We start from the raw sequence: 270,330 nt of genomic DNA, 5'->3' as shown, positions 1-270,330 counted from the left end.
ACGCTTCCATGTGTTGAGTTTTTTTGGTGAGCAGCCCTGCACAAAGCTGGGGCAGCCTCCTATGCCTGCAAGCTAGCTCCTGAAACAAAGATAGGGAACCTCAGGTATCCCTCAACCAGCCACGTCTGGGGAGGGCGCTCTAGTGTGGTGGTTAGAAGCAGCCACGGGAGCAGACAGCTCAGATTTGAACAGTCCTCGGGCAACTCACTGAATGTGAATCCTGCGTGAGTTGCTTCACCTTTCTGAGTTTTGGTCTCCTCAACTGTAAAATGACGATGATAATGAAACCAAGCACGTAAAGGGTTATTACACTAATTAAATGACTTACTGTAAGTAAAGCAGCGGAGACAGAGTCTGACATGTGGAGGGCACTCTAAAGTAGCAGCTATCATGACAATGACCTCAAAACCTACATGTGGGCTTCAGTACACATTTTTGTAACTGGCCCACAATTTTCACCCCAAAAGTGAATAAAGTGACTCAGCTTTCGACCTCTGGCCCCTGCTGCCTGTCCCTGCTCACCGGCAGTCTCCTCCCCCAGCCATGCAGGCATGTCTGCTCAGGGTTAGGGATACCAAGTGGTGATTGTAGGGGGAGAAATGCAATCAAAATCAGAGCTCAATGGACAGCTGTTATTCTGCGGCAGAGATTTTTTTTTTTTCTCCATTCTTGGCCTTCTGGCAACTGTGGCCTAAGGCATTCATTCCCTTGAATCCAAGGAGGTGTCTGTGCCTAGAAACACAGCATCATCTAAGGGCTCTCCTCTTAACAGCTGCCTGTCCCAAACATAGACAGGAGTCAAGTGGTCGAATCTCTGTGTCACTAGAAAAAGCCGTGCCTTATCACACTCCTGCAAGCATCTGAATCTCGCTCTCCAAGTCTGGTGAGAGATGAGGTTTCGGGCGACATGCCGCTCAGCAAAGCAGAAATGGCCGGAAGCCAGGCAGGGAGGAGAGGTGAGAAGCTGCCAGGAGCAGCTCAGAGGCCAGTGTCACTGCGCCCAGCAGCCCCTGCCTGGAAGAGGGTCTTTCTGAAAGAAACAGGAAAGAGGGTATGCACTGTCAACATTTCTGCATTTTGTCTCCAGACAACCAGAGAAATCAGGATGACAGGCAGCATCCGCTGCTGAGGGAAAACAGCTCTTTGCAACCCAGATTAGAGGTTTGGGAGCTGGGAGGAAGCTGGAGGAGTTGCTTCCTAGTTGCACTGATTTGTCCAGGATGCAAGAAGAAGGGAAGAGGCAGAACCCCAGCTGGTCTCCAAGCGGTGGCCCCTGAGGCCTGAAACTGGGCAGATGGCTGGGACCAGTAGTGTACACACAGCTGCACCGCGGCTTTCTGGGTGAAGGAGGGTCTGAGACTGCAGAGATGGAAACCGATCTGTCTGGGTGGGGGGTAGGCAGGGGGAGCAGAGAAACCAGAAGCTGGAAGTGCAGGGAGAGAGTGAACAAGGCAGAGACAGCCACTGTGCACCACTGTGTACAGCACTGCAAACCCATGAGTTATCTAGGCGAGGAAGCCATGTTTGGAGCCTGCAGGGGCTGAGGTTGCCGTGCCCAGAGAGCAGGGGACGTTCTGCCAGGTGTCCAGGCTCCGGGTCCCCGCGGTGGGGGTGGGGAGGCAAGTCCTCAGAATCGTTCTGGTGTACGGGGGGTGGATTCGAGCTTTTTGCTCACTTCCAGGACCTCCTTCTTCCCAACTGAACCACAAGGCAGGAAGTCTGTTTCCTGAAGGTTCCTGTGAGGGGAAACGAGGAAGAGGAAAGAGATTATCCTCACTTTCCTCCCCCACCAGATCTCTCTTATCTGGGCCTCATATCAGAGCACTTCTATAATCTTCCCCTTTGAAATTAGCCTGATGTTTAATTTCTTACATATTTCAACTTTTTTAAAATGCTCATAAAGAAAAATCTTTTTCACGGAGTATCTAATAAAGAATGCAGGAGATCTAATTTGGAAACCTTATCATAATAGTTGTATCTCTTCGAAGGAAAGAAAAAAATACTTGGAACGAAGGAAATTTTAGTATTGATTTTTTTTCCCCAAAGCTGCAAAATAATTAGGACTCCAAAGCAAAATATCTTGGGGAGCGGCCCCTTACCTTTAATTTAAATAGAAAAACAAAAAAAGAAGCTTTGATTTTCATGGGACCCCTGGTTGCTATTAAGACTACTAGAATACTGTTGAGACGCCTGGATAACTCAGTGAGTTAAAGCCTCTGCCTTCGGCTCAGGTCATGATCCCAGGGTCCTGGGATTGAGCCCTGCATCGGGGAGGGGGGGGGTCTCCACTCAGCAGGGAGCCTGCCCCCCGCATCTGCCTCTCTGCCTACTTGTGATCTCTGTCTGCCAAATAAATAAAATCTTTAGAAAAAATGGAAAAAGACTACTAGAATACTGTTAATACTCCAAGGGAACTTGCCAGCAATATACAAGGGTACTGTTAATACTATTATTAAAGTTATTATTAATCATTATGCAAATACTCTAGAATCACACTTATTTATTTCAGCAACCATGTATGTTTAGGCAACTCTAGTTTTTCCAGGCCAAACACTCTCACTTAAAGAAGGCGTCACATTACATGGCATGGCATCTTTCCAGTTTTTAAAAATGCTTTTAGTCATTATCTTGCATTCACTTCTCAAAATGATCTTCTGAAACAGACACAGCAAGCATCATCATTTTTTTTTCTTAAAGATTTTATTTATTTATTTGTCAGAGAGAGAGAGAGAGCACAGGCAGACAGAGTGGCGGAGGGAGAAGCAGGCTCCCTGCGGAGCAAGGAGCCCAATGTGGGACTCGATCCCAGGACGCTGGGATCATGACCTGAGCTGAAGGCAGCTGCTTAACCAACTGAGCCACCCAGGCGTCCCAGCATCATCATTTTTGGCTTTGTTTTTAACTAGCTCATTTCGTGAAAAATAATACTCGTGTACCCAGTAACAAATTCAAGGGCATAAAATGAAAACTAAGTCTCTCTTAACTGGCCCCACCCCTAAGTCCCCTGAGATATAACTACTGTGAGGGGTTTCCATATGTCCTTTCAGAAATCATTGTGCACCCACTAGCACAATTTTACCTATATGTGCCCTTTAACAATGAACTCACACATCAGTGAGCTGACTCTTCCCTGCTCTGTGCCTTGCTTTTTTCAGTTGGAGATCTTCAGTAAGAACAGACAGAGCTCAACCTCATTCTCATCTTGACAGTCTATGTAACTGGTTCCCTAGTGATGGGTATTTAAGTTATATCCAGGCTTGTCTGTTATAAACAGTGCTGCAATGAACAATATTAGCAGAAAATGATAAAATGCTCTCTGGTGTCTTTCAGGTCTATGATGTAAGTTAATCCTCACAACTGTTCTATGTCTATCATTACTTAATTTCACCGATGAGAAAATCGGCAGAGACGTTAGGTAATTTGCCCAAATTCGTACGCCTAGAAAGTGGTAGAGCACAGATTTGAATGCACACCATTGGGCTTCAGGACCCAAGCTCTTGACCAAGCACACTGTACTTACTGCCTCTCTGTGTTTCCTGGGTACGATTAGATCTGAGAAGCCGGACAAATTGACCAAAGGGTTTGTGCTCACTGTTGCCCAGGCAGCTAGTGGTGGAGGGAGACTGGCCATGAGCCTGCCGATTCCCACCCTCTTGCTCATTCCCTCACCCTCGGTGACATACCAGTGCTTCCAGACTGTTGTCTCTTTGAATTCCTGAGAGGTTCTAAAGACTAAAGGTGGGAACGGAGAGTCTGCAGGAAGCAGAGGTTTAGAAGTCTTTCATAGATGTAGGGCAAGGGTTGAATTTATTTCTCCCAGTTTAAACATGCAGCTCCCACACTAGTAGATTCTGTAGTTAAACAAATGTTGCCACAGAATAGCTGTCGTGTAAAAATGTACTTTTTGATTGCCAGTTTAGAGAAAAACTACACCAAGTTTTATTCCATATTACCATTCATTTTTGTCTATTACAGCAAAGAAAAACTTATTAAATCATGAAAGTTTAGACAAAACAAAAGTATGTCCAATTTAATCCTACATGACAACTCCTTTACCACAGTGGCATGGAACCAACATTCTCCCCGCACCCCCCCTCACCCGACTTGAGAATCACAGCTGCATTCTAAATCTGAAACCATCTTCCAAAGAGCTGGGCCGCATTTGAGAGTTGTAAGCAAAACTATTTTCAAGCACCTCTTACATTTAAATAGTTCAAGAATCTCCCTCAGATCCTCACACCCTCCCTGGTCCTGGCCCCACCTGATCATGAATGCCTTAGAGTAAAAGGCTGCAAGCCTCCTTAGAAACCATGTAGTCTAGTCTTTCACCATCATTAGGTCTCATATTGCCCAGTGCTTTACTATCTTCCCGTCACTTTGCCAGTTATAAGTTCCTGTGACCACCATGACCCACCACCACCACCACCACGACAGTAAGTGTTATGTCTTCACAACTTGGTGGACAGTGGTAACATTTAACTGAGACTCAAAGGTGGGGAAGGAATATGATTGGGCAGGAAAATCAGAGTGTGATTTTGTACCCATAAAACCTGAGGTGTCTGTGTGACACCCAATGGAAACCATCAAGTATATATTTGGATATATGAGGCAGGAGCTCAAGGGAACTCAAGGCCACAATTGCAGACTTGAGTGGGGGGGGGGGGTCAACCGTTTATATTTGGTGTTTAAACCAAAGGACTGGATGAGTTCGTCTAGAGAGACCAGATGGTCAGAGAAGAGAAAGTCTGTGATGGAACTTTGAGGAACTCTAACATTTGGAATTTACGTAGGGAAAGAAGAGGCAGCAAATGAAATTAAAAAGGAGCCACCAGAAATAGAGGAAGCTTGTGACACTACACAATCCAAGAAATGCATTTCAAGAAGGTAGCCAGCTGTTTCGAATGATGCTCAGAGGCGGCATAATTTGAGGACACAGAACTATCCTCATCTCTCACAGCCTCAGACCAGGGGTCCCTAGTGCAACAGAGCTACTCCAAAGAGCAAGCAGATAACTCAAGGCAGCAACTAAATATTGCGTCTCTTTCAGGAGACATTTTATTTAGTGATCCTTAGATCTGTGTGCTTCCATTTACCTGAGTCTCTCCCTTCCTACCTCTTTAAATTTATGGTCCCTTTCTTGTTGACTGTACTTTTGGCTCCAGTCCAAGTCCCTGAGCTCTTCTAGCCCCAAGGAAGCTATTTATTATATTAGTTTCCAAGGTAATGTATTAATGTTTTAGGGCTGCCCTAACAAAGACCACAGACTGGGTGACTTAGAAATTTAAATCACCACTCTGGGAGTTAGAAGTCCCAGCTCAAGTGTCATCAGGCCAGTTTCATTCTGAGGCCTCTCTCCTTGGCTTGTAGATGGCGTCTTCTCCCCGTGCCCTCACGTGGGCTTTCCGTGTGCACAGCTCTATGTCCTAATCGCTTCTTATAAGGACATCAGTCATATTGGACTAGGGACCACGCTAATGATCTCATTTAACCTTAATTGCCTCTTTAAAAATACTGTTTCCAAATACAGCCAAATTCTGAACTACTAGTCTTTCTGGCTTTAACATCTATTTGGGGAAGACACAATTCCGCCCCTAGCAGGTTTATTATTTTTTTCCTCAGATCCTAGACATGACTTAAGAATTTTACTGTCATAGGCCTACCCTTCCTGGGTATCCAGGTCACAGATCTATACAATTACTCAAGTTCTAAATTCTGCCTCTTGACCTTCTATCTTTTACTCATTGCTTTCCTATCTCTTGCAACCTTGGAACTGTCCTTGGGTCATCATTGAGACTTTGCTCTGATCACTTGAGTATAAACTTGTTATACTGCTGACCTGCTAAACAACAATTCAACAGGGATACACAGACTGACCCCAGGAAAACTCAGATGATTGGAAAAATTAATAAATTACCTGTTCCCTGCCTGCTCTCTCTCCTTCTAATTTATCCTACATATTAGTGCCATAGTAACCTTCCTATTAGAACTGATATCTTATATTTTCCCTACCCAAAAGCCACTGATGACTCATCGTGGTCAACAAAATCCAGCCTCAATTTTGAATTCAAAGTCTTTGGCAAGCTGATCCCTACTCTGCGCACACTCCAGTTCTATTTGCTATTTTATAAGAGCATCTCCTCTGTCTTCCAAACCCTGGTTATTGACTCAAACCAGAATAGTCTGCCTGCAGTGATGTCCTTTTGTTTCCCCATTCTGTGTCCTTGTCTCCATGTCCAACCCATTCTCCAAGCTTCAGCTCATCTACAAAAAATATTTCCAGATTTCCCCTCTGCCTGAGTCATAATCTCGCCTCTCCTCATTTTTATATTTTGAATCTAATCATAGTATTCATTGCTGTTTGTTTGCTTTATATTAAGGGTGTGTGTGTGTGTGTGTGTGTGTGTGTGTGTGTGTGTGTTCCCCACCAGATCATGAGCTCCTAAATGACCAGGTCACATAGCACCTAGGACATAATTCATGCTCCGTAAATGTACTAAACTGAGAACCTTTGTGTTAGAAATTCCAGCCTGGCTTCTAATCCAGTTTTGGCTGCTTGTAACCTTGGGCAGGTCCCTTAACTTCTGTTGGCTTCCTTGCTTCATCTCTAAAATAAGATAAATCATATCAGGGATGCTGTGAAAATTAATTATTTATCATTTTGAAAGTGCCTTGAGATCTTTAAAGATTGGCATTTCTATTTTTGTGGCATCTTTCTCACTGGAGCTGGCAGTTCTTTTAAAAGAAACATGCAAAGGAAAGGCATGGACTGTTCAAAGAACAGTTTTTTCAGAACCGGAAATGATTATATCCTGTATTTCAGACAAGGTCATCTTTTACCCTCAATAATAAATGATGGAGTCTTGAAGAAACCTGCTTTTCCTACCAGTGCGTTTGAAGTGATTACAGTATTTATGTTGAATTACAAAAAGATGAGTAAGTGTTCTATCATGCGGAGAACAGAAATTTCCCCGAGGGAAGAAATAAATGAAAAAAAGAATTTTTAAACATACCAAATGTAAATGACCTTTACAGAAAGAAACCTGCTGTTTATATGTCCTGGTCAAGGCTAGTAGTAGAAATACTTACTTGAGTAATTTGTTCATTCCAGGAGGCTCAAGACATAGCCAAAGTCAAGGGCAAAGGGAACAAAGTCACTGATATATAATAACTCACATTTCATACACATTAACTCCACCAGTCTTCCCAATACTCTCATAAGGTATTCAGGCAGGTCTTACTAAACCTATTTTATGGTTGAGCAAATTGCAAACCAGTGCGGTTGTGCAACTTATCCAAGGCCATCCCACAAATAGTGCAGCCAGGACTCAACCCGATCTCTTGACCCAAGTCCAGGGCTCCTCTGCCTCACCTCACTCCATCCCAGCCCTAGTGTTTGGAGCACTGTGCACAGGACACTGGGCTGCCTGAGAGATAACACAGGAACAAGGAGGATGGGAAGGCAGAGAACTTCCTAAGGTGGCTTCAAGCCTCTATTCCCCACCAGGTCCGCAGGCCGCTCTGTGTAGGGATCCACCGTTTCCCAAATGCCAGAGCTCCTGGTGCTGAGGTGAGCTTTATTTCCCTTTATTTTCCTCCCCCTTCACCTCAGGCAGGGCTCTCCTCCCCGCCTGGCTGCTGTGTGGCAGTAACTTGGAAGTACTGACATGAAAAGTACCATCTGGGGGATATAGAGTTTATACCCCCAGCAGCTTCCCCTGTGGCTCTCTGAAAAGAGAACTTGGCACCCAGAGACGGCAGCTTCTACAGTCTGAGGGCAGACCCTTCAAGAAATGTCCGTGCTCCAGACACAAACCTCCTGACTTCATGTCCATTCTCTTCAGCCTCTTGCTCTGAAAGCAAATGTGAATGAGGATATTGAGGAAGAAGGTCAGGAGTCCCTTCCATCTTCATGGAAAGGCAATCGTTTCCCGAGGCTGGTTCTCCCCCTTGCGCTCCAACAGCACTTTTCTGGCTCTGGCAATATTCCTCACCTTGGGCCTTGGGTTATGGTTCTCTGTGGATGTGTCTTATCTCCCCAGTTGGAGCATAAGCTTATTGAGAGCAGGAAAAATGTTTACTATGGTGGTAACAATAAAGGCCGGCACTATTTACTGAAAACATATAGAGTGGTAGGTGTGGTGCTAAACACTTTACATATCAGGTGTCTTGCATCTTTGTAACAGTCTATGAGACAGATGTCGTTATTTTCATCCAGACTTTATAGCTGCGGAGATAGAGAAATGGAAAAATTATTTGCCCTAGATATCACATCTAATAATCATCAAATCCAGGACCAAGAGTGAGGTCTATCACCATCCTTCTGTGTAACCCCTGAATGACCACGTAGACCTAGTAGAAGGGCACTTAATAGGGTGCCATAATATTTGCTGGATTTTAGAAAACTGCTGTATAGTTTAATTTGGAAGACACATTATAATAGCTAACATTTTCATTGCCAGGACGTGTATGCAATCTCTCCCCCTTCAGCTTCTTTCTCTCCCCCAAAGCCAAACATCTTTCTTTACTTTTCTTTCCATTTATTTGTTGAAGAAACTGGATCACTGTGCTCCTCTTGCAAAGTTTCCTCTCCACTGGCTTTTGTCCGTTTTATTACCTAATCCTCATAACAGTCATACGATTAATCTGATGTAGGTACTGCTAGTATGGACCATTTGCAGGTGAGAAAAACGTGGCTCAGAATGATGGAACCTGTGCTTAAGGTGACATAGGAAATGTTAAGGGAGGACACAAACCTGGGTCTCACTGACTCCGGGGAGGTCAAACAGCCTCTCCTATGGGTTCACCCAGTGAGCATTCACCAAATGGGTATCAGTCTCTGTCCTGTAATTCATTTCACCACTTACACTGAGAACCAAAACTTACAATAGAAGAGCATGTAGATGTTTTATGTTTGTTTGCCAATTTTACGAGCATTATAACTAACATTCAGTGTTTGACTAAAGAAGCATAACGTACACAGTTCTCTAAAATGATCAACTTAGAAATTGGTGCTTAATCAAAGACTTTATCATGGGTAGTTAACTTATATGTGTGTGTTTTTTTCTTTACAAAGCTCTTTAACTCATACGATGAAAAGGTAAAATATATAAATTCAAAAAAGATTTGGATAAAACAATAAATCCACAGTGGCTTATGGGGGTGCCTGGGGGGCTCAGGTGGTTAAGCGTCTGCCTTCAGCTCAGGTCATGGCTCAGGTCATGATCCCGGGATCCTGGGATGGAGTCCTGCTCAGCAGGGGATTCAGCTTCTCACTCTCCCTCCCTCCCAGCTCATGCTCTCTCTCTCTCTCACTCTGTCTCTCAAATAAATAAATAAATAAATAATCTAAAAAAAAAAATCCATAATGGTTTATGAAAGGACACCAAGGGTATTTGTGATAAATACCCGGTTTTTTAACATTGTAAACAGAAGTAATAAATATTTATTTCTTTAACATTTGGGGAAAATTTTAAAAGAATAAAGAAAATAAAGCCCACCCGCCAAGGCCTTGCCCTCGAATCCCTCACCTTTTGAGGTTGACAGGAAAAGGAGCCAGTATCCTCCACATTATGTGACTGCAGAGGTGAAGTTTGGCTTGTAAGTAGCAAGAGTCTGATTCCCACTGTGGAATCTGTGGAGAAGTTTCCAGAGGGGATAGATCATATGTTCACAGGCCATGAGTTGGGAGACATTTGAGATAATAAATAAAGTATCTAGTACTAATGGAGTAAGAGTCATTAAAACCTGGAATGAAGATCAGAGAAAGACACAACTCATAAAACACAGATATTCATACTTGTAAGAATGAATGGGGGGAAAAACTGAAGATTGGAAGACAAGGGATGTAGGTTTCAGTTTAGGTGGGTTCCAGAAATTTCGATACAAAAATACTTGCATTTCTAAAGATGGAGATTTTGACCCTTGTAGGAGGAGGTCAGGTCACAGGATGAAATGGAACCTGACACTGAGCCACAGACAAAAGGCCTCACCTCTCCCAAAGACGCCAAGCCAGAGGTTAGCAATGCCACAACCAAGACTACTCCAGCCACTCCCCGACCCTGCCATTGCACACCCATCCTGACTTCCCCCTGCCCAGACCTCCACTCTTGTCTCACTCACACTGCAATGTACCCAGACTTTTCAGTCAGGTTTCCACTGGGACTGGCAACAGATCTGAGTTTAGAACCTTGTTACTCAAAGTGTGGTCCCTGGACCAACAGCACTAACGTCATCTGGAGGCTTGTTAGGAATGCAGAATCTCAGGTCCCACCCCAGACCTTCTGAATCAGAACCTGCATTTTAATAAGACCCTTAGCTATATAATTAGCTTTTCTCAATGATGATTCTGGACTCAAGGCCCTGGCAGTCTTTGGAAAAACATCATCCAATTTCTTCAATCCAGACCTCGGGTCCCCCCTTTCCCCAGTGTCCTGTGACACGTTTACCAAACCACTTTACAGGACACTCATGCTGGGGAAAAAGCAGTGAACGAAACAGACAGCATCCCTTACGCTCACGGAGCTTAGTTTCTGGAAGCAGGAGATAGACTGATAAAAATATATAGCTCAGAAATGAAAAACAAACAACAAACAAACAAAAAAACCTGGTTTTCTGTAAAGTCACCTCTACTTAGACACCAAGGTCAGGGCTGGGGTCCTCTGTATAGACGTCTACTGTGTCTGGCCTGACATGGACCCCCACCCCCTCTCTGTCTGCCGATGAAGGAGAAAGGCCTTGTTGACCCCCATGCTGAGAGCTGGCATAAACAATCAGTGTCCGACAGTTCCTGGGCAGATGGAAACAGTTTGACATTGCCCTGCAACTGGCCCTTCTCCAAACGTAGTTCCTCCTGGAGACAGTCACGATTTTAAAGTTACCCCATGCACATCTGTAATCTCACCTGTAGTGCTTGTTATGTTATTTAATGAGTGGGGCGTAACAGATCAGAGTTTTATAGAGAGACCCAATAAAGCAGGCCTACTGATTTTTTCCAGTCACAAGACTGCTCCACAGGCTCCTTTGCTGGTTTCCCTTAGGTCCTTTCCACACTCACAAGAGCCTTAAGTGCAGGAGACAGAGGGAGGCCTTCATTTCTTAGGAGCCAAAGTGACAGCAGGCGCAGCTCCTTGTCGGTCTGATTTTAAAACTGGGGCTGACCACAGTTCATTTGGGGGATGTTTTATTATCATTATTTTTGTTTAGGCAAAACACTCAACCATAAATTAATTTGAAGATTTTTCTATCAAGAGAGAAGAAAAGCAGACTACCAGCAAAATGGGACCAAGCAGAAAAGCAAAAGAAGGGGAGAGAGCGTTTCTTCGTCAGCACAAGGAAAGTCTTAACTCAGAAGCTTGCTTCAGCCAGAATCAAAGAACAGTCTCTCTTTCTCTCTCCTTCCTAACCCTGGCCCAATTTGCTTTTAAAAATTCTGCAGCCTGGTATGTTTACAGAAATCCACTCAGGCATACATAGTTCTATTTCTTCCAGAAAGATTTTGATTTTATGGTTTCAAAAAATATACCTATCATGTCAGGCCTGAATGAAATAACTATTTACATTCCTTTAGTTCTCCCAATCTTTACCCACATACACACACATATTTTTTTAACATGTTTCTTATCATTGAATATGCACAATTTTGCTTTCCACATTTTTAATTGTGTGTTTCTACTGGCGATTTTTTTTTAACTGTCATCAAGTATGACTTGAGACCCTGTTCTCTAATTCTTGTGCTTCAAAATGGAAGAGTTCTATTTTAAAGGGATTAAGTTGTTGGAAAAACTGAGTTGCAAGAGTTGCTTCAAGTGAAATATCTGCTTTGTTTAGTTTCTGGCTTAAGAGATGCTACTTAAGCTTCACGGAGTCATCTCCCTGGTCTTCTGACTCTGTCCTTTGCTCTATGTCCTTCATGTGGTATCCTAAAGATAAAATGCCAATGTAAACTTTATAGGATAAAAGGCTTTCCTAATAGATTTCAAACAGAGAAAGTTGAAATGATACAGAAGAATCAGCTAGAACCAGAAGGAAAGACAGACGGTGGTGTTGGTGACTATGGGATTTGACGATCCAGAGAATCCAAGAAAATTTTAGAAGCATGTGGAAAAAACAAAGGGGTTCCTCAAGACAGCCTCAAAGCCTTCTTTTGTCTAGAACTTGTTAAAGTACCTCTATCAATTCAAAGTATTAACCTCTCTACATTGTTCTCTTTATAGACAAAATGTGAAGGGAAAGGACATTACTGAACAAATTACTCTTTACTGTTGTCCAAGAAATTATGACAGATGATTCCCTAAGCCCCCCAGAGATTACACATAATAGAAAGGAGTAAAGAGCAAAATTTTACATCTTGGGCCATGTTTAAGACAAGAAAATATCAAATTTGGTAAATTTGGTAATGGTAAATTAAATGGTAAATTAAAACTTTTTCCACCCCCCTACCAGTGCTTCCTGGGATCATATTTTAAAAGGGAAGCAAAAATAGCATAAAATCCAGCCCCAAATTTACCAAAAAGGGACTAAATTGGGAAGTGGAAAACACTAATGCTATTGTATTGTTGTCTACTCTGCCTAACAAGTTACCCCAAAACTCGGTGATTTAAAACAACATTGATGTCCCTGGTTTTTCCGAGTCAAGAACCTGAGAGCAGTTGACCTGGGTAGTCTGGTTCAGGGCTTTCCATCTGAAGACTGGACTGGGCCTGGAGGATCCTCTTCCAAACTTGCTCATTAGACTCATGGCCATTGTCTAGTTCCTCATTGGCTGTTTGCAGAATCGTCAAGTGGATCTCTCAGGCTACTCAGTCTCCTCATGATTCAGAGCTTGGCTTCCTTCAGAGTAAAGGATTTGAGAGAGAGAGAGCAAGAAGAAAAAGAGGATGCCTTTCACAGCCTAGACAAGTATCTTCACTTCCACCATATTGTATTTTTTAGAAGACAGTCACTGAGTCCAGGTCACACTCAAAGTGAGGGGAATTTGCCTCTACCTTTTAGGAGGAGGATGTCAAAGATTTTGTGGATATATTTTCAAACCACAGTACAATAAGCTTTTTTTAAAACCATGAGGAGTTGGTGGTGTGGGGGGTTGAGGGAAGAGTACCATCTTCCAGAACAGCAGAGAAGTTAGATACACAAGAAAGCCCAGCCCCCAACGTCATTGCCACCCCCAGAAACTAGAGAAGGCCATCAACAAAACCCTGAGAGTTAAAAAAAAAAAAAAACAAACCCTGAGAGTTCTCACTAGACTCCCAAATCTGGAACGAGGTCTGTACAAATGTATGTATCTCTCCTTCATCTTCCGAATGAAGAATAATAGGGATGGACATGGACAGAGAAAGAGACAGAATAGAGAAAAAAGCAACATTACTGACTGGGAAGTGTGAAAGACTCCAGAGTTCCAGGCTGAATTGGGGAAATAACCCAAAACCCAAGGGTATCTACCAATACTGTTGGGGCTGCACTCACACCCCCATCAGCATTCACAATTACTCTGTTTGCTTTTCAGGCTTCCAGTTCCAAGCACCTCCAACTCTCTGGGGACTTTTCTGACCAGCAAGGCTCACTTAGCCTCCTGTAGGGCAGGCAGGAAGTATTGGGGAATTAATGCCTCCTCCTAGCAAAACTCAACCAGTGACTTGACAACAGGTGGGATAAATATCCCATCCCTCCACTCCTCATGATGCTCACTCTGACATCTGTTCTGTAGGTCTACCAGAGTTCTCTGGTGGGACCAAGCTCCCGTTGGCCACACAAGTGCCCTACTCCATAGCATGCCCTCGCTGTTCTTCCTCCCTCTACTGGCTTCCTTCCCCTCCTCACTTTTCCACTCCCCTACCAGTGCTTCCTGGGATCATTTCCCAAAGAAACCACTTTTGCTCATTACCTTGCCTTACTCTGAGCTTCTGTGGAAACCCAACCTACAAGCCCTGAGCCACTGAAAAGAGTAGAATAAACACCCGCATGAGAAGTTCAAGCTCTAGCACAATGCCGGAAGGGTGAGTAGAACCCAAGTAGTGTCAAAGAGAACATACTCATCATTATCTGTGGTATGATTTCATTTTTATAAAGATATTTTTCTCTTGCTCCCCATCCAGACAACCAGCCAGCTACCATCCATCTCTTGTTCACCTATGTATAGACACCAGAGAAAGATGTCTAAAATCATGCTTTTCTAATGTTAGGTCTAAAGATCTCTAGATGGTGCAACCTAAGGTGTTTTAAACCCTTATACTCTCCTTTCTACACCTGTACACATTCTTTATAGTAAGCATGTGCCATTTTAATGAAAACAATAATGATTTCTTTTTCCTTAAAGAAGCAAAGACTGCAGACAAATATGCCAAGAGGTGTACAAGAGTATTTCATTTTGTATACATTTTTTCTTGTGACTTTTTATGTTTTTAGTGAGAAACAATTTTCTCCTCATCTCTATCAAATCAGTAATGAGTTTTAATTTTTTTTCTTTAAGATTTTATTTATTTGACAGCATGAGAGGGAACACAAGCAGGGGAAGTGGGAGAGGGAGAAGCAGACTCCCCACAGAGCAGGGAGCCCAACACAGGGCTCAATCCCAGGACCCTGGGACCTGAGCCGAAGGCAGACACTTAACAACTGAGCCACCCAGGTGCCCCAGTAATGAATTTTTAACCTGAAAATACACAGGGCTGACAAAAGGCAACAAAATAGGTAGTTTTATATATTACAAAGCAGGGAGGAGGATTCTTGAAAGCTGTGAATTGGTAAGTTGGTAAAACCTTCCAGGAAGGTAAATTAACAATATAAACCAGAGGCTTTAAAAATATCTATGCTTTTGATCCAGTAATTCTGCTTCTGTGTATTTAGCCTAAGGCAGTGTTTCCCAAAGCTTGGTCCTACCATCAGAATCACATGGGCCCTTCCGAAGATATTTGAATCGATTTCTTGGATTCAGACTGAGACCTAGGAATTTCGCTATAACAAGGTCTCCTGATAATTCTTATATACATTAAAGCTTGAGCCCTACTGGCCTGAGCAAATGAGATGCATTCATTAATGCTTCCTGAGTCCCTACTAAGAATCAGGCTCTATTCTGTGCACTGGGGACACAGCTATAAATCTGTAAATAACACAGAAAAAGTCCCTGTGCTCATGGAGCTTGTTTTTTTTACTCAAAAATTTTATAACAATATATTCATTATAGTATTATTCATGACAAAAAGTAGGAAGTACAGGAAGTGCTCAATGATATTTCAAAGAATGGCACAGAACAGTGTTCACCATGTGTTGTCAGAGGAAAATACCTGTGATCCCTTTTAAAAAATATACAAATGCATCGATAAAAAATGTAAAATACATATACAAATTATAAGAGGGAGATATATATATATATACAAAAATACTAATCTTTATGGGGCGCCTGCCTGGCTCAGTCCTGGAACATGAAACTTCATAATCTCAGGGTCGTGAGTTCAAGCCCAATGCTGAGCATGTACCTACTTAAAGTATATATACCTTAATCTTTATTATCTCTGCAAATCATGATTATAGATTATTTTTATAATCTATATATTTTTATTTATATTTTTTGGTAATTTCTAAATTTCTGGAATAAACATAAATTACTGATGTAATTAGAAGAAAACACAATATTTTGTAAAGTTGATTGTGGGGCACCTGAGTCACTCAGTAGGTTAGTCCTGTGCCTTCGGCTTAGGTCATGATCTCAGACCTGGGATCGAACCCCACACTGGGCTCTCTGCTCAGCGGGGAGCCTGCTTCCCCCTCTCTCTCTGCCTGCCTCTCTGCCTACTTGTGATCTCTCTCTGTCAAATAAATAAATAAAATCTTTTTTTTTCTTTTTTTTTTTCATTTTATTTATTTTTTCAGTGTAACAGTATTCATTCTTTTTGCACAACACCCAGTGCTCCATGCAAAACGTGCCCTCCCCATTACCCACCACCTGTTCCCCCAACCTCCCACCCCTGACCCTTCAAAACCCTCAGGTTGCCCCAACCTCCCACCCCTGACCCTTCAAAACCCTCAGGTTGTTTTTCAGAGTCCATAGTCTCTTATGGTTCGCCTCCCCTCCCCAATGTCCATAGCCCGCTCCACCTCTCCCAATCCCACCTCCCCCCAGCAACCCCCAGTTTGTTTTGTGAGATTAAGAGTCCATCAACAGATGAATGGATAAAGAAGATGTGGTATATATACACAATGGAATACTATGCAGCCATCAAAAGAAATGAAATCATGCCATTTGCGACGACGTGGATGGAACTAGAGCGTATCATGCTTAGTGAAATAAGTCAATCGGAGAAAGACAACTATCATATGATCTCCCTGATATGAGGACATGGAGAAGCAACATGGGGGGGTAGGGGGATAGGAGAAGAGTAAATGAAACAAGATGGGATTGGGAGGAATAAAATCTTTTTTAAAAAAAGTTGATTGTAACACCAGGGGAAATGAGAAATTTCACTATGCTAAAATATGTTCTGATTTAACAATGTCAATACAGTTACTCTCACTTATGAATTGAACCCTAAAACTTTTGATTCCATTTTGGGAGCTGTTCATTTTCAATTTCAGTTTTAAGGAGATGAGCTTTCAAGTGTTTTCTGTGTTTGGCTAACAGATGAACCCTAAGTACTTTCCAGCTCTAACAAATGGAGAGCTCAGGAAGATTCTTTTTTCTTAAATTTTCAATCTTTGTTGCTTTTCCTGGATTTCAAATGTAATGCATAATTGTCATGTAAAAATATTAAGAGAAATATAGAACACAGAAAGAGAAAATCAGCCACTCCCCGACCCGCAAGAAAACCACCTTAAAGGATTGGATTGGATTCTTTTGGATTATATTCCCATGCATTACATTCCATGCTGTTTTGGATCTCGCTGTTTCCTGCTTCCAGATATCACAGTTATCTTTCCGTGTCCTCTTATAGAGACTCACTTCATCTTGGGAATGGCTGTATAAATTAGAATGGATGGACATATGTTGATTTATTTAAAGAATTCTTCTCATTTAATCTTTCTTATATTTTATAACTGATTATTGCTGATTTTGTAAGAAACCTACTGATTTGGTATGCTTCCAGTTACATCTGGCTTCCTTACTGCTATCTCTTATTAGACCTAATTGCTTTTCCTTTGATTCCCTTAACATTTCTAGGAAGGTAATCGTATCATGTAGAGATCATGACACTGTTGTCTCTTCTCGATACTTCTCATCCTTTTTCTTTCTATTTTCTTATGCTTTGGCTAAGACCTCCATAAGAATGATAAATCTTGGGGCGCCTGGGTGGCTCAGTGGGTTGGGGCCTCTGCCTTCGGCTCGGGTCATGATCTCAGGGTCCTGGGATGGAGGCCTGCGTTGGGCTCTCTGCTCGGCAGGGAGCCTGCTTCCTCCTCTCTCTCTCTGCCTACTTGTGATCTCTGTCTGTCAAATAAATAAATAAATAAAATCTTTAAAAAAAAAAGATATGGGGCGCCTGGGTGGCTCAGTGGGTTAAAGCCTCTGCTTTCGGCTCAGGTCACGATCCCAGGGTCCTGGGATCAAGCCCCGCATCGGGCTCTCTGCTCAGCGGGGAGCCTGCTTCCTCCTCTCTCTGCCTGCCTCTCTGCCTACTTGTGATCTCTGTCTGTCAAATAAATAAATAAAATCTTTAAAAAAAAAAAAAAGATAAATCTCATTGAGCAGGGCCAGCAATGTAATTTAGGTAAAAGTTGATCTTTTGGGTTCTAGAACGATTTAGAAAGCTAGTCATCTTTTTTTTTTCCCCATAATACCCATCACCAGGCTCATTCAACCCCCCCACCCACCTCCCCTCCAAAACCTTCAGTTTGTTTCTCAGAGTCCATAGTTTCTCATGGTTTGTCTCCCCCTCCGATTTCCCCCAACTCACTTCTCCTCTCCATCTCCCAATGTCCTCCATGTTATTCCTTATGCTCCACAAGTAAGTGAAACCATATGATAATTGTCTCTCTGCCTGACTTATTTCACTCAGCATAATCTCTTCCAGTCCCATCCATGTTGATACTGATACAAAAGTTGGGTATTCATCCTTTCTGATGGAGGCATAATACTCCATTGTATATATGGACCATTAACCTATGTGGACCTGGCCTGAGTGGACTTGTTCTCAAACACCACTTTGCTTCCTCTTAACCTGACGATGTACCCTAGGGGTGAAGAGTTCAAGGTGGACGTTTTTCATTGCAGGCATCAAAGGCAGTATGAGGAGGTACTGGACCCACGGGGGTAGATGGTACTAATTTGTAGTTTCCATCTTCAGACAGAATCTTGTTCTATTTCCAATTTCCTATTTCTTCCACCTTCTATCCCAAGAGAAGGAAAAGAAAGGAACCCCCCAGTCTGCTTTCTTCACCTGTTTTATCCCCAGGCAACCCTGCTCCTGGCTAGACAGTGGTCATTTCAGAAGGTAGAGCTGCTACAGCAAGTAGTAAAGAACTTCCTGGGCTAGCCAGTGGCTCTCCCAGTCGTCATAGGAAGGATAACCGAACCTAAAGACTTCAGTAGAATTCCTGATGGGATTTAAGCTCATTTAGAAAGTTGCTCTAAACTGAGTGGGGGGTGGTTAATTTTTTTTTAAGATTTTATTTATTTATTTGACAGAGAGGGATCACAAGTAGGCAGAGAGGCAGGCAGAGAGAGAGGAGGAAGCAGGCCCCTGCTGAGCAGAGAGCCCAACGCGGGATTCGATCCCAGGACCCTGAGACCATGACCAGAGCCGAAGGCAGAGGCTTAACCCACTGAGCCACCCAGGCACCCGGGTGGTTAATTTTTAAAAATTATTTCCACTTAACCTAAAAATCAGGCTAGAAAACGGTAATTATGATGGCTTCAGGGAGGACAAAAAGCAAAGACTGTTTGAGGTCAGCACAATGCTGTCAATACCCAAGTTGGAAAAGTTGGAAAGCTATGCTGTTTTTACTTAGTCTCATCTTGTTCTCAGTAATTGCTTCCTTTCAACCATAAAGTTGTTTAGTGGAGGAGAGCTATTCCAAGGCTTCTCTTTATATTCACTGCTGCAAGATCCCATTTTAGCATAATTACAGTCTTGGAGTTGCAGAGACAGGCTCACTCTATCTAGCGATGCAGCTGGCTTTCTCCAATGACAATAGGACGCTCACCCGCTTAGCAACGTCCAAGGCGGTGAGCCAGGGGGAGGCCCTCATGATGAAATTTTGCCCTTGCTTTGTTGTTACATCCTCTGTGAGAATGGGGAAATGGTTTAGAATATTAAAAAGCACAAAGTTCTTTTATTATTTTTTGGCTTTTAAAGAGACATGCTGAGCTTCAAATGTGGATTTTAGTATCCCAAATCAGAGATTATTCATCTTTTTTTTTTTAGAATTTTTTTTAAGATTTTATTTATTTATTTGACAGACAGAGATCACAAGTAGGCTGAGAGGCAGGCAGAGAGAGAGGAGGAAGCAGGCTCCCCACTGAGCGGAGAGTCCGATGTGGGGCTCAATCCCAGGACCCTGGGATCATGACCTGAGCTGAACGCAGAGGCTTTAACCACTGAGCCATCCAGGTGCCCCGAGATTATCAATCTTTACATCTCCAACCGATTTTACCGAGCAAAAACACCACCAACAAAGCAAAACCAATTTTGCACTGCCTTTCTGTCCTCCTTGTCCTTCTTCTTACATTTCTCTTTTCTTTTTGTGCGAAGACTCAAGAAAGCCTAAATCTGCCTGCCTCCTTTACCCGCAGGGTAATTCCGCATCAACTTGACTCTTTGCTATAGAAATTCTTTTCATGATTTAAAATTATCAATAACTGTTCACACTCAATCTTCAGTTACTTGGAGGCTTCTGCTTAGGTCTACACTGATTTTCCCGTGTCTCAATAAGACCAGGGCCCCACCTTTCTTCTACCCAGCTCACCAGATGTATTATCCCCATCCCTGAATTTTATTTATTCTTCCTTCACGCAAATGCTTACATCTCTCCCCTTTCTATTTCACTAATCACAACCTTAGTTCAAGTCTTTATATCTCTTTCTCGAATTATTACAAAGATTTCCTAAATGGTCGATCTACTTCTGGGATTTCCCTAGCCAAACTCTTTCAAAAGTTTCAGATCAACTTTCTTACAGCAACATTCCAAAGGAATGAACAAGGGGCATCTGGGTGGCTCAGTCAGTTAAGGTCTGCCTTTACCTCAGGTCATGATCTCAGGGTCCTGGGATGGAGCCCTGTGTTGGGCTCCCTGCTCAGTGGGGAGTCTGCTTCCTCCTCTCCCTCTATCCTTCCCCTACCCTGTGCTTGTGCTCTTTCTCTGTCTCTCTCAAGTAGATAAACAAACTCTTAAAGAAAATGTGGGTGGGGGGTGAACAAAAAGACTTACAAACTATCCATTATGTATCAGGTGCCAACTGACATTGCAAAACTTGGATGAAAGATACTCTCATGACTGGACATTCTACTTGGGTCAAACTGGTGTCTTTCTTGGCTCAGGGACAAGTTACATATATCAATGCTTCTCAAAGTGGGGACGTGTGAAATTTTTGGAGATTTTTTTTTTTTAAAGATTTATTTGGAGGGGAGGGGCAGAGGGAGAGAGTCTCAAGTAGACTCCTCACTGAGCTTGGAACCCAAGACAGGGCTTGATCTCATTACCCTAAGATCATGACCTGAGCCAAAGTCAAGAGTCAGGTGCTTTAACCAACTGAGCCACCCAGGCACCCCGACTGTCCCAGCTGGGGAGCATAGGAAGGTACTAGTGTAGATAGGCCAGGTATGCTGCTAAACATCCTACAATGTACAAGACAGCTCTTGACAACAAAAATAGTATAGGACAAAATGTCAATGGTGCCAAGGATGAGAGAAAATGCACATGTTAGTAGTTGACTCATGAGTTGCCCCATCAGTTCAGTGCCTCCCATCTACAGCTAATCAGATCCTACCCACTCTCCAAAGCTTCTTCAACTCTACCTCTCCTACTTGAATTCTTAATGCATTTTGGGTCTGTACCACTCCCAGGAGGTGTATCAAGTGTCATTTTCCTTTGGAGATGGTGCTCTGTGTCTCCTGTGCCCTATCTTGTCAGGGTATTGCTGGAAGTCACTGGGCCCATATTCTGTTTTATTGTCCATAGCACCAAATACTGGGCCCTCCATGTGTTACCTAGTTAGTAAATACTAGTACCTCAAAAGATAAGCCCATCAGCAAAGAATTTGACAGTTGAAGTGGTCAGAGGTTGTGATGTTGATAGATTGGGGCAATTTAGTTGCAACAATCTCATTAAAAACAAGCCTAAGAGAAATGGTAATATAGAAAAAGATGGGGTGCCTGGGTGGCTTAGAGGGTTAAGCCTCTGTCTTCAGCTCAGGTCATGATCTCAGGGTCCTGGGATCAAGCCCCGCATCAGGCTGTCTGTTCAGCAGGGAGCCTCCTTCCCCTTCTCTCTCTGCCTGCCTCTCTGCCTACTTGTGATCTCTCTCTCTCTGTCAAATAAATAAATAAAATACTTAAAAAAAAAAAAAAAAAGAAAGGGACAACCTCAGGAGGTATTGCCTAGGATGAGAGAGTTAGGATGTGCACTTAATCACTTTTTTTTATTGTGGTAAAGTATCCATAACAAAATTGATCATTTGAACTATTTTTTACAGATTTTTTAAAGTAATCTCTACACCCAACATCACATATTCTAGAGGCTCATACTCTACCGAATGAACCAGCTAGGCACCCCTCATTTTAACTATTTTAAAGTGTACAGCTCAGTGAAATTAAGTATATTCAATTTGTTGAGCAACCATCACCACAATCCATCTCCAAAATTCTTTTCATCTTGTAAAACTGAAACTCTACACCCAGTTAACAATAACTCCCCATTTTCCCCTTTGCCAACTCCTGGAAAAAACCATTCTATTTTCCAGCTCTATAAATTTGACTATTCTAAGAACCTCATATAAGAAGAATCATATAGTGTGATGACTTTTGTGACTGGATTATTTTACTTAGCATAATGTCTTCACCGTTCATCCATGTTGTAGCCTGTGTCATAATTTCCATCCTTTTTAAGGCTGAATAATGTTCCTTTGTATGTACACACCACGTTCTGTTTATCCATCCATTGTCAGTGGACATCTGAGTTGCTCCTACCTTGGGTTATTTTGAACAATGCCTCCATGAACATAGGTGTGTAAATGTCTGTTTGAATCCCTGCTTTTACTTCTTTTAGGTATGTACCCAGAAGTGGATTTGCTGGATCATTTGGTAATTCAATTTTCAATTTTTTTTAAATATTTAACTTATTTATTTATTTATTTGAGAGAGAGAGAGCACAAGTGGGCAGAGGGGCAAAGGGAGAGGGAGAAACAGACTCCCTGCTGAGCAGGGAGCCCAATGCAGGGCATAGTTGAGGACCCCGATATCATATCTTGAGCCAAAGGGAGACACTTAAGCTACTGAGCCACCCAGGCATCCCTAATTTTCAATTTTTTTAAATATTTTTATTTGTTTATTTGAGAGAGAGAGCACAAGTAGAGAAAGGACAGAGGGAGAGGGAGAAGGCTCCCTGCTAAGCAGAGATTCCCAATGCAGGGCTGGATCCCAGAACCCTGAGATCATGACCGAGCCAAAGGCAGATGCTTCACTGACTGAGCCCCTCAGGCACCCCTCAATTTTCAATTTCAATTTAAATGGCTGTACCATTTGACATTCCTACCAACCGCACACAAGGGTTCCAATTTTTCCACATCCTTGATAACGTATTTTGTTTTTTGTTTTATTTTATTTTTGTTTTATTAACAGCTATCCTAATGATTGTGAACCGGTATCCTATTGTGCTTTGACTTGCCCTTCTCGAATGACTCATGATGTTGACCATCTTCGCATGTGCTTATTGGCCGTTTGTGTTTCTTCTTTGGAGAAGTGTCTGTTCAAGTCCTTTACCCATTTTTTTAGTCAGGTTGTTTATTTTGTTGTTGAGTTGTAGGAGTTCTTTACACATTGTAGATATCAATCTTTTATCAGATACATGATTTGCAAATATTTTCTCACATTCCTTGGGTTACCATTTCACTCCGTTAAAAGTATCCTTTGATGTACATGTTTTAATTTTGATGTAGTACAACTGATGTATTTTTTCTTTCATTGCTGGTGTTTTAGGGTCATATCCAAAAAATTTTTGCCAAATCCAACATCATAAATATTTTCCTCTATATTTTCTTCCAAGAGTTTGTGGTTTTATCTCTCAGCTCTTACATGTAGGTTTTCAATCCACACTGAGTGAATTTTTTGCATATGGAATAAAGTTAGGGCCTGAATTCATTCTTTTGCATATGAATATCCAGTTTTCTCAACAACATTAATTAAGACTGTCCTTTCTTCATTCATTGGTCTTGGCCTCCTTGTTGAACATCATTTGACTGTATATGAGCGGGTATGTTTCTATGCTCCCTTTTCTATTCCATTGGTTTACATGTCTGTCTTTCTGCCAGTGCCACACTGTTTTGATTACCATGGTTTTGTAGTAAGTTTTGAAATCAGAAAGTATGAGAAAGTATGAGACCTTCTTCTTTTCCAAGATTATTTAGCTATTTGGGGTCCCTTGAGATTCCACATGATTTTTGCATGGATTTTTCTATTTATGCAAATAACATTGTTGGAATTTTGATAGAGGTTGCCTTGAATCTAAAGATTGTTGTGGATAGTACTGACATCTTAATAATATTACATCTTTCCATCCATCAACACTGGATTTCTTTCCATTGATTTGTTTTTCTTTTATTTATTTATTTGTTTATTTATTTGATAGAGAGAGACACAGCGAGAGAGGGAACACAAACAGGGGCAGTGGGAGAGGGAGAAGCAGGCTTCCTGCTGAGCAGGGAAGTCCGATGCGGGGCTCGATCTCAGGACCCTAGGATCATAACCTGAGCTGAAAGCAGACACTTAACCACTGAGCCACACAGGTGCTTAATTTTTTTTCTTTAATTTATTTCAACAAGGTTTTATAGTTTCAGTCTACAAGTCAATCAGATTCTTTTTTTTTTTTAATATTTTATTTATTTGACAGAGAGAAATCACAACTAGGCAGAGAGGCAGGCAGAGAGAGAGGAGGAAGCAGGCTCCCTGTGGAGCAGAGAGCCTGATGTGGGGCTCGATCCCAGGACCCTGGGATCATGACCTGAGCCGAAGGCAGAGGCTTTAACCCACTGAGCCACCCAGGTACCCCCAATCAGATTCTTTTTTTAAGGAAGTTATTTTACAAACAATATAATAACAACAGCATTGCAAATTTGAAAATAGAAGTTATTAAAAAAAAATAGAAGTTATTCGTCCCAAACCTTGCTTCCCAACAGATCTTTTGACCTCACTTTTCCTATGTCTTCTTCTAGTTTTATCTGTACGTATGTATAATTTCAACATGATTGCAACCATTGCATGAATCCCAATTTTGAACCTTGATTTCTACACTTACTATTATATTCTACTCATTTTCCATGTTGTCACATAGTCACTTCAACAGATCCTGAGGGCCCTGTACCAAAAGTTGATTCTCTCAGGAAGAGGAAGTACAGCCAGTGGCCTGAGCTTTGGGGTAGGAATAGAAATGGAAATCCTCTTTTTTTTCTTGTAATTTTCACAAAGTACCAGAAATAAATACTTAAAAAGCAGAACGAAAACAAGAGTTTTAAAGATTGCTCTAGAGACCCTGTTTCTGTGCTTGAGTGAGAATAGTCACAATTCAAGAAAATACATCGGCTGACTTTCCTGGTGCCTCCTCTGAATATTTTCTAACCCTAATAATTCTAACATGTAGCATTTACATTTGGAATCCATCTTGAAAGACAAGAGTCTCAAAGCATCAAGAACATTTATTTGCTACACTTACCATGACAGATGATTGAAATATATATGTCCATCTGTAACTTCTAGTTACTCAATTTTCAATAGCTATTCAAGGATTCTATGAAATGGGATAAAACGCAATTAAGTTTTTATATGAAGAAAAGTTTTAGTGATATTTGATTTTATCACCTTTCCTGGAATGAAAAATTAAGTTGATGGTGTCGAGTGTTGAACTGGGAGGTATGAATTGGTTAAGACAGGTATGGGAAGCCTTGCCATGCCAAAGTTTATAATCAGAGTATGAACATGCCCCTACAGTAAAAAGCAGTCTGTCTCCTAGAATTATCTCTCCTCAAGTAGTTAGAAGGAGCCTGTACATACTTGACTGTACTGATGAAAACCCACAGCTTCACCTTTTCTTTTACAAGTTTATGCCATTTCTTGGATGAATTTGAGGACTGATGAAATGAATCCAAGCATAGGTCTCGGTTTCTTCCTTTTTCCAGCTGCCTACTATCCTTCCCCCCCCCCCTTTTTCTTAATTTCTAGTCAAAAGATATTATGGACAAAAAATCCTACTAGGTATCATCCTCATCCTTCTCCTCCTCCTCCTCCACTTCTTCCTCCTCTTCCTTCTTTTTCTTCTCCTTCTTCTGAGATTATTATGCCAGTTTTAAAGCTCTTTATATAAATGCCCTAAGAAGTCACACTTTTCTACTGTGACCACTTTCTCCAGGTTCAGGAATCGAAACATTGGCAAAGCACTTATAGTGTTCTGTTTAATTAACTTCTAATGTTTGTTTCCTACTCAGTTTAAAATGAAGTACTTTTTTAAACCAGAAGATATTTTTGCAGTCTTGGATTAAAACTTTTTTTGACTCCTCGAGACCAGCCCTGAACGATCTAAAACCTTACTTAAGAGGTTAAAATAACAAATACCCTTGTGAATAGCTACTGGAGAACTGGTTAGTTTAACATCTTAGGCCGTGTGCCCAAGGTGGGCTGCTTCCATCTGTAGTGCACACACACCTTACTGTAGAGTGTAGAAAGCACACATTTTAGCCAGTCACTCTCAACATACACCAGAGAAGAAGATAGCTCCATTAGGCAATGTCAGAGAAGATAAATGTGTCCAAATTACTTGCCAAAAATGCTTAGTGAACATCAGAGAGATGGGCTCTGCTTTTCAAATTATTAAGCAGGCTATTCAGAGGTACTGAAACATTCATTTTTCATTGCAGATTGTTGGACTAGAAGCCAGAGACAGCTGTCTTCCTGTGATGCCCCATGGTGACGCCCACAGGAACTTTCTCCCTTTGGTATTCAACCCGCTAAAAGGTGTGAAAGGATATGCATCATTTAGAAGCCCTGACATCTAGGATTTGACTGAAAAATTTTATGCACAGAAACCTATGGATCCTGGAAGGTCAGTTGTCTACTTTTCCCTCTGCCTGCCTCTCCCCCTGCTTGTGCTCTCTCTCTCTCTGTCTTTCTCTCTGACAAATAAATAAATTAAAAAAAAGGAAAGAAAAGAAAATGAGGTAGGTCCTAGGACTATCTGCATCAGAATCATCTAGCTTTTAAGAAAAATTCAGATTTCAGGGTCTCATCCCAGGTAGGGCCCGGGAACCTACACTTTGGCAAACACCCCAGGAGATTCTGATGTGGTGACTCCATCATCTCTCAACTGAGGAACACTGCCTGGGGAGCCAGCAGAGCAGCCCTCAGAGGCATCCTTAGAAGATGTGAGCTCTCTTCTCCTCCTTGGTGTCCTTGGTGAAGGACAGAATAGAGCTTCAACACTGATGCAGTATTTTATGCAGAAGTACTCATAAATAAAAGAATTAAGTGCAGTTAGTAGCATTATTTTGACCTCTGTCAACTTAGTCCTTTTCTTTTCTCATCCTGGTATTTCTTCAATTTTTTTCCATAATGAAATGAAGCCTTGTGCTCCAGCTGTAGACATGTAACCCTCTTTTATTTTTCACTGAAGACTGGAGAACTCTCTACCATGGCCACTATGTTTAGGAAATGATTCAATTATTATCTGACTATTCCTTTATTAGTAACTAATAGTGAGGGACTAGACCTAGAACTCCAGCCGGGTTTTTCCTTCTGACCACTGAAAACTTTGAAGACAAAGCATACATACAATAGGAGATGCAGGAGAATATAGGAGGTATAGGAGTGTTTTCTGTTTGAAAACACATCTTAGGAAACTTGGATAAATAGATGGAGTTCTGGGGTGCCTGAGTGGCTCAGTGGGTTAAAGCCTCTGCCTTCAGCTCGGGTCATGATCCCAGGGTCCTGGGATCGAGCCCCACATCGGGCTCTCTGCTCCGCAGGGAGCCTGCTTCCTCCTCTCTCTCTGCCTGCCTCTCTGCCTAGTTGTGATTTCTCTCTGTCAAATAAACAAAATATTTTTTAAAAAAATAGATGGAGTTCCTCTTCAATACTTTTCTTATTGCTGTGAAACTCCCCACCTTTTCATCAATTTCTTTGCTGAGCAAATGTTAAGTGTTGCCTCTGTTAACTGTCACCCAGATGCCCTTCATCTCTGCTAAGGGGCCTCCAACTAAAATTTTCCCCTCCCTCCTATACACCGGAATTTGTTCTCTTGTAAAGCTTTGCCTGTTCATGTATCAGTATAAATGCAGAAATCGTATATAAAATATTATCAAATGGAATCCAGCAGCACATCAAAGAAATAACACACCAAGGCCAAGTAGGCTTCAATCCAGAGATGCAGAGGTGAGTCAATTTTAGGAACTCTATTAACTTAGTTCATTTTAATAGATCCAAGAGAAAAAGCCAACTCAGATAATCTCCACTGACGCTGAAAAAACGCTTGCTAAGAACATCTGTTCTTCAGAAAAACTCTCAATCCTTGACATGATTCTGTAGATCTATCTTAGACGCAAAGCCACTATCATATTTAATGGGGAGCCACCAGAAACATTTCCACCAAAGTCAGATAAACAAAGGATATTTATTTACTCTTATTTCTCTTAAGAGGCATTGTAGGAAAATGATAAACTTTATGGACTTTGATATTCAACCACAAGGTTTAAATCCCAACTTTGCCACCTAGGACCCATGTGACTGTGGGCAATTTGCTTAGTATTTCTGTGCTGAGTTTCCCTTTCCATAAATATAGATAATGGTGAGACTTACTTCTTAAGGCTGCTTGCTATGAGACGTAAACAGCTTTATAGGTATAAAGTACTTATATACTACAAGGCATGTAAATACTCAATAACTTTCTACTATCATTACTATTATTTAACATTATTTTTTTGAGGTACAAGGAGACAAACCAAACAGATTGGAGAAAGGAATTAAAAGTTTTAAAAGGGAAGACAAAATTACTTACATTTTCCATTGCTGTAATTATAAAACCGGGAAATCCAAGAAGATCTATTGGAAAAACTACCAAAACTAAGAAGAAAATTCTATAAATAGTAAGTATAAAATTCACATTTAGAAATGAATAGATGTCATATATATGAAGATGACTTGAATTTTAAAAAAGGCATAGCATGTTCTTAAATAAGACGATTCAGCATCATAAAGATGTTAATCCTCCCTGTCTTAATTTATAAGTCTGACACTACCATTAATAAAATGCAAGGGATTTTTTAAAACTGAATAAGCTGATTCTAAATTTCACATGCAAATAATAATTCAGGAAGTTCCACAGAAATTCAGAAAAGAAGAGAGTAAGTGACCATTTGTTCCATCAGATATTAAACATTATAAACCCTCAGTTTTTTATTTTTTTAGAAGATTTCATTTATTTATTTGACAGAGAGACACAGAGAGAGGGAACACAAGCAGGGGGACTAGGAAAGGGAAAGCAGGCTTCCCGCCGAGGAGGGAGCCCGATGCAGGGCTCAATCCCAGCACATGGGATCCCAGTCATGGGATCATGATTGAGCTGAAGGCAGATGCTTAACCACTGAGCCACCCAGGTGTCCCCGCCTCAGTTTTCTAAAAGTATATACTAGCTCCTCCCTCAGACCAGAATCCCTGAAGTCAGAACTGTGTCTCCTCCCTCAGATTGGGCTCCCTGAGGCAGGGCTGTGTCTCCCTCTCAGACTGGAGCTTCCTGAGGGCAGGACTGCGTCTCCCCATTCAGAATGGGGCTCCCTGAGGACAGGGCTGTATTTCCCCTCAGACTGGGGCTGCCTGAGGGTAGAACTGTGTCTCCCCCCTCAGACTGGGGCTCCCTAAGGACAGGGCTATAACTCTCCTGAGACTGGAACCCCCTGAGAATCAGCTTTTTCCTCAGATTAGGGATCTTCTAAGGTATAGGGCTATTTCTGTCCCTTGGTCTGGTCTTCCCAAGGGCAGAGGGTGAAGGGCTCCTATTTCATGACTCTATTCCCCTTTCTCTCTTCCTTTCCCACAATTCCCAGGGTGTATGGCCCCAGGAGGGCTTTGGCCCAAATATATGCCCTCGGGTCAGCACTGTCCATTAGAGCCACTAAAAGTGCCTTTACCCTACCCTTACTGAGTGGCAGCACCGGCCAGTGGGACCACATTATGGCTTTTCTGGGCCATAAGCACTTTTGCCTTTGTGGGTCCCTTCCTCCACAAATACCAAAATTATGTTTTATAACTGTGTTGGAATAAAGATAAATATATTCATATTATATATGAAAACATTTTATTGGACTTAAAAATTATTTTTTCCTTTCCATTTTAAAATAAATTAAAACATTAGGGTGCGGGGCGCCTGGGTGGCTCAGTGGGTTAAGCCGCTGCCTTCGGCTCAGGTCATGATCTCAGGGTCCTGGGATCGAGTCCCGCGTCGGGCTCTCTGCTCAGCGGGGAGCCTGCTTCCCTCTCTCTCTCTCTCTGCCTGCCTCTCTGCCTTGTTGCGATTTCTCTCTGTCAAACAAATAAATAAAATCTTTAAAAAAAAAAAAAAAACATTAGGGTGCCTGGGTGGCTCAGTAGGTTAAGCATCTGACTTGGTGTCAGCTCAGGTCATGATCTCAGGGTCATGAGATTAAGCCCCATGTTGGGCTCTTGGCTCAGTATGGAGTCTGCTTGAAATTCTCTCTTTCCCTCTGCCCCTTTCCCTGATCTAACTCACATGTGCTTTCTCTCTCTCAAGATAAATAAAATCTTTAAAAAAAATAGGACATTTTTATGGACCCCTAAAAAACTTTTTTTAATTGAAAAACTTAAAAGTATATACTAGCACACACATAGACAGATTAGTGAAATAGAATATAAGCCTAGAAATGAGCCTACACACATACAAAAATTTAGTGTATAACAAAGTTGTCATCTAGAATCACTTGGGAAAGTTGGAACTGTTGATTTTTTTTTTTAATGGTGATGTGGTTATAATGTAGCCATCTGGAAAAAAATAGAAATAAATCCTCTCAAGAACTATAACAAGCCAGAGATTTTACCCTGCTTGCAAGCCAACAAGTTAGCCTGCTAGGGTTTCAGATGCTCTCAGAAGACAGGAGACTCCTGGGTCAAAGACAAAAGAAGTGTGAGCTCCAAAACTGCATCAGTTCCCCTTGCTCCCTAAGTCCCTGAGAGTGATGCAGAGATTCATCCAGGGGCATGCTACACACCACAGTGTCCCAGCTGAGGAAACCCTCCATCGCATAAGGGGACTGCTAGCAAACGTAACCTAGAGAGAAACATCTTTATTATCTGGGATAGCAAACAAATGTGCCATTTGACCTGTATGGAGACGCTATTCCCGTCTCCTGAGGCCAATCACTAAAAAAAATTCCTAAAAAGAGAGTTCAGAAGAAAAGCTATCTGGCGTAAGATGCACAGAAACATGAGAGCTCCATGAACAACTGACTCACAACAGATATGCACCTTTCCCCATCTACCAAGATAAATTCCTAATGGAGCAAAAAATTAAATGTTTACCAAAAAAGGGTGCCTGGCTGACTCGGTCAATAGAGCATGTGATTCTTGATCTCAGGGTTGTGAGTTCAAGCCACATGTTGGGTGTAGAGATTACTTAAAAATTAAATCTTAAAAAAAAAAAAAGGAAGCACTTGAAGAACCATAAAAGAGAAAAAGAATAAAAAAAAAGAGGGAAAAAGAATCTTCAGAATGGCAGAGACCTTTCTAAACTATGACACACAAAAAATTTTAACATAATTTAAATGCATGCTAAAATCACAAAAGGAAGTCAAGAAACAAACTTGGAAAGAGAATTTACAGCTCATATCATGAACACTGAGCTAATTAACCGAATACAACTGTTATAAATAAAATGCTAAGTGAAAAACCAAAACCCAGTAGAAAAATGGACAAAAGAGAAAAACTGTTCACTAGAAAAGAAAATACAAAGTGTTCTTAAATATAGGAAAAGATTTTCAATTTTACCCATAGTAAAAGGGAGAACAGCCAACTAAAATTACGACAATATTTTTCACCTATTCAATTGGAAAAAACGTAAAATATTATAATACACTATAGTGTTGGCATGGAGAAAGAGACATTCTCAGACATTGCTGGGAGAAGGTGAATTGGGACAATCTCTCTGAAGAGAAATTTGGCAATACTATCAAAATTAGAAAGGTGCATACTCCTTGCAATTCCATTTCTAGAAATTTACTCTGTAGATATACCAGTACACATGCAAGTGTATACAAATGATATTCATTGCAATGTTGTCAGTAATAGAAAACTATTGGAAGATAAATCAAGATGGCAGAGGAGCAGGACACCTAGTTTCTCAGTTCCCAGGAGCTCAGCTAGATAGCTATCAAATCATTCTGAACACCTGTGAACTCAACCGGAGATCTAAGAAAAGAATAGCTGCAACTCTACAAATAGAAAAGCGACCACTTTCTGCAAGGTAGAAGGTGTGGGGAAGTGAATCCAAGGCGATATATGGGAAGATAAAACCATAGGGGAAGGGAGCCTCTGTCAGCCGACTACTGGAAAGTGGCAGAGCAGCAGACCACAAAATTGGAACTTTTAGAAGTCTGTCCAGGTGAGGGACATCCAGGTGAGGGACATCCCTGCATGAAAAGAGCTCAGGTGGTGAAGTGGGGTGAAATTCTAGGTGGGACAATGTGGCCACAGGACCCTCAGGGTCACAGGAAGACCAGGAGTGCCTGAGTGGGGCAGAGTTCCCAGGCATCAAAGTGGGGAAGCCAGATGCAATCAGCAAGCCCAGGAATGGACTCTCAGCTTGGGGTTGCCATGAACCAGGAACCATAGCAGGGTCAGCCAATCTGAGCAGGGGCCTAAAAAGCAGCAGAACCAGCAAGTTTCCCCTTCCTCCCCGGGGAGAAGTGGCATAGCAGTATGCCTCCATAGGAGTCTGCAGGATTTGGAGACTTGAGACAGCGTTGTCGTGTGCTTGAGATGGAAATGCCTTGGTCACAGGCCAGGTGGGCATGAAGTACAGACTTGAAAGCAGGGAGACAGGAGTGATTGACTGCTTTTCCCTGAGGGCTCACTAAGGAGTGGGGCCCTGAGTTTTCAGTCCTGGGACCAGAGATTGGGATGCTGCCATTTTCATTCTCATTCTCTAAAGCTTCAAGGAAAGCAGTCAGGGAACAAAGCCACATGGAGCAGTCCCGGGCAGATTACTTAGCTTGGCCTCTGGCAAGGGTGGTGCAATTCCATCTCGGGTAAAGACACTTGAGACTCAAGGCAACAGACGAGCAAGAACGTCCAACTAAGACCAAGTTTTCCAATCAATGAGAACTGCAAAACTCCAGTACTAGGGGAATACAACACATAGAATTTATGGGTTTTTTCCTCATGATTCTTTAGTCTTTCAATTTTAATTTTTTTCTCTTTACTTTTTCAACCAATATCTTATTTTATGAACTTTTAAAAGTCTTTTTTAAATTTTCATTTTACAGTTACATTCTATTCCTTCATTATATTTAATTTCACTTTTGTATATATGTAAGTTTTTCTTTCTTTACAATTTTGGGATGCAATTTCTTATAACAGACCAAAATACACCCAGAATCTAGTATATGGCACTCTTCTCTTCACCTGTCTGATCATATTCTCTTTTTGTTTTATTTTTCTTCCTTTTTTGTTTTGTTAATTTTTTAAAAATTTTTATCTTTAAAGTTAGAGTCTATCCTTTCAACTTGTCTAATTTCATTTTTGTATATATATATATAAATTCTTCTTTCTTTATAATTTTCAGATGTAGTTGCTTCAACAAACTGACCAAAATACACTCAGGATATAGTGCATTGCTCTATTCTGTTCACCTGTCTGTTTATATTCCTTCCTTTTGTTGTTGTTGTTGTTGGTTTCCTCTTTTGTTTTTTCTTGTCTTTTAATTTTTATTTTTACAGTTACATTTTATCCTTTCATTATAATTAATTTTATTTTTGTGCATATACCAGTTTTTATTTCTTTATACTTTTGGGATCTAGTTTTCTAGCAAATGGACCAAAATCCACACAGAATCCAGTGTATTACTCTACTCTGTACACCCGTCTGTTTATATTTTTTTCTTCATATATATATATTTATATTTATATCTGGTTTCTCAGTTTCAGTCTCTTCTAATTTGTTTAGTGTATGTTTCTCTGGGGTGATTGTTGCCATCTTAATATTCTGTTCTCTCATTCATCTATTCTCTGGACCGAATGACAAGAGGGAAAAACTCACTTTAAAAAAGAGAACAAGAGGGGTGCCTGGGTGGCTCAGTGGTTTAAGCCTCTGCCTTCGGCTCAGGTCATGATCTCAGGGTCCTGGGATCGAGCCCCGCATCGGGCTCTCTGCTCAGTGGGGAGCCTGTTTCTCCCTCTCTCTCTGCCTGCCTCTCTGCCTACTTGTGACCTCTCTCTGTCAAATAAATAAATAAAATATTAAAAAAAAGAGAGAGAACAAGAGGCCATACTGACTGACAGGGACCTAATCAGTATGGACATGAGTATGTCAGAACTAGGGTTTGGAATAATGATTACAAGGATACTAGCTGGGCTTGAGAAAAGTATAGAAGACTCTAGAGAATCCCTTTCTGGAGAAATAAAAGAACTAAAGTCTAATCAAGTCAAAATAAAAAAAATAAAGAGATGCAATAAAAAAATGGAGGCTCTAACTGCTAGGATAAATGAGGCCAAAGAGAGAATTAGTGATATAGAAGACAAAATGATAGAGAATAAGGAAGCTGAGAAAAAGAAACATAAACAACTATGGGATCATAAGGGAGGAATTTGAGAGATAAACGATACCATAAGGCAAAACAATGTTAGAGTAATTGGGATCTAAAAAGAAGGGGAAAGAGAGAGGGAGCAGAAAGTTTACTATAAAAAATTACAGTTGAGAACTTCCCTAACATGGGGAAGGGAACAGGCCTTCACGTCCAGGAGGCACAAAGAACCTCCCTCAAAATCAAGAAAAATAAGTCAACACATGTAATAGTGAAGCTTGCAAATCTCAGAGACAATGAGAAAAACCTGAAAGCAGCACAGGACAAGAGGTCTGTCTTTCTACAAGGATAGCAACATTAGATTGGCAGCGGACCTAGGCACAAAGACCTAGCAGGCCAGAAAGGACTGGCATGATATATTCAGGGTGCTAAATGAGAAAAACATGCAGCCAAGAATATTTTATCCAGCTAGGATGTCATTCAATGTAGGAGTAGTAAAAATGCTTCCAGGACGAACAGAAACTAAAAGAATCTGTGATCACTAAACCAGCCCTACAAGAAATATTAAAAGGGATCCCTTAAGTGAAATGAGAGCCCAAAAGTAAAATAGACTAGAAAGGAACAAAGACAATATCCAGAAACAGTGACTTTACAGTAATACAATGGCACTAAATTCATATCTTTCAAAAGTTACTCTGAATGTAAAGGGGCTAATTGCCCCAGTCAAAAGACACAGGACAGCCAAAGGCAAGGGAAGCAAGGGCAAAAATGAACTATTGGGATTTCATCAAGATCAAAAGCTTTTGCACAGCAAAGGAAACAGTTAACAAAACCAAAAGACAACTGACAGAATGGGAGAAGATATTTGCAAACGACAAAGCAGATAAAGGGCTAGTGTCCAAAATCTATAAGGAACTTAGCAAACTCAACACCCAAAGAACAAACAATCCAATCAAGAAAGGTGTAGAGGACATGAACAGACATTTCTGCAAAGAAGACATCCAGATGGCCAACAGACACATGAAAAAGTGCTCCACATCACTCAGCATCAGGGAAATACAAATCAAAACCACAATGAGCTATCTCACACCAGTCAGAATGGCTAAAATTAACAAGTCAGGAAATGACAGATGCTGGCGAGGATGCGGAAAAAGGGGAACCCTCCTCCACTGTTGGTGGGAATGCAAGCTGGTGCAACCACTCTGGAAAACAGCATGGAGGTTCCTCAAAATGTTGAAAATAGAACTACCCTATGACCCAGCAATTGCACTACTGGGTATTTACCCTAAAGATACAAACGTAGTGATCCGAAGGGGCACGTGCACCCGAATGTTTATAGCAGAAATGTCCACAATAGCCAAACTATGGAAAGAACCTAGATGTCCATCAACAGATGAATGGATAAAGAAGAGGTGGTATATATACACAATGGAATACTATGCATCCATCAAAAGAAATGAAATCTTGCCATTTGCGACGACGTGGATGGAACTAGAGGGTATCATGCTTAGTGAAATAAGTCAATCGGAGAAAGACAACTATCATATGATCTCCCTGATATGAGTACGTGGAGATGCAACATAGGGGATTAGGGGGATAGGAGAAGAATAAATGAAACAAGATGTGATTGGGAGGGAGATAAACCATAAGTGACTCTTAATCTCACAAAACAAACTGAGGGTTGCTAGGGGGAGAGGGGTTATGGACATTGGGGGAGGGTATGTGCTATGGAGAGTGCTGTGAAGTGTGTAAACCTGGCGATTCACAGACCTGTACCCCTGGGGATAAAAATACATTATATGTTTATAAAAAAAATAAGAAATAAATAAAAAATTTTAAAAAAAGACACAGGACATCAGATTGGATAAAACGGCAAAATCATCAATATTCTGTCTGCAAGAGACTCATTTTAGATCAAAGGACACCTCCAGATTTAAAGTGAGGGAGTGGAAAACAATTTATCATGCTAATGGACATCAAAAGAAAACTGGGCTTGTCATCCTTATATCAGACAAATTAAATTTTAAACCAAAGACTGTAAAAAGAGATGAGGAAGGACACTATATTATAATTAAATGATCTGTCCAACAAGAAGATCTAACAATTGTAAATATGTATGCCCCAACATAGGACCAGTCAGTTATATAAGCCAATTAATAAAAAAATTAAAGAAACACATCAACAATAATACAATAATAGTAGGGGACTTCAACACCCTCCTTGCTGCAATGGACAAATCATCTAACCACAAGATCAACAAAGAAACTAGGGCTTTGAATGACACACTGGACCAGATGGACTTCACAGATATATTCAGAACACTCTGTCCTAAAGCAACAGAATACACATTCTTCTCTAGTGCACATGGAACATTCTCCAGAATAGATCACATCCTGGGTCACAAATCAGGTCTCAACTGGTACCAAAAGATTGGGATCACTCCCTGCATATTTTCAGACCACAATGCTTTGATCCACTGAGCCACCCAGGCACCCCAAGACCACAATGCTTTGAAACTGGAACTCAATCACAAGAGGAAATTTGGAAAGAACTCAAATACATGGAGGCTAAAAAGCATCCTACTACAGAATGAATGGGTCAACCAGAAAATTAAAGAGGAATTTTAAAAACTCATGGAAATAAATGAAACTCAAAAGACAACTGTTCAAAAATCTTTGGGATGCAGCAAAAGTGGTCCTAAGAGGGGAGAATATAAGCAATACAAGCCTTTCTCAAGAAACAAAGAAAGGTCTCAAATATACAACCTAACCTTACACTTAAAGAGCTGGAGAAAGAACAGCAAATAAAGCCTAAACCCAGCGGGAGAAGAAAATTAATAAAGATTAGAGCAGAAATCAATGAAATAGAAACCAAAAGAACAGTAGAACAGATCAGCAAAACTGGGAGCTGATTCTTTGAAAGAATTAATAAGATTGATAAATCCTTGGCTAGACTTATCAAAAAAGAAAAGAGAAAGGACCCAAATAAATAAAAACATGAATGAAAGAGGAGAGATCACAACCAACACCAAAGAAATACAAATGATTATAAGAACATATTATGGGCAATCTATATTCCAACACATTGAGCAATATGGAAGAAATGGATGCATTCCTAAAGAGGTATAAGCTATGAAAACCGAAACTGGAAGAAATAGAAAAACTGAACAGATCCAAAACCAGCAAGGAAATTGAAGCAGTCATCAAAAATCTCCCAACAGGGGCACCTGGGTGGCTCAGTGGACTAAGCCGCTGCCTTCAGCTCAGGTCATGATCTCAGGGTCCTGGGATCGAGCCCCGCATTGGGCTCTCTGCTCAGCGGGGAGCCTGCTTCCTCCTCTCTCTGCCTGCCTCTCTGCCTACTTGTGATCTCTCTCTGTCAAATAAATAAATAAAATCTTTAAAAAAAAAAAAATCTCCCAACAAACAAGAGCCCAGGGCCAAACGGCTTCCCAGGGGAGTTCTACCAAACATTTAAAGAAGAATTGATACCTATTTTTCTGAAGTTGTTTGAAAAAATAGAAATGAAAGGAAAACTTCCAAACTATCACATTACCTTGATCTGAAAACCAGACAAAGACCCCACCAAAAAGGAGAATTACAGACCAATATCCCTGATGAACATGAATGCAAAAATTCTCACCAAGATACTAGCCAATAGGATCCAATAGTACACGGAAAGGATTATTCACCACAACCAAGTGGGATTTATTCCTGGGACACAAGGTTGGTTCAACATCCGCAAATCAGTTAATGTGATACACTACATAAATAAAAGAAAGGACAAGAACTATATGATCCTCTTAGTAGATGCAGAAAAAGCACTGGACAAAATATAGCAAACTTTCTTTTTTTTTTTTTTTTTTAAAGATTTTATTTATTTATTTGACGGAGAGAGAGATCACAAGCAGGCAGAGGGGCAGGCAGAGAGAGAGGAGGAAGCAGGCTCCCTGTGGAGCAGAGAGCCTGATGCGGGGCTCGATCCCAGGACCCTGAGATCATGACCCGAGCCGAAGGCAGCGGCTTAATCCACTGAGCCACCCAGGCGCCCCGTAAAACTCTTCACAGTATAGGGATAGAGGGTACATACATCAATATTATAAAAACCATATACAAAAAGCCCATAGCACATATCATTCTCAATGGAGGAAAAACTGAGAGCTTTCCCCCTAAGGTCAGGAACATGGCAGGGATGCCTATTTTCACCATTGCTGTTCCACATAATACTAGAAGTCCTAGCCTCAGCAATCAGACAGTAAAAATAAATAAAAGGCATCTGAATTGGCAAAGAAGTCAACTTTCACTCTTTGCAGATGACATGATACTCTATGTCTAAAACCCAAAAGATTCCACTGCAAAATTGCTAGAACTCATATGGGAATTCAGCAAAGTGACAGGAAATAAAATCAATGCATAGATCAGTTGTATTTCTATCCACTAGCAATAAGACAGAAAAAAGAGAAATTAAGGAGTTGATCCCATTTACAATTGCACCCCAAACCATAAAATACCTAGGAATAAACCTAAACAAAGAGGCAAAGGATCTGTACTCAGGAAACTATAGACTACTTAAGAAAGAAATTGAGGAAGACACAAAGAAATGGAAAAATGTCCCATGCTCATGGATTGAAAGAACAAATATTGTGAAAATGTCTATGCTACCTAGAAATCTACACATTCATTGCAATCCCTGTCAAAATACCATCAACTTTTTTAAAAGAAATGGAACAAATAATCCTAAAATTTGTATGGAACCAGAAAAGACCCCAAATAGCCAAAGGAGCATTGAAAAAGAAAATCACAGTGGGGGACATCACAATTCCAGACTTCAAGCTCTATTACAAAGTTGTGATCATCAAGACAGTATGGTACTGGCACAAAAACAGACACATAGATCAAAGGAACAGAACAGAGAACCCAGAAATACATACCCAACTCCATGGTCAACTAATCTTTGACAAAGCAGGAAAAAACATCCAATGGAAAAAAGACAGTCTCTTCAACAAATGGTGTTGGGAAAATCGGACAGCCACATGCAGAAGAATGAAACTGGACCATTTCTTTACACTAAACACAAAAATAGACTCAAAATGGACAAAAGACCTCAATGTGAGATAGGAATCCATCATGATCTTGGCCACAGTAACTTTTTGCTAGACAGGTCTTCAAAGGCAAGGGAAGCAAGGGCAAAAATGAAATACTGGCAATTCAAGATAAAAAGCTTTTGCACCGCAAAGGAAATAGTTTAATAAAACCAAAACCGACAGAATGGGAAAAGATTGTTTGCAAATGAGATATCAGATAAAGTGCTAGTATCCAAAATCTATAAAGAACTTATCAAACTCAACACCCAAAGAACAAATATTCCAATCAAGAAATAGGCAGAAGACATGCACAGACATTTCTGCAAAGAAGACATCGGAATAGCCAAGAGACATATGAAAAAATGCCCCACATCACTGAGCATCAGAGAAATCCAAATCAAAACCACAATGATATATCACCTCACACCAGTCAGAATGGCTAAATTTAACAAGTCAGGAAATGACAGATGGTAGCAAAAATGTGAAGAAAGGGGAACCCTCCTACACTGTTGGTGGGAATGCAGGCTGGTACAGCCACTCTGGAAAACAGAATGGAGGATCCTCAAAAAAGTTACAAATAGAGCCACCCTATGACCCAGCAATTGCACTTCCGGATATTTACCCCAAATAAACAAATGTAGTAATCGAAAGGGGCATGTGCACCCCAGTGTTTATAGCAGCAATGTCCACAATAGCCAAAGGATGGAAAGTGCCCAGATGTCCATTGACAGATGAATGGATAAAGAAAATGTGGTACATATACAATGGAATACTACATAGTCATTTAAAAAAATGAAATCTTGCTATTTACAATAATGTGGATAGAACTAAAGGATATTATGCTAAGTGAAATGAGTCAGTCAGAGAAAGACAACTATCATATGATTCACTGATATGTGGAATTTAAGAAACAAAACAGATGATGATAGGGGAAAAGAGGAAAAAAATAAAGACCAAAGTAAGAGAAGGAGACAAACCTTAAGAGACTCTTAATCACAGGAAACAAACTGAAGGTTCTTGGAGGGGAGGGAAGTGGGATGGTGTAAGTGGGTAACAGATGTTAAGGAGGGCATGTAATGTAATGAGCCCTGGGAATTATATAAGACTGATGAATCACTGACCTCTACCTCTGAAACTAACACTACACTATATGTTAATTAATTGAATTTAAATTTTTTAAATGGAAATAATAAACAAACAAACAAATAAACAAATCTTGGGGCACCTGGCTTGCTCATTTGTTAAGCATCTGCCTTTGGCTCAGGTCATGATCTCAGGGTCCTGGAATAGAGCGTTGCATCAGGCTCCCTGCTGGGCGGGAATCCTGCTTCTCCTTCTCCCACCCACCCTGCTTGTGTTCTCTCTCTCACTGTGTCTTTCTCTGTCAAATAAATTTTTTAAATCCTTAAAAATAAACTAATTTTTAAAAACAAATAAATCTTTAAAATATTTAAAAAGAAGACTATTGGAAGTGACAAATTTCCACCAATAAGGGATTTGTTAAATAAATTATGGTTCATCCATATGCATAATGCAGTACTCTGCAAGTATAAAAGAGAATTAGGAAACTCTATGTGCAGATATGGGAAAGACTTCTGATAAATAATTTTTTAAGTTCATGCAGAAGACTATGTGATATATAAGACTATGTACTATATATTACAAATTCCTGGTTTGTTTGTTTGTTTTTTTAATTTGACAGAGATCACAACTAGGCAGAGGCAGGCAGAGAGAGAGGGAAGCAGGTTCCCCGCCGAGCAGAGAGCCCGATGCGGGACTTGATCCCAGGACCCTGGGATCATGACCTGGGCCGAAGGCAGAGGCTTTAACCCAGTGAGCCACCCAGGCGCCCCTAAAATTCCTGTTTTTAAAAAAGGGGAGGACAGGGACGCCTGGGTGTCTCAGTCAGTTAAGCTTCTGCCTTCAGCTCAGGGAATGATCCCAGGGTCCTGGAATCAAGTTCCACATCAGGCTCTCTGCTCAGTGGGGAGTCTGCCTGTCCCTCTGCTCTTCCCTCTGCTTCCCTGCCACTCCTCCTGCTTGTGCTCTCTCTCTCTCTCTCTCTCTCTGACAAATAGATGAATAAAATCTTTTTAAAAGGGGGGGAGGACAAATTTATATTTTATTATATTTGTATAAAATATACCTAGAAAGATTCATGAGAAAATAACTGACTGCCTTTGGAAAGGGGAACAGGGTGGCTGGGAAAGGATGTCTTTCCACTGTATATCTCAGTCTGTCAGGATTCAGTTGCAAGTAATAGAAACCCTCTGGCTAGTTTTAACAGAAGTGCCTCTAAGACAAAAATTTATGTTCTTACAAACCCCACTGTTAGTGCTGGAAGAGGAGACTCTAGCATAGGCCCCCTGAAAAAGCTCCCAGATAAACACCAAATGCTCAAGGAAACTGCTAGCTCTCCCACTATCAGAAAACTGGGGTGAGGGCAGTGAGGGAGAGAAATTGATGGACTTGACTCCTGGTTCCAAGTCCATCCCGGAGTCAGAGTCAGAGCCAGCACTGCTGGCCTGAGGAAAACTGGCTTAGCTGCAGTTCAGGAATCCATGGATACCATGCTCATCAGCAAAATGAGTGACTTCCGTGCCATTTCTTTCTGCACATAACTTATTTCCAAATTCAAAATTTAGAAAAGTCTATTTGATTGGTATATCTAATTCATATCTGAAACTCTAGTTTCAAGGATCTAACTATAGTTTTCACTTTTCAGCCTCTAGCTTGAACAAGCCCATCTATTGGGCTGACTACAATACAACTTTTTATATCTTTAAGCCACAAAAATGCATTAGCTATTTTTAAAAATTACATTAAAAATTAAAAGCTTACTAAGTCCAGCTAATAAAACTTATTCATAATCACAAAAATAAAAACAACCCAGATGTCCATGCATTCGTCTGCTCAGGCTGCTATAATATAACAAAATACCTCAGACTAAACAACAGAAATTTATTTTTTCATAGTTTTGGTATCTAGAAAGTCCAAGGTCAAGGTACCAGCCAATTTAGTTTCTGGTGAGGACTCTCTTCTTGCTTTGCAGGTGGCTGCCTTCTCTCTGTGCGCCACATGGCTCTTCCTCAGTGCCTGTGCCCAGAGAGAGAGCGAGCTCTGGTGTCTCTTCTTCTTCATATAAAGGCACCAGCCCTACCAGATTAGGGGTCCCCTTATGACATCATGTAGTCTTAGTGACCTCCTGAAGGCCCTAGCTCCAAATACTGTTACATTGGGGGTTAGGGTTTCAACATACAAATTTTGGAAAGAACAATTCAGTCCACAGCAGTCCTTTAACTAGGGAATACATACACAAAATCTGTTGTATCCAAAGAATGGGATACTACTCAACAATAAAAAGAGACAAATTATTGAAACATAAAACAACATGGATGAATTTTAAACGCATTATGCTAAGTGATGAAGGCTATATGTACTATATGAGCCCATTTATACAATGTTCTGGAAAAAGCCAACGCATAGGAACAGAGAAGAAATCAGTGATTGTTAAGGAATGGAGAAAGGTTTGACACAAAGGTTGTGATGGAATTACTTTTATATCTTGATTGTTGTGGAAGTTACATGACTGCATTTGTCAACACAGAACTGTACACTAAAAGGGATGAAATTATAAGTTATATTTAATTTTTAAGACAAAAAACCCTATTCTGTGTCCTATACCCTATCAACTCATCATCATATTATAAGGTAAGAATGTCTTATATTGATATAAAATAGTTCTTCCCTACCAAGTGTTTCTTATTTTTGCTTTTTGAATTAAACAGAACCTTCTAGGAGAAGATAATGACTTAACTACACAGTGAATCTCAATAAAAGTTTAGGGAAAGATTTTTTGTTTGTTTGTTAGGATGTCCTTTGTGATTGAATCCCATTAATAGAAAGTCACTTACATGGTGCTCAAGTCCACGAACTAATAATAAAGATTCTGTATAAACAGTCCTGAGCTTTCTTCTTTGGAACCAGTTTTTAAAAGAATAAACAAAGGCATTGAAGGGTTTCAGAGAATATGAACCCAACGTCCTGTGTTCTGTAACAACACCTGCTCAGAAGGGAACTAGGTTTCCATTTCTCGTTTGATCTCCTTTCCCTTTCCTCCATTTGCCCGCCATCTGCCCAGTGTCCACATGGCAACCAATTATCATTTCTACCATGTTTTACCACCCATTAAAAAAAAACAAAAAAAACTGGTGAGCAACACCTCTGTTATAGCAACATTAGAAAAATTTTTAAACCTCACCAAGCAGGAAATAACAGATGAAAACCATTGTCTCTAATGGAACTTCTCTTAGAGAAAACAAGTAGCACAGCATTGATAGCCTATCAGCCTGACGATGGGGAAAATGTGCAGGCAAATTTTCCGGCACGTGATTCCCTAGAGAGTTTCTCCATTTATTTGATATGCAGTGAAATTTATTTAAAATATTTTGAGGGGGGTGCCTGAGTGGCTCAGTGGGTTAAAGCCTCTGCCTTCAGCTCAGGTCATGATCTCAGGGTCCTGGGATGAAGCCCCACAGCGGGTTCTCTGCTCAGCTGCTGAGGAGTCTGTTATTCCACAGTTCATATTTTGCACTCCTGATTACATCACCACACTTAGGATCCCGTGGATATATGCCACAGATATCTGCACGGTCTTCCCCCAGGAGTATGCCCTGTCATCCCGGTGAGTTCTCCAGGGACTGGAAAAGTGCATTCATCAGGATCTGCTCGGTGCTGCACAACTCTTGGATTCAAAAGGTTCTTCCTACTCTAAACCCCTTCAATGAACTTGAACCCTATTCCTGGCCTTCTATTTACGCCAGAGATGAGTACTAGCTCATCAACACTCGGTTTCATTTTACTTAATTAGAAACAAGAAATGCATGGCATATTTAAGAAATCAATTATCTGCTTTTGAAAAAGCCATAGAGCAAGAGAGCTGCTCCCCCCTCAACTCCCTCCGCCCCATGGTCTGGTATGGGAGGAGAATTTATTTTTTAAGTTCCTGGGCCTAAGGAATTCTGCCATTTTTGTTGTAAATCACAGGAGCTGTGTGTTTTACTGTTATAGATGTTATAATATAACCGAGTGGGGGAAATCTCTGTTTTTTTCAACTTAGGATCATTTTTAATCATGCAGTCTTGGCAACTCCAGTTCTTAGCCACCCCTCCCTCTCACTAACAGCTTGTTCCTATTCCTAGCTTGGTGGGAATGTTGGCCTATGTGATGTATTTTGGGAAAATCAGCTAGAGTCATTGAATGTACAAATGAAGCTCATTTTATAGAAATTTAAATTAAGATAAGGCTAACCTTAAAAAAACTACCCAATCTTCCGTATGTATGGAATATATATTATTTCCAAAATAAAAACCATTTTTAGGCATACCCTATTTATTATGAACATCTTTCTCTGGTGAAAAGAGATTCTGTTTTTGTTTTACCTTGAGAACTTGACAATAACCAGTTCCACAGTGAGCTTTCAACAAAGATCAAGGTACTTTCAAGCTGGACAGTGTGGGTTCTAGATTCACTGATACAGGCTCTGCCTGTGAGATTCTGTGGCTGCTGGTATGTTCCACTGAAGAATTTGTCCTTGGTGGAGCCTGAAGTGGACATTCTTTGGGGCAGGCCCTTCATTTTCTTGCCAACTATTTGAGGCTTTCTCTGCTCAGTGCAAAGCTCCTATCACTCCAGTACTTAATGGCTTGACAAGGTGGGAATGTGGTTAATTGGCCTTAGCAAGGGCTCCAGAGGCCCATGAGTTCTAAACTCTTTTGATACGGATTAGACTATGTCTTGTTTGACGTTGGCTTTAAACCAAATAAACCAAGATAGGAAACTCAAGAAAAATATGATGTGATTCTGGGTAGGATAGAGGCACCGACTGGCTCAAAGAGCCAACTTTTTATCCAGGATATTACATGCTTTCTAGCAACCCAGTAGAGTAAGTCACTATTACGACTATTACCCTTGAGATTAAGGTATGTGCGTATTTCACACTTCACTCTACAATTTTACCATCAGAAACTGTCTTTTGGGCATTGTCATTTGCTCTTAGTAAATGCTATGGTTTAATGTATTTCTAGCAACTTCATCCATATGAATATACTTTCCGAAGGAATTATTTTAACTCTCATCTGTATCTATAAAATGATGGAATGATGGTTATTGTTGTCTGCGATAAGCCAGAAAGACCACTTTTGCTCCAACCAGCTGTATGTCTGAGCAAAAGTACAATTTTGATAGAACTATTTAGACCGTTTCCCTCAATTTTCAGAAACACATGGATCCAGCTGATGCTTTGGTAGTTTTAGCCAAATGTAGCGCTGGACGATCCTACCCACATGGTTCTCCCGGCACCTGGAATCCGAAGGAAAATCTTGCCACCGCCGAGGAGCTAGTAGCAGAGATGAAATCCACGCCACGCTGCTGTCCTCCATGACGCCCCACCTGAAGGCTGGCTCCTCTCCTCTGTTTCAGAAAGCACAGGGAAACTCTGTGCCTTTCCTAAATTCCTAGCGTCAGGATTTGGTGGTTCTACGTAACGTAGTCTCACCCCATCTTTCCCTCCTCTGCTGCTTTCCCTTCCGCCAGCAGCAGGTAAATGGTGGGCATCACATTTCTCCAAATTCAGCCCCAAATAAATTAAATTCTGGTACCCGAAGCAGCCATTTGGTCCCCTTGCTGAAGGCAAGTCCAGCATCTTCTTTACTTACCACCTGAAAAGACCATTTGTAATAGGGATCCGCGAGTAATAGAGAAACAATACATTCGAATAGTTCCTTATGGGGAGATTTTGCCAAAAAGTTCTACGTCATTCTTCTAACAACTTCTGTGAGCTAATTTGTGAAATAAGAGTTGGGTTCTAGGCACAATTCTTGGAAGTGAGGACAAAATTTAGGTAAATATTATGCAATTTACTTTGAAGCTTACTACTTGGTATTCCCCTCACTATCAGTTTTAAGAACTGTTTTTAAAAATACCGTGTTTTGAAGGGAGCTTTGTTTTTCTCAGCTCTTTCTCCCATCTGCTACATTTTGTAACAAAGCCATAATCGGGTGTTTATGATATTAGTTGCTGTGGAAATTAATTTAATGCTATGCTATTCCTGTCTTACAGAGACAGCAAGGGTCAGGGAAAGAGTTTGAAACATAAGTATTCATCTACAGTAGGCATTTGAAAAAAGTAAAACATTTAATAAATAGAATCAAATTTTTTTTTAAACATTTATTTGACAGAGACAGATCACAAGTAGATAGAGAGGCAGGCAGAGAGAGAGAGAGAGAGGGAAGCAGGCTCCCTGCTGAGCAGAGAGCCCTATGCGGGACTCGATCCCAGGACCCCGAGATCATGACCTGAGCCGAAGGCAGCGGCTTAACCCACTGAGCCACCCAGGCGCCCTAAATAGAATCAATTTTAAAATTAATGGGCACTCACCTTTGTACTCACATTATTGCTTAGTTGCAGGGACAATTTTAAAGGATTAGACCAAAGCAAATTCTATTTGAAAAGACCCATTACTTGAAAAATGAAATTGCATACAAATGAAGAGATGAAGCTATTGTATTTTCAAGTGACCTCCATCTCATGTCCCAGCAGCAAGTATTTTTGCAAAGATAACCGCCCTCTCCCTCAGAATAGTAGATTAGTCTCTCTAGGTTGGGGGGAAGGTGACTAAGCATTTAATGCAGGGGAAATGACAGAGCCCTGTGATAGAAGACACTGCTACCTTAAAAAATCATTGTATTAAAGCCTATTATTCCTTCCACTAGAGTGAAAGGAAATAATGTCTTTCTTTCTTAGCACCTGGCTGTCTTCTCCTTCACTCAGCTAGGCCCTCCCCACCCCTATCCCCCCTTCAGGCCTCTAGGTCACATTGACATTGCCCTATACCTGCAGTTTCCTCTCCTGGACAGCTTTCACCCACTTGGACTTTCCCTCAGGTCAGACGAGACTAGAATCAGAGGAGACTTCTCACTGGCAACACTGTGAATTTGGCTCATGGTAAAGGAGGAGACCAGACTGAGAAGGAAAAAGTCAGACCAGCAGCTTGCTAGGGCGGATGCTTATACAGTCTTTCTCCATCTTGCAGTTATGACCTTTCTGCTATGATGTCTCCAACTTCACTCATTGCCTCTTTCCTGTCCCTGATTTGGCACCCTGCCCCCTTTGCACCCTTTGTCACTTTGCCCTCTTAGTGGCCGAAGGAGAGGGGCAATTTGCTATTTGAGAGGTTTGGCTTGGACTGTTTAGCAAATGCTTTTATTAGGATGTATTTGCAGGTCTGACGTTTTATCTCCTTGTTTTCCCCAGTGAGCTTCTCAAAATAAATTCCTATCTTCCAACGTATCATTTACAGGCTGGCACTTAGCATGCCATAAGTACATAATAAATGTTATTTTTTTGGTCCTATAAAGATAATTAGTGGGATGTATAATGTGTCCTAGCCTCTGAAGAAGCTAGGTCATCATTGGGCTATTGTCAACTGGGACAAGTTGAAAATTTCTGGAGCCTCTGAGCCAGATACTCAGTTGGGTGAAATGTGCCCTAGGCCTCCGAGTGTGGACTGCGGGACCCACAGACACTGCTCACACTGTTCTAGTGAGCTCTCATCTGAGTCACATACCTGTCCACACCATGTACATGACTTAAGACTTCAAAGGGAGAATACAATAGTGTAATGGAGTTAAAATTCACAATTGACAAACAACTCAAGTTAGCTTATTTCTCTATAACTGAATCCCTTTTAACTCTAAAACCCCCCATTTTCAATGATGGGGAGAGACTCGGTCTTGTCACTCTCATTGCCGTTTCAAAGTTAGTCTCTTGGAGTGAATATTTAGTCAAATTAAAGACTTAAGCTCAGTCCATTTGGAGCTCACATGCAACATTACAGCTGTTCTCCGCTTGCAAAGATTCTCCTCTTCTCCTTCCCCTCTGGGTGCAGGGGAAGAACAGCAAGGAAGGATCTGGTTGTGCCCCACATGCCTCTGTCCCCTCTCTAGGTGACAGTTTTGCTGCTGCATAATTTGTAGTCTGGCGTCTTAATAGAATAAAGTCTACCACCCGCACCCTCCTCTTCCTGAAGAAGCTTGGAGACGGGGCCTCATCTGGGTCCTTTGGGCTGCCCTCCCAAGATCCTATGCTGTAGGGGCACCCTGCCCCAAGGCAAGATGACCCCTGTCTCGACAACTGCTGGAAACCATAGGAGAGCTCCCTGTTCAGGCTCTGAGCACTGTCTCCAGCCTTCTCTCCGCTTCACTTACCACACCGCCATCTCCACTCTGGGATCCAAAAAACCAAAGGTCAAGCCCTCTGCTCTAGGGTTTCCAAGCTTATCCAGGGGTCTACCTCTTACAGGGACAAGGGAGAGGTGTCTGAAGCTTGGTGGGGGAAGGCAGAAAGCAGGCCTGGGGCAGTGTAAATAGTCTCAGCTAAACTCTCTTGCCCTCTTCTTTCCAGATTTCTTTTCTTGACTCTTTTCTATGATCTGGAGATTTTTTAAAAGGCCTCCTTTAGCCCAATCTGCTCTTTATTTTAAAATCAAGTAACTTTGTAACTATTCCTTTGAACACTGGCAGCAGATGGGTTTAGAGCAATCTTATAAATAAAACAAATAATCTAATTGCTATCGGGTACCATATTTTTAAAATACTATTATTATTCTTAGAAATAATAGCTAAGGGGTGCCTGGGTGGCTCAGTTGTTTAAGCGTCTGCTTTTGGCTCTGGTCATGATCCCAGGGTCCTGGCATTGAGCCCCATATCAGGCTTCCTGTTCAGTGGAGAGCCTGATTCTCCCTCTGTCTGCTGCTGTACCTACTTGTGCTCTCTATCTCTCTGTCAAATAAATAAATAAAATCTTAAAAAAAAAGAAAGAAAGAAAGAAATGAAGAAGAAATAATAGCTAAAATTTAAATTCTAAAATTATTCCTAGAGAAATCTAGTATTTTTTTTCATTAAGCTTGCAGATTTCTTCAAAGATTCAAATTCTGTCGTTTTCACCAGTATCTGATGACTCATGCGGTGATTGGTTCTTGCTGATCTCAGCTTCTTTTCTATGGGTGAAGGGGCAGAATAGACATGTCTTTGATCATTAATAATTTCAGCACCTCTAACCTATCAGTTCCCAAGCAATTTCTTCCCAGGGTGCTTCTGGAATAGAAAGCTGTGATCTAGAAACTAGTCCTGAATACTTCTGGTATGTGGGGATAGAGGCTAGTAGGGGGTATTTGAGGTCTGGAGGATACCTTTTGCTCAACAGTGAATAAGCTAGGTTGGCTGGGGAAATACACAGGCTGTGGTTTGGAAGACCCTCAAGTGTCACTGGGAGCTTTGTTTCCTGGGAGTTGTATACTGGGAGTCTACCCCCACTATGAGAATGAACAGAAGGAAGCCTGAACTTTTCAGGCATGAGGTACCGTGCTAGTTATCATTTTATCCACTCTCAGCTCTGAATTCACCCTTCATTGACTGCTTTGTGATATTAGAGATGGACTGTAAATATTTCTCCTCTGCCAGCTAGCATGATGTTTAGTCTGTCCGTGGGAGGGCTCGTCGTCTAAGAGCTTGTGATCTAGTGGGGAATGCACAGGCATACACACACACACACGTGCACACGTACACACACATACAGACATGCTTCCTATAGGACGCAGGGGAGATGGGACAGGGCACGAATCTGGACAGGAGACACTGGGCGGGGGCGGGGGGAGTGCAATATCAGCCCAGCTGTACAAAAAAGTGATTTTCCAAAGGGAAATAGGAAGGACTTCAGAAGGCACAGTGGAACCGAGGTCGGGCGGGGGTGGGGGGTAGATTTTCTGGTTCTCTTCAGAAACATGAACAGAGCTACTAAGTTGCCTTCTGTGGAGACATAAGCAAAGAGGTCCACACTCATTGCTTTCCATATCAGATACAGCTATCTGAAGGTCTTCAAGTCAGAGGACAGAAATTAAAGCCCCAGACTTACAAATAAGCCATCAAAATATAAGCCCCTGGACCAGTTCTACTGGTAGGGGATATTGGTGAGACTCTTAATTCTGAATCCAGCTTGCTTCATCAGACAAGGGGCAAAGCCTCCAAGAACCCCAGGCTGTCCTTATCACCCTATAGCCAAGAATGCTTCACCTTCCTCCTAGAGCTCACACTCATGCCCCATGAGGATATTCCTGGGAGGTGACGCAACCCCATTTATCAATATCTGTTCCTCAGTTCCCTATTTGCACAATCCCTACACTGTGAGTCTCAGAGGTTTTAGTGCCTTCCTTTTCTGTCCTTTTGACTGCCTTCCTGCCTGAAAGAGGCACAATAAAATTCCTAGATATATTTTCTTAAAAAAGAAAGCCACTGTAAATAATTATGAGGTAGAACTCACAAATGCATGAGTGCAGAATGAGTAAAAATGTCAACTACTGTAATGTTATGCAAATAGGTGCTCGTGGCTTGTGATGAAAATTGCTGAAGACAGCTTCACGCAGAGATGCAAATAGTACTGTATTTCAAACAACATAGAGGTGCCAGTGTGCTCGGAAGAAGCTAGGTGAGCTGACACAAGAAGTAGTTCTAGTATTGGCAAAGATTCTGATAAATAGACATGTGTACAACTCAAGTAAAACTCTGTCATGATAAACAAAAGTAAAAAAATAAACATTCCTAGGGGCGCCTGGGTGGCTCAGTGGGTTAAGCCTCTGCCTTCGGCTCAGGTCGTGATCCCAGGGTCCTGGGATCGAGCCCCACATTGGGCTCTCTGCTCAGCGGGGAGCCTGCTTCCCCCCTCTCTCTGCCTGCCTCTCTGCCTACTTGTGATCTCTGTCTGTCAAATAAATAAATAAAATCTTTTAAAAAAATAAATAAACATTCCTAAATGTATATATCATATTATATAATATGGAATTTTTATGTATAATTGCTAATTATAACAAAGTTTTAAAAAGGAGATATTTGACTGTTTGACTGTCTTTTTTCTGTATCCGTAGGCATATATATTACTTTCAAGTTGACCTAAAAACACCTTTAAAATTATTTTATTGGAAAAAAATGGAGGGTTTCCTTATATTCAGGATTGTCTTGTATTCAGACATAGAAGATATACAATAAGTAGGGTAGTTAGTAATCAAGCAAAAACTTGTCTCCTCTAGTTCATGGTAAAGCAAACCCAGACCTGAGCCTCCCTCCAACCTTCCTGCTTCAAGAATTTACTAAACCCTGAGAAGGTGAGGATAGTGTCTGCGGCCCTCTGAGTTACCCCTTTTTTTCAGAAAACAGTCATTCATAGTCGCTGACAAAGAAGGTCTTATTTAAAAATTCTAGCATAACCTATAAACATACATACATGTAGTCAACTGATTTTTCAACAAAGCAAAGACAATTCAATGAAGAAACAATAGTCTTTTCAAAAAATGATGCTAGAGCAATTGGACATACATATGCAAAAAGAAAAAAGAAAGAAAGAAAAAGAAAGAACCTCTACTTTATTTTGTATCACATGCAATAATAGATCATAGACAGAAATATAAAACCTGAAACTGTAAAACTTCTAGAAGATATCGTAGAATTGTGTGACCTTGGGTTAGGCAAGATTTCTTCAATACAACACTAAATGGAATTATTCATCATCACTCCAAACTAAAAGCAACCCTAATGTTCTTCAGCCCATGAATGAGAAACAAACTGGGGCATTGTACATTGCAGTCTGATACAGCGATAAAAAGAAATGAATTACTGATACGCACAGCAAAAAGATGTGCTCCAGCAAACCATTATATAGTATCTCCACTATACAGATGAAATAGGTGGAAACACACCAGGAACATACGTAGGTAATAACAAAATGTACTAAAATGATGAAAAAGTGATGAGTTTTGAATATTTATTACCTTTGCTTTCAATGTAATTTAATTGTAAGTTTATATCATTTAATTCTTAGTAAAGACTGTGTTTCATCACCAGCTCAGGAAATTCCTGAAACTTAACATTTAGACCTCTAGCACTTCTTTGAGCTGGCTCCAGCCCAAAAAGGATCTGGGTGCAAGTCTATGAACCCCTCCTCCACCACCAATTCCAGGGCAGCAGTAGCAACATGAAGGGAGAGTGGGTGCAAACATATGTTGTTTCCCTGAGCCCCCCTACTCTCAAAATGCTGCCGGAACTGCTTCAACCATACGGGATATTTCCCTGAGCTATTCAGATCAGTTGTCAGAGCTGAAATATCAAGGTCAACAGCCACACCATCAATCTTATGAGGAAATGGATGTGGATTTCAGTAGAATAAACGTTTTGGTGTTCTTCAGTAAATTTCGTTCATTAAAACACCCTGAGGGTTTTTTAAAATGAGGATTTGTTGTGAGGGAGAAAACCTGTTTTTCCAAAAAATACCTTTTATTTTTATAGTCAAATCTGGAAAGATAGTCATCAAAATGTTAACAGTTATCTTGGAGGATGAGTTCTTTTTTCTTCTTGTGATTTTCTGTAGTTTCCAAATTTTCTGCAACAAATATGTAACACTATGGTAACACGAAAAAATTTGAGACAAATCTTTGGTAACTTGATATTTAAAATTGCAGTGGTGCTCTCATTTTAAAGACAAGAAGAATAAATAGCATTTTCGGTAAAAGATTGCCCTGGGAAACAGACATTACTATGTTCAGTTTCATTTAAGAACCAGATGTCCAGGAATTGGCTGTGGCTAATTATCAATTTTCACCCAGATGGAGTGTTTTCTTTTTTTTTTCTCTGTCATTAGCCGGAAAATCACAGCATCTCTGGCCACTTACTTCATTACATTCAGCTACTTTAGTTGGAAAGCTTTAAGGATAGGTGGGGCTTAGAAAAAGGGCATTTTATTCTATTATGAATGAAAAGTTGAAGCAGGTACAAGACACAAAAGAAGAATGAAACTGTGTAATTGGCTATGCGATGAAAGATTTTCAAGCCTGCTCTTTGCCCAGTTCCAGTAGTGTTAGAAATGGAATTCATACTGTCTTTTATCTGTCTTCTTATAGAAAGCAAATGCTGTATAACAGATCAGCATAAGACTTAGCAGCTTGAAACAAAAAACAGCTCTTACTTCACAGTTTCCTTGGGTCAAAGAGTTGAGCATGATTTATGTGGCTGCCTGTGGCCCGGGATCTCCCATGAAGCTGTTAGCTGCCAAGGCTGGGGTATTCTCTCTAAAGGCTTGACTCGGGAGGGTCCGTTTCTGGGCTGCCTCACGTGAGCGGTGGCAGAATTGCATTCCTGGAGAACCAGTGGAATGAGGACCTCAGGACCTCACTGGCTGTTGGCCTGAGACCTTCTCAGTTCCCTGCCACATGGACTTCTCAAGAGACCAGTTCACAACATGGGAACTGGCTTCTTCAGAGGGAACAAGCAAGAGAAACATTTAAGATTCATTCGCTGCCTCTTGGAGCTCATGTTCTTTATTGCCAGGTGCCCAAGGCCTCAAAAACATTGCTTCACATAATTGTGTCCAGTTTCGGGGTTATTTAAAGCATGGGATATATGTGGTACTTGTTACTCCGTCTTAACCAGAAGTAAAAGCGTCGGAAAATCTCTTATTTTTTTTTTTTAAAGATTTTATTTATTTATTTGACAGCGAGAGAGATCACAAGTAGGCAGAGAGGCAGGCAGAGAGAAAGAGAGAGGGAAGCAGGCTCCCTGCCAAGCAGAGAGCCCGATGCGGGACTCGATCCCAGGACCCTGAGATCATGACCTGAGCCGAAGGCAGTGGCTTAACCCACTGAGCCACCCAGGCGCCCGGAAAATCTCTTATTAATAACCTTATCATACTTCTCTGCTAGAAACAAATTTAGTCTATTATATTTTTGTGACCAAAAGGCAATATATTAAAAAATTTATTCTCATTGATTAAAGAAAAATTATTAGCATGAAAAGTAAAATATATTAGAAATCAGTGTCTTAATTTGCATAATGAAGTGGGGGGGGACATTTATAAGGCACTGGTTAATGTTAAACTATTCCTTTGCTTGGGATCCAGGGTGATAAATCACTGAAGAATGCTTTTCTTGGTGATGTGGTGGAAAGCTAGTGGGAAACTGGAGATGAGAAAGGAGAATCACTTTGACTCAGGACGCTGCTTTGGGCAATTCAGTTTTAGAGTCAGGCCATATGGAATTTGGGAGTCTGAAAGTCATTTCCTTAAAACAGTTCCTTTACACATATTCTTATTTTCCATGTGTGCCATGACATGAAAACGGTTAGGGAACCCCAGTGTTGATAATACTCCATATCCCATTCCTGTTAAACTTGCTAACCCCAGTCTTTACTGGACTTCTCCAAGAAGAACTAGCAGCCACCTCTGCTGCGAAGATGGTCTTCCTCAATTTCCATTCTGGACTGGTGTGTCTCCTCCACCTTATTTCTTCCATCACTTTCTGCCTTCTAGGTATTGTCAAAATCTGTCCTCAATGGATGAACACTCTCCCATTCTCACGGGTGGATTCCCTTCTATGAGCATTTTTTGGCATGGCAGAAGATGCAGGTTTTGTCATGAGTAGGTGTGGGGTTTGGGTCTTGTCAAATGCTTTTCTGCATCAGTTGATACGATCATATGATTTTGCTTCTTTAGACTATTGACATGTAAATTACAATATAGATTTATATGAATTGATTTTTGAATGTTGAACCCGCCATGCATACCTGGAACAAATCCTGCTTGGTCATGCATTATTTTTAATATAAAATTTATTTAAAAATCCAAATAAAATTTTAATTAAAAGAAATTTTTTTTAAAGATTATTTATTTATTTGACAGAGAGAGAGCACAAGTAGATAGAGAGGCAGGCAGAGAGAGAGAGAGAGAGAGGGAAGCAGGCTTCCCACTGAGCAGAGAGCCTGACGCGGGACTCGATCCCAGGACCCCGAGACCATGACCCGAGCCGAAGGCAGCGGCGCAACCCACTGAGCCACCCAGGCGCCCCTAAAAGATATTTTTTAATTGTTGGATTTGATTTGCTAATATTTTGTTGATGATATTTGCATCTATATTTATGAGAGATGTTGACCTGTAGTCTTTTTTATTGTATAGTCTTTTTCTAGTTTTCGTATCAGAGTAATGCTGGCCTTACAAAGTTAACTAGAGAAATATTTCCTCCTCTTCTGTTCTCTGCAAGAGATTGTATAGAATTGGTGTTAATGCTTCTCAAATTATTTTATAGAATTCTCCATTTCTTTTTTCCAGGGAATTTTAATGACAAATTCAGTTTCGCTAGTGGCTATAGAATGATTCTATTTCCTCTTCTCTGAGCTTTGGTTGCTTGTAGTTTTTGAAGAGTTGGTCCATTTCTTCTAAGTTGTTGAATTCGTAAGTTTAAAGGTCTCTGTTTTCCCTTATTATTCCTTTAAAGGTTGTGGTACTGTGATGATATACCATTTCGTTACTGATGTTGTTAATTTGTTTCTTTCTGTCAGTCTTGCTAGAAGCTATTAGCTAGCTTTTTGTGGTTTTTTAAAAATTGTTTTCCTTTCCAATTTCATTTATTTCTGCTCTTATCTGTATCATTTCCTTCATTCTACTTGCTTTGGGTTTCTTTTGCTCTTATTTTCTCTGGTTTCTTGAGGTTACAGACTTGAGACTTTTTCTAACATGATCTTTCCCTCTTTCCTGAGGTAATCACGTAATGCATAAATTTCCTTCCTGACACTACTTTAGCTATAAGCCACAAATTTTGGTATTTTAATTTTACTCGGTTCTGTATGCTTTTTATTTTTTTTTAAAGATTTTATTTATGTATTTGAGAGAGAGCACAAGTTGGGGGAGAAGCAGAGGGACAAGCAAATTCTCCACTGAGCAGGGAACCTGATGTGGTGCTCAATCCCAGGACCCTAAGATTGTGACCTGAGCCAAAGGCAGATACTTAATCAACTGAACCACCCAAACACCCGAGTTCTGTGTGTTTTTTAATTCCCTCTGAGACTTCCTTTTTGACCAGGTATGATTTTAAAGTGTGTTGTTTGTTTAATTTTCCTGTGGCCTTTCTCTCATTGATTTCTAATTTGATTTCATAATGGTCAATAAACCTACTTTGTATGATTTCAGTTCTTTTAAATTTGTTAACGTTTGCTTTCTGGCCCAGCATGTGGTCTACTTTTTTAATAAGATTTTTTTTTAAGATTTTATTTATTTATTTGACAGAGAGAGAGAGATCACAAGTAGGCAGAGAGGCAGGGAGAGAGAGAAGGGGAAGCATGCTCCCTGCTGAGCAGTGAGCCCGATGCAGGCAGGGCTCTGTCCCAGGACCCTGAGATCATGACCTGAGCCGAAGGCAGAGGCTTAACCCACTGAGTCACTCAGGCATCCCCGCATGTGGTCTATTAACCAGCACTCAAAAAAAAAAAAAAAAGAAAAGAAATGGGCATTCTGCCCTTGTGGATGGAGTGTTCTATAAATGTCAATTAGATCCTGTTGGTTCGTTGGTTGTTCAGGTCTTCTATATCTTCGCTCATTTTCTAACTCTTAGTTCTATCAGTTCCTGAGAGGGAGATGTCAAAGTGCACGACTGTGACATCAGAGATCCATGTTTTATGAAAGATCCATTTTGGAGCCTTGTTTAGGAGAAGAAATAAAATTTGAAGACAGACTTTGGTAAAAGAAATGAATATTTATTAGAATGAGGAAATAAATCACAACAAATTACAAGTCTTGGAATGCTGATACAAAATCCACAAGCATTACAAAATCAAAAAACAATATAATGTATTTATTATTCTATTGCCCAACATACTTTTTTTTTTAAGTGGGTTCCATGCAGGACTTGAACTAACCACCCTGAGATCAAGACCTGAACTGAAATCAAGAGTCAGATGCTCAACAGACTGAGCCACCCAGGCTCCCCCTCCCCCACCTGACATAATTTTTTTTTCTATTGTAGTTGATACACAATGTTATATTAGTTTCATGTGCTCAGCATAGTGATTCAACAACTCTATACACTGTGCTATGCTCCCTACAAGTGTAGCTACCATCTGTAACCATATAATGCTATTAAAATACTAATGCCTATACCATACACACACACATACACACGGCAGAGTTTATGCTATACTATACTAATATACTTTTCCTCTGCATTTTGGGTTTTTTTGGTCTGGCTTTTCATGTGATAATGATTTTATTCTATCAAATTTATATAGATTGAACAGGAAGATAATTCAGTTTTCTTCAAGCATCATTGATAAAAAAATTGTTATTACTGATGGGTTGGGGTTTTTTTTCAGCTTGACAACTCGTTATTAGTAATAGTTTTTAATTTGAACAAATTGTATCTGAAATACAACTTCTCCTTAGCTGGATCCCAAAAATGACTACAGCCACTCTAATGCTACCTGACACAAGGAAAACTGTGCCAGAGCGGAAATCAAAAGAGACAATGACCTTAACCAATACAACTGAAATATATTGCTTCTGCAGATTTTAGAAAAGCTTACAAATATGTGAACATATTGCTAAGGCACCATCTAGGACCTTGAAAAAGACCTGTGCAAGCAGGGGCCCTTGAAGTTTAACCTCCACTAGTTTCATAGAAAATTAAGCCCTACTGCTGGCATTTTAATGGGATACAGAAAGAAATAAGTTTGTTCCACTGTCTTAAAGCAGAAATTTCTTGGATTTTTAAAAACTTTTTAAAATGAGAATTTCCGAACAAACCTAAAAGTAATGAGAATAGTAATAATGAGTATTCATAGTACTCATTATCCAATTTCTAAAATTATCAGATTTCTGGCTGGCTTGGTTGGAATGTGTGCGACTCTTGATCTCAGTGTTGTGGGTTCGAGTCCTATGTTGGGTATAGAGATTACTTAAAAATAAAATCTTAAAGAAAAGTACCAAATTTTTCTGATCTTGTCTGTTTGGATGCTTCCAGTTCAAGAAAATATGGGGGGATATATACAAAGATGAATGAGGGGCACCTGGGTGGCTCAGTCATTTAAGCATCAGGTTCTTGATTTCAGCTTAGGTCATGATCTCAGGGACGTAGGATCTAGCCCTACATCAGGCTCCATACTCAATGGAGAATCTGCTTGAGATTCTCTCTCTCCCTCTGCCACTCCCCCAACTCTCTCTCTCAAATAAGCAAATACACCTTAAAAAAAAACAAAACACAAAGATGAACGAGATGTGGTCTCTGCCCTCATGTATGTACCCTATAAAGAGACTGAGGCATGAGTCCAACAAACTGTTTGTCATATTACCCAAAGGAGAACTCTGGACCATAGAAGGAGAGACTGCCCCTAGCCCGAAATGGCCAGTAATGGCTATAAGGAAGAAATGGGCTACTGAGGAAACAGTACATATTTTTATTTAAGTTCTTAAATTTCATTCCAGTATCGTTAACGTATAGTGCTAAGTTACTTTTAGGTGTCCAGTGTAGTGATTCAGCAATTCTGTACGTGACTCAGTGCTCATCATGATAAGTGTAACTCTCAATCCCCTTCACCTATTTCACCCATCTCCCCACTGACCTCCCCGCTGATAACCATCAGTTTGTTCTCCAGAGTTAAAAGTCTGTTTCAAGATGGGATTGGGAGGGAGACAAACCATAAGTGACTCTTAATCTCACAAAACAAACTGAGGGTTGCTGGGGGGGGCTGAGGGGTTAGGAGAGGGGGGTGGGGTTATGGACATTGGGGAGGGTATGTGTTATGGTGAGTGCTGTGAAGTGTGTAAACCTGGCGAGTCACAGACCTGTACCCCTGGGGATAAAAATACATTATATGTTTATAAAAAAATTTTAAATTTAAAATTAAAAAAAAAGAAAAAAAAAGGGCAACATAGGATTTGCCTTGACAGAAGTCAGAAAGCCACAATAAAAATAAGACAGATGAAAAAAAATGTCTGTTTCTTAGTTTGTCTCTTTTTTTCCCTTTGTTCATTGAAACAAGTACATATTTTAACTGGTCCAAACTGAGGCAGAATTGAAATATCTGAAATACCTATTTCTAGCTTTTATTCTAGAGTATTCCTCTTGGCTTTGGGGAAATAGTTCAACATCCTTACTGTTTATCTAAATCTCCAACTAGATATTCAGATTCAAGTAACATTTATTGAGTGCTTGCTAGCTGTTGTGCATTTCACATACGTTATTTCACTGAATCCTCACAAGCCTTAGAGATATCATCCCCATTTCTGAATGTGAGAAGATTCATAGAGGCAGCTTGCCTAAGACTTCACAGATAGGAAGTGTAACTAAAATCTAGGTCTCCTAATTCCAATTCTAGTGTCCTTTTTGTTTTAAAGATTTTATTTATTTATTTATTTGTCAGTGGGAGAGAGAGAGAGCACGCACAAGCAGGCAGAGTGGCAGGCAGAGGGGCAGGCACAGGCAGAAAGAGAAGCAGGCTCCCTGCCAAGCAAGGAGTCCGATGCCGGACTCGATTCCAGGACCCTGGGATCATGACCTGAGCCGAAGGCAGCAGCTTAACCCACTGAGCCACCCAGGCGTCCCCAATTCTAGTATTCTCTCTCTTTTTTTTAAAGATTTTATTTATTTGACAGACAGAGATCACAAGCAGGCAGAGAGAGAGGAGAAAGCAGGCTTCCCGCGAAGCAGAGAGCCCGATGTGGGGCTCAATCCCAGGACCCTGGGATCATGACCTGAGCTGAAGGCAGAGGCTTTAACCCACTGAGCCACCCAGGCATCCCAATTCTAGTATTCTTAAAGTTATATCTACATCTGTGTGGTAAGTTTCTTAAACCTTTCTTTCTTTTTTCTTTTTTAGAAGATTTTATTTATTCATTTGACAGAGATCTCAAGTAGGGGGAGAGGCAAGCAGAGAGAGAGAGAGAGAGAGGAGGAAGCAGGCTCCCTGCTGAGCAGAGAGTCAGATGCAGGGCTCCGTCCCAGGACCCTGGAATCATGACCTGAGCTGAAGGCAGAGACTTTAACCTACTGAGCCATCCAGGCGCCCCTCTTAAACTTTTCAAAGTACTTCCCCGGTTCAGAAACCATCAGTGGCTCCCAGTCACTACACATTAAAATTGAGTCCTTCATTTTTTTTTCTATAATCCAGTCTTGGTTTTCATTCAAGTGTATCTTTCATCCACAAGATTGCCCCTGAACCCCCTTCCTGTGTTAGGGAAATGGCCTTCTTTCTGAAGCAGAACCCACATCTCACTGTGGAAATCACAAGTCCGTACACTTATTTTGCTGGGCTCCCTATTAAAGCTATACTATCAAATACGATAGCCACTGGCCACATAGCTATTGAACCCTTGAAATGCAACTAGTGTCACATGTTGAAATGATAATATTTTGGATATATTGGGTTCAATAAAACATTATTAAAATTAATTTCACTTCTTTCTATGATTTTATTGATGCGGCTACTAGGAAATTGAGGATTATATATGAGACTTGCATTACATTTCTATTTCTGTATTTCTATATTTCAACAGCATCAAGCTAGACTGTTAACATATGACTGGGCTGTGTCAATCATTTGCCCCCAGGCTTGGGACTGAAAGCAAGTGTGGTTAAGTCACAGTGACCCTTTTTGTTCTATTGAGAGTAGTGGCAACAATAGAGACTATATCTAGTTTCCAGGTGGGAATGGCATCAGCCAGTGTCAAGGGCAAGTGCTGTTGGTGGTCCGAGTTTTTGTTATCTGTACCTCACAGTGGCTGCAGGAGTGGTTTCTTGGGACTATTTCTGGGCATAAGGTCCAGTATTGTTCCTGAACACCTGGCAGATATCCAGTATTCTTCTAATCAATCCCTTTTTGGCTAAGGTCCTTTATGAAGGCTTTCTTCTCTACCCCAGTCCACAGTGATCCCTCCTCCTTTTGATATCAATAGGGAATCATGTCCAAAGCATACACTTGGCCCTTGGCCTGTGCTGGTTATCTTATATAGGAAAGGACCTTTCAGCCAGAGTGTGAAATTCCCCATGGCAAGAGCGCTGTCTCTTACATTGTTGGTTCTCCGTAGCTGTCAGGCCATCTTTGTCACAGCATCTCTGGTGGAAGACTTGGTAGTTATCACTGCAGATCTCTGAGGTAGACTCAGCAGCTGTCATTATCCCTGTTCACACGGATGAGGAAGCTTTCTCAGTGGGGTGGAGTGACTAGCCTCAGGTCTTGCTGCTGGTCTGCTGCCAAATTGGGATAGTAGCCCAGATCTCACTGCCCCTCCTACCCCTTCCTTGTATTTGGGGTCCCCGCCATATACATAAGATAATGTATTCATTTCTAGCGCTGCTGTAACAAAGTGCCATGAACCCAGTGTCTTAAAACAATGGAAGTTGATTGTCACAGGACTGGAGGCCATTAGTCTGAAGTCAGGGGGCAGGGCCATCCTCCCTCTGAAACTTGTAGGGAAATTCTTTTCTTTTTTCCTTGAAGATTTTTTTCATTTATTCCAGAGAAGGAGAGAGCACAAGCAGGTAGAGTGACAAGCAGAGGGAGAAGCAGGCTCCCCACTGAACAGGAAGCCTTATGTGGGGCTCGATCCTGAGACCCTGGAATCATGGCCTTAGCTGAAGGTAGATTTTTAATCGACTGAGTCACCCAGGTGCCCCATCCTGTAGGGAAATTCTTGCTGGCCTTTTCCTAAATTCTGGTGGTTTGCCAGCAAGCTGTCCAGTTCTACCTTTGTCACCACACAGCTTTCTCTCTGTGTGTCTCTTCCTTCATACGGCAATCTTCTTAGGAGGACACTAGCTCTTGGGTTCGGGGTCCATTCCACTCTATTATGACCTCATTTTAACTTAATTAATAACATATGCAATGACCCTATTCTCAAATAAGTTCATATTCTTTAATACTGGAGGTTAGGACTTCACCATATCCTTTTTTTGGTGGGGTTGGGGAGAGCATGTTCAACCCATAACAGATGGTCACCATAAGAGGAGAGAATACCACAGAAACTGAAGACATCGTCTTGTTTCTGGGATTTACTCCAAGGAAGAACTACACTACAGCGAGGTGGAAGGTGAGAGAGTCTTTTCAGGTATGTATTCCCACCTACTACTGGGCTTGCATATGGACCTGCTGGGTTCAGTTGACAAGTGTCTCTTGTCAAGAGTTATAGTCTATTACTTCCCTCATACGAGGACTGAACGGCCCCAGATATAAGATAGCAACGCCATCCTTTCCTGTAGTTCTCCCCAGCTATCCTGAGGCAGCTATCCTGTTTAGAGGAAAATGATGGTGTGTAATTCTGATGAGTAAATGGGATAAGTGATTGTTGGGGTGAGCCTGTCATTCTTTGCCAGAGAACTGTCTTTGATGTCTAAAGTATTACTTGGGACCTAGAAGAGAGAGCTAGCTGTACAGGAACAAGTCGAACCAAGGGGATGCAGCTAGCAGTTAGGATATGCGCCCATTTTTCTGGTATCTCTCTCTCTCTCTTTTTCCTTTGATGAAACATATAGAGCTTATTAATAAAAAGAAAAATAAATCTCTAAAAAAACATGAAAAGGAAATGGTAAAATGAGCTCTGCTCCAGTCCAAAAGAAAATAATGACAGCAATTTCCAATCAGGCCCTTTGTGGAGAACCTACGAGAATAGCAATACTACCAGGATTCGTAAATGGCAGTAGCTGCTGTCTCTGAGGAAAGCATGCTAATGATAGAGGCAAATCACCAGCTAGGCCCAGCTCCAAATCCAGTTTCTCTAGATGGCCAGAGCATGGGCTTTAGGGTCAGTACTGTCTCTTAATATGTGACTTTGGGCAAGTGACTTAATCTCTGGATTTTTCTATTTATCAAAATAAGGGTTACTACCTAGCAGGGCTGTGGTGAGGATTAAGTACCCAGCATAGTGCACAGCACATAAAATAGGCACTCCATTAAATTGAAGCCTTCCTTTTCCCAGTCCTGCAAACACATGCAATACAATCTGCCCACTGCCGCACCATCACTTACTCTTGTCCATCTTATTCTTTCTCCGCCCCCTCCCTTAAAGTTCCTATCTGCAAATCTAGCTGAGGAGACATAGAAATAGGAAATGACTTGCGTTTCATTTTAAAAACTGCCAAGTGAAAAGCAATGTTGAATGCCACTGACTACCTAAGTGCTGACAAACTTTCATCAATTCAGTGGACATTTATTATTTTTTTAAAAGATTTTATTGATTTGTTTGACAGAGAGATAGAGATTACAAGTATGCAGGCAGAGGGAGAGGGAGAAGCAGGCTCCCCGCCAAGCAAGGAGCCCGAAGCGGGGCTCGATCCCAGGACCCCAAGACCACGACCCGAGCGGAAGGCAGAGGCCCAACGCACTGAGCCACCCAGGCGCCCCACAGCAGGCATTTATTGAGTGACCACCCATGCCAGGCGTGGTGCTAGGCCCAGGGAGTTCATGGGTAAACAGAACATTGTCACGCCTCATGGAGTTCACACTTCAGTGGGACAGTGAATATATAATTTAACAATATGTTGAATAGAAGTGGTGAGAGTGGACATCTTTGTCTTATTCCTGATTATAGAGGAAAAGCTCTCAGCTTTTCATCATCGAGAAGATGTTAGCTGTGGGTTTTCCATATATGGCCTTTACTATATTGAGGTATATTCCCTCTAGACCTACTCTGATGAGGGTTTGTATCATGAATGAATAGTGTATTTTTTTAAGGGGCTCCTGGGTGACTCAGTTGGTTAAGCCACTGCCTTCAGCTCAGGTCACAATCCTGGAGTCCTGGGATGGAGTCCCATACTGGGCTTCTCTAGCTTTGCAGGGAGCCTGGTTCTTCCTCTCCCTCTGCCTCTCCCCCTGCTTGTGCGCTCTCTCTCTCTCTCTGTCAAATAAACAAATAAAATCTTAAAAAAAAATAGTGTATTTTTTCAAATGCTTTTTTTTGCCTCTGTTGAGATGATCACATGGCTTTTAGACTTTCTCTTGTAAATACGATATATCACACTGATTGATTTGTGAGTATTGAACCATCTTTACATCTTGGAATAAATCCCACTTGATCATGATGAATGATTTTTTTCTTTTTAATGTATTATTGGATTTGGTCTGCTAATATTTTGTTGAGGGTTTTTTGCATCTATGTTCATCAGAGATATTGGTCTGTAGTTTTGTGGGTTTTTTGTAGTGTCTTTATCTGATTTTGGTATCAGGGTCATGCTAGCCTTTTAGAATGAATTTGGAAGTTTTCCTTCCTTTTCTATTTTCTGGAATAGTTTGAGAAGAATAGGTATTAATTCTTCTTTAAATGTTTGATAGAATTTACCTGTGAAGCCACCTGGTCCTGGACTTTTGTTTTTTGGGAGATTTTTCATTATTGATTCAATTTCATTGCTTATAATGATCTGTTCAAGTTTTCTATTTCTTCCAGATTCAGTTTTGGAAGGTTGTATGTTTCAATGAGTAAACTCTCACTACTTCTATTCAACACAGTCCTGGAAGTCCTAGCAACAGCAATCAGGAAACAACAACAACAAAAATAAAAGACATCCACATTGTTAGGGAAGAAGTAAAATTTCACTATGTGCAGATGACATAATACTACATACAGAAAACCCTGAAGATTTCCCCTAAAACCTCCTAGAGTTGATAAATGAATTCAGTAAAGTCACAGGATGCAAAATTAATATACAGGTATCTGTTGCATTTCTATACACTATTAATGAAGTAGCAGAAAGAGAAATTAAGAAAACAATCACTTTACAATTGTACCCAAAATAATAAAATACCTAGGAATAAACTGATCAAGGAGGTGGAAGACTTATACTCCAAACACAATAAAACACTGAGAAAAGAAACTGAAGATGATACAAACATATGGAAGGATTTTCCATGCTCATTGACTGGAAGAACAAGTATTGTTAAAATGTCCATACTATCCAGAGCAATCTACAGATTTAATGCAATTCTTATCAAAATACCAACAACATTCTTCACAGAACCAGAACAAATAATACTAAAATATGTATGGAACCACTAAAGACCCTGTATACCCAAAGCAATTTTGAGAAAGAACAACAAATTGGAGGTATCACAATTCCAGATTTCAAGTTATACTACAAAGTTGTAGTAATCAAAACAGTAGGGCACTGGCACCAAAACAACAGACACATAGATCAATGAAACAGAAGAGAGAGAGAAATAAACCCATATATGGTCAATTAGTCTACAACAAAGGGGACAAGAATATACAATGGGGAAAAAAAATAGGGTCTTCAACAAATAGTGCTGGGAAAACTGGAGAGCTACATGCAAAAGAATGAAACTGGACCACCTTCTTGCACCATCCACAAAAATAAACTCAAAATGGATTGAAGATTTAAATGTGGGACCTGAAACCATAAAAATCCTAGAAGGAAACCTAGGCAGTGATTTCTTTAACATGATCTGTAAAAACATTTTTCTAGATATGTCTTCTCAGGCAAGGGGAACAAAAACAAATTAAACTACATCAAAAGAAAAGGCCTGTCACAGTGAAGGGAACAATCAACAAAATGAGAAAGCAACCTACTGAATGAGAGAAGATATTTGCAAATGATATATCCAATAAGGGGCTAATATTCAAAATATATAAAGAACTGAAGCACTTCAAAAGCAAAAACCCACAAATAATCCATATAAAAAATGAGGAGAGGACCTGAATACACATTTTTTCCAACACAAACATACAGATGCCCAACAGACACATGAAAAGATGATCAACATCACTAATTATCAGGGAAATGTAAATCCAAACCATAATGGTATAGCACTTCACACCTGTCAGAATGACTAAATCAAAAGGACAAGAGATAAGAAGTGTTGTCAAGGATGTGGAGATATAGGAAACCCTTGCACTATTGGTGGTAATGCAAACTGGTGCAGCCACTGTGAAAATAACATAGAAGGTCCTCAAAAAATTAAAAATAGAATTACCACCATGTGACCTAGTAATTCCACTTGAGGTGTTTACCTCAAGAAAGCAAACACACTATTTTGAAAAAATATATGCACCCTTATGTTTATTGCAGCATTATTTACAATAGCCAAGATATGGAAGCAGCCCAAATGTTCCTCCGTAGATGAATGGCTAAAGGTGTGAGATATATATAAAATGGAATATAACTCAGCTGTTAAAAAAAAAAAAAAAAAGAATGAGATCTTGCCCTTTGCAACAACATGGATGGACCTGGTAAGGAAGTTAGAGACAAATACCACATGATTTCACTCATGTAGAATTTAAGAAACAAAACAGTTAAACAAAGAAAAAAGGAGACAAACAAACAAACAAAAAAAAACAACAGATTTTTAGAGAGAGAGAAAGAGAGATAGCAAGCCTGCTCATGAGCAGAGAGGGAGAGGAAGCAAGATAATTTTAAGCAGGCTCCATACTGAGCACAGAGCGTGATATGGGGCTCAGCCGGGGTTTGATCTCACCACCCTGAGATCACGACCTGAGCCGAAATCAAGAGTTGGATGCTTAACGGATGAAGCCACCCAGACACCTCCCAAACCCAGATTCTTTAATACAGAGAACAAACTAGGTTGCCAGAGAGGTGGGTGGGGATGGGTGAAACAGCAAAACAAAATGTGGAGTGCCATGGAAGAAATGATCAGGTGCAAAAGTGGAAACTAACTGGAGAGCAGGAGTGAGAGGTAGTTTAGGAGGATATGGCCTTTCTGAGCTGACAGTTACATTGAAACCTGAAAGATGACAAGCTAGACATTTAAAGAACAATAGTAAGGATCTTCAAGACTGTGGGATCAACACATGCAAGGCATAGGCAGTCAGGGAAGTATTAGTATTTGGAAAGCAGTTGGGACAGTGTCATCAAGGTAGACAGGCCCTTGTGGTAAAATCCAACTCCTACCATGGCTTCAATGCCCTACCTAATTTGACCCCTGACCTCATCTCCTCCCACTGTCCATGCCACCTATTCTCTTTGTCCCTCTTACCTCCTGGTCTCATTCCCACCTCAGGACGCTGCTTTTGCTGTTCCTTCTGCCTGGATGTCTCTGACCCAGATCTTCTCTTGGCTCCTGGCCCCCGTGGTCAGCCAGGCCTCAGATCAGATGTCATCTCCAGAGAGAGACTACTAATTACCGCCCTCACTCTCCTTCATCTTTTGGTGGTTTGCTCTCTTCCCATCCTTTATCACTGTGAAACGTTATTTCTGTGATTTGTCTTTTATTGTCCATTCTTTCCCACTAGAATGTAAGTTCCATGAATTTATATTTCTCACTGCTGGAGCCTAGGACAATATCAAAGTATATAACAAACTCAAATATTATTTGTTGAATTAATGTTGAATGCCATTAAGCTAGCGAGGTAATTAAAGGTAAAGAACAGGTAAAACTGTGTGAGACAAATGAGGACTTCGCAGAATAGGTATGCTTTGAATTAAAATGGGGGTGGGTGAGAGAGAGGAGGTGGTACGTAGCTACAAAACAAGAATTAAGAATTATTCGTACATCTCCGTCTTTTTCACTAGATTATGACCTTCGTTAGGGCTGGAACCAGATTTTATCAATCCACCATCAGCATTTAGCCTAGAACGCTTCACACTGTAGGCACTAGATAGGTGTTTGCTGAATAACTGTAGGTGTGTAGAAGAGTATTATTAATTGGGCCGCTAACCAGTCAAAGAAAGACGAATATGTCTGGCGACTGAGATTCCGCAGCCCAAGTAGCATGCCCGCAAAGGCCAGGACCGCGAAGAACCAAAGGGTCTGAGCGCGGCGGCAAAGCGACTGCGCATTCCAGCCCCTCCTTGCGGGGCTGGAGGACGCCTGCGATCCCCACGCACGCATGCGCGCTGCATTCTTCCCGCCTCCAACAAGATGGCGGAGGCCAAGTAGCGAGGGGGCGGAGTGTGGCCGCCGGAAACCCGGCCGCTGCTGGGGGGAGCTGCGGGCGAAGGCCCGGGAGCAGCGGGCCGAGGCTGGCACGATGCTGTTCCCGGGAGGCGTTGTTAGTTACTGCTGAAGAAGGTGGAGCACCGAGTTGCCTTCCCGGACCTCCGGCGCTCCCTATGTACGCCTCTCTGGGTTCGGGTCCGGTCGGCGCTTTGCCTGCTTCTGCACCACCCTCTACTCTCGGGTCCTGGAGCTCCGGCAGCGGCAGCGGCTGTGTCCCGCAGGAGAGGAAGCGCTCAGGCGGCGTCCGTACTTCTGGCCGCGGGGCGAGCGTCTGGCAGGTGAGTGAAGCGCAGGCTTTGGTGTCTTTGCCTCGCCGTTGCTCCAGACCTTAGTGGTGCTCGCCCGGACTCTGCCGCTCTCTTGTCTCCACGTCCCACCCTCTCCCCGCCCTGTGCCCCCTTTCAGGCCTCCAGTTGGACCCTGGCTTTGCAAGCCCTCCATTCTCACACAGTGGGTGGGGGTCGCGACGCCTGCTGCCCTCCACACCTTTCCTGGCTCCGGGTGAAGCTTCACCCCTCCAAGCGGTCTCTCCTTTGCTTTAGGTGGGTGGGTCATTGCCCCTCCTATTTTAGTCGCCTCCCCATCTTCCTGATTTTGACCCTCTTGCTTCCTTTAAAAGTTTAATTGGGAAGAATACCCGGTAGCTTCGTATGTAGACTTACAAAGAAAAAGCTTCACCTTGATGAGGGAATCGAGTTCCCAGGAAACGGGTGGTTTGAAGAGTTGGAGACTCCTTGGCCCATTGAACTCCTGCAAAGTAGAGAATGGTGCCTGTGATGCAAATGATTGTTCGTGGAAATTAGTCTCTAACTATAGTAAATCTTCGGTCTCCGAACTTTTAAGGCGGGGGCTTACGTTTTCTAGATCTAGTGAAAGAATTGGGAAGTGTTCGTTTTAAAAAGAGGGCTTTGTGATTGTAAGATATGTAATAACACAGGAAAGGTTAAATGATTTATTCTTGTATTCAGTGTTCGCTTCAATTGCCCAGCGAAGCTTTAGAAACCCGTATTGCACAAGCTCTTTGTTTTATTTAGAAAGAACTAAAATGGAGAAAACCTTTTTAAACTCAGAACTTCTCAAATTTCTTGGATTCTTGGTTGTTTCTACTACTTAACAGTCGCTATAGGACTTGGTGTTTTCTGCAAAATTTAGGCTGTGCCAGTCTCAGTTCTCTCTCCTTCATTACTGGGGCAAAGGTACTCAATTAATGGTTTAAGAAACTGTCCTAAATAACCTGGTATCTTGCTAGAGTTTATAAGGGCAAACTGCAGGATTGAAATGGTAGTGGAGGAAGTTGCCATGGCTGTTTTTCCCATATTTTCTGTCTTTCTGCAGTTATCTCAACTCTGTCCTTCTGTTTGGGCTTCATGCTGGGACTAGCTTCCCTCCTAGTAAAAAGATGGCTATCAGCAATGTTCATGTGATAGCCTTTGTCATTCACTTCCAAAGGGAGCGAGAAGTAGTTGGATAATTTCTCAAGGACCCCAAAATTGTAAAAATGAGGTTATAGGTATAATTGATAGCTTCTCCTTTGAGATTGCAGATGGCTGGACTATTTTATTAACATTAAATTGAGTAGTATCATTTTGTTGAAACTATGCTAGGTGCCCTTCCAAGTTACTAAACACAGAATATCCTTGCCCTATTGGAATTCTGTACTAACAGTCTTTAATATGTGGGTTGTATAATTGGCCTGAGAGATTTGTTTATTTTTCATTCTGCCTCATGACACATAATCTCTTTCCCTTTGCTGTAGACTTAGACTTCTTAATGCATTTCCTTCTTTAAAAAATTTTTTTTAATTTCTTAAATTTAGAGATAAAATTGTTCAAAAAAATGGGAGATATTTGATTCCTCTGTAGGCTAGGTCATTCATTTGTTTTTAGCCTTCATTTTTCTACAATCAAGGGCTGTACATTTTTAGAGGGGGTTATCTCAGTTCTGTGCTTTTGGCTGAAGGGACAGTAGGACTGCTGAGCTCCAGTCAGTAGCTCTCTACTTCTGGCAAAATAATATGAAGGATTGTGTCAAAACACATCCCTGATTACAAACTGTTATTAAAATCTCTTACTCTTCCTCTCTTAGGGAACCTGTTTTCTCCTTCTGACACACTGTCTTTATGAACCCCTCTTTGTCTCTCTGTTCATCTAACCCATTAGCCTACTGCTGATTTCATTTGCCTCTCTAAACCAGGATCCCACAGTCATCAGTTTTTACTAATGATGCTCCAGCATGCTTTCTTTTCTGTAGATATACCTTTTTAGTCCCCAATCCAGAATGAGCCTCATCACTAGCTCTTTCATTTTGACCCCTGAACCCCTGAAGGATACAAGAGACAAGTTGTGTGTGGATATTGGTTGGTTTTCATACCAGTTGGTGCTCTGCTCTCTGCTGGGTCTTTAGTGCTGATTGTGTTCCTTACTCTCTCATTTCCTGAAGGTTTTTATAGCAAATAACTTGATCTCTTCCTTTCCTGAGAAAAATGTCAGCCGTCTGAGGTATATTCTTTTCTATCCTCAGTATGATTTCCTTATTTACTCCTGTCTCAGAGGAAGAAATGTCCTTCCCCTTTTTCAAGAGTGGTCCCCTCCAGTTGTGTCCACAGTCCTTCCTCCCTGTCTTTCTGTAGAACTATCCTTTATCACTCCTTCTTCAGTCTCTCCCTCTCTAGCCTATACATATGCTTCCGTGTCAAGGCTGCCAAATACAGTAACTGTGTGCAATTCAGTGAAACCAGAATGAATTTTGAGCCTGCTGTGCCATTGTATTTTTATTCTTTAATTCCAGAAGTCTGGTGTTGTAGGAAAAACATTGACTTTTGAGCCAGATAAATCTGGGTTTGAAGTCTATTAAAACCACTTAGTGGCTGTGGGCAAGTTACTACTCACTCTATTCTTTATCTATAAAACAGAATGTTAAACTTGCTTACAGAGTCATAATTGAAGGAGTTTAACTAAAACATGTTAAATGTCCACCCAAGTGTTTGGTACATTATGGAGTTCCTAATAAATATTATTCTTTCCTTGCACTCTGTAGTCAGAGTGCTACTTTAAAAGTTACCTATGACTTCCTAATCAGCAAATCTAATGGTCTTTCCTTGGTTGTCCTTGGTTTCCTAAGATCATTTGTGAAATATACTATACAGGAATAAGATTATCTGATTTCTTGGTTCTTCGGCATTGTATGTCCTGATTCTCTTATGTCTCCGAAAATTTTTTCACATTTCCTGCACTACTTCCCTCAAAACATAGCAGTTCCCGCATTAGTTAAGATGCAAACTGAATTTAAAAGCAGAAAGAATGGGGCGCCTGGGTGGCTCAGTGGTTAAGCCGCTGCCTTCGGCTCGGGTCATGATCTCAGGGTCCTGGGATCGAGCCCCGCATCGGGCTCTCTGCTCAACAGGGAGCCTGCTTCCTTCCCCTCTCTCTGCCTGCCTCTCTGCCTACTTGTGATCTCTCTCTGTCAAATAAATAAATAAATAAATCTTTAAAAAAAAAAAAAAGGGAGAAAGAATGTATTGACTTATATAATTGGCATGTGCACAGATAGAATTGGTTTCAAGAATAGGCTTATGTCATCAGGACTGAAGTTCCATTTTTCTGCTGCTGTGTCAACTTTGTCCTCCTGGTTGTGCTTTATGCTCAGACTGACTTCCCTCCTAGTAAGAAAAAAAAAAAAAATGGCTATCAGCAGTGTTCGTGTGATAGCCTTCTTTATTTCCAAAGGGAGAGAGAAGGATTCTCTTCTAGCCTTTTCCCAAAAGTCCTAACCTCTATTCTGATTGAACAAATGGAGAAGGTCTTGCTGCCAAGTCGGTCATAGTATCTTTGTCAAGAGGAGTGGAATTACTCTACTTGGCCTAACCAGTGGATGAACCTCATCTAAAATGACAGGAGGTAACCAGTGTACTCAAGGATCTCTGTGCTTTTCACTGTGTTCTCTTGGTGGTTGTATCCTGTTTTTAATGATATAAATCATCATTTTTGTGTGGATGTTTCTCCATTCTGTAACTTGACTTCCCTCATTGCTTGCTGTATATCTCTATCTTAGATGTGCTATCATGAGCTTACCTCAGACCAAACAGAATCACATGGAATTTGATTTTAATGCACCTACCCCTCACCTTGTGTGTTTACATGTGCATGTGTGTATATGTTCCTCTTCCTTCTAATTTCTCTTTTGTGAACACCTTTCCCCCAGCCAGCCACTCTAACCCTGCAGTCATCTTGGTTCTCTCACTTTCAGCAGCTATCAGATCTTGAATATATCTTATATTAGTTTGGCCTCAGGTTACATAACACTGACCAACAGTAAACAGGATTTCACATAAAAAGAAGCCCAGAGTTGGAGGATTGCTGGGCAGTCAGTGACAATGACCTTATATCAAGGATTGAGGTGCTCTTCATCTTTATCCTTAGTGTGCTGATCTTTGTGCTTAGGTTCATCCTCCTACTGCTGCACATTACTCTTTCTGCTCCAGACATTACAGTCTCACATAGCCACCAAAGATTGTAGGAAGTTGGCCCTCCAGTCTCTTGATTAGGCAAATAAACCTTTCACAGAAGCCCTATGTCAGATGTCATGCTGGCATGTTCATGTCCTACTATCAAGGGGGCTGGAAAAACCATTATCTGGCATTTCAGTGTAGGAGGAAGTTAGGTGAATTGCTAAGGGGAAGGTGACCAGTAATATCAGTGACATGTCTCTACAGTATTTTGTGGAGAAGTGAGTTTAAATAAATAAGAATTTTCCTATAGTAGGAGCAAACTTATAGCACTGCTTACCCCAGCAGTTGATAATAAGCTACACATAGGATTTTGGCCAAACACTGAGGTAGTCATAAATCACTGATTAAAATTGGATTATGTCAAATTAAGACATTTCAGTGATATATCCCTGTTCTTCCAAGGTTGATGTTTTCTTTTCTTTTTTTAAAAATTAAATTCAAGGGGTGTCTGGGTGGCTCAGTGGGTTAAAGCCTCTGCCTTCTGCTGAGATCATGATCCCAGAGTCCTGGGATCAAGCCCCACATCGGGCTCTCTGCTCAGCAGAAAGCCTTCTCTCTCTGCTTGCCTCTGCCTGCTTGTGATCTCTGTTTGTCAAATAAATAAATAAAAATCTTTAAAAAAAATTAAATTCAATTAATTAACATGTATTATTAGTTTCAGAGGTAGAGTTCAATGATACATCAGTCTTTATTTATTTATTTATTTATTTGACAGGGAGAGAGACATTGAGAGAGGGAACATAAGCAGGGGAGTGGTAGAAGGAGTAGCAGGGGGATTGGTAGAAGGAGTAGCAGGCTCCCCACTGAGCAGGGAGCCTCATGTGGAGCTTGATCCCAGCACCCTGGGATCATGACTCAAGCTGAAGGCAGAAGCTTAACGACTGAGCCACCCAGGTGCCCCAATTCATCAGTCTTACATAACACCCAGCACTCATTACATCACATGCCCTCCTTACTGTCCATCACCCAGTTACTCCTAAGGTTGATGTTAAGTACATTTATGTGTACCTAGTGGAACCACTGAGAGAAATGGGCACATATAAAACCATTAGAAAATAGATTTATTTTTTCCCTTAGGCATTTGGAAAATATATAGGGACATTTTTGGTTGTCACAGTGGTTGTAAGGGCCTTCTGAGAATTAGTGGGTAGAAATCCCATATACTAAAAGTCCTGTGATGTCTCCCACAAAACAAGTTTCATCCCTTCAAAAATGCCAGTGGTGGCCCTACACCTTGAAATAAGCAAATGCTTTGCTTTTTGAAAGAATTCATAGACATTCATTTGTATTCTTATATTGCAAGTGACAGAAAACCAAATTCAGACTGCTTAAATAGAGGGAGTGATTAGATCTTGTAGCTGAACTTTATCTAAGGCTTTATCTAGCCTGAAATCATCAAGGACTTGGCTTAGTTTCTCTGTGATCTGTTCAGCTCTGTCATTCTCCTTGTTTTGGTTTCATTCTGAGGCTAGCTTATCTCATGGTAGCAAATTACTGTAGCACTTGAAGACTTAAAACCCTCATTTCACAGGTAAAGTAAACTGAAGAATACCTTCTGTTACTTGATTTTGTGAGTATTTGCTGAGTATCATCACTACTAAAACTTTCCCTAAACACCTACCCCTAAAATGCCAGTTACTTCCCCTGTTGTGCTACAATTTTATAATCTATATTTTTTATCTCTAGTATATGTCATATTCTGTTAGTATTATTTTTATATGTCTCAAAGCATTACCTTGTCTTAATTATTTTTGTATTCTTAATGTCTGGCTAAGAGATACACAGTAACCATTTATGGAAAGAATTAATGAATGACATAGGAAGGATGTGGGAAGGGATAGAGAATTGTAAGAGTGCCCCATTCCTGAGTTGTTATTGAACCCTGAATTACATACATTGTACTCCTTCTACCACGGAAGTATATATAATGCTTTTATGATTAATAGAGTGTAAACTCATTTGAAAGCCTTACTGAATTCTAGTATTGTATTTTTCATTATTTTCTCAACAAAACTAAAAGCAGTTGCCATCATTCATCCAATAAATATTCTTTTTTTTTTTTAAGATTTTATTTATTTATTTGACAGAGAGAGAGAGATCACAAGTAGGCAGAGAGGCAGGCAGAGAGAGAGGAGGAAGCAGGCTCCCTGCGGAGCAGAGAGCCGGATGCAGGGCTCGATCCCAGGACCCTGAGATCATGACCTGAGCCAAAGGCAGCGGCTTAATCCACTGAGCCACCCAGGTGCCCCCATCCAATAAATATTCTTGAGGGTCTCCTGTGTGCACGTAATGTGCCAATAATGGTGAACAAAACCAAGCCTGTGCTCTCTCTGACTGTAAATATTAGGGATGATGACAATAAACATTATCCATATGAACACACACACACACACACACACACACATGCACACACAGTAGTTAATAGGCTTTGACATAAATAAAAGAGATTCAATGGATAAAGAGTAACAGGACGCTACTTTATTTATCTATTTATTTAAGATTTTATTTATTTACTTGACAGACAGGGATCACAAGTAGGCTGTGAGTCAGGCAGAGAGAGAGGAGGAAGCAGGCTCCTTGCTGAGCAGAGAGCCCCATGAAGGGCTAGATCCCAACACCCTGGGATCATGACCTCAGCCAAAGGCAGAGGCTTTAAACAACTGAGCCACCCTGGTGCCCCAAGATGCTACTTTAGATAGATTGGTGAGGAAAGGGCTTTTTGAGAGGCCCTTTGAACTGAGAGACCTGAAGGAAGTTATGGGAGTAAGCTGCAGAGCTCTCTGAGGGAAAATGTTCAGGTAGAGGGAGCAGCGTCTTTTGGCATGTTGGAAGAACAACAGGGAGGCTAGTGTGGTTGACGCAGAGTGAGTGAAGGGGAGAGTGGTAGGACAGTTGGTAGGATAGGCAGAGGCTAGATCAAATAGGGCATTGAAGGTCATTTAAAGATTCCATTTTACTCTGAGTGAAATGGAAATCATTATAATGTTTTAAGCATGGGACTATCCAGATTTGACTTGGCTTTTGGTTTTGTTTTGTTTTGTTTTGTTTTGGAGGATTACTCCAACTTGTGTTGAAAATTAAAGGCAAGAATGGAAGCAGGAAAACCAGTTAGGAAAATCTTAAAATAATCTGCGTTGGAAATGTGCTGCTTGAAGAAGGTAGTAGTGACTGGGGAGCAAAGAAGTTGTCAGATTTGTGATATACTTAGGAAGTAGAAAGGCACCTGACTTGGTTCAGTCAGGTCATGATCTCAGTTTCATGAGATCAAACCCCGTGTTGGGCTCCACACTCAGCCTGGAGTCTGTTTGAGATTCTCTCCCTATGCCCCTCCCTCACTTGCATTCTCCCTCGCTCTCTCTCTCAAAATAAAAAAATAAAATCTTTAAAGAACAAAAGTAGAATAATTAGGATTTACTGATGGATTAGATGTGGAGTATGAGGGAAAGAAGTAAAGGATGATTCCCAAGTTTTTCAACATGAGCAACTGGATAAAAAGTGGCACATTTTACTGAGATGGGCGCTGTTGGGTAGGGGGTAGATGGAAAACAGGTTTAGAGTTGTAAATCAGGAGTTTTGTTTTGGATTTGGCTATGTTTGAGATTCCTATCAGATTCAAGACCTTGAATAGGCATATCTATTAGGAGTTCAAGGGAGAGGTGAAGCTGGAGGTATATGTTTGAAAGCTAATCAGTGTATAGATGGTATTTAGGGTTATGGGACCAGATGAGATCATCTGAGGAGTGAGAACAAGATTCGTGAAACATCTTGATATTAAAAATGGTTTCTTACATTAAAGGTTAGAAGCCACCGTGTTGGATAGTAGTTATAGCATTCAGAATATGGCGAGGATAATGAGTAATTCTTTGAGAAAGAAGTGGGACTCAACCCTGGCTTCAAAAAATAGAAGAGTCCTTTTCTTTCTCATTCCAAGCACAGTGCCTAGCATGTAGTGAGCGTTCTACAGGTGCTGGTGAATGAACAAAAAGCACTTAGGCTGGGGAGCAGCTTGAGCAGAGGTTTGGCAGGAGGGAAGGCTAGAATATTTTAAAAGAACATCAGAGAACTAGAGGAAAAAAGTTTGTGCTGACAAGTAGTGAAAAGTAGGATTGGGTTAGTCTTTAAAAGCTTTAAATTGTAAAATGACAGTTATGTTTAACCCTGTAACTTGAATAATAGTTTTCAGTTCTGTTTCTGTTGTTTGCACAGTGCCTGGCCTCAAATAGATGCTCAGAAAGTCTTGAATAAATGAATGTGGAATTCCCAAGATGTAAGATTTATCTCTACTGTATTCTTTTCCTCTCATTAAAGTGTACTGGAATGCAAACTAAGTCAAGTCATATAGGGATGATCTTAAGTTTGCTTCAGTTTATTATTATTTCTAATGATAAGCATTAAACACATCTATACGTTATGATTGATAACAGATTACTTAAGACATACCTCACAACAGGTCAGAAAATACCGGAATATTGGCAAAACTGAGGTTGAAAATGGTTGCACCAGAAAGTGAGGAGTCATAATAATCTTTTGTTCAGAGACTGACAGTTATTTTGCTTTTACAAATAAATTTATTTATGACAAAATTTATGTCATAAATTTATGTCAAAGCAGAAATGACTGCTTGAAGCCTGTTTATAGATCATTTTCTCTTTTAGCTGTTAGGAGCAAACTGGTTTAGAATTTTAGCCAGAAAACTGGAGGTGAAATATCTTTGGAGATTGAATTTTTATTATTTTTATGGTTATATGATTTAGAACACTAAGTATAATTAGAAATTATTATAAATAATTAGCAAATTATAGACTTACACAGTTTAACCATTAGAAAATAGTTTACCTGAATAAAACCATAGTGAGATAAAAATTGAGATTTTAGTTATATTTTGAAGTAATTAAAATAAGATACATAGGTTTGTGATTATTTTCTTCAGTTCTTATATACCCCATTATTAAAGCTTTATATAGTCATTATAGGAAATTCAAGAAATAAAATAAGAAGTACAGATAATATGCAAAAGCTCATCATATTAAAAAAACAGTATAGCTTTTGTCTCCCCCAGCCCCTCTCTCCCTCCGTCTCATTTTGTCTTTTTTCCATGCCTAAGACATATCCCCCATTAGTTATAGTATACATGTTTGTGTGTGTATATTTCCAATTTAAAAAAACATTAGGTTATGTACATTTCTGAGACTCCTTTGTAAATCTTATTTTTATTGACTGTATAATAATCCCATTGTAAGAATTATTTTTCTTTTCTTTTTTTAAAAATAATTAATTTATTTAAGATTTTATTTATTTGACAGACAGAGATCACAAGCAGGCAGAGAGGCAGGCAGAGAGAGAGGAGGAAGCAGGCTCCCTGGTGAGCAGAGAGCCCGATGCAGGACTCGATCCCAGGACTCTGAGATCATGACCTGGGCTGAAGGCAGAGGCTTCAACCCACTAAGCTACCCAGGCGCCCCAAGAATTATTTTTCTTAACTACTCTCTGTAGTTGGTTATTTAGTTGTTTTCCATTTTATTTTCATGTGTGATGAACATCTTAGCACATTATGGAATCCTTTTTATCTTGGCCTTTTTCCTTAAGATGGGTTCATAGATAATGAAGTCACTGGATGATAGGCTGTAACATCTTTAAGGTTAATAATTCATGTTGCCAGATAGGCCCAATAAATATTAATTGGTTTGAAATTAATCATAGTGGGGGGAAAATTAGGAACTACAGAGTAGCTGAGATTTAGTGATGGTCTTAATCAGCCTTTTGTTCATCTCCAAGTATTTCTTTTTTTCTATAGCACATATTCTAGATTGTACATAAAATGAGGAAGTTAATATGTTATTGTAAACACATATGAATTTATTACCCAGGTCAAGAAATAGAATGCTGCATCATCCCAGGGCTGCCCTCCCTGTCTTGTTCCTGATCTCAAAGAGAAAGCTTTTAACATTCTACTCCCAAGTACGTTTGCTGAAGGTTTGTTTTCTGTTTTGTTTTTTGTTAAAATCTTTAATACATTAAGGAAGTTCCCTGCTCAAAATCAATCTACAGAAATCTGTTGCATTTCTTTGTACCATGATGAAGCAGCAGAAAGAGAAATTAAGAAAACCATCCCATTTACAATTGCACCAAAAATAGTAAGACACCTAGAAATAAACCTAACCAAAGAGGTAAAAGACCCGTATTCTGAAAACTATAAAACTCTGAATAAAGGAGTTGAAGATAACACAAAGAAATGGAAAGACATTCCACGCTCATGGATTGGAAGAACAAATATTGTTAAAATGTCTCTACTACCCAAAGCAATCTACACATTTAATGCGATCCCTATCCAAATACCAATGGCATTTTTCACAGAAATGGAACAAACAATCCTAAAATTTGTGTGGAACCACAAAAGACTTGAATAGCCAAAGCAGTCTTGAAAAGCAAAAGCAAAGCTGGAGGCGTCATAATTCCAGACATCAAGTTATATTACAAAGCTATAGCAATCGAAACAGTATGATATTTGCACAAAAATAGGCATATAGATTTATGGAACAGAGTAGAAAATCCAGAAATAAACCCACAATTGTGTGGTCAGTTAATCTTCAACAAAGCAGAAAAGACTACGCAAGGGGAAAAAGACAGTCTCTTCAACAAATGGTGTTGGGAAAATTGGACAGCCACATGCAGAAGAATGAAACTGGACCATTTTCTTACACCACACACAAAAATAGACTCAAAATGGATGAAAGATCTAAATATGAGACCAGAAGCCATAAAAATCCTAGAAGACAGCACAGGCAGTAATTTCTCTGACACTGGGTGCAGCAACTTTTTTTCTAGATAGGTCCCCTTGCCTCAAAAGCAAAAGTAAACTATTGGGACTCCATCAAAATAAAAAGCTTCTGCACAGCAAAGGAAATAATCAACAAAACTAAAAAGCAGCCTACTGAATGGGAGAAGATACTTGCAAATGACATGTCTGATAGAGGGTTAGTATCTGAAATATATAAAGAACTTGGACAATTCAACACCCAAAACCCAATAATACAATGGAAAAAATGGGCAGAAGATATAAACAGACATTTCTTCAAAGAAGACATACAGATGAGTGACAGATACTTGAAAAAATGCTCATCATCACTTACCATCAGGGAAATGCAAATCAAAACTTAACACCTGTCAGAATGGCTAAACTCAAGAACACAAGAAACAACAGGTGTTAGTGAGGTTGTGGAGAAAAAGGAACCCTTGCGCACTGTTGGTAGGAATGCAGACTGATGCAGTCAGTGGAAAACAGTATGGAGTTTCCTCAAAAAGTTAAAAATAGAGAACTACCTTACAATCCAGCGGTCACACTACTGGGTATTTACCCAAAGAATACTAAAATGAATTCAAAGGGATACATGCATACCCATGTTTATTGCAGCATTATTTACAATAGCGAAGATATGGAAGCAGCCCAGATGTCCCTCTATTGATGAAAGGTTAAAGAAGTGCTGTGTGTGTGTGTGTGTGTGTGTGATTCATATATATATATATATATATATGAATATATATATGATGAATGATGAACTGTTATTCAGCCATTAAAAAGAATTAAATCTTGCCACTTGTAATGACATGAATGGAGCTAGAGTATAATGCTAAGCAAAATAAGACTGAGAAAGACAAGTACCGTATGATTTCACTCATATGTAGAATTTAAGAAACAAAACAAGTGAGCAAAGGGAAAAAAGAGAGACAAACCAAGAAACAGACTCTTGACTATAGAGAGCAAACTGAGGGGAGGTGGGTAGGAGGATGGGTTAAAAATTGATGGGGATTAAGGAGTGCGCTCGTCATAATGAGCACCAGGTAATTAAAATAAAAACTAAAAAAAAAAAAAAAGTTCCCTCCTGTATCTCATTTACTAACAATTTTGTGTTTTGTTCTGTTTGAATTTAATGCTTTCCTTTCTTTTTTTTTGCAACTTTTCATTGCCACATGAATTTTCTCTTACTGTGTTAATATGTTGTATTTTATTTAACTGTTAAACCTAGTCTGATTTTTGAGATACATCTAATTTGGCTTTACTGTATTATCTTCTAAAATTATTCCTGGATTCAGTTTAATTTTACCCAAGAGTTTGTTTTGCATCAGTGTTCATAAATGAGGTGGCCTATATTGTTCTTGTCAAGAAATCAATGTTAGCTAGTTTCATAAACTGACCCTTATTTTCTGTTCTGGAAAAGTTTGTGTATGATTAGAATTTCTGTTCCTCAGATTTCTGCTGCAGTCTGGTAGGGAAGCCGTCTGTGCTGGGAATTTTTTTTGCGGAAAGGCTTTTAATTAATTGGATTTCTCCTTTCTAAGCGTATTCAGGTTTTCTGTCTCTTAATTATTTTGGTAATTTTTCCTCTAAGAGGTTGTCTTTCTCATCCACACTTTTTAATTTACCTTCACCAAATTATATACTGTTGGCTTCAGGAAAGAATTCCCTTCTTATCTCTGATACAGGTTATAAGAACCTTCTCTTTTTCCTTTATCAGTCTCAGCAGAGATTTTGTAGTCTTTCAAAAGAACTAAATTTTTGAATCTTCCTGATCCTTTTTATTGCATGTTTGTGTTCTAGTGTGCTGATTTCTGCTTTCTTTCTTTCCTTCTATTTTTTGGGGGGTTAATTTCTTATAGTTCTTTTCTTAATTTCTTATAGTTCTCTACTTTTCAGCATTTCTTCCTTTTAATTCCATTTAAGGCCAAATATTTCCTCTTAAGCACTGTTTTAGCTAGCTATATTACTCAAATTATGATATATAGTATTTTTATAATTCACTTAAAACATTTTCTAATTTTTATTGATATAAAATGTTGACTTTCAGATTAATTGGAAGTATTATATTTCTTCATTTCTAAACACATGGAGATATTCTAGGTTTTTTTTATTTGTTTTTGATTTCTAACAACTGTGCAATAATTAGAGAATACATTCTGTTTCAAGGGTCTGTGATTTCACACTTTTAAAACTTGATATCTGCATTATGGCCCAGTATATTGTCTTTTCCCTCTGCAGTTGAGTGCAGTGTTCCAGATGTTTTCATTGCGTCATGTTTGTTAATCTTGTATTTCATATCTTTAGCATCATTAGTGATCCTTTTTTTTCCCCCCTTGTCTCAATTATAAAGAAGGGTATATTAAAATATCCCATTCTGATTGTGGATTTGATTTTATTTCCTCTTGTAGTTCTCTCGGTTTTTGTTTTATGTATTTGACGCTGTGCTAGTAGATGCATGGAATTGCATAGTAGTCATATCTCCTTAGTGACTTACTATTATGAAGTGTTCCTCATTTATTCGGGTAGTGTTTTCTTGTTTTTTGTTTTTGTTTTTGTTTTTGTTTGCATTAAAGTTTAGTTTGTCCGAGATTGCTATAACAACACCAGCTTTCTCTTCATTTTTGCTTGTGTGGTATATCTTTTTCTATTCTTTTACCTCCAACCTTTTTGCATTCTTCTTTTTTGTGTGTCCCTTATGTGACATGGTTGGATTTAACTCTACCATCTTACTGTGTACTTTACCTTTGCCCTGTTTATTAGTTCCCTTTTCCTGTCTTTCTTGCCATTTAGACAAGTTGACTGTTTTTTCATTTCAGATTTTTTTTCTTACTATTTGGAAGTTACAGTCTCTTTTTTTCCTCTTTTACTAGTTACTAGAATTTTTATTTGGTTCTTTTTCATATCTTCTGTGTTACTTTGTATAGTTTTCAGTTCCATGTAAAAATAGTTAAGCTTGACTTTTATCCCCTTGATGTAGTATTTTTCAGTCTGTGACTTGCAATTCCAACATGTCAACTCTTTGTGGGTCTGATTCTATTGTCTGTTGCAGAAATAATTTGATGGATAAGATGAAGTTAATTTTTCTCTAGAGAAGTTTTCATTTGCCATTGCCAAGTGCCTTGGAATGTGAGACTATCTTAATCCAATTTCAAATCTTTAACTTTTCTGGGCCATCTTCTGGTTCCTTCTTTCTTGTTTTAGGATGCCTCCCTGTGGAGTCCAAGCTTTGGAGCCAGTGGTGTTTTTATTACAGTCTTTACCATTGGTGTGTCCCAGATTCTGATCTTTGTTCCCCAGTCCTGGAAGTCAGACACAAATCAGAGTTCGGACTCTTAAATATTTTTGTTGACAAACCCATGGAAGACAAAAGTTGAGCTCACCTTTCTGGGTTTCAACTTTTGGTGGATTTGAGCTGGTTATTCATTCTTCACTGTGCTGGTAGTTATTTGATGCTTTTAAGACTATAATTTTAATATTTCGTCTGGCTTTTTAAATTGACTTCAAAAGGATAGCTGTTTGAATTGCATAGTCTGCTATTCCTACAATCAGAAGTCCAAATATTTCTTTGACTAACTTGTTCAAGGAGGACTTGACATTTCTACAGTAGTCATTTCTTTGTGTTCAGGCCCTTTTTATGTTACAAATGAGATATCTGGAAAGGGTAAACATTAAAGTATGGTTGCCTTTTAATACTTTAGCATTGTTTATCATATTACTCCATTACTTTGCAAAGCCCCAAGGGGAGGAGGCAGAGGATATTTTCTTTGGCCAGAGAAGTCAAAAATGTGTAACAAGGTAGTGCATTGGGATAAGTATTGTCCCTTCCATGAGCGAAGAGATAAAATGAGAAAATTTTTTTAAGTGGACATATATGAAGAGGGAAGGAGAATGCACTGAGCTGAGGCAGGACTGCAAACATTTGTCCTTTAGTATTTTTGTTGGAAGTAGGGTTCATTTCCAGTAATTGTGACAGCTTTCTTTATGCCATATGGTTGTTGTGATTTCTATTTTTATTTTCCTAAATGTTTTTGGTGTATCTCAGGTACTTAATGTGATTTTTGAACCTTTGAGCCCACATCTTTTAAAAGTATTATGTGTATAATTTGCATGTGATTTCAGAAATTGAATCGATTAAATAGGTTAAACACACAAGTTAGAAATTTTACTAGGCAAACTAAACTGTAGTAGTCTTTGGAAGTTGACATTCTGTGCTTGGAGGGGAGTTGAAAATTTTGTGTAACATACCAATATATTTTTATTTTAAAGACATTTAACCTGATATTAATCACAGCTGTTCCCATGAAATGCTGTCTGTCACTTTGTGATTACTTAATAACAGAATATAAAAGCAGTTCTCTTTGAAGGAAACCTAGAATTCTTGTATTTGTTTACTTGATTCTTTTTTCTCTCTGCTAAAAGAAAATACTAAGTTTCTTGTTAATTATCGTTCCCTTCACTTCCCTGCTATGTCAGATTTAAACAGCTTCCTTGTTTTAGATTTCCTCACTTCCGTTCAGTGAGCTTAAGAATGAAGTGACAGAATTTTAGAACTGGAAGAGATTCTAAACAGCGAGTCTTTCATGTGCCCTCTGTTCCTGCCCCTCTTCCATTTTAAACATGTTAAAACAGAGGCCCAAGGAAGTCTGGGTGACTTGATTAGGGTTCCCTAAAGTTATACTGACCTAATATCCATATCTCTTCCTCTTTATAGTTTCTTGAGGTTCTTTTCAACCATATGATACTATAGCTATACCAGACACAGCTAAGATGATGATTTATCACCAACTATTAAGATCTGATAAAATATTAATGCATCTTGAATATCTATATACTTACTACAAATACAATTAATTTTTTACTTTCTAAATTTAATTTGTGGAGTCTGGTGTTTAATTTCTTAGTTTACTGGCTATGACTAAATTCAGTTATGAATTGGTCTCAGCCATTCAGTCTCAATATTTGTTAATGCCTGTGCTGTTCCTAAATTGGACTTTCATATATGTTTTCTCAAGTTTTTATTTCAGTAATATAAAAAAGCAGCTGTTATGTTAGAATAAGTACCTCCAGACAATGATGAAAGATACCATAAATAATATTTAACATACTTAGCAGTGTGCTTATTAACTCTTGTTTCCAAAATCTTGCAGTGCTTCCACGCGACTATAATACACATTTTCCCTATTATATTCTTTTATGTTCATTAGAGCTGGATTTTATTGCATCTATTTAATTAGGCCTATGACATTCTTTCTACTCTTCTTATTCTAGTCTTTCTTTAATTTCTTGTCTTTTTCTTTGTTATAGTTTCATTTCAGAGACTCTCTTTTCTAATATTTCAGTAGTATTTCTTTGATAGCTCCTTAATTCTAACACCAAAGTTCTTCCCCTATTTTCTCTAACATCAGTTTACACATTAGCGTCACTGAAAGGTGATACTAGGTATCAGTTAAGATAATAAACTGGGGGGGGCGCCTGGGTGGCTCAGTGGGTTAAGCCGCTGCCTTCGGCTCAGGTCATGATCTCGGGGTGCTGGGATCGAGTCCCGCATCTGGCTATCTGCTCCCTGCTCGAAGGAGGGAGCCTGCTTCCCTCTCTCTCTCTCTGCCTCCCTCTCTATCTACTTGTGATCTCTCTCTGTCAAATAAATAAATAAAAATCTTTAAAAAAAAAAGATAATAAACTTGGAAAAAGGTCACACTGGACAAAACCTACAAATGTATTTCAATTATTGTGCTCATTTGGTTGAACACTCATATCACATATATCCTAATGAATTACAGAGTGACCTGAGTTGAAACAAGTTACAAATTTTCACAGGAAGTTAATGCTTACTCAAAAAACACTGAGAAAAATCTGTTCCGTTTTACCAATATAATGTATTATGCCAACTTTAAAATCCAGTTATTGCTTCACTTTCATACAGAATTTATATACTGTCTTTTGGAGGTATGTGTTGGTAGGATTTTCTCCCTACAACTTAATGATATTTTATGATGAGTTACTACATGCTATGATTTTATATTAGTTTATATTGTACTAATGAGATTTTTGATTTAGTGTAGAATTAGGTCTTTGACAAAAGTTTAGTATCTCAATTCAGATAACTGCCTGCTAATTAAATATTATTATTAGCACCATGAAGTCGGACTTAAACCATGACAATTTTCTTGCCAAAATGTTAAATGTAAGGAACTGAAAAGAGTAACCAAATGGGAAAAAAAAAAGAGTTCTCATTTTCTGTGACCACTGTTTGGTATACTGCTTTATACACCTCAAAAAGCAGATTATTATATGGGGGAGGGGTAATTCTATTCCTAATGTATCTCACTGTTACTGAGTTGTGAATTAAAATCTTTCTTCATTTGTTTTTATTGGATGTTGATGAAGTTGTTGAAGGCCCTCTATAAACCTAGTAGTGGAGGCTTCTGGTTTTACTGTGTTACCTATGTTCATCATTTAATTACCCTAATTTAATTAGGGTATTTTACATGATTTTTAACCTAGCACATATATCCTCATTATATTTGTCCAATTTTTATTGAAATTAAGGCCCAGCCAGTGGTATAGGACAATATTTCTCTGTTAAAGATAAACAGATTTCTAAATCAGAAATAACTGACTTTGGTTCAGTGGAGAATGAAACCTGGAGTCAAATATTTGGCACTGTCTTTAGCTAGATCAGGACAAATCACTTAACCTTCTTGTAATTTAACTTATGTGTCTACAGAATGAGAGCATTCTATGTTTTAACTATGTTTTTGTTCCAGATATTTTTCTGAAGTGGTATAAGGAGGAACCATCTCAGGCAGCTTTTCTAAAGCTGATCTACATGTGGAATTTAAAAAATCATATGGTGTTTTTATGTTGTCAAAGCCAGAGTGTTTCTTGTCATATCATTTTGGTTGTTTCCAGAGTCGTAAAAAGGCATCTTGCTTCTAGGCCTCAAACTTAAATGTAGGCACTATTAAGATACCCAGATAATATCTTAGCAGACTTTGAAAGAAAGGTAATGAGCATGGTTTTGAATAAATACTAAAGTTCTTTCAGGTGTCTCTCATTTTAAGCAAAAAATATAGCTTCGTTAGGAAAAGAGACTTTTTATTATCATTGAGCAGTATTATCTTGGAGTAGATATTACATGCATATAGCACACATTTTTTTTTTTTAAACAATCTTTTTTTTTTTTTTTTAAAGATTTTTTATTTATTCATTCGACAGAGAGAGAGATCACAAGTAGGCAGAGAGGCAGGCAGAGAGAGAGAGGGAAGCAGGCTGCCTGTTGAGCAGAGAGCCCGATGCGGGACTCGATCCCAGGACCCCGAGATCATGACCTGAGCCGAAGGCAGCGGCTTAACCCACTGAGCCACCCAGGCGCCCCTATAGCACACATTTTAAAAAATGCAAGAGAGTATGTAGGAAATGAAAATAAGTCTTGCCCTGTCCTTCGCTGCCTGCATCCTTTCTGCAGAGGCAAACACCGTTAACATTTTTTGTTTAGTCTTTCAGATTATAGTCCACAGAAACCCATAATTTCACAAACACTCTCTGTGGATGTTCTTTAAGAAGACAAATACATATGCTAATATGGTAGAGTGATTTCTGTTTTCATCAAAAATTAACATTCTGGAACATAATACACTTAAGAATTTTAAATCATAATAACTCTTATTTGAGCTCCAGAAGGATTTTTTTTTTACTTTAAAAGGTATTTTAAAAGTACTTTTAAGGCACTTTTAAAAGGTACTTTGAAGGTACTTTTTACTTTAAAAGCAGATACTTTAAGAGGATAAACAACTTTCTTTTAAAATCTGATTATCTGATATTTCAATGTGAAAATCCTGCTGGTTTAGAGTTGAACAAAAGTGGTCCCAAGATTAAAAGTTAATTCGGGAAAATCTGGCTAGAGTAGCTCATTTGCTAACCACACAGAAAGGTGGTTGGGAATTTCCATTGTGGATTACAATTAGATGAGAGAATCTGTATGTTCTGCTTATTCCCTCTCCACATGAGCAACATTTGTTGACTTTACTGGGGCTAGAGGATCTGCTTCCAAGGTCACTCACTCATTTGGCTGACAAGTTGGTGCTGCTTTGGGCCCCAGCTTGGCCTTTCCATAGGGTTACCTGAGTATCCTCATAGCATGGTGGCTGGCTTCAAAGTGAGCAGTTCAGGAGATCAGGTGGAAGCTGCAATGTCTTTTGTGACCTAGCCTCAGAAATCACTTCTACAGTATCTTATTCATGTATAGGTCAGATCTATTAAGCATGGGACAGCAGGTTCCAAAGGCTTGAAGACCAGCATTTTAAAGATTTTTGGAGATAATTTTGGAACGGATCGAAGTACTTCCCAACCATAACACCTTACCCCCATTTAAATAAGGATTGGATCAGCACTCTTACATTTGATGTTTGTAGTAATCTCAAGGTGAATTTATACAAAAGAGCCTAAGGCTTTCAGGATGCTGTACCCCTTTGTATTATTTATGTGCTGTTCAGGAAAATGCATGTTTGTTTGCCAAGCTTTTTGCAGTGATTTATTTTTTATTATGTTTGATGTTCGATAAGAAGGAAAATCACGTAAAATGGGACTATCTAAAGATACTAACACTAGCTTCCTCTTAGAAATTATAGGATGGGGGGGTGGGAGGTTGGGGGAACAAGGTGGTGGGTATTAGGGAGGGCACGTGTTGCATGGAGCACTGGGTGTGGTGCAAAAACAATGAACACTGTTATGCTGAAAAGAAATTAAAAAAACGTGGATGGAAGATATTATGAACCATTAAAAAATAAATGAATAAATAAATAAATAAAATGCCTTTTAACCTGGGGAAAAAAAAGAAATTATAGGATATATCCTTTACCTTTAACATATTGCTGAAATTTTTGCTACACCATCTATAGATGTAAGTGCTTTCATCTAGCCTTTGAATCCAGGTGTTGTCTGGAAATTGGAGTGGATATAGGGCATCTTGCACTCATAAAATAATGAAGTCTGACTATAAAATGCAGAAATTTAAGGTTTTGGCATATTTATGCCACTGGAATGGTATGGAATAGTAAGGCTGCTACTATAAGATAAAATAGAAGAAAATTTGCCCGTGTGTAATGTTAGAGGAGTGAGAATTTGAAGATTTAAGTGTGGCGGGGTGGGGGCAGCGGATGGGTGGCAGGGAGATTTGTGGATCAAGTGTCTGTTTAGTTTAAATATCTCAGATGGGCACCTGGGCGGCTCAGTTGGTTAATAAGCATCTGCCTTGGGCTCAGGTCATGATTTCACGGTCCTGGGATCAAGCCTCATATTGGGCTCCCTGCTTAGTGGGGAATCTGCCTCTTCCTCTCCTCTGCCCCTCCCCTGCTTGTGAGTTTGTGTGTGCTCTCTTTTTCTTTCTTTTATGAATAAATAAGTAAGATCTTTAAAAAAAAAAAAATGTCTCAGACATCCAAATGACGTATGAGATAGTTGGATATTCAGAGGAGAGGATTAGGGTGGAGTTATAAATTTGAGGTTTAGCATCATATGGATGTTGGTTAAAATCTTGGGACTAGGTGAGAAAACAACAAAGAGAAAGTAGCCCTAAAATACTTGCTGAGGCATTCCATTTTTTAGAAGACTAGTGAAAAGCAGAACCATTAAAGGAAATTAGAGGAAGAAGAAGCAGGAGAATGTCATACAGGTCAGAAGACATTATTTCAGGTAGAAGAGAGAGATCAAGTTTGTCTCCTGTTACTAAGAGATCGTACTAACAGTGTAATTTGACTATATGGTGGTCATTGGTGACCTTGACAGTTGAACTTCAGGAAATTTTTTAAGATTAGAGAGAGTTAAAGAGTGAATTAGAGTGAGAAAATAGAGACAGGAAATGACAGTCACTACATCACGAAGTTTTCTCTGTGAGTAGAACAGACAAAGGGACCATATCCAGTGTATGTGTGGTGGACTAAGGTCAAGAGAGGGGTTTTAAAGGTAAGGGATACTAGAGCATGTTTGTGTGTTCATTAGAATGATCAAGTAGAAGAGGAGAAACTGGTTATGCAGGAGAGAGAGGGGTTACTCAAAGGCAACTTCTTGGAAACACAAGAGTAGTTGGAATCCATTGCCCAAGTGAGGTTGTTGGTCTTTGATAGAAACAAATGCTTTATCCATTTTAATAGGAGGAAAACAGTGTAGAATTGGTAGGGAAATATGAGAGAATTTCTCTCCAATGGAGTGAAGTAGGTCTTCAACTGAAAGTGGCCTGGGTTGGAAAATTTGTGTGTTATAGGTTTAAGGAGAGAAAAAAAGGTTTGAAGAAGTTAACTCAGAGTGGGAAAGCAGGCTTTCTAGGAAACCCAGCAATCCTGCCAGGCAGTGTTGAGTATCTTAGCACGTTTAGAGTTGTAAATGTATGTATCACTTCTCGGCCTTTTGGCTAAGATCAAGTGTAGAGTTGTAAATGTAACGTGAAATGAGCCAGCTCCATTATCCCACCACCATCACCCCCAACACAACCACCACCTCCACAGCCCCCACCACCCTACCACCTCAACCCACTCCCGCCTAAGGGGATATGAGAGAAGAAAGAATCTCCCCTTGAGAAAGTAGGAAAGAAGGTGGTGTCATCAGATTTAAACTAAAATAATAAACTGAATTAAATGGGTGAAGGTGTGCACTGAAAAGCTTGAAGTTTAGGGAAGTTATTTGGTTAATTTGTTCATATATTTTCAACATAGTAGTATTAAAATAGATTATGTGAGTTAACATAAATTTCTGTCTGTTATATTGAATATGTTAAACGCTATATCAAACCTGCTGTGATGAGATTAAGATTTTCTTTTGTCAGAGGGAGATGGGAAGAAACATATTAAGAGAAGAATATCTAGTATTCAAAAATCTAAACCTCCAGTATGGACCCACAGAAATAGTGTTGGCTGTTAACGGTTATGTTCCAGCTCTGCACGTGACGATTTATTTTTTTTATTTTTATTTTTTAAGATTTTATTTATTTATTTGACAGAGAGAGATCACAAGTAGGCAGAGAGGCAGACAGAGAGAGAGAGGAAGGGAAGCAGAGAGAGAGGAAGGGAGCCGGATGTGGGGCTCAATCCTGGGACACGGGGATCATGACCTGAGCTGAAGACAGAGGCTTTAAACCCACTGAGCCACCCAGGAGCCCCATGCACATGACTATTTAATCCATAGGCAGCGTTAACTTGCATAACTACCATGGATAACAGTGAATACCACTATTTCTATAGGAAAATGCCTTCATCGTTTCAGTTTGGCATGCCAGCAACACCCTTATATTTTGTTGCCCAGGGGAAAGTTTCTCTCCTTCACTTACCATTCTCACTCCTTCCCCAAGTCTTTGCAAGGCATTTAAAGTGGGACTTTTAGTGGCTGCCTATCCCTAATCATAAGCAAGTGCAAAATGTTTTTAGAGCTTATGGTGTCTTATTATCATAAATATGGAGAAATAAATAAAAAATGAGCAGGCCAGGGGCACCTGGGTGGCTCAGTCGTTAAGCGTCTGCCTTCAGCTCCGGTCATGATCCCAGAGTCCTGGGATCGAGCCCCACATCAGGCGCCCTGCTCAGCGGGAAGCCTGCTTCTCCCTCTCCCGCTCCGCCTGCTTGTATTCCCTCTCTCCTCTCTCTCTCTGTCAAATAAATAAATAAAATCTTAAAAAAAAAAAAAAATGAGCAGGCCGGGGCACCTGCCTGGTTCATTTGGTTTAAGTATCTGCCTTTGACTCAGGTCTGCTGAGTGGGGAGTCTGCTTCTCCCTTTGCCCCTCATCCCAATCATGCTCGCTCACTCTCTCTCTCTCTCTCAAATAAATATATGAAATTTTTTTAAAAAATGAGCAAGCTATCCTATGCTTATTATTTTTTCACTTGTACTTTTAAGGAATATTCATTTCATTCACTCAACACACATTTGATTTCTGCTAGATACCTGAGACAATGTTTGTATAGTTAGGAAAATGAAAACAGATTGTTGTTCAGAAGCTCATGGTCTAATGGGGGAAATAGATCTAATTTAAGTTGACAATTGATTAAGTTCTACAGGAGTTTAGAGGGAAGAGCATCTGATTATTTGGAATAAAGATAGCTTCACAGAATTGGATCCTGACATATGAGAGGTAGTTCACTCATATTCCACAAACATTGGAGTATAGCTAGAGTAGTTGGGTGCCCTGGAGTGGTGTGAAGGGCTCAGATCGTAAGGGCCTTATACATATGTTGCTGATGAGCTTGAATTTTTATTTTGTCACCAGTTGAATGCTATGAAAGGTGGAAAATAATAATCTTGAAAGGTCTTTATAGAAGCTAACAATTGTGGATTTTTGTTGTTGTTAAGTGTAGCTTAATGCTTTTTTTGTTTGTTCATGTAGAAGTAGTACAGATCACTTTAAAAATTTAAGCAGTAAAGAAGGTACTAGGCCAGCTCAGTTGGTAGAGTATGTGAGTCTTGATCTTGGAGTTCAAGGCCCATGTTAAGTGTAAAGCGTACTTAAAAGAAAAAAAATTAATCAGTAAAAATTAAACAGCACTCAGTTTGACTCCCCAGAGGAAACCACTGTTAAGTTTCTTGAGTAGTTTTTAAAACATTTCAAGCAGGATAGTGTTCTTAATGCTAGAGTAGTATTAGACGAAAAAAAAAACAAAAAACCAAAAAACTGTTTCAAAAGAAGTGTCCAGGGACTGTAGGAAGAGGGTGAGAATCAACTGTCGAAGCTTCGAGGCAAAGAATATTTTATGTAGGCTGTTTGCATAAAATAAATGGTTGATAAATCCAGCCAAGATGTCTTATCACCGCATAGGAGACTTTTTGTAAAGAATTTTGTATTCTTTTTGTAAAAGAGTGAATATCAGAAAGATCTCTTTTCTCTGAATGTCTGCAGTGTTTTATTGTGCAGATCTAACTGATTGAATTAAATTGCAGACCTTCTTCGGGAAATGATAAAGAAAATGCCTTTTCCATATTGTATTAGGTACACACTGGTTTGGGGTCAAGATGCTTATTGATTAATGCTGGTGTCTACTGAGAGAGGTCGTGGAATGTGAAATGAAATTTGGTCCAGTTCTTAAGAAATCTTACTTTTTGCTTCCATAAAAGCTATATGACACTTCAAATAATTCTACCCAATCTTGGAGGACTTGGCAAAGAAAGTTTTAAAAGACTTAACAAAGTGAGTGCCTGGGTGGCTCCGTGGGTTAAGCCTCTGCCTTCAGCTCAGGTTATGATCCCAGGGTTTGGGATCAAGTCCTGCATTAGGCTCTCTGCTCAGCAGGGAGCCTGCTTCCTTCTATCTTTTTGCCTGCCTCTCTGCCTACTTGTGATCTCTCTCTGTGTGTCAAATAAATTAATAAATAAATCTTAAAAAAAAAGACTTCCAAAGTAAATGTGAAGTTCTAGTTTTAAAAACATCATATTGAAGGAGGGAATTACATTTATTCATTTGCCCTGGTTTTCTTTTCTCTCTTTCCTCTTTTTTTTTTTATTAGATTTTTTTATTTGTTTATTTGACAGAGATCACCAGTAGGCAGAGAGAGAGAGAGAGGAGGAAGCAGGCTACCTGTTGAGCAGAGAGCCTGATGCAGGCTCTATCCCAGGACCCTGAGATCATGACCTGAGCCAAAGGCAGAGGCTTTAACCCACTGAGCCACCCAGGTGCCCATTTTCTCTCTTTCCTCTTAAAACGTAACATTTGGTATTTATTTTGAGTTCTTTTATTAGGTGATTCATTATCCTAAATATTAAAATGAATCTGTATGTTAGGTACTATTGGGGGTTGTTTAGGTGACCAGAGATTTTTGACTTGACTGACACAGTCCAGTAATTCTTGGACAGTTTTTTCCCCTTTACTTAATAATAATATGTTTGGGTTATTTAACCTATAATAGCAAATATTTATCCTCAGGTATCCAGAAGTAAAATAATTTTATAGTCTGTATTTGGCCTTACATGTTTAAAATTCAGCACACAGCAAGAGGAAAGAAATATTTTCAAAAAGGAAGCAAATGATTTTTTTTTTTAAATATTTTATTTACTTGACAGAGAGAAATCACAACTAGGCAGAGAGGCAGGCAGAGAGAGAGGAGGAAGCAGGCCCACTGCAGAACAGAGCAGACCTGGGATCATGACCTGAGCCGAAGGCAGAGGCTTTAAACCACTGAGCCACCCAGGCGCCCCAAGGAAGCAAATGATTTAAAACTAGGTGATACTAAATGCAGTTGGTATATAGGGTGTTGAAAAGTGATTATTTCTTTATCTAAGGTAAGGACTTGGGGATATTGGTGTGAGAATAAAAATCTTGACTCAAGGATTTGGTTTAAGGTTGTAATAAATGAAATAAGTGCCGTTATTAGGCTGTAATTTATTCTTTTATGTACACCAAATTTTGTTTTTAACATCAATAAAAATTGGGTTTTTCCTTATTGATTCTTATGTATTTCAAGGTCCACTGTGTATGTTACAAATTGATAAATGATCCATCAACTAATCTAGGTATTTTATGATAATTTAAATGTTAAAGTGATATTAATTTTTAATTATGTTTCCCTTGGAGAAAGTCTATTTTATTTATTTATTTTAAAGATTTTTATTTATTCATTTGAAAGAGAGCAAGAGATCACAGGAGAGGCAGAATCAGACTTGCCACTGAGCAGAGAATCAGATGTGGTACTGTATACTGGGACCTTGAGATCATGACCTGAGCCAAAGGTAGACACTTAACTGACTGAACCACCCAGGTGCCCTGAGATTTTATTTTTTTAAAAAGCTTTTATTTATTTGAGAGAGAAAGCATGAGCAGGGAGAGGGGCAAAGGGAGAGAAGCTCAAGCAGATTCCCCACTGAGTGCAAAGCCTGCTGGAGGGCTAATCTCACAACCTTGAGATCATGACCTGAGCCAAAATCAGGAGTCTGATGCTTAACTGATTGAGCCACACAGGCACCCTAAAGATTTTTTTTTTTTTTTTAAAGTAATCTCTGCATCCAACATGGGGCTTGAACTCATGACACCGAGATCAAAAATCACGTGCTTCAATGACTAAGACTGCAGGCACCTCATGAAAAGGACTATTTTAAAAAACTCATTCTGTGTGCTTCTTTTTCTTGAATTCACAGTGATCACCATAAACATTTGGTGCTGTTTTGGTAACTGAAGCCCCTGAGGTGTTAGTGTTAAAATGTTACCTTTCTGGGTTTTTTTCTTTTTTTAAGATTTTATTTATTTATTTGACGGAGAGTTCACAAGTAGGCAGAGGCAGGCAGAGAGAGGGGAAGGGAAGCAGGCTGCCCGCTGAGCAGAGAGCCCAATGCAGGGCTCGATCCCAGGACCCTGGGATCATGACCTGAACCAAAGGCAGAGGCTTTAACCCACTGAGCCACCCAGGTGCCCCAAAATGTTACTTTATTTATAAACCTAGGTTTATAAACCCAGTTTGTATTTTAAGTTGTATATTGGGGAAGCAATTTTATAGTTATTTTTGGTTTTTGGTAAAGATCCAAGTTAACAAAATTAAATAAATTTAATTAAAATTAAATAAGACATACTTTTTTAAGGGGGGAAAAAAGAGAAAACATGAAGTCTTATTTTAAATAATTAGTCTTAAAAAATAGATCAGAATTTTTTTTCCCAAGGGGATAGTTTAAAACATTGGATGCCCTAAACCTGGAACTTTACCTGATTAGGTCATGCTAAGAATTTAGAAAATGGGGTGCCTGGGTTTCTCAGTCGGTTGAGCATCCGACCCTTGGGTTACAGCTCAGCTAGTGATCTCGGGATTGTGGGATCGAGCTCCCTGTTGGGCTATGTTGGGTGAGGAGTCTGATTGGGATTCTCTCTCTCCCTGTCTGTCCTACCCCCAACCCTAGCCCTACACATGCTGTCTCTCTCTCTCTCTTTCTCTCTAAAATAATAGATAAATCTTTAAAAAAATTTAGAAAACAAAATATCCCCCACTTATAAGCAGATATTTCAGTATTGTATTAGTTGGATAAAATGGTTGCTAAAGATGACTTTGTGGTTTTTGTTGTTCTGTTAACAACATAAAATTAATAAATAACAGTGTTGTCAAAATTGCTAAAATAATACCAAAAAAGCAAAATTAAATTTCTTGTAGACTATAAAATTTAATGTTTTTCCCTGCCGTTATATTTTCCAATTGAAAAAGTCTTTGGTCTTTAAATCGAGCTATAAGTTTGTAGTTTTATATATATATGAAATTTCTGATTATCCTCTTGAGTAAGAACTAAAAACCTGTCTTCTTAATTTTTGTGGCTCTTGCCTCTCATCGTGCATCGTAATTTATTTGAAACACCTATATTTTTTATTGCCAGTAAAGTCTGAAATTTTTAACCTAACAGTTATAAACAGTTATAAAAATCTTTGCCCTGAAGAATTCCTAAACACCTTTCAAAACTAGTTCTGTTGCTATTTTCTGCTTGAAATCTTTCTTGATCACCTAGCCAGAAATCATCTAATCTCTCGTCCTTTGATACACTTTGCCTTGTATTAAAACTCTTGTTGTAGGGGCGCCTGGATGGCTCAGTGGGTTAAGCCTCTGCCTTTGGCTCAGGTCATGATCTCAGGGTCCTGGGATCGAGCCCTGCATCGGGCTCTCTGCTCGGTGGGGAGCATGCTCCCCCCCCCCACTTTTCTGCCTGTCTTTCTGCCTACTTGTGATCTCTCTGTCAAATAAATAAAATCTTAAAAAAAATTTTTTTTGTTGTAAATGCTTTAGGTCCCCTACTTGATTCTAAATTGATGTCCCACTCATCTTTATATCATCTACATTAATACACTCAACAGTATGTATTGAATGTGTACTGTGCACCAAATACTGTTCTAGGTGTGAAAGAAACAGCAGTGCACAAGAATCTAGGTTCCTGTGCTCATGGAATTTATATTCCAGTTTGGCAAGCAATGAGGGAGACGGAAAAATAAATACATGGATACATGGATAGAACCTTTCAGATCTTAAATGATTTGAGGACAAAACAACATGCTGTGGTGGAAAATTTCAGTTCAGTACCAATGTTGATAAGGTAATCATGGAAGATTTCTTTGAAGATAGGACACTTATGCTAAGATCTGAAAGATCTGTCATTTGAAGATTTGGGAACAGAGTTCTTGAGGTTGAAAGAAAGGCCACACAAAAGCATAAGACAGAACAACAAGAGGATGATGTAGGGGAGAAGAGTGGGAATGGGAGCAGGAGCTAAGTTACACAATTTTATAAACCAGGGTAAGGAATTTGAAATTTATTTGAATTTCATTGGGAAGTCATTAACTGCTTTGAGGCTTTTGAGGACCCATTTAATTACATTGGGCCTACTCAGGATCATCTTTTAAGGTTTTGGTGTGTTTTTTTTTTTAAGATTTTATTTATTTGAAAGACAGAGATCACAAGTAGGCAGAGAGGCAGGCAGAGAGAGCGGAGGAAGCAGGTTCCCGGTCGAGCAGAGAGCCTGATGATGCAGGGCCAGATCCCAGGACCCTGAGATCATGACCTGAGCTGAAGGCACATTCTCTAACCCACTGAGCCACCCAGGTGCCCCATCTTTTAAGTTTTTATTTTAATTTTTTAAAAAGTAATCTCTATACCAACATGGTCTCAAACTCACTGTCCTAAGATCAAGAGTTGCATACTGTACTGACAGCCAGCCAGCTGCCCCTATGTGTCTGTTTTTATGCCAATACCATATGGTTTTGATTACTATAGCTTTATAATGTTGTTTGAAATCAGGAAGTGTGGTGCCTCCAGCTTTGTTCTTTTTCAAGATCACTTTGGCTATTCAGGGTCTTTTGTGGATTAATACAATTATATTAGCATTGTTTATTCTATTTCTGTGTAAAATGCTGTTAGAATTTTGATGGGGATTTCAATAAATCTATAGATTGCTTTGGGTTGATAGACATTTTAACAATATCCTTCCAGTCTATAATCATGGAATGTCTTTGTATTTGTGTTCTTTAATTTCTTTCATCAGTGTCTTACAGTTTTCAGTGTACAGATCTTTCATCTGTTCAGTTAAATTTATTCCAAAGTAATTTATGCTTTTTAATGCAATTGTATATCTGACATAATTTTAATCCTTTTTAAGTGTACCACAAGTATAACTAACCTAGTTGTTATCAATCATTGAGGTTGTTTCTAACATTTCAGTGGTGTAAACAATACTAAGTGTCTTTGAATATAACTCTTTGTGCATGCGTGTAATTCTATGTAGGATAATTCGTTTTAACTGGACTTTAGTATAAGCTTTTTAAACATTTTAAGGACCTTTGAAACTACTGCCTATTTTCATGTATCCTCATTGACCCACAGTACTATTTTAATTTAAATTTCACCTTAAAAAAAAAAGAAAAACTTTTTCTCCTGTAAGCAGATGTCTCGGGCTGTATAGCACTCTAAATTAAAAGACATTTCAAAAATGTCCTCCCTCCCATCATGCAGTAGGAACTTTGGCAGCAAAAGCTAAAGTAGTGCTTGCTATTTCTCAGTCTTGGTGGCACATACTAATGCCTGGACCTCTTTTTTTAGAGATTCTGACTTAATGGTGTTTTAAATTCTTCCAGCTCCTAAAGTGATTCTACTGTGTAGTCACCTAACCTTAGAAACTTTGTCCCAGGGCTACATCACATTTTTTTCACCAGCAGCGCTCAGGGTTTTTTATTTAAAGTATTCTGTTTCCTCTGTAGAAAGTTATATTTTGCAATAGTATTCATTATTCAGCATTTGCTCTGCTTTTATTCCTGAGAATGGCTGTACTGATGCCTTTTGGAGATTAATTTTAAATCATTCCTTATACTAATATTTAGTGAATACCTATAATGCACAAAATATTGTGGTACACATCATGAGACATACAAGATAAAATCCAGTGTGATTCTTCCCTCAAGATTGTTATAGTCAGGAATGGGAAAGGAGATGTGCACACAAAGGTACAAAATGTGTGCCACAAAAGAGATGGTATTAATGGAGGAAGAGGAGGTGAGCCGATTCTAGATGGGATGGTAGATTACTTCATGGAAATATATATTTAAGCTGAACTTTGATTTGGACCATAGAACAATAATAATCCTTTACTTTAAAGTATTTTATAGTTTATAAAATTTGTTCAGAATTACACATTTGATCCTTGAACAGCTCTATATAATAAGCCAAACAGTTATTCTTCATTTTACAGATGAAAAAGTAGCCAAACTTTAGAATAGTTAAATGACTTATCCAAAGTCGTAGAGCTACAAAATGAAAGATTCAGAACTTTGAGCCTTAGTCTTCAATCTCTATATACTGGAACCTTCTACTGTATCAGATTAGAATAAAGGCAAAAGTCCTACATTTAAGGTGACAGTATTTAGTTTGATTGGACTATTATTAGGATGCAAGTTCTGAAATAGTTAAAGATTAAGCTGTAGTGTGGTAGACAGAATAATGGATCCCTAAAGATGTCCACCTCTTAATCCCCAGAATTTGTAAATATGTTAAATTATATAACAAAGGGGAATTAAGTTTGCAGGTGGAATAAAGTCACTAAAGAGGTAACCAGAAAATAGGGAGATTGTCCTGGATTGTTGAGGTGGACCAGTGTAAGAGTCCTTGAAGTGAGTCTTTAAAAATGTAAGAGAGAAGTAGAATACGAGCCAAAGAAAGAAATGACAGCAGCAAGATCAAGAGTGCTACAAACTGAGTACTCGATCCATTCTTACTAGCTTTGAAGATGGAGGAAGGAGGCCTTGAACCAAGGAATGTATTTGGTCTCTGAAAGCTGGAAAGGGCAAGAAAACAGATTCTGCCGCAGGCCTCCAGCAAAGGAGGACAGCCCTGTAGATATCTTGATTTTAGTTTAGAGTGAGACCCATTTTGGACTTCTGAATTGCAAAAGTGTGAGATAACACATTTGGTTGTTTTAAGCCATGGACTTTGTGGTAATTTGTTATGGCAGCCATAAGAAACAATACAGGTAGGAAGTCTTTTAGTGTAGGAAGTATAGAAAAGACTAATTAATTAATGTGCCATTCAGGGCACTCCATGATTAAAGTCCAAGCTGTTTCAATACCACTGTTAGCAGTGGAAAGCCATGAAATGTTCTTTGGGTGTAAAAAACTATATTGGTATTTGCAGATTAGAAAGGAAAAAGATTAGATGGAGAAAAACTACTTCGGCTTTAAATATTGGTGCTAGGAAAATTTATTTTGAGAAATTTTTCTCTTGAGGTGACAGAATATACAGATAAGTAGAAGATTTACTCTTATCTCCCGTTTAGTTTATACATCACTAAAAATTCCATTGCCATTTTAACAGTTCAGCTCCTTCCCACATCCTGTGAAAAATATAGAAAAGATGGGAGAACTGGTCTTCATAACTTATTAGGCCTTTGAAATCTCATTTTATTCTCTTCTCTCTCTCTTTTTTTAAAGATTTTATTTATTTATTTGACAGAGAGAGATCACAAGTAAGCAGAGAGGTAGGCAGAGAGAGCCCGGGAAGCAGGCCGCATGCAGGCCCGGATCCCAGGACTCTGGGATCATGACCTGAGCCGAAGCAGAGGCCTAACCCACTGAGCCACCCAGGCACCCTCATTTTATTCTCTTATGCTTTTTCATTTTACTATAAACCAGTATAAATCTAAAGACCTGAGATTTCTAAATGAATCTGAGCTTTATCTGATTACTTAGCACCTGGAGAACTTAGATTTACACTAGTGTGTGCTTTTTTCAATACATAGTTATTATTTTTAAAAGGAAAAAAAAAACTTGTGTTGATATCTGCATAGGCATAAATCTGTTCTATTTCACTTCACTATACCTGAGATCTCCAGTAAAGAGAAAGAGTTAAATATTGATAAAGCACAAGAGTGGATTAAGATAACAGGAAGGAGCACAGATTTTCACTCCTTTATACTAGTTAATAATGTTGCCCATATTATTCTTGTCAGTTTTTGAAATCACAAGTCTTAAAATTAGGCCAAACATGTCTGTGTTAAAATGGAGTGCAAGATTTAAAACATTAAGAATCCTATTCATTTATTTAGTCATTAATTTTTTTTAAGCTGCAGAAGATTTTCTTTATTTAAGATGAACCCATGTGTTCATATTTGTAACATTTTTAACAACAGTCACATCTGATCATAAATGAATAGATATTTGCAATCAAAGACATGTTTATCAGTGCATTCTTGCAATAGCCTTAACATACATTTATTTCTGTAGTATTTCACTTTAATCAGTAAATATTTTTAGTGCATACATATATATGTAGTCTTAATGCTAACATTTTTATTTAAATAGGGATGGCAGGAGCTGTATTCTGAGATACATACGAACAAACTTGGAGTACCAATTAATGTTTTACTGACCTTCATTGTGTTCAGACTTGGCCCAATACCTTTTGATTGTATATGTTTTTAACTGATTGTTTTTAAAATAGCTAAATACATTTTAAAAATAAAATTCAAATCAGGGGCATCTGGCTGTCACAGACGGTTAAGCATCTGTCTTCCACTCGGGTCATATTCCAAGGATCCTGGGATTGAGTCCCACATCTGGCTCCTTGCTCATCTGCTCATTGGGGGGCTTGCTTCTCCCTCTGCCTGCCACTCCCCCTGCTTGTGCTTGCTTTCTTTCTCTCTCTTAAAAATAAATAAAATCTTAAAAAAATAAAATTCAAATCAAACTTTTGTGGAATACTTAAAGAGAAAAGCTTACTGAATAATTCAGTTGGCATGAGTGTAAATGTGAAGTTTTTAGATTGGCTTCCTTTTAGATTTGAATTATGATTAATAGACATGTAATGGTCAGAGTTTTCTGTAAAATTTTGTCATTTGAATCACTGATTGACTTGAGCAATACATAACAGTAAAAATTTAGACATATTTTAGCTACAAACTGGTTTACTAAATAACAGCTTGAATCATAGTCTGAGTCAAGAGTAATAGAATTGTTTCTTAGGATACTAAGAAGTTATTTTTAGGAGCTTCTAAAGTATATTCTTTGTTTTGAAGGGTACTTTTTCTTTCCAGAAGTTTAGGCCTTATGAGGAATTATCTATTCTGAATTTGTCACAAATGGTCAGTGGCAATATAAATAATTAAGTCTTGTTCATTGAATCATGCACTTTCAGTTAGAGACTCTTGAAAGCCTTTTGTAAAACTAAGTCATCCTGACGAAAGGGCTATTTGAGATAGGGTCAAACTGATTCACATTTCCTTTCTTTCAAATATGAGGGAAATTATTTCTAAATATATTTAAACTTTTAATATATAATTTTTTCTAATTACTAGTAATATGTGGTCAGTGTTTGCTCATGTGTTCAGCAAATACTTGGATAGCAGGATATATACGATAGCAGGATATCAAGATCTACAATCAGGCATTATAAGATAGACACAAAGAAAAACTATTAAGAAGCACAAAGGTAAAAGAGAAAATTTGAAATCCCAATTTCCAAGGATGACCACTGAGCACCAGTTATGTACATCTATGAGCATTTTGCCATGTCTATTACTAATTCATACATTTTTAAATAAATTGGAATTACTCCAAATAGGCCGTTTAATAGCTTGCTTCTTTTCATGCTATTAATTTTTAAAAAATGAGAAAAGTTATCATAAATAACATTTCCTTTAAAAACCTGAAGTTAAATATCCTTTTAAATTTGAAATAGATCATGGACACACTGCTCTTCCCCCATTTAAACCAAAATTGAAATCTACTTTAAATTCTTGGCAGTTTGAATTTTCCCTTCCAACTAACAAATATTAGTAATTTAAGCTTCACTTGGTTTGATTTAAATGAAATGTAGGATTTGCACTAAGAAGTTTCAATTTGGTAGTAGCTGACAACACTTAACTGTGTCAGGGACTGCTCTGAATACTGCATCATTTATATTAACGCCTTTATTCCATATATCTCCCATTTTGTAGAGGAAATTGAAGCACTGAGCCTTTAAGTGACTAAAGTCTACACAACTACTAAGTCGTAGGAACAAACTGTGTGACTTTATGATTCTGATCTTAGCCACTGTATGCTTTTGTGGTGACTGTATTTATTCAAACATAGTTCAAATGATTTACCCAACAAATCAGTGACTTGTAATGTAAATTTATTTGTTATAATGCATTTACTAGAATTTTTTTTCTCTCTGTGCTGCAAACATGTTAATCTCAACAAATGAGATATAATTTATTAGTCACCCACCGACCTCCAGCATCTCATGCTAAGCTTTCTGCCCTGTAGACCTCCCCCACCCCACCCTATTATACTAGTCAGCTTCCTTGGCTTCTGTGGGTTGCCTGGGGACCCGGGCAGTGAGGGCGCACCCACCAGCAGTAGATGCGGGCTGGGGTTGGGTTGCTGTGCGGTGGGGCGGGGCTTGGTGCTCTATTGCGGAGTGCGGGTCGGGAAGCCGAGCGTGAAGCAGCTGTGTAATCCGCTGGATGCGGACCAGGGCGCTCCCCATTCCCGTCGGGGACCCGCCGATTGGCTGGACGCAGGCACACGTGACTGACATGTGGCTGTATTGGCGCAGCCCGCCTGGGTGTCACTGGAGACGGAATGGAGGTGCTGCTGGGCTCGGAAATGGGGTAGGTGCTGGAGCCACGATGGCCCGGCTTGCTGCGGGGAGGCGGCGGGGTGGGAGGCGATATTCCCTCGCACAGTCTGAAACCGGTGGCCTTTCCTTGGCACAGGGTCTGTTGCCACAAGCCAAGCCAGGAGGCAGGGGCGTCTCCCCCCTCCCCGCCTAATGCAGCACAGGAGATGGATTTCCTGTGCTTCTGATCCAGGGTTTTTGACAGAAGAGGAAGAAGGGGGGAGGGTTAGGAGTGTTAAGGGGAGTCTGGTGAGAAAGCTGTTTTTGAAGCTAGAAGGAGGTTTTGTTTTTATAATGCCTGTTGACAGAGTGCAATAACAGTATCTAAGGAAACGGGTAGAGGACAACAAAGAATGGAGCATATTCATGGCGAGGAGCAAAAGCTGTAGCCCATTGAAAGGCTTTTTTTCCTCCCTGGCCACAAGGACATATGCATTGGTAGCCAAGAGAGGATACAAAGCTGCTGCTGATGTCTTATGTGAACCTAGTGGACAGGGCTTCTTGGGAGAGGAGGAGGAGGAGGAGGCAGGTACTGCAGAGCTTGAGTGGTGGTTTTGGTTGATTGGAGAAATTTTGGTTACCAAAAGTGCCTGCTTTTGCAACACATCTAAATGAACTGTCTCTGAATAGGGTGGCAAAAAAATTTTACCAGCGTCTTTGTTAGTTACAAGTCGAAATGGTAGTGGCTTTTTGTAGATGACTGCAGCAGTGCTCTTCTCCCTCTGTGAGGCTGAAAAGACAACTGCAGAGGAATAAGAAACCTTGCAGCAATGCTGGTGGTAGAATTCCATTTACAAGAAGCCATGGTATATAACTGCAACCTAATAGGAGAAAAAAAAAAAACATTTAATTTTTTAAAGTAGGAAAAATACCAGGCTGAAGTGTTTTGACAGTGAAATGTATGGGACACTTTGATTCTGCATCACTAAAGGGATGTTAAAATTCTTTGCTTTAACATAAATCCTATAGGAAATGTTAATAAATTATGTATGAAGCAGTGTGGCTCTTTTCCTTTGTTAGTGTAGCTTTATGCCATCTATTAGGTTATTCAGGAGTAAATCACCATAATATGAATTACTTTATGAAAAATTAAAAATTATAGCGACAGATTTTTCGTAGGCTTAATATTTAAGATCTATATCAAGTAATTTTATATTGTTCTTTAGTTACTTTAGATATTATTGAATAAACTCTAAAGGCAAATATTTTAAATTAAAGCACCAAGGTTTCCTTTTTTAGATACATTTCTGTTTAGTAAATACTCATAAGATATACTCTTGATACAGCGTTTTCATTGTATTTTTTTCTTTTTCTTAAATGTCTAAAAACATATGTTTTTAGATTAAACATGGTTTTAAATACTTTATATTTACGCTTATTATGGTAGCCAGCCTGCCACACTTCCCTACTTCCTGAACAGGATGACAGTGGCTTTGTAAAGCCCTCCAGGATCAGTGACAGTGTCTCTTAAATTGTGCTTATATAGTGGAAAGTCTTTAGAGAACCTGGAATTTTGTTTCAGTAATTTTTTTCAACATAATAAGGAATTGATCTTGAATAAATTAGGCTATATAGTGTTTCCACTGATAATTTTATTCTTTAAACAATTATTTCTGCTTTAAGAATTACTTGATCATGGATATCAGGGTTAATAGTCCTTAAGATCTCTTTTTAAAATCTGATAGAAACTGTAGCTAGAATTAAAGGTGTCACATTAAAATTGCAAATGAAGTTTAATACCTAATACCATTTAGTTCTTTGAACCTCAAGTTAGGATAGTCTTTGAGAGTTTATGATTATCTTCTTTTACTGTCTAAATAGCTAAGTGTAGCATTATTTTCATTTTAAATGTTAAGAGTATTATTATGTTGTGACTTTATCCAAGGTCATGTATCGCATAAGGATGTGAAGAACATAGGTCTATAAAACTATTTCATAATATATCTCATTACATAATGTACAAAATAGCATATAATAGAAATTATTTGAAAAGCAATATAAGTCATCAACAAATTATTAATTAAATGAAAAATAAATCTTACTTGGTATTGAATTTTTAACCGTGATATAAGAATGCTTTGTAAAATACCCGATAGCAAGCAATTGGAGAGACAGCCGTTTTCATAGTGATATTTATAACATACTTTTTTAAAGATCATCTTATTAATTATATGCACACTTCTAAATAGAATAACCCTAGATTGGGGTATTTTCTGGAATTAACTAAGAAATAACTAAAATAAGAAAAGTTGATTTCTTTCCCCTTGTGGTATGAAATACCTAATAGAAGATTGAACTATTGGCTTTTATGGTTTTGGAAATTGAACTATTAAGGAATTCAGAAGTTAAATATTCATGAGTGTGCCTATGAACTGAAAGCTATTTATTGATGCTTTGTGGATTTTTGTCTAACCATTTTTCTCTGTTTTTTGCTGTCATTAATTACACATAATTTAGCTAGCCTTTTTATATTAAATGTTCTCCTTAATTTCTTAATTTTGACCTTCCCTCTCTCCTTTTTTTCCCTTTATTTCTCTCTCTCACTCTTTCTCTCTTTTTTGGTATTACGATCTGAATGAAACATTACATAGTACACAAGATGAGATAGGGCATTTTGGTATAGTACCTGAGGCTGTACATTCACTGTGTATTTGAGTACTTATTAAATGCCAGACCTGTAAAATGTTCTGGAGAGTCAAATAAGACATGGAAACTTACCTCTAAGAAACGTAATAGAACTAAGTGAAATGTTATTGCTAGTCAAACACTGATTGCTTTGGCTACTCCTAGGATCTTTAAAGGTTTGTATCATATAAAATATCTTCTAATTTAGAGGAATGTAGTAGTTTGCTATCTGAAACATGGTGCTTTGTAAAAATCTGCTTAGAATCACAGATAATTCTGAAAACCAAATTATCTTGAAAGGTCTCGAATGTAAAATGAGAAGATTAGATGAAGTGATTTCTAGATCTTCTCGTGCTCATAGTTATCTGTGGTTCTTGATTTCTGCAGGATCAACTTCTAGAAGGAATGTTATACCAGCTCTTTTTTTGGTATTAGTGGCATCTCTCATATTATATATTAGATACGTTCTTGAAGATTGTTTTTTGTAAATCAAATCATGACATCATCACTTCATGTAGGGCAAGTCTTATCTCCTTTATTCTCACACCATACTCCCACTCCCTTTTTTGGCACTCATTCAAATGTGTTTTTAAATATGAATCAGTTCTGGGGCATCTGGGTGGCTCAGTCAATTAAGTGTCTGCCTTCAGCTCAGGTCATGATCCCAGGGTCCTGTCCTGGGATCAAGGTCCATGTTGGGCTCCTTGCTCAGCGAGGAGTCTGCTTCTCCCTCTTTCCCCACTCATGCTTTCTCTCCATATCTCTGTGTGTCTCTCTCAAATAAATAAAATCTTTAAAAAATGTATGCATCAGTTCTTATGAAATATTTAGCGTCATTTTGTGTGCCTATTTTTCTGTTAATGAGGATTTTTACTGTGGTAAAATACACATATGTAAAATATACCATCTTAACCTTTTTTGAATATGTAATAGTTCTGTGGCATTAAGTACATTCATATTGTTGTGAATGTACTACAATCAATCTTCAGAACTTTTTCATACTCCCCAGCTGAAACTGCAGCCATTAAACACTAGCTCCCCATTTTCCCCTGTCTACAACCCTGGGCAACCATCATTTTTCTTCCACTTTCTATAAATTTGACTTCCTAGGAACTTCATATAAGGGGAATCATACAGTATTTGTCCCTCTGTGATTGGCTTATTTCACTTAGCATGTCTTCAGGGTTCATCCGTGTTGTAGCATGTGTCACAACACCCTTCCTTTTTAATTCTGAAATTGTATACCACATTTCATTTATCTGTCCATCTGTGCATGGAATCTTGGGTCACTTCCACCTTTGGCTGTTGTGAATAATGCTGCTGTGAATGTGGGTGTACAGATAATCTCTATAAGTCCCTGCTTTCATTTCTTTGGGGAATGTATCCAAATTTGGCTTTTCTTTTTGAGGGGGATGGAGGGAGAGAGAGAATCTCAAGCAGACCCCACAACCCTGCGATCATGACCTGAACAGAAATCAAAAGACAGATGCCCAACTGACTGAGCCACCCAGGTGTCCCATCCTAAGTCTTTTTAATTTACATAATTTTAGAACATTTATGACTCAATATTATTTTTAAGCTCCATGTATTTTACTTTATATCTGTCTAGTTTTGGGTACTAACTCTTCTGTATAGTATTATGTGATATCTGTGTCTGTTCCTCTAGTGCAGGTCCTAGATTTTTTCCAAACCTCTTTTTACCACAAAGGATAAGGTATACACCTTCTATTTGACTTTTTTTAGACTATGCTACTTGCAAATCCACATAACAAATTACCTGAAGTCTTAGTGACTCAAAGAACAAATACTTATTATGTTAAAGTTTCTGTGGAGCAGAAATCCAAGAATGTCTTAGTCGTGTGGTCTGGCTCAGCATCTCTGATGAAGTCAACATGTCAGCCAGGGCCGCAGTCATCTAAGGCTTGACTAAACTGGAGGATCCGCTTCCAAGATGGCTCACTCATGTAGTCTCTTTCCCTTGACTGTTGGCAAGAGGCCTCAGTGCTTTGCCATAGGCCTCTCCGTGGAGCTGCTTGAATATCTTCATGACAGGGCCGCTGGCTCCTTCCCCCGATCTCAGAAAGAACAAGAAGGAAGCCATCTATGACATAGTCTCAAAAGCCACACTGCTACCATATTTTCTTTATTAGAAGTGAGTCATTATTAAGTCCAGCCCACAAGAAAGGAGATAAATTAAGCTCTACCTTTTGAAGGAATAGAGTCAAAGAAATTGTGGGTATATTTTAAGATCACTACATGGCCAGTAAGAAGTTTCGGTGGAATTTTTTCCTAGGAAAGAATCACTGGACCATAGGACATTTTTTCCCATTGCTGTTGTAACAAATCACTACAAATTTGGTGGTTTAACACAGCACAAGTTTATTTTCTTATAGCCCTAGAGGTCAGAAGTCTGAAATGGTTTTCAGTGGCCTGAAATCAAAATAGCAGCAGTACTACACTTCCTCCAGAGGCTATAGGGGAGAACCTGTTTCCTTTTTCTAGCTTCTAGAGGCCACCTGTACTGGCTTGTGATCCCTTCCTCGGTCTTCAGTGCTAGCAGCATACTAAATCTCTCTCTGACCCTTTGCTTCCGGTTGTTACATATGCTTCTGTGACTCTGACCCTTCCATCTCCTTAGAAGAGCCCTTGTGATTACCTTAGGTCCAGCCATATAATTAAGGAGAATCTCCCCATGTTAAGACCCTTAACTTAATCATATCTGTGAAGTCTCTTTAACCATGTAAAGTAACACATTCAGGGGCTTCAGGGATTAGGATGTGGACACCTTCATGGGGTCATTACTTTGCCTACTATAGGTGTATATATACACAGTTCTTTTTTTTTTAGGCTGAAGTTTTTCAGTTTTGGTTTTGGTTTGGTTTTTTGTTTTGGTTTTTGAGTTATACTTTGGTGAATAATGTTACTTTTTTTTTTTAAGATTTTATTTATCTACTTGACAGAGACCACAAGTAGGCAGAGAGGCAGACAGAGAAAGAGGGGGAAGCAGGCTCCCCGCCGAGCAGAGAGCCTGATGTGGGGCTCAATCCTAGGACCCTGGGATCACGACCTGAGCCGAAGGCAGAGACCCTAACCCACTGAGCCACCCAGGCACCCCGAATAATGTTACTTTTTTAGGTAAATTCACATTTTCATTTATCAGATTTTTTAAAGTATAGTATATAATGTCACATGGTAAATAAATAGAACATTGAAGAATATTAAAATATATTTCCATCAGCTATTTTAGATTCTTGGTTTTATTATCACTTAATCTGTGTCAGTATATTAACTACTTCTGAGATAGTTTATAATAGAAAGTGAGAAACTTTAAACCAACATGGCCTTATACCTTTTAGGCTTGTTATCATACTATTTCTCTAGCTACTCCATCCAGACCTCCTCTTCTTCACATTGCGAAATCACCTAGCCACAATATGGTTTCAGTCCATATTTATGCTCTTACCCCTCCATATTTTCCCTGATTCCTCTATACTGAATTTCAGCTAAATTAAACTGCCATCTATTCCCCCACATGTCATTTTTCCAAACTCTGAACTATGATTTTGCTGTTTTCTGAAATACTATCCTCACATTTATGTTTATTAGCATTTATGCCATCTTTCAAGTCCCTTCTTAAATGCTTTTACATTCTTAATGCTTTCTCTAATTTTCTCAGGAAGCTGTAACTCCCACAGCATTCTCTCAGATGTTTTTAAATACAGATTTGCCTTTGAGTTATAGGTAATTTGTATCTTAGCCTGTGTCCCCTGTAAGTCAGAATCTTGCGACAAGGCTTTGGGTGAAATACTATCTTTGGAAAGTGATCCAAGAGTAGAGGACCAGAAGGAATTAAGCAGTGAAGAGGGACAGCCAGCATAAGCATATGTCCTCAAGTTGGTCATCACTTTGGACAGCTGTGGCTTCATCTGTCAGGACTTTTTGAGGAACCACAAGGAATTGTCCAACTATAGGAAAGAATTAGATATACTAGCTTCCATTTCGTTTTAGTCAAGGATTGCCCCATCAAATGTTCATTCTTTTATAGGTTGTGCATGCATGATGTTGGGGACCCATACTGGGGTATCTGTAGGACAGAATGCAAAAGATACTTGGTGCAGCTAATGTGCCACTAGTTTACATCTGCAGTGAGCTGATTGATGCACCATAGCTAGAGTTAAAGGAAGCCGAGAGAATGTTAGGTGGGACACAAACATCTGATATATTTGTATACTGACCCAATGTACTCTTGCTACTGGAATATTACTCCTTTGCTAGATAATAAGATACTTCAGAATAAGGAATGTGTCAACTTATCTTTCCCCCTAGTCTTGTAAGGCTCTCGTGATAGAGTGCTTGGTGGCTTAAAGCTATGGAAATCTAGTTCTGGAGGCTAAACGTTCTGGAGGCCAAAAGCCCAAAATCAAGATATCCTTAAGGTTGGTTCCTTCTGGAAACACTGAGGGAGAATCTGTTCCATGCCTCTCTCCCGAGCTCTTGGTGGTTGCTGGCAGTATTTGACATTTCTTTGCTTGCAGCTCTCACAGTCCGGTCTTTGTCTCCATTGTCACGTGGTGTTTTCCCTTGGTCTCTGTGTCCATTTCTTTACATAGCCTTCCTTTAAGGATACCAGTCATTGGATTTAGGGCCCACCCTAATCCAGTAGGACCTTATCTTAACTTGATTACATGTATAAAGCTCCTGTCCGCAAATAAGGTCACTTTTCAGAGATACTAGCTACCCGTGACTCAACATACCTTTTTGGGGAACACAATTCATGCTAGAGTCTCCTTATAATACGCATATGATGTCTTGTGAATAGTAAGTTCTCAAATGTTTACTGATTTGAATTGTATAGCCACAGAGAGAAATCCATCATCTTACTATTTTAATGGGAAAGTCATCTTAGATGTTCTTTGAATTTGTACCCTCATTTTCTCTCCTTTGCTCCCTGTGGCTGATAAAGCAGTGCTTCAGTTTATTCTTGCATGTATTTGTCTTTTTGTGGCTTTCACAGAATAAAGCATTTTGGGAATTACAAAAGCTAAGAATTCAATAATAAACCTTGTCTTAAAGATGGAGAAACAAAACTCACTAAAGTAAAATGGAATAATTAGAGAATAGGTAAGCCAAGTTTTGTAGTATTTACTGTATAGTCAGCAGGAAGGGTCATTATTGGCTGGAGGGGACAGAAAAGTTTTATGTAAGTCAACAGAACTGGGCCTTAAAGGATGGAGATACATTAGCAAAGCAGAGGGGGAAAGGATGGGGTATTCAAAAAGATGATTTGTGAAAAAAAGTACAAAATAGTCTGTAGGGAATAGTGATGAGGGACTTGAGGAGGGACTTTATATTGAGACCTAATAGAAATTAAGTTTGGAAGGTAGACTCTTATCAGGTATAACAGGTCATGAAAGCCGCATAACGGTACTGTTATGTTATATGGTCTTTAAAAGCAGGAGCATTAGAAACATGTAGGAGTTTGAATTCTGGCTTAGCAATTTGATTCGTGTTCTTGGGAAAGTTATTTAGCATTTTGAAATCCCATCTTCCTTAACTCTAAAATGGTAAGTGATACCTGCCTCACACTTTTTTTTTTTTTAAAGATTTTATTTATTTGACAGGCAGAGAGGCAGGCAGAGAGAGAAAGAGGGAAGCAGGCTCCCTGCTGAGCAGAGAGCCTGACTCGGTGCTTGATCCCAGGACCCTGGGATCATGACCTGAGCCAAAGGCAGAGGCTTTAACCCACTGAGCCACCCAGGCATCCCGCTGCCTCACGCTTTTAAAGAATAAATGAGATATATATATATATGACATATATGTGGGACACTTATACTACATAGCATATTGTAAGTATGCAATAAATGGTAGGCTTTCTAAGTTTCACATACCAAATACACAGAAAAGCACATGTATAGAGGATTGAAATGATAAAACTTTTTACACTTTTTCCTTTTTTTAAATTCCAGTGGGATATTTATGAAAATTAATCATGTTCTTGGCTATAAGACAAACGTTAAAATTTTTCCAGATAATAGCAGTTTTGTAGACAGCAGTTGCCAATCAGTCTAATAAATAAGAAATTAGTAGCAATAAAAAAAAGACTCAAAAGTCATCTTATATACCTAATAATTAAGAAGGATCATCCAATTAAAAAAAAATAAAATAAAATAAGAAGGATCATCCATGTACCCCCAGACCAAAGAGGAAATCTATTGAAATTATAAATTATCAAGAAATAAAGAGAAAAATACTTCTATGTAAAATGTGAAAAATGAACAAACTAGTAAAATCATAAAACGTGAACAAGTATGGTTTATTGCAAGAACGGAGGAGGATGGGTCAAAATGAGAAAATCTTATAATTGACAGCAACAAATTAAAAGAAAAAACTGCATAGTTCTATGTTATATCAAAAGGTGTTGTAAAAGCATTTAGAAACTACTCCTAATAAAAACTTAAAGGAAGGGGCCCTTGAATGGCGCAGGTAGTAAGCCTCTGCCTTCAACTGGGTGTGATCCCAGAGTTCAGCTCCCTGCTCAGTGGGGAGTCTGTTTCCTCTTGTCCTTCTCCTCCTCCCCCTCCTCCTGCTCTCTCTCTGTCTCTCTCCAAATAAGTAAATAAAATCTTCAAAAAAAAAAAAAAAAAACCAAACCCACAGCTTTGGGGCACCTGGGTGGCTCAGTGGGTTGGGCCTCTGCCTTCGGCTCGGATCGTGATCTCAGGGTCCTGGGATCAAGTCCTGCATCAGGCTCTCTGCTCCTCAGGGAGCCTGCTTTCCATAGCCACCACCCCCCCACCTGCCTGCCTCTCTGCCTCCTTGTGATTTCTCTCTGTCAAATAAATAAATAAATAAATCTTAAAAAACAAAACCAAACCAAAACAAAACTTAAAGGAAAATACCTAAAAAATATTTACAGAAATCTTGAGTAAGACTATAAAATGGTGTAACACTAAACCATTCCTATTAAAATCAGGGATAAGATCACTACTCAACATTATTTTTGAAGTTTCCAGCAAACAATTAAGAAAAAGAAATGAGGTATAAATGCTGGGAAATAAAAGACAAAATATAATTTAATTATAAATTACATGATTATACCCAGAAAATTCACAAGAAAAACTATTAGAATTCATGGGATAATTTGAAAAGGTGGGTACATAAGGAATATGTATTAAATAAAATCAGTAGCTTTTGTCTGTACTTAGCAATATCTGGCATGGAATGGTGGTACTATTCACAATTTTAAAAACCCAGGAATAAATTTGATAAGAAAAGACATAGAACCTTCTCTTGAAAAAAGCTAGAAAATTTGATTGAAGGACCTGAATTATTTATAACACAGCTAAGATTTAGTATCATAGAATGTAATCTGTCTCAAATTAATATTAAATGTATACAGTGACAGTTTTAAGTATACATGAGAGTATAGCATATCATAAGAATACATTTCTGGGGCACTGGGTGGCTCAGGCAGTTAAGCATTTGCCTTTGGCTCAGGTCATGATCCCAGGGTCCTGGGATTGAGTCCTGCATCAGGCTCTGTGCTCCAAGGGAGCCTGTTACTCTATGTCTCTCTTTTTCTCATAAATAAATAAAATCTTCCAAAAAAAAAATACATTTCTGTTCAATGGAAAAGAAATGTTTTGTTTAATAAATAGTGCTGGTGTAATTGCTTATCCATATGAGAGACAATAAAGTTAAAGTACTATACTCATACCATATGTAAAAATAGAAATTCTATATGAATTAAAGATCTTAATGTAAAAATAGAATTTCTGATGCCAGCTAGTATACTAACCACTTGTATTTATCACCTCTTTCTCCTAAGACCCCATTTAACTGGTAGTAAAAAAAAATTTTAAAGATATGTACTTACAATGTCATAGAGTGAGAGGGAGCCAAATAGAGATTTGCAACAAATTTCTGAAATATGAAGAAATCATGGAAATTAAAAATGATTGCTGAAAATTAGTCAAAGACCTAAGACTTCCTAGTTCTCTGTTCTGTCAGCATAGCAGGTTACTTCCTGTTCTTTAAAAGTGAAATACTAATCTTGAAAAATTTTAATAGCCTTTGAAATTATCTTACCTTGGGGTGTTTAAAAGCCAGAATTGGGAATTTATGCTCTGCGCCAGCGGTCAGCAAACCCCTGTTTTTGTAAACTAAGTTTTGTTGGAACGTGGTCATGCCCATTTTTTTTTTTAAGATTTTATTTATTTATTGAGAGAAAGAGAGAGCATGTACTTGAGTAAGGAGAGGGGCAGAGGGAGAGGGAGAGAGAATCTCAAGCTGACTCTCTGCTGAGGGCAGAGCCCAATGCCAGGCTTGATTCCCAGGACCCCAAGATCATGACCTGAACCCAAATTATGAGTTGGACACCAAACCAACTGAGCCACCCAGATGCTCCTGGTCATGCCCATTTATTTATGTATTATCTGTGGCTGCTTTTGTGTTAGAAGCAAAAAGGTAGTTGTGACAGAAATCACTGGAGCCAAAAAGCCCTTTTTATTACCTGACCTTTGCAGAAAATGTTAACCAGCTTCTGTTTCACATAATTTTGATGGCCATCTAGGAGCTTCACCTCACTTGGGATGGCCTTGGATGGAGCCTAATCAAATTAAGTAGCCATCTACAGAATGTAAGGAAGAAAGAAGGAGTAGGCAAAGAATATAGCAGATAAGAAACTGAACATCATGACTTATTGGGTCTTAGTAGAGAATAGGAAAAGAAGTAGAATTCAGGATAAGAACCTGCATTGGTTGCTAAATAAAGAGAAAAGATTTAAAAATAGATGATGTGCTCTGCTTAGAATTAAAATTTTTTTTGGTATATTGATTTTTTAAACTGACAAACTTGTTAAATTTTTATATTTAAGATTTTTCAGGGGTGCTTTGGTAGCTCAGTCAGTTAAGCATCTGCCATCAGCTCAGGTCATGATCCCATAATCCTAGGATCATGTCCCATTTTGAGCACCCTGCTTCTCTCCCTCTCCCTCCGCCACTTCCCCCTGCTTGTGTCTTTTAATGGGTCAAATAAATAAAAATCTTTAAAAAACAAAAAAAAAATATTTTTCTGCTTTGTTACTGCCTTTCTAGTCATTCTTTCTAATAATTTACTCTGCTGATTAGAATTTCCAGGATTGTGTTGAATAAAAGTCTGCTAGTAGACATCCTTATCTTGTTCTTGATTGTAAAAAGAATGTCTCAGATGCCTGGGTGGCTCAGTTGGTTAAATGTCTGCCTTCTGGTCAGGTCATGTTCCCAGGGTCCTGGGATAGAGTTCACCATCTGGCGCCCTGCTCAGTGGAGAGCCCACTTTTCCCTCTGCCCCTCCCCCCTACTCGTGTGCTCTCACTCTTACTCTTTCTCTCTCAAAAATAAATAAAATCTTAAAAAAAATTTAAAAAATAAAAAAATAAATAAAAAGAAATGTCTCTAACATTTCACTATTTAAAATGTTTACCTTTTTGGCAGTTTCCTTGTTCGCAGTTTAATATAATTTTTATCTTGAATAGCTAATGACTTTTGTCAAATGTTTTTTCATTGTCTATTGAGATGATCATGTGATTTTTCTTCTTCAGTGTTTTTTTTTTAAGATTTTATTTATTTGTTATAGAGTGTGTGCACGTGAACAAGTGTAAAGCAGGGGGAGGGGCAGAAGGAGAGGGAGAAGCTTACTCCCTGCTAAGCAGGGAGCCCAAGACAGGCCTCCATCCCAGGACCCCAGCATCATGACCTGAGCCGAAGGTGGACACTTAACCAACTGAGCCACCCAGGCACCCCTTTTCTTTAGTATTTTAATGTAGTGAATGACACATAAATGATCTAATGTTAAACTATCCTTGCATTCATAGAATAAACCCAGCCTGCTTCTACTGTAGTTTTTTTACTGTATACTAATATATGCTGTTTCCTGATACTTCGTTCATGATTTTTATGGCAACATTCATGATAATATTAGCCCTTAATTATTTTCACACTACCTTTAACTTTCATATCTTGATTACATTGGCCTCTTTGAATGCATTAGGGAGTATTTCCTATTTAATTCTATTCTATTTAATTCTATTCTAATAATTTCCTATTTAATTCTAGGGAAAGTTTTTTAAGACCGGAATGATTTGTTTCTTAAATGTATGTGTTTTTGTGTATTGGGAGAAGGGAGAAAATATTTAACTATGTTCTAATTTTCCAACAGTTATAGAATTATTAAGATTTTCTATTTCTTTTTAAATCAGCCTCCCCACCCCCCACATTTTGTTCAAGTTCTTTGGTCTCTTCTCTCTGTGTAATCATATTTAGCCTTTTCAAAGAACCAACTTTTTGCTTTGATCTTCAAGCTACTAAAGAGTAATCAATAAAAAGGAAGGCTGCTTCTCAACAGACCTCAAACCTTTTATTTCTAGAGGCAGTGACTATATTTTTGCATATCTTTTCAATGACATTTTTTATCCTCATATAGTTCTTTTATTTTAATATAACAGGCTGGAGCATATGAGATGTAGTGACCTACACAACATGCATGGTTGTATCCTACTTATTTAAAAGTTGTTATGCTTTTGGGGTTTTGTTGTTGTTTTTTGTTTTTTTTTTTTTTTTAAATGAGAGGATCAGCAATTTTTTTTTTTTTTATTTGTTTATTTGACAGACAGAGATCACAGATTGGCAGAGAGGCAGCCAGAGAGAGAGGAAGGGAAGCAGGCTCCCTGCTGAGCAGAAAGCCTGATGCGGGGCTCGATCCCAGGACCTTGGGATCATGACCTGAGCCGAAGGCAGAGGCTTTAACCCACTGAGCCACCCAGGCGCCCCTGTTGTTGTTTTTTTAAGATTTTTCTTATTTATTTGACAGTGAGAGAGATCACAAGTCGACAGAGAGGCAGGCAGAGGGGATGGGGGAAGCAGGCTCCCTGTTGAGCAGAGAGCCCCATGCGGAGCTCAATCCCAGGACCTTGAGATCATGACCTGAGTTGAAGGTGAGGCTTAACCCACGGAGCCACGCAGGCACCCCAAAAGTTGTTATGCTTTTATACCAAGTTAAGGCCTTCCCACTTGCTTCATGTAACCTGTCATAATAACAGACATCACTTCAGAGAACTCCTTGAAAGAGAGGGTATATTCCATTTAAATATCTTAAATTAAAAAACAAAACTGTTTTCATAATTTAAATGCCATGTAGTGTTCTTAAACATTTAACTCTCTTTTCCTTTGGCAGTTTAACTTAGTATGTAGTATGAGGAGTAGATGTAATTTTATCCTGTTTCTTATGGCTGCCCTTTTCCCTAATGCCGTTAAAGTCCATCTTTTCACATGTATTTGCGATGCTACCTTCATTATGATTAAATTTACATGTATTTATTTCTGGATTTGTGTGTGTGTGCAAGCATGTGTTCCCATGGTTGATCTATTCATATGACAATACCATAGGTTTTTAAAACTTTTGTATTTCTGAAATAACTTTGAACTTACGAAAGTGTTAGAAAAATAGAACAGTAAGTTTCTTTATATCCTTCACTAAGCTTCCTGGCTTCCCCTGATGTTAACATCTTACATACCCACAGTGCAAGTATCAGGACTAAGAAATTAATTTATTGGTACAATGCAGTTAACTATATACTCTTTTATTTATAAAGGCTTTGTACAGTATTTTAGTAAGTGGTCTGTTCCTTCTCTTTTCGTACTTCGCCTTTTTTGCTTATTTTTCCAAATGTCTAGCTGCAGAAAACAAATGAAAACAAATTTTACATATCACATTTATTGGGACCGCATAAGATTTATAAATTAACTTGGGGAAATGACATCTTCATGATACTAAATCTTTAGGTACACGAACAAGATGTGTTTATAGTTTTCCTCGTATATGTTTTGGACTCGTTTTGTTCAGTTTATGCCTGAGTTTTATACTTCTAAAAATTATAAATAGGACCTGTCCTTCCATTTCATCTTTTATCTGATATCTCCTTGCATATAAAGGAAAGATTTCTGTATATTTTGGACTTTGCTAAATTACTCAATTATCTTATTATAGTAATATTTAGTTAATTCTTTCGGATATTCTAGGTATATAATTATGTCATCTGCTGATAGTATTCCTTTCTAACTTCATTCTTTAATTGTGCTGACTAGTATAATGAGTAATAGTGGTAAAAATGGACTTCCCCTGACCTTAGGAAAAGATGTACTATTTCCATATGTATGGCGCTTGCTTTCCAACTGATGTGGATCATATTAAAGAAGAGTCCTTTTAAATTCAGTATTCTCAACAAGAGTGGGCATTGACTCTGTAGAACATCTTTTCACCATCTTTGGCATAATCATTTTTTTTTCCTGTGTAGATCTATTAGCATGTTGAATGATGTCAATTTTCTAATAGTGATTTTTATTGGAAATTTTGGATTTTCTGTATCTTTAAGATTTTGATAAATTACATTTTCTAGAAAATTTTTATGTTTTCAAATTTATTTGCATGCAGTTGAACAAAGTAGTCTTGTGATTCTTTTGCTTCTGTTTCTGTTGATATTTTCCTCTTATTGCCATCTAAAAGTGCTAGCAAATACATGTTTTTTAATGCATCAAAACAAAACAATAAAAACAGTTCCACTAATTAAAAGAAAATCCCAAACTTCTTACATTATTGATAATAATGATTACTCCAAATTTTAAATTCTAACTGAATATTCTCTTGCTAGCCTAAAACTTTTTTTCCTACTTGCATTAATTTCTTAGGATACTTGTAAATTTGTTTTTCAGCGAACATTTGAATAAAGGTCTAAATAAGAATGCCTTTGCTTTCTTCTCCCCTGCCCTACTCTTATGGGGTGAGGGTCTCTTTAGTGGACACCTTGACCCTACAGAAAAACAAATTGGGATGTTTCCATACTCTGATTAAAAAGAGAAGGATTCAGGATTGGCCAGTTAGCTCAGGTGTTTAGAGCGTGGTGCTAATGAAGTGAAAGATTCAGGTTTTCCCCATTTCATGAGTTAAATTTTGATTTTTTTAATATTGAGTGACTTGCATGAAATTCTAATGATTGCATAAAAGGCTAACGTGAATTTATGATTTCTCGAATTTTGCATAAAGCAGTTTTGAGTTAGGGAAGGGTGGTTGCAGCATCTTTAAAGTATACAAGGAAGTATTACTCCATGAAGCATCTTCGTTTTCCCATCAAATTATATGAAATACCTTGCTTTCTAGAGCAGCAATGACTTAATGCTTGTTATTCTGGAGGGGAGAAAGAAAAAATGTTCACATGTTTTAATTGTCAATTTGAAGTGTTGGGTTTTTCCCCCTCAATAAAGAGTACTTCGTCTATGCTCATTTTGCGCATCTGTGATTGTGTAAGGTAATAACCTACATATCTTAATATACCTGCGTATATCTCTTTCTCTGTGTTATTACCTTTTATATTGTCTTATTGTTTTAGTGTAAAATTGCCAGTTAAAATTTTACTCGAAGTAAAGAATTTCAGGGCTTGGGGCGCCTGGGTGGCTTAGTCTTCAAGCCTAAGCGTCTGCCTTCGGCTCAGGTCGTCCTGGGATGGAGCCCCGAATCAGGCTCCCTGCTCGGCGGAAAGCCTGCTTCTCCTTCTCCCACTCCCCCTGCTTGTGTTCCCTCTTTCGCCGTGTCTCTCTCTGTCAAATAAATAAATAAAATCTAAAAAAAAAAAAAATTTTTTTTCAGGACTTTGATTATTAAATTCTGTCAGATTCCCCACTTCTGTTACATAGCTTTTAATGTGCTATTTTCAGAACTGCTTGTTAATAGGATGACTTAACGAGGATAAATGATCATACCTATGAATTTCTCCTTCATTTATGAGATGTCTCTGTCCTTCTCAAGTAGATGAATTACTTCTTTACCTCTTGTGCCTTGGTCAGAGGGCAGAAACTTAATAACAATAGATTGACATTAGGTCTTACTAAGGAAGATATGTTACATGTGTATTTTTATAACATTATATATATTTACATAGCACTTTTCTTCCTTAGTTTTAACAGTATCCATGTAAATTATATTTGTGCAGGTAGCAGATAACCATTTTACAAACGGTGAAATGAATTAAAATGAAGGGAGAAAGTAAACCATGACCAACCCTGAATTTAAGACCTAATTTAGTTTAAGTACAAATCTAGTTCTCATTGTTTTCAATCATAAAGACTTTTGTGAGTGATTGCCTACTTCCCAGGACTCGCTTTCCTCCTCAGATGATAGTGGGTTGCATCAGATTTATCATTAACTCATTGGAGAAGTAGCTAGACCAGAGTCCTTTGATTTTCCCATGTTAAAAGTTTTTCCAGTTGCTAAGCTCCTATACTGTCGTGACTAGCCAGTAGTGCTAGACCTGTCTGCCTTATTTGGTGTACTGGATTTTATTACAGACGCGTTTTCTTATGTCAAGATCTTTAAGTATTATTTATATAAAAAAAAACTTTTGTAATGCTTTTTAGTGTTTATTCCAAATTGAGTTTGGGATTAAACTAAAAAGAGAATCTGGGTCTTCTGAAATTGGTTAGTCTTAATCTAACTACTAGCATTCTCTAATTCATTCTAAGGACCTCTTACTACCTGGCTATCTTCTCTTTTTTTCTCCCCTCTTCTTTGACAGTGATGTAATTAATTACCAGACTCTGACTCACATCTCTTTGATAATTTCTGCTTCTAAACTCATCCATTTTCTTTAAGTCTCTTCTGGCCTCAGTTTTGAGCACAGTGGGTCCCAAGATCACATATGCTACAGCATGGCCTATTATATTCATCTTTTTGAATAACTGTAATAGAACTTCATATTAGTAATTCCTATCATCTTCCTATCAAAAAGATTGAAGTCTCAAGTTAATGCTCTCCTTTGTATCCATTCTGTTAAAGGCTGCATTTTTAATGAGGCCTTCTTGGAAGTTCAGAACTACTTTACCATGGATGATATTTAAGACTCGCCTTCTAGCAAAGTGATAGAATGTAATACCCAATCTCCTTAATTCATTCTGGCTTTAAAATTCTGTAACTATTGAGCAAAATCCATAAGTAGTATTACCAATATGAGCTTCTTATCAATGATTACATTTCGTTACATAAGTTTTACCTGTAAGACCAGTTAAAGTATCTTTAAAAACTTGAAAAAAATTCTAGCCTAACAGAAGTCTCATGCACCTGTGAAGAAGCAAATGTAGTCAATGAGCATGACTGAGGTTCTCTTCTATTTTAGTTCTTGTCTTCAGCTAAGACTCTAGTGTTTCATCCTCTTAGAAGGACAATGCTGCTTGAACAATATTGTTATTAAATGTCTCCAGCGGTTTTTTTTCGTTATCCCTTTCTTTGTAAACAAGCAGCCACGATATTTTTAGTAGTGAATTTCAAAATCCTTTTTAACCTTATAGGTCCAAGGGTAGCCAAGGATGGCTGCAGCTTCATATGATCAGTTGTTAAAGCAAGTTGAGGCACTGAAGATGGAGAACTCAAATCTTCGACAAGAGCTAGAAGATAATTCCAATCATCTTACAAAACTGGAAACTGAGGCATCTAATATGAAGGTATCAAGACTGTGACTTTTAATTGTAGTTTATCATTTTTATTCAGTATTCCCTCCTGTAAAGTTGGGGTTAGATACTTCGCTTACTTGAAAGTATATTTTAAATTAAGCAGAAATATGTAAACTCTTTCTTGCAAAGTTAGCGTGTATATTTTGAACAAAATGTATTAAATTAATCCAGTGAATCATAGAAAGAAAATAATTGTAAAAACCCAAATGGCTAGTTAATTTGTTCTTAGTTATTTTTAAGCTTAAAAATAAGAGACCAACTTTAGTATCACTATACTGAGGCTGGGTGTTCTGCATAGTTCATAGAAACTAGTTTCACAACTTTAGAATATATCTCAGTTATTAAATATAGTCTTCCTCCCAACTCTCCCAAATCTTGTCTCCACTTAAGTGCAGCAGTGATAAATGATCAAGAAAAACAGAATGCCCTACTGGGAATAGTCCAGAACTGAAAGTCAGTACCTGATTTTATTCCTTGTTTTGCCACAAGCCGAGCTGTATCACCTCTGGGTACCCTTCTGGACTTAAGGTGCCTTATTTGGAAAATATAAGCATCACACAAGCCTAGATGATTTCCATGGCTCTGTCCTGAAATTAGTTTGCAAAATAGCATTGAAAAGTTGTGATAACCTCCAAGAAAAGTTACAAAGTATTCAGTCTGCAGTGGGGAAGATATGTTCTAATTTCAGAATAATTGAGGTTAAAATTTTTGCTGTTTTAATTTCCAGTTACTTAGGCAGATTCCCTTCTCACTGAACTTAACAACTTTATAGATTTGGAGATCATCCACGAAACTGTTAACCTCTTAAAAATTCTTCCTGCTTTGTGTTGTTCTGCCCCTTGGCTGTTTAGCATCTGGGTACCTGATGCTGTTTTTGCTATCTGTTCACTACTCTTATTCCTTATTCATTGCTATTTTCTTCTTGTTCTTTTTCTATGCATTTTGAGGTCTCTCTTATTCTTCAAGCTTCTGTACATCACTGAGCTATTTTTGCTCTCTTTTTACTCTTTGTTGTCAATATCATAACAATTCAATCTTTTACTCATATGTACTATTCTATCTTTCCAGAAAGATTTCCATAAATCTTTTCTACTCTAATTGCCTATTTCTGTGGTTAAAAACTGCCCTCAGTGAGGACAGATCTCCAAGAGATACCTATCTCCAGTCCTTTCGGAAATAAGGTAGACTTTAAGCAAACCTGTTTTCTCACCACAACTGTGGGTGACCTTAAAAACAGACAAATCAGTTATCTAATATTAAAAAAATATAGTTTGCTACTTTAACACTGACCAACACAGTATATCTAAAATTATTGTACATGGCATGTGGTTTTAAAAGTTTGAAGATACAAAATGTGTAATTCCCAACAGGACTACTCTTTCGTCTACTTTGGGAGGTATATTTTGAAAAGAATTCCTCTTGATGGGCCTATCTGGATGTTTCATAGTGCATGATTTTGAGATCCCTTTTTAATTTTTGCTTAACTACTTGAGCAAATTCAAAATTTATTTTTGGGAGACATTTTAACCTACCTTAGACCCATCTCCATGCTGAATAGGAATGTCTTGGAGTAAAAATACAAGTCAGACCCTAAAATTTCTACAGTGGAATATCAGGTTGACCACTTACCCATGTGGTGTATCATATTGTATATCATGAATATTGGCATTTAAGATATGTCTGAATTCAACCATGAATTGATAATTACTCAGCAAGTGCTTCTGCAGACATCCTTGAAAAGCCATCCACTTACTTCTTTAGATTTGGACATACGGTATCATAGCAGTTACATCTTATAATGAAATTTTTTGTGTATCTCTCCTTAAGAGGATTTAAGCTGTTCAAAAGTGGGAACCAAACCATTTGTTTTGTCTTAGAATATTGATTTGGAAAAGATACTTGGAAACATTGGCAGTTCCCCCATTGGATTAAAGTTAATCCAAACCAGTGGTTATTTATGCAAAATCACTTATTATTCTTTGGAATACATTATATAATCGTAAATCCTATTTCCTGCTCATTAGCCTGTTTACCCCAGAGAAAGGCAAGGGGGGGGTCCCCTTCAACTGGGTAATTTAAGGATTTCTGAAATTTATGCAGTAGTACCATCTAGTGGCAAAAAAGAATATTGTTTTGCTATTGATTATAAGGCATTGATAAAAATAAACTATAAAATATTTTGTGTGTGTGACAGGGAAATATGTACAGCTAATTAGGGAAATGTGTACCCTGGCTATGTATTTGAAAACATAGAGGAAATGTTTATTTTTTAGGTATAGTGATGGCATTGCAGTTGTGGTTAGAAAGAACCCCTTTTTAAATATATATCTGAATTCTTTATGGATGAAGTAATACGATGTCTGAGATTTATTCCCAGATGAACTTGAGTCAGGGAAGAGAATAGAGGAAGTGGGTATGAATATAGATGAAACAAGATCATGAGTTGATCATTACTGAGGTGGGATGTGAGGATACATGGAAGATTGCTATAATATTCTCTATACTTATGTTTATATTTGACATTTTCTGTGGTAAAACTGTAGTAGAATAAAAGAGAGATTTAATGGGATTTAAATGACCCGGAATTAGATAAATGCAGAAACTGTAGCTAAATCTAAAAGGAATTACACACTGTACTTTTAATTTGGGGGCTAGAACTCAACTTGATTTACTTTAAAATTCTGAGCATAGCAACAAGATAAATATGGTCATGTATATATGTTAATCATTTAAACTGAAAGATGTGGTATTAAAAAATTATCTGTAGATAAATTATTAATGAACCACTTATGTCTTTATTGTATTTTTGACAATGAAATTTTGTAAATTGTTCCATAACTGCAAAATCATGTACATGTAGAATATCTTATTTTCAGAGTGTAAGAAGAAAATAGAAATAAAAACTCAGATTGACACATTTCATAATTTATTTTGAAGATTTAATTATCAAGTATACTTGGTATATTTGATAATGAAATGAGTCTATAACTGATGTAATGACAAAAAAGAAGTGGATCAAGTAGCAGCCTCCTTGAAATGAGACAACTGCTCACTGATATTTTCTTTTCACTGATATCTCCACAGAACATTTCATCTCTAATAAATAATTCTTTAATGTTTCTAGACTCTTAAAATATTTTAAGAAACAATGTGTAGTTATATAATATAAAAATTTTTTAAATCCAAACTTCCAGGTTGTATAAATACAAGTGAATATTCTCTCCTTCAAAATTACATATTAACGTTAAAAGCTTCTGTTTCTCTAAGCATTTTTTAAAATATTTTATTTGGAATTACTTTGCAGTTGTGTTGCTTTGTTTAAAAAAAGACTCTTTGAAATTAAGGACTACTTCTTTTAGATTGTATGCAGTACTCAGCCCCAGGCAATCATTCCTACTGCAACAACTGAAAAACACTGGATAAAATACAAAAATCATACTTTAAAAGACCTTGGAGAACAGAACTGTGGAGTCATCAAGGACTGTATTAACTAAAATTCATAAGAGGAAAGAGCCCTTTCTAGAGTAACTGACACTGCGGGTGATTTTCTTCCCCATTAATATTTATTAATTGTGAGCATAGGCTGCTGTTCATTGCTGGCACAAGCAGGACTCCACTGGAGGAAGGAAACCATTGCAGGCTTCAAACATGCAGGTTGACAAACATGGGGCCAGTTGGAAGTATTGACATTTAGAGAAGTTCCAAATGCATGGCTAGTTTTTCCATGGAACGTTGGTTGAGTCTTGAAGGATGCTAGCGACAGAACTGGGAAAACTAAATGTTACAAGGCAAAGTCCTGCCATGGGAAAGACCCATTACTTTCACACAAGAGGTCTCCTCAAGATATTTGCCAAATTTTTAACTTTGTGGAGCAGGAAGTTAAAGACCCAAGCCCTCTACCTCCACAGATCAGAACTTTTAGGGTCTAAGAAGTCAGGCACCACCTGAGAATAAGGCCGAGTGAAAGCATTCTCTAGTCTTGCAGTGCTTGAGAGACACAGACCAGAGGGAAGGGGCCTGTTTTTCCTTTCAAGATAAATACCAGATTTGAGGGATGTATAGGGTAGTAGGTTAAGGGCTGAGGAGACAGAAACCTGTATTATTTTCAGTGTAAATTTAGAGGAGAGACACATTCATGGAACTTGGCAAGTCAAATCAAATGTGAATTTTGCTTGAACTACACCTGCAGCCCATTTTTAGTCCTGATTGGTTGGAGAACGTAAGACCCCAGTGGTGGAAAGGGCAAACTCTAAAGGAAAATGTGTCTTTAAGTCTGTCTCGTTCTGTATACATAATGATTGGCATACAGCTGAAATTTCCAAGAAATGCAAGAAAGAGGAAAATGAGTGATCATTAAGAAGACAAATAGTTAATAGAAGCAAATCCAAGGGTAATCCAGATATTGGAATTAGCAAAAATTTTAACGTAGTTATTATAAATGTCTTGAAAAAAGAAAAGATATGAATAAAATGGATGAAAATCCAGAAAAGGTAGGCAAAGAATTATAGCCTATAATAGTCTAAAACTGATGAATAGTTTTACTAATAACTTATTAGATGGACTTGTAAACACAGAATTAATAAACTAGTGACAAGATAAAAATTAGTGAACATGTAAAAAAGTGTATAGAAAATATCCAAACTGAAGCACAGAAAGATAAAAAATAGGAATGAAAACAGTATGGGGCGCCTGAGTAGCTTAGTTAAGGGTCTGACTTTTTATTTCTTTTTGGCTCAGTCATGATCTCAGAGTCATGAGATGGAGCCTTGCACTCAGTGGGAAGTCTGCTTGAGATTCTCCCTCTCCCTCTGCTCCTCCCCACTGCTTGTGTGGGGTGTGTGTGTGCGTGCATGTGTGCTTTCTCTCTCTGGCTCTAAAATAAATAAATATTATTTTAAAACAGTATGTAAGCGTTATGGGGGACACAGGCAAATAGATAGGGCAAATCTGAAGTGCCAGAAGGGACGGAGAAGAAAATGGAGCAAAAGTAATATTTAAAGAGATAGTGGCTGTGATAATAGATTGGACTAGTCAACTAGCAGGAATAGAATGAAGAAAAGCTGCACCTATGTGGTTAGTTGACTTATGACCAAGGCATCCCTGCATTTCGGTGGGGAAAGAGTTAGTCTTTTCAGTAAATGGTACAGAGGCAGTTAAATATTTGCATAAAGAAAAAGAAAAAAGAGCTCAGAGCCCTGCCTCATAATATATGCAAAAATTAATTCAGGATGGATTATAGACATAAGTGTGAAAGACAAAATAGTGGCTTCCAGAAGGAAACGAGGAACAGCTTCATGCTTTTAGAGTAGGCAAAAATTTCTTAAACAAAATGACAAAGCAGTAAACATAAAAGAAAAAATTGATACATTAAAAACAAGATCTTTTGTAATGCTTTTAAAAGAAGATACAAGGTAACATCTTTGTGACCTTGGAGTAGGCAAGATTTCTTAGGACACATAAAGGACTAAACATAAAAGAAAAAAGATGTAAAATGGGCTTCATCAATTAAAAACTATATTTAAAATCTTTTCAAAGGACTTCATTATGAAAATGAAAAAGCAAGTCATAGACTGGAAGAAAATATTTACAAGACATATATCCAACAAAGAACTCAATACAGAATATATAAAGAATTTTTGTAAACCAATAACCAGAGAACGTTCAGTTTTTAAAATATGGCCAAAAGCTTGTAAAGACAATTCAGAAAGGGAGACAAATGGCCAGTAAACACATAAAAGGGATTCTACATCCTTCAACATCATGGAAATGCAGATGATATTTCTCTTTACTCAAATCACTAAAATTTAAAAGGCTGATGATGTCAGCTGTGGAACATCAGGATGCTCATACATTGCTGGTAGGAGTATAAAATAGTACAGTCAGGTTGGAAAACGGACAGTTTTCTTTTAGAGTTAAATCCTTGACTTAGCATTCGAAGTCCCAGATATGTACTCAAGAGAAGTGAATACATATGTTTACTAAAAGATATGTGCAAGAATGTACATAGTAGCATTCTTCATAATAGCCTCTAACATCTGACAACCAAAATCCCCATCAAGGGATAAAGGATAAATCAGTTGAGGCATATTCATACAGTGGACTACTACACAGCATTAAAAACAATTAACTGATAACATATGGTAGCATGGATGTGTCTCTCATTTGGTGAGCAAAAAACATGGGATACAAAAGACTACATGTTATGTCTTTCCATTTATATGAAATTCACAAATATGCTAAACTAACTGAAAGTCTTAAAAAAATTTTTTAAACCTTAAATTTCAATAATTTTTATTTACCATTATTGGTTACAACTTTTATCAATAGATTTCTAACGATATGTATAGAAACTTTTTTAAAAAAACCCTTATTCCAAGTTATGCATATTTAATATTTTTTAAAAATTAGGAAATAGGGACAAATAAAAAGATACCAAATCACCCATTAAAAAAAAATTTTTTTAATTCTTTTTAAATCAGAGGTAACCTGTGACAATGTACATACTTTTCTCTCTGCGCATTCTGTGCAGGCTTGCATTTGATGGGATTTAGAAATTTAATATATTGTCATAATCTTTTCATATCATTAAATATTTGGTGATATTACAGCTGCATAGTATTCCATTGTATGGCCAATGCTGTAAGTTTAATTGATTTTTATTGTTGGATGTCCAAGTTTAGATGGCCTTTTAATTTGGTTTTGATGTTATTTTTGTTTTTTTTTATTATTTTTAGTTTTGAAAAATTAGGTATATGTCCTGTGACATGCCAAGAATTTCCTTTTGTTGTTTTTGAACTTATACATCTTTGTACCTTTTCTAAAAACAGTATTTTTCATAATACCCATTGTTGAAAAATTATAAAACAAAACAAAACAAAATTTTTTGTAACCCCACCTTCTTAGAATACTACTGTTAACATTTTGATGATTGTTTTCAGCATCAGTGTCATTTGGGAATTTGTTGAAAATGAAGTTCAGTCTCCATTCCAGACTTAGTGAATGAACAGTCTGTATTGTAACTAGCGCTTCAGGTGATTCTGATCCATACTGAAATTTCAAACCCACTCTTGTAGACTTTGGAGAAGAATCTTGTATGGAGACTTGATCAGAGCTATGCTTTAAAAGCCTTACTGTAAAAATAATAATAAAAATAAAGTAAAATAAAATAAAAGTCTTACTCTGAATACAGAAGTCCAATGCAAGGTAGAAACATACAATAAGATTATTTTAGTAGTTCGGAAGATTAATAACCAGTATGGTGACAGTAAGAATAGAAAAGAGATGGTTCTAAGAGAAACACTAGAGGTTGAATACAGAATTTGAAAACTGATTGGTGATAAGAAGGAGTTCATGCTAAGGATTTGCGTGTCTTGGGAAGAAAAGGCTTATTTATATTTAACTGACAAGATACAAGGCAAAGAACATATTGTAGTGGCACAAAATGATAGTTCTGGACATTTACATAGGAAGTGCATATCATCCAAATGTAAAGCATGTATCAGTGAAATTGGGAAAGTGAATCTGAAGTTTGCAAGTGAGGTTAGGATTAGAGACATAATTTGAAGTTATCTGTGGAAGGGTAGTTGTTGAATTGCAAGGCTGGGGAGTATAATTATAGAAATAGGGATAAGAGTAAATGATCATTGAAGGACTATAAGTAGTAACAGTGGATAGATAGATGGATGGATGGAAGGAGAATTGGGATCCTGAAAAACACAGATAGCTTAGAATGATAGTTCTCGAACTTTACTGAAGCACTGGTGTCCTGAAGTTTGTAGTAGATGATGTAGAGTACTCTAGATTCACTCAAAGATGGCATCCTGTATAAATTTGTTTCCTGTCCCACAGATGTGATACATTTCAGCCATAATAATCTGAATATGAGTATCAGTCACCTCCATGTTCCTGTATCTATTTATCGAAGCCTTTCAACCTCCAACACAGTCTATTATTTGAAGGTCAGATCTTAAGACCACAGGCTAACATAGGCATTCTTTTTTTTTTTTTTAAAGATTTTTATCTATTTATTTGACAGACAGAGATCACAAGTAGGCAGAGAGGCAGGCGGGGAGGGGGGAGGAGAAGCAGGCTCCCCACTGAGCAGAGAGCCTGATGCAGGGCTTGATCCCAGGACCCCCGGATCACAACCCAAGCCAAAGGCAAAGGCCCAGCCCACTGAGCCACCCAGGCGCCCCAAGACGTTCTTTTTTTTTTTTTTTTTAATGCCGATCATATCATCGTCAAGATAAACCAGTAAAGTTGTCTTTGCTGCACTCACTCACTTTTTGACAGATTTCCTTTTCAATCTGTTTATGGTCATTTTTCATTTTGGAGAATATTGCCCATAGTTACAGGTCATAAATGTTCAAGAACATTGTTTTGCATTTGGAAACCTAATTGGCCAATAAGGACTTTGCTGGAAATTTGAATGGAATGCCCCAGAATATGAAAGCTATAACATAAATTATTATTAAGGAACATGCAAAAAAAAAAAAAGGAACATGCAGAAAAACTGTTGTAAAATGACAGTTTCTAGCATTCTTTGAGGAAAATTGATCACGAGAATGATTTCGATGGGAAAGGAAATAATGGCATCAGAAGTCAGGAGGCAGTGAGCATAGTTATTTCAATATCTGCTGGATATAAATCAGTATGCTAATAGTATATACTTACATATGGTATATAAAAGCTTGAATATGTATTAGGGTGTTAAATAAAACAGCATATTATAATTGTTAATTTGTTTTTTTTCATGGTCATGGGGGTGCAAGCTTCAGAGACATGGATTCTAAACATATCTAGCTTTTACAGCTTCTATAGAGCTTTGAGTCTTGATTGACCCATATGAAAAATGAGAATAATTCACCTTGTTGTTTGTTTTAAAAGTTAGGGATAATGTATTTTATGGAAACTCCCCATAATCTCCATTATCAAAAAATATCACTGTTGTTGGGATATAATTCATTACTCATAATTAATAATAGATAATATCTATAAAGTGCTTTACAGATTCAGATATATTTTCAGATCTGAAACTTTTTTCCCCAGCACACCTAAATATCAAGAAACTTAGAATCATTCTATCTAGAATAATTATGTAGAATTTTGTCATAGTGATATATTGTGTTCTTTTTTGCAGGAAGTACTTAAACAACTACAAGGAAGTATTGAAGATGAAGCTATGGCTTCCTCTGGACAGATTGATTTATTAGAGCGTCTCAAAGGTAGATTTTTAAAAGGTGTTTTAAAATAATTTTAAGCTCCAGTTGTCAGCTTTAGGTGTGTATATCCAAATACAGGTTCTCTTGATTTGAATGTTATTTTCCGTTTTCTTGGTATAACAGCCTTATCTATTAGGATTTAGTTGTTAAAATACTGATATGTAAAATCTGTATTTACTTGTCATTCCTTCAGTTAAACATTTAACTGGCTTTAAATCAACTACTTTAGATTCCTTATTTGATCATTTTCAGCTCTTTTTAAAGCTCATTGCTTTTCTGCCAGTCACTAAATAGGCCTTTAGGAAGCTGTATGCCATACACTGGGCCTCTTGCCTTTCTTGAAGGAATAGTGTCCTTCTCTCCATCCAAGGTAGAATTACTTTATCTTTCCAGTTACATAAGCTGATTATATACAATTTTTGTATATAAATATACAATTGTATATAAATATACAATTTTTGTATATTTTTGGTATAATTTTGAAAAAGTAACTTTCTCACTTTATTGCTTAAAAATTCAAATACTGTAAAAACAGGGAAAGTGCTTAATTATTATAGTAGGAACTAGACTGAGAAATTACCTTTGAGTTCCTCAAATATATTATTTTTTAGCAGGAATCTAAGGAAAGATATTTTGTCTGATTTTCCTTTAACATACTCCTTTCCCCCTGACTCAAGCTACATTGGAGGGAAAGTTTAGTCATTCTCTTCCTAAATAATTGTTTATTCAATCATGTGTATTTGTGGCTTCCTCTGTTAGAAATTCAAGTTGCAGTGAACATTTTTTTTTAATGATTGGATATTTGTATTTATTGCAATTCTACCTGGAACCAGGAGTCAGTGAAAAAAATCTCACAGCCTTAGCATTTGTGATAAGGGTTTTCTGTTCCCTACATAAATTTGCTGCTCTATAGTTGCCATAATTTAGTACTTCCACAGGCTTATGTAATATATACATATAATGTATATTAAATTATAAAATGAGTTCAAATTTAGAAGAATAAAATGTGAATCTGATATTTTATTTTTAAGACAATATAATTGCCTTAGCAATATTTTAGACTACATAAAGCAACTGTTATATAAAAACTTGTCTCTCTTTCATTTAGAACTTAACTTAGATAGCAGTAATTTCCCTGGAGTGAAACTACGGTCAAAAATGTCCCTCCGTTCTTATGGGAGCCGTGAAGGATCTGTATCTAGTCGGTCAGGAGAGTGCAGTCCTGTTCCTATGGGTTCGTTTCCAAGAAGAGGGTTTGTAAATGGAAGCAGAGAAAATACCGGTTATTTAGAAGAACTTGAGAAAGAGAGGTAACTTTTCTTCATTAACTTGTAAACTCCCATGTTTACTATCATTTTGTCATTTTGAAGCATGTGTGGCAAATAATCAGTAATAATTAAGAGTGAATTTTGTATTTATTTATTCAAAGATAGTAGGTTACTGATCACACTTATATTAAATCTAAAGATGTAAAGAGGCAGTATTAAATATGCAAATGTAAAGTAGACAATTCTTGGGCTTCTAAGAGACTTGTACTTTGTTACTTAAATACTTCAAATGCCCTGTTCATTGAGTAAGTAAGCACGTGATCACAATAGTTATGTCACATTAAACACGTAACTCATTTATTTTTTTTTTGAGATTTTATTTATTTATTTGTCAGAGAGAGAGAGAGAGCACACACACGCAGGCAGAGTGGTAGGCAGAGGCAGCAAGAGAGGCAGGCTCCCCACAGAGCAAGAAGCCTGATGCGGGACTCAATGCCAGGACCCTGGGATCATGACCTGAGCTGAAGGCAGCAGCTTAACCAACTGAGCCACCCACGTGTCCCCACGTAACTGATTTTTAATTGAGCTTCTTTTTACCTTTTGGAATAAATTCATTAACTAGAGAGCCAGTATGAGGTAACTGTTTCCATCAGGGAAAGCCTATTACAAGTGGCCACAAATGTAACATTTCTTAATTTATCAGTTTCAGTGTCTTAAAAGACATTGCTTAATATATATTATCTGGTTTCTCGCAGCTTATTTATTAATTCTTCTCTTACTGAAGTTAAAATGATCTCACTACAAATACCAGAATATGTATCATTTTCAAGAACTTTGTCGAGTGTTGTGTAAAAGATTATGAATTCTTTAATGTGTGAATAATGTTTTTTAATACTCCTAAAATTCTATTAAACATTCAAGAATATTAAAATGTATAAACATTACATATTAGCTCTGGGACCTTGCTCATGTCATTAAATTTTCTATCATTTTCTTCTATAAAATAGGGATATGGTTCTACCTTGCCCAGTTGTACAAAGTGTTATTAGTATAAAAATGTCCAGCATATCTAAGTAAAAGGCAAAAGACCTTTTACTGCTTTCTCTCTGGCTTTAGGTGTGTCCATCTGTAAAAATAGGGTAATCTTCTGAACCAGAAGTAATGTAAAGCTTTCTTTCATCTTGAGTTTACTGAGTCTCTGTATCATACCTTGAAGCAGGACTGTTTCTGTCTGACAGTATAGGAAACACAATAGTGTTTCCTATAAGAAGCTAACTGGGGTCTACAGTCCACCTCTGTCCTCTTTGAGCTCTATGAAGAGACAAAGGATATGTGAGGGTATCCCCTTTCCTAGGAACTTGCTTTGCTTCGTGTAGATAAAGTCCCAAGTTTATTAGCAGAGAGAGAGAGAAGAGAGTGTGTGTATAGTTCTGATATATCTTGGGACCTCTTGGTTCTCACTGTGTTGGAGGGAGGTAAATTGAGTCCTTGCATATACGACAGAATCATTACTTTGCTCTCATGCTCGATTGATAGTTTAAATAGGTCTAAGCTCAAACTCATTTTCCTTCTTCACTGTCAGTGTCTTTGATGAGAAATTTAATACCAATCTGATTCTTATTCCTTTGGAGGTTGCCATTTTTCTTCTTTAGAAGCCTTTAGAATGCCTCAGTATATGAGTTTTCTTCATTCATTGTACTGGGTACTCACTGTGTCCTTTTAATCTGGAAGTTTATTTTCTTCAGCTTTTGAAAATTCCGTTATGTTATTTCTTTGACAGTTTTCTCCTCTGTTTTTTCACTCTTTCTTTCCCTCTCTTAAATCATAGATACACTCTCTGTCTCTCTCTCTTTTTTTTTTTTTCTTGTTATCTATATTGCGCGAGATAAGTGTTAGGAAGTAGTCAAGTCTGGGTTCAAACCCAGCTGCACAACTTTATAACCATTTTGAACCTCAGTTTTCCAGTCCAAAGAGTGAGCCTAAGAATGACTACCTCAAGGATGTAGTGAAGATTAAATTAGGTTTTAAAAAAATACTTAGCAGTATGTCTAGTACTTAGAACATTCAATAAATGTAAGCTATTATCATGTTAGCTATTTGCTCATTTAACAAGTATTTATTAAATGCTTAGTACATATGTGCCATGATCTTTTAGGTGACCCTAAGTTAGCTAGAGGACTAAGACAACAAAGTCTCAGTCCTAGAGGACTTAGAGGACTTAGTCCTTAGAGGACTAAGACCACAAAACTTATATTTTTTTATGTTTTTTTTTATTTTTTAAATTTTTTATTTTTTTTTCTTATAAACATAAAATGTATTTTTATCCCCAGGGGTACAGGTCTGTGAATCGCCAGGTTTACACACTTCACAGCACTCACCAGAGCACATATCCTCCCCAATGTCCATAACCCCCCTCCCCCCTCCCACCCCCCCCTCCCCCCAGCAACCCTCAGTTTGTTTTGTGAGATTAACAGTCACTTATGGTTTGTCTCCCTCCCAATCCCATCTTGTTTCATTTATTCTTCTCCTATCCCCCTAACCCCCCATGTTGCATCTCCACGTCCTCATATCAGAGAGATCGCAAAACTTATATTTTAAAGAAGACTCTTAACAATCTAAACCCTAAAGACCTACCTGCCTCGGGATTTAGGCCTGTTTTCATTTCTGAGCCTTAAACACTGTGGTCAACCACTATCATTTAACCACTTATTAACATTATGTCTCAAAACACTGTAACCTTGACTTCCCCAGAGCGTTTTACCATAGTTCCACTTTAAATGTGACAGTAACAGCGTGTCCCTGTTCTCGGCAGCCTCCCTATCACTCTACAACCACCACTAACATTGGCATAAGCACTTATGACACCCAGCTCTTATTTAATGAGCCTATTTATTGGAGAATAATCAGAGGAAATAGTAGCATCACCATTTGTTCCCTACTGAAGTCCTGGTAGGTCCTGCAGGTTCTCACCAGGGAGCGCTGAAAAATAGAATCAGAGCACATCTTTGTGCCAGCTTGTGAAAGGGGTTTAGGCATTCTGCAGTGCTTTCTCCTGCTTCTGTTGGCAGAATGGGAGAGAAGAGGCAGCTTCCCATTAGTCTGCACTCCCCCCAAGGTTGCTATATCATAAGCAGGAGCTTACTGTCTTCCCATGGACTCCCTCACTGCTGAAGTTGCCACATCAAAAATGAAGGCTTGGGACGCCTGGGTGGCTCAGTTGGTTGGGCGGCTGCCTTCTGCTCGGGCCATGATCTCAGCGTCCTGGGATCGAGTCCCACATTGGCCTCCTTGCTCGGCGGGGAGCCTGCTTCTCCCTCTGCCTCTGCCTGCCACTCTGTTTGCCTGTGCTCGCTCTCTCGTGCGCTCTCTCTCTGACAAATAAGTAAATAAAATCTTTTAAAAAATGTGCTTTAAAAAAAAAATGCAGGCTTATTTCTTTTTTATTGTTTCTCAGTAAAGGAAAGGGAATTTTAGCAACACTTTAACCTTCCACATACTCACATGCATGCATATTTTGCAAAACAATAAGATCAAACAGAATTTTAAAGTAACAGTATTAGAGTGGGGATCATCTCTGTAAATGAGCAAACTCCAGAAGCAATAGTAGAAAATATCCAAATTTGACTACAAAAAAAAAATCAAAATTTTTTACATGACTGAAATATTATAAACAAAATTAAAAGACAAGTGATAAACAGAAAATATATTTACAATGCATGTAACCAACAAAGTAGAATCTTTTTTTTTTTTTTTGAGTGAAAATTTAGGACCTTGCTCTTTTTTTTTTTTTAAGCGTTTTATGTTATCTTATTCACCATACAGTACATCATTAGTTTTTGATGTAGTGTTCTATGATTCATTGTTTGCATATAACACCCAGTGCTCCATGCAATATGTGCCTTCCTTAATAACCTTCTCCGGGCTCACCCATCCCTCCATCCCCCTTCCCTCTAAAACCTTTAGTTTGTTTCTCATAGTCCACAGTCTCTATGGTTTGTTTCCCCTTCTGATCCCCGTGGCTTCATTTTTCCCTTCCTTCTCCTAATTTCCTCCATGCTATTATGTTCTACAAATAAGTGAAACCATATGATAACTGTCTTTCAGTTAGCATATGGTTTCACTTAACATAATCTGATTTCACTGATTTCACTTAGCATAATCTCCTCCAGTCCCATCCATGTTGATGCAAATGTTGGGTATTCATCCTTTCTGATGGCTGAGTAATATTCCATTGTATATAGGGACCACATCTTCTTTATCCATTTGTCTCTTGAGGGGCATCTTGACTTCTTCCACAGTTTGGCTACTGTGGACATTGCTGCTGTGAACACTGGGGTGCATATGACCCTATATCTGTATCTTTGGGGTAAATACCCAGTAGTGCAATTGCTGGGTTATAGGGTAGCTCTATTTTTAACCTTTTGAGGAAACTTCACGTTGTTTTCCAAAGTGGCTGTACCAACCTGCTTTCTCACCAACAGTGCAGGAGGGTTTCCCTTCTGCACAACCTCTCCAACATTTGTTGTTTCTAGTCTTGTCAATTTTTGCTATTCTAACTGGTGTAAGGTGGTATCTCAATGTGGTTTTGATTTTAATTTCCCTGATGGCTAATGACGTTCAACATTTTTTCATGTGTCTGTTAGCCATGTGTATGTCTTCTATGGAGAAGTGTCTGTTCATGTGTTCTTTTTTTTTTTTTTTAAAGATTTTATTTATTTATTTGACAGAGAGAGATCACAAGTAGACAGGCAGGCAGAGAGAGAGAGAGAGGGAAGCAGGCTCCCCGCCAAAGCAGAGAGCCCGATGTGGGACTCGATCCCAGGACCCCGAGATCATGACCCGAGCCGAAGGCAGCAGCTTAACCCACTGAGCCACCCAGGCGCTCCTGTTCATGTGTTCTGCCCATTTTTTTAGTTGATTATCTGTTTTGTGTGTGTGTTGAGTTTGAGAAGTTCTTTATAGATCTTGGATTCCAGCCCTTTATCTATAGAGTCATTTGCAAATATCTTCTCCCATTCCATGAGTTGCCTCTTTGTTTTGTTGACTGTTTTCTCTGCTGTGCAGAAGGTTTTTATCTTGAAGTCCCAAAAGTTCATTTTTGCTTTTGTTTCCCTTGCCTTTGGAGATGTATTTTGAAAGAAGTTGCTGTTGCTGATGTCGAAGAGGTTACTCCCTATGTTTTTCTCTAGGATTTTGATGCTTTCCTGTCTCACATTGAAGTCTTTCATCCATTTAGAGTTTATCTTCGTTTATGCTATAAGAGAATGGTCATGTTTCATTCTTCTGTATACAGCTGTCCAATATTCCCAAGAGCATTTATTGAAGAGACTGTCTTTTTGCCATTGGATAATTTTTCCTGCTTTGTCGAAGATTAGTTGACCCTAGAGTTGAGAGTCCCTATCTGGGCTCTTTGTTGTGTTCCATTGATCAATGAGTCTGTTTTTGTGCCAGTACCATGCTGTCTTGTTGATCACAGCTTTGTAATATAGCTTGAAATAAAGCAACCTGATGCCCCCAGCTTTGTTTTTCTCTTTCAACATTTCCTTGGCGATTTGGAGTCTTTTCTGGTTCCATACAAATTTTAGGATTGTTTGTTCCAGCACTTTGAAAAATGCCATTGGTATTTTGATCAGGATGGCATTGAAAGTATAGATTGCTTTGGGCAGCATAGACATTGTAACAGTGTTTTCCCATCTTTTTGTGTCTTCTTCAACTTCCTTCATAATGTTCTGTAGTTTGTAGAGTATAGATCCTTTACTTCTTTGGTTAGGTTTATTCTCAGGTGTCTTAAGGTTTTTGGTGCTATTGTAAATGGAACCCATTCTCTAATTTCTCTGTCTACAGTTACATTGTTTGTATGTGTATAGGAAAGCAACTAATTTCTGTGCGTTGATTTTTGTATCCTGCCACATTACTGAATTGCTTATATGAGTTCTAGTAATTTGGGGATAGAGTCTTTTGGGTTTTCCACATAAAGTATCTTGTCATCTGTGAAGAGAGAGTTTACTTCTTCTTTGCCAATTTGAATACCTTTTATTTCTTTTTGTTGTCTGATTGCTGTTGCTAGGATTTCCAGTACCACGTTGAACAGTAGTGGTGAGAGGGGGCATCCTTGTCCTGTTTCTGATCTTAAGGGAAAGGCTCTCAGCTTTTCCTCATTGAGAATGATACTCACTATGTGTTTTTTATAGATGATTTTTATGAAATTGAGGAATCTTGCCTCTCTCCCTACACTCTGAAGAGTTTTAATCAGGAAAGGATGCTATATTTTGTCAGATGCTTTTTCTGCTTCGAGAGGACCATGTGGTTCTTGTCTTTTCTCTTATTTATGTTTTCTATCACATTGATTTATGTTGAACCACCCTTGCATCCCAGGGATAAATCCCACCTAGTCCTGATGAGTAATCCTTTTAATGTACTGTTGGATCCTATTAGCTAGGATCTTGTTGAGAATTTTGGCACCCATATTCATCTGGGATATTGGTCTGTAATTCTCCTTTTTGATGGGGTCTTTGCCTGGTTTTGGGATCAAGGTAATACTGGCCTCATAGAATGAGTTTGGAAGTTTTCCTTCTGTTTCTATTTTTTGAAACAACTTCAGGAGAATGGGTATTATTTCTTTGAATGTTTGGTAGAATTCCCCAGGGAATCCATCAGGCCGTGGGCTCTTGTTTTTTGGGAGGTTTTTGATCACCACTTCAATCTCATTACTGGTTATTGGTCTGTTTAGGTTGTCAGTTTCTTCCTGATTCAGTCTTGGTAGTTTATAGGTTTCCAGGAAGGCATCCATTTCTTCCAGGTTGCTTAATTTATTGTCATTAGTTGTTGATAATAATTTCTCAGAATTGTTTCTGTTTCCTTGGTGTTAGTCATGATCTCTCCCCTTTCATTCATAATTTCACCAATTTGGTCCTTTCTCTTCTTTTGGATAAGTCTGACCAGTGGTTTATCACTCTTACTAATTCTTTCAAAGAACCAGCTTCTGGTTTTGTTGATCTGCTCTACTGTATTTCTGGTTCCTAATTCATTGATCTCTGCTCTAATCTCAACTATTTCTCTTCTTATGCATGGCTTGGGCTTTATTTGTTGTTCTTTCTCCAGTTCTTTAAGGTGTAAAGTTAATTTGTATATTTGGGATTTTTCTATTTTTTTGAGCGAGGCATGGATGGCTATGTATTTCCCCCTTAGGAGCTGCCTTTGCAGTTGGACCAGTGTGTTTTCGTTCTCAGTGGTTTCCATGAATTGTTTAAGTTCTTTGATTTCCTGGTTGACCCAAACATTCCTAAGCCGTGTGGTATTTAGCTTCCATGGGCTTAAATTTCTTTCAAATTTTCTTGTGATTGAGTTCTAGTTTCAAAGCGTTGTGGTCTGAGAATATGCAGGGAATAATCTCAGTCTTTTGGTATCGGTTGAGACCTGATTTGTGACCCAGTATGGGGTCTGATCTGGAGAAAGTTCCATGTGCATTCAAGAAGAATGAGTATTTTGTTATTTAGGGTGGAATGTTCTGACATATCTATGAGGTCCATCTAGTCCAGTTTGTCATTCAAAGCTCTTGTTTCTTTGTTGATTTCCTGCTTAGATGATCTGTCTGTTGCTGAGAGTGGAGTGTTGAGGTCTCCTACTATTAGCATATTTTTGTCAATTTGTCTTTATTTTGGTTGAGTTGGCTTATGTAGTTGGCTGCTCCCATGTTGGGGGCATAGATATTTACAGTTGTTAGATCTTCTTGTTGGATAGACCCTTTAAGCATGATATAGTGTCCTTCTGTATCTCTAACTACAGTCGTTAGCTTAAAATCTAATTTGTCTGTTTAGGGATTGCTACTCCAGTTTTCTTTTGAGGTCCATTGGCATGAAAGATGGTTCTCCATCCCTTCACTTTCAGTCTGGATGTAACTTTGGGTTCAAAATTAATCTCTTGCAGACAAATATAGATGGGTCATGTCTTTTTATCCATTCTGCAACCCTGTACAATTTCATGGGAGCATTTAGGCCATTCATGCTGAGAGTGATTCTTAAAAGATAAGATTTATTGTCATCATGTTGCCTGTGAAGTCCTTGTTTCTATAGGTTGTCTCTGTAAATTTCAGTTCTTTATCACTCTTGGGGTCTTTCTCCTTTTATAGAACTCCCCGTTAGTATTTCTTGCAGGGCCAGCTTGGTGGTCACATATTCCAAGATCAAAATTATCGTACAGAGGGAGGAGCATCAGAATAATGTCAGACCTATCCTAGTAATGCCAGAGACCTGGCAAGCCAGAAAGGTCTGGCAAGACATATTCAGGATACTAAATGAGAAGAGCATGCAGCCAAGGATACTTTATCCAGCAAGGCTGTCATTCAGAATGGATGGGGAGACCAGGAGCTTTCAAAACCAACAGAAACTGAAAGAATATGTGACCACCAAACCAGCCCTGCAAGAAATATTAGGGGGGTTCTTTTAGTGTATCATTATCCATGGCATTTTACTCCCAATATAATAGTGCATCACCTTATATGCTCTTATTTTCAAATGACTTATATACAGTTGAGCCTTAAACAACATGAGGGTTAGTGACACCAATCCCCCCCCACCCCTCCTTCATACCTCAGGACCAACTGCTGGAGATACTCTGTCTGTAGAGATCCAGATATATCTTCTTACATCTCGGGCTGATTTTGTGGGTGTTCAGAGTGGTCTGGTAGATATCCACCTCAATTTAGGGGACTAGTTGAAATAGGGTCCCCTACTCCTCCACCATCTTTTCTCCTCCAGTACAGTCATTCTTAATATAGTTGAGGTTCTATAAATAAGTAAGAAAAAATTATAGACAAGGAACACAAATGACATTTAAAGTTGGAAAAAAAATGCTTAACCTTACACTAAAAGAAATAAAATTAAAACCATATGTTACACTGTTTTAAAAAACTAGATATGCAAAAATAAATTGATGAAACATTTATTTTTTTTTAAAGATTTTATTTATTTATGTGACAGAAAGATCACAGGTAGGCAGAGAGGCAGGCAGAGAGAGAGAAGGAAGCAGGGTCCCTGCTGAGCAGAGAGCCCGATGCGGGGCCCGATCCCAGGACCCTGAGATCATGACCTGAGCCGAAGGCAGAGGCTTTAACCCACTGAGCCACCCAGGCGCCCCTGATGAAACATTTATATTGGTGAAAGTGGTAGGGGCATAAATTCATACAATATCTAATAAGAGCAATAAGTTAAAAATGTACATACCCTAGGAGTTTATCTTACATACATGCTTGCACATTTGTGAAATGGGGTTATGTAGAAGCAGATGCAGTGCAGCATTGTTGATAATAGCGAAGGATTAGAAAGACCCTAAATGCCCTCTAAAATGAAACTAGTCATAGTGTATCCCATTATGGATTCATACACACCGTACAGCTATCAAAAATTTGTAGGACCTTTTTATGTTCTGTCACAGAATAATCTCCCAAGATAGACTTTTTAAGTGAAAAACAAATATAATAGGATAATACATAGAGTAATATGCTACTGTTCATGTTTAAAAATGTACATGTAAGTATACACATAGATCTTTGCCATTTTAATAGACTCTCTCTGTAATATACACAATAAAATGATAATAGGGGTCACTTTGGGAAGGAACCACATGACAGGAAATCATAGACTTTTTGTACCTACCGAGTCTTATCCCATGAACACCTTTATTTTGCATTTATGTTTAAAATGGTAAGATATAGAGTAACTTGATATAGAATGTTATTGAGGACATTGATTGGGTTGTTTAGGAGTTACATAGCAAATCCATCTTCAGATTCCAAACTAAGAAAAAATTTCTCTCTCTCAGAATAACTTCTTATTAGTACATAGTGACAATACATTTTTTTTTTAAGTTTCTGCAACTAATCTTTTCTTTTTTTTTTTTTTAATTCTAATATAGTTAACATATAGTGTTATGTTAGTTTCAGGTATACAATATATAGTGATTTGCCAATTCTGTACATTAGTCAGTGCTCATCAGGATAGATGTGCTCTTAATCTCCTTCACCTATTCCACCCATCCCCCTACCAGCTTTCCCTCTGGTAACCATCAGTTAATTCGCTACTGTTTGTTTGATTTCTTTCTTTGTATGTTGTGTTCCTTAAATTCCACATGAGTGAAATCATATGGTATTTTTCTTTTTTGACCAACTTATTTCACTTAGCATTATACTCTCTAGATCTAGCCATGTTGTTGCAAGTGGCAAGATTTCATTCCTTTTTATAGCTGAGTAATATTCCATAGTAGTCGTGTGTGTGTGTGTGTGTGTGTGTGTGTGTATGTGTATGTATTTGGGTATGCCTTTATGTATCTATAAAAAAGGTGTGGTGGGGACGCCTGGGTGGCTCAGTTGGTTAGGCGGCTGCCGTCGTCTCAGGTCATGATCCCAGCGTTCTGGGATCGAGTCCCACATCGGGCTCCGTGCTCGGCGGGGAGCCTGCTTCTCTCTCTGTCTCTGCCTGCCACTCTGTCTGCCTGTGCTCACTCTCGTTCTCTCTCTCTCTCTGACAAATAAATAAAAAAAAAAACTGTTATGATCTTAAAAAAAAAAAAGAAGGTGTGGTGTACATACATATATATCTATTCTTCTTTATCCATTCATCTATTGATGGACACATGGATTGCTTCCATGATTTGGCTATCATAAATAATGCTGCAGTAAACATAGGAATGCATATATCTTTTTAAATTAGTGTTTTCATATTCTTAACTTTTTGAGGAAACTCCATACTGTTGTCCATAGTGGCTGTGATTTTGCATTCCCCTCAGCAGTGTACAAGGATTCCTTTTTCTCCCCATCCTTATCAACACTTGTTTCTTGTGTTTTTGACTTTAGCCATTCTGACACATGTGAGGTCATATCTTACTGTAATTTTGATTTGCATTTCCTTGATGATGAGTGATGTTGAGCATCTTTTCATGTGTCTCTTGGCCATCTGGGTATCTTCTTTGAAGAAGTGCACAGTGACAAAGTATTTCTTACTATTTTGGCTCTGAGAAGTTGAAAGCCACATCTGTGTCCAGTGCAGTGATACTCTATACTCTAGGTTTATTTTTTCTGTAATTACTGCTTTTCCTTACTCCTCTATTACATTTTTTATTCTTATATTAATTTTGTGTTTTGTTATATCTGTACTTTGTAAACCATCATCATATTTTTAGACTGCAAATGCAGTGAAGAAAGCCTTCGATTGAAATGTAAATATTCTCGTAAGGATATTGAATATCTTAGGTAAAAAAGTAAAAACTTTTTGATATTCAGATTTTATTGATTATAATATTCTAAGTAGTACCTTCAAAAATCCACTTATTCATTATTAATACTTTGGTTTAAATAGAGAACATGACAATTACAACTGTTAAGAATTACTGTTATGGGGGCGCCTGGGTGGCTCAGTGGGTTAAAGCCTCTGCCTTCAGCTCAGGTCATGATCCCAGGGTCCTGGGATCGAGCCCCACATCGGGCTCTCTGCTCCGCAGGGAGCCTGCTTCCTCCTCTCTCTCTGCCTGCCTCTCTGCCTAGTTGTGATTTCTCTCTGTCAAATAAATAAAATTAAAAAAAAAAAAAAAGAATTACTGTTATATACTCTATTAGCGTTGTGTAAACTTACCTTTTTTTAAAAAAACAGATCATTACTTCTTGCTGATCTTGACAAAGAAGAAAAGGAAAAAGACTGGTATTATGCTCAACTTCAGAATCTCACCAAAAGAATAGATAGTCTCCCTTTAACCGAAAATGTAAGTAACTTAGCATTATGACCTATTTTAGGCTTTAATAACTTCAGTCTTTTAAAAGTATCTGTGTTACTCATTTAAAAAATTCAGGATGATTACATTTTTTACTTATTTGTAAACTCTAATATGCTTTATCTTAACTTTAAACTCAAATATATAATAATTAATGAATTTTTGTTTGTAAAGGTGATAAAACTTCATTATGCTCCAGCAAATATTTATTTTAAGCCCCCAATTAAGAAAATCTGTTAAGATTGAATTCTGTAGGACTCAGGATTCAACTAGGCAACTGGTTTTTTTATTCTGTCTATTGAATTACCAAACATACTCTGTAGAAATGTTTATTACCATCTATCTTTTGAACCACATTATATGCCATATAGTTTTTGCAATAAAAGCGTCTTTGAGGATCATTTGAGTGCTGTTCTAGTTATTATAAATGACAAGATCTTTTGGCAAGGATCTTAGGACTTTTTGTAAGTACTAAGATGTGTTTGTTTTGCTAATATAACTATGTGAAAAAGAATTTAATCTTGGCAACCTTTTCTTCCCCACCCAAACTCTCGTGTCAACCATTTTATTCATGGGGTGACACATGTAAGAACATTTCTGAATGTTCTGGAATACATTAATAATTTTAAACAACAATTGTATTTTAACTGATTGTTGTTGATAAATATTTCTTAAAAATTTTAAAAAGAGAAAAAAATAGGGTAATTAAAATATATTGTCCTCTGTTAGATTTTTCATTTTCTAATAACACTTTTGAGAGGACATAATAAATGAAAAACAAAAGTAGAAAGAAGGAACACTTTGAAAGCATGTACTTAGCCGGATTTCCTGAGTGGGCATTGTCTGGCAAAACTAGAACCAGAAGCTTATATGCATAGTCTCCTAGAACAATCCGACAAGGTTTTGAGAGGAAGAGAAGGGATCCCTTTTCCTGACAATGTCCTTGACATCTTCCTGGGAGTTAAAGAGACCCAGATAGTGAAAGAACAGTTAATGAAGAGTTCTTGGATTAGGAACATATAAAGATTACGAACTCAAGAAGGTTTGGTGGGATTTATACTCTTAAATTTAAAAAATACTTAAGCATAGTTTTGCTCCCATTCACATTGATAACTAGAATACACAAAATTTAGAGTTCAATTGTCTGCATGCAGTCAGGTTTAGGAAAGAGCTCAGATGTATGTGATGGCTTGAGAGCAGTTGGTTAATAATCTGAAACAAAGATCAGTTGTTAAATAAATTGTTCCCATATTTATTACATAATCACATTTCTTTAATAGGATATATAAGACATTATAGACCATTTGGCAACATTACCAATTATAAACTGTTATGTGTCATAAATATTTTTTAATTTCATGAATTTTGCATTTATATTGGGGAGCAAGTTTCCATATGGAAATATTATCAATTATTATTGATATTATCAATATTATCAAATATTGATATTATCATTAGCAAATATCAAATATTATCAATTATCAGATATTAGACTTTACTTTTAAAACATCAGATCTAAACCACATTATTACAATATACTTTGTCATGTTCAACTTTTTTTTTTGCAGGGGTTTTGGGAAGTGAAGGATAAGTAAGTGGAGTTAAAGCTGGCTCACTGGGAATTAGAAATAACATACAGACTATTTCATCTGTGTTGCAACAATAATTTGGGTATGCCTATAGAAATACATTATCTGCAGAATGTCATCTGCTTTATTGCAAGGGGAAAGGGTTAGAGCCCCCCTGACTTAACTGACAGTGCAGTTTGGAATCCTTGGACCTACAGAATGTTACTCTGAGTCAGACACATGTCTCACACAGCTGAGTATATAGAGCATAAAAAAACCTATTGATTGCACTTTCTCATTTCCTTCATGGCCCATTATAATTTAATCAGACTTTTAGGTATTATTACCTCTTGGTGCCTGTGTTTATAAGTTTCATTACCTTGTCCTTTTCATCCTTTTGTATGCCTAGCGATTATCTCAGTGCCTGGAATTTTAATTAGAGTGTTAATTGATTTTTGAATGAATTAACACCCCCTACAGGAAAAAGTACTTCTTTTTGTTTATTTCAGCTTTGTTTCACTTTTGGATTTTTGCCAAAAAGTTTGTGTTGTTTTGCAATTTATGATTACCTGTATTAAATAAAAGCTTTTCCATATCCCATTTTCGTCATCTTACAAATGGAGAGGTTTTCTCTGTTTAGTCTGCACGTTTATAACAACCCTTAAACTGAGTTATAAACTTAAGGATAATGGATTGTTTCTTGATTTTTCTATGTTGTCCACATTAATGTGCTAATTTTTAATAAAGTAGTACCTCTTCAGTGCAGAAGATGGGAACTGGAAAAGGCTTACCCTAACTGGACCAATTATATATTTTAAGTGTATCAGGACAATTTGTATTTGTATCAGTACAAAGTGTATTTGTGAGAATGGAGCAATATAAAAGTGTTTCACCTCAGCATTTCACATCAGGGACCCAGACTGAGCCCAACACCTATCATCAAATTTTAGGACTCCTTGAAGCAAAAAATAATCTTGTTATGCTCAATAACTTACATATTTAATATTCATTTTCTTTATTGGTATTTCTATGCTTTTTTGCTTTTGCTGATAAATACATAACACGAGGTATTAACATTTCAATTTAATTTGTGGTTTTAGTTTTCCTTACAAACAGATATGACCAGAAGACAATTAGAATATGAAGCAAGGCAAATCAGAGTTGCGATGGAAGAACAACTAGGTACTTGCCAGGATATGGAAAAAAGAGCACAGGTAAATTATTTATTATTAAACTATAAAACAGCACAGGCTAGAGAAGAGCTATGAAGAATGTAATGAATTATAGCTCTGTTAACATTGATTAAATTTTATTATTAAAGATATAAGTCTACCTTCACTTTGGCACTATTTCAAAATAATAATTTATCCTGGCTTCTGGGCAACATAACCAATGTTCACATAATTCTGCCTCTACTACATTTCATTTCCCTGATACTGTTCTGCTCTGCAGTGGAATCGTAAGAGGAAAAGGGTTAGATGCTGGTCATCTGGTAGCTGATAGCTAACTTCACTTCTCCTTGAGATTTTTACTTCTTATAGTTTAAGTATGTGTAGTGACATTCATAATATTTCACTGCTCTTTAAGTTATATGCAAAAAAGGGAAGTCTTTATTTAAGGAAAGTAGAAAGGGAGCATAGAGAACAGTCAGAAAGGTGAAATGAGTTCGATGGAGAACATTCCTATATTTCTGCCCTCAGCTGATGTCAAGAAAGAATGTTAAATAGCTTTGGTATTTGCTAAGCATTTTCATACATTATTGAGTTTAGCACTTTGTATTTACATAAGTATATTACTCGCTGCTATTTTTAAGCCCTTAGGAGGCTTTGCTGTTTACCTTGTCTATTTCAGAGCAAGTGTAAGGATTTAAAAAAAAAAAAAAAGGAAAACTTTTATTTGGAAGATTTTATTTAAGGGAATGGTAAATAAAAGGGACTACATACATTTCATCTGTGTGCTATAAATACATTTTTGTGTTATAAAAAGTTTTTCGTAGTTTTAAAATCACTAATACAAGATATTTTATACCCCCAAAATATAGTCTTCACCTTTTATATGGTAGCTTCCTAAACATCATGTATATTCATTTTATGCTACAGTATGTTGGTAGACTAAGGAGGCACTTAAACACAAGTACCGTGGTACCTTTTTAGTCCATACCTGTTAGTTTCACAGTGGAGCTAGAGGCTCAAATAATATATCCATGTTAGTTAGTTATGTTATAATTTGTATATATAATACACATTTTGTTAATATCCTCTCACCCCCATTCCATTCATATTAACGTCTTAAATGCCAAAAGCAAAACTTTAAAAACAAACCTTTTGGGGGGCCTGGGCAGTTCAGTTGATTAAGTGTCCTGCTCTTGGTTTCAGCTCAGGTCATGATCTCAGGGTCTTGGGATAGAACCACATCATGCTCCATGCTCAACAGGGAGTTTGCTTGAGGTTCTTTCTCCCCATCTCCCTCTGCTCCTCTCCTACACCCACTCCTCTTTTTCTCTAAAATAAATAAATCTTAAAAAAAATAAATAAATAAACCTTTCAATAGAAAATATACATGAATATCTTTCTAATATTGGGGTAAAAAGAGATTTCTTAAACAAGTCATAAAACACTTTTTTAAAAGAAAAGACTGATAAATTTCACTATGAGAATTCAGGATTTATCTTTATCACATACCTTAAAAACATGTGAATTTGGGGAAGAATGGTAAATAATTCAGTAAGTACATAGGTACAACTAACAACCTATTTGGGAGAAATTAAATTAGATCCCTCATTCACATCTTGTACAAGAAAAATTACAAATGGATTAAATACCTAAATGTGAAAAATAAACCTAAAATTAATGAAAGAAAATACAGGACAACAAATGTAAATTGTCATAAAATTTTAAGACATTCTGCAGAAGATAAACGAAGGGAAAAAAAATTTTAAGATTTTATTTATTTATTTGAGAGAGAGGATAAGGTGGGGGGAGGGGCAGAGGCAAAGGGAGAAGCAGACTCTCCACTGAGCAGGGATCCCAATGGGGAGCTCCATCCCTGTACCCTGGGATCATGACCTAAGCCAAAGGCAGGCAAAGGCAAAGGTGGCTCTGACTGAGCCACCCAGGTGTGTCTAGGGAAAAAATTTTTAACACATAAAAGAAAAAAGGTTACTATCCCTATAATGTAAGAATTCCTACAACTAATAAGAAAAAGACGATTTTCTTTAATGAGTAGAAGTTGTAATCTATGCATTGAAAAAAAATGTGGATGATTAGTAAACACATAGAAATGACTGGTAAATAATTTAGGGAAATTCAAAATAAAGTCCATTCTTACCCATCCCTGTGTGAGATTTTCCATCTTCAGCTATTTTTGCTAACAGTTTATTTATTGATTTTTTATTTGTTCAGCACATATTTGGGCATCTAGTATGGCGGCCCCTACTTTCCTGTATACATGCAAGCAAAGGCAGGAAAATGTACACGAAGTTGTTAATAGAGCTTACTTTTGGGGACTGGGGATTTGTAAGGTGAAAGTTTCTTACACTTCCATTTTACCATAATTTTTTGTAATTATATGGATAATAGAGTTTATATGTTTCCTAGTTGATGGACTTTTAGGTTGTTGGTAATTTTTCACTGTTAAAACAACTGATAAACATACTTATTCATATCTTGTAAATATGTGTAAACATCTTTTTCGGTTAAGAGTCACAATCTTTTTCTTAAGGAGTCATAAAAAAATATATTATTCTTTGTGGGCCATATGGTCTCCGTCACAGCCACTCAACTCTGCCTATGTAGCAAGAAAGCAACCGTAGATCATATGTAAGCAAATCGGCATGGTTGTGTTTCAGTAAGACTTAATTCACAAAACATATGGCTAATAGGCCCTGATTTGCCGACTTCACCTCCACGGTTTATACCTAAGAGCATCATTGCTGGCCATAAGGTATGAGTGTTTTTAACTAGTGTTGGCCAAATTGCACTCAAAATGATTTTACCGATTTACATTTCTACTAGTAGTATGTGAGAATCCTGTCTCTTCTGTATGTCTCCAGCCCTTGTGAGTCGGACTTCATAATTAACAGTTGGTGGGCAATGAAACATTAGCTTGTCATTTAATTTATATTTTCTTGAATACTACTAAAGTTGAATATTCTTTCATGTATTTATTAGACTTTTGGACTTTCTGTTATTTGTTCATCTTTTTTCCCATTTTCTATTATGTTAAATGTCTTACTCTTAAATATTTGAGAAATGTATTAATATCCTCTTGATACCACTGTTATAGATAATACATATCACAACCTCTCCCTGCAAAATCCATTACCTATTTTAGCTTTGTGATAACAAAAATTGAGTTTTTATTATAGAGCTAAATTAAGTATATTGCCATAGTTGTGCTTTCTATGAATTATTTATACATCTTTTCCTGTGTTACATTGTTTCATTTTTACAATTAGGTCTTTCATTCTTCTCTAACATGCCATTATGTATGTTTTGGAGGTAGGGATCTAATTTTACATAGATACAAGTCTATGTGATTTTTATATGTATGTATATGTAATTATTTAATATATGACATATTTTAATAATATGTTGTTTTTTATTAATATATGATCAATTATCTATAATAACATATACACAGGTATGTGCATATTTATGTTTTTAACTAAATTGTTATCTTTATTTGTTACTCCACTATTTGCCCATTGATTAGTAATGCCATCTCTAGCATATGGGAAGTTTATATTTGCTGGATGTTTATAGATTCTATTCCACTAGTTTTTTTAAGTTTCTCTGTGCCTGCACTGATAGCACATTTGTTTTATTTGTAGTAGTTTTCTAAATCTTGGTACCTGATAGAGTGTGTTCTCCTATTTTTATTTGTAAAATTGTGGTTATATTCTGTCTCATTACTCTTCTGTCTGAAGTTTAGTTTGTTTCTCTAATTCAAAGAAAAGCCTGATACATTTTTTATTAGAATCACATTGAATTTATAAATTAATTTGAAGAGAATTCCTATCTTTGCAATATAAAGATTGGTTCTTGGTTGAAGGATGAACTCTGGAGCCAGACCTCCTGAGTTCTAATTCCAGACCAGCTATTTATCAGCACTGGTTTTGGGGAAATTTTCTGCCTCAGTTTTCTCATTGGTGAAATATAATGCTAAACTGAAATGTGAGGATTAAATGAGTTAATACATGTAAAAGCACTTAGAATCTGACACATAGTAAATACTCAATATATATTAGGTGTTATTAATTTTATATCTCCATTCATATAGGGGTAATATTATATCCCTCAATAAACTTTTGTAGTATCTTCTATAAAGATTTTATATATCTTTTTTATTATTCCTAGGTACAAAATTTTTGTTACTATTATGAATAAGATTTACTGTAATTACTAAATTACATTTAAGCAATAATTATCTAGTGACCTTCCAGAACACTTTTATTAAATCATCTCAGTAGTTTAAGATTTTCTTGCATTTTTCTTGCATTTTCCATATAAACTGTCAAATGGTAATTTTTTTTGCCCTTTACAGTTTTTTGTTTTTCTCTTTATTTATTTATTTAAAAGATTTTATTTATTTACTTGACAGGTGGAAATCACAAGTAGGCAGAGAGGCAGGCAGAGAGAGACGGAGAAATAGGCTCCCTGCTGAGCAGAGAGCCCGATGTGGGACTCGATCCAAATCTGTATTCAACTGTATTACTCTTACAGTTTGTTTAAAACAGATTTTCAAAAGTTACACCACTACTGTTAAGCACTTGTTACTAAGCATAGTTTTGCCAATATTCAATGTTATCATGTAAAAAGAGGAAAGAAATGTTACTAGCTTCTTCCATTTTCTTTCTTTTTTTAATTTTTAATATTTTCTTTATTTATTTGACAGATAGGCAGTGAGAAAGGGAACACAAGCAGGGGGAGTGGGAAAGGGAGAAGCAGGCTTCCTGCAGAGCAGGGAGCCCAATGCGGGGCTTGATCCCAGGACCGTGGAATCATGACCTGAGCCGAAGGCACATACTTAAACAGCTGAGCCACCCAGGTGCCCCAAGGCTTCTTCCATTTTCATTTTGAGAAACAGAAGCACAAAGGTAGTGTTGTTAGAAATCCTCTACCACGGTCGGTATCAAAACATAGAATGACTTCAAGATTTAGTGACATACTGGCAATACAGAAACCAAGAGGAATATTAAATACAGTTTCCTACTTTCATATTTTTTTAAAAGATTTTATTTACTTATTTGACAGATCACAAGTAGACAGAGAGGCAGGCAGAGAGAAAGGGGGAAGCAGGCTTCCTGCTGAGCAGAGAGCCGAATGTGGGGTTCGATCCCAGGACCCTGAGATCATGACCTGAGTTGAAGGCACAGGCTTAACCCACTGAGCCACCCAGGAACCCCCTTACTTTCATATTTTAAAGATTAAAATTTTTAATGTAAGATTTTATTGGTGGACCCCCGCCCCCTAATGCCCAGCTCCTGGGCTGTGCTTCTAAGGAACCCATCAGGTAGCTTTAGTCTCAGCGCTCTAGGGCCCCTCCCATAGAAGACTAGGACACAAAAAGCTTGCTGGTGCTGCTCCCCAGCTCTGCGCTATGGGGACACCTGCCCTCTCCAGTACTCTCTTAGCCAGAGCCCATACGAGGCAGTGCCAGAGGACTGGTTGTGTGCAGGCGGTCCCTACAGTGGCCAGCACTACTCCACAGTGACTCCTACCCCAGAAAAAGGGAAAGATAACCACAAATACAAGTCAGAGGAGGCCCCAGCAGTGGACTGGAAGCAGGCAGGTGGTTTGACTGCAGGTCCCACCCACCAACAGAAGCTTCTCCAGACAACACAGAGGAAGGACACAGCAGTCTGGTGCTACTGCATCTCTAGCAAATACCTGGTGTGGCTCACCTCAAGTCCAAGGCATCCCCAGACTGGCCCACTACCTCTACAGAAACCAGACTCTGCCTACAACAACCAGTAGGGAGCCATTGCAGATGGCTGGACTGAAGGAAAAAGCAGCTCAGCCACAACAGCAGGGCACACGCATCTCACATAGGAGATACCCCTAAGGTTCTGGTGAACAGGGGACACAGTGGAGCACTGCAGGACCTCTTCTTCATAAGACCATTTAGTTTCAGGTGCAGGAAACAGGGCTGTCTTTCCTAACACAAAGAAACAGATACAGAGAGTAAGACAAAATTAGATAGAAGAATATGTCCTAAATGAAACAATAGGATAAAAATCACAGCTAGAGACTAAGCAAAACAGAGTACATAATATGCCTGAGAATTCAAAGAAATTATCATTAATATACTCACTGTACTTGATGAGAAAAGAGTGGAGGACATCAGCGAGACCCTTAACAATGAGATAAAAAAAGAACAAGTCAGAGATGAAGAACACATTAAATGAAATAAAAATACCCTAGATGGAATACATAGTAGAAGCAGAAGAATGAATCAGTGACTTGCAGGACAGAGTAGTGGAAAGTAATCAAGCTGAGCAGATGAGAGAAAAAATTACGCAAAATGAGAATAGACTTAGGGAACTCATTGATACCATCAAGTATAATAACATTTGCATTATGGAGATCCCAGAAGGAGAAGAGAGAGAAAAGGGGGCAGAAAATTTATTTGAAGAAATAATAGCTGAAAACTAACTGAGTCTGGGGAAGGAAACAAATCTACATCCAGCAGGCACAGAGATCCCCCAACTAAATCAGCCCATCAAGGTCCACACCAAGACACATAGTAAGTAAGATGGCAAAGAGTAGTGATGAAGAGAGAATTTTAAAAGCAGCAAGAGAGAAGAAACCAGTTACATACAAGAGAAACCCTATAAAGCTATCAGTGGATTTTTCAGCAGAATTTTTTAGGCCAGTGAGGAGTAGCATGATATATTCAAAGTAGTGGAAAAAAAAAAAAAAAATCCTGCAACCAAGAATATCCAGCAAGGCTATCACTCAGAATAGAAGGAGAAATAATTTCCCAGTCAAACAAAAGTAAAGGAATTCATTACCACTAGACCAGCTCTACAAGAAAAGTTTAAAGGGGACTTTTCAAGTGGAACAGAAAGACAAAGCAGAAAGGAAAAAGTAAGGAAAGTAGGAAACACAAAAGTAGTAAAAATGAGTATATCTGTCAGTCAAAGGGGGATGTCTGAGTGGCTTAGTTGGTTAAGCATCTGCCTTTGGCTTGGGTCTGGATCCCAGGGTCCTGGAATGGAGTCCCGCATCGGGCTCCTTGATTAGCAGGGAGCCTTCTTCCTCTGCCTGCTCTTCCCCCTGCTTGTGTCCTCTCTCTCTCTCTGTCTCTGGTGAATAAATAAAATCTTTTTTAAAAAATCAGTCAAAGGACTCACAAAATAAAAGGATATAAAGTATGATACCATTTACCTAAAATATAGAAAAGAGAGAAGTAAAGAATGGGTTCAACCTTGAGTGACCATCATCTTAATATAGACGTCTCTGTATATGAGATGATGCATACAAACCAAATGGTAACTACCAATCAAAAACCAATAATATATGAAAATAAAGAGAAAGGAATCCACGTATATTACTCAAAAAAGTCAACTAGTTTTGAAAAGAGAGCAAGACAAGAAAGGAATGGAGAAAAACTACACAAACAACCATAAAACGAGTAACAAAATGGCAATAAATACATACCTATCAATAATTACTTGGAATGTAAATGGACTAAATGCTCCAAAAATAAGACAGGTTGACAGAATGGATTTAAAAAAAAAAAAAAAAGACCCATCTATATGCTTTCTACAAGAGACTCATATCAGACCTAAAGACATAACACAGATTGAAAGTGAAGGGCTGGAGAAGCATTCATCATGTAAATAGATGTGAAAGGGAAGCTGATGAGATAGCAATACGTCTATCTGACAAAATAGACTTTGAAATGAAGACTGTAACAAAAGACATAGAAGGACACTATATAATCATTAAGTAGATAATCCAGCAGGGAAATCTAACAATTGTAAATATTTATGGATCCAATATGGGAGCACCCAAGTATTTAAAGGAGTTAAAAACAAACATAAAGAAAGTGATAGATAGTAATGCAATAATAGTAAGGGATTTTGAAACCCCACTTATTATATTCAATGGGCAGATCATCCAAACAGAAAATCAAGAAGAAACAGAGGCTTTGAATGACACATTGGACTCAGAGGATTCAACAGATATATTCAGAATATTCCATCCTAAAACAGCAAAATATGCATTCTTCTCAAGTATAGATGGAACATTCTCCAGAATAGATCACATATTAGGCTACAAAAAAGTCTCAGCAAAGTCAAAAAGATCAAAGTCAATCCATGCATCATTTCTGATCACAACACTATGAAAGTGGAAATGAACCACAAGAAAAAATCTGGAAGGACTACAAATACATGGAGGTTAAATAACATGCTACTAAACAATGAATGGGATCCACTAAGAAATCAAAGAGAAAACCAAAAAATACATGGAAACAAGTAAAAATGAAAAAATGATGGTCCAAAATCTTTGGGATACAGCAAAAGCTATTCTAAAAGGGAAGTTTATAGCAATACAGGCCTACCTCAAGATGCAGGAAAAATCTTTAAAAAACCTGACTTTGCACGTAAAGGAGATAAAACAGAAGAACAAACAAAACCCAGTGTCAGTAGAAGGAGGGAAATAACAAAAATTAGAGTAGAAATAAACAAAATAGAAACTTAAACAAGCAGTAGAACAGATTGATGACACCAGGAGCTGATTCTTTGAAAAGATCAACAAAATGCATAAACCTTAAGCTAGACTCATTAAAGAAAGAGAGAGGTGATTCAAATAAAATCAGAAATGAAAGAGGAGAGATAACAGCTGACACCACAGAAATACAAAGGATTATAAGAATGTTATGAAAAATTATATGCCAACAAGTTGGACAACCTAAAAGAAATGGATAAATTCCTAGAAATACAGTTTTCCAAAATTGAATCAGGAAGAAATAGAAAATTGGAACAGACTGGTTACCAGCAATGAAATTGAATTAGTAATCAAAAGACTCCCAGCAAACAAGTCCAGACGAGATGGCTTCATAGCAAAATTCTACCAAATATTTAAAGAAAATTTAATGCCTCTTCTCAAACTATTCCAAAAAACAGAAAAGGAAGGAAAACTTCTAAATTTATTCTACAAGGAATGCATTACCCTGATACCAAAACCAGATAAAGACACTAGAGAAAGAGAACTACAGGCCAGTAACTGTGGTGAAAATAGATGCAGAATTCCCCAACATAATATTAGCAAATTGAATTCAAGTTTAAAAAAATCATTCACCACTGTCAAGTGGGATTTATTTCCAGGATGCAAAGGTGGTTGGATATTCATAAATCAATCAATGCAATGCATCACATTAATAAGATTAAGGATAAAAACCATATGATCATTTCAATAGATGTAAAAACAAAAAAAGCATTTGACAAAGTACAACATCCATTCCTGATAAAAACCCTCCGCAAAGTAGATCTAGGAGGAACATACCTCAACATAATAAAGGCCTTATATGAAAAATCCAGAGTTAACATCATTCTCAATGGGGAAAAACTCTCAGTTTTTCCCCTAAGATCAAGAACAAGACAAGGATATCCACTCTCACTTTTATTAACATAATACTGGAAGTCCTAGCCATAGCAATGGAACAAGAAAAAGGGATAAAAGTCATTTAGATTGTTAAGGAAGAAGTAAAACTTCAGTGTTTGCAGGTGATGTGATACTGAATATAGAAAACCCTAAAGACTCCACCAAAAAACTACTAGAATTAATAAATGAATTCAGGAAGGTCCCAGGATACAAAATCACTGTATAGAAATTAGTTGCATTTCTGTACACTAATAATGAAGCAACAGAAAGAGAAATTAAGAAAGCAATCCCATTACCTTTGCAGCAAGGATAATAAAATACCTAGGAATAAACTTAACTTATAAACTCACCTTAAGGAGGTGAAAGACCTGTACTCTGAAAACTACAGAACATTCATGAAAGAAACTGAAGATGACACAAAAAATGGAAAGACATTCCATGCTTGTGAATTGAGAGGACAAATGTTGTTAAGATATCCATACTACCCAAAGTGATGTACACATTTAATGCAATCCCTATCCAAATACCAATAGCATTTTTCACAGAACTAGAACAAACAGTCCTAAAATGTGTATGGAACCACAAAAGACCTGAATAGCCGAAACGATCTTGAAAAAGAAAAAACTGGAAGTATCACAATTCCAGATTTCAAGTTATACTACAAAGCTGTAGTAATCAGAACAGTAGGGCACTGGCACAAAAAGAGACATATAGATCAGTGGAACGGGATAGAAAGCCCAGAAACAAATCCACAATTATATGGTCAGTTAATTTTCAACAAAAGAGGCAAGAATATGCAATGGGAAAAAGACAGTCTCTTCAACAAATGGTATTGGGAAAACTGGACCACTTTCTTACACCATACACAAAACTGAATTCAAAATGGATTAAAGACTTAAATGTGAGACTCATAACCATAAAAATCCTAGAAAGAGAGCATAGGTAGTAATTTCTCTGACTGACTGCAGCAACTTTTTTTTTAACTTAAAGATATTATTTAGTTATTTATTTAGTTATTTATTTAACAGAGCAAGAGATACTTTCTCACTTCCACTTACGTTCATGAAATTAAAGCAAAATCTTGGTTTTAACATCATTGTGATCCTAGGTTTGGGAATAAAAATAATGTTTAGCTACAGAAGGTATTTGGGAAAGGTACAGCTGAAAGGTACTAATGTCTTGTAATAGGAATAACTCTTGAACAGGTTAATGCTACTGTTTAAACCCCAATATCTACTAAAAAAAATCAGATGCTCCTCCCCTTTATGCATATGCTTCCATGTGAACATGTGTCTACACATTACCATGCTTTCTATAAATCTGTTACATTATACTGGCATCTAGATTAGGATAAAGATCAAGTTTAGGTGTAATTTTCAATTTCTTGAACTGTTTTTTGAGAATAACTTAAATACAAATTTTTTTAACCATCCGCATCATGCAATTTGATGTATGACTTATATGTTTACCATTTTCCTAAACAAATCTATCATATAAAATTAGACTTATTAAAAAATTGAACTGCCACAATATGTCACCAGTGTATGAATAAATGTACAAACTTATTTTATAAGAATGATTAAGCATAACCCTTAGCTGTTAAATGATAGCCATAGTATGACTGTTTATACTAATGTTTTTAATAAAATTAGATCTGATTTGGTCACTTACTTTCTTTTAGCGAAGAGTAACCAGAATTCAACAAATAGAGAAGGACATACTTCGTATACGACAACTTTTACAGTCCCAAGCAACAGAAGCAGAGGTTAGTAAACTGGTTTTTGTTGGTTTGTTTGTTTGTTTGTTTTTAGATATAAATATAGCTCTAAGATAATAAAATATGTCTAATTTATGTGGCATCATTGAAATATAGATGTTCTAGAGAATTGAGACACTTCATAAGGTTGTTCATGAAATTAAGTGAATTATCAAAAACCTTGACTATGTTGATCTTTTAATAGCTCCTACCCAGTTAAAATCTATAGAGCCATAAATACAAATGCTTTACTTAAGTCATCAGATTACATATAATCAGATAACTAACTTTATTTGGCCATATCAACTAGTAAATAAGCTATTACCTCTCTGTAATTCATGATTAAAATTGATCATACAAATTTATTTATGCTTGCTCTACAATCCTCATTAAAATTACAATAAAAGGATAAAATGTAAAAGACATAAAGACAGGGAAGGTAACAATAAAATTGGGGGAGCTGGAAAGCAGGTAAAAAATGCACGATTTTAGTATATGGTAGTAAATTAAACCCCCAAGTCAGCAGTAGGGGTTCTTGAAGCAACTTGTTTTATACTGTGAAGCCCTAAAAGGTTCCAAAATAGGTACCTCTGTATGTGAGGCTAAAATTTTAGTTAGAGGATGATTGAAAATTTGTTAAGAAGCTAGTGGAGCCTCCAGAGGCTGTCTTGAACTCTCAGTAGTGGGTATCTTCTTTCCAATCCTAGCAAAAGAAGAGGAAATTATTCTAGAAAGGCTAAAAGAAACGGTCTTTAGATATGGGTAAACCCAGTGTAATTGAAGTTGGGATATCGTACTAAAAACTGAAATAAGTAAAAATTTTCTTGCTGAATGCTGAAACCCTCGCTGGCATCCAGGCTTATAATATAGGCAAGTTCCTAGAAACTGCTTCTCTAAGAAATGTGACTAACCCAAGAAAATAGACCTAAAGGTACTGATATTGGAAGATTCCCCAATAAAACAACCCAGCCGGACCACCCTATAGAGTAGCCATAGTTGCCAGTCTTCATCCCTCATGCGTAGAACGTCACTTAACCTTTTCATAAGTAGCCCATTCTGAAGTAGGGATGGACAATTAAAGACTACCAGACTAATGGAAAAAGACAGTATGCAGAGAGAACACTTGAAGACCTAAAACATTAATATTCTCATAAAAGGAAATGCATCCACAGTGGTAGGAAACAATGGTACATAAAAAGAACATTCAGAGAATTCAAGAAGGAGTACTTGGGATTTAAAAGTGTGGTGTTAGCAGAAATGAAAGACAGATTTCTCAGAAAATAGACCAGAAAGGTATGAGATGGAAAACAGAAAGGGTGAGAAAATCAGAGAACCGTTCCTGGAGGGTTCACTAGCCAAATAAAAAGGAGTTCCAGAAAGAGAATTGAGGAGCTGGAGGGGGGAAATTATCACAGAAATAAAATACCCTAGAATTGAGGGGCATAGTGTTCCAAATAAAATGGTCTTTTCAGTATCCAATACCACAGATAAAAAGAATCCCACAGCAGGCTCATGGCACAGTTTCATTTCACTAGGAATAAAAAGAAAGTCTTAAAACATTCTAGAGAAGGAGAGGAAAACAAACAAGAAAAAGAAAACAGGAATGTAAATGTCTTTAGTTATATATATAAACAGCATTATATAAACAGCAACACTGGAAGCTGGGAAGTACATACCAATTTCTTAAAATTTCTGAAAGAAAATTATTTCCAGCTATATTCTAACACCTGTTCTCTGACACCACTCGGTGTCCCATAATTCTGTTCAGTTCTGACACTGACTACCCAGAGAGCAGAGTGCAGACCCCCCATTTAAGGATAAAGTCATTCACAAGACTGACGTTACTACAGACACCAGCTGCAAGTGTCAGCTGTCCTCAAGCCACCTGTACTCTGCCCAGCTTGCTGTAAATTCTACCATAAGTGGGTATATTCTAGTACAGTTCAATTCTGACACTTAACTACCTGGAGTTAACATAGCCTATACAGGTTAATGGCAGAGTGCTTCAGAAGACTACCCCCCCACACAAGCTACCCATACTTCTGCCCAAATGGCTACAAATTAGGGGTTTCCCACATCCCCCTAGGTTTATTAATTTTATTAATTAATCACCCTAGAGTGATTCAGAACTCACTGGAATTACCACACATACACTTACAGTTTTATTATAAGAGGATACAGATGAGGAACAGCCAAATGATGAGACCAATGTAGGGTAAGATCTGGGGAAAGTGAGGGATAAAGAATGCAGAGCAGAATTCAGTGCTGTCATAGACTCTCAACAGGTCATTCTCCCAGCACATCAGTATATTCATCAGTCAGGAAGCTCCACTGAGCTTTAGCATCCAAAGTTTTATTGGGGTTTCATTATGTAGGCATGCTTGATTAAATAGGTGGCTATATGATTGACCTCAATTTCCAGCCCCCTCTCTTACTCCTTTCCTTACTCCTTTACTCAGTCTGGCCCAGAGTTCCAACCTTTTAGTCACCTGGTTGGTTGTTTTCCTATATGCCTGACTCTTAATATCATAGGAACTTTGGCTTTAGTACATCTGAATCTGAAAAATGCAGAAATGTGTATTTGCTAAGTAGGCATTTTAAGTACAAGTACTATGAAGTCATATTCCTAAAAGCAGTTTAACTTGGCTCTCTTAAGCCAATAAAAACTAGATATTTGTAATATAAGGAATAAATGTCCATTTTGCAATGTTGACTCTTAAGGACTGGGGGGAAAAAAGAACAATATCTTTGCTCCTTTTTCAGTCTCACTGGTATTATTGTTTGTCAGTATCTGGTTGTTGCCACTCCTTTGACTTTACAGTGTAGTTTATCTTTTTTTCTCCCTTTGATTAAACTTAACTACACTCTATTTTTTAAATTACTTTTAAAGAGGCAGCCTTTAAATTACTTTTATTTTTTTTTAATTTTTTAAATTACTTTTAAAGAGGCAGTGCTGTTTGTAGCAGCACTACATTTTATATTTTCTCTTTTAAATTTTCTGCTTTGAGTTTTTGCTGTTATTGTTTTTCTCATTTCTTTAGTTACAGTTTTTTCTTCTCTTTTATATCCTATTATTGTTTGTCTGCATCAGATTCTTTTCTATTTTGGAATAAATATTCACATTTATTTTTTTCTAGTTGATTGAATCTTGTATGAAATAGCTCTGTGTATTACATTTATTACTCTTCACCTTGAATTTCATTTTGTCTGCTATTAATATTACCCTGGGTTTTTGTTGTTATTTTCCCACTATAACTATTTCCTGTTGGTATTTCGAAAGTTTACCAACTTTCTGGCCTCCAGAAAGCCCTAAAAAATTGTCATTTGTTGATGGCCACCCTTATTTTACAACATGGTTCTGAGTTTTTTGCAGGTTGGAGATTTGTTTGTGTTTTTGTATTTGTTCAACTTCTATTCATACCATTAGATCTGGGGCCAGCAGTCCACTGTTGCGATCCAATCTCTTCTTGCTAACTTTTGTTACAAAAATGATTGTATCAGTCATAGCCTACAGTGGTTAACATTTAGTCTACTAGTTCAGCGAATGTAGATTAAACAAAGGTACCATGTCACATTTAAGATAGAACAAGAACTTTTTTTATTTGCTTTTTAGTTTCTTTATTCCATTGTTGTTGTTCAGCTAATAATAGGTAAGTGGAGGATCTGGAAAATGGAGAAAACCAGGATTTGGACACTCAGAAATTAGTTCATATATAGTGTAGGCAAGAAAAGAGACGATAATAATAATATTATTATTAATATAAATTTCAAATTATTTTCTCAAATTAATTTCAAATAATTTCTCCACCATGAAGCATATTGCTTATAGCATTGTCTTTGTCCTACCTGTTGACAACTCTGGTTTAGGGTCTAGATGCAGTATGTAATTCAAGTGATTTAATTATTGCACATGATTCAAATTTCAAAAATTACAAAAAGATACGTGAAACAACCAGTTCTACCCTTTCTTGTGTATCTTTTCAGAAAAGCTGGATTACTTATCGACAAGCAAATACATTTGGGGAGATCAAAAAGGTGGGATCTGTGGGGAGAATTGTAGGGTGGTTGTAAAATCTTTAGAAAATAGCCAGTGAGAGGCGGTGCCTGGGTGGCTCAGTGGGTTAAAGCCTCTGCCTTCGGCTCAGGTCATGATCCTAGGGTCCTGGGATCGAGCCCCGCATTGGGCTCTCTGCTCAGCGGGGAGCCTGCTTCCCTTCCTCTCTCTCTCTGCCTGCTTGTGATCTCTGTCTGTCAAAAAAATAAGTAAAATCTTTAAAAAAAGAAAATAGCCAGTGAGAAAGCCAGGTGACTCAATCAGTTGAGCATTTGTCTTCGTTTCAGCTCAGGTCCTGAGATCGAGACCCGTATCAGGCTCTGCTTTCTGCAGGGCATCTGCTTGAAGATTCTCTGTCTTGTTCTTGCTCTCAAATAAATAAGTAAATAACTCTTTAGAAAAAAAAGAAAATAACCAGTGAGAAATATTTATTAAAATCCTATACAAAGTATTTTTATGACTATTAGTAAGGAGAGAGAGAGCTCAATTTAAAAATGGGCAAAAGATTTTAATAGACATTTCTCCAGAAAAGGTACAGCAATGGCTGGTAAGCACATGAAAATATGCTTACCATCATTAGTCATTCAGGAAATGCAAATCAAAACCACAGTGGAGATATCAGTTTATACCCATTAGGATGGCTGTAATCATAAAGACAGTTAATAAGCATTGGCAAGGATGTGAATAAATAGAAGCTGTCATACTTTGCTATTGGGAATGGAAAATGTACAGCCACTTGGAAAACAGTTTGGCAGTTACTTAAAATATTAAACATAGAGTGATCATGTGATCCAGCAATTCCACTTCAAGGTACCTATCCAAGAGACATGAAAACATACGCTCACATACATTTAACTTGAATGTTCATAGCAGTATTATTCATAGTAACCCCTGAAGTAGAAACACTGCAAATGGGGATCAGCTGGTGAATGATTAACACAATGTGGGTATATCTTTACAACTGAATACTGTTCTGCAATAAAAAGGAACAGATTGGTGATACATGCTGCAACATGGATCAAGCTCAAAAACATGCTAAGTAAAAGAAACCAGACATGTAAATCTGCATATTTCATTTATAAGAAATGTCCAGAAAAGTCAAATTTGTAAAGACAAAGTAGTTAAGCCAGGGATATGGGTGGGAATGAGGATTAACTAAAATGAGCACCAGGGATTCTATTAGAATGATCAAAATGTTCTAAAGCTGGATTATGGTGATCCTTGGTACACTAACAAAAATGGTACCCTTGGGGCGCCTGGGTGGCTCAGTAGGTTAAGCCTCTGCCTTCCGCTCAGCTCATGATCGCAGAGTCCTGGGATCGAGCCCTGCGTTGGGCTCTCTGCTCAGTGGGGAGCCTGCTTCCCCCTCTCTCCCTGCCTGCCTATCTGCCTATTTGTCATCTCTCTCTATCAAGTAAATAAATAAAATCTTTTTTAAAAAATGGTACCCTTAAAATGGGTGAATGTTGTGGTATGCAGATCTCAACAATTTTTTTTTTTTTTTTTTTTACTTTTTTCAAGCCCTAGGTAGAAAACTTTGGGGAAGTTGTCCAGCAACTCTGGAAATGAGGATGCTAGTTAGGATTATTCTTTCATAGGAATCAGCAACAGTTTCTTTGCCTTCAATGTTTGCAGCAGCTTTGGACAGTGGTAAAGAGTGTTCACTTCAATATACTGAAATTGGACCATGGTAAAGAGTGCAGGCAGGCCTAGGACCAGCAAAAGAATAAAGGGAAGTAAATAACAAATAGGGAAAGAAAATAAAGATAGTAAGTGTTAAATACTAGTTTGCGTCCTGCAGTCAGGCTTGTGATCCCAGCTCTGACTCTGCCATTACTAGGTATGAGACCTAAAGCCAGATACTGATGTTCTTTGTGCCTCAGTTTCTTTATCTGTAAACTGGGGATAATAATAATACCTATCTCACAGAGTTGGTATGAGGCTTAAATAAATCAGTAGATGCCAAGTGATTAGTGCAGAGACTTTTTTTTTAACTTGATCATATTCATCATCGTATCATCAGATGGACCTCTTAATCCTTCAGGACTACTGTGTTTCTGTGGATCCCCCATTCTCCTTTTCTTGGAAGTGACTTTACTAATCTCCCTCCAATAATTCCACTCCTCCTTCATAGGGAAAACATTACCTGTTGTCAGAACTGCCTGTTCTTCCTGTCAGGAGAAGACGTTCTGCCTTCTTGTGTGTGCTTTGGATTTTCAACTCCTGCCTTTTAAGAACTTCTTACTCTTATCTCTTTTCTCTCACATATTTATCTTCTTTCTCTTCTGTGACAACTTTGCACTGACATTTAAACATGCTCAAATCTTATCTTTCAAAATATAAAATGAACCTTCCTCAATTCTGCCTTTCCCTGCAACTACCTTCCTTTGTGGGTCCCCTTACCTCCCTCATTGTCTTTTCCCATTCCCCCACTGCACAGGTGTTTCTGGACTCCTAAGTCTGTATTTCCTCACTCTTAAAACACACCAATCTAGCTAGTCTCTACTCCCATCAGCGACTTCTATATTATTAACTTGATATTTTCAGTCTTCATCTTGACATTTTCTACATTATTAAACGTTTCCCATTGCTTGAAATATTCTTCTCTTGGCATTTATGGCAACACTGTTTTGTTTTTTTTCTCCCACCTCTTTGGCTTTTTGTATATATTCCTGAAGTCATTATTTCTTTTATCTGTATTATCTTTCCCTTAGACCATCTGTATGCTTATAGCTTTACTACCTTTTATACACTATTGGCTCTCAAATTCATTTTTCTAGTCCTGAGTTCCAGACTCCTAAATCTCTGAGCCTTCTTTGCATCTCCACTTAAATGTCTCAAAGACACCTTAAATCCAACATACTCAAAATGTAATTAATGATCTTCTCCTCCTAAGTCCTTCTTACCATGCCACTTCCTCCCAAAAACCCTCACTCTATTAGTATTAACTCCTGTGCAGGTGACACCATCATTATTCAGTTGTGTGAGCTAAGGAATATAGGAATAATTCTTGACACAAGATCTCTTCTATTCCATATCCATCAGTATCGAGTCCTTCAGATTTACCCCTCTGTCCCTACTTCTTTTATCCCTGTCACTGCTTGCCTGGTATCAGGTACCATCATCTCACACTTAAATTTAATACATTAGCTTCCAAACTGGTCTCCTCTATGTTTCCTACCTGTTAGACCATTTAAAATTAAAACTTGACCTTATAGAACCAATTTACATTAACTTTTCCCATTAATAGCCTAGTATCAGTTATTTGAGGGCAGAAGTGATACATGAGAATCACACTAAAATTCAACAAAATGAGTAAGATTTTTTTTTTACCATCTTTTTTTCTACCTTCTGCACCATGATTTTTCTAATGTACTTGAACAAACCACCTCCTCCCCCCACCACAGGTCCTTTGCATATGATCTGTTTACCTAAAACCTTCCCCTAACTCTGTCCCCTTCCCCAGAACTCCTTTAGATCGCAGTTCAAACAGGATTTTTTAAGATGGCTCCTTCCCAAACTGTTAGACCATGTGATATCCCTCTGCTTGTTTATTCTCACAGCGCCTATACTCTCTTCAGTGTGCTTGTCAAAGTTTTCACTTTATTGTTAGTCTCTCATTATTGTATCCCTGATGAGACTGTGAGCTTGAGGAGTATGTAGAATAGTGTCTTGTTTTGCCAGCACTATATTCTGTGGTACCTCGTACAAGTAACTAAAATAAGTAGATGCTCAGTAATTACTTTTATATTGACATCTTTAATTATGTTAGTGTCAGATCTTTGTGGTTTTAATGGGTTTTTTATTCATTTTGTCGCTTGATTTGACTTTGTAATGTTTCTACTTTTATTGAATTTGTTGAATTTTATAGTGGGATTTTCATATGATACTATTTTTTCTTATATTTCTGAATTATTGAGCTACCTCATTTTTGTCTATATATAACTTGACTAGTTTATTGATGGAAATATTTCATGTAAGTTAATTTTTAAGTCACATTTAAATGGTCTAGGAAAGCTTGATGTTTAAGGAAATTCCAGTGGAAGCCATTTTGTAATATAATTATCCACTATTAAATACAGCAAGTTTTTAAAAGTGTAATTTTTATTTTTGAGTATCATTTTCCTAGAGCCAGCAAGCATATTTGTGCTTCTATAAAAGATAATGGAAAAATTATTTTACTTCTTTGATTCTGCAGTGGTATTTTCACAAAGTGATTGCTTTATCCTGGATATAACCTATCCTGAGATGACTGCTTTTACTGGATATAATCTGTCATTTTCATTTCATATAACAGATGGTGGTTACATTAGAAAATGTTTTTGGTTTTATTCAAATCAGAATCTAAGAGCTTACTGATTTCATGACTTTTTTATTAGCAGACGATATATATGTGTGTGTGTGTGTATATAAATATACAGAATGTATTTGTAAGCTTAGGTAATAGTTTAACTGTTATATTTGCAGCTCCATTAAATGCCAGAACCATGTGACCTTGAAGAAGAGACAATTATTTGTTCTAGTTGGGTTATATCCCTGATAGTGATGTGAGCACAGCTGGTGGAGGATGGTGTTTCTGTGAGTCTCAGAAAATCCTTTGTCTTGTGCAGCTCTAATGCTCAAGGGACACACTTCACTTTCCTCTTGCTGCAATAGTCATGAAACCATGCTGGAGGTTATGAAGTATAAAGTGCAGTTCCATGCTTTTGTAAACCTGTATAATTGATGCATTTACAGCTCTAATAAAGGAAAAAAAAAAGCTGTGGGGTAAGAGAGCATTCACCATTTTTGTATGTAATGATATTAACTCCATATTAACAGAGGTCATCTCAGAACAAGCATGAAGCCGGCTCACATGAAGCTGAGCGGCAGAATGAAGGTCAAGGAGTGGCAGAAATCAACATGGCAACTTCTGGTAGTGGTCAGGTAAATAAATTATTTTATTTTATTGTTTTTCTTTTTAATTAGCTATGTAAATATTTTTTAAAGGAATATGGAGTGAGAGTGTCCTCAGAATGATCTGTAAATCTTACTGATACCTCCAGAAGAATTCAGTGCCAAGATGCTCTGTCATTTTTCTTTATTATATCTAACAATAATGCTTTCAAAATTTCTAGGTACATTTTATAGCTCTAAATTGTGTATTTCTGTTTTAGTCTAAAATGATTAGCATTGGGGGAGGAGGTTTTTTTTTTTTTGAAAAATAAATGCTAAACTGCATTTTGGTTATATATGATTTGACCTAGTTACTATTGCTTGCATTGAACAGATTTGCTCTCTCTCTAAGGTGTTGTTTGCAAAGACATTTTTGTGTTTTTAAAAGTGATAAGGACTTTGTTATAATTCTTGTTTTCTGTTGCACTTTAAGGTTACATAAATCTAGAAATCCAAGTTTTATAATTGGAAAAAAATGATACTAATGCTGCTAAAAAGAGACGTAGCCTAGTCATGTTGAACCATTATCACATCATTGTTAGCAAAATTGTGGAAGTCAACTTGATTTTTTTTTTCTAATGTAGCACTATTATCTTGCTATTCTGCCATTAATTTTCTATTACAGTTTTAACAGAATGCATCCTAATATGACAGAATTGTGTTTGGAGTATTTGGTCTTCTCCACATTTTTTTCAATGAATATTTCATTTCAATGAAATGAAAGTTTTTAAAGATAATTTCCCCACTATTGATATAAAATATTCCTGTAGTGTCTGTAGGTTATTTTTTTATTAAATTTGAAGTTTAAAATGTCTCATATTTTAGGGACACCTGGGTGGCTCAGTTGGTTAAGTGTCGCCTGGGTGGCTCAGTTGGTTAAGTGTCTGTCTTCAGCTCGGGTCATGATCCCAGGGTCCTGGAATCAAGTCCAGCTCAGCAGGGAGCTGCCTCTCTCTCTCCCTCTGCCTACTTGTGCTCTTTCTCTCTCTCTCTGTTAAATAAATAAATAAAGTCTTTAAAAAAAAAAATAAAGATTACGGCACCCAGGTGTCTTAGTCTGTTAAGCATCTGCCTTCGGCTTAGGTTGTGGGATATTAGGGTCCTAGGATCAAGTCCAGTATCGGGCTCTGGCAGGGAGCTTACTTCTCCCTCTGCCTGCTGCTCGCCCTGCTTGTGCTCTTTCTCTCTCTGACAAATAAACAAAATCTTAAAAAATACATTAAAAAATTGTTCTAAAGATTTTGTAAATGTCTCATTTAAGTATTTAAATTCATTTTACAGGGGGGCACCTGGGTGGCTCAGTGGGTTAAAGCTTCTGCCTTCAGCTCAGGTCATGATCCTAGGGTCCTGGGATCGAGCTCCGCATCGGGCTCTCTGCTCAGCTGGGAGCCTGCATCCTCCTCTCTTGACAGAAAAAACTGTTTGTTTAGGATTAGACCAACTATTACTGCTTTGGGTCATAGTCCTGTTATTATGTGTTTTAAAGTCTCACCTATCCAGTAAGCTGGCTCTCCATTTAAAAAATAATAATTGAATTCTTTTTTTTTTTCTTTTAAAGATTTTATTTATTTATTTGACAGAGAGAGAGATTACAAGTAGGCAGAGAGAGAGGGAGAGAGGAAAGCGGGCTCCCTGCTGAGCAGAGAGCCCGATGCGGGGCTTGATCCCAGGACCCTGCGATCATGACCTGAGCCGAAGGCAGAGGCTTTAAACCACTGAGCCACCCAGGCGCCCCAATAATTGAATTCTTATCACATTTTTTACATTGGAATTAATTCTAAGATTGGATTTAATGTCAAAATGAAAGCTATTAAAAATATAAAAAGAGTGGGCGCTTGGGTGGCTCAGTTGGTTAAGTGACTGCCTTCAGCTCAGGTCATGATTCTGGAGTCCCTGGATCGAGTCCCTTGTCTGACTCCCTGCTTGGCAGGGAGTCTACTTCTCCCACTGACCTTGCTCCTCTCGTGCTCTCCCTCTCTTTGTCTCTCTCACTCTCTCTCTTTCAAATAAATAAAGAAAATCTATTAAAAATACATATATAAAGAGGTGCTAGGTGGCTCAGTGGGTTAATAAGCCTCTGCCTTCTGCTTGGGTCATGATCTCAGGGTCCTGGAATCGAGCCCTGCATCGGGCTCTCTGCTCTGCGGGGATCCTTCTTCCCCCTCTCTCTTTGCCTGCCTCTCTGCCTACTTGTGATCCCTCTCTCTCTGTCAAATAAACAAAAAAATCTTTTAAAAAAATACATACATAAAAAAATTCTTAAAATGTGGGTAGAATTTTTTTAATCATGAGGTGAATGGTAAAGCTTAAAAAAAATCAGTAGCTCTCACATAAAAATGTAAAACTTAAGTACACCGTAAAATCATGGCAAGGTTACAAGACAAACAAACATTAAGATCTCATTATTTACAAATATTTATAATAAGGGAAAAGTTGCATTTCCAGATACATGAAGAGTATAAATTAACTAAAAATCATTAAAACATAAACAAATGACATGACAAGAACAGGAACTAAAAAGAAAAATAAAATGACTTTTAAACATATGTAAAGGTAATAGTTTTGTTAGTAATGATTTGTAAATATAAACTATAGCCAAAATGAGGTGTTTTGTTGGTTTTTTTGGGGGGGTGGTTGCCAAGGGGTAAGCAGATCAGTAACACTTGGTAATGGTAGGTTGACAGGCATTCTTATCTTCTGCTTTTAGTTGTATGAAATGGAACAACCTTTCTGCAGAGGAACTTTATGATAAGTATCTATATTTATAGCTGTACCTGCCTGTGGCTCATCATGCAATATCTAAGATTTTATGCTATGAGGTAATAGGTGAAGAGTGTTCAGACATGTTTGAAGAGATTAATCGTATTATTTGTAATAGCAAAAATTAGAAATAACTTGAATGAGTATTAATCAGTAGTTGGTTAAATTATTAGTCATTTGAGTGGGATAAGTGGTTAAGTGGCTCTGGGGTCAGCAGACCCAGGATTAAACCTGGTCCCCTGCTAACTAGTTAAGAAACTAATCTTGGACAAGTATAAACTCTGAGCTTTCGTGTTTGTTCTTTAGCAAAATAAGATGGTATAGTTGTGAGAACTAAATGCAAAACGCACTTTACAGTACAGTTCTTGGTAGATACTCATTAAACATAATAGCTTATTGTTATTACTAGCTAATAATAGTTATTTCTTAAGTTAATAAATATTATGTGCTAGATGCTGTATTTGACTCTAGAGACAGAGAATTGAAGAGGACAGATGGTCCCAGGCCTCACAGAACCTACATGGTACATTCATACAGAAATGATCAGTTATATCTCTGCTTATATAGAGATCTAACTTTTATTTCAGCCTTGCCTTCTCTAGTGTATTTTCCATATTATAATCAGAGTGATCCTTCCAAAACACCATTATCACTTACTTGTTTAAACTTTTCAGTGACAACCCCACTTGCCCATAGAATACAATCTAGATTCTTTGTTGCCTGCTCTTTCAGCATTATCTCTGATGATTTGCCGCCATTTCTTCAACTTCAGTTTCTTCAGATGTTCACTGCCTGGAACTCTCCTTTTTTCACTTCACTTGTTTGTGTTCTACCCATACTTCCCCTTCAGTTTAAATGGCACTTCTTCTAGGACATTCTCCTTGTTCCTACCTCCCTAGAACTGATGAAGTGCTCTCAGGTACTCTAGAATTTAGCACAATTTATTGTAGGTTTAATTGTCTGTCTTCCTTTTAAAATCCTTAAGCTGGGGGCACCGGGTGGCTCAGTTGGTTAAGCGTCCGACTCTTGATCTCAGCTCACCTCTTGATCTTGGGATTGTGAGTTCACTGGGCGTGGAGCCTACTTTAAAAAAAATCCTTTAAGCTGAACTATATTGCCATTGCTCACCATTGTACCCCAAACAACTAGCATAGTAAGTGTTTAAATGCTTGTTGAATATGAATAAACGCTATTGACTTAGAAAAATAATCATAACATTTTTTTCTTTAAAAAAGCAAATATTCTTTCATATTACACATATGTGTACATGCATAGAGAAATGTCTGGAGAATGTTGTTCAAAATGTTACCAATGATATCTCCAAATTTGGGAATTCATGTTGTTTTACTTTCATTTTTACATTTTTATGTATTGTTTGAATTTTTTTTTTTTAATATTTATTTGACAGAGAGAAATCACAACTAGGCAGAGAGGCAGGCAGAGAGAGAGGAGGAAGCAGGCTCCCTGCGGAGCAGAGAGCCCGATGCGGGGCTCGATCCCAGGACCCTGGGATCATGACCTGAGCCGAAGGCAGAGGCTTTAACCCACTGAGCCACCCAGGCTCCCCTATTGTTTGAATTTTTTATAATGAGTGTGAGATCTTTGAAAAATAGTGAATCAGAGGCAAATATTCATTCATTCTGCAAATGGTCAATTTGGTAGTTCTATAGATGGAGTGGTAAACATGACACACACATTCGTTTGGCAATATTAGCAATACACCTTTGCCACCAAATCAGTGTTTGTGTGGCACTAATACTACTAATGCCATTTATTTGGTTAGTTTTAGTCACTGTTTAAAACAGTACTACAGCTGCTCCAAATTCTGATATAGCCAAATGATACATACCTGTGGGACTGTGATTCAGTTAGCCAAAATTCCTTTAAACTATCTTAATAGGCTCTATACACATGATAACCTCTTGGGATTTGTTCATTTGTTTTATTATATTATTTGCTCCAGAAATAAAAGCCAGTGACGATAACTGAAAATGAAAATCAGGGGGCACCTGGATGGCTCAGTCGGTTAAGCGACTGCCTTTGGCTCAGCTCACGGTCCCAGAGTCCCGGGATCAGGTCCCACATCGAGCTCCCAGCTCCATGGGGAGTCTGCTTCTCCCTCTGACCTTCTCACCTCTCATGCTCTTTCTTACTGTCTCTCTCTCAAATAAATAAATAAAATTAAAAAAAAAAAAAAAGAAAAGAAAATGAAAATCAGTCTGACTTTCTTAGGATCTAAGTAACGTGATCCAGCAAATCTCCTGTCCTGGTGCATTTACCATTACCACTGCATGCAAGTTCATTGTAAATCCTTTCTCACCTGGTATTTCTCCCCCCACCCACTCTGCCAGAATGGTCTTTGCAAAGAGTAAGTCACCCTCTTTAAAACCCTATATTGGCTTCCCTTGGTTCTTAGAATAAGATAACCCTGTATTATGACCTATATGACCTGGCTCCTGCCTAACTCGTCAGCTTTACGTCATACTTCGCTGTCACTGCTATAGCCACCTGGCCTTTCAGTACCTCATATTTATTGGGTCTCCTTTTTCCGCAGCCTGTGAGTAATCTCTACCCCCCTTTTTTTTTTTAAAGATTTTTTTTGTTTATTTGACAGAGACCACAAGTAGGCAGAGAGGCAGGCAGAGGGGGTTGGGGGAGGGGAGCAGACTCCATGATGAGCAGAGAGCCCGATGCGGGGCTCGATCCCAGCACCCTGGGATCATGACCTGAGCTGAAGGCAGAGGCTTTAACCCACTGAACCACCCAGGCACCCCTCTATACCCCTTCTTTACAGTGCTCTTCTCATCCCATTTCACTCCATTAACATCAGTTCATGTGTCTTTGCACTAAGCATGACTTTCTCAAGGGGCTTGAACAGTTCAAATCCCATTGTTATAGGCTGTCCTAGAACATTCCTCTCTTTTGAAGACTATCAGATTTGCAGTTTTACATTGATTTGTGGGATTATTTGATTAATACTGATTTCCCCCACTAGACTCTAAGCTCCAGAAGGGCAGAGATTTTATCTAGTTTTGTCCATTTTTATATTCTCACAGTCTCTGGTAAATAGTGGATAATAGTAAATATATGTTGGTGGGAAGGAAGATCTGGCATCCCTTCTAGAAATAATGTTTTTCTTAATCTGTGATTAATCTCCCCTTGAAGTTAAATGGAAAGAGAAAACCTGAAGTAAATTATACAGGTCAGATCCCTGCTTGCTTAGTATATAACTACGTGTGTAATTCATTTATTAATTTGTTCTCAGCTTTTCTATTTAAAGTTTAGAACCAGATCTCTAGTGATAGCCAGTAGTAGTGATGAAATTCAGCCAAGAGTGGGAAAGAAATGAAATGATGAGAGAATGCTTTGCTGCTAATAAGCATTTAAGACTTTCTACTATGGAAAATTGCAAATACATACAGAGGCAAATAAAACAATATAGTGATCCACATGTACCCTATTCCACTTTGCCCTCCCATTTTATTTTTGAAGAAGATCTGACATCATTTCTTCCATAAATATTTCACTATTTGGTGGGGTGGGTGTGGGGGCACCTGGCTGGCTCAGCTGGCAGAACATCCAACTCTTGATCTCAGGATTGTAAGTTCAGTGTGACCCACATTGGGTTTCGTGCGTACTTTAGAAAAAAGGACTGAAGGTATATAACTACACTGTCATTATTACACTCCCAAAAGAATAAATAGTAACAGCATTGATATCTAGTCAGTATTCAGAACTGCAGTTGTTTCATAAATGTCATAATTTTTCATAGTTTATTTGACTCTTTCTAGGTAAAGTTCATGCTTTGGGATTAGTTAATAAGTCTCCAAAATTTTTTTGTTTTGTTTTGTTTTTTAAGATTTCACCTATTTATTTGACACAAACACACATAGAGAGAGCAAGGAATCACAAGCAAGGGGAGGGAGAGGAAGAATCAGGCTCCCCACCGAGCAGGGAGCCTGATGTGGGTCTTGATCCCACGACCCTGGGATCATGACCTGAGCTGAGGGCAGACACTTAACTGACCGAGCCACCCAGGCACTCCTCCAAAATTTCGTTTAATCTTTTAATAAGTTCCTTTTTTGTCTCTTGTTTTTCTGGATGTTTATTTGTTGAAGAACCAAAGTTATTTGTTTTATACAGTTTTTCATAGTCTAGATTTTGCTAATAACATCTCCATGGTATGTAGTTTGACATTCTTCTCTGTCCCCTGTATTTCCTGTAACTTGGTATTTGGATCTAGAGATATGATCAGCTTTGGATTTTCATTTCTTGTTTTTTTGTTTTATTGTTTTTGCAAGTCTTTTGAGAGTAGCATTGTGTTCTTCTGGTCTTCGGTCAGGAAGTACCTAATGTTTGGTTGTCTTCTTGTGATATTAACAGTAACTGATACCTTATGCCCAGCTTCCTTAATTCATTAGAGGATATGAAATTAGCCGGGAAGCTTCTATAAGGAGGAATTCTTGTGTACTATTTGATTATATTTCCACGTACAATTTGTATAGGAGGAAAAGGGGTAAATGCTTGCTTATTCCTCCCCTCAAGTCAGGTTTTACAGTGACTTAGAGACTCTTGCTACTTGTGAAATAGAAACCCTGGAGTCACTTTCTAAAGTGAGTAAGGTAGAAGAGAGAAGAGGAGTTCCGACCCAGGAGGAAATTGACTGTATCCCAGTTCTGCTAAGTGCAGCCATCAGGCATATACCTTCTAGGCCCTCTCAGTGAACTTTTGAGTGCCTGTCTCTATTGGCAGTGGCTATTTAAGGATGAATAAGGGAAAAGCAGAAAATAAAGAGATGCTTGATTCTAAGACATAGTGATTAAAAGAAATTATAGTTACTTGGGTTCCCTCCAGCCATTCATGTTATCTCCACCTCTGTGCTCCCCATCCCATTTTTCACTTTACTGTTCACCTTTTCCCCTACTCCTTTCCTCTGAAAGATAATATAAAATGCATTCATCAGTGTTCAGCATCTGTTTACTAAGCATCTGCATTATGCCAAGACTGTTCTCAACCCCAGGATATGGGAGTGAGCTAGGTACTTACTACCTTTTCCTTAAGAAACTTACAATCTAGAAGTAAGACAAATGAGAAGTTTCCATGAAGTGTGTAAGTATTATGAGAGGGCAAGTACATAGTGTTACAGGAACACATATTTGAAGCACTTAAGTAGTGTTAGGATGATGTTGGTCCTAGAGAAATTTATAAATTAATTTGACACCTCACAAATGATTCGGTAGATTAGGTACCATATCTAGATGAAAGATGATGATGGCCTTAGGATTAGGGAACAACTGATAGATTTGAGAGAGTCAGTTAGTCAGTAGATATCTCAGGATCTGAAAATATTTAGGAAATAGAATCCTTAGGCATAAGGTTTGGTGTTGGATATGACAGATAAGGGGAAAGAAGTCAAGAATGACTTCCAGTTTTTTGTCATAGGCAGCTAGGAAGATGGTGATACAATTCAGTGTTAACTCTAAATGAGGGAGGAGGCTTGTGGAGGAAAATAATCTAGTTTCAAAAGCGTTAAAATTAAGGTTAACTTTGAAGGTTTAAATATGAGACATTGAAATAGAAATGTCAGGTAGGCTGTTAGATATTTGAGTTTGGAATTGAAGGAAAGGGTGATGAATGTGATAACTCAAGGTATGGAAGATTTTTATATCCCTCATGATTATAGAGTGAGAGGATGCAGACCTGGGCTAACATCCTAAAGCAAGGGAATCACATTGCTCCAAAAAAGAGAAAACAGTTAACATTATTGACCATTTACCATAAGAACTAAAAAATCTGCATTGGGTTTTACCAAAAAAAATTCATTGTTGATCTTAGCAAGAGCAATTTCAATGGCTTTCTTCCCTGCCGTGTTATATTCAAGTGAGTTGAGGCTTAAATGCAAGGGTAAAAAGCAGAAAAGATAAGGGTGCCTGGTGGACTTAGTAGAGTGTGCGACTCTTGGTCTCAGGGTTGTGAGTTTGAGCCCCACACGGGATGTAGAGATGACTTAAAAAATAAAGTAGAAGAGAGTAATTCTAGCTAACTCAAAAGCCATTAGCCAATCAAGATATAGATTCAAGGGAAAAATTTCAGATTGTTTTATTTTTTTAAGATAGAAGAAATGAGTATGCTTGAACAACAATGGGAAGGAATGAGTAGAGGGAAAGGATCCAGAGCACACATGAAGGGATAGGCCATGGATAGAAGAGGTGTCTCTGATTCAGCAGCAGAAGGTGGAGATGGGTATGGTGGCAGGTTATTTTGTTGGTTTGGTAGCAAACCATGGAATAACCATGGAGTAAAGCTGTTGAAAACTAGCAAGAGAATCAATGGAAGTGATATGCTGCAAGAAATTCAAGCTGGAATATGTAGAGAAATCCACACACTTGCTATTCTTGCCATTTCGAAGCAGCTTTCTTGGGGAGGGTTAAAGAAGATTGCTGGAAAACTAGGCTGTTGGGATAACTAAATGTGTTATCGAGAGATGGTGCATTTGGGGGTAATGAAATAGTCCAGGAGAGAATCATTGATGTCAGTGGCTAAAATGGAGTAGAGGAGAAAAATATCATTGAAGAGGATATCAGAGAACTGAGGGGCCAAGGTTTTGAATGGGGTATGTGCATGGGTGTTGAAGTTACCGAGAATGATGCAGTAGTTAAAGTGGAAGGAAGTCAGTGACCCTTGTACCAAAGTAACAATTAGGTACAGTGATTGGGAGATCAGGTATTACGACAGCACTGGGAAAGGGGGAAAAGGTGATTATAACACAAAGAGATTTGGATGTTACAGGGTTTCAAAATGATTTAAAGAGTGAGGAAAACATAGACTTATGCTGCCTCCTGACTCTGCAAAGTACATGGCTTGTAGGAGACAAGGCAGCAGGGAGAAGGGATTTCCCATGAGAGCCAGGTTTCGGGTAAGGCCACAGGAGTAACACGAGCAGTAAGTGAAAAGTTGAGGATTCATGCAGCATGGAATCTGGATTATCCAAGGAAGGGCGGATAGGAAAGAAAACGGGAGGAAAATGAGCTCACACACTTTAGGACCGAGAGTTAAGAACACACCCCTCCCCCCACCGCGTTTTCTTTCCTATCCACCCTTCCCTGGGAAATCCACATTCTATGCTCTTGTAATCTTTGGAAAGTGAACAAGGCCAATTTCAGAGATATGCAACATGACTGCTTTAACAGGTCTTGAGTTTGTGAGAGAGTTAATCACACTCAGTGTCTTCAGAATTTGCTCATGAGTTAGGTAGAAAACACTTCTTAGGAAGTTACCATTTCTTGTGAGTTATCATTTCTCTAAGTCTCTCTAAAGGATGTTGGCACAGGTCTAGTCCTAACAAAAGGGCCCAGGAAAGATTCTCAAGGCCCAAGTGCTATATAGGTCGTGTGAGTATGGGAATGTTTTCTTGGTATCTCCTTAAAATAAATGTATCTGAGTTTCTATCTAGCTAGATAGATTGGAAGAAGTGTTCCAAAATCAAGGAGCTGATTTCTTTCAGTACAGGAAGATAATAAGATTGAAGCTTAAAGATAATTTAATGTCTACACTGAAATGAATGTCCGGAACACGTTTTATTGTAGGAAATAGGTTTTCTCTTGTTTCATGATTTAGCCCCTGTTTCTCTTTTTTTTTTTTTTTTAAGATTTTATTTATTTATTTGACAGAGAGAGATCATAAGTAGGCAGAGAGGCAGGCAGAGAGAGTGAGAGGGAAGCGGGGGACTCGATCCCAGGACCCTGAGATCATGACCTGAGCCGAAGGCAGCGGCTTAAACCACTGAGCCACCCAGGCGCCCAGCCCCTGTTTCTCTTTTGTTTCAGAGAGTGTGTTAGTTATCTGTTGCTACTTAACAAGTATAGCATCTTAAAACACCAAACATTTATTATTGTTTCTGTAGGTCAAGAATCTTGCTACAGCCTAGTTGAGTGCCTCTGATTCAGGGTCTCTCATAAGGCTATAGTCATAGTGTTGGCTGGGACCACAGTCATTTTAAGGCTTGACTAGGAGACGGTGTGCTTCTAAGCTCATCCACATGGCTGTTGGCAGACCTCATGTCCTCACTGACTGTTGGCCAGAGAAATCAGTTCCTTGCCACCTGGGCCAAGCTATAGAGCAGTTCACAACATAGCAGCTGGCTTCTCTCAGAGAAAACAAGAGAGGGTACCCATGGTGGAAGCCACGGTCTTTGTAACCTTATCTTGGAAGTGACTTAGAACCTCTGCAGCATTCTTTTCATTGGAATCCAGTCCCTAAATCTAGCCCATACTCAACATGAGGGGTTACATTACATAAGGGCCTGACAGCCAGGATCACCGGGGTTGCCTTACAGCCTACGAATGTAGGCTCAAGGAATTCTCAAGGAAAGTATGTTTGCTTCACCTCCTGTAGACCAAGAAAGGCCCCTTGCCTGAATTTACTTAAAAAGAAAACCCTGACTATCTTGTACCCTGAATCTTGGTTCCTCAAATCCATCTTCCTTATTACAACCGGAATAAGCTCTTTATGTCTAAATTTATTTGCAGTTTTGTCCCCCCTCCTACCCCCACCACCACACACCATATCCTTTCTTACCTTTGCTTAATGCTTCTGCCTCCTTGGGTTGCCCTATGGCTAATGCACAAAGGAAATTACAAGGTCTGCTGGTTCCACAATTTAGGGAAGGAGGTACATTCAGAGATTGTGACTTATGCCAACTCATTGTACCCTCTGGAGTGGAGGTAAACAATTCACAATCCTCAAACTTGTTTTTCCCATCGTGGGAAAAGCACCCCTTTGCCACACCTCCTTCTCCAATTAGTGAGATCATCTGTATGTGAAAGGACCGGTAAAGGTGTCCTTTGCCCAGATATTCTTTCAGATTTTACTACTAGCTCCTCTTTCATTCCTAACAAATATTTTGTGGGTGCCTGCTATGCTTGGTACTGAGAATACAACAATGAACAGAATAAAGTTCTGCCAATATTGCTTTCTAATTGGATATTATTCTTATAATCATTATTCTTAACCCTTAATGAACGGCTTTAGCTGTAGCCAATATTTTGATAGGTCCCACATATTTATCTATAGCCTCTACTCCTGTTCAGAGTTGGATTGTGTGTTTTCAGATGCCCATTGAGCATTTTTACTATATGTTTGATATATATATAGAATGGTGATATCAGGTCCCACACTGAAACCCATTATCTCTTCCTGGGTTTCATGTATTAACACTGCCTGCACTATCCGCCCATTTATCCAAGCTCAGCACTTCTGGGTTGTCCTTGGTTCCCAGCATCTCTGTATTCACATCTAGTCAATTAGCAAATCGATTGATTCTGTCCTCTAAATACAGGGTATCCTTGACTTCCTATGCTCACTTCCTTACTTTGTGCCCTCAAGACCACTCAACTATTGAAAGTACTCTTTTCCTGATTTCCCACCTGTGATCTCTCTATCCTGTCTTTTATACTCTTTTAAAGATGTAATTCTGGGGGTGCCTGGCTGGCTCATTCGGAAGAGCATGCAGCTCTTGATCTCAGTCAGGGTCATGAGTTCAAGCCCCATGTTGGGTATAGAGATCACAAAATAAAACTTAAAAAATAAGTAAGGATATAATTCTCATTGTGCTATCCTCTTGCCAAAAGTCTAGTGGCTCTATAACATCCACAGCTTGACTCATGACTCCTGAGACACTTTATAATTTAACCCAACCTTTATCTCACACCATACACCTTGTGTCCTGTCCACATTAAACAAATACTCCCTATTTATACCTTTATACAGACTTGTATTTGTCTTCTACCGCAGAATTCAAGGCCTACCTTTAATGTTATTTATTTTATGCAGCCTTTAATATTTACTAGTTCCTTATAGCAAGTAGTTGTTTTTCTTCCTGGTTTCCTTCAATATTTTATTATTTTTCCCCTTGGTATTTTATACATTTTTCTACTATGGTGCTGATCATATCACAGTGTGACTATTTATTCTTTCACGGCTTTTCTAATTAAGTTTTAAGCAGTCCTCTCTGTGCTGTGAGTTCCTGGAGAACATGGACTGTAACAAATTCTAAGTTAGTTTTGTGGTAATTTAGAGCATTTCATCAATTAATAAAGCTTTTTATCAATAAATTTATCTTTAACTGAATGTGGTTTCATGTCTTTTCATCTGTGAAAAAATACCACTCTTAGAATTTCTTCAGTGTTTAGTTATTTCCACACTGTATTTAACTGTCTTTTGCAACAAATCTTTTCTTCAGTTTTTTAAAATCTAAAATCATCTTGAGCTGTTAAAATGTCCGCACTTTTCATGCTGTATTTAGCTATTTACCCTAAAGACTGTTCCTTTGGTATCTATAATCTAAATTATACTATCCATAATTTGCTTAATTTCTAGGGTTCATCTACACGGATGGATCACGAAACAGCCAGTGTTTTGAGTTCTAGCAGCACACACTCTGCTCCTCGAAGGTTGACAAGTCATCTGGGAACCAAGGTAACAGAAGATTGTAAACTCTGGCCACTAATACTGAGAGTGCTTTGCTAAAACATTCTTCATTCATCTTTTAAATTCAACTAGAGAATTCTGGTTCCATCACCACAGTCTCTTAAAGAAAAATCTTTATACAAAAGAGCACAAAGGAAAAATGAGGATTATAAAAAGTGCCAATTTAGCTAATTTTTTATTCTTTCCTAGCCTTATCATCCACTTCTCTACAAGTATCCTAAGCTCCAGCCACTCTGGCTTACTTACTTGCTGCTTCCCAAGCACTCCCTGGGATTTTCTGCCTCCCTGCCTCGCCTGCGGTGGCACCACCTCCCCTTTCTACCCCACCACAAAATGGCTGTCAGAATCCGAATCAGCCCTCGGCACTCTGCTTGGGCTTTACTCTTTACAAAACATTTTCTGATTCCCAGTGTCCTCTCATCTCTCCCATGAGGTCTTTCTGCCCCCTTTGAGTCACTGCAATTTGCATGAAATTCTCTTTGGGAGTAGGGACTTTTTTTTTTTTTTAATCTTTTGCAGCATCTAGCACAAGAGCCTGCACATAATGAGTGTTTAATAAATTTATTTAAATGGATGGAAAAGTTACTGAAATGGAATGTTACCCAGTGCTGATAAGTGAGTTTTCTTAGTCTGCCGGATATTAGCAAATATTTTAGGACTTGAGAATGGTGTGTTTAAAGAGAAAATAATTATTTTATTATTGTTTTAAAGCCAGAGTCTTTAATACTATATTGACAAAGAGGACATTCTAATATTACTAAACAGTGTATTTTTAGTTAAATCTTAAATAATTCCATTAACTGTTTTCACAGCATACTCTACCTATTCTTTCTTTACTTTAACAATATAATGGATCTTATGAAGAGCATTACTGAAATAACTAATGTGATTTAAGAAATGAATTTAGAATAATCAACGATATTGTTAATATGAGACTTAATCCTCTTAATAACTCATAATAGCTGCTAATTGGGACCTCTGATATGCCAATAATAGTGCTAGAAGTTGTGTGTACATTTTCTCCGATCGTCTCAAAAACACTGTATTCTTGTCCCTCTTTTTTAAAAGAGAAAACTGAAGCAAAAAAAGTTTCAGGCAGCTGTTGCATATTTAAATTGGACTTCAACCCCAGGTCTGTCCAACATCAACATGTAGTTCTTACTGTAAAGAAAATCTAATATTCACAAGTACTGTTGCATGAAAACTGCCAGCTAGAATTCATTGCCTTTTGAAGTGACTTATGAATGATAACATTAAGACCTTACTGTATTTTTGAATGCCAGCTACTATCCTATACATGTATTATTTCATTTAATCTTCACAGAGAAAACCTTGTTAGGTAAATTTCTCCATTTTGCAACTGAGAAAACTGGGGCTTAGAGAAATCAAATAATGTGGTAGTGTCACACAGTTCATTCATAAGTGGTGGAGCCAGAATTTGAAAGCCCAGTTTACCCACAGTTCTATACTACCTTCCCAAAACATTAATATCTAGGAGTAGTGTGTATTTATTTAGAGTTTCTTAGCCTCAACATTGTTGACTGGGTAATTCTTTATTGTACGACGTTTAGCAGTATCCCTGGTGTTTACCTAGTAGATGCCCGTAGCACTTCCTCTCACAGTCGTGGCCACCAAAAGTGTCCTGGGAGGGCCAAAATCACCACTGACTAAGAACCACTGATTTATAGAGATGATACATTCTTTATATAATAGCCTCCACTTTTATGTAATCGCTCTGGCTTTGAAATGAGGCTAATTACAGTGCAGGATAACTGGGTACTGTTTCCAGTTTCAAATCTGCTTCTGAGTAAACCTTTAGAACTTATTGTCAGAGAGTAACTGATGCTTACTGCATGCTTTAAAAAAAGGAAATTGATCAAGAGTCCTTGTATTCCCTATGTGATCATGGCGTTCTTTTTATGACATTCTTCTTTTTATATGTTTAAGGGAGAAATCATACACTTTTAATAATATTATAATCTGGTAAGGGTTAGTGATTGTCAAGAACTGGTACTCAGTACATCATAATTGTTGAAAAGTGTTTTCTATTTATTGATTATAGTTGTAAATTAAAAGAAGTAAAATTTTTAAATTGTGTAAAATATTTAGGTACATCACATTCCTCATTGTGTGTGTGTGTGTGTGTGTATGTGTGTGAAATCAATTACCATTCATTATAATCAGTTGACCCAGACAAACAGCAATTTAAGTGTGTGAGAACCTACCTTCTCTTTCAACACTGTATGCCACCCCTACTTCTATTTACCCATATAAACAAATTGATGGTGATTATATGGATTTTGAAATAATGCTCATCACTTCATCCTAGAAAGAGGTTTTGAGTTTTGTTTTTCTTTTTAATGACTTACAATAAGTATCCCATTCATCACATCATTGGTGTTAGCGTTTGGATATTAAAGTCATAATTTTGTTTCTAAACTCATTTGGCCCACAGGTGGAAATGGTGTATTCATTGTTGTCAATGCTTGGTACTCATGATAAGGATGATATGTCGCGAACTTTGCTAGCTATGTCTAGCTCCCAAGACAGCTGTATATCCATGCGACAGTCTGGATGTCTTCCTCTCCTCATCCAGCTTTTACATGGCAATGACAAAGACTCTGTGTTGTTGGGAAATTCCCGGGGCAGTAAAGAGGCTCGGGCCAGGGCCAGTGCAGCACTTCACAACATCATTCACTCACAGCCTGATGACAAGAGAGGCAGGCGTGAAATCCGAGTCCTTCATCTTTTGGAACAGATACGAGCTTACTGTGAAACCTGTTGGGAGTGGCAGGAAGCCCATGAACAAGGCATGGACCAGGACAAAAATCCAAGTATGTTCCCTATAGTGCATGTTACCAAAGCAAATGTAAACCTTTTTTAAATGAAAACTTTTTTAGTTAGCATGAAGTTGTCTTCATGAGTAGGAATGGGAAATTGATAATAGCCATCTACACCGCTAACATAGTTTAAAACTTAAGTCTGTACTTTTCTAGAAAAAAAAAAGTAGTAAAGGAAAACACCACATGCAGTACTATGCAACCAAAAAAGAACGAGGTCAAGAGAGATTTATAGTCATGGTATAGTAGATTTAGAAAGAACTTGAGCAATTATGTTTCCATCTCTTCCATTTTATAGATAAAGCTCAAGAAAGTGACTAGTTCCTTCAGCTGTTAGTGACCAAGCTATTATCTTAACATTTGCACAACACTCTAGTCAGTGGATACAGAGCTGTGTTATATCTGTTATGTTATTTGAGCCTCACAACAAACTCATGAAGTAGGAAGGGAAGGTATTATCTCCATTTTACAGATGAAGAAACTGAGGCTCGGAGATGCTAAAAGACTTGCCTGTTAGCCTCTTAGCTAGTAAGTGGTAGAGCCAGGAACAGAGGCCAGATCTTCTGACTGTCAACCTAGTCCTCTTCCCGCTGCACCTTCCTGCTTCAGGCAATGGGTCCCAGTTGCTGGGGGTGATCAGCCATGCAGCTCTTTGCTGAGGGAGAAACCCTGGGCTACCAACCCCTCTCCGTCAGGAGCAGGGAAGTTAAGAATTGGGACCCTTGGGGACATAACTTACTTCATTCCCGTAGCAAGAACCGAAAGCAGTAAGTATATAAGGTAAGACCTTCCTTTTACCTGATAAGAAAACACACACACACACACATACACACATACACACATACACACACACAGAGGAGAGGGGACAATTGTATCAACCTGTTGATTCAAGGGGCAGTAGAAGGGCTGATGGTGACACGTTCTATGAAGCTCTAGCAGATTTTTTTTTTTAAGATTTTATTTATTTATTTATTTATTTGACACAGAGAGAGATCACAAATAGGCAGAGAGGCAGGCAAAGGGAGAAGCGGGCTCCCTGCTGAGCAGAGAGCCCAGTGCGGGACTTGATCCTAAGACCCTAAGACCATGACCTGAGCTGAAGGCAGAGGCTTAACCCATTGAGCCACCCAGGTGCCCCTCTAGCAGATTTTTTTTAGCTTAGCTATAAAGGTGAATTTATTTAAAATTTACAAATTCTCAAGAATAAGAAAATAGCAGAAATAGTCTTTACTATCTTGTTGTCCTAAAGGTAAAGAAAACTACTAAGATACTTTACTGAGAGAACAATGTCTTCCTGGATTTTTTTTCTGTGGTATCCACAATTACATAATAACTGGTATTTTTTTATCTTAATAACAGTTCTCAAAATGCTTAAATAAATGAATATTACTTCTGAAAAATAGGCTTTTTACATTTTTATTTCAAATAATGAGCTTTGAAACTGTACATGGTATTAAATGTGGAGGTACATTTCCTTGGACACCTCTTCTTGTTTACTGTCTCTGTGGTAAGCTTTCTCCACAGGTTCGTGCTAGATTTCTTTACTATACTTGTACACAAATAAGTGCTTTTAACCCACACTCATGACAGTAGTTTAAATAGAAATCATAACAAAATGGTTTTATACCAAAGTGTTTTTATTCTTTTACATAGTCATTATAATTTTAAATTATTATTTGAGTTATAGTATAAACCTGCAAGGAATTTACTCTGACAGAGTTAGTTAAAAGCATATAAGTAGTAAACACTTTTCTGGAACCAAGAAAAGCCCTTTTCTCATATTTTCTTTTCCAAATTGGTAGTATTTATTTGTTGATCTACTAAACTACTAAGCATTAGGGAAATATTAGTGACCCCTGCTTTTTTTTTTTTTTTTAAGTATAATAAACATTGTTGCTTCTGAAAAAACAAAGCATTATGGTTTATGTCAATTTTATTTTCCAGTGCCAGCTCCTGTTGAACATCAAATCTGTCCTGCTGTTTGTGTTTTAATGAAACTTTCATTTGATGAAGAACATAGACATGCGATGAATGAACTTGGTAAGACAAAAATGTTTCTTAATGCCATAGAAGAGTACTGAAGATTTTTCATCATGGTTGAATTGGGCATAAGGCCACTAATTTCTGTTACCACCTGTTTCCTCCTTGTAGCAAATCATTATGCTCTGGTTTCCAGAGAAGAAAAGGTTCTTAATGATAGAAACTGCTACCTTGTATAAAGTAACTTGGCTTTTCAAACTCTTAGCCAACAATTAGAAAAATTACTAAGTGGGCCACTCCTTGCCCCTGTTTCCACAGTTGACGCTATGTGATAGTGGATGGGGAGGGTAATTTAAATTATTTTGAAATGGGGAGCTATGTGATTACTCTTGAACTCAGTCACTTCTGATGGACACCAGAAGAAATTATTATTAAGATTCTCATTTCTCTTCATGGTTATCAGTACTTACTGGATTTTCATGATAAGCGGCATGGTATCTTTGAAACTAGTTAATGAAGAAGAGAATTTGCTGTAACTTAAGTTAGAAATATTCCACTAATTTTTGGAAGTATTACTCTTTTATGTGTGTGTTTTCATACACTCTAAACCTTTTATAACCTGCATTATTGTGCACCCCATTTGTCGTGTAACAGTTTTTCTTTGATTTCTAGGTTCATTTTGCACATGTGGTAGTTATAATTGCATCATGCTGAGCCATCTCATGTGAACTGGATTTGTTTAGTTGTACCACAAGCAAGAACCATACACTGAGTTCCCATCTTAGTGTGGCTGTGCCCTTGCTTTTTGTGCTGTTTATTTTACATTACATCCCAGCCCCCACTTTATATTCTACCACCCTCATCATTGTCATTCATCATTTATCTGAAAAGTCACAAAATCATGAGACTCTTAAACACAGAGAACCTGCACGGCCAACAATGAGTGTTGTCTCCTTCAGAGTCATCACTTTGGGGGGCTGTGTACTTTGTGATCTCAGGCCTGACCTCCAGCCATGCTTTTCTTCCCACAGGCCATTGCAGTTGGCCCATCTGATTCTCTTTTCTTCCCCCACCTCCCAGCCTCCAGTGGAACTGTGTGTGATCTTATGTGTTCTCCCCTCCTGAGTAGTCTCAGCATTTGTGAAAATTTTATGTTTGGTTGTTTTTTAATGCTAGTAATAATGGGAAGCAGATAAAAAATCTTGAATAAACAAGAAAACTAATCCAAATTGAAACTACTGCAAAGGTTTTTCTGTAAATATCCCTGTGTTCCAATGAACTGTAGACTAGGACTGACACATTAATCATCTGAATTTCAAAGTAAAAACCTAGACTCAGTATTTGTTCCTCTTCCTTCTTCAGGTAGGAAGGCTACCCGGGGCATTTCATCACAGGAGCTAGGGCAGGGGCTTTCAGGTGAGGAGCAGGATGGGGCCTCTGGGGGTGTGACTGTTGGGAACAGAGCCACAGGGGATTCCTTTCTTCTCATTCCTAGCCTCTAAATTTGTACAAAGCAAAAGAAAAATCAAGGTTTGTGGATTATGGGGAGATGGAGTAAGGAAGCACAAAGTATCTGACAGTGAGGGATAAGGAGGAATAAATTCCCAAACAGATGAAGGGAAATTCCTAAACCTAGTCAGCTGGGACTGTCATTTGTACATACAAGAGGATTCTACAACTTTTCAAGATGATTTAGGTGTACCTGTTAGAACTGCAGGTTGTAGGCTGTGCTATAAGGGGTGTATACATTGATTAAGTCCCAGCTCTGTCCCAGAAACTGTGCCTTGAAAAATGGTGAAGATATGATTCTGACTTTCAAGGAATTCATGATTTATTTGTATTAGTATTTCCAAACTAGATCATAATAATCACAGAGATACTTGTCAAACCACATAGATTGTCTGGCCTTGTAGCAGACAGACTTAGTATAGCAGAATCTCCAGAGGGGTACCTAGGAATCATTTAATTAGTGGTCCAGGTGATTCTTATATCAGTAAATTTTGTGAAACACCAATATATAGAATATTTACGTTGGGCCCCTAATGATTATTTTAGAATGATAATGGTGACTATCTAACCCAAGTAAAAGGAAAATAATATACTCTTTAAAAAACTAAGTGTCATCTTTCTGTTATCTTTTTTATATACATAAGTTTAAATTAAGGGTTCTGTTGAAACCATTGGTCCTCTACTTGCTTTAAGGTTATGAGATCACACATTGGATAATATCTGGTTCATGTGGACCATTTTTAAAACATAGACACTGAGCAAAATGTGAAAGAATATGCTTATCATCTTTGTATTACCTTGAGACAGGCTAACTTTTCTAAGGGCAACCTATTTTTTTATTCTATCAGTCATGAATTCACATCAGATTTTTGTGAATCCATTTGTAGTTTTGACACAGATTTTAATTGTTGCCTTAAAATTTACAGAATGTCTTCTTTATTTGTCTAAAGTCATTAAAAGCTCTCTTTTATCTGAATCCTAAATTTTATCGAATGTTCTTTTTTCTTCATGCTTTTGTTGATATTAGACTATATCCTTCTTTAATCTTTGTTTCCAGAATCAAGTCCTGAGTGTTTTAGTTTTTCTGTTGGAAAAAAGGTCTTTCTTCTTTTAGTGCTTTCTTGAGACCTTCTTTATTAAATCATTTCACCTTTCTTAAGAAAGTATCACAGATATTATCACACCACACAGGCACAAAGCATAGGATGTTTGTTTTGGTATCAGTAGCCTGCTCTGTAATGCTCAACATCTTGGTGATCTTACCAGTATACAGGGCCATGGTCTTTAGGTCATCGGTCATTCCCAAGTCAGTTTCCTAAGTCAAAACCTCAGTTCTTTTACTGGCTCCTTCTCTTCTACTCAAGTATTGAATAGTGGGAATTCCTCAAAGCTCTGTCCTAGGTTTTCTTCATCTCTCTCTAAACAATATCCTCCAATCCATGGCTTCCATTATAGTGTTTTGCCGATTTACATCTTAATCCACTTTCCCACTCCTGAGTTCTAGACACATTATCAAACTCCTCATCTGACATCTTCACTTAGATGGTTTTGCAGACATTTTTAACTCAGCTGCCCAACTGAACTGGTCATCTCCTTCAGCCCCACATCCCTTTCTCTTCTGAGGTTTTTTTTTCTCAGAAAATGGCATGACAGTCAGCCCAGTTCCTCAGGCCAGAATCTCGGAAGACATCCCATAACTCTACCCTAATTAAAGTACCGTACTTTAATTCTGCTTCTTAAATTTATCTCTCATCACTGCTCTCCTTTCCATCCCCAGTTTGGGCCACTATCATCTCTCCTACTCTGCAGGAAGTACAGTACTTACTTGGCTCCCCACTTCCAGTTATCCATTCTGCATCCTACAGATCACAGGAATCTATTTAGAATGTACATTAAATTATTCCTTCCCCTGTCGGAAAGCCTTAGTGTGACATACAAAGTCTTGCATGATACGGCCTCTACCCATTTCGTAGCCTCATCTTGAGACCTTCCCCTTATTGCTGTGTATTTCAGGCTCAGGGGCTCTTGCACATACTGTTTCATCTGCCTAAAATGTTTTTCTATTATTCCCGCCCCACTCGTTTTAGATACTCATCCTTTAAGTCTTTCTTAACCTAAACATTATTTCCTCAGCCTTTTTCTTGATACTCTCGATCTAGGTGAAGTCACCTGTTACCTCTCCCTGTGCTTCTACACAGTCTGTTATGCCTAGTTGTTCAGGGTCTGCTTTTGCTCTAATAATATAAGCTCCTTAAAGATAGTCACTGTATTGTGTTCACTGTCTATGTTTTTTTTCCATTATCCTGGGTAGATGGAAGAAAATACTCCTAAACATGGTTTGGGTTTTCCTTAACCAAATTAATTTTCACTTATCTACATTCAAACTCATCTCATTGCTGCTAGTCATAAAGATTTGCACCAGTCTTCGTACAGTTAATTCTCCTGGCTTGGAATTCTTTACCCAATTTAGAACTTTGTTTTACATATTTGCAGTCTCCTCTACATACTGACCCTTCTAGATCATTTACAAAAATACCAAACATACAGGTCCTCTTCCAAATTGATAACCTGACTGTTTAGACTAAGAATTTCCAAAAATCACCTGTTTATGTTCATCTTCCTTTTTTCTGTCTGAGCCACTTCTCTGTGACAAAACAATATCCCCAGTCCCGTGATGATTAATATTAATGATGAATATTTTGAATAGCTTCCATATGCATTTTTATTTTATTCACTTGCTCACCATTTTGCTTTACCTTTTTTTGTTTTTGGTTTTGGTTTTTTTTTTTTTGGATTTTTTTGTTCTCTTTTGTTACTACCCTTTCCTTTCTGTCTTTCCCTTTTCCTTCATTTTTCTCCTTGCCTTCTCAGTGTTGACCACTGTGGGCATTGTCAGGCATACACAGTGGTGGGAATCACGGGGAAGGAAAATACTAAATCCTAGCTTAGTTGGTGTTTGACGCTTGTGAATATCAAAGAAAAGTAAGAAATTTTTAAAAATATATACATAATAAGTGGTTTTATAGAACTTAGTAATAAATTGAACAGATAATTCTTTTTTATAAGAAAATAATCTTTGCTTCATGCATAGTTTCATTTAAAAGTCTCAGGTCCTAAGGCTAATTATTTGGCAAATAAAAAAAATTAAAGTAATTAGGCCACATTGTATAACATTGAAGAATGTTTGTAAAGTTGTAATAATAAAAATAAGTTACCTTTTTCTGCCTTCATGCAGGAAGACCTAGTGTTAGAACATAGCCTTCTTCATCAATGACAAGATACAGTATACATGCGGTAAATAAGACTATAATGCCCACTTCACTCAGTAAGGCAAGGGTTTGGAGGGTGGAGAAAACTGGCAGAAAATGAGTCATTATCAGTTGTACTTTGAGTATTACATAGAAGTTCTTTGTAACAATTTTTGTAGCTTGTGATCTAGAGATGTATTCAAACCATATATTCTCCTTCTTTGAGATGTTTTCCTAATAAGTAATTTTTAAACTTGGTGCCACTTGTTTTATTTTAGATTATTGTCTTTTTCCTCTTGCCCTTTTTAAATTAGGGGGACTACAGGCCATTGCAGAATTATTGCAAGTGGACTGTGAAATGTATGGGCTAACTAATGACCACTACAGTATTACATTAAGACGGTATGCTGGAATGGCTTTGACAAACTTGACTTTTGGAGATGTGGCCAACAAGGTATGTTTTATAAAAAGATCCACTTCTTAAGAGATCACTGGTATGAGTTAGTTTCATACAAACTACTTTTCACTGATTTCCTTTTTTCACTCTCCTCATTAAACACTGATTAAAAAAAAAAAAGACAAAAAACTGAACTTCACACACCAGTGCACAGTTTTACTCATTAGGTTGTCTTATGCCTAAACAAAGGCAAAAGATAGAACACAGTAGTGAGTTTATGTAATTGCATTTAAAATACTATTCCCAGGAATAAGAGTAAAGGTCTGAAAATTCTGATGACAAATGTGAGTGTTATACATATATCACTTCTGTGCAAAGAAGAGACTTTACTTTAAAACCCTTTGCTTGGGGCACCTGGGTGGCTCAGTGGGGTAAGCCTCTGCCTTCGGCTCAGGTCATGATCTCCGGGGTTCTGGGATCGAGCCCCGCATCGGACTCTCTGCTCAGCGGGGAGCCTGCTTCCTCCTCTCTCTTTCTCTGCCTGCCTCTCTACGGACTTGTCATCTCTGTCTGTCAAATAAGTAAATAAAATGTTTTTAAAATAAATAAATAAAACCTGTTGCTTATCATTTCCTTCTTTTTTTTTTTTTTTAAGATTTTATTTATTTATTTGAGAGGGGAGAAGGTCAGAGGGAGAAGCACACTCCCCATGGAGCTGGGAGCCCGATGTTGGACTCAATCCCAGGACCCCAGGATCATGACCTGAGCCGAAGACAATCGCCCAACCACCTGAGCCACCCAGGCACCCCTGCTTATCATTTCTTATCACTTACTCTTTTTATTTTTCCAGTTTACTAGGAGAGGAACAGATCACAAAAAACTTCCTTTCTGTAATCTGGCTCTGAGGCTTCTGTGGGTAAAATATTAGGATGATTAAAATGAGACAACTAAAACTGGATTTGACATTTATTAGTCCAAAATAAAGCACAGCTTCAGGTTGCCTTGTTATTGACCCTCTGTTCCATTTCTAATTTTACAGGCTACACTCTGCTCTATGAAAGGCTGCATGAGAGCGCTTGTGGCCCAACTAAAATCTGAAAGTGAGGACTTACAGCAGGTACTAGTTAGAATTTCAAGTGTTTCTCTTGGATATTAGTGAGTTAATATCCTGATTTGGATTACTTTAAACTGTGGTTCAGTATTTAGTGTCTCATGTTTCAATTGTGGTTACATTAAAACCAGAATAAAGGAAAATAATTATATTGTAGGAATCCTTTTGGCACTTTATTAGCATTTAGGAGGAATTTCTTTACTAGTAGATTTCTACTCTTACCACTAGCATTAAAAACAAAATAACTATAAATTATTTTATATTCGAGTTATTCTAAAATTAATTTCATTTGCAGGTTATTGCAAGTGTTTTGAGGAATTTGTCTTGGCGAGCAGATGTAAATAGTAAAAAGACATTGCGTGAAGTTGGAAGTGTGAAAGCATTGATGGAATGTGCTCTAGAAGTTAAAAAGGTACCTTTGAAAACATTTAATATTCCAATTTTAGTATATGTGCTGCCGAAGTGAGCACGAAAACATTTAATACTCCAATTTGGATTTCCCTTTTGGTTACTTTTTTGCTACCTTTTCCCACCTTTGAGGTTCCCTAATTTTTTTTTTTTTAAAGCAGCATGCTTAATTTTATATTTTATTGGACAGATTTCACCATTTGAGACATAAAGCTAGCATAGGAATAAAAATGTAGAACAGCAAAAGGGGAGAGAAGCCACCCAAATTTGGGTCAGTTAGAAAGGCACATCTTTGGAATTGAGGGAAAAAATTGTTCAGAGCTGAAGGAAGGTCCTGGGTTTTAACAAAAATCTAAAAGCTAATGCCAGAATCAGTTTATGGAAAAACTCCAAAATTGCACATGAGGCAGGAGAAATGGGCAGGACAGAAGGACATGGGCTGTGGGGACAGCTGGCTGGGCTGGAGGCCACGGCTCAGGCCCCGGACCTGGAAGTAGGAGGCTGGAGGAAGTGTAGAAGCCAAGTTGAGTGCATTCACCTGAGTGCATTCACCCAAAGCCTGCTTCCCAGTCGGTCCCAAGGATGCGGCTGCTTTCCTCAGACAAAGGATTTTACTTAATTTCTGACCTGCTTATCTCACCAGTCTTAGACTACTCCAAAGTCGGAAAGTATTAAGATGGAAAAAATTGAACAAAGCAGGCTAGGTTAAGTCGGGTTTTTTCAGATTTGACACTATTGGCATCTTGGACCAGATAATTGTTTCAAGGGACTGACCTGTGCTTTGTAGGATGTTTAGCAGCATCTTTGGCCTTTGCCCACTAGATACCAATATACTTCCCCTCCATCATGACCATCAAAAATGTCTCCAGTATTACCAGAGGTGCCCCAGAGGGATGAAGGGAGAAAATCACCCCCCGTGGAGAATCACTGTGTATGTGGGGTCATTGTTACCTTTGTGCTTTCCAGAGTCCTCAGTGTTGATAGTCACCATATCAAGAGGTGATCAGATCCAAGGGTAAGGAATGCCTCAAATAATAATTTGTTTTCAAAAGGAAATAGCACCAGGTGGCATATTTACTTCAGAAACTAAGCTAATTTAAAAAGAAAAACATTAAGCTTGAAATTGGGAGGGATTAAGCAGGTCTTCTTAGCTAATCTGGGCTTCCTTTCACCCAGCAAGTCCCGCTAGACCTACAGCCTACATTTTTTCCTTCAAAATTTCCTTTTTAGAGAAGGCAAAGAATTTTTTGTTTTTATTTGTTTGTTTATGTATTTTTGTGAAATTATTTTATACCTGGAAACCCCAAGAAAATCCACTGAAAAATAATGAGAAACAAAAGTATTCAACTAAAAAAATGGTTGTAATTATAATGTTCAAATATACTTGGGATCTGCACAAAAATACCTTCAAAATAATCAGCAGAACACTTGTATTTCTTGCAGGTAAGAAGATAGGTAAAAGGCTCATAAGCACTTGAAAAGATACTCAGCATCATTAGTCATGAGGGAAATACAAATTAAAACTACAGTGAGATACCATTACATATATTGGTTAAAATGTAAAAGATTAACCAAGTGTTGTCCAGGATGTTAAGCAACTGGAATTCTCATGCACTGCTGGTGGGAATGTAAGATGGTATATCACCTCGAAGAACATTTGGCAGTGTTTTAAAGTTAAATATATACCAACCACACAATCCAGCCATTCCAATCCTAAGTATTTACCTAAGAGAAAAATTCCTGTCAACGCAAAGTCTTAAACACAGATGTTCACAGCAATACTGTTTGATAGCCAAAAACTAGAAGTAATTCTAATGTCCATCGACAGGTGATTGGGTAAACAAATTATGGGATGTCCACACTGCAATACTATTTGGGTATTTGAAAAATGAACTGTTGGTACAAACAATAATCTATAATGACAGAAAACATGAGAGTGGATTACAAGAGGGTACTAGAAAACTTGGGGAGATGATATAAATGTTTGTTTTTTTAATGTAGTGATGGTTTCATGGGTTTGCTCATACATGGAAAGTGATCATATTGCACATTTGAAAGATGTGCAGTTTATTGTTCTTCAATTATACCTCAATAAAATTATACCAAAAAATTAGCGTCCACACTTTAAGACTCCTCATCAAGTGTGTATATTTTCAAAAAGATTTAATGTGTTTGTATGTGTTATGGGAACTTGTATTGTTGCTAAGAGTTCATAACTTTATCTTTCAAGGACCACAAAGATCTTTATACAAATAGTTGCTACAAACTGAGAAAGCTAAATTAAAAGACTCCTCCTACTGAGAAATGCAAAAGAAGACCATAATAAATGGGAAGGCATACCCTGTTCTTATAAAGGAAGAGTAATATTTTATAGATCATCATCCATAAATTCACCTATAAATTTTTTTTCCTCTATAAATTTTTAATGTAAGCCCAGTCTTGGAAAAACTGGCTCAGCAGAAATTTAAATTTTGGGTCTGCTTCTGGCTAACAGTGTTAGAATTTACTTTTTTCCTCTTTTTCTACATTCAGTGCAATAGTCATTCTGAACATTCTTTTTTAATTCATCATCTCTTCCGTTTCAGCTTTACTGCTAATGACCAGGAGAGTCAGAACTACCTTCCATATTCCCATGCATTGCCTCATTTTACCTTCATTGAGCAGGCTTCTACTTTTCCACACAGAACCTTTCCATCCTCCCACTCTGCCCCAAGCATTGGTGTTTACTCAAAGTTGTTAGTCCCCGGGTTCCTCGGTGACTCTGTTGGTTAAGGATCTGCTTTGGGTCAGATCATGATCCTAGGGTTCTGGGATGAAGTCCCACATCAGGGGCTCTCTGCTTAACAGGGAGTCTGCTACTCCCTCAACCTCTCCCCACTCTTTTGATCTCTCTCTCTCATTCTCTCACTCTCAAATAAAGAAAATCTTAAGGGGAAAAATAAAAGCTATCAGTTTGTTACTCCTATCTTCTGTATCTTCTCTACTGAGTATAGAGATGGCTTTTTTGTTTCAACTATCTCGATAAGAAGCCCCATGTTTTGAAAATCAGGAAAACAAACAAACCTTTTCTTTTGCTTCTTATAACTCCTGCAGTGTTGCTCTTTTTCCTCTAGCAACCAAAACACTGAACAAATCACTGGCTCCATTTCTTCACTGGCCATACCTTCTTCCGTTCCTTTTAATTTTGCTTCTAACAAAATCTAGGTTTATAGTTTAACTGGGGTTTCTTTTCTACCTGCACCTATATTTGATACTTTTGGATCACATACCTTTTTGAAATTCCTTTGTTTTTACCATCTATACCTACAACTTCTAATCATTTTTCCTCTAAGTCTAACTATAAAGCTTCTTTGAATCAAAACCCTTTCCTCTACATGTAATCTTGTAGAGAACAACTTCTGTTTTCCTACCTGCCTCTCACCTCTGACCTCTGGGCCATCTGTAGTTGAACTCACTTATACATCTAAACTGTTGCTGTTTTCTCTGTTCCTGGGATACTTTAAATATCCCACCTTTACCTCAGTCACAGTGTAATTAAAATTGAGCTCTTGGGGCACCTGGGTGGCTCAGTGGATTAAGCCGCTGCCTTTGGCTCAGGTCATGATCTCAGGGTCCTGGGATCGAGCCCCGTGTTGGGCTCTCTGCTTAGCGGGGAGCCCGCTTCCCCCTCTCTCTCTGCCTGCCTCTCTGCCTACTTGTGATCTCTCTCTCTGTCAAATAAATAAATAAAATCTTTAAAAAAAAAAATTGAGCTCTTAACCTTCTCACATCTCCCTGCCTCCTGATAAATAGTATTTGCTCCTAGATTCTCTTAATTTCCTGATGAAGAGAACATGGTGGCTAGCTATTTATTGGGTCAGGCCCAGAGTGTTTGCCCTGACTTTCAAGTTTTTGTTTTCTTTTTTTACCATCTCACCTGACCTAACACTGCTCCCCAGCATGGACTTGGATCTCCTCTGTGTCTTCTTTCTATTCCTCAGTCCTCCCTTGCTGATTCCCTCTTCTATGCCAGGAACACCTGTCTTCTTTCTGAAGATACAGGTCTTATCTTATACAGAGCTGCTCTCCTCCATGAAATACTTCATTTATTTGATTAAATTCAGGTAGCAGTAATCTTTCCTTTGTTCATGTATGGTTTTGCTTCTTTTTTTCCCCTAAGCAAACTAGTAGCAGTTATCAGCTTATATATTGGTATCCTCTGGAGTGCCTCTAATTGTGATAGGCACAGAGTAGATTTTTAATGAATGTTTGTTCCTTAGTTGATTTTAGTAGGAAGAAAAAACATCAGGATTATGGCAAGTTTTAACCAAATATCCCGAATTATATACTCAGTGTTGTTCTTGCAGCAGTTACAGTTTGCTATGATGTTATATACCAAGGAAGTTCTAGTTTTTGGAATTACCTGTTTCCTTGGGAGTTTTAAGAAATTGGGGTTTTTTCAGTATGCTTTACTTTTTAACAAATTATATTGTTACCTTTGAATCAACCACATATAAGTATATATGTGTGCTTTTTATACAAACAGAATATTCGTACATCCTGCTCTGCAACTTGCTCCTTTTATTTAATAATATGTCTTAGATAGCCTTCCTATCAGCATACAGAGGGGTTTGGTGGTGGTGTTTTTTTCTGGTTTCTATTACCATGCAAGTGTTCTTTTCAGAATGCACATCAGTTCTGTTTCATATTCTTATATGAGCTCTTGATACGTGTGTACTTCTAAGCACTTAGAATAAAGTTCAAAAAGGTCATTAGTTAAGTATTGTGTTCTGCTTGTGCTATGGGGATATCACTACTTAAGTTCCAGTTGGTATTTTATCAGTTCTTCTAAATGGAGAGGGCCCATACTTTGCCCTTGGGGGGTGAGCAGCAGGGGAGATAAGTAATGACAATAACAACTTACTCAGTAGAAGTAAACATAGAAATTGTAAGAGGCATATTCCAACTCTATTAGATGACTCTAATTAGATGACATATTCCAACTCTAATTAGATGTTCTGTTTCTTAATAGGAATCAACCCTCAAAAGCGTATTGAGTGCTTTATGGAACTTGTCCGCACACTGCACGGAGAATAAAGCTGACATATGTGCTGTAGACGGTGCGCTAGCATTTCTGGTCGGCACTCTCACTTACCGAAGCCAGGCAAATACGTTAGCCATTATTGAGAGTGGAGGTGGGATACTACGGAACGTGTCCAGCTTGATAGCTACAAATGAGGACCACAGGTAAATGCAGCATTTTTATATTACTTTTAAATGAATTCATGTAGAATTCATATCCTCAAAAAGAATCTGTTGTAAGCAGTGTTTTGTGTAATTGTGCAAGTGCTAAACTAAATTAGATTACAGTGAAAAGATAACTATTTATTCCTAACTTGTTAGTATATTTATTCTAATAAAAGTTTATAGTATGAAGATGTGTAGAGGCAAACAAATGATGATCAAGAGGTATAACCCATATGAAGGGGGTAAAATTAAAGACACAAATACTACAGAGAACAAAATCCCATTGTGTGTTAGTATGGCATAAGGGAACGAAACGTTTATAAAAAACAAAATCTATGGATATGTTCCAGAGAATCCAGTAGTTCATTTTTTTTTTTAAGATTTATTTAAGAGAGTGAGCTGGGGGAGGGATGGGTGAGAAGAAGAGACTCTCAAGCAGACTTCCTGCCAAGTGTGGAGCTGAGGGTGGGGTTTGCTCCCAGGACCCTGAGATCATGACCTGAGTTGAAATCAAGAGTCAGACATTTAACTGAACCGAGACACCCACACACCCCCAATGGTTCACATTTTTTTAATGGTGTCTTATTATCAATAATCTTAATATTATTTAGCCAACAGCCATTCATCTAGGGCTATGAAACCTAAGAAAGCATCTCATTTACAAGGCACAAATTTTCATAACTTAGGCTCTGTATTTTGTCAGCAAAAAATAGGGATATCTTGGAGTGCCTGGGTGGCTCATTTGGTTAAACATCTGACTTGATTTTGGCTCAGTTCATCATGTCAGGGTCATGAGGTTGAGCCCCTCGTGGGATTCCATGATGGGTGTGGAGCCTGCTTAGGATTCTTTCTTTTTCCCTTCCCTCCCCAACTCTCAAAAAATATATACATATGCGTCCTTTCACAGCATATTTTTTAATTTTTTATCCAGTATTGCTTCTCGTTTTCAGAAACCCCATAAGGTACTTCTAGTAACAGAACTTGTAAAGAATGTGAACATCTTCTCTTTAGGTTTTTGATGCACAAACAAGCCTTAGAGTCCTCTCTGCTATGCAAAGAAGACCTCTTAAACTCAGTAAGCGCTCAGGTGTCTGCTGGACTGCTCAGAGAAGATTGTCACGTTAAAGCTCATTGTACACCCTTGCCAATCAGTTTTAAAGACCTCTAAAGTTGAATATGCTATCATTAAAATTAAGTTTACCATGCATTAAACAAGCCATTGCTCTTTCAAGTCTCAAAGTTCATTATGATAACTCTCAACCTTTGTTTTTATAGTTAACCTTTAAATTTTCGAAACCTTTCACTAGAAGTAATAACTCCACACACAGTTTGACAGAGCACACTTCTAAGGGGGATAGCATTATCACAAAATCAATCCAGGAGGATAGAGGTTATTCTAAAAAGTCACTTTGCCAGTCTAGGCGCTTACAGTGTGCTCCCTGTAAAGATTGATTGATCGATTTTTCTACCTCTTCCAAGATTTCTTGTAGTTAACATTGTGGAACCCATCTATAGATTAAGTTACCACAAAGTCCCTATTCAGGATAAGATTTTATAATACATTCATTGAGGAACTCTGTCATCATGTAGATAAAGCAAGTGTTTCTGCTCAGGAATTAAAGAGAGCATATGAGTGGAGGGGGAGGGGAAAGGGAGAGAGAGGAAGAATCCTCGAGCAGACTCCCCACTGAGTGGGGAGCCTGACACAGGCTCTATCTCAAGACCTTGAGATCATGACCTGAGCTGAAATCAAGAGTTGGATGTTCAACTTACGGAGCCACCCAGGTACCCCAAGGGAAATTTTAAAAGCTATGGGGTCAGGGGCACCTGGGGGGGTCAGGGGCACCTGGGTGGTTCAGTCCATTAAGCGCCTGCTTTTGCCTCAGGTCATGATCCCAGAGTCTGGGGATCGATCCCCACATCTTCTCTGCAGAGCAGAGAGCCTGCTGCTCCCCCTGCTTGTCCTTTCTCTCTGTCAAATAAATAAAATCTTTAAAAAAGATGGGGCGCCTGGGTGGCTCAGTGGGTTAAAGCCTCTGCCTTTGGCTCGGGTCATGATCCCAGGGTCCTGGGATTGAGTCCCGCGTCGGGCTCTCTGCTCTGCGGGGAGCCTGCTTCCTCCTCTCTCTCTGCCTGCCTCTCTGCCTAGTTGTGATTTCTGTCAAATAAGTAAAATATTTTAAAAAATAAAAAAGAAAGGAAGCAGCAGCAGCAGCTATTGGATCAGAATAAGAAATGCAGAACAGATTAAAGTTAACACTTTTACTTCTTATAGTCTTGACAGATGAGTATTTTTAAACAGTAAACATTAAATGAAGTAGGAACAAAAGGAATTTTGAAATGCTTGAAATTTATAGTATAATTTGGGGCAGTTTTATTATGCCTATCAATAAGTTTTAGTAGTTATCTTTAGATTTAAATTTGTTTTCTAACTGTTTATTTGTTGTTACAATAAGGAGATTGTTACTTTAATTTTGGGATCTCTTATTTTATTTCAGGCAAATCCTAAGAGAGAACAACTGCCTGCAAACCTTATTACAACACTTGAAATCTCACAGTTTGACAATAGTCAGTAATGCATGTGGAACCTTGTGGAATCTCTCAGCAAGAAATCCTAAAGACCAAGAAGCATTATGGGACATGGGGGCAGTCAGCATGCTCAAAAACCTCATACATTCAAAGCACAAAATGATTGCTATGGGAAGCGCTGCAGCTTTAAGGAATCTCATGGCAAATAGACCTGCAAAGTATAAGGATGCCAATATTATGTCTCCTGGTTCAAGCTTGCCATCTCTTCATGTCAGAAAACAAAAAGCCCTAGAAGCAGAATTAGATGCTCAGCATTTATCAGAAACTTTTGACAATATTGACAATTTAAGTCCCAAGGCATCTCATCGTAATAAGCAACGACACAAGCAAAGTCTTTATAGTGACTATGTTTTTGACACCAACCGACATGATGATAATAGGTCAGACAATTTTAATACTGGAAATATGACCGTCCTTTCACCATATTTAAATACCACAGTGTTGCCTAGCTCTTCTTCCTCAAGAGGAAGTTTAGACAGTTCTCGTTCTGAAAAAGATAGAAGTTTGGAGAGAGAACGAGGAATCAGCCTAGGCAACTACCACCCGGCAACAGAAAATTCAGGCACTTCTTCAAAGCGAGGTTTGCAGATTTCCACCACTGCAGCCCAGATTGCCAAAGTCATGGAAGAAGTATCAGCCATTCACACCTCCCAAGAAGACAGAAGTTCTGGGTCTACCACCGAGTTACATTGTGGGACAGATGAGAGGAATGCACTAAGAAGAAGCTCTACTGCCCACACACATGCAAACACTTACAACTTCAGTAAGTCGGAAGGTTCAAATAGGACATGTCCTATGCCTTATGCTAGCTTGGAATATAAGAGATCTTCAAATGATAGTTTAAACAGTGTCAGTAGTAGTGATGGTTATGGTAAAAGAGGTCAGATGAAGCCTTCCATTGAATCCTATTCTGAAGACGATGAAAGTAAATTTTGCAGCTATGGTCAATATCCAGCTGACCTGGCCCATAAAATACATAGCGCAAATCACATGGATGACAATGACGGAGAACTAGATACACCAATAAATTATAGTCTTAAATATTCCGATGAGCAGTTGAACTCCGGAAGGCAAAGCCCTTCACAGAATGAAAGATGGGCAAGACCCAAACATATAATAGAAGATGAAATAAAACAAAGTGAGCAGAGACAACCAAGAAGTCAAAGCACAACTTACCCCGTATATACCGAGAGCACTGATGATAAACACCTCAAGTTCCAGCCACATTTTGGACAGCAGGAATGTGTTTCCCCATATAGGTCAAGAGGAGCCAGTGGTTCAGAAACAAATCGAGTAGGTTCGAATCATGGAATTAATCAAAATGTAAACCAGTCTTTGTGTCAGGAAGATGACTATGAAGATGATAAGCCAACCAACTATAGTGAACGCTACTCCGAGGAAGAGCAGCATGAGGAAGAAGAAAGACCAACAAATTATAGCATAAAATACAACGAAGAAAAACATCATGTGGATCAGCCTATTGATTATAGTTTAAAATATGCCACAGACATTCCTTCTTCACAGAAACCACCATTCTCATTCTCAAAGAATTCATCTGGACAGAGCACTAAAACTGAACACATCTCTTCAAGCAGTGAGAATACATCCACACCCTCATCTAATGCCAAGAGGCAGAATCAGCACCACCCAAGTTCAGCACAAAGCAGAAATGGTCAGACCCCCAAAGCCACCTCCTGCAAAGTTCCCTCCATCAACCAAGAAACAATACAGACTTACTGTGTAGAGGACACCCCAATTTGTTTTTCACGCTGCAGTTCATTATCATCTTTGTCATCAGCTGAAGATGAAATAGGATGTGATCGGGCAACCCAGGAAACAGATTCTGCTAATACCCTACAAATAGCAGAAATCAAAGAAAACAGTGGGACTAGAACAACAGAAGATTCTGTGAGTGAAGTTCCAACAGTGTCACAGCATATTCGAACCAAATCCAGCAGACTTCAGGCTTCTGGTTTACCTGCAGAATCAACCAGGCACAAAGCTGTTGAATTTTCCTCAGGGGCCAAATCCCCATCAAAAAGTGGTGCTCAGACACCTAAAAGTCCACCAGAGCACTATGTTCAGGAGACCCCACTCATGTTTAGCCGATGTACCTCAGTGAGTTCGCTCGATAGCTTTGAGAGCCGTTCAATTGCCAGCTCTGTTCAGAGTGAACCCTGCAGTGGAATGGTAAGTGGCATTATAAGCCCCAGTGACCTTCCAGATAGCCCTGGACAAACCATGCCACCAAGCAGAAGTAAGACCCCTCCCCCTCCGCCTCAGACAGTTCAAACCAAGCGAGAGGTGCCTAAAAACAAAGCCCCTGCTGTGGAAAAGAGGGAGAGTGGACCTAAGCAAGCTGCTGTAAATGCTGCGGTACAGAGAGTCCAGGTTCTTCCAGATGCTGACACTCTGTTACATTTTGCCACAGAAAGTACTCCAGATGGATTTTCTTGTTCCTCTAGCCTGAGTGCTCTGAGCCTCGATGAGCCATTTATACAGAAAGATGTGGAATTAAGAATAATGCCTCCAGTTCAGGAAAATGACAATGGGAATGAAACTGAATCTGAGCAGCCTGAAGAAGCAAATGAAAACCAGGAAAAAGAGACGGAAAAACCTATCGACTCCGAAAAAGACCTGTTAGATGACTCAGATGATGATGATATTGAAATACTAGAAGAATGTATTATTTCTGCCATGCCAACAAAATCTTCACGCAAAGCCAAAAAACCAGCCCAGACTGCTTCAAAATTACCTCCCCCTGTGGCAAGGAAACCAAGTCAACTTCCTGTGTACAAACTTCTTCCATCACAAAACAGGTTACAAGCACAAAAGCATGTTAGTTTTACACCAGGAGATGATATGCCGCGGGTATATTGTGTAGAAGGGACACCTATAAACTTTTCTACAGCTACGTCTTTAAGTGACCTAACGATAGAATCTCCTCCAAATGAGTTAGCTGCTGGGGAAGGGGTTAGAACAGGGCCACAGTCAAGTGACTTCGAAAAACGAGATACCATTCCTACAGAAGGCAGAAGTACAGATGAGGCTCAAAGAGGAAAAACCCCATCTGTAACAATATCTGAACTGGATGATAGTAAAACAGAAGAAGGTGATATTCTTGCAGAATGCATTAATTCTGCTATGCCCAAAGGAAAAAGTCACAAACCTTTCCGTGTAAAAAAGATAATGGACCAAGTCCAGCAAGCATCTATGTCTTCATCTGGAACTAACAAAAATCAATTAGATGGTAAGAAAAAGAAACCTACTTCACCAGTAAAACCTATACCACAAAATACTGAGTATAGGACACGTGTAAGAAAAAATGCAGACTCAAAAAATAATTTAAATGCTGAAAGAACTTTCTCAGACAACAAAGATTCAAAGAAACAGAACTTGAAAAATAGTTCCAAGGACTTCAATGATAAGCTACCAAATAACGAAGATCGAGTCAGAGGAAGTTTTACTTTTGATTCACCTCATCACTACACACCCATTGAAGGAACTCCATACTGTTTTTCACGAAATGATTCTTTGAGTTCTCTAGATTTTGATGATGATGATGTTGACCTTTCCAGAGAAAAGGCTGAATTAAGAAAGGGGAAAGAAAATAAGGAATCAGAAGCTAAAGTTACCAGCCACACAGAACTAACCACTAATCAACAGTCAGCTAATAAGACACAGGCTGTTACAAAACATCCAATAAATCGAGGTCAGTCTAAACCCTTGCTGCAGAAGCAGTCCACTTTTCCACAGTCATCCAAAGACGTACCAGACAGAGGGGCAGCAACTGACGAAAAATTACAAAACTTTGCTATTGAAAACACACCAGTGTGCTTTTCTCGAAACTCCTCTCTAAGTTCCCTTAGTGACATTGATCAAGAAAACAACAATAACAAAGAAAATGAACCTATCAAAAAGACAGAGCCCCCTAACTCACAGGGAGAACCAAGTAAACCTCAGGCATCAGGTTACGCTCCTAAATCATTTCACGTTGAAGATACCCCTGTTTGTTTCTCAAGAAACAGTTCTCTCAGTTCTCTTAGTATTGATTCTGAAGACGACCTGTTGCAAGAATGTATAAGTTCTGCAATGCCAAAGAAGAAAAAGCCTTCAAGACTCAAGGGTGATAATGAAAAGCATAGCCCCAGAAATATGAGTGGCATATTAGCAGAAGATTTGACACTCGATTTGAAAGATATACAGAGACCAGATTCAGAACATGGTTTATCCCCAGATTCAGAAAATTTTGATTGGAAAGCTATTCAGGAAGGTGCAAATTCCATAGTAAGTAGTTTACATCAAGCTGCTGCTGCTGCCTGTTTATCTAGACAAGCTTCATCTGACTCAGATTCCATCCTTTCACTGAAATCAGGAATCTCTCTGGGATCACCATTTCATCTTACACCTGATCAAGAGGAAAAACCCTTTACAAGTAATAAGGGCCCACGAATTCTAAAACCTGGGGAGAAGAGCACATTGGAAACTAAAAAGATAGAATCTGAAAATAAAGGAATCAAAGGAGGGAAAAAAGTTTATAAAAGTTTACTTACTGGAAAAGTGCGATCTAATTCGGAGATTTCAAACCAAATGAAACAGTCCCTTCAAGCAAACATGCCTTCCATCTCTCGAGGCAGGACAATGATTCATATTCCAGGAGTTCGAAATAGCTCTTCAAGTACAAGTCCAGTTTCTAAGAAAGGCCCACCTCTTAAGACTCCAGCTTCCAAAAGCCCTAGCGAAGGTCAGACAGCCACCACCTCTCCTAGAGGAGCCAAGCCATCAGTGAAGTCAGAATTAAGCCCTGTAACCAGGCCGACATCCCAACCAGCTGTCGCAAATAAAGGGCCTTCTAGATCAGGATCTAGAGATTCCACTCCTTCAAGACCTGCCCAACAACCATTAAGTAGACCTATGCAGTCTCCAGGGCGAAACTCAATTTCTCCTGGTAGAAATGGAATAAGTCCTCCCAACAAATTATCTCAGTTGCCAAGGACTTCATCCCCTAGTACTGCTTCGACTAAGTCCTCAGGTTCTGGGAAGATGTCTTATACATCTCCAGGCAGACAGATGAGCCAACAGAATCTTACCAAACAAACGGGTTTATCCAAGAATGGCAGTAGTATCCCAAGAAGTGAGTCTGCCTCCAAAGGACTAAATCAGATAAATAATAGCAATGGAGCCAGTAAAAAGGTGGAACTTTCTAGAATGTCTTCAACGAAGTCAAGTGGAAGTGAATCTGATAGGTCAGAGAGACCGGTATTAGTACGCCAGTCAACTTTCATCAAAGAAGCTCCAAGCCCAACCCTAAGGAGAAAACTGGAGGAGTCTGCTTCATTTGAATCTCTTTCTCCATCTTCTAGACCAGATTCTCCCACTAGGTCCCAGGCACAGACTCCGGTTTTAAGTCCTTCCCTTCCTGATATGTCTCTGTCCACACATTCGTCTGTTCAGTCTGGTGGATGGCGAAAACTCCCTCCTAATCTCAGTCCCACCATAGAGTATAATGATGGAAGACCAGCAAAGCGCCATGATATAGCACGCTCCCATTCTGAAAGTCCTTCTAGACTTCCGATTAATAGATCAGGAACCTGGAAACGTGAGCACAGCAAGCATTCATCATCCCTTCCTCGAGTAAGCACTTGGAGAAGAACCGGAAGTTCATCCTCAATTCTTTCTGCTTCATCAGAGTCCAGTGAAAAAGCAAAAAGTGAGGATGAAAAACATGTGAACTCAATTTCAGGAACCAAGCAAACTAAAGAAAACCAAGTATCCACAAAAGGAACGTGGAGAAAAATAAAAGAAAGTGAGATTTCTCCCACAAATAGTACCTCTCAGACCACTTCCTCAGGTGCTGCAAATGGTGCTGAATCAAAGACTCTAATTTATCAAATGGCACCTGCTGTTTCTAAAACAGAGGATGTTTGGGTGAGAATTGAGGACTGTCCCATTAACAACCCTAGATCCGGAAGATCTCCAACAGGAAATACTCCCCCTGTGATTGACACTGTTTCAGAAAAGGGAAATCCAAACGCTAAAGATGCAAAAGATAATCAGGGAAAGCAAAATGTGGGCAATGGCAGTGCTCCTGTACGCACCATGGGTTTGGAAAACCGCCTGAACTCCTTTATTCAGGTAGAGGCCCCAGACCAAAAAGGAACTGAGGCAAAACCCGGACAAAGTAATCCTGTCCCTGCATCAGAGACAAGTGAGAGCTCTGTTGCTGACCGTACACCATTCAGTTCTAGCAGCTCAAGCAAGCACAGTTCACCTAGTGGGACTGTGGCTGCCAGAGTGACTCCTTTCAATTACAATCCTAGCCCTAGGAAAAGCAGCGCAGATAGCACTTCAGCCCGGCCGTCTCAGATCCCGACACCAGTGAATAACAACACGAAGAAACGAGATTCAAAAACTGACAGCACAGAATCCAGTGGAACTCAAAGTCCTAAGCGCCATTCTGGGTCTTACCTTGTGACATCTGTGTAAAAGAGCTGGAATGATGAAACTCAGAAAATTATGTGTTAATTACAACTGCTATGTAGAAATTCTGTTTCAAATGAAACTTTAAGACTGAAAAATTGTGTAAATAGGTTTGTTAGAGAGTTTTTGTTCTGGAAGCCATATTTGATAGTAAACTTTGTCTTCACTGGTCATATTTTGGGAGGCACTCTTGATAGTTAGGAAGAAAATGGTAAAGCCAAGTATATTTGTACAGTATGTTTTACACACTATTTAAGTAGCGTCCCATCCCATCATCCTTTAATTATTGCTTGTCTTAAACTAATGAACACTACAGATAGAGGATATGATATATTGCTGTTCTCAATCATTTCTAGATTATAAACTGACTAAACTTACATCAGGGAGAAATTGGTATTTATGCAAAAAACCATTCTGTTTTAGTCCTTGTGAGTCCATCTAACATAATTAATCATGTGGCTGTGAAATTCACAGTAATATGGTTCCCGATGAACAAGTTTACCCAGCCTGCTTTGCTTTACTGCATGAATGAAACTGATGGTTCAATTTCAGAAGTAATGATTAACAGTACTGTGGTCACATTATGTGCATATAGATAGCTATGGTGTAACAATTTACACTATTTTGTGCTCAAAACAAAAACAAAAAATCTGTGTAACCGTAAAACATTGAATGAAACTATTTTACCGAACTAGATTTTATCTGAAAGTAGATAGAATTTTGCTATGCTGTAACTTGTTGTATATTCTGGTATTTGAGGTGAGATGGCTGCTCTTTTATTAATGAGACATGAATCGTGTCTCAACAGAAACTAAATGAACATTTCAGAATAAATTATTGCTGTATGTAAACTATTACTGAAATTGGTATTTGTTTGAAGGGTCTTATTTCACGTTTGTATTAATAATTTTCAAAAAGGCCTCTTTTAAAAGCTTATATAAATTTTTTCTTCAAATTCTATGCATTAAGAGTAAAATTCCTCTTACTGTAATAAAAACAATTGAAGCTAACTGTTGGCATTTAACCATTCCATGCATTGGCACTTAACCATTCCTGAAACTTATATTTCTTAAATGAGATTAGTTTAGAAACTCCCAATGTTTAATATTTTTTCTTACTCCACTGGAGTTGATTTAAAACAAATTCATGTAATAGCAATGTGAACTACCTAGCACAGGACTGGACGTTGAACAAAATAGGCCCACATAGAATATTTCCTTTTTCTTAATAGAATGCTCTACTTGAAAAATTAATTGAGTATTGTTAGGTGTAAGTAGTCTCTTCCAAGCCTGTCTTGGAATGTTAACTGTCTTGTCTCTTCATCTACCCCCTGTTGCTACTGGATCCGGAGTGAACAGATTTTATCACCCTGTATGTTAGGGCAAAATTCCAGCAGCCAGTTGTAATCAGCATTTTGCCGTGCTCAGAAAATGCAAATCACGTGGAACTTCAAAGGTAGATTTAGTTCTATTAAGATATTCAAAAGACTATTTAAAGCCCCTGCCCGTTAAGGAAAACTTTGTTTTTGGTGGGCAGAGTTGAGAGGTACATGTTCAAGTGCCCCCTTCCTCTCAGAGCAGGGAGCTCCTCCTTGAAGGAAGGAAAGAAAGCTAAACCGATACACATATTAACAGGTAGTTTAATGTATCTTCCCAGAATTTGTCCTAAACGATGAGAGGGTGAGAATGATAAATGCTCACGTATTTGTTGAATAAAGGAAACTACTTTTAATGATAAAATTCATGCACTCTGCATTTAGGGAAGGGAAAAGATACTTAGATACAATGGGGTGCTGGGGAAAAGGATTGAGAAGGAGTAAGCATATCTAGTTGATGCCCTTGAAATCACACGTGGCTGTCTACCCCTTACCTGTGTTTATCAATGCCAGTAAATATTCCAAAGCCCATATTCTTTCCACTGTACCACTTTGCAAACATCTCAATTTACTGATCTTTGGAATATATCAACATGTTTTTCTTTTTTATTATTTTTATTAACATATAATATTTGCCCCAGGGGTTCAGGTCTGTGAATTGTCAAGCTTACACATTTCACAGCACTCACCATATCCCATACCCACCCTCTCCCTTCCCCACCAGCCCTCAGTTTGTTTTGTGAGATTAAGAGTCTCATAGTTTGTCTCCTCCCGATCCCATCTTGTTTCATTTTTTCTTTCCTATCCCCCAAACCCCCCGCCCAGCCTCTCAAATTCCTCATATCAGAGATGGAATATAACACTTAAATTTTTGTCATTTTATCTGAATGAAATCATTTGTGAATAATAATAGTTTATCTTTTTCTCAAAGGCTGCTTTCTCTAACAGTAATACGTGGGCATATAGGTTGTATTTCTTTCCTCTTTTGGTCCTGATTTTCTGTTTTTCTGAATTACTGCTTGCCAGTTATTATGAGCACTTCCAGGTACTTTTATGAAAGAGATGGGATGTTAGTCAACTAGAATAAAACTGCCTTTTTCCAAGGAAGGAAAAAAAAAACCACTATCAAGGCTGGAAATGAAAAGAGGTTGCCTTCCACACACCAGAACACTCAGGAATTACTGTAGGCAACGCCTCCTATGAGAATGTCAAGTCAGTCTACATTGCCCATTGAGGAAAAAGTTGTTGTATGAGACTCTTCTGTTAAAATAGCTCTGAATTAGGAAAGGGGCAAATTTCATTTCTACTTTTAGAAGTTCACATAACTGATAGGCCAAATATTCCCAGTTTATGCTTGTTGAAAATGGTATACTGAGCCGAGTGTTGGGAATTAGTTATGATACCTGTTAAGATAGGCAGTGCTCTATCTAGCTTTAGACTGCAGCAAAGCAGTGGTTTCCAAACTAGATTGCATTTGGGCCACCAGAAGTGCTTATTAAGACGTAGCTGGGTCAATCCCCAAAGTTTCTGATTCTGAGTAGGGCCCAAGAATTCACAGTTCTAACAAGTTCTCGGGTGATGCTTGATGCTGCTGGTCTGAGAAGCACACTAGGAGATTGATTGCCCTAAGTTATAATGAAACTCCTTGGGTGATTGCCTTAGGTCGTAGCTCTTCCTCTCAACCAGGCCTTTTAATCTGACAAAGTATTCCAACAAAGAAACTGTCCCCTACTTGAGGCACAAATACGAAGCTATACAATCTGATAAGAGCCCATCCATCTCAACTCCCAATAGTGGACAAATTTAGCAGACATGAAATCTAAAGACAGTGACTTTTTGACAGATTGGCTCGTGTTCCCTTTGGAACAGTTTTTGAAAAGGCAAAGTTCAGCAAATCCCTAATCTGGATCTGCAGTAAGATCAGAAGAGACCATCAGAAGATAGCAGAAAGACTAATAATCCTGTCCTCAGAATTATTTCAGAGGACAATGTGCCCGTTTTGCTAATATACAGTAGGAGCGATTTAACAAACAACTGGCAGATTGGTATTTGAGAACAAACTTTCCAAATTACATGGGTAGTGAAAGGAAGGTTAATGAGAGGGGAATAATAAAATGAAAGATTAAGCCCGGCTGGAACAAATAGCACTATAAGTCAAGATATTTTTTCCATAAAATAAAGAGCATGTTACCATAAGTTTAAGTGAAGATGAAGCTTTTGCGGAGGATGAGAGCCAGTTGCACTATATCTGAATTCATGTTATCACATAGTTGCTTTATATCTAAAATAGGAAAAAACAGTGCTAGAAATGCAAAAAGGAAATTACCAAGAGGTGAAGAATATGTGAGTAGTCAGATCATCAAAATTTACCAAATAATTTTTAGAAAGTCATGGTGGCTGAAATAGAGTATATAAATTATTTTTTAACTTCTAATTCCCTCATACTATGCTGACCTTAAAATACTATATAGTGTTAAAAACTATGGACTTTAACTCCTGTAACACCAGGTCATTTTCCTGCCATTCTCTTAACTGTTCTGTGGTCTATAAAACTATATCCTGGTTTTTGTTAGGCCATTGATGCTTCTTTCAACCTGTATGTTCTATTTGTATTATATTGATCTTGGTGCTAAATACACTTTCTTTTCTCTGATATTCAGGATAATTCTTTCTCTACATTTGTGACTCTTCAATTGCTGATATTCAATTACTTTCCTAAATTATGTGATTGTTACTTCTTCATAATTAAAAAATATTCAACATAGTGTATACTGGTGAAGGTAACCATTGAATATAAAGCAGCATTAGTTAAAAATAACTCTTGACGGTAAGGCCAAGCATTACCTGGCCCATCTACACTACCTGTTGGATTCTAAACACTTAGGCCCACTGCTGGTCGCTGAACCATGTACCCAGTCTTTTCCCCTGACCATGGCTGTTTGCACCAACAGTGGATACTCGACCAAAGAGAGACTCATCATCAACTAGCTAGTGACCAAAGACTTTTCCTTGCTTTAAAAAAAAAGAGCCAATCAACTTGAAATAAAAGTCACAAAGGAAATTTCTTGTTGGTGATTGAGTGCTGGAACTGAAACATCTTGTACCATTAGGCTGAGTTAACTTGAAATAACAGATAACCACATTTAGACCCACCATAGTTTTTTAATTTCAAAAATAGCACACTCTTAAAACATCTATGGGGAGGGAGGAATAGGCTGCCTACTCCCCCCCCCAAAAAAATGGGTTTGTATCAGGTTTCTCTGCAATACTAAATGCCAAAAAAGAAAAAAATAATAACAATGGAACAATGTGTGCAGTATTTGGAAGGAAATAGAAATATTACCTAAGAATTTTGAAACCAGCTAAACTAACATTTAATTTATCTGAAATAGTTCTATGATGCAGGATTCTTACAGCTGTTAACAAGACCTCTAAAAGATAAGATAATCATTTAAAGAATATTAGGTTCTCGGGATCTGTATGAGGGCTAGAAAAATCATTCTTGGAAGCCAAACAGCAGAAAGGATACCCAAACCATCTGCGAGACTGCTTCAATAAAGATTTTCCCCTTGTTTCCCCGAATGGCCAGAACCATCTGACACCATCCTCGGCATAAAGTAAGGTTACTTGCAGCACTTGCTTCCTTACACTGTTCGTGTCTGGATTGAAGTCTTGCTTGAGTGGACATGATTGGCAGAGGCTGTTACATGCCTATAGAGTCTGGGAAAGTTCAAATTTTGGTCTCCCCATTGAGGCAGCTGGATTCATAAAACGTGAACTTTCCAAACCCATGAGGGGCATTTTGGAAGCTGTGGGCGACCAGAAACCATGATATGTTTTACCCTAGTATTCCTGCTGCCCAAACAATTAAAATATATGGAAAAGTATTAAGGAAACAAAATTGAGCAATAAAACATCTAAAGCTGAATAAATGTTAATAATTGTGGTTAATCTGGTAATCTCAGTATGAATGTCTACATAACTCAAAACTGAAAAGATGAATTGTTTAATAATTTTCATAATCTTAAATTCCAGATTATTCTAACCCAAATTGGGAAATGAGTTACAAGGGGAGAGAAGATGTAAAAGCATGCTAAATTTCTAGTTTTATGGAAACAGTATCAATAGATATTATTTTAATTTTAACTTAGAAAAATACAAATTCAATTTTTTAGTTTAATGGTAACCCCAATGTTAAAAAATAAAATTTTCCACCTAAATCACTAACCAAAGAGAACAATTCAGAATACTTGATCAAGATATCAAAGAAAGGGAGAGATGGAGAATTGGCCACAAAGAAGCATAAAATGACTGTGTAATACCACAGCAATAAATGGATTAAACATATATAATAAACTAATGACTCTCAGGTTGGAGTCAAGTAAAAAAAAAGTCCTCCAACTTAATGCCATTAATAAAAGACACTAAAATGATCAAGAATGGGTAAAATTAAAAGTACAACCACACTTGCACAGGCAAATGCAAAGAAAGCAGTTAAGGCAAATTTATGTCAGACAGTATAATTCTGGATACAAGGCATCAAACATAATGAAAAAAGGGATGCGTAGGTGGCTCAGTCGGTTAAGCTTCTGCCTTTGGCTCAGGTCATGATCTCAGAGTCCTGGGATTGAGCCCCGCATCGGGCTCCTTGCTCAGCTGGGAGCCTGCTTCTCTGTCTGCCTGCTGCTCCCCTGCTTGTGCTCTCTCCCTCTGAAAAATAAATAAGTAAATAAAATCTTTTTTAAAAATAATGAAAAAGGATTAACATCATTTATGACTTTCTTTAAATTTCAAATGATTTAGGGGCGCCTGGGTGGCTCAGTGGGTTAAGCCTCTGCCTTCGGCTCGGGTCATGGTCTCAGGGTCCTGGGATCGAGCCCCACATCGGTCTCTCTGCTCGGCAGGGAGCCTGCTTCCCCCTCTCTCTCTGCTTGCCTCTCTATCTACTTGTGATCTCTCTATATATATCAAATGAATAAAATCTTTAAAAAAAAAAATAAAATAAAATAAAAAATAAATAAAATCTTTAAAAAATAATAATAATAAATTTCAAATGATTTAACATCAATGGATGAATCAAAGTCACAAAATATTAGCAAAAACCATAGAACAAGTAAGACTCAGAGTTTGACAGATGACTTGGTATTTACAGAACAAAAGGAACTGTTTTTATTTAAAATTACAACTTCCTTCTAGACAGGGTGCATTTTGTTAAAGGAAGGTTCTGAGGTCCTTTTCCTGAGCTGAGGACCTTGATGGTTTGGGGATCGGTAAAGCCAAGCCTGGAATTTAGGTGGGAGGAGGGTTAGAGAAAATTTAAAAGATTTGCCTAAGAGGTAAGAACTTGGGATTCTCAGGATAACCAGGCAATGGGGGGGGGGGGGGGGGGGGGGGGGGCTGAGGAGTAGAGATAGGGGAGCACAAAAAGAATGAGGAGGCAGCAAAATGAGAAGTCAGGGTCTTACGAAAGCCCTGGTGGTGCAGCAGCTAAAATGATTTTAGAAACTCACTATTTCCGTTGGAACCCTAAGTTCTTTGCAAATTCTCTGTTACAATATTAACAAGTACCCACTTGTTATTAATTTTCAGAATCTTTTTTAACAATTGCAGTTGGCTTCACCATCACATTATCAATAATTATTAGAATTTAAATATAAATTAGATGTAAGTGTTCACCACTGTTCCCTCTATGTTACATGCCTTTCACTTTCTTCACGTCAATTATGTTAATATAATTTGGCTTGACTGGACTATGTCCTTAGTTACTGTTTTCTAGAAAAGCCAAATTGGGGATATGCGTTCTAAAGCCTAGCTTGTATAAAACTGTTTTCTTGGGGTGCCTGGGTGGCTCAGTCAGTTAAGGATCTGCCTTCAGCTCAGGTCATGATCTCAGGGTCCTGGGATCTAGGCAGAGCTGGGCTCGCTGCCCAGCGAGAAGTCTGCTTGTCCTTCTACCTCTCTGCCTGCTCATGTACGCGAACTCTCTCTCTCTCTCTCTCATAAATAAAATCTTTTAAAACTTTTGTTTTCTTTTACCATCACATAAAGGATAATCTGGGTCACAACTTCGGTCACAATTCTTTTTCCTCCGAAAACATCTATTGTTTACTAAGAAGTTCAACTATCAGTCTAGTTTTGTTTCCATTATATATAACTTTAATTTCCTATCTTGGTGTCTGTAGGGTTTTGTTTTTATCCTTGAAATAAAGAAATTGTACTAGCACAAGTCCAGCTGTGTGTCTTTTTTCCACAACTCTGTCTTTTGATATTGAATCATTTTTATCTTGAGTCTTCAGTCAACGTTCTCAGTATATGTTATCTCTGTTCTACTCCTCCTGCTCCTGAATCACTTCCTTTCTCTCACTTTGCAGGAGCAGAGCCAAGCCATAAATACTGTTAGAACACCAACTTCAGATCAACCGTATCTACCAAAATGCCCCTCTCCAACAGAGACCAGTCAGAATCTTGGTGGTGCCTACATGAGGACTGTACTGTCAGTTTCTGTTGTCTAGACATTGCATTATGATCCTCTAAGAAATGGAAAGAGCAACTATCTTCCACCTTGGTATCAACATTTTCCCATAAGAGTGCCAAAGCAGTACTGCTTGCGTTCAAATGCCTTAGAGGATTTTTAATTAAACAGTTCCATTGAAACAGATTTTACTTATAGTCTACTCTCCCACCCCAAGATACAGATACAAATCCAACAGAGACCGGATATGGCATGTAGACAAATCTTACTCATAAACACCATGCTGTGCTCTATATTTCCCCCTGGACAGTGAAAGCTCTGTCATGAGGTCAAGTTGGTGTACTTAACTTTTAGTGTTCCTAAATTCTGTCTTCTGTAGAAATTGACTCTTGGGGGAGTGTAGTGGTTCAACTGGTTAAGGGTCTGATTCTTGATTTCAGCTCAGGTCTTGATTTCAGGGTTGTGAGTTCAAGCCCTTCATTGGGCTCAGTGCTGGGCATGGAGAGAGAGGGGAAGAAGAAAGAAATAAAGGAAAGAAAGAAAATAAGGAAAGAGAGAGGAAGGAAGGAAGGAAGGAGAAAAGGGGGAGAAAGAGAAAGAAACAGAAAGGGAGAGAAAGTAAAGAAAGAGGGATGGAGGGAGGAAGAAAGGAAAAAAAGAAAAGAAAGGAAAAGAAAAATTGACTTCTGACATTATGGTAGATAATATTTTCAAAGATGGCATGGCATCTGCCATTCCACATGCTTTTTCCCCAATATGAGTCTGTTACTGAGCTGGCCCTGTAACTGCTTTGACCAACAAAATATAGAGGAAGTTTCAATTTAAAAGGCCTGGTAGCTTCTACTGTGTGGTCTGCAGGAAGCCAACCAACATGTAAGAAGTTCTGAAACTACCGTGCTTTGAAGAAGTTGCTAAAGAAAAAGTTATTCTGACACTTGGTTGAATGGTAAGAGGGACGTTATTCAAGACTGCTGCAATAGATACTGCAGCAGAGGAAAGGGATCAGCTCAACTCCAAATGTAGCAAAGACAGTTGGAGATTTATAACCAAAGAACAGAATGAGGGCATCAGGAGACAGAAAATCACTCAGGGTAAATTCTTGTTGAAGACAGCCAAGGACTTAACATTTGAGAGATGGGGAATGAGGAACTTGATCAGATATTTGATCAGGGTGATCAGACAACAAGGGTAAGGGGGACATTCACCACACTTACTGTGATGGTTAATTTTCTGTGTGAAATTAACTGGGCTAAAGGAGGCCCAGATAGCGTTAAAACATTTCAGGGTGTGTCTGTGAATGTGTTTCTGAAAGAGATTAGCATTTAATCAGAAGACTGAGTAAAGAATATCTGCCTTCACCAATATGGTCAGGCATCATCTAATCTGTTCAGAGTTCAAATAGAACCAAAAGGTGAAGGAAGGACAAATTTTTCTCTCTTTTCTTGAACTGGGACCTCCATATCCTAACCTCCAATATCTGATCTCCTGGTTCTCAGATATGTTAACTCTGGGACTTACATCATCAGCTCTCCTGGTTCTCAGGCTTTTGGACTCTGATTTATACCATCAACTTCCCTGGTTCTCCAGTTTTCAGATAGCATAGTGTGGTATATCACAGCCTCCATTGTGGTGTGAGCCAGTTCCTATAATAATCTCATATATCTATATAAATCTTTTAGTTCTGCCCCTCTGGAGAACCCTAACAAATATACTTAATGTAGCAGGATACTTGTTAAAACTGGGCTAACAGGAAGAAGATAGAACAGGGGCTACTGTTCACGTCCCACTGTTTCCATATGTATATGTAAAATGCTGATTGTCTGAAAAGAAGTATTTGAGTTTTTATGATGAAGCTAAAGTATAAAAGCAAAATCCTAAAGCAGGCAAACTAGGTATTCTAAAGCTTGGTTTCATTTCATCCCTGTTCTGTTTTGTTGGTCACTGCATGAAGCTCTTTTTACAGGAATCATGTATACTTTAAAGAAGAAGTAAGACTTCGTATTTACATCAGCACCAAACTAATCCCCTACTGCGGAACTGCAAGGATGACTGAGAGGCGGAGATTGAAGGGATGGAGAAAAGTCAGGGGATTCCAGACGGACCAGCTGGGTATCTACCCTCATCCATCATCAGCCTGAGTTGGCAAATTACCTAACTTCAATGAGACTCAAGCTTTCGGTGGGGGGTAAGGGCAGGGAAGGGAGAGATTTTTGTTTGTTTTTTTCATTTGTAATAGAAAACACTTGGGGCGCCTGGGCGGCTCAGTGGGTTAAGGCCTCTGCCTTCAGCTCAGGTCATGATCCCAGAGTCCTGGGATCAAGCCCTGCAGGGGGTTCTCTACTCAGCAGGGAGCCTGCTTCCCACCCCCCAACCCCGCTGCCTGCCTCTCTGCCTACTTGTGATCTCTGTCAAATAAATACATAAATATCTTAAAAAAGAAAACACTTATCTTACCTTGCCCGGTTTTATGAAAAGTGCCTTTGCTGGTGTGGAATAAGCAGCCGCTACTATAAGAGGAAGGAAGGTGTGTTCTGTTGAAGAACGGAAATGCTGAAATAGTGCTTTGCAATTAACCTAAGGTATGCAAAAAATAATGAATTGTAGAGTAGAAGGTGGTGTTTTGAAGTTTAAAAAGGTGTATGGCCACATTTCTAACATTTATACACCTCACTGAAACAGTGAGGTTGTTTTGCTTGTTTCACCACTATAAAAATCCGTATTTGCCAAGTTGAAAGCAAGCTGTGGGGCCCAGGAGCGGATAAAGATTAAACATTAAATACATGTCCTTGCCTGCTCGGATCTGTGTAGACAGATCCCACAGTGGTACAGAGCTTTCACCTAAGGTGAGGGTAGCTGACACCATTCAATCCAGTGTGACCCTGGACGTGAAGGATCATAAAAACGTCATTTCGTCGACAGCAAAAGCTCTTAAAACCCGGTTTTGACAAGATTTAAGAAGAAATTTGACGCTTTCGCGGATCCTCTCGCGAGAGGAGAGATTCTAACGCCACGTCAGAAACTAGAGACGCTGGCGCCGAGCGACAGATGCCGGAACAACGATCGGTGAAAGCCAGGGACGCAAGGCTGGTCGGTGGGCGGGACTTCCGCCGGAAGCCGGCGTGGTCCGGAAAATCTCAGAACCGAGTTCCGGCCCGTCTTTCGCCTGGAGGCCCTTGGTGGGCGCTTTGTGGGCCTGGGTGAAGATGGCCTGTGCAGCCGCACGGTCCCCGGCCGACCAAGACAGGTGGGTCCTGAGAAAGGGTGCTGCACCGCCCTCCCCATCCCTGAGAAAGGCTGGCGGGTGGGGCTTGTCTCCGGCCCCAGGCTCCAGGCCTCTTCCCAGGTGTTGGTTCCTCCGGGAGGCCAGCAGCGCTGGGCTCTTCGTACTATCCCCGAAACCCCGACCCTAGGTAGTTCAGTGTCTGCCTGCGCTGGAGACAAAGGACTTTGGGTGCTACGTGGACAGCACATTAAGTAACAGACTCACAGAGTGAGAAATGTGTTCTTTTCATTGTTAGGTTCAGAAAGGCACGTTTGTGTTTTTCAAAGTCTTCTAATACTCTGCTGGTGTGGTTTCTGTTTGAGAGCAGGCCCCACCTTCGGGATGTTTTTTTAAAAAGATTTTTATTTTATTTATTTGACAGAGATCACAGATAGGCAGAGAGGCAGTCAGGAGAGAGGGGGGGAAAGCAGGGAGCCCGATGTGGGGCTCGACCCCAGGATCCTGGGATCATGACCTGAGCCTAAGGCAGAGGCTTTAACCCACTGAGCCACCCAGGGCCCCCCCCCCCCCCCCCCCCCCCCCCCCCCGCCCAGGAAGTTTTGATAGCCGGCTGTATGTTAACTGACCGGCGAAGGCATTGTTTTGGTTTGGTTTTAAACCTTCTCTAACAACTGATTTTTCTTCCAGCTGAGGTAGTAAACTAATGTTAGCTTTTTAAGTAAGGTAAGTAAAAGGGAAGCAATTTCAAGGAAAAAAATACTAAGCAAGTAATAGGCATGCTGGCAATCTTGATGAAAGAATGAATGAAATTTTGGAAATACTGCTCTAATGATACTAGCTGTGCTTCCTTCTGTGGCAGGTTCATTTGTATCTATCCTGCTTATTTAAATAACAAGAAAACCATCGCAGAGGGGAGGCGAATCCCCATAAGTAAGGTAAATGGGCTGGCACCTCTGTCCTTGAGGGGTTAGGGGAGGTTGAGGCTTCTTTTACTATACTGTATTGTTTGGGGCCTGAGGTGAACAGCTTCCAGGAATTGGGGGAATTGGGGTGCTTTTCTTAACAGTGGTGAAACGAGAAAGGCAGTAATACCTGGCTGGGGGAGTTTTTTAAAATGGTTCTTCGTGAGCTTGTGCTTTAAAGAAGTTGGGTGGCAGGAGGGTTTGCGTGTTGTTGTTTTTTAAGCCAAGGTTATGATACTCTTGCCTTTAATTTGTCAGAGAGAGAGTAAGCACAAGCAGGGGGAGTGTCAGAGGCAGAGGGAGAAGCAGGCTCCCCACTGAGCAGAGAGCTCAATGCAGGACTCCATCCCCGGACCCTGGGATCAAGACCAGAGCTGAAGGCAGAGGCTTTAACCCACTGAGCCACCTAGGCGCTCCTAGTCTTGCCCTTAATAGAAGAAATCAAACTATGGCATTATATGATGTCCAGAATGCAGTTGAGTTATTAAACAAGACTTGTAGAAAAAAAAAATTTTTTTTTAGGATTTATTTATTTGAGAGTAAGAGGGGAGTTGGGATGAGGGGAGGGGGAAAGAGAATCCTAAGCACTCCCCGAACTGAGCAGCTGGATCCCACCACCAAGAGTCTGACGCATGGGCACCTGAGTGGCAGTTAAGCATCTGCCTTTGGCTCAGGTCATGATCCCAGAGTCCTGGGATCCAGTCCCACATCGGGCTCCCTGCCTCGCAGGCAGTCTGCTTCTCCCTCTGCCTCTGCCCTTCCCCCTCCCAATGAATAAATAAATAAAATCTTTAAAAAAAAGAAAGAGTCCAACATATAAGAGACTGAACCACCCAGGTGCCCCAGGTGTTACAGAGAATTTAGATGTGTTGAGTTTTTTAGTTTTATGTCCGTTACCTTTTTGGGGGGAGGGGGAGTAAAGTTTTAAAATTAATACTTCTAAAAAGGGTGTTAGAGTTTTAAAAAATATGATTTCTCCCTTGTGCTGTTTGAATGGGAAACTTCAAGTTCTCAGTTGGCCTGGTGGCATGTTTGGAAAGTGCCTAATCCCAAGTGAAGGGTCTTTGTAGCTTTCTTTTTCTTTCTTTCTTTTTTTTTTTTTTTTAAGATTTTATTTATTTGTTTATTTGACGGAGAGAGACAGCGAGAGGGGGAATACAAGTTAGGGAGAGGGAGAAGCAGGCTTCCCGTTGAGCAGGGAGCCCGATGCGGGGATCGATCCCAGAACCCTGGGATCATGACCTGAGTGAAGGCAGACGCTTAACGACTGAGCCATCCAGGTGCCTCTCTTTGTAACTTTTTATTTTGAAAATTGATATCATATTCTGTTTTTTTTTTAAGAGTTATTTATATTTTGTAATCTAACAACAGATTAAAAATAACTTGGTCTGAATGAAGCAATGCATTATTTTTGTGTTATTTAATGTCTCCCATTTTGCTGTTTAAATATGTCTAAAAGAAAGTCTGCTCTGCTGCCCCAGGGTAAAAGAGACTACTAAAGCACTGATTCAGGAAAATGCCTGCCATCAAGCCACTGTGACAGAGGCCTCTGGTAGCAGCTCTCACAAAATTTGGAGAATAATTGAATTGTTTTTAACTTTATTTGTGTACAACATACACACAAAAATATGCATAAGTCTTAAGTGTATATCTTGATTCACTTTTACAAACAGAATACACATGGGTAACCAAGCACCCGAATTTAAAAAAGAAGGTGTGGGCACCTGCGTGGCTCAGTGGGTTAAGCTGCTGCCTTCGGCTCGGTCATGATCTCAGGGTCTTGGGATCAAGTCCCGCATAGGGCTCTCTGCTCAGCAGGGAGCCTGCTTCCCTTCCTCTCTCTCTGCCTGCCTCTCTGCCTACTTGTGATCTCTGTCACATAAATAAATAAAATCTTTAAAAAAAGAAGGTGTGATCAGCACCCAGAAAGATTCCTTTGTCTCCTCACAGTCACTTCCCCCGCCACATATACTCACATACAAGGATAACCATACCCTGACTTCCGACGCAATAGATTACTTTTGCTTGTTCTTAAACTTTATTTAAAAGGTGTTATACACTATGTACTTTTGTATCTGTCTTTTTTTCACTGAACTTTAAGCTTAAATTTATTCACATTTTTTAGTGTAGTTTGTTAATTCTCATTGCTCTGTAGCAGGGTTTTTCAACAGCAGCACCATTGACATTTTGAGCCAGGTAATTCTGTTATCAGGGCTGGTCTGTGCTTTTTGTTGTTTAGCAACATCTTTGGCCTCTACCCACAAAATGCCAGTGCCTTACCTGACTTCTTTGACAATTAGAAATATCTCCTAGCATTGCTAAATGTCAGGGGGCAGAATTGCCTTGCTGAAAACCACTGCTCTGTAGTATTGAATTGTATAAATAAATCACGGGCCTTCCTACCATTGATGGATAATTGGTTTCTAGTTTAAGTCTACTTTACATGCTACTGCTGTCAACGTTCTTGAGTTTGTCTTCTAGGAAACATTTTTGCGTCGTTCTTGGATATGTACTTAGAAGTGGAATTGCAGAACCATGAAGAATGCATATGTTTAGCTTTAGTAGATACTACCGAACAATTTTCTAAAGTGGCTGTATCTATAATAGTTGTTTAAACCAGTATTCATTGAGCACCTACTATGTTCCAAGCATCATTCCAGTTACTTGGGAATATACGCATAAACAGAACAGTCCCTGCCTTTGTGAAGTGTATGTTCCGTTGGAAGGGAGATGGACACACAGGTCTAAATTAATGTTATTCTTGTACTTTTAAAAATTACAGTGGAAACAACCATACTTAGTGAAAAAGAAAATCTAAGGTTTTTTTTCTTTTTTAAGATTTTATTTATTTATTTGACAGACAGAGATCACAAGTAGGCAGAGAGGCAGGCAGAGAGAGAGGGGGAAGCAGGCTCTCTACTGAGCAGAGGGCCCGATGTGGGGCTCGATCTCAGGACCCTGAGATGACCTGAGCCGAAGGCAGAGGCTTTAACCCACTGAGCCACCCACGCGCCCCAAAATCCAGGGTTGTTTTTTTTTTTTTTTTTTTTAAGATTTTTATTTATTTATTTGACAGACAGAGATCTCAAGTAGGCAGAGAGAGAGAGAGAGGAGGAAGCAGGCTTTCCACGGAGCAGAGAGCCAGATGCGGGGCTTGATCCCAGGACCCTGGGATCATGACCTGAGTCAAAGGCAGAGGCTTTAACCCACTGAGCCACCCAGGTGCCCCCAAAATCTAAGGTTTTGATAACTATTGTGATCCTCATATTTGAAATGATTTACACAACGATGTAGCAGTATCTGCGTAAGGTAAGCTGTTTAGTGTTTTTGTTTTTAACTGTTCAGGCTGTTGAAAATCCTACAGCTACTGAGATTCAAGATGTGTGCTCAGCTGTTGGACTTAATGTATTCCTTGAGGTAAGAGGTGGTTCTTTCTTCACTGTTTTTCCTACTCAACCTCATTGATGTGACAACTTTTTAAAGCCTGTTTTATATGTTGTTGTTGTTTTTTTTATGTTAGAAAAATAAAATGTACTCTAGAGAGTGGAATCGTGATGTTCAGTACAGGGGCAGAGTCCGGGTCCAGCTGAAACAGGAAGACGGCAGCCTCTGTCTTGTACAGTTCCCATCACGTAAGCTTTTCCTTTTTTTTTTTTGTTTAAATGAACAAATAAAGTTTGGCAACAGGTCATTCCTCTACAAAAAAAGTTCTAAAACTGACCCTTTTGAAAATTTTACCTTTTGAAAGGTAAAATTCGTAATTTGCATGTTGCAGATGAATTTAAGAAAGGCTACTTGCTGAGGAGGGGAGGAAAACAGTGGTTCTCACTTCTTTTAAGTTAAGGACCTCTAGGAATGTGATGAAACCTAATCATTTTATTTAAAAATTTTGTTTTGTGAACTTTTTATAAACCTCCAGAAATCCGTCATTATTCCCAGGTTAAAAGTGTAGAATTATTGAGTGGTCAGCTGTTAATTGGCATTTCAGATCCTAAAGGTCTGTTAATAATTTCTGTCATTAATTTAAAAATCATACTGAGTGAAAACTGCAAAAGGAATGTATAGTGTGATAGCACTTTGGTACACTTAAATACAAAATGTTACTATTTATTGGTGTATATGTAATATTGTTTATTGACATTTATGTATGTAAATTTTTTTTAATGGACTGGAGGAAAACCCCAGTCTTAAAATAGTAGGTAACCTAATGATGAACAGGGCATGGGAAGTAGGGACACAGGAATGGTGCTCACAGAAGACCAGCATTATCTCTAGTGTTTTATTTCTTAAAAAAACAACAGTAACCAATTATCAGTATTCCAAAATAATTAATCCTGGCTTTGGGGAAGATGAATTTTTTTTGGTACATGATTCTTTTCTGAATTCTTTATTTCTAAAAACTATAATTTTTTAAATCGGGCTGTTATTTTTTTTTCTTGTCACAATAACCCCAAGCTGACAACTAAATGGTATTTATTTGTTTGTCAGAAAGAGAGAGAGCACAAGCACGGGGAATGGCAGGCAGAGGGAGAAGCAGGCTCCCTGCTGAGCAAGGAGCCCAGTGTGGAACTCTATCCCACTACCCTAGGATCAGATAATGACCCAAGCTGGAGGCAGATGCTTAACCGACTGAGCCACTCAGGTGTCCCTAGATTGGTTTTTCTGTGCAAAAACCTTTCCAGGTTGGTAGATAATTCTAGAAACAAGATTTTTACTCTGGAGTAGTAGGTAGTATATTATATAACTATTACTAGCAGGTAGTATATTATATTAGCAGGTAGTGTATTTATTCTTCTCTTTGACATCTTCTACTATCTGTTAAAAGTCAAGACAGGGAAGCCTGGGTGGCTCAGTTGGCTAAGCATCTTCCTTCTGCCCAGGTCTTGATCCCTGCATCCTGTGATCGAGCCCTGTCGCGGGCTTCCTGTTTAGGGGGGGAGTCTTTTTCTTTTCTTTTTTTTTTTTAAAGATTTCATTTATTTATTTCACAGACAGAGATCACAAGTAGGCAGAGAAGCAGGCAGAGAGAGAGAGGAGGAAGCAGGCTCCCTGCTGAGCAGAGAGCCCAATGTGGGGCTCAATCCCAGGACCCTGGGATCACAACCTGAGCAGAAGGCAGAGGCTTTAACCCACTGAGCCACCCAGGCACCTCGGGGGGAGTCTTTTTCTCTCTCTCTCTCCCCGTGTCCCCTGTCTGTGTTCGCTCTTGCTCTCTCACTCTCTCAAATAAGTAAATAAAATCTCAAAAAAAAAGGTCAAAAAACAAACAAACAAACAAAAAAAATCAAGAGACAAGAAACTTTTGACTTGACCAGTAAATAAAATGTAAGTAAAAATTACAGTTGAAAAATGTTGCTCCCAGTTTCCAATAAGAAAAAAAGTAAGGGAAAAACTGAGAGGCTCCATGTATTGGAAGTAGCTGCTAGATCTGGAGGGAGGTAGTTGATGTACAGATCAGGGTACCTGTACACATGAAATCATCTGGGCATATGAGTAACATCTTTCGTAGCTTGATAACATTGGGTTTTTGTTACAAGACCGAGTGGCCCTCTGTTTCTTTAGCTTAAGGTACAGTGATATCGTGACTCTCTTTCCAGATTGTTGTATTTCGACTTATTCCCCTTTGATCTTCAAGTCAGTTACTAGAACCAGGACCAAAATATGTGTTTCAAATAAATATTCAGTATCATTCTTAATATATTTTCTCCAGGAAAGCTCCCACTTGAGCAAATCATGTCTTTATAGTCATTTTTTTTTAAGTCTTTGTCATTTTCCTGATGTGATCTCAAGTTAATGAACTTGTATGTCTTATTCCTTAGATTATACACTAAGCCTATCTTCTTGTTCCTAGGAAAGTCAGTAATGTTGTATGTAGCAGAAATGATACCTAAACTAAAAACAAGGACACAAAAAACAGGAGGTGGTGACCAAAGTCTTCAACAAGGAGAGGGAAGTAAAAAAGGGAAAGGAAAGAAGAAGAAGTGACCAGATTTGAGCGTCAAGTCTGTGGTGCTACTCTGAGAGATAGTGAATGAAGGCTTCTAATTTATATCGTAGAGAAATGGAAGCTTTTTATTTGCATCATTTAACCAAACTGTGAACATCTCTGCCTCCCAGCTTCAGCATCAGAGTTGACAATGAAATAAATTTACATCAGAAGTTTGCATCTAGCTCTTATGCAGTATAAAAGAAATTTTTTTTGCTTTTCAACACAGAGTTTTTGTGGAAGAAGCATATTTTTAAATGGACAGTGGACTCTGCCGTAAGTTACATGAAATCCTGTATCTGTCCTGTGTTTAAACATGTTTCAGATAAATGAGTTTAAATAAAGATTTGAAATACACATTTTCTCCAGCTTTTAAGTTAATAAAATTTGAAACTATTTTAGCTTTTGCTCTTTTGCTTATGAACTAAATGCTAGTAGAGGAGGAGATAATTGAAATCAATAAAATGGGTAGTGGAGGCTTAGTGTGAGCTTAAAACTAGAAGAATGGTTAAATCCTCTGGGACATCTATAGATGATACTATTTCAGTTATTGTAACTGAATGTTCAGTTACTAGTTTTTTGATGTATGGAGAGTCTTGGACTTTAAGCTTTTAGATTTGCTTTTGTTGGCTTAAGAACATCATTTTAATTGGAGTTTTAAAATTACCCATGCTTTAACACCTTGAGATGTACTTTTTTTTCAAGAAACTAAACTGGATTGAAGATTCTGACTTTATTTCAAAGCACTGTTCTGAAAGTGGCAATTCTGTATAAGATTTAAGGGAACCCCTATCCAGCCATTTGTTTCTGTCCACTGAGCATCATTTGGGGAGCTGCCTTCTCTGACTCCATATGCTTCTGGAAGGGCTTTTAATTACAGGACTGCCTCTTGACCACAGGGTATGACCCAAGCCAGGCCAGTGGTTTATTTCTCAGGAATTCTAATCTGGAACAGAAACACAGACATGCAGATGATGGGAGCTAAGATATATAATGGTCTACAAATTTGAGTTATCCAAATCCTGGTTTTATGTGGCTGGGTTTGGCTCTTCTATGAGTTCTATCAACTGTGCTTTATATCCTTCTAGTAAATCCCATTTTCTTTAAGTTTTCATTGCTTGAAAGAAGAAATACCACTTGATTACAAAGTAAGTGAACCCAGCGTTTCAGAGTGTTAGGTGGACTTAGACACCCAAGCTGTATGAAGATGATTCATGGGTGTACAGAAGAGGTATTAGAATCTTTACTTTTTTCTCCAATAATTTCTATTGTTAACATGTCATAGTGAATGTAACAGTATAGCAGTTTATATATTTGACTTATAAGTAAATATTGGGGCAGTATATACAAAAAAAAATTTAGAGCAAAATTTAAAATAAAAATTAACCTTCTGGGAAATTTTATCACTTAGGAATGTGTGTAACAAAACAATGAGGAACATAAGCAGGAATTTTTCTTTTTTTGAAGTAACATGAAATCCAAAAGTTATTATAGGTGTAAGTTCAGCTGCTCAGTGACATCCTCTTTTATCTTTCCATTCCACTATCCATGGTTCCTAATACCCCTAGGATTGTTGTCTCAAGCTTACAAAAGGGCTGATAGAATATCAAATGTCACATCAGAGTTTAAGGTAGAATGAAGAGATAGCTGTGCCAGCCACTTCTGTCCACCCTTAAAAAGAAAGATAAAGATTTCTCAAAATCCCTCCCAGCCAACTTTCATTTAAGTCTCCTTGCTGAACACTGTGGCTCATGTCCACATTCAGCTATAGGACAGGCTAGGAAAGTGACTGTACAGCTTTCTCAGTAATGAAAATAGAGTCAGCCAAAGAAGAAAGTTGACACTGGTTATTGGGGCAGTCCGTCTAAAATTACTTGGGTTATGGAGCAATAAAGATTGTTGGTTTGGAAATGTAACATTGTACTGCTATTTCTCCACATTGTTGCAATCAGTGCATAATTGTACCTTTCTTTGCCAATCGAGTAGAAAATAGAATTTTTCTAGTGAGCAAGACTGATCACTTACTCATATGTTGAAAATGCCATTTGTATTTATCTCAGTAATTTCTGTTCACATCCTTTGCCCCTTTTTAAGGACTTTATTACCATCAGTGTTACACATAATTTAAAGAGCCAGCTAGTTTTAATAGTTTCAGTTTTAGGCATTAACTTTCATCTGTAGAAGAGGATGATTTAGTTTTCCTTCCTTCACCCCAAAAGTATGCTTCCCATCCTCACCTCTACCAATGTATTTCTTGATTTTAATCACTATTCATAGTTTACATTACTATCCTATATTTCACTCATAGCTGAGTCGTGTAGTACTTTGCTACTCAAAAGTGTGGTCCGGGGTCTAGCAGCACTGCCCTTCCCTGGGAACTTGTGAAAAATGCAGAAACTCTGACCCAGCCCAAAATGTTAAAGATCCCTAAGGTATTCTTATGCACATGAAAGTGAGAAACACTGGAGTATGCTGTTGTTACTTTTATTCTCTGGATTTGTGTGTTCTTCAGTTAATATTTTTTATTTGCTTAGGTTTTTTAATATTCATCATTAACTCAACCAGAAATTATCGTTGTCAAAATGTCCTTTCAAAAAGTTTGTTCGGGGCAAGCGTCTGACTCTTAATCTCAGCTCAAGTCATGATCTCGGGGTTGTGGGATCGAGCCCCGAGTTGGGCTGTGTGCTCAGCACAGAGTCCGCCTGAGATTCTCACTCTCCCTCTGCCCTTTCCTCTTGTGCCCTCTCTCTCTCTAAAATAAATCTTTAAAAGAAAAAGTTTGTTCAAGGGTGCCTGGGTGGCTCAGTCCGTTGGGCATCTGACTCTTGATCTCAGCACAGGTCTTGAGTTCAAGCCCTGTGTTGGGCTCCACACTGGGTGTGGAGCAAGGTAAATAAGAATATGTAAGTACATAAGTTCACATGAGATAGTTGAATTTCATCTTTCTAAAGAAGTCTCTTCTGGAGCCTCTTACCTTCTGCACAGCTTCACTCTGGGATCTCTTCACCATCATCCAGAATGACTTGCCTCACTTCTTTGCTGTTTTGTATATTCTGTATTATGGTATCCTATGCATTCTTTCTTACGTTACTTCCTTGGTAGCCCATCTTCAGGATCTTCCTGGAAAAAATGCCACTTCTGTGGGAGGGTGGGAGGTAAATGTTCTTACACCACGTATGAAAGTGTCATCATTCTACCTTCACACATTTAAACCCTCACACAATTTGGCTGAGTATAGAATTAGAATTGAAAATTGTTTTATTTCAGAAGTTCAAGTATATTGTTTTATGGTCTCCTGACTAATGTTATAACTGCAGGGAAGTCCACACCATTGTAGTTCATGATTTTTTTTTTTTTAATTTCAGAGAGCGAGCATGAGTGGGGAGGAACGTCAGAGGGAGAAGGAGAAGCAGATTCCCTGCTGAGCAGGGAGCCAGACAGTGGGGCTGGATCCAGAATCCCAGGGATCATGACCTGAGTCAAAGGCAGATGCTTAACTGACTGAGTCACCCGGGCATCCCAGTTTATGATCTTTTGTCTCCCACATTTTTCTTGCTGAAATACATCTCGGAATTCTAAAATATCTCAATAGTGTGCTTTGTGTGGGACCTTTTTTTTCTATTGTGCTGGCTACCAAATGGGCCCTTTCAGTTTGGAAACTTGTATTCAAATCTGGCAATTTTCTTGAAAATTTCATTGATGTTTTTCTACCCTTTCTGATCTTGGAACTCCTTATTTGGATTGGACATGCTGGACAATTCTCAAGTTTTCTTATCTTTTTTTCCTCTTATTTCCATTTCTTTGCATTTATGTTCTATTTCCTGTAATTCCTTACCTCTGTCTTCCAACCCTTTTGTTGAACTTTTCATTTTTCTTGTATTTTCAACTCCACACTCTTTTGTCATCTGAATACTTCATTTTTCTAGCATTTTTAAAAAGATTTTTATTTATGTATTTGAGAGAGACAGCACTAGGTTGGGGCAGGGGGAGCCAAGGTGGAGGGTGACGTAGAGACTCTCTCAAGCTGACTCCACACACTGAGCACAGAGCCAACTCGGGGCTCAATCCCACAACCCTGAGATCATGACCTGAGCTGAAACCAAGAGTCAGATCCTCAACCGACAGAGCTACCTAGGCGCCCTGCGTTCTGTTCTTAATTCATAGGTGTCATTCTTACTTCTCAGGGGGTATGGTTTATATTTTCTTGTTTCCAATTTCCTTTTTTGTTTTTATTTTGATCCCTTATATGTTAAGTGGACTTCCTTAGATTGACGGCTTTTTAAGATTAAAAAACCCATTAAGTTGATTTGAAGTTCTGGGCACATAGGAAGGGCTTGCAGACTGTTTCACTAAAAAGGGGTATCTGGCTCAAATATCCTTTTAGGGGAAATTTCCAGTATCAGAAGTGTTATAGGCTGATCTGTTCCCTAGAGAGGAGTCCAACAAGTTTCCAGGAGGATAAAGGTCTGGGAACCCAGTGGGAGAAGGTGGAGTGAGAGAACTGGGTCTCAGCGTTGAGTTACTCAATCCTGTTTTGTTTGCTTGTTTTTAAACATTTTATTTGAGAGAGACAGACAGAGATAGCCAGAGAGTGCATGAGCAGAGAGGAGAGGGAGAAGCAGGCTCTCCGCTGAGCAAGGAGCCCAATGGGGAACTAAATCCCAGGACCCTGGAATTACGACCTGAGTCGAAGGCAGCCACTTAACTGAGCCACCCAGGTGCCCCCAGTCCTCTTTTTTTTTTTCTTTTTTTTTTTTTTGTAGATAGAGAGGCAGGCAGAGAGAGAGAGAGAAGCAGACTCCCTGGTGAGCAGAGAGCCCGATGTGGGACTCGATCCCAGGACCCCGAAATCATGACCTGAGCCGAAGGCAGCGGCTTAACCCACTGAGCCACCCAGGTGCCCCCCAATCCTCTTTTTAATAAAACTTCCGTCCCTCAACTCTGCCTATGTCCTCCCCACTCCAAAGATCCTCTTACTATCTCTGGAGGGCAGATTGCCAGTCTTTCAACTTGGAATAGGATAAGGTATTCCTTTACCATTCTTTTTTTTTTTTTTTTTAGTTTCTTCCCAACATTGAGATTGCTCTTTGCAGTTATTTTGATATTGGGGGTGACTTTATAATGAAATTTCCATACCAAAGATATGAGGTATGGTAGGCAGAATAATGTGCAAACCCCCACACACAAAAAAACCCTTGTGAATATTACCTTACATGGCAAAAAGCCTTGCAGGTGTGATTAAGTATCTTCAGCTGGAGAAAGTGGCTTGTATTATCCAGGTGGACCCAACGTCATCAAAAGGAGCCTTCTAAAAGGGAGGCGGAAGTAGGAATACTAAGGGGCCACAGGCCAATGAATGCAAGCAGCTTCTAGCTGAGAGAAGGAAGGAAAAGGATTCTCCCCTACAGTCTCCAGGAGAAATGCAGCCCTGCAGACCCGTTTTGAATGACTGATCTCCAGAACTGTAAGCTACTAAATTTTATAGTGTTTTGGGCCACTTACATTTGTGGCAATGTGTTACAGCAGCATTAGGAAACACACACGTGGTGAGCTAATGAGCTGAGACAAACTCTCCAGACTTTGGGATTCTTGATGCCACTGGTAGTTTCTATGAATTCTCAACCCCAGCTACATATTAGAATCACCCTAGAGTTTAAAAGCATACTGGTGCCTGTAGATTAATGTCAGAATTTCTGGTAGTGGAGGCAGATAACCAGCATTTTTGGCAAGCTTCTCAGGTCATTGTAATATGCAGCCAGATCTAAAATCCAATGCATACTAAGTGTAAGGATAGCACTTACCTAACCCGATGGTTTTACCTCAAAGTGTGGCTCCTGTACCATCAGCATCACCCAGGAATTTACTGGAAATGCAGTTTTTTCCATCCCACCCCAGACCTACTGAATCAGACACTCTGGGGGATGGGACTAGCAATCTATTTTAACAGTCCCCTCCTCCCGCAGAGAAAATCCAATAAACACTGAAGTCTGAAAACCAGCAATCTAACCAAAGACCTCCTTATTGCTCTTAATCCACTATGAGGCTTGTGTTATACAGGGATTTTATAAGCTAATACTGTAGTAAAGAGCCAGAAAAACGTTTAATTAAGGTCATTCTCAAATATATTTACTTTCCTACTGCACTACATAGAACTTAGTGTCTGATGGCTACGGATGTGAACTCTTACTCCAGACACCGTGATTCTAGGTAAACAGACATGTAAAAGCAGATGTAGAAGATACAGCTGACCAAAACACACCCTCCAGAAGCAGGTATTTTTAATAAAATTTTCACATTCTCCTTCCTTGGTCTCATAAGTACAGAGTAATCTGGAGGCACATACAAATACACTTAGAGGCAACCAACTTCTCTGAGACTGTGTGTAACACGATATGCAGTTGAAAGTTTAGGTTTCTTTTAAACCTAATTACTGCTAGAAACTTTGCATGATTGGTATGTTGTTCTGGAGTCCTTCCTCTGACAGGTCATGGCCACCAGCGTAAAACCTCAGGCCAGGTGAGGAATGGGGTTATAAAGAGCCATGTTTCAGGTTCATTTATCTGGGTTTACTTCAGACTTCGCTTAAATGATCCTAGATTTGTTTAAAGCCCCAGAAAATAAAATGAAACAACAGCTTAATGAGATAACGGAATTTTATTTACATCCATTTCCATTTAATATATCACATCTTCAGGATGAGCGGCAACCTATTCGAAAGCTATGCTCATTCTCTTCAGGCTGTGGGTAGAAGCTTCTCCCCAGAGCAGCAGTTGGTCTGAAAGCTTTCAAGTAGGGGAAGAATTGTGGAGATTCTCAGACTTTACTTTCCCCAAAACACCATCTACCAATAAATGCTTATCTTCTAGCTAGATGCAGGCTCAATCAGTTTTCCAAACACTCTAGCAATGGCAGTGTGTTCTTTGGGAATCTAAACTGGGACAGGATTGCTCAACTCATTCATTAACTTCTCCTGTCATGAGTATGTACACCCTGACTGCCAAAAATAGTCACTTAAATTTCTTACACAATGCACTATAGGGAAAAGCCAGAAAGACAAAGAAAAATTGCATTCGGAATATATTTTCTCACTATAGTAGTTTTTACACTGGCATCAGCCTGTAAGAAATTGAGCAAGAGTGACATTTGTATTTCCCCACTTGCATGATAAATGTTTTGTTTACTGAAAGTTACATACTCTGTATGACAGAAGTTGCCTGTTTCCATTCTTCTGCCACCAAGAGAAGTGTCATTTCTTATGGGAAACGGATGAAAGGGATCTGAATACTCCTAGAGGTTTTGTTTTGTTTTGTTTTTTAATCTAAGGCTTGATTTTTCTCCCAATAACCATTAGCTTCTTATTTTTCTAAAAGTTTTTTTAAGGTAAGTTTAATAAAATGCCTTGTGATTACCATAGTTTTGCCAGAAAGAATAAATACCCCTAATCTACATTATAATATTTAGGTGATAGTGTCCCTAATTTTTGATGTCTTTGATATATTTTACATCAAGAGATTTCATTATGGTCTTACCTGTTATCCAAAAGAGAACTAATCCTCTCTTTTTGCCTTAAAGCGTATTTTACAGGCTGGATATTTAAACTTGTTCATTTTGTTACACTCAGTTTTGTCTTAGTCAGTGTAATCTAATTCAGAAGGATCCTAGCAGTATTGTTGGTGTGAAGCTCAGGTTTTCTCATCCAGACAAGTTGTCCAGGTTCCTATAAGCTGGCTGATCAAGCTGGAAATCTTAGTTTTAACTTTTTGTTCTATACTTAAACTATATAGTTATCTGCAGTTTATCAAAACGAAATGTAAAGATGAAAGCATTCAAATGAACCACAAATGATTCTGACTTGTAAACTGGGAAGGCCTCTAGCGTTGGACCTTAAAGGCCAGAGAAAGAAGGTGAAGGCAGTTTGACTTTACTGCTAACTGGACAACAGGCTCTATCGTCCTTCATTCTCCCAGAATTGCTCTCAGAGCCTGGTGTCAATAGCACGTAACTGCTTATGATACAAAGAAGAACATACATGTAATCCAAGGTGGGCAAGTCTAGGGATTCTTTAAACTGGTTAAAAAAAAAAAGACGAGGTAAAAAAAACAAGACTAAACCAACATGTTACTCAGCTCTGAAGGAGAAACCAGGGATGGTTTCCATTATAGCATCTTAAAAGCAGACAAATCTAAAGCCCATAAGCAAATTTTTTTGAAAGGCCACAAGACACTATTACTAGTTCTACAGGGAGTTGGGAGCTGTGTATTCTGTTGTGTGGGTACCTTTCCCCCATTTATCACTAAAGTGACTGCTAAACACAGCTCTTCTGGTACTCAGCTGCTGCAGTGTTCAAACAACCTGGCCAGTCCCCAGTCAACTTCACTGATCACTTAACTATTCACTGGAAATATGAGTCATTTGCCTTAATTTTCTGAAGACTTACTTAACAGATCACACCAGCACACCGGAGCCTTTAGCTTGTGGCAGGTGCTCCCCATGAGCATTATACCTGTCACAGTCAGACAGTAACATTTCCCTACATATATTCCCTGCACAAATACATTAAAAACATTTAATACAAAATTGTACATTACATGAAGTAGAACCTTAAAGATTATCCTAAAACGGAAGTACAGAGAACATGCATGCAGAGAGGGCCTGCTGAAGCACAAAGCCAATGGTATATATAATTTCAAGTTTGTATTTCCTGCAGAATGGTAACCTATCTTTTTCTACCCAGAGGCAAAATATGTTTTCCAAAAATGTGGACACTGCCCATTGCATTAAATTTAAGTGCTCCCTATGTAGACAACAAAGCAAAAAAAAAAAAAAAAATTCCTTTTTTTAATATATCAAAAATGTTTCGAAGGCAACATTATTAAAATGATTATACCACAGTCCCTAATATAACACCAAGCGCTAACAGGAAGATACAGCGAGGGCAGAAACGTTTCATCCAGTCAGTGGTTTAGGTGCTCTTCTTTTCTTCACCTAGTAAATTCACCGCTGCCTTCTTGGCTATGAGGAGGAAAGAAAATTGTGTCAAGGCAACTTGTAGACCAGGCTCTGTGCCAACTGTAGTGACTAGTTGGCCACTTGTGTGACTCCTACACAGACAACAGCACACTGAGGTTTGCAGCCGGGCTAAGAGTTTCCAGGAGATGGACGCGAGACCTCTGCAGAGCACAGACCCTGAGCATTCCAGCAGAGTTCTTCAGGGTCCTCTGGCCCAGCCCCCTTACAGTAGCAATGTCATCTAAGCCATCTGCCCCCCTCGAAGGAGCACAAGAAGCAGAGATTCCTGACGCGTCAGGCCTTCCCCCGTACAACCACAAAATTCTCTTTTGCATCTGGATGCTCACCTGTATAACTGGACTATGTCCCACTCTGACAACTAGGTCGTCTATCCCATGGTGACAAAAAAATCAGAAAATGTCCTCCCTCCCACAACCCAAAAATTACGGAATAGTTATACACATTTATATTCTCTTCAGTGTGCCGCCATTTCCCCCTATGATGGGAAGAGTTTGCTGTAAGTGTTCGAGTTGGTGGCAAGATGCCACATTCATCAAGAAAATATTCTTATATCTGTGGGAGACTAAACTCTCCTCTTCCTAATTACCATGTGACTTGGAACGAGCTAAGAATTAGTGTGGTGTGTGCGATGGGGGCGGGGGTGTTCTGGAAGCCTCCAGAGCCTCCTGGGAGATCTACAATTTGTCCTTGACGGGGCCTGGAGTTCAGAGATGCCAGTCCCGCCCCGTTCACCAGCAGCCTGAGGGCTGTTCTCACTTCCTTAATTAAAGTCGCTGAACAGAGTTAACAAGAAATTGCAGCCTTTCTCTTAAGTAGCCCACTGTAAAAATTTACTAACTGGAGAATCCAGAAGTTCTGAAAAAAGTCTGGAATGTGTCAGCATGTTAAGTCCATCCTAATTTATTTTCATTCTTACACTCCTGTTTAGGAATGGATCCTATCAAAGTAAAATTGGATTTTAGAGTATTGAGTTCTAAGAGGACCAAGGGACTAAGAAATGTGAGTGAACTAGGCAGAAGTGATGTCACAGTAGGCTGCCCGTTAGGCTGAGGGGAGGAACAGAAAGGAAATCTCTTAAACAGAAACTGGCAATCCCCACGTGGGAGGACATGAAGGCTACAGGTCAGAAAACACTTAAAATTGTAGGAAAATGAATGCAAGTAGACTGGAGCAGTGGGCCTTCCAGGAGTCTGGCAGAGAGCGAGGCGTGTGAGGGGGAGGAGCGAGAACATATCCGTGCCGCTGGAGAGCTGTCCTGGGGAACTCACTTGCCCTGGGGTCAGGCCAATTCTCAACCCCCACTTTCTAACTACTATAGAGCTCTCAAAACAAAACAATAATTCTATGTCCCTTGCCACTTTTCTCCAACTTCTAAAACCCTTCCTGTGCCCTCTGGAATTTAAGACCCAATGAAGCATCAGCAAAACCTCCTCTATCTCCATCCAACTCTCAGAATGTTTCTTTTTTACCTTCTTGCTTTTACAGAAATCTGGCTGTCCCCTGAAGACACTGCTTTTCTCAGGTAGGGGCTGGTTTGTTGTTTTGTTGTTTTGTTTTGTTTTTAGTGCAATTTAATTAACATATAGTGTATTGTTAGTTTCAGAGGGAGAATTTAGAGATTCCACAGTTGCCTACAACACCCAGTGCTCATTCCATCACGTGCCCTCCTTAATGCCCATGACCCAGTTACCCCATCCTTGGTGGTGACTGTTTTTTTCTTCCTTCACAAGCGGTTCTGGAGGGTCGGGTAGGCAGTCTCTGTTCTTCGTCGCCCCGTTCAGAATCTCATGTCATTAGATTGTATCTGCCACCAGCCCTTCTCTTCCCAATCCCCTCTGACTCTTAGGTTATGCTGCATCACTTCTTGAAGATTTTAGCTCCAAAGTTAGTATCACTCTCTCACACTACTCGTATTTTAATTATTGGTGATTTCCATATTCTTCCAATATCGTGGCCTCCTAGCTACCCCCTCCAATAACCTTTCATTCCATCCTACGGACCCCAGCCTCTCTACCTAGCCCGGCACTCACTCCATGATCCTCATCACTTCTGGTGACCACAGTCCCGCTGCAGTCTCAGTGTCAAGCATCCCACTGTCCCCCACCACCTCCGCCCTTTGCAGCTCACGCCCTCTGCTACCCGGATTCAGAGTTCTCCCCACCACCTGCTTTTATAACCCATCAGTCCTACCCCCCTTCTCCACTGTTCCGCACTCCCTTTGTGTCCTCCCGTCCCTCCTCAGCCAGTTTAAGTGCGACTGTCAGACATTAACCACTCCCTGATCCCACTGGCACTTCACAGTTCTTGACGTGGCTCTCCACTGAGTTCTGCAGCTGCACCCATATGGCCGAATGCGGCTGAAGGAACACCTCGACGAGCTGGCCTCACTATAAATTCCTGAACACAAATCTCCAGTGAGCCGCTAATCCTCCTGGCAGCCCCGTGACACCGCCCTGGTCTGCCCAGACCAGGGCGGTGTCACTCCCACCACCTGGGCCGTCCCGCTCATGCTCACGCGGTCCTTGTCGCCAGCAGCTGTCACACTCCCAGGGCAGAGGGGAACAGCTGCAAGACAGAGCTGACGGCCCACAGAAACGAACTGTTGTTACCTGACCCCGTCCTAGGCAATGATTTCATATCATCTCTTCCCGTCCCTTCCTCTCTCCCCTGACCTTTCCTGCTGCTTTCCTGAGAAAGGCGGAGCAGTCAAGGGGTGACTTCTGTAAGCTCCCACCATCACATAAACTCCCCTGCCAACATCTCTACTCCAGTTAGAAACCAATGTGCCCCTGGGAACGCCAACTGCTGCAGCCACTCTGGAGAGCAGGAAGGAGGTTTCTCAAAAAGTTAGCAATAGAGCAAGCCAGCAAGTGCACTACTAGTAGGTGTTTACCCGAAGGATAAAAAACACAGATTCGAAGGGGCGTGTGCACCGCAGTGTTCACAGCAGCACTGTCAACGATAGCCAAAGTATGGAGAGAGCCTGAATGTCCACCAAGAGATCAATGAACAAAGAACATGGGTGTGTGTCTGTGTGTGTCTATATATATCTAAGTGAAATAAATCAGAAAAAGACAAGCACCATATGATCTCACTCACATGGAATTGAACGAAAACAGATGAATATATGGGAAGGGGAAAGAGTAAAAAAGAGAGAGGGAAACAAACCATAAGACACTCTTAGCGACAGAGAACAAACTAAGGGTTCCGGGAAGGAGGTGGCGGGCTGGGTAGCTGGATTATGGTTATTCAGGAGGGCACTTGTGATGAGCACTGGGTGTTGTACGTAAGTGAGGAATTCTACCCCAGAAACCAACACTGCACTGCATGTTAACTATCCAAAATCTGAATTAAATGAATCAATAAATCATAAACTGTTGTGCCCCTGTGACCAATCCTGTTTGGAACCTAGATCCTAGTTCCTCTGGGCTAATTAAGGTCGGAGCTCCAGTAGTTCGCCCCTCACTTGTATCAGTTTTTTTGCTCTCTACTGGATCATTTCCACTAATCTTCAAACATATGTCGCTCCTTCTATTCTAAGGATAAGAAGAAAAATACACCCTCAGGACCCTAGTTCCTCCTCCCAGCTGGCAGTCCCTTGCTTCTCCTTTTTCAGGAAATTTCCCAAAAGACTCGCCTATCTTTTCTCAGCTTTGCCTCCCATCTCTCACATCCATTCCGATCAGGATTTCAGTCTCACCACTCCACCAACCGTTTTGTCAGAATCACTAGCACCTTCCTCCCTGCGGAGTGTGACAGCCTGTTTTCAGTTGTACCTTACTTGACCGGTCTGAGCATGTGACACAACTGACCCCTCCCTCCTCTTTGAAACACTGTCTTCACTTGGCCCCGAGGACAGCAGTCACATGGCTTTCCTGCTGCCACAACTGGCCACTCACTACCAATGTGCCGTGTCCATTGCTTCTCATTTCCCCAATCTCCAAACATTGGGGACCCCTGGCTCAGTCTTGAACCTCATCTTTTCTAACTATATTCACTCCCCTTGTGATCTTGTCTGGTCTCATGTCCAGAAATGACTTCCTTGTTTTCCCCTCTAAACCGGTTCCATCTAGTCTTCCCCAGCAATTCCATCCTTCCATCTCTTCTGGCTGAAAGGCTTGGCTTCGTGCTCCTCTCCTGATTCCTAAGCAAATCCTAGTGGTTCCCCCTTCAGAATACACCAAGACTCCAATGACTTCCAGCCTCCTACTGCTACTACTACGACCCAAGCTACTGCCGTCCTCTCCACATGGATCACTGCAAGCCCCTTATGACTGGTCTTCTGATTTCCTCCCAATCCCCCTTCAGTCTCTTTTTAATACAGTGGCCAAAGAGATCCTGGGAAAGCACAGGAGGGATCATGTTCTCCTCTGTTCAAAGTTCCCCAACAGCACCCATCTCACAGAGTTAAAGCCAAAACCTCTGCAGAAGACTATGAGGCTGTCCATGATCGGTCTTCCTCCAGCCTCCGCTCCCCAACCTCTCTGACCTTATCTCCTTCTTCTCCTCCCTGGTTCACTCCCTTCCAGCCACATCGCTCTTGCCTCCGCTTTGCGCATGCAGTTTTCTCTGTCCGGCATCCTCCCCTACGGTTTCCTTCAAGTCTGATCCAGGATGGCCTTCTGGTGAGGATTCCTTAAATCATTCTAATTTAAAATTAGTAACTTCCCTTCAGCCCCCAGAACTCCCTATCAATCTATCCATCCGCTTTATTTTTCTCTAGATCATCAGCTGACTGTATCCTGTAACTTTAAATTTTTACTGTATCTCTCAGTAAGAGTGTCGGCTTCTCAAGTTCAAGGAGTATGGTCTGTGTGGTTCACTGACTCCTCCCCAGAGCTACGAGCTCGCTTGGCACATACTAAGCACCTCAATAAATAAATGTTGAATAAATGAATCAGGAGACGAGAAAGGGCATTCTCTTGACTTATAATAAAAAAAAAGCATATTAAACAGTTCAACCTGAAATGAATTAAAGAGATTATACCTGTATATAAATACAGATGATTCTCTAAAACCTCTGCCCGGAACAGGAAAGTCATTTTTTCCTAATATGCTGACCAAACAGACTTAAATGTAGCAGGGTGGAAGAGTCTTGGGAAAAGCAAAGGGCAACAGGCAAAGTGTCGGTCAAGTGATCACAGAGCTGCTTTGGCATTTAGCTGAGGAAAGCTGACAGGAGAGGAGGAGAAGCAGCTTGTTATTTGGGCCCAGGACCCCCTAGGTCCTCCCACCTGCCCCTGAGTCTTACCTTCTTTAGTGATGGTATCTACAGTCTCTTTGGCTTTGTCCTTCAAGTCATTCACCATAGTGTCCACCTGGGACTCATGCTTCAGGAAGATAGGTTGAATGACACGCTTGTAGAGCAGTTCAGCCCCGTTGGAAGGGCTCGGGGCCATGCACCACAAGAGGAAGCCGCACTGCACAGGAAGACAGACAGCATGGTAACCATGGTAACGGGACAGGCAGCAGGCATCCTGACCACACACACTGCCACCATTGCTCTGCGGATGGCCCTGCCTCGGCTATGTTCTCCAACAGCATTTTCAGTATTTTCTTTCTTTCTTCTTCTTCTTTTTTTTTTTGGTTTAAGATTTTATTTATTTATTTGACAGAGATCGCAAGTACGCAGAAAGGCAGGCGGCGGGGGGGGGGGGGGGGAGCAGGCTCCCCTGTAGGCTGAGCAGGGAGCCCAATTCAGGGCTCGATTCCAGGACCCTGAGATCATGACCTGAGCCGAAGGCAGAGGCTTAACCCCCCGAAAGCACCCAGGCGCCCCTCCAGTATTTTCTGTAGGCTTTTCTTAGATGGAAAAAACACCTGACAAACGACCTAGTAAGGAAAAGTTGAGACTGAAAAAAGGGGAAAAACACACCACGTCCTAAAGCTTAACTTCTGTCCTAACTTGAATCCCTTTTTAGTTTGTAGCTGCAAAAAGTTTTACTAATCCTAACTCTTAAAACTCAGTTGAAGAACACAGTATTTACCTGCATGAGTAGAGAAAGCTCTGTCTAGATAAGCGTCATACCTACGAGGCTTGTTCTCACTGGCTTACCCGCGTAGGTCTGTCACATTTATTCATCCGTTGTAGACAAAATACCCTGGCCATGTTTTGAATTCTTCCCTTAGCAGAACCTCAGTTTGGGGTAGCTTTTGCCTTCCAGGAATCTTTACAGTCAGCTCTCCATCATCTTCCCCTTTGAATGTAGGTATCCTTCCTCTTTCTTTTGGCATTGGAATAAAGTAAAATACTTATCTTTCCTAACTCTGCTTTGCCATTGGGAGAAAAAATGGACAAGAGTTATGCCCAAACACACACACACACACACACACACACATATGAATTATGCCCTAAAAACTTAAAAAGCAAAAACTGTCACACTGTATTTGTGTCCAAAAAAGTTTTACTGTTTGTTCAAATGACAACTACTCAGCACTTTAAGTTGTCCCAGAACTTTATTCTTGTCAAGATACCAAGCAAAAAAGGGGCTCTGCACAGTGACATGCTCATTTCCCTAGAAAGTTAAACAAACAACCTACTGGATTCTCTCAATTTTAAAAGGTTCTAACCGTATTGTGTTCCACACAGCCCAGGTGATATAAAAAAACAGAAGGCACTTCTTCAGATTCCCAATCTATACATATCACAACTTCTTAAAGAAAAAACTCTCCCACTTCTTATGCTATTTTTTTTCCACTTCTTATGCTATTAAATTAAACTCTATACCCTTACTCCCTCTTATTCCAATCCGAAGAATGTATTCAAATAATCAAGAAGCTACAATGCTTTTCTAAGATAAGTCTTTTAAGCCTGCTCTGGAGATGCAAAGCTGGTAAGGGGTGAATACTAATAACAGACCTTGAGCTTAAAATGCCCAAAAGCTCGCTCCACCCAAGAACCATGCTGGCTCTGAGAAATTTGTATTGGATTTTGGGCTTCTACTATGCTCAGAATACAAAAAAAAACACAAGTTCTTAACAGATGACTCTCTAGATTATCTGAACTACAGAACTCTGGAAAAATAGTATTCATGAATTAGAATTTGTTACAGGCACAGGAGAACAGGGGTCCAAGCTTTCATAAGACAGGGGCTATCAGACTGGGTTACAAACAAATTATAGTACGGCTATATGCTTCTTATAAGAAACACGTAAGACAAAGCCAACTAGGAACACTAAATAAAAGAGCGAAAAGAGGTATATCAAATACCAACTCTCAAAACAGCTCATTTAGTAATATTAACAGTAACTAAACATTATTTAAGGCAAAATAAATAAACCATGATAAAGAAGGAAAACAATTTGCCAAGAAGATTCACACAAACCTATATATCTTTGAAAATACATATTATATACAGTTTTGTATCTATGTATATATAATTACCTAGTTATGTAATTTTTTAATAATTACATAATTATAGATAGCTTCCAAATATAGCTTTGAATTATGTGAATTAAAAAGTCAGAATTATGGGGCGCCTGGGTGGCTCAGTGGGTTGAGCCTCTGCATTCTGCTCAGGTCATGATCTCAGAGTCCTGAGATCAAGTCCCGCATCGGGCTCTCTGCTCAGTGGGGAACCTGCTTGCCCCTCTCTCTCTGCCTGCCTCTCTGCCTACTTGTGATCCCTCTCTCTGTGTCAAATAAATAAATAAAATCTTTTTTCTTAAAGTCAGAATTATATAAATGGAGAAAATCCATAATCATAGATTTTTAACACTTCCACCAGAAATTGATATATCAAACAAACTAGAAACTAATACAGAACAAAGAACACAAAATTAAAAATCTTGATCTAAAAATATACAGACCAGGGGCGCCTGGGTGGCTCAGTGGGTTAAAGCCTCTGCCTTCAGCTCAGGTCATGATCCCAAGGTCCTGGGTCGAGCCCCACATCGGGCTCTCTGCTCGGCAGGGAGCCTGCTTCCCTTCCTCTCTCTCTGCCTGCCTCTCTGTCTACTTGTGATCTATCTGTCAAATGGATAAACAAAATCTTTAAAAAATAAAAATAAAAATAAAAATATACAGACCTCTCCAACCAACAAATTGCTTTTAAGGCAATTATATATTACAGATATAGAGATTAAACGAGCAGGCTCAGAGAAACTGGCTTCTAATCCTGGTTCTGCCACTTACTATTAAGTAACTCACTTTGCCTCAATTGCTTAAGTCTGTACAGACCTTATAATATAAATAGGTGTTAACTGAAATTAAAGAAAAAATGTACCTCATATAGATTTTGTAAGAAAGTAAGAAACATCTGGACCATCCAGAATAGCTGGGGCTTTGTCTCTGTCCCAAGGAAACTGTCTACTACCAACAGCCATGGAACAGTAACAGCCTAAGTGATTAGCTTTAAATGGGGTATTTACAATCAAATCCCAAAACCAACATACACCTTTTTTAAAAGAAGATTTTATTTCTTTATTTGAGAGAGAAAGGGAGGGAGGGGGAGACAAGCAGGGGGAGAGGAAGACTCCCCACCAAGCAGGGAGCCCTCTGCAGTGAGGCTGAATCACAGAACCCTGGGAACATGACCTAAGCTGAAGGTAGATGACTGAGCTACTCAGGTGCCCCCAACATATACCCTTTTTAAACAACTATTTTGTAACTCTTTTACTACCCGAGATAAAACTTAATGATATACCTATACATATAATTTACCAAAAAAAAAAAAAAAAAAATCAAGACATTCACTAGCTACAAAATAGAGGAAAATAAATGAAAATAATTTATCATAAAGAGTATGTATTTTTCAACGTGTAAATGTTCGAGCCAAACTATACTAGACAACACCATGAAATACTCCTAAACAGAATCAGTGACTATTAACAGCTACAAACAAAATTTGCTCCACATATTTCCAAAAGGTTGAGAATTTCTAAACTGGATGGTCCATGCAGGCGGCTTCCCATATCTGAGTGCTCAACCAAATGCCATTCCCTGTCCTAATCCTTTTACGGCATCCTCCCTCAACCCTCCGCCCCCAGATATGTGACAGACTCCGCAGCTCATTTATTGAGCATAACAGCAGGAAAACAGAATGCTCAGGGTGAGAAAAGCAATGAGGGGAGAGCATGGCAGTAGGAAGGGGAAAGGCAAACATTCAGACCAGGCACCCCTCTAGTCTCACTACACACGTGTGAGCAACCAACCCAAGCTCCGCCAAGCCCTCACACACACACAAAGTGCACCTTCTGCTACAGGTCCAAGCCCTTAAATGGAGCCAATTCCTTGATATACTGTCAGCACTTCAGAGTTTGTGTGGGTCGTTCCTTGTTTCCTGTTAGTTTTCCCAGCAACTCTGTGTGCGCACCTGCTGGGCTTGGCCGGCTCTCCTACTGAATTATAAAAAGGTGTTGCCAGAGAAACCTTGGTTTTCTTAACCCCACATTTGTATTAACGCAAAATGCAGAGCGGAGTGACTGCATCTCTCATCAGCTGTCGCTGCCACTACCTCTGCTCAGAGCCAGGTTAATTAGAGGCAGACCGTGTAGACCATCTCTCTAACATTTCCCTCTGGAAGACGTCTGGTTTTTATTTTATTTATTTACTTTTTAAAAGATTTATTTACTTGCGAGAGAGATTGTGTGTCTGCAGCATGGGGGACCCGAAGAGCAAGAGAATCCCAACAGACTCCCTGCTGAGCACAGAGCCCAATGAGGGAGGGGCTCAACCCTGCAACCCCAAAACCGTGACTGAAGCTGATGCTTAGCCAACTGAGCCACGCAGGCACCTCAAGAAATCTGTGGTTTTTTGTGTTTTGTTTTGTTTTTTAAGATTTTTTTTTTAATTTTTTTTTTTTTTAATTTATTTGACAGAGAGAGATCATAGGTAGGCAGAGAGGCAGGCAGAGAGGAGGAAGCAGGCACCCTGCTGAGCAGAGAGCCTGATGTGGGGCTCGATCCCAGGACCCCGAGATCATGACCTGAGCTGAAGGCAGAGGCCTAACCCACTGAGCCACCCAGGCACCCCTGTTTTTTAAGATTTTATTCATTCATTTGACAGACAGAGATCACAAGGCAGGCAGAGAGAGGGGGAGCTCGGCGGGGAGCAGAAAGCCTGATGTGGGGCTCGATCCCAGGACGCTGGGATCATGACTTGAGCTGAAGGCAGAGGCTTTAACCCACTGAGCCACCCAGGTGCCCCAAGATATCTGGTTTTTAATATCTAAACATCATACATGTTTTCTAGTGGTTTCTTATATAGGTTTAACACTAATACATACATACCCCAAACTCAATACAACAGTTTAAACAAAAGAATGTGCAGGAAAATGGAGAAACTGCATTCTTAGACATTGAATTGGAGTTTCACGTGGACATTTTAAAGAATATGCGGAGTAGGGGCGCCTGGGTGGCTCAGTGGGCTAAGCCTCTGCCTTCAGCTCAGGTCATGATTTCAAGGTCCTGGGATCGAGTCCCACATGGGGCTCTTTGCTCAGCAGGGAGCCTGCTTTCCCCTCTCTCTCTGCCTACTTGTGATCTCTCTTTGTCAAATAAATAAAATCTTTCAAAAAAAAGAGTATGTGGAGCATTCAAGGAGATGTGCCACGGACCACTGCATATGAAGCAATAATTTCTTACCAACTCTGTTAACTGGAGAGCTAGAAGTGTTGAGTATCTGTTACTTACACAGGGTATTTTGCTGTGTTTTACTAATATTTGGGAGACCGGTATGGAATTTTAGATTTAAACATCTTAATTTTTACCATTTAAAAGTGCAGTAAATAGTTGGCTGGTATTCCTACGTAGAAGATCTCATTTTCAGGAATGGATTACTGATGTAGGGGTAGATGCTCGTATTACAAGCATCGGGGTCAAGGTGAAGTGGAAATGACTCACTGGATTAGGAATTAGTTGGTATCTATTTCATTTTACTTTATGGCTTGAGGTAAAGTCATAAACAACCTAAGAGTCAGTTTTCTCTTCTGTAGGACTTCAGGAAAGTCACAAATTAATGTCCTTAAAAAGTACACAAGATAGCAATAGTAGTCCCAAGTCCTGCGGTCCTTATTGGTGCTGAAAATCTCTGCGGTATTATCTGCCCATGTAGACATCAACCCCTCAGCAATCCAGAAACGCTAATTCAATTCATCTTTTCTGGATGAATTAAGGCAAGACTACCAGACAGAACCAGAGCTAAGCATCTACATTTTTGTATCTCTCCAACGTGATGAGGCATTCCCTGGTCTGCTCAGGTCTTTCCTGTACCCTTCAGCCACTATCTTGGGACAGTAAAATAATTACTGCTCTCTACCTACATCATTAACATTTTCCAGTTTTCACATGAAAGAGCTTTCTTGTATTAAAAAATAAAGTTAATTACTGTTCAACTCTCATGGTGATATTCAGGCACCAGCTTTTCTAACTCCCTTTTCTTAATCTACATAATTATTTAGAGCCCAGGAGTACTCTGAACTAACAGATCCGACCATTCTTTTATTATCTTTTTAAAGATATGATTGATTGACTGACTGATTGATTGACTGGAGAGAGACAGGGAGGAGCAGAGGGAGAGGAACAAGCAGACTCCCTGCTGAGCGCAGAGCCTGACATATCTCTCCATCCCATGACCCTGAGATCATGACCTGAGCTGAAATCAAGAGTCAGACGCCCCTCCCCCACCATCTTTTTTTTTTTTTTTTAAATCAAGCTGCCCTCAAAGTGCCAACAGACCAACAGACCGGGCGATGCTCCCACTCCCGAGAGCCAACCGAAGCCCACTCTTACGGCAGTTCAAAACGCCTGTGCTACTTTAACTGATGCTTGGCAAGATGGGCACTAACAGACTAACTCCTTAAGTTCGGATTACAGCCGACCAGGTAATTCTGTCCGTGGTTCTAACACTGTCACCGTCCAGTTTTCTCCTAGAAGCCGCATCTCTAAGACAGGGATCTGCTTTGTATACAGTTTGGGACCAGGCTGGCCAGAACTAACTGAATGTCAAAAGCCACAAAATAAATAAAATATTAAATGTGTCCTTACTCAGGTCTCTTTTCTCATCCATACATCACCATGTGATTGTAGCAACAGTATATGGTCTATGTTAGTCCTTAAAAGGGAGTATTTTGGGGGGCGCCTGGGTGGCTTAGTCAGTTAAGTGTCTGCCTTTGGCTCAGGTCATGATCCCAGGGTCCTGGGATCGAGCCTCATTTTGGGCTCTGTTCTCAGTGGGAAGTCTGTTTCTCCCTCTCCCTCTGCCCCACTCCTCTGCTTGTGTGCTCTCCTCCTTCTCTCAAATAAATAAATAAATAAAATCTCTTAAATTTTAAAAAAAGGGGAGCTATTTTCCTGCCCACTCTGCAATTCAGAGGCTTTTTCTCAGTCTGTTCTCTGAAGTCACTCAGAATATGCACTGCCTTGGGGAGAATGCATTTTGATTGACAGCATAATCAATTTTTAATCATCTCAAGCATATCATCTGTTTGGAACGTGCAGTAAATTCTCTCACTTTCACTGATGACTACTAATGGAGGCACATTTGTTTTACCATTAGGGAAGAAATTTTGCTGCAAAGCCATTTTTGTTAATGGACTTCAAAACCAAATATAAATGATTTAGTGATTATGTCTTATTTGGGATCCTCTCTTTACTTCATGTGACCTCCATTAGCAGAGGTGACCAGGAGCAGGCTGGAGTCAGGCTTGCTCACGTTCTGGAAGTCTGAGGTCAGCTCCCGGTATAGTGGTTCTGCTCACAGGACACTGTTCACTGCAGCAACCAGGTGGGCCCAAGGCAAAAGCCAAGTTTCTTTCCTTAGAGCTTGCACTGTGATGGCAGTACCGTTAGACGGATCTTATGAAGGACTTCAAAATTGTTTGTAGTTTAAAATATGTGACATCCAAATAACATCGTAAAAATATTGCTATAAATGCTACATGTCTTTGAAAAACATAAACACACAGAAAATCCAGCAGTCTTTGAAATCTTAAACCTTACCACAGACTTAAAAAAAATTTGTCTTGAAAGGAAAATTCTTCAGCTGTCTCACAAGGCATTCGGTGGTCCCATCACTCAAAATTAAATTACAGGTGCCTAGGTGACTCAGTTGCTTAAGCATTTGCCTTTGGCTCAGGTCACGATCCTGGGGTCCTGGGTTCGAGTCCCATCAGGTTCCCTGCTTCCGGGGCGGTCTGCTTCTCCCTCTCCCTCTGCCCCTCCCCCTCCCCCTGCTCATGCTCTCTCTTTTGCTCACTCACTCTCTCTCAAATAAATAAAATCTTTAAGAAAAATAAATATAAAAATGTAAAAATCTTAACTATTTAGCTCTTTGTTCTTGTTTTACCATAAATGGTACCCCCGTTATATGTAATATTCTGCTATTTTTTAAAAATATTTTATTTATTTGATAGAGATATCACAAGTAGGCAGAGAGGCAGGCAGAGAGAGAGGGAAGAAGCAGGCTCCCTGCTGAGCAGAGAGCCCAATGCGTGGCTCGATCCCAGGACCCTGAGATCATGACCTGAGCCGAAGGCAGAGGCTTTAACCTACTGAGCCACCCAGGCGCCCCATATTCCGCTATTTTTTTATAATTAATGAATTATGCAAATTTCTATAGCTATGGATCATTTCATCCCATTTAACTGTAGGTAGGGATGTACTGGTTTTTTCCCACATTTTTTTTTTTTAAGTCTCCTTTGTGTAACTGAAGTATAGTTGACAGACAATGTTATCTTGGTTACAGGTGTACAACATAGTGATCCAACGCTTACACAGAATACAGAAGGCTCACTACAAGTATAGTTACATCTGTCACCACAGTTATCAGTGTTACTGACTATATTCCCTATCCTGCAGTTTTCATCCCTGTAACTTACTTTCTAACTGGAATTTTGTACCTCTTAAGCTCCTCCACCTTCCTCCCCTCTGACACCACCAGTTTGTTCTCTGTATTTTTGTCTGTTTCTGGGTTTGGTTTATTTTGTTTTAAAATTCTACATATAAGTGAAGTCACATATGGTATTTGTCTTTCTCTGACCTACTTCTCTTGGCATAATATACTCTAGGTCCAAACACGCTGCTGTGAATGGCAAGATCTCTTTTGTTTAATGGCTAAGTAATATTCCATTGAGAGAGAGACAAAGTGCGTGTGTGTATACATCTTTATCAGTTCATTTACTGACAACACTTAGGTTGCTCCCACACTTTGGTTATTGTAAATAATGCTGCAAAAAGATAGAAGTGCATTTTTTTTTTTTTTTGAATTAGTGTTTTCATTTCCTTTGGGGAAATACCCAGTACTAGGATTACTGGGTCATATGGTATAGAATTTTAATTTTGAGGAACCTCCTACTGTTTTCCATGATGGCTGCACCAGTTTATATTCTCCCCGACAAAACACAAACGTTGTCTTATCTCCACATCCTCACCAACACTTGTCATTTCTTGTCTTTTTGAGACTAGGCATTCTGGCTGGTGTGAGGTGACATCTCACTGTGGTTTTGATTTGCATTTACTTGATGATTAATAATGTTGAAAAGAGGGGCGCCTGGGTGGCTCAGTGGTTTAGGCCGCTGCCTTTGGCTCAGGTCATGATCTCAGGGTCCTGGGATCGAGTCCCACATCGGGCTCTCTGCTCGGCAGGGAGCCTGCTTCCCTCTCACTCTCTCTGCCTGCCTCTCTGCCTACTTATGATCTCTCTCTGTCAAATAAATAAATAAAATCTTTAAAAAAAAAATAATGTTGAAAAGACACGTATTTTCATGTGTCTGTCGGCCATCTGTACGTCTTCTTCGGAAAAATGTCTATTCAGGTGTTCTGACCATTTTCTAATCCAATTATTTGGGTTTTTGGTTTGCTTGTTTGTTTAGGGGTGTTGAGTTGCATGAGTTCTTCATATATTTTGGATATTAACCCCTTTGTAGGTATGTCATTTGCAAATATCTCCTCCCACTTATCAGGCTGCCTTTTTGTTTTGTTAATGGTTTCCTTTACTGTGCAAAAGCTTATATTTTGATATAGTCCCAATAGCTTATTTTTTGGTTTTGTTTCCCTTGCCTGAGGAGACATATCTAGAAATAGTGGCTAAGTTCAATGTCAAAGACATTACTACCTCTATTTTCTTTCAAGGAGTTTTATGGTTTCAGGTCTCCCGTTTAGGTCTTTAACCCCTTTTGAGTTTATTTTTGTATATGTATATGTATATTATGTATATGTATATGTATAAGAAAGTGGTCCAGTTTCATTTTTTTGATGTGGCTGTCCAGTTTTCCCAGAACCATTTATGGAAGAGACTATCTTTTTTCCATTGTATATTCTCGCCTCCTTTGTCATAGTCAATTAATCATATAAGCATGGGTTTATTTCTGAGGATTCTATTCTGTTCCTTTGATCTGTCTATTGTTGTACCAGTACCCTATTGTTTTGGTTACTGTAGTATAGTTTGGGATCTGGGACTGTGATACCTCCAGCTCTGTTCTTCTTTCTCAAAACTATCTTGGCTATTCTGGGCCTTTTGTGGTTTCATACAAATTTTAGGATTATTTACTCTAGTTCTATGTAAAATGCTATCAGTATTTGATAGGGAATGCACTGTATCTGTAGATTACTTTGAAATACATGTATAGGTGTATATATATATATTTTTTCAAGCTTTCAGTTTTCAAGTTTGTTCCATTCTGTTATTTATGCCATATAGTGTGTTGATTATTTCAACTCTTTTTTGTATCTCGTATTTTCCCTTGGCTCTTCCCTGCGTTTTCTGGTTCCTATTTCATATTGCTGTATTTCTTCTGCTAGCAATCTATCTTAGAAGTCTCGGTTAGTCAGGTCTAATATTCCCACTGCTGACAGGATTTTGTACTGATCATGCTGTCTTTCTTTTGAAATGGTTATACCTTTCAAATATCTTATCAAATATTTTGGCCTGTAAGCTCATCTTCCTCTAGGAGTATTAGCTGCTCTGCTAGGCACTGGGATGGAGGAAAACAACATGCCAATGCATGCTGGTCCCAGTAAGCTGTGGGTAGAAGCCCCACGCGGCAGACGAACCACAGTTTCATCTTCTCCCGCTCAACAGCCCCACGGGCCAAGGGAGCACCCTCTGCCCCCCAGCAGCCTGAGGAGATGCTCGTAAGCTGTAACACACCGTTCAAGGGGGCAGAGCAGGAGTGGACGGGGAAGAACCGCCCTGGCCACTTAGTTCCATTCATTTTCCTCAGCACCTCCATAGGGATAGGACTTCTATGCCCAAACCTCTGTTTTTTTTGTTTTTTTTTTTGTTTTAATTTTTATTTATTTGACAGAGAGAGATCACAAGTAGATAGAGAGGCAGGCAGAGAGAGAGAGAGGGAAGCAGGCCCCTGCTGAGCAGAGAGCCCGATGCGGGACTCGATCCCAGGATCCCGAGATCATGACCTGAGCCGAAGGCAGCAGCCCAACCCACAGAGCCACCCAGGCGCCCCCAAACCTCTGTTTTAGAAAAAAATACAGGAGAATGTTTTTTAACTTGGAGGTACAAAAGCAAGACAAAAATGTAAAAGTGACAAAGAAAAAGATTGGATGACAGTATTTAAGGCTTCCAATAAAATGTATACCCTGCGTATTAGGAGAGGTTAACTTTCTCACTCAGAATCGATACAGTTTCAACTTCCTCATCCTCTTCCTCACATGGTGGTGACCAAGGCTGGTTCTCTATCAAACAAAAGGTGTGGCAGGGCGGACCTCAGACTATGGCACCTGCCAACATTCTCAAAATGACTTCCTCCAAGAGCCCGTTTCACATCTTCCTCCAAACCTTCCCTCAAAGTAAGAAGAAAGAACTTTTTTCTTCTAGAAACAATGACTCCTGCACATCAGTGTGACTACCCACTGTGAAGAGAGGATCTTGGTAAACTATCAGCAATGCCTGGTCTATGGCACCATATTTCCATCTTTTATTATCAAGCCCCTCTTGAACACACAATTGTTTTGGCTGTTTCCAAGACAGTATACAAAGTAACTGAGCTGGGCCCAATAGGTCTTCCTGTTTCTAAGGGGAGGCCAGACCACAGATGTTTAATATTCAAGCCTTTGTTCCTATGCCTCTGTATGGGTCCTGAGATGGAAGTGTATTTTAGTGGTAGGGCACAAAGCAAATCCATAGGTAGAAGGAAAAAGAGCAGTTCAGGGAAAGCCAACATACCTTCAGCATGTAGTAGAAGGGGACCCACGACAGGAAGAGGTCAGAGAAGAACTCAGCAATGCTGAACACACCATACACTACCCAGTACGTCAGCCACTGGGTATCATCTTCTTTGTTGGGGCTCTCTATGGCTTTAATTCTGAAAGGCAACAAAAAGCACATGTGTCATGTAGGGAGATCTCAATGAAACACTTTCAAACAGCAGACTCTGACAGCCGGCCCTCTAACACCAAGTAGGGAACTCAGGCAAATGCATGCACCATGCTACTGAGATAAGAAATCAACGTAAGGATAGGAAGCAGTGAGGAAACAGTAAGACAAGCCATCGTAACTACTGGTCACCAGTCTTCTAGTCACCAGAAAACAGAAAAACACTAGCTTTCCCCTGGATTTCCACCCTGCCGGATCTCCCTCCACCCAGGCACCAGGAGATACCACCAATGACTGGGAACCCCTAAGTGGCATCCTGATGCCAGAGATACATCAAGAATTCTCTCATGGTGGGGCACCTGGCTGGCTCAGTCGGTACAGCATGTGACTCTTGATCTTGGGGTTTTGAGTCTGGGTCCCATGTTGGGTACAGAGATTACTTAAATAAATAAAATTGTAAAAAAAAAAAAAAAATTCTTTTATGCTAACTTAGTTCTTATGTGCTTTTAGTAACTGAGGTATATCATGGGTAAACAGAAAGTTCTGTAAAGGAACTTCGGGAAGACAGTTCAGAATCAGCCGGATAATATACTTTGTAACAGACAGGTGAAAGCAAACATCAAGGCTTCTGTTTGGTTCCGACTATCATATGTGAGACTTGGACTGTGATCTCTCCTCCTCTCATCTTAATAGCCTGACTTTCTCAGTACCAACTACTGCTTAAACAAATTTCATTCTGTAAATGAATGGAAATAAATTTAAAATCTTTTACTTCTGAATCACAGAAATCTCTTCCAGGCCTGGGAATCTCATCATTCTAAGCCTGAATGCCACAATTTTTTTTTTATCCTATCCTGACGTACGTCTGGTTACTTATCATAACTAAGTTGAACTAAAATAGTAAACTAGAAAAAGTATGACTCTTGTTAGCCTATGGGATGGGGTAACTATTGAAAATACTTGGTGAACAGGTTCCGGAAAGAGACAGTTAGGTTGCTAAATCACGCTGAGTTATTCACTAAGAAAGCCTCTGAACTGGTGAGAGGCAGCTGTGGGTATTATGTTTGTTTGTGTGCATGATTGTTTGCTCAGTGGGGAGCCTGCTTCCCTTCCTCTCTCTCTGGCTGCCTCTCTGCCTACCTGTGATCTCTCTCTGTCAAATCAATAAATAAAATCTTTAAAAAGAAAAAAGAAAACAACTAAAGGGGCGCCTGGGTGGCTCAGTGGGTTAAAGCCTCTGCCTTCAGCTCAGGTCATGATCCCAGGGTCCTGGGATCGAGCCCGCATCGGGCTCTCTGCTCGCCAGGGACCCTGCTTCCTCCTCTCTCTCTGCCTACTTGTGATCTCTGCCTGTCAAATAAATAAAACAAAATCTTTTAAAAAAAAAAAAGAAAGAAAGAAAGAAAGAAAACAACTAAAGGGGGAAAGGTACACCTAACTGAGATGAGCGCCAATGGCGTGAGGGAGAGAGGAGAAGTGATGGCTGCTCTGAAAGTCAAGAGTGTTTCAGTTTCCACAAAAGAATCACAAAATGAATTTAAGAAAGCTGCCTATAAAATAATAGCTTGTAACATGTGGACTATGTCCGTGTTTTAGCTTTCCTCAGACAGAAGCTGGCAAATGTAATCAAGGGCCATAGACGGGGTAGGCAAGCACGTTAGCCCAAGAACTAACAACGGTATCCCCTTGACATGTAAGGTCATTTTCCTCCCCATTTCTATTTAAGCGGATCTTTTAAGTTATTATTTTGATAAAGACTTGTTTCTTATACATCACACCTGGGCAGAGGGGATGCGGAGGTGTAATTCACTTCTGGTCCTGGTCTGAGGAACAGAAGCGATCCATGACTAAGTAACCAAACATGTTCCAGTCAACAAACATATCCACACAGACACATAAACTGAAATAAACATTCCCTTATTTTCAATTCCATTCTGTGTCATTATTTTTAAGAGGTTAGTCAAGATCCACAGATTCAAACACAGAAAAGCCACCCAAACAAGTCAAGTTCAGTGCTTCAAGGAATAAAAAAAAAAAGGTTAGTCCTCTAACTTATGGACACTATGGATTCAAAAGCTTCCTTGTTAATACACTTGGAACACTACGTAGTAACACTGGAAAGTAGTTAGAAAAGAGCTCGAAACTGAACACACAGGCTGACCAGGACTTTGTGGAAAACCAAGGCGGATGAAAGAAGACATGACCACAGTCTTATTAAGCTAAAGTTTTTTTTTAAGATTTTATTTATTTATTTGAGAAAGAGAGAGTACGCGTGAGTGGGAGGAGGGGCAGAGGGAGAGGGAGAAGGAGAGGGAGAAGCAGACTCCAGGCTGAGCAGGGAGCCCAATCTATCAATGCATCGGGGCTTGACCCCAGAACCATGAGATCATTACCCAAGCTGAAGGCAGATGCCTAACCCACTGAGCCACCCGGGAGCCACCAGGAAATGGCAGTTTTAAGCTTTTCTCTCCCCATAACTAGACTGGGGAGTTTCATCTTTTTGAGTCTCGGGTTCCACACCTATAGACAATTTCTTGTTCTTTCTTTCTTGTTGTGACTAACTGATGATGTTATGACATGTAGACATTTTTAGAAATGAACCTTGTGCTAGTTTAAATTAAAACAATAATTAAATGCTTCAATCATATGAGAAATTCTATTAAAAACCTCTTCAGCTTAAGGGTTCCTGGGTAGCTCAGTTCAGTGTCTGCCTTCAGCTCAGGTCCCGATCCCGGGGTCCTGGATCAAGCCCCACGACGGGCTCCCTACTCAGCAGGGAATCTGCTTCTCCCTCTCCATCTGCAGCTTTCCCTGATAGTGCTCTGTCTCTATCTCAAATAAATAAATAAAATCTTTTAAAAAACAAAACAAAACAACTGCCATTTCCTGAATGCTATTTACTTATAGACTTCCTCGCCCAGGTGAGTGGACTCAGCTGATTGATAACTCAGCAATCCACTCTCCTGCCTCATACACACACTATCACATTTCAACTCAGTGTATCAGATTAACGATGTAGCAGCTTCTCAGGCAGCATAGGGACTCAAGAATTCTTAAGCAGCGCTCTATGCCTTTAAGTCATTTCCATTTTGGTCAACATGGCACAGCTGAAGACTGGGAGAGGTAGGAACCTAAGAATGTTTTTCCCCAACATCATTTATCTATAAGACTATCTTTTCCCCCACTTCATATTCTTGCTTCCTTTGTTGTAGATGAATTGACCATGTAAGCATGAGTTTATTTCTGGGCTTTCTATGCTGTTCCGTTGATCTGTCTATCTGTCTTTGCAGCAGCACCATACTGGTCGACTACAGCTTTGTAACAGACCTTGAATCTGGGACTGTGATACCTGCAGCTTTGTTCTTTCCCGAGATTGCATTTGCTATTCAGGGTCTTTTGTGACTCCATACAAATGTTAGGGTTATTTGTTCTGGTCCTGTGAAAAGTGCTGTTGGTATTCTGATAGGGATTATACTGAATCTATAGGCTGCTTTGAGTAGTATGGACATTTTAACAGTACTAATTCTTCCAATCCATGAGCGTGGTATGTCTTTCCATTTGTGTCCTCTTCATCAATGCCTCATAGTTTTTCAGATCCTGTACAGTACAGGTTTTTCACATCCTTGGTTAAATTTTACCTAATAATTATTTAACTTTATAAGAGCCCCATGAAATAGGTATTTTTTTAAAATTTATTTGAGAGAGAGAGGGAGAGCAAGCATGAGAGGGGAGAGGGTCAGAGGGAGAACCAGACTCCCCACCAAGCAGGGAGCCCGATGCGGGACTTGATCCTGAGACTCCAAAATCATGACCTGAGCTGAAGGCAGTTGCTTAACTGACTGAGCCACCCAGCTTCCCCCTATGAAATAGGTATTGTTACTTTCACTTTTGAGGGAAAGACTGAGGCTCAGGGAAGAAAAATAACATGTGCAGGGCTCGAAGCAGAGATTGGGTTGCCTGGGGTGCTGGCTCACCGAGAGCCAGCAACTCTTGATCTCTAGGTCATGAGTTCAAGACCCGTGCTGGGTGGACAGCTTACCTGAAAGGGAAGGAAGGCACGAAGGAAGGAAGAAATGAAGGAAGGAAGAAATGAAGGAAGGAAGGACGGGGACGGACGGAAGGAAGGAAAAAACAAGTAGCAGAGAATGGATTTATGCCCGAAATTAAGTCCGACAAAGCTTGTGCCTATTTCACACTATTCCAGGCTGTTTTCCTAGTTAGAACAACTCACCACCAGGCTGTATAACACTTAGCAAAATGTCTGGTACCAAGCAGTTACTTAATCACATTTGCTGCATTAATATAAATACAAAAAGAGAAGGGACCACAATGATCCAGTCTTCTGCTGAAGAAAACCAAGGCTCAGAAAGGGTAGACAGGGTCACAGAAGACAAACAGAAGGAAACATCAGTCTCAAGGTCCAGATCCTTGGAGAACCATTCCACTGTCCATCCTGCTTACCTGGGCGGAAGCCAGGCAGAGGTGGGAGGGGCAGGGAGGGCAGTTAGAAGCGAACAGGACAGCATTCTGAGTTGGTGCCCCAGACCACTGTATCTCAAACTTAGATGATGATCCACCTCCACCTGGAGAACTGATCAAACACATACAGGCCTAGGTCCCTTTCAGACCTAGCGTTAAGATGCTGGCGGGTAGGGCACAGGTATAAACTTGAAGAAAGTTGTGGAGTGGATCCTAAGGCTGAGCCAAGTTTCAGAACGGCCAGCTCAAAGTTCAGTCTCGGCACCACCTCCCCGTTCTTTCTAGGAAAGAAAACCCAAGTGATGGACTTGGATCCAATCGGCTGTAGCCGAAGGGTAGGCTACCCCTTTCGGGCAATGAATGGGAGGCCGAAAGAGGAGAAAAGTTAGACAGGAAAGGCAGACTGAATCATGTCTCTGCTACGATTAGGATGAGTCACTCTAAGACGATCTAGAATGCTCACCTGAACATTCTCAAATATGTAAAGGAATTCAAAATAGAAGCATCTCCTAACCAAAACTCTTGCTAAAATTTGAAGAACCAATCTAGAAGTCCTGTATTTGTTTGGCTAGAATACTGACCTTCCCCAGGGCTTTTCGATCCCTAGCTAAACCCTAGAGGAGCTCTGGAACTATCTCAAAAGAAGCTGGCAGCAATTCCAACCACCCCCGTCCCCATGGGCCTGGGTCACTGGCTCAGATACTCTCTAATTTCCCTTGCCCACAGTGAGGTGTATTAGCTGCACCACGGACACTGAACCTGGTTTCAGAATGACGCCTGGGGGGACACACTCACAAAGAACAGACAGTCTGGTCTTAGATTGCTCTCTGTGGACTTTTACTGCCATATTTTCACTACTGACCCAATGCCTGGCCACTTGGACTCAGTGCTGTGGACTCTCTGATCTCTCATCGGCCACCACCCTGTTCCAGGAGCAGGGTGTGGCCTACTTGGAGCAGGTGGCAAAACTGAAATGAGGCCTGGGTAAGCAGCAGAGACACAGCTAGGGTGCTGAAGGTGACTGTCAATACCACCTATGGGAGTGGCTTGCAGTTCTAAAAATTCACAGAGCAGAATTAGAAACTGTTCAATGTTGAGTTGGTAGCTGTCTTACAGATAAACTGTTCCTATTCTATATTTTATAGACCAAAATGTGAAGTTCAAATGAATTTCAACTGAAAATAAAATATTATAGGGGTGCCAGGGTGACTCAGCTGAGTGTCTGCCTTGAGCTCAAATCATGATCCTGAAGTCCTGGGATCGAGTCCCACATCGGGCTCCCAGCTCAGTGGGGAGCCTGCTTCTCCTTCTCCCCTTGCTTGCACCTCTCTCTCTGTCAAATAAATAAATAAATCTATGAAAAGAAAAGATTATAGAAGCATGTGTCTACACAGTTCTTAAGGACAGCAATGAAACTACATAAATACATGTTGTTATATCCACACAATGAAATATTCTGAAACCTTTAAAAAGGATATTAACAGAGAAAGATGTACAAGATACAGGGTTGAATGTAGATTACTAACTTTGTGTTTGAAAAAAAAATAGAGGTAGATATATATCTGTGTGTGTTTACAGACCAAGAATGGTGTCTAGAAATACATACTTCAAATTGGGTAAAGTTAATCCTGGGCATTAGGATTGCAGAATTTCATTTTGAGGTCTTTTTGTAATGAGCCTGTACTATTTTTTATAACAAGAGGAAGGAAAAAGATTTCCATGTGGGGAAAAAAAATGAACACCAGACTTTCTACAACTACTTCCTCCTATGAGACTAACTCTCTCTCCAGGGCTTTGTTAAACACTAAAGTGAACATCAGGCACACTCATTTAATGTCTCTCCTGAGGAAACAGCTCCTGGGTCTCTTACAAACAAACTTCTCGAACAATGATCGGACACACACTGCTGTGTTCCAGAGCATTAAAAGGCTTTCAATACACAGATAAACACAGAAAGAGAAAGGAGAGTCCGACAGCCCATCACATGGAACGGACTCATTCTAATTTTCTATTTAAACAAAGCAAACTATCAAAAAAATTATTAATTACTGTGGAACAGCCAGGCTTTTTTCTTCCTTTCTTCCCAGTGCTCGTCTGGCTTTGCATCATTTCACCACCCTCGGCTTTCACCTTGTAATCTGGTTTTACCACTTACTAGGCACATGACCTTGAGCAAGTTATTCTGGGCCTTAGCGTCCTCATTTCTCAAGCAGGAATGATAAACTTTATCATGTTGTCCTGACGATTAAATTAATACATGTAAAGCACTTAGAATCAATGTCCTGAATCAAGCAAGCTCTCGTTAAATATTACCGTAACAGATAAGTACTTACAATGTGATAAAAATTTATTATCATTATAGGGAGGCAAAAGACTAAAAGGGAAAGCGAGTGATAAGAACCCTCCAGTCCTCTGGCTAAGTACAGCTGGTAGAGGGTTAACAGCATTGTTAATAAGGCTAAGAGGAGATTAGAGAATTACAGTGGATTTTAATTATACTCACTCTCCAAATCCCAAATGCTACAGAGAGTAAAGAGCTGAAATCCCCAAATCCCATTTGCAGGTCAATGGGAACAAATTCGGATATTACTGAGAACACTTTTCGGGCCTAAATTCTTTAGTAGTGGATGGGAATGGATAAGCATAGAACCCACTGGCCAGACCAGACCACTGGGCCAGGGACAGGTACTGGCTGCCTCCACCCACAGAGCCCATCTGTTTGTTTATACCTTTACTGCTGTTTTCTAAAAGCAAGGGCAGGAGGGAACGTGGCTGAAGGACAGCATGTGGAGAGAAAACAAAGGTTGTGCAGAAATGGTCTTGAGCTACTGGTATTCTCTCCCTCACAAACCGAGTCATTCCTCAGAGAACCTCGGGTATCCCCTACCCGTGTAGTAACCCACCACAGCAAATCCGTGCCAGATGCTTTCAGATAGGAGCATATACTGAGCACTGACGTTGCTTCTTCTGACACTGTAAGGAAGCCCTCGGGCCAAAACAGTGGTTCTCAAGGACCAAAAGTCCACAGTCAAAAACAGTTCCACTCCTAATTAAGGAGCACATGTGTGCTTCAGGAAGGGTCCTATGAAGGAGGGCTATGGAGGCAGAGTTATGGGAAACTGGAAATCTTAATAGAAACAGAACAAAGTAAAAAAAAAAAAAAAAAAATGGGATTTAGTATTTACAAATGGTTAAAATTATACCCAGTGCTTAGGAACATGTATATACCACACCATAACAGAAGAGAACCTCCTCATGACCTGGAAGAACAAAATTCTACTGTCCTCTAATGCTCTTGGAACAATAATGTCTTAAGCTGCTAATATAGGTATAAGAAAAAATAAGACAAGGAACCAAATAAAGCTAAGTGGAAGAAATTAATGAAAGAAAACACTAAGGAGGTTTTCCCTGAACCATTTAAAAGCACAATGACCTAGAGATAATCACAACTGTGACCAAGTCAGTTTTCTTCTCTGCAGGTTAATAAAAGTAACCACCCTTAATTAAGCACGTACTGATTGCTAGATTCCGGGCTAAGTGGTTGACATACACTATCCACCCCTATTACGTACAGAAAATTGGGTTTTTATCCAAGTTAAGGTATCCGTCCAAAGGTTAACAGAGCTAGGAACTAGCAGATCCATACACACATACGCCTCTGATCACTCACACCAAAGAAAGCCAGGTACCAACCACCTGTACTGTTTGTGGTTCGCGTAGAACTTGGCCGCTACAATTCAAATTAGGCAAGTAACATAAAATTAAGTAATACATTTCTTCAAAGCACTGGCTTTACTACTAAAACCGGCTGTATCCACCCACAGAATTTTAATTTTAATGAGTCAATTCTATTACCAGACAGTGAATCAAGGAAAAAAAAAACAATTAATAAAAAAACCCTGTAACAATTAACAGCTTTGAGATACTCTGTTGGTAAAGAACAGAAAGAAATCTGCCAGGGATCCATTTGCTTTGTTTTATTTTGAATGTGGTAAATCCTATTTAAAAGTAAATATCCCAGAATTCAAGGCAGACTGTCTGAAGCTTGAATCTCGAGACTACAGACCATAATGTTTACAATCCTTTCTCTGACAGAGCAGACACACAGCATGACCACCCCTAGCACCCACTACACGCGGGACTACTTCTGTCCTACGTATTGAAGATCGAGACGCAGGGACTCCAGGGAGCCCCAAATGGTTTTCCTATACTTTACTAAACCTTTACTGGTTTAGAATGCCATCGTGAATCTTATTTGACTCATACAGTGCATCAAATTAGAAGGGGGGGAAGTGACATATTTTAAGACATAAACACTAGTTTGTTTCCATGCTGATAAAGAAAAGATTTTTCTTCTTCATGGAAAAAGAAAGTGGGGCGCCTGGGTGGCTCAGTGTTTTAAGCCTCTCCCTTCAGCTCAGGTCATGATCCCAGGGTCCTGGGATCGAGTCCCACATCGGGCTCTCTGCTCAGCAGGGAGCCTGCTTCCTCCTCTCTCTCTGCCTGCCTCTCTGCCTACTTGTGATCTCTGTCTGTCAAATAAATAAATAAAATCTTAAAAAAAAAAAGAAAGTAAGAAGCTATGGGCACGCAGAGTTCCCCTTGTTTTCCACCGCAGAGCAGCTGTCCTCTGGAAGCAAGGGAGAGGATCCTGCACAGTAAAAGCCATTTGCTTACTTACCATTTATATCATGCCCAGTCCTTCTACCCATTCAAAAAAAAAAAAAAAAAGAAGAAAAGAAAGGAAAAAAGATATGAGATGACTAGGTGGATATGCCTCCTAAATACATAGAAAACACTTAGAAAGGTACATAGTGTATCTTCTAAGGTGACTATACAAGAACAGTGAAAAAAATACCATGCTCCTTTACTCTTTAATATGCTGTTCTCCTACATAAAATGCCTGACTTGGTGAAATACATAAGCTAAATTCACAGGCAAATACATTTTAAGGTGAGTCTATAAAATATCTCTAATGGAGACCAAATATTAAAACAAAAGCCAACATTTTGTAGTCAAACATTTTGATGTTTATTTACAATGATCTTTTTTTTTTTTTTACCAACTATCCACCATTTGGTTTTTTAACGCAAAATGAAAAATTCAGTCACAGTCAAATATAAAACATGAGGAATGTTGAAGTGTGCAGGGCAGAGAATTCAGGCGTCCCTCCACCTACACCCGCCTTTGCCCCAACAGACCCATGATCCAGATCCAGTAGTTCCCAAATCTATAAAAGGCGGCACTCACCCCAGCAGCTTGATCTCTAGGACCTAAACTAGCTGGAAAAAAAATTTTTTTTTAAAGATTTTTTTTATTTTGCCAGAGAGAGAGAGTACACACAAGCAGGCAGAGGCAGGCAGAGGCAGGGAGAGAAGCAGGCTCCCTGCCGAGGAAGCAGCCTGATGCGGGACTCGATCCCAGAACCCGGGATCATGATCTGAGGCAAAGGCAACAGCTTAACTAACTGAGCCACCCAGGCGTCCCGAAAAAAAATTTTTTTTTTTTTAAAGATTTTATTTATTTATTTGACAGACAGAGATCACAAGTAGGGAGAGAGGCAGGCAGAGAGAGAGAGAGAGAGGAGGAAGCAGGCTCCCTGCCAAGCAGAGAGCCCGATGCGGGGCTCGATCCCAGGACCCTGGGATCATGACCTGAGCGGAAGGCAGAGGCTTTAACCCACTGAGCCACCCAGGCGCCCCCGGAAAAAAAATATTTTTTAAAGAGGCTTCACACCCAGAGTGGAGCCCAACATGGGGCTCAAACCCATGGTCCCAAGATTAATACCTGAGCTGAGATCAAGAGTCACTGCTTAACCGACAGAGTCACCCAGGTACCCCTAACAGTTTATAAATCAAAACTGAATGCCTTAAACTCTTTGATAGTTTAAAAAAAGAAAAAAAGTATGTCTGAAGCAATAACACAGCAGATGAGGATTCCACCAGAACGTCCGTCGATAAAACTGATTTTTGTGTAAATATAGTATCCGTGTCAGATACAGTATGATCAAGTTGAACTTTAGCTCAAGTACCCTCCCAACCTGGACAAGAACAATCTAAACCGACGTTTCCCAGACAGGAGAAGGCCACATCAAGATAGGCACATGGCAGCCTGGAGTTACCTCTGACACGTAAGTGATCCCTTCCCCAGATCACCTGGTCCGACTACCAGAAGCTGTAGGCTATATATAGTGGCTGTGAGACTGAGACCGGCGGATAAGCTCTGCTCCCAGGAACCAGAAGAGTATGCGAGCGACAGACCAACGTCAGAAGAGGTTTCTACAGGCCCCCACTCCTACTTCAGCTACTACAAAAAGCCACTGAATGACAATCTTTGAAACTGTTTCTCAACTTTCGTATTAACTCATTGTTTCTCAAAACTAATTCATTGGTTATGCTGTCAAAAGCCACAAGACACCTTAAAATGTCCCATATGTATCTCTAGTTGTTGGAAATACTGTAGGAGATGAGGAGTACTTGCTTAAAGTCAGTCCTGAAGAAGAGAAGAACTCCAAGTTGGGGCAGAAGGACAGATAAACTACATCTCCAGGGCTCTCATACACAGGAAAGAAAAAAAAATCATTAAAATTCATAGGGAACATTCTAGAACAGAGTATTAAGAATGGGATCTCTCCCCACAACTGCTTTAGAGCCCAGAAAGTAGATCATGAGTAAGTCTTTTAAATCCTTCATCTTACTTGCTCCTTAAGACTTTCTTTTCTCTATGGCACAGGCAAGGACGGGGGGAGAAGAAACTAACCCAAATGCCAGCTCTAATTACCCACAAAAACAGTGGCATGCTGTCACAAGGACATTTTATCACTTTTTCTCGTTTTCTCTACAACTCCATCTTAAAAGAGTTCAGCAGTATTAGCAGTTAACACTAAGTGAATTTGCACGCAATAAAAAGCCGAAAAAGTAAAATGGTTAAATGTCTAAGATTTCACGATGCTTGAGGCAAAATTTACAGGATACCCCTTCCTGACCCAAGCGCAGAGTCGCCCAGAACACTGCACCCGCTGCCCACCACCCAGAGACGTCAGTGTGAGCTGCGCCGCTGAGAGCCTAAGCAGGCCAGCCCAGGGCTCCCAGTGGCAGAGTTGGGGAAAGCTAGTGTAACAGGAACACAAGCAGCTTAATAGAAAACCTATCCACTTCCAAATTCTCATCCATTAAAAAAAGGATAAAAGAACATAATTACAAGTTCTGGAAAAACACACGTGCGCGCGCACACCAACAAACACGCCCCTTCCTAGTGAGTCTGAGAACCACAAATCCACACCCTCCAGCCCCATTTGGGAAGCCCGACTTTGCTTCAGATGACCTGCTTTTTCAAAACAAAGTGGTGCTTAAATGCCGGTCACACCAAAGCCACGTTCTCCAAAGTCTCCTTTGGGTCCCAAACCTCCATTTAGGAGTCTGCCACTGCAGATCTTAAATGAGGAGATTCCAGTCCTTTGTAACCTAGGCTCCCGCACTTTGTTTGCTGTGAATCATTAACTAAGAAAATGCTGGCGCTTTTACTTGGGGATAGTCGTAGTACAGTTCTTGTAGTCACCTGACAATGTCTCTTCCCAATTTTCCGCCTCACTGTCCCCTTTCCGATCTGACCTCACAGGCGTCACCCCCCAACACCCTCTCCTTGAGATTCTTTGCCTCCTGCTACCAAACTAAAGGCAAGGCTGCACTGACCCAGGAAATCCAGTTCCGGGTGCCCTCCTGGGAAGGGCTTGCACTGGGGAAACAGCAAGTCCCTGCAAAACAGCTAGTCATGTTGGTGCTCTTGTAAATCAACGCTACGTAACAAGCGACAGAACCTGTTAGTAATACGTTCTAACTCACGTTCACAAAACACTGCAAATACGTGTGTGTGTCTGTGTGTGTGTACAGGTATATGATTTGGGAGGGCAGTGCCCTACTTGAGAGAAAAAAATACACTGCATGAAGACAATGTATTGACAGGGTCAGATGGAGAAACGAATAAGTTCACATCAACAGTTCACCCTTCATCTCTGCCTGGGTATTGGCTTGTATCCGAGACAGCCTAAGAGCCGCACGGAGAGAAGTGTAGCAGTCCAGGGAGAAACATGGACTTTGGAACCAGAGCCCCTGGGTTGTTTGGTTGGTTTATTTATTTATTTAATTTTTATTTTTATTTATTTGAAAGAGAGAGAGAGAGAGATCACAGAGGGAGGGGAAGAGGGAGAGAAAAATGCGGACTCCACGCTGAGCAGGGAGCCCTGGGGCGGGGCTGGATCCCAGGACTTGACTGAGCCACCAAGGTGTCCCTATTTCTTTGTTTTAAAAGTAAGCTCTAACACCAGTCTGGGGCTTGAACTCATAACCCCCAAGGTGAAGAGTCTTATGCTCTACCAAGCAAGGCAGTCAGGCTCCCTGGGTTTTAAATACATTTTCCCATCCACTAGTTGTGAGAACCCGATCAAGTTACTCCTTTCTGTTTCCTCATCTGCAAAATGGGAGCAATCATAGTGCTTATGTCATCGGGGTACCATGAGGATTACAGAAGCCACATTTGTAAAGCACTGAACTAGGGTACCTAAGTGTCTATTAATAGCAGGGCCACGTAGGTATTGAGCCATGCAAACTGCTAAAAGCAATAACCTCCTCTGTCTCGGTGGCAGAGTTTAAAATGGGTTAGCAAGAAAGGACCCGAAGATAAAATGACGTATCACTCAAGTGGGCATGAGATTGCAAAAGGGCTGCCAAACATGAGACTGAATCTAGTCACCAAAACGCTGGACTAGTTAATCTTTTAGAGTCTGGTACTAAAATACGCCTAACTGCACCATCACATTCCTGTGTAGTAACTGAGGGTTCCAGACCACGTCTGGCCTCTCTGGGTGACCTTGGGACACACACTCTACCTCTCTGTGCCTGGACCATTTGAAAACTAAATGAATTAGATTATATGCTTGATCTCTATGGCCCAGCTCTGACAGTCCCAGGAAGGTGGTAGCCTGATCTTTATGAAAATGTCGAAATAAAAAGAAAAACTAATAGACATTTTTGTAGAATTTTTAAAAAGTCACTAATGGGATAAAAAGCAAACTCTCCTTCTTTTCTTTCTCTGTGGGGCAAAAATAAAATTAGAAAATAAAGTCATCAGACTTACCCTCATACTTCCATTTGACCAAAGAAGCAGGGCCAAGACTGGCACCCACCTGAGGACCCCGGCGGGGGCTGCCTTAGGTCTCTGGCAATGGACTCTGTATAGGAGGGCACACACAGCATGTGCTCCAGGGGCGTCTCTTGGAAAGACTCTGATTTGTGCAATGCCCCTGGAAGCAGGGCTGCACCAGGAAAAAAAAAAAGAGGCCCCATCTTATAGGATCCCAAGGTTACGAAATGTCCAGAATAGGCCAATCCATAGAGACAGAAAGTAGTACGTCATATCTGGAGAAATAGGGAGGGACTGCTAATGGATCCAGTTTCTTTTGGGAGGTGGTGGAAATGTGCTGGAATTAGATAGTGGTGATGCATGCACAACTTTACCAACATTCCAAACACTGAACTGGACACTTTACAAAGGCTAGAATTACACCTCGGCAAAACAATGGGGCAGCATTGGGGTAGGTCTACTTCAATAACAGAGGCTCACACAAAGCAGTGGCCTGCCTTCTCCTCCCAGGAACAGAACGAAGAAGTCAAGAGATGACAGCAATTCCGTCAACAGCTCTTGACAACGAGAAGGCTGGAATTCGATTTCAAATTGCCTGTGTACAATAGCCAAAAAGTCTGGAATCATAGAAGAGAAGATTAAAGGCCCTGCTCCCGAAGGGAAATGGTGTATCAGAAAACAAGAGTAACCAGTATGAACGGGGGCCTCTTAAGGCCCTAACTGCCCCTTCATGAGTGGAGGCCGGGCCTCTAGCCGTCTGGGTTCCAACACCCCACCCCTGACCCGAAGCCAGGTACGCTGGGGTCCCACCCACAGTTTTCCCAGGAGTGAGTTCCAAGACAAGCCAGGAAGCCATGGGAGCTTTTCCAAACTTGACTTCTGTGCCCTCTAAGCCCCATGCTGACCAATATGTGGTGTGGGCCTCCCTGTGATGGACGAAGAGGAGAGGAACCAGGAGGAACCAGAGTGGATGCTGAGAAAGGCCGAAACTGGCAAGAGTTGGGCAGGATGGCCACTCCCTTCTAGGGTCACTGCAGTCACAATGACCTTAAGATACACATCGTATCTCGTCATTCCCTATTTAAAACCCATCCAAGACAATCAGAAAACTCCCTTCAACCACCTGGAATCAATATGCCCTGACCCTCTGGCCACAGGCCCTGGGTCGTGGCACCTGCACCGCTCTTGGGCTCCCTCACCTCTCTCCAGGCTTCCAACGCCCGGCTCCTGGCACCTATGGCGCCTTCGCCTGGCTCTGCTCTAGGCTCACCTGGCACCTTCTCAAGCCTTAAGTCAAACAGACTCTCAGAAAAATATGTGTGTGTGGGGGGGGGGGGGTCCTTCCTGCTATTCCCTACCCCAGCTCCCTGTCCATTTTCTTCATTGCTTACCTCCCACCCTCGGTCAGCAGGGGACTACTCACCGCAGTCTACCTGGGTAGACTGCTCCCTCACAGAGAACGGACTGCGTGTCCACCCAGTCCCCAGAGTAGCTACTGGGCTGCTACCACCCGGCCTGGAGTGTGGCTGGATTCGATTCTTGCTCAACAAAGGAACCCACACTCTTTAGAAGAACTCTGGCTGGGGAGCACAGGGAGAATTATAAGACGCAAGAGAACAAGTAAATAGGAGATCACAGGTCACATTTTAAGTAAAACGGACCCAGGTGCCACTAACAATACCATTTTAAAGGATTTTCTGACAATCATCACACAATGACACGAATGTCTAACGCTGATTGCCTCAACGTTACTCACTGGGGGTCTGTTTGCTTTATACCGCTCACAATCCCATGTCACCTTGACACAGCAGAGGTCAAGGAGGGTCCGAGGGTCAGCAGGCCATTTTCCCCTCCCTTGCAGCCCCTCGAGTGTAACGAGCACCAGTTCCTGCTGCCGCTGCACATCGGGGGCTCAAAACATGGGTTGACACTGGACTCCTTTACAGGCTGTAAAAGATCAGGGAGCCTAAGACCCCCCAAGCCCAGGCTGCACCCCATACCAGTTACACTAGAATCTCTGGAGGTAGGGCCCAAGCGTTGGGTTTTTTTTTTTTTTAAAGATTTTATTTATTTATTTGACAGTGAGAGAGAGATTACAAGTAGGCAGAGAGGCAGACAGAGAGAGAGAGAGAGAGGGAAGCAGGCTCCCTGCCGAGCAGAGAGCCTGATGTGGGACTCGATCCCAGGACGCTGAGATCATGACCTGAGCCGAAGGCAGCGGCTTAACCCACTGAGCCACCCAGGCGCCCCAAGCGTTGGGATTTTTGAAAGCTCCTTCAAGTAACTCCAATGGGCATCCAAGGCTGAGAACCATTGTTTTAGGGAGAAGTCCAAATACCACAGAGAGCAACCTTCACTTATTTCCCTAATGGTCATAGAATGTTCTCTTTAATTTAAAGGTGAAAGAGTTGGGCCTATCAAAAGGAAGCATCCTGTGAATAAATAACCACTCTAGAGATACTCATCGTTTCCTGAATTTTTGCTGGAATCATTAAATTCCCTTTATTAGATTTTTAGCACTTTTCCGGCTCCTAGTATGGCATACTACAAATGTCCCTTTGCCTCAGAATATTCAACTAGAAAAGTATATATACTTGGTGAATGGAATAATTCTAAAACGGGTAAAACCCAGGTACCTGACCCACTCAGAAATATGAATATGAAAAATGAAATGACAGAGATCATTTCACAGAATTCTGAGCAATAGACAGGAGCATTTAGCTTCCTGGAAGTAAAAAGAGCCAATACTACTCAGTTAACTATGCAGAGAATGAAAGAATGACTACAGAAAAGTGATTAAAAAGAAAAAAACCCTGAAATTGACTTGCTTTAAAATTGGACTAAAAAAGAGATTCCTGCTAGAATTAATCCACTTCAGGTCAAGGAGAAACATACCGGAGTTCTGTCTGTAGTCACATCAGCTTCCGCCCACACCTAGATCTACATACCCAACCTAGGAACAGACTTTTACTTTATGAAAACCCACACCAATGACCTCATCACACTAACAGAGAAGGTTATGTTTCTCACAGCGTTATGTGCCAAACGGTACTGACGTGGAAAAGGGTTTTACGCTGCTCAGTATTTCCAAATATCCATATTCCTTTTGGTTCAAAACTACTCAAGCAGCAAGGCAGTTACTCAAGTGCTACCCCAGATTTGTTCAAAATGGGATCAATAACCTCTAAACTACAAACCTGAATCATGCTTCAAACTCTTTTTTTCCTAAACTTTTATTAAAGGAACTATTGCAAGCGGACTACACAATCAGAAGAAAAGTAATGTAATTTTTTGTTATTTTGTCTGAGAGCACAGACACATCGCCCAAGCCACTTTGAATTTGTGTTGCCTCCAAACTTTCCATACACACCATATGATCAGTTGATTACATTTTATGAAAAACCATTCTTCCTGGCCCTTTTGCAGTGACCTGAAAGCCAAACCAGTTTTCCTGGTTTGCCCTTCTTTGGAATACACATGTAACCTGGATGGTACTTAAATAACTAATGCTGGAAGAGGGTAGATGCTTTTCTCAACATGAAGACAAGAACTCCAAACTCATAAGCAAGTAGGATCCTAATGTCGTCAGACTTTATGGAGTGATTCCAAGTGATTCTGCACCAGGAGAATACAGTAACTTCAATTTCACTGCTCAAATAAGAACCCACATCTACATGTTTCCTCCTTTCTAGCCAAATACTAAATTCTAGCTTGTCCTATATAATAGACACAGGATGTATGTAATACATGGGTTATCTGTGTGTTAGCCTCCCAGCCGAAAAGTCCTTCCTCCTTTATCTCCATGGGTGAGAAAAGTTGCAGAGACCAATTCAATTAAGACCCACCAGCTTTCTTGGGTAGAGCTACAGACTAAAACAATTTATATGTGGCAAAACATTCCAATTTTGAATGAATGAAAACATGAAATTGTAGAATATTTTCAAAATAAATACTGTAGAGTGAAAACCTCAAATAGGAAAAAATTCAGATCCTAATCTGCTGAGATTCATTTTATAACTTTAATTACATAAATGAGTCATTTATATAACCAAGGAGCTATATTAGGGATGCATTTTTTTTTTTTTTTTTGAAGATTTTATTTATTTGTCAGAGAGAGCACAAGCAGGGGGAGCAGCAGGCAGAGGTAGAGGCAAGCAGAGGGAGAAGCAGGCTCCTCTCTGAGCAGGGAGCCTGATCCGGGACTCCATTCCAAGACCCTGGGATCATGACCTGAGCCCAAGGCAGATGTTTAACCAACTGAGCCTCCCCGGTGATTAGGGATGCATCTTACAAGGTGTTTTTTTGTTTTTTTTTTTTTTTTTTTTTATTACAAGGTTCTTTTTGGGGGCGCCAGGTGGCTCAGTCAGTTAAGCATCTGCCTTTGGCTCAGGTCATGATTCGGGTCCTTGGATGGAGTCCCTAGTCCATTGGGCTCCCTGTAGGGAGCCTTCTTCCCCCTCTCCTCCCCACTCCCGCTTTCTGGTCCTATCTCTACCTTTCTCTCTCTCAAATAAATAAAATCTTTTTTTTTAAAAAAAAAGGTTGTTTTTGTTTATATACTAGGGTAAGTGTTCTCCATTTGCCTTTAATAAGTGGCTAGTCTTTTCAAAATCAAGAAGGCAAAATTCTCCCCAGGGTCTGAATTAACGGTAATTCTGAATTAGGGAAGTCTCATTTGATAGGGTTTTACTCTCAGACATGGAAGTATAAAGTGAAGTGCACATTAAAATAATTATTAAGGAGAAGGGATCAGCTCTCTGTACCCAGCTGACATCCCCCCAGCAGTAAAGGCAGGACGACTTCGTTGTAGCACTTTCCATCCGCGCGCACGTATTACAACGGACCCGCCCAGCCAGCATAATCCGATGAAATAAGCATTTAAGCTAGTCATCAGGAGATCCGGCATTAAGTTAAGGCTCTAAAATGTGTGCCCTTAGGCACCTTCTACCTTCTGGCCACTGACCGCTCTCGCAGGAAAATGGGGATGTGTATTAACTAGGACAGCCCTGGGTGGGGGATGGGGAGGAAAGGGGAGGTAGGGAGGGTTGCAGGGGGAGCCACTTACGAGACGTAGGCTGGGTAGCCAAATCCTATCAAGTTGCAGAGGAGAGAGGCTCCATAACCGAACACCAGGTACAAAGCCACCAGCCCGATGACACCTGGAGACGCGAGGAGAGAAATGGGTCCCTTGGCACAGGAGGCGTTAAGCCGGACAGCCCCCGCCCACACCGCGAGGCTCGGCCTAGTGCGGGCGATCGAGAAAAACAAACCGCCGTTTAAGGCTGGGCCCGGGCCTTTCCCCGGCTTCGCAGTCCGCCTGGGGACAGCCCCTACCTTCGCGCCGTTCCCACTCCCTCCCTCCCGCAGGGGTCCCCCGCCGTGCAGCTCGCCGGCCTAGGGAACCGCGATCCACAGAGGATCTGGAGAGGCCCCGACTCCCCCGCCCGCGACCCCTCCCGGCCCGGGGGACACCCTGCTCGGCGCTGAGCTCCGCCGAGAGCCTGGCGGGACCATGCCAGCGCGCCCGCCCGCAGGACGCCCCCACCGCTCGGCGCCAAGCCTGCGCGCGGCCACTGGGACTCGGCGCTCGGCCGCGGGGACAGACACGTCAGCGCCGGCCCTCCCCGCGCCCCGAACACCGGCCATCGCCCCCCCCACCCGCCCGATCCGGGCGCCCCCGCGGGGTCTCCGGGCCCCGCCTGCCGGGACGGCCAGATCGGTCCCGAGGATGCCCTCGCCCCCATGTGTCACACACACCCTCTTCTCCGAACCCCCTTCCCGCTCGCTTCCCCAGCAGCTGGTGCCGCGGCTGCTCCCGGGCCCCGCCACCCGCGGCGACCGTGCACCCACCGAGCGCGATGTATCTCCGGTTCACGCCGGTCTTGGCCTCCAGCTTGGCCAAAAGGTCGGTCATGCAGTTCTTCTCCTGCAGAAACCGGTCGAACCTCTGTCTCATGGCCGCAGACATGGCGAAAACCTTCGCGCCGCCGCCCGGGCTGCAGCTCCTAGTGCGGGGTGGCCGCAGAGCCGGGTGACTGGGGCGGGGGCGGGAGACGGGCGGGGCGGGAGGCGGGAGGCGGGCGGGACCCGCGCTTGTTGACGCGTCCCCCTCCCAGCGCGCCCCCCCGCCCCGCCCCGCCCCACCCCGCCGCGGGCGCCACACCCGGCCCCGGCGGGTTCTGCGCCTCCCCCGCCGCGAAGAGGGGCCCGAGCTGCTGCGGCTCCCGGCGGGGGGACTGTACCCCGCGTCTAGCGGCCTAATTCCGCCGAAGGTAAAGATGAGCGATGACTCCAGTGAGCGCCTCGCGCAAATCGCACTAGTGCAAAAGCAGATGGTAAGGGGGAGGTCGGCGCCCCCATTGCTCCCACCCGCCGCATAGTGAGACTGGTTTGAACGTGTCTGTACCGCTGTGCTGACCCGGCCAAGGCATTTAAAGTTAGCAACGGAAATGTACGACCAACCCCGAAAGAACTCTTCGTGGGAGACCTGCTTTCCCCCTCGTTGCTGGAACTCAGCCTAGCTTTTCCCAATAGTCCTGGTGCAAAGACCCTCCAAGAGACTTCCCGGGCCCTCCGCTGGGGGACACGGGGTCCGAGAAAGTGCTGCCCTACTGAAACCTTTCTGTGGTGGAGTTGAATTTGATTGATAGCTGATATCCTGGAAAAGTTTCCACCCGCCCTCCCCGACCCCCCGCCGTGGCGGAGACTAGTTTGTCCTTGCCTACAGCAAAATTACCCGGAAGGAGGAAATCCGACGCTAGGGGCAGGGCCTCCCTTTACCGCCTTCAGAACTTCTTCCTCTACTTAAACCTTGCCTCTGGTTATCTCTCACCACACTATTTAAGGAAACTCCTTTGGAAATTACTATCTTTGTGACTCCTATGATCTACACAATGGGGGTAGAGTTTTCTTCATTGCTGAAGCTTCAAAGCTTCGGGTTCCTTATAGACCAGGGCTCCCGTTCCTCAGTTAAAGCCGTCACTGGCCCCGCACACCAGCTGGGCCCCAGCGCTTTCTCATTGTCCCGCACAACCCCTCTGCTCTTTCAGACTGGTCTAGCTACAGCACAGCCTTCCACTTCAGCCAAAAAAAAAAAAAACTACCTTGCCCACTCCTAACTTTTCCCTTTTATGCTAATTCTCCTTTCTCTTTTCTTCCCTAGAGAGTCTTAGCTCCGTTTTTTTTTTAATTTAATTTTATTTATTTGACAGAGAGAGAGATCACAAGTAGGCAGAGAGGCAGGCAGAGAGAGAGGAGGAAGCAGGCTTCCCACCGAGCAGAGAGCCCAACTCGGGGCTCGATCC

At 39.3% G+C, this 270,330-nt stretch overlaps 3 protein-coding genes across 13 annotated transcripts; 2 read left to right on the top strand and 1 right to left on the bottom strand.

The window, feature by feature from the left end:
* Positions 1-67,765: 67,765 nt before the first annotated feature.
* APC (APC regulator of WNT signaling pathway) lies at positions 67,766-205,940 on the top strand. Of its 11 annotated transcripts, none has more exons than XM_045999489.1 (18): positions 67,981-68,111; positions 78,208-78,298; positions 120,717-120,869; positions 130,018-130,102; positions 131,208-131,409; positions 143,010-143,118; positions 145,796-145,909; positions 156,990-157,073; positions 165,940-166,044; positions 179,191-179,289; positions 181,757-182,135; positions 184,086-184,181; positions 185,484-185,537; positions 189,193-189,332; positions 190,315-190,392; positions 190,682-190,798; positions 195,806-196,020; positions 198,519-205,940. In XM_045999489.1, exons 3-18 carry the CDS (start codon positions 120,735-120,737, stop codon positions 205,093-205,095), a joined length of 8,589 nt encoding a protein of 2,862 aa, XP_045855445.1. In that variant the 5' UTR covers positions 67,981-68,111; positions 78,208-78,298; positions 120,717-120,734; the 3' UTR covers positions 205,096-205,940. The 11 variants fall into 11 exon arrangements, with proteins under 11 accessions (XP_045855449.1, XP_045855441.1, XP_045855451.1 ...); XM_045999486.1 differs by having other exon boundaries at positions 78,208-78,313; XM_045999487.1 differs by lacking the exon at positions 78,208-78,298 and having other exon boundaries at positions 67,979-68,111.
* Positions 205,941-216,034: 10,094 nt separating this feature from the next.
* On the top strand, positions 216,035-223,464 carry SRP19 (signal recognition particle 19). Its single transcript, XM_046000328.1, has 5 exons — positions 216,035-216,180; positions 217,019-217,094; positions 220,467-220,538; positions 220,642-220,753; positions 222,973-223,464. The coding sequence occupies exons 1-5, from the start codon at positions 216,140-216,142 to the stop codon at positions 223,104-223,106; spliced, it is 435 nt and encodes a 144-aa protein (XP_045856284.1). The 5' UTR covers positions 216,035-216,139; the 3' UTR covers positions 223,107-223,464.
* Positions 223,465-229,742: 6,278 nt separating this feature from the next.
* REEP5 (receptor accessory protein 5) lies at positions 229,743-269,079 on the bottom strand. Its single transcript, XM_045999722.1, has 5 exons — positions 268,877-269,079; positions 268,092-268,185; positions 249,260-249,398; positions 237,389-237,557; positions 229,743-232,119 (listed from the first exon to the last, which is right to left on the bottom strand). Exons 1-5 carry the CDS (start codon positions 268,992-268,994, stop codon positions 232,070-232,072), a joined length of 570 nt encoding a protein of 189 aa, XP_045855678.1. The 5' UTR covers positions 268,995-269,079; the 3' UTR covers positions 229,743-232,069.
* Between the last annotated feature and the right edge of the window lie 1,251 nt (positions 269,080-270,330).

Source organism: Meles meles, chromosome 3, assembly GCF_922984935.1.
Source record: "Meles meles chromosome 3, mMelMel3.1 paternal haplotype, whole genome shotgun sequence".
Classification (NCBI taxonomy): Eukaryota; Metazoa; Chordata; class Mammalia; order Carnivora; family Mustelidae; genus Meles; species Meles meles.
The sequence above is the reverse complement of the archived record's forward strand: the minus strand, read 5'-3'. Positions and strand labels throughout refer to the sequence as shown.

What these genes read in the sequence shown, in the direction of transcription:
- APC (XM_045999485.1), top strand. Translation starts at nt 67,947, where the DNA reads ATGTACGCCTCTCTGGGTTCGGGTCCGGTCGGCGCTTTGCCTGCTTCT. An exon ending in GAAGAACTTGAGAAAGAGAG is followed by an intron (nt 131,410 to 143,009) that starts GTAACTTTTCTT and finishes TTAAAAAAACAG; the next exon opens with ATCATTACTTCTTGCTGATC. An exon ending in TTGGAGATGTGGCCAACAAG is followed by an intron (nt 189,333 to 190,314) that starts GTATGTTTTATA and finishes CTAATTTTACAG; the next exon opens with GCTACACTCTGCTCTATGAA.
- SRP19 (XM_046000328.1), top strand. Translation starts at nt 216,140, where the DNA reads ATGGCCTGTGCAGCCGCACGGTCCCCGGCCGACCAAGACAG. An exon ending in TCCCCGGCCGACCAAGACAG is followed by an intron (nt 216,181 to 217,018) that starts GTGGGTCCTGAG and finishes CTTCTGTGGCAG; the next exon opens with GTTCATTTGTATCTATCCTG. An exon ending in GACTTAATGTATTCCTTGAG is followed by an intron (nt 220,539 to 220,641) that starts GTAAGAGGTGGT and finishes TTTTTATGTTAG; the next exon opens with AAAAATAAAATGTACTCTAG.
- REEP5 (XM_045999722.1), bottom strand. Translation starts at nt 268,994, where the DNA reads ATGTCTGCGGCCATGAGACAGAGGTTCGACCGGTTTCTGCAGGAGAAG. An exon ending in CCGGAGATACATCGCGCTCG is followed by an intron (nt 268,186 to 268,876) that starts GTGGGTGCACGG and finishes TCGCGTCTCCAG; the next exon opens with GTGTCATCGGGCTGGTGGCT. An exon ending in GGCTACCCAGCCTACGTCTC is followed by an intron (nt 249,399 to 268,091) that starts GTAAGTGGCTCC and finishes GTTGCCTTTCAG; the next exon opens with AATTAAAGCCATAGAGAGCC.